The 288,358-nt window shown below is 40.8% G+C and overlaps 3 protein-coding genes across 8 annotated transcripts; 1 reads left to right on the top strand and 2 right to left on the bottom strand.

Moving 5' to 3' along the window:
• Window positions 1-68,754: 68,754 nt before the first annotated feature.
• Window positions 68,755-121,191, bottom strand: QRSL1 (glutaminyl-tRNA amidotransferase subunit QRSL1). Of its 4 annotated transcripts, none has more exons than XM_042939474.1 (11): window positions 121,067-121,191; window positions 112,451-112,610; window positions 112,031-112,129; window positions 110,915-111,011; window positions 108,007-108,183; window positions 104,161-104,336; window positions 103,958-104,070; window positions 101,754-101,946; window positions 101,100-101,217; window positions 94,195-94,400; window positions 68,755-68,807 (listed from the first exon to the last, which is right to left on the bottom strand). In XM_042939474.1, the coding sequence occupies exons 1-11, from the start codon at window positions 121,088-121,090 to the stop codon at window positions 68,797-68,799; spliced, it is 1,374 nt and encodes a 457-aa protein (XP_042795408.1). In that variant the 5' UTR covers window positions 121,091-121,191; the 3' UTR covers window positions 68,755-68,796. The 4 variants fall into 4 exon arrangements, with proteins under 4 accessions (XP_042795408.1, XP_042795406.1, XP_042795407.1 ...); XM_042939472.1 differs by lacking the exon at window positions 68,755-68,807 and adding an exon at window positions 74,946-75,226; XM_042939473.1 differs by lacking the exon at window positions 68,755-68,807 and adding an exon at window positions 75,224-75,283.
• Window positions 121,192-121,253: 62 nt separating this feature from the next.
• On the top strand, window positions 121,254-170,059 carry RTN4IP1 (reticulon 4 interacting protein 1). 2 transcript variants are annotated; one of them, XM_042939469.1, is made up of 10 exons: window positions 121,254-121,991; window positions 132,000-132,151; window positions 133,154-133,222; window positions 134,110-134,234; window positions 137,056-137,139; window positions 144,909-144,957; window positions 153,633-153,769; window positions 157,445-157,628; window positions 161,513-161,605; window positions 169,932-170,059. In XM_042939469.1, the coding sequence occupies exons 1-10, from the start codon at window positions 121,715-121,717 to the stop codon at window positions 170,037-170,039; spliced, it is 1,278 nt and encodes a 425-aa protein (XP_042795403.1). In that variant the 5' UTR covers window positions 121,254-121,714; the 3' UTR covers window positions 170,040-170,059. The 2 variants fall into 2 exon arrangements, with proteins under 2 accessions (XP_042795403.1, XP_042795404.1); XM_042939470.1 differs by lacking the exon at window positions 137,056-137,139 and having other exon boundaries at window positions 121,256-121,991.
• Window positions 170,060-171,328: 1,269 nt separating this feature from the next.
• On the bottom strand, window positions 171,329-225,778 carry CRYBG1 (crystallin beta-gamma domain containing 1). 2 transcript variants are annotated; one of them, XM_042939467.1, is made up of 20 exons: window positions 225,075-225,778; window positions 217,422-219,753; window positions 214,323-214,370; window positions 214,119-214,237; window positions 212,276-212,441; window positions 209,142-209,281; window positions 201,974-202,100; window positions 198,028-198,063; window positions 196,880-197,034; window positions 196,075-196,201; window positions 195,840-195,985; window positions 185,706-185,832; window positions 185,466-185,498; window positions 184,325-184,437; window positions 182,568-182,697; window positions 180,075-180,214; window positions 177,749-177,872; window positions 177,154-177,312; window positions 175,502-175,664; window positions 171,329-173,100 (listed from the first exon to the last, which is right to left on the bottom strand). In XM_042939467.1, exons 1-20 carry the CDS (start codon window positions 225,761-225,763, stop codon window positions 173,012-173,014), a joined length of 5,163 nt encoding a protein of 1,720 aa, XP_042795401.1. In that variant the 5' UTR covers window positions 225,764-225,778; the 3' UTR covers window positions 171,329-173,011. The 2 variants fall into 2 exon arrangements, 1 of the variants encoding a protein (XP_042795401.1); XR_006202740.1 differs by lacking the exons at window positions 171,329-173,100; window positions 175,502-175,664; window positions 177,154-177,312; window positions 177,749-177,872 and adding an exon at window positions 180,673-180,777 and having other exon boundaries at window positions 180,166-180,214.
• Window positions 225,779-288,358: the final 62,580 nt, after the last annotated feature.

Below are 288,358 nucleotides of genomic sequence, written 5' to 3'. Positions count from 1 at the left end.
CAGTCGGTTAAGTGTCCGACTTCCGCTCAGGTCATGATCTCCCCATCTGTGGGTTCAAGCCCCGCGTTGGGCTCTGTGCTGACAGCTCAGAGACTGGAGCCTACTTCCGATTCTGTGTCTTCGTCTCTCTCTCTGTCCCTTCCCTACTCGTGCCCTCTCTCTTTCTCAAAAATAAATAAACTTAAAAAAATTAAAAAAAAAAAATAAAATAAAGAACTAGGTTCTGGGCTAAGATAATTAAAAAGAGGTTTTTCACCTACCTGGCTGCCTGGCAGCACTTTAGAAAGCCATGTGACTTAAGAACCAAGTTTTCCTTATAGGGGACTGTCCTCTGTACTTCAGGCTGTCCAGCACCATCCCTGCCCACTCTTGCTAGTAGCACTCCTGCCCCACACCCATCAGTGTGACAAACCCCAAATCCTGTATATGTTCCCAAAACACCTAATGTGACTTCCAATGAGAACCACCAGGAGAAAAGTTACCTGGGGGTAGAGCAGTGCTTCCCAAACTTCAGCATGCACCGGAACTCCCTGGGAATCTTGCTAAAATGCAGATTCAGGATGTCTGGGGCGGGGCCTGGGAGTCTGCATTTCCACCACAGTCCCACAGTGTCTAGCCAGAGCCAGGCTAGACAGATCCAAGGAGGAAAAATACACTTTGGGTTTAGGTAGCAAAGACCTCACGGAAACAAAGGGAACACAAACAGGGCCTTGAAGAATAAACAGATGTGGAGCTGATGACATCCCGTGAGGCCTGGGCAGTTGGAAGGTAGGCACCAGAGAGGGAACAGCAGCGAACGGTGCCCAAAGCAAGCGAGCAAACAGTCTTGAACCCACAGTGGCCGCACTGCTCCACAGGCCGGGTAAAAATCACAGCTCCCTATTGGGGGTGGGTCTGCCAGACCCTGGCGAAGTTCATCTCTTTTGATAAATACAGCGGCTTCCCCTTTGATAAATACTGTCAAGGCTGGAACATGTGGTGCTAACAAAATATGGTTTTAATTTGGGGCCCACTGCGCTCGTGGTTAAATGCTGCGCGTGTGTACACAAAAGCAGACTCACAGCGAGCCAAGTTAATATGCCTGGGCTGAAAATGACTCAGCCCAGGAGGATTCGGTTGTACAGATTTTGCTGCTCTGAAAGGCAACCTAATCACCGTCATCACTTTTAACGCTCCAAGACTTCTCGTGAACATGGAGGCTCTAAAAGTCCAGCCAGCCATTTGCGCGTCTGTATCCAGCGCTGAAGCAGCACACATGCGTCTTCCTGGTTATGTGTTGGCTGCTTTATTGTCATATGTTGTTTGACATTCAGAAACTAGCACGCTGTTTTCATCAACTCAACACTGCATTAAAACTTGATGGTCCCTAGGTTTGTAGCAAAGGGAGGTGGGGCGGAGGGGGGGAAGCAGAGTGGGGAGAGGAAATGAGATCGGAGAGTAGCAGCAGACCGGATCTTGTTCTGGTGGATCCATTCCTGGGAAGACAGACACGCTCCGTGTTTTTGTCAATCTGTGTGTGTCCACGCTGGAACGGCCCAGTGAAAGAAGGGAACTGGCTAAACAAGTTTCTGTCTGGCCTCGGAGGTGGACACTGCAGGTAACTGGCCTGCGGCCCATTCGTGAATAATGAAGTCTGCTCCGTCCAGAGTGTAGGTCACAGGAACTGCACCAGGGCAATTGCTCAGCAAACCAAAGATTACAGCACCTGGCCAGTAATCTTGTCGGTGAAACAAACAAAGCTGAGAATGAGGTCAGCAACAGGTGTCCTCCCTGCAGTGGGACGCAGAGAAAGTGAAGAAACCAGGTGGGTGGTGGGAGAGCAGGAAGGAGGAAGAATCTACGAGAATATCCCAACCCTTCAAAAGACCAGCTCACCAGGAAGGTGAAACTGAGGGAAGCAAGCCAACGTGTTTCATGAAAAGGAGCAAGGAAGGCTCTGATTTCTTGAAAAGACTAGGGATTTATTACAAAGGGAATATGAGGATGAAAAGAGCTGATGGGAATTCTTCCTTCCAGAGGCATCTGCCATGTTGCATTTTAAAATTAGCCAAAAGTGTATTTTCTTTCTATTATGTTGTATATCATCGTAGTGACAGAATAAGCGTGAAATGCTGTGAGCAGTGTCTTTCTAGTTAGCCACTGGTTATCAGGGGAACTTCTAAGGGAGCACAGCTTTGTGGGAATGTTTAAGCTTTGAATATCCACATTTATTTTAATTTTTTTGCGGCAAAAGTGACGTATGATTATTATAGAAAAATATAAAGTACTAAAAAGTGCACACATTTTTGAGAATCAGGGAGAGTTCTCTTATTACTGGGGTAAGTCTTTCACGGGGCTACCTTAGAATGATCAGGTTCAAGTCAGAAGATGTGAGGATCGAATAGACTGAGAGATCCCAAGGTATTTTCCAGTGGTCTCTGGGGTCCCCCAAGTCTTCTCTGGTTTTCTGGAGGAGGAGAGAAAAGGAAGTCTCATAGCCACCCCCACCCCCCACTATGAAGGCTGCCAGATGGTTTGGAGCTGTGGGGGGATGCCAGTCAGGCGTTGTCCAAGCCAGGCGAACATTTGGAAGCATTGCTGCATTTGGGATTTTCTTCTTTTTTCCTTGGATTCCTTCCTCACTAATGGAAAAGATTGAGAGGAGGGCCTGGCAATTTATCTGGAAAAAGCAGTCAGACCTCTAATGGTATAGAGATTGTGTACCATTGGAAAGGGTGGGGACAGAAGGATCTGTTCCTGAGCACTCATCATGGTGATGAAATGCTATAGGGACAAGAGGTCAGTGGGCATTTAACCCACACCAAATTTAGCAACTGAAACAAGCCTCTAATTGGAGGCCTGGATTCCACATTAAAAGCCATTCTCCACCTGATACCTTTTTAAGATACCGCCGTGGTATCTGAATTTCATGGACTTCACTCATTGCAGGTCCCCAAGCACGCTAGCCATGAAGCCATGCTATGGCACATCACCTGCTTCCAGCAGCCTTGACCCCAAGGGCTAAGTGGGAAAAGAGGCAGCTTTTCTCTTTCAGGCTCCCTACACCTCTCTAGTTTGTGACCTTTTAACCCCCTCCGGGTACCTTGGTTCTAGTCTCTTCCAATAATCATCTCGGTGGGCCTCTCTTGTTTCTACACCAGTGTCTGCCCTTCCAGTGAATAGGAACCCAGATATTTATCAGGGGGACTCCCCCACCCCCACTCTAAGTCCCAGATATTTATGGGGGGGCTGCCCCCTCCTACCCTCAGTCTGTGAGGGGCTGGTGAAACTGACACCCTTCTGCCTGTGGGGTGGGACAGATGAGCCACACTTAGGCCAATCATTTCATCCTACTTCATGGCCACGTGATTGTTCCTGAGATGGGCACCGCAGCCCAGGCAGAACCTAGGAGAGGCAGTGTGGATTTTTGTAGCTGCTTCTGGAAAACAGGCTCTCCCTTTCTCCTCTATACCAGATACCTGGGAGGACACAGGGATGAAGTGGCTGCCATCCTCTTGCAGTCCCAGGAAGCTGGAATTAATTCTAACAGTGCAATGGGCAGGTCTGAAAGCTAGGAACAAAAAAGAAAAAGCAAAAAATCAAAAGCAGAAAACCTGTGTTCTACTGATACTATAATAAACTCTAAATCCAGCTCTGCCCAGAGCTAGCCTTATTATGGAATTTTAACCTATATTTCCTATAAATGCCTTTGCTTAGGTCAAAGTTGTGGCAGGTTATCTGCCACTTGCAATCAGAAGACAGACACAGCCAGGAACTTCTTGTTCTTTCTCACTACCCATATCAAAATCTGTTTTCAGAAAAGGGTTGTCTGTTCTAAATTATGAATGACTGATAATGCTTCAAAGTATGATTCCGTCAAGAGAATTTTCAGTTTTCAGCATTCCTTCAGCAAATATTGACCCCTTATGGTACAAAGAGACATGAGAGAGTGTGGTATGAGGAAGGGATAGCCAAACTTTCCCACCAAACTCAGAATTTTTTTTAAGTTTCTTTATTTGAGAGAGACAGAGAGAACATGAGCAGGAGAGAGGCAGAGAGAGAGAGAGAGAGAGAGAGAGAGAGAGAATCTCAAGTAGGCTCTGCACTGTCGGTGTACAGCCCAAGGAGGGGCTCGAACTCACAAAACTATGAGATCATGACCTGAGCCGAAACCAAGAGTTGGACCCTCAACCAACTGAGCCTCCCCGGTGCCCGCAAACTCAGATTTTTACTGTTTAATTTTCCCCATTTAGATCAGTTCCAACTTCTGACAGTGGCAGAGTAAATTGTATCTGACTAACCTTTCTGCCAAAGACAATTATAAATTCTGGACCCCAAACAAAATAATAACAACAAAACCTGTTTAAGGCACAGGAGAGCAAACGAAATGGTTTGGTTCTGCAGACAAAACCATCTCTGGGGAAGTTATGACCCTTGTAAAAGAGAATCACACTGGGTGAGATCCACATTGATGAGGCATTTCCTTGCACACCACTAAGCACTTCCCACTGTGGTAGGAGACAGCGTTCAAGAAGAAAGTGGCAATCCTACCGAGCTGAAGACTCAGACGTTGGAGTTTGGGGCTCCCATAGCAGTTTGAAATTGGGGAGAAGGGAATCCCAGAAAGGAGGGAGCCTCAGACTTTGGGTGTAGACTGGGGGAAATTAGTGATGTCAACACCATTAATGACGGTGAGGGAGGGCAAGAAGAGGAAAAGGATAGAAACCTGCCTGCTGCAGGTGTGTTTCCTACCAGAAATGTAAGCAGACAGCCTGATCACAAAGGAGGAGAGAGGACAGGTTTTTTTATACAGTACAAAGGATGCAGTGGTTGTGAGAACTTAGTAAAAAGCAAACATCCCTCTGCTCTTCAGAAAGGTATAGGGCATTACTGTGTTAGCACGTGGGGTAACACAGATGACATACGTGTTATGTCATAAACTAAAAGTGATAGAAGGGTTAGTAATCTTTTTTTAAGAAGATAAAGAAAGAGGGGCACCTGGGTTGTTAAACATCCAACTCTTGATTTTGGCTCAGGTCATGATTTCATGGTTCGTGAGATCAAGCCCTGCATTGGGCTCTGCACTGACAGCACAGAACCTGCTTGAGGTTCTCTCTCTCCCTCTCTCTCTCTGCCACTCCCCCGTTTATGCTCTTTCTCTCTCAAAAATAAATATTTTTTAAAAGAAGATAAAGAAAGATATTGTCATATTCTAAGTGCTGGTTTGTGCCAGAAATGTCAAATAGGATTTTTTTTTAATTTTTTTTTTAACGTTTATTTATTTTTGAGACAGAGAGAGACGGAGCGTGAACAGGGGAGGGGCAGAGAGTGAGGGAGACACAGAATCCAAAGCAGGCTCCAGGGTCTGAGCTATCAGCACAGAGCCCGACGCGGGGCTCGAACTCATGGACCACGAAATCATGACCTGAGCCCAAGTCGGCCGCTTAACCGACTGAGCCACCCAGGCGCCCCTCCCTGTGGGTTTTAAGAAGGCTGCTAGGGCGCAGGGCTATGTGTGTAGACCTGTTCACATCCAGCAGGAGAAAGCAAAAGAAAGAAAACAAAGAATGTAAGTCCCTTCCTTTAGTCTGATTCAGCCAGCTTCAGTTGTACCGATAAGGAAGAAGATATTTATCTTAGATTCCAGTGGTTAAGATTTTAGAGCAGAAATGTGGATGGTACCTTTAAGACTGAGTTTCTAGTCAGGTTCCTAAGAAGGGTCTCGGATATCAGGGAGGTTCTGGAGTTACAAATCTTGAGGGTTTAGAAGTAAATCTCCCGTAGCAACAGTAAATTGCATTTTTGTTTGCGTTACTACAGAGCAAGCTGATGAGCCAACTCATTGAAACTCCATCTTTGGCCCGCACTGCAGGGTTTTCGCTAGTATCAGACATTTCTCCAGCACCTCGGGATGAAATCTGATAGGCAGCAAGGGCAATGCTGCTTGAGACAGTTCGTAAGCCTTTTAGGTGACAGATGATAATAATCAGAGTGCCAATAATCGAACCAATGCACACACAGCACCATCCAGAAAATATCGAGGGCTCTCACAACAGCAACCATAAAATCCAAAACAATAATAACAAAACAAAATAGAAGGGAGAACGCGGAACTGAAAATTACAGAAAGAGTTTTGATTGAAGCTATCCAAGTGGCGATAAGTTCTTATGTGATTACTCTAAGTCATCCTGTTGCGTAGAGAAATGAGTTTGCTAAGTGTGTTTTTCCCATGTAAGTGGCTTTGTAGTCTAAGCTGGCCTATCCACTGTGGCCCATGACTATAGGTCACAGGGAGTGAGGAAAACAATGACAAACAATTGTGATGTTTGTCAAGATGAGGTCACACCTCTCATTCTAAGCATTAGTAAGAAAATCACAATAACCCCAGCTGTTGCCCTGAGAATGGATGAAGGCGGAAGGTGGATGCCCAAGCAGAAGTGAAGCAGGGGAAGAACAGCACAGAGAAGTCACTGGAGGACAAGTGCAAGTACAAGATATAGTGAGAGGCAGACATAGAAAACCATCCAAAGAACACTGGCCTAAAGCAATCCTTGGTGGGTGCATTCTTTTTAATTTGTTTATTTTTTAATGTTTTATTTTATATTCGAGAGAGAGAGAGAGACAGAACGTGAGCAGGGGAGGGGCAGAGAGATGGAGACAGAATCTGGAGCAGGCTCCAGGCTCCAAGCTGTCAGCACAGAGCCCGAGGTGGGGATCCACCTCACAGACCGTGAGATCATGACCTGAGCCAAAGTTGGACGCTTAAGCAATTGAGCCACCCAGGTGCCCCTGGAGTATTCTTTTTAAACAATGGCATTTGGCAAACCAGAAAATAAGGACACAAAGGTAAAAATCATGTCAGACTAAGCAAACAGCAGCTGGAACCAAAGAAGCCCAAGGACAGTCTTGAGCATGGAGAAAATACTGCTGGTTAGGCATTGTTCTCTAGAGCCAGACCACACACATAGAGTCACCACTGAAAATGAAGGACGATTAGAGTTGGCATATGTGTGTGTTTTTGAAAAGCAGGAATAATACTTTCTGAACACAGACACTTATTTTGAAATCTCTGTAATGACAGCTCTTTTCACAAGCTGTGACCAAAACATGCTCAAGTTGAAGCCTCTCCTCTTCATCCCTGGTCCTTTCTGCTGCCTCTTCTCTCTCATCAGGGGCCTTGGTACCTTAGCCCCATGGAGAACCTCCATCTTCTTGCCGGAGTTGAAACACATCTCTAACCACAGTACTGCTAACTTTTGTAGGTCTTTTAGGTATTATTCCACACCCTGCACACCCAAGAGGAGGAGTGGGTATAGTCTGCTTCTCATTTCCTGGTACAGCATCCAAACATTCTTGTAAAATGGCTGCTCCCCTGAAGTTCTGGGGTCATTGTCATCCACTGACCTCCCAGATACCCCCTCTCATTCCCTGAGGACTTTACCTCCTAGCTCACAATATTCTGTCACACCCCAACCCTGCCACCCTCCTAGGATATGTTGCTGTATCCATGGATGACCTAGTAAATCCTCTGGCCTCCCAATTCCTTAACCTTCTCCACCACCACCAGCACCTACTTCTCCGTCACAGCCTGGACCTTCTCATCTCTCAAATCTCCCACTCTGACTACAACTCCCTCCCACTTTAGTCTAGCCTGCTTAATCACTTACTCAACACCTCTTTTTACCAAGGCCCTTAAGCTTCCAGCCCCTCTGCTTTTCATTGTCCACCAACCTTCTCTGTCCTTGTTTCCCTTTGAAGTCATGTTTAGATCCCATGGTTCACTATGTTAATCACTATCTGGCCAGTACCCTAAACTTACTGGTCTATTTTGTCCTTTCCTCAAACCTGCCTGGAAAAATAAAATCAGTCCTGGAAGAACTCAGCAATACACCTTCTTCATGTCTCCTCCTAGGCAGCAAAGCACAGCTGGAGAAAAATCCCCCAGCTTAGCAAAGTCTTCTCCATCATCACTTCCACTGACTCTCAAACTACCTTCCCCTTCCCCCTGGGGAACCCTTTTGTCCTCTTGTCCACGCACCCTTTGTTCTCTGAAATGACCATTTCAAACTTTCTTCTCAAAGCCTTTAGTCCCCCTCTTATCCCTCACTCCTGGTAGATGTCTTTGCTCCTACTTCACAGAGGAGATAGAAGCCCTCATGTGGGAATTGCCTCACTTCCTGGACCTGCACCTATAAACCAAACTGCATCTCTAATTGTACCTGTGTCCATCCTTTGTTCTTTTCTTCTGACAAAATGGAAGTAATGTCCCTCTTCCTAGAAAGATCAACTCTCTTCCCCATGCTGTGGATTTCAACCTTCTCAGAAAAGTCATGTTACCAATTATCCCTCCTTTATTTTTTTTCTTTTTTCTTTTTATTATTTTAGAAGGAAAGAGCATGAGCAGGGGAGAGGGGGAGAGAGAGAGAGAGAGAGAGAGAGAGAGAGACTCTTAAGCAGGCTCCATGTTCAACACAGAGCCAAGTGCAGCACTCGATCCCATGACCCTGGGATCATGACCTGAGCTGAAATCAAGTGTCAGACACTCAACTGACTGAGCCACCCAGGAGCCCAAACTCCTTCCTATCTTTGATTTGTTCCCCTCTAGTATATTCTTTTCATCGGCATCTAAAGAGCATCTAGTCACTCCTATTCTAAAAAAAAAAAATCCCATTTCTGGACTCCAAATTTTCTTTGTGGTTCTACTCTTTTCCTCTCTTCCCACTCTCACCCAAACTGATTGGAAGAGTTGTACATAGTAATCATTTGCCCTAATTCAACACCTGCTTCCTCATTAGCCTCCTCCAAAAGGCTTCCTTCCCTGTTTCTCTATTAAAACTATTTTTATCAAAGTATCTAGTGACCTCTATGCCTCTAAATCTCATGAACACTCCTCGGTCTTCATATTATGCGCTTTTAGTGAACTTTAACAAAGGTGACCCTTCCTTCTTTTGGGGAAAAACCAATTTTCTTGGTATCCAGCCTCCTACACTCTTCTGGTTTTTCTCTCATGTCTCTGCCTCCTATATTTCCTCTGTCCCTTTGCCAGATTTTCCTCTCATACTTGGCCTTTAAATGTTGGAACTACTCAGGTTCAACCTTAGATCCTAGCTCACAGGAGGCTTCGCCTCTATGCTGAGAGCTCTCAAATTTGTACAACTGATCTCCAGTCTCCAGAGCCACTCGACTACCTGCTTCATACCTCTGCTTCGATGCCACAAGAGCATTCATTTAAAGCTAAACCATGGCCTTTTCCACCATGCTAGAGGTCTTAGATTTTTCCCCTGTAGATCCCCTCTCTGTCCAGGAGGCTAACTTGGTTGACTATGTCCACTGCCTTGCTTGCCTGTGGCTTCCCGTTGTGTTTGGCTGCTGAGGATTATCTGGCAAGAGATTGTAACCAGAGGAGAGAGTTAGGTCAAGGTATTTATTCCCTTAGCTCCCTCTGTGCGGTTGTCACAGGTTGTGTGAGTTCCATGACTGAACATCAGTGCTTCGATTATTGGGGCCTTTTCCATATGACCCTCTTCCTCAAGTCTAGGGCATTAATGCTCAGCTGCTCCTCCTCCTGGGTTTTGCCTTCTCTTTTGTGATTTCCCTATACCCTATGTATACCACTATAAGCAATTTCCACTTTAAATTATCCTAATTTGAGCACAACCTGGTACTTACTGGTACTCTGGCTGGTACTCTGACTGATACAGTAATTGATACTAAAAGGGACCACGAAATTGATCTTTGTAATTGGAATTTGAGATTGGGTTGATCATGTTTGAGGAGTTCAAGGGATAACCTTGTGGGGGGTGGGGAGATTCAAAAGATGGAAATAGATGCCGATAATCTACGCATGCAGTAATATCTCAATCATTCAAATCATCCGTGGTCATAGCATGGGATAAAGAGGAAGTGGGGAGGGGCAAGCCATTGGGAGATCAAGATAGTATGGCACTTAGTTATTCTGTCAAAAGTAGTGATTTTAAAGGTAGTGATTTTAAAGACTGTAAAGTCATTTAAAGTCTGTGATGGCCTACAGTTATTTAGGTTGAAATTCTGTAAATTGTCTGGCATAGTGTAGAACTGTGGTTGATACAGAGTGATGACCATGTCATCTGGGACCATCAGCATCAACTGGGAACATATTAGAAATGGAAATTCTCAAATCTCACCCAGATTTACAGAATCAGAAACTGGAGCTGAGCCCTGGGAATTTGTACTTTTGAAAATGAATCTTGATGCACATTAAATTTTGGGAACCAGTGCCATAAAGCAAATTTAATGTGCTTATGCATCACCTGGGGATCTTGTTAAGATGCAGATTCTGATTTGGCAGGTCTAGAACAGGAGTGAGATTCTAATGTGCTCTCAGGTGATGTGAAGATGTTGTTAGTCTGTGAATTACACTTTGAGTAGCAAGGCTGTAAGAGTGGAGGGAGCCTGGAGGCTCAGGGAAATGGGAATGTTGGAATGAATCAGTTACTCCAACCTGTTCAAGTGTCACTTAACCAAATGCTCTGTGAGGATTTGAAGAGCAATTCACCAAGGCAGTAAAAAATTCATTGGTAAAGGGAGGTGTCAGAATCCTTGAAGAGCTCTGAGGTGACTCTCTAAAGGTCAGAGTGGCAGTGCTGATGCCATAACAGAGTTGGTTTCCCTGGTCTTAGTAGGACTGTAAGCTACAAGGTACACACAGTGACCTTCATAAAAGCATAAGGATGAAGAGGCAAAGTGTTTCATACACAGGTATCTTTGTCAATGGCAAATTGATCACTAGATTCCAGAAATGAACTAGAAGAGCAGTTTACTAAATCACTTCTTCACATAAACAGGGAGAAAACTTCTAGTTTTGCTGGGCAAAGATCTAACTTGAATCGCCATAGTGGGTAATACATGGCCTCTTATCCAGTTCCCAGGCTTAAGCCAGTCCATAGACCCAGAACCCTTTTAGAAAGGACCCTGCAACTTCCCCAAGCCTTGGAGGGACCAGTGACCATTTATTAGGGTGACCAGTGACCATTTATTAGGGTACTGGAGAAAGAGAACTATCCAGGGTTTGAGCTTGTGCTGATCCCTAGACCAGAAATGCAATCTGGGTCCACTTTCAGAATAGGGGCTATGGGGTCAGATGATAGGGCCTTGACTTGAACTCATCTGACAAGGGATCCAGTGAGACCACAGACCAATTTGATACTCTGTCCGGGAGTGTATACTGAGGAGATACACTCAGTAGCTGGTAGAATCCCCATGTTGGTGAAAGGACCAAGTGGGAGCCCCTGTATGAGCCACCACCTCTCTGACATCTGGTAAATAGCCCCATCCCAAATAGCAAACCCAAAGCAATATTTTATTTCTGTCTCCACTGGGAAACCCCAAAAGCATCCCTCTCCACCTTCCCTCTTCCTTTTGAGTCTGTGCATTTCTTCTCCACAACTCTTCCCAGGATATTCTTCTCCCTCCCAACCCTCCCCTCGGTGTCCTATTCCACTGGAGATTACTCTCCTTTTTACATCCTTCTCCTCTCCGAAGATGCTTTGCTCTGCTGGCCTTCTCAGAAACTTGCCTCTCCCCACGACATTTCCTTGGTCCCAGTTTGTTTGAGGAGACGCTGCTCATACTATAGAGAGTTGGTTAACTGTCATTATTGATATATTTAAGTTCTCCTTATGGTTAAAAACAACTACTTAAACCACAAAACTGTTGGTTGTAAAGCACTGTAAGTATACAGGAGAATATAGACTAAAACCGAACTCTCTTTTCTCTTCCTCTACTTCAGAGGAAACCGGTGTTAAATTTCCTATTTATTCACATATACACACCAACTGATATATGGCTTTGTTTATTACAAATAGAATCATCTATCATTTTTTGATATGCTTTTCTCACTCCACAGGTATCATAAACCTTATATCACATAGATTCACCTTGTATCTTCTAAAATTACACTTTCTATATTGAGATAATGGTAGATTCACGTGCAGTTGTAAGAAACAACAGAGATCTCATGTACTTTTTACCCAGTTTGCCCCATTGGTAATACCTTGCAAAATTATAGTACAGCATCACAACGAGGATATTCATATTGATACAATAGGTCAATCTTATTCAGACCTCCCCAGTTTTACTTGTGCTCATCTGTGTTACCATGTGGGTGTATGTGGGTCTAAGCAACTGTATCACCTGTGTAGGTTCCTATATGTACTATCACAGTCAAGATGCAGAGTAGTTCTGTCACCATGACGATCCCTTGTGCTGCCCTTTTATACCCACACCCACCTCCCTCTTGCCCCTTCCCTCACTGCTAATTCTTGACAACCACTCATCTGTTCTCCATTTCTAAACATTGGTCATTTCAGAAATGTTACATTTATGCAATCATATAGCTTACAACCTTTTGGAATTGGCTTTTTCATTCACCACAACTCTCTGGGGATTCATCCAATTTGTTATGCATGTCAACTTTTTATTGCTGCGTAGTAAACAATGATATGGATGTGCCACTGTTTGTTTAACCCCTCAACCATTGAAGGACATCTGGATTGTTTCCAGTTTTTAGCTATTATGAATAAAGTTGTTATGAACATTTATGTACAGTTTTGTATAAATATAAGCTTCTATTTCTCCGGGATGAATGCCCAAAAGTATAATTACTGGGTCATATGTTAATTGCATGTTTAGGGAAAACGAGCACACTCCTATTCTACAGATTTAAGTGCAAAATGGAAGAATACTTTAGAAGGGTCAATTGGCAGTATTTACCATTTTAAAAATGCATATTAATTTTAGCTCAATTTTGCTTCTAGGAACTGTCTTCTAGAAATATTTGTGTACTTGCTAAAAGATATATGTACCAGGATGTTCACTGCAGCATCGTTTGCATTGGGAGAAAATTCAAAATAACCAAAATATCTATATCATAGTATACACGATAAATCTTTTTATTTTCTTGCTGTTGAGTTGTGTACAAACTGTTATGTTTTATTTTTTTTTAATGTTTATTTATTTTTGAGAAAGAGAGAGAGACAGAGCACAGTGGGGAAGGGGCAGAGAGAGAGAGAGAGAGAGAGAGAGAGAGACACAGAATCCAAAGCAGGCTCTAGGCTCTAAGCTGTCAGCACAGAGCCCAACACAAACTGAGATCATGACCTGAGCCGAAGTCAGACACTCAACCGACTGAGCCACCCAGACACCCCTAAACTGGTATGTTTTAATTTGAAACTCCTGTAGGAGTTAAGGTGTAAGCATTTTTTTCATAAGATTTTTGATTATTTATATTTCTTATTCTGGGCCTAATTATCATGTTCCTTGCATAAAATACACACTTTAAGGGTTAATCTTTTATTGATTTTTAGGCATTTGTGCACAGTCGATATTAATGGGTGTTAACCCTTTATCTGTAGGTCTGCTGCTCAGCCTTTGCAACACAGAGGTTTCTTCTTTCTGTGTAATCACATCTGTCACATTTTCCTTTATGGTTTCTTGTCATGTTTTGGAATTAGTTTCCTATCTTCCATCCCAGTTTTACTCCTATTTTATTAGAGTTATGGGTATACACATGTGTTTGTAACGAGCCTCTAATCCTTTTTGAAGGAGGCAAGGAGTATATGGATCCCATAAATAAATAAAAATGTTGGGTGAGATACGGGAAATTATTTTTATCTATTCATAACTGTCATGTTTCTTGACAAATATAATTCTTGCTGTGCTGTATACATTTTAAAGTGATGCCGGAAGGAGTAATTATATCATGACTTTTAAAGGATTATGAACACCTAAGGGAAAGGTACTGTTTAAACACGTTGCTAATAATGTGTTTGCACATTTTTCAAACTGCTCAAATTACATTCACGAGCATCAGCAGCATGATCCATACCGGCCTCCTTGGAGAAGGACAGAGGATGGGAGGAGGTCAAGAATATTATTCCAGGAGAGGTTGTTTAGACAAGGAAGTAATTTATCTTGCTATGGACAGAATGAAGAGCTCACCACCCAGCAATTTGTAATTGATCACAATTATGTGGCCTAGCGGTGGGGTGCAAAATGAAGGAAAGTATTTGGTCAAAAGATTAGCACAAATAGAAGAATGTTTAGTGAGATCCAAAATTTAAGTTGGTTTAGCAACAAGAAAAAACAAAGCGGTTCGGAAGGACGAAAATGAAACAAAGTAAATGAAAATGGAGATTTAGTCCACATGTTGTGGGTTGATGTTTCCTTGGAAGGAATGGTTAAGAATTTTTGATCCTTAAAGCAACCTCATATTAAAGTAGTTTAACTAATTTAGACATGTTTGACACTACCACAAACAAAATAAATTATATTGGGCTCTACACTGGTGGCTAAGAAGCCAGTTCACCGAAATGGAAGGATATTGAAGGTACTCACATTATGTAATCGGTACAGTATGTCAGACCTAGTGGTCTGGTTAACCAAATGAAGGCATATTTAGTGAAATTCAGTATAATTTTTTCCTAGAACTACCCCACTTGATTACAGCAAAATAGGATCTACTAATCATAGACTGCATAAATTGGAGATTGAGCATGGTTTTGGGAACAGAGATGCTTTCATTATATCGTTTGGTCTTCTGTGGCACATGAGGGAAGATGTGTCAGCAAGGCTAACATGGGTCCTTTCTTTAGGAATCTGCTTACGATGATCATGGAACTTGAACAAGCTTCAGTGCTCATTTAGTCAACTCCCTTCGTATTCCAGAAAAGGAAAGAGAAGAATAAAGGGTGTGACTTGCTTGAAGTCATGTAGTGAGTTCAGGACCCAACTGGATTATACTCAGGTCTTCTGATGCCCAGATCAGTGTTCTTTCCACTGTAGGAAAATGTGTGCTTCAAAAGTCCAGGCTCAATAGGGCCTCTGGCCCAATTTCAGGTTAACTTGGACATTTTCATAGTCTTCCCTAGGTATAAAGCTACATTGAGTTAATTCCATTGAACAATGGAAGGTATAAAGAAGGGATCCAGAAACTAGGCTCTGAGCCTGAGGTGAGGGCTTTAGCCTTTTTTTTCTTTCTAGAACTGACTTTGGTTCTTCACTGCAGATGAAAATCAACATGTGGCCACCATTGTGGAGAACTCAGGTCATCAGCTCCTGCTCGCTCTCACCAGCCACTGCTGGTGGCTTCATAGTTTGGAACAATGCACAATGGGCTGAAGTCCCAGGGAACTCAGCTGGGAGTAGGAATATCACCAAAGAGGAGGAAAATGTACCTATCTAAGTGCGATGCTAATTGATAACTTAAAAAGGTAAAATTTGTGATATTCTTTATGTATTTTGGAGCCTGTGATTTACTCCCAAGTCTCAGTTTAAGTGCTGAGAAGCTCACAGGCCCTATATAAGCTGTGGAGCCTAAGGGATAGAGAACATGGAAAGGAGGCCATCCCTCTGCTGCGATGTTTCCTTAGTCTCTATAGTACCCCTCACCCTGCCCAGGACTCTCTCAGGTTTGACCCCACCACAAGGAGATCCTAGAGTGACCCAGACTTGCTGAAAATGACAAATTAGGAAACTTTGAGCCACATGATCTCTTTTTTTTTAATTTTTTTTTTTTTTTACCGTTTATTTATTATTAAGAGACAGAGAGTGAATAGGGGAGGGGCAGAGAGAGAGGGAGACAGAATCAGAAGCAGGCTCCAGGCTCCGAGCTGTCAGCACAGAGCCTGACATGGGGCTCGAACTCACAAACTGCAAGATCATGACCTGAGCCAAAGTCGGACGCCCAACCGACTGCGCCACCCAGCCACCCCCCACATGATCTCTTCTTATTCAAATCCATTTGAAAGCAAGTTTACAACTAAGCTAGGCGTTATGTCCTGTCGGATTCCCTTTTCTTGCTTATCCAATAGGATCAGGCCAGTTTTCTTTCATTTCCTCTATTATTAATATAATAGTGTGAATGTAATGTTGTTGAAGGCAGGACTGTAGTGAACATGTGGTATTTCTTTGTGTGTTTAATATCCATTCCACCCTCCAGATGGCATCTGATTTCTTTCAGGGACTTACCTCTTCTACATGTATGCAGTCTAAAGCCAGAATCCACATGACTCCGTTCATATGAAGCCTGAGAACAGGCAGAAATAATCTATGGTAATAAGAACAGTGGTTACCTTTGGAGGAGTGTTGATGAGGAAGAGGCACAGGGAGCCTTCTAAAGTACTGGAATTTATTTAATCTTGGTGGTAGTTATATGGGTGTATACATATGTAAAAATTCATTAAGCTGCCACTTAAGATTTGTACATTTTATTGTACGTATGTTATACTTCAATAAAAATGAAAAAAGGAAAACATAAAACAAGAAAATGATTGTATGGACATCAACAGCTCCATAAGTTAGATATATTTTGTTAATTCCACACACAGTCAAATTAGATTTATACCCCAATCCCATATATGACGTTGACAAATGTTTAAAAACCTTTTGTATTTTTCCCCTCCATTCTTTGTTTATATCAAGGCAATAGGAAGCTAATGTGTTTCCCCTTCCAGGAGTATTTTTATGTTCAAAGGAAAACCATTGGGAGAAAGTAATAATTAACACAAAGGAATGACTGGCTTAATGGTGGGCTTTCAGGCATCAGTAGAGGAGGTATTTCAGGTCAAGGGAGGGTCAAGAGAATCTCCCAGAGAATTCCACACTGAAAGGGTAGAATTGAACAATAAATTCCTAATAGACATTTCTGCTAATTCACTGGTGTGGCCAACAGCCTTCGGTGTTCCGATCCTTGGATGGAAAAATCAGCCTACTTGTTTTCAACTGATAAGAGAAGTTTGCCTCCTGGGGATGGTCGTTTCCTCAAAGCAGAGGGAAGGGAAATTTCATGGGCAGCTTTCCCTCCATACTGAGAAGAGAACAGAAAGCAGGAAATAGCAAGGCCAGGAGAGGGGATGCAGAAGTGAGGGTGAGAATGGAAAAGCACAGGAGAGAGTGGGTGTGGGCAACACCCGTGGGGAACTGATGGAAGATCCAGCAGGGGGAAGGGGAGAGAAAGGGAGCCCAGGAGAAAGTCAAATGAAAACAAAGACAGTGCACGTGAAAGGGACCAGAAGCAAGGCACTTGGCACCTGCAGCCTGCGCGTCCCCTTGCCCCTCATGGAGCATCTGGGCAGGTGAGTGGCCTCCTGGCTCCTTCCTTTCGGTTCCCAAGCTTTTCACTCCGTCCGCTATGCCTACAACGGCGCAGTGGTCTTCTTAAAACCTCATCTGATCATACTATTCCCCAGCTTAAAATTGTTTAACAGCTCAACATTATCCCCTTTAAAAGTCCACGCTCCTAACCATTGCATACCGGAGCCTCTCATGACTCGTCCTTGCTTGCCCCTCAGCCTCATCTATTTGGTGAATAAAGAGTGAATACGTTCAGTGAATTTTACTTATACAACAGGCCCCCTTATCCGCCGTTTCGCTTTCTGCAGTTTCAGTTTCCCACCGTCAGCCGGGGTTGGGAAACAGATGGTCCTCCTCCTGACATTGTCAGAAGATCAGTAGTAGCCTGACGCTACATCACACTGCCTACGTCACTCCCCTCACTTCATCTCATCACGTGGGCGTTTTATCCTCTTATCAGAACAAGAGGTGTGAGTACAGTACAATAAGATATTTTGAGAAAGAGATCACATTCTCATAACTTTTATTACCGTCTATTGTTATGATTGTTCTGTTTTATTATTGGCTAGTGTTAATCTCTTACTGTGCCTCATTTATAAATGAAGCTTTGTCATAGTTATGTATGTATAGAAAAAAAAAAACAGTGTATATGGGCTTTGGTACTTCCGCAGTTTCAGGCATCCATGGGGGGTCCTGAAACGTATCCCCCGTGGATAAGGGGGGACGACTCTCATCCTATTCATGGAATTTGGCTGTCTAGTTGCACTTTAAGAACCCTAGGAGGGTATTGATTGTATTTATACAACCCAACTCCAGGAGATCACTGTGAGTGAGTACCTGACCATACAGGAGCCTGGACAGGACTTGATTCCTCCAACCAGGACTACCTGCACCCTTACCTACTGAATGGGGACAGGAAGTTGGCATTCGCTAATCGAGATGTGAATGAAGAGATTACACCGTTACCTATGACTCTTATCAAGGACCCTGGTTCTTTCAGAGAAAGCCCTCTCTTCTGCTGTCTAAATCCTGGCTACCCTTCAAGACTCATCTCAAATACCACCTCTATTGTGTCCACTCAGGCTCAGAAATAAGGCTTTCCGGTATTTTGGCAGCAGCCCTAGTTTGTAGGGAGAGGGAAGGACTTGGGGCCAGAAGCCGACAGGCCTCGGGATGGTAACATGAGGGGGGCGCTCGTGGTCAAAGGTCCAGTCTTCAGGGGCCCACAGCAAATAGGCTTAGTTCCTGCAAGCATCAATCAGTCACCTAGAGGGTCCACACTCCTGCTGGGGCATAGAAGCAGACAGTTCCGGCAGCGAACCTTGGCTGAAATTAACTGAGCAGTCTCGTCAGGGTGGTTCCCAGTGACTGGTACATTTACAGCGGGAGTCCTCCTGGGGACAGGAGATTGTGGTTCAGGTGCCCGAGGGAAGAGGCAAACATGAGCAAGGCAGGATGCCTGGGCCTCAGTCTGGATTAAGAAAGTTGATCAGATCTCAATCACGCAGACCAATCTCCCACCAGGGAGAGCTCAGAGAAGGTGGAAATGCTGTGGGTCCCAGGTGTTCAAGTCTCAGTGGATGCCGCATCAGCCAACTGGCAACAAACTGTTGATTCCAGCCCGACCAGCTGCTAGTCACCCCGGCTGGTGCTCCAGAATGGCTGAGCTCGAGGGTGGAAGGTGTTGTGAGCCGCAGCTGCTCTGGGCCAGTGGAGGCAGGGGCCGTGAGAGCCTGCCCTGCTCTCCCCGTCCCTGTTATGTTTGCTGTCACCCCTCCTCACTTTTGCGTTCTCCTCCTGTAAATAACCCCTGCGGCGGGTAGCAGAGGGCCAGGCACACACAGTAAATGAGAGTCAGTTGGATCGAATTGCATTGGGCTCCTTGGCAGTTCAGGCCTTGGTCTGTGCTACGCTGCCCAACCCAGTCCTTTTCCATATTTTTTATATCACCGATGAGGACTCCTCTTCCTCTGTGCGTGGGTGAAATGTAGAAGCAGTGACTCTCCATTCTCCCGGGTGAGTAGCTGGACGCATAGGAAATGGAAGGCAGTGCATTGTTTCCCACACCCTGCCTTCCTCTGCCCCTCAGCAAAAGTGATCTATCCCTTCTTCCTTTCTGTCCCTGACATCAGTGGAAAACTTGATCTGGTTGCCATGGAGACCAGCCACTGACTTCAGAGCGCCTGTTTATTAAAGATGAAAGTAATGTATGCCTGGCTGATCTGAACAGCTGTCAGAGATTCGGCTGTTAGCAAAGGAAGTCACTAATTTCGAGGTATAATCACTCATCTAAGAGAGAGACGGCCCGCCTTCATCTTCCGAGTGGAGCTGGGCTGTGCGGGTAAGGTCGGCCCGAGCAGGCATTTCTGGTTCTTTTTTTTTTTTTTTTTTTTTTTGGCTGTTTGTTTTATGACTAATATGGTAACTCTACTTCTTTTCTCCCTTATTTCCTACTGAAAATACATGGTCTTTCAGTCGTGTGATAGATTAATTCAGTTTCGTGGGCAGGCCCAGGAAACCCAAACCCTCTTATGACGTCGTTTCCTTTGGAAAATGTATTCTGGATTCCAAGCCACCTACTTACAGATGAGGTTGTCTGTTTATCCGTTCAACAGCCTCCACCAGGTGTGCAAGAGGAAAAGAGGCGGTGTTGAGCCACACAGAAAGCGGACTTGGTGTATCTTGGGTGTGCTTCGACAGGTGGGAGAAGCAGGCACCTTCCGAGGGAGGCAATATATTAGAAGAGAGGTGGGGTCTTCATCTTTCAGCCCAACGAGCTGTGTGATCTTCAGGAAATTAGCCCCTTTCTTTTTTCTTTTTGCTCTTTCCATTCTTTCAATGATAAACCCTGAGTGTTCTCCAAAACCGACTGAGAAAATGGGTTAATCCCTGCTGGGTTGTAAGGAGTGGCAGTGCCCACTGCAGCACTCCGGGAAGACCCAGCGAGCAGGGGGCCTGTGGTGCAGGGAAGAGGCTGCTGGTAGCTGATGCCCGCTGTCTCGTCACAGCGCAGATGACTCTCCATTCTTTTCTGCTCCCTTTCCTCATCTGAAAGAGAAGTGATGAGTAAGCTGATTCTTTCCAACCGTAACTTTTGTTCCATAGAGACTTAAGTGTGGGTTTCCACGAACAGAGAGGCCTCCCAACAATGGACAGCTAAACAAGGGTTAACCCTGAGTCTAGGTCACCATTAACCAAGTACAACCTGTACCTCTGGTCCAAGTTGTCTCTGGCCAAGGCAGGGGCTTGTTTCCGTCTCTTGGCCTCAATGTGCAGGTACTTACGTAGTGGTCTGGGCAGGAGCTCCTGTCCTATTTCTCCTGAGCTGCCCGGTGTTTGGGAACAAAGATGAAATATGAAGTGGGGATCATTAGTGTCTTTAGAACATGGTGCACCCAGAGCCCAGATTAGCCTGGACTCCAGAAAGGCAGCTTCTGGACAGACAAACCTCAGAACTGCCACCATCTATCCCCTGGGAGCTTTTATTTCTCATCAGCTCCATACCTAAGGTAGGCAAAACAGCCGTCTCCTTGTCACCATAATGCTTCCTCCTTTCCGAGTTCATCCTGAACCCATTTTTCTCCACAGGATGTGCACCTGTCTTAGGTTTACATGTTTCACTGAAGGAAATTCAAATCCCATTCATGGGATGCCAACGTAGGTCATAACATTTGTTATAAGCACATCTATTTGATTATTTTTTTTTTAATTTTTATTTTGAGAGAGAGAGAGAGAGCACGTGTGCACAGGGGAGGGGCAGAGGGAGAGAGAGAGAATCTTCAGCAGGCTCCATGCCCCACATGGAGCCTGACTCACAACTGTGGGATCATGACCTGAGTAGAAATCAAGAGTTGGATGCTTAATCGACTAAGCCATCCAGGTGCCCCAGTACATCTATTTAAAAAATTTTTTATGCTAATTGTATAAAACAGTAGAGGAAAGGAAGAATACTCGTTCATCCATCCATCCATTTAATAATTACTTATTGTAGGCACTTACTATGGGTCAGGTAGATTTATAAGGTAAATCTGGTCTCAAGGAATGTGCATTTATTTTTCTTAAAACCTGCCTTATTGAGGGACACCCGGGTGGCTCAGTTGGTTAACCATCTGACTTTGGCTCAGGTCAGAGCTCACAGTTTGTGAGTTTGAGCCCAAGTCAGACTCTGTGCTGACAGCGCAGAGCCTGCTTGGGATTCTTTCTCCCTCTCTCTCTGCCCCTCCCTGCTTCCCTCTCTCAAAAATAAATAAATAAGCATTAAAAAAAAACAAAAACAAAAACGGCTCAATAAACCAATTCTACAAGCAGATTGCACTGTCAAAGGAAAACCTTTTCTTTTCCAAACTTCTTTCCTTTTTCAAACTGAGAGTGATTAAGGAAACTCATTTCAATTTCTTGTTTGTTTTGTTTTGTTTTGCCTTGCTTTGTTAAAGGAAGACCGGAGGAACCTAATCCTAGGTACTGCTATTGTATGGGGGCTGGGAAACAAACACAGCACTATTTAGTGTGGGGCAGAGCCTATATGGAGGCAAAACCATTTTGTCCCTGTCTGAGGCCAAGGGAAGCCATGATCTTTTCAGAAACTCATAGAAATTCCACCTGAGAGAAAATTAGTATGGCGTTCTGTATGCAATTTCCTTACTTTCACAGAATTTACAATCTAAAATGCAAAAACCCTGGGGCCCCTGGCTGGCTCCGTTGATGGAGCCTGTGATTCTTGATCTCAGGGTTGTGGGTTTGAGCCCCATATTGGGTATAGAGATTACTTAAAAATAAAATCTTAAGGGGCACATTGGTGTCTGTCAGTTAAACCTCTGACTTGAGCTCAGGTCATGATCTAGGTGTTCGCGAGTTCCAGCCCCACATCAGGCACTGTGCTGACAGCTCAGAACCTGGAGCCTGCTTTGGATTCTTTGTCTCCCTCTCTCTCTGCCCCTTCCCTGCTCACAGTCTGTCTCTCTCTGTCAAAAATAAATAAACATTAAAAAAAATTAATAGAACATAAAATAAATCTTAAAAAAATAAAATAAAATGTAAAAGCCCATTCTTTGGCAGTTCTCACAGAGGTTTGGTGTGAGTGAGCTATAGATCCATAGCAGGCAGGCCAGGCTTGTCCTGGGGCCCTTTTCTTGCTGCAGAGGGAAGTGAATCATAGATCCACCACTCTCAAATGCAGATACTGTTTTCTCTCATCCCAAAAAGAATTCAGGCAACCGTGATTTCATCCACATATGTCATGAGTCAGCTTATCAAAGTCTGAAGTGGGACTACCCTTAAATGATCTGTGTTTAAAAACTACCTCCCCCCATCCCCATAAACAAGAAGATGTAAAGGACCACTCAATCACCTGCATAAAAATCATGAATCATGAGCACTCATCTTGCCTGCCTGAGAACTCTGGCATCTTATACATTTGATTCTTTTTTTCTCTGTTCTCCTTTGGGTTGACACTCAGAGCCAGGCCTTATGGTTGTTTATCAGCTGTCTAAGGCTATTTTAAAAGATTTTTGCTTTCATTTATAACATACGTCACATTCTTCTTGCATCCGCTACTGTATTTTCCAAAGGGGTTATGTTAAAGGAAATTCAACACCCACTTTTCTCATTATTTGCTCCTCAGTTTGCTCACTCATCAAAAGGCCAGTGCTATTTGATACTTCAGAAGATTATTTTCCCTGTTAGGTGATGTGTCAAGGCCAGGGGAGCTGGCCCCAGTGTCAGGTGACTGAGTTTTGTTCCCATTTCTACTGTTGACTCAATAAATGTCCTTGGGCAAGTCATTGAGCCTTTTTGTGCTGCAGTCTCTGGGGATTAAATCTGCCAACTGTATCGTATGGATTTGAACCATAATGTCCTCCGGGATAAAAATAGGAGGGGGCCAGGTGTCCATGGGGCCCCAAACTGACGGGAGGAGGGTGACCATGGGAGCTCAAAAATGTCCTTGAGCTGCAAACCCTGTAACAGCTTCAGGTCACACCAGTGCCCTTGGGCATTTGTCCAGTTGCCTGTAAGGTCGATTCCAGCACTTGAATTTTTCCAGAAAAAAGAAGGTACTGCATTAATCACCCAGACTTGTATATTCTGTCTGCTCCATATCCCTATGCCTTTATACTTCCTTCCCCTGCTATGATACTTACCACTGATTGCTATTACTTGTTTGATTGCTTGCCTCCTGGGCTGGAAGCTTCTTAGCAGGGGATGGAGGGGAATCATGTCTGCCTCATGCAACATTGTACCCACAGTGTGGACCATGTGCCTGGCAAATAGAAATTATACTAGAAATATTTGCCAAATGGATGAATGAATGAGTGCTGCCTAGCCTCAACAACATCCCATTTTGTTATCACTGAGGTTGCCTATTCCTGGCCAAGAATGTCATGGGATCTGATTATCCCCATCTCCCCACAGCCCCACTACAGTATGACAACGAAAGCAGATCTCAGACCAAATGGCTGTCATGCACACACATTTATTAGTAAGAAGATCCAAAAACATTCAAAAGCAGTTGGTTCCATAAGCTCAGCAAAGTCCCAGCCTTCTGAACTTTTAGGTGTTCTGTCCACATTTCACATGAAAAATTATATTGACAATGATAGGACAATATCCTAAAGACCAGATTTAGTTAACATTAGGCATCCAGAATTGTCCCTCTTCATGGCCGAACACAGGACAAGTTCCAAATCATGCCTTTGATTTCTGAAAGGTGACCATTGAAGAGCTGGTTACAGTGTGATACTCAGCATTCATAAAAGTGGGGAACGCCCCTAATGTTTTAGCCAACCCACCTGTCTTGAATACCACTTGGTTCAAAAGCCCAGCGCTAGCCTCCTTTATATTAATTAACAGATTGCTAATTTTGCCAACAGAAGTCACTTCTATCCATTTTGCTAATTAGTCAAATTTCTGCTGTTGACTCCAGATAAAGATGGTTAAAGCACTCGGAGTAACCACCTGAATAGTTTTGTCAAGATGAACTAATGGAAGCAATAGAAGCCACTCAGACTTTTAAAAAGCAATTAAAAAGGCCCATGAGGCCCCGCTCTTGGAAAATGAAGAGTTGCTTAGCTCCCCAGGGCTATCCTCCTCCAGTGTTCTTACTAACCATCCGGGGGGGTTTTGTCTACTGGTTGCCTTCCCCAGGTGGACCTCAACCTGTGCATTGTAATGGAGTATAATATATTCCAGGCTTGGCTGTGCACATAATTGTGGGTCCAAAGGAAAGTTGTCTGATGGGCCCCAGAACCTTTTGGTTCTACTGACCAAGGAAGTTTTCCTCACTTTCCTCTTGTTTCTGATAAATATTTATATCAAGGTCAGCTGAAAGGTCACCCTCACAAACTCCTCTTGGCTCCCAGCTTCTCCAGTCTCTCAGATCTGACATGGATGCCCTGCACTGCTGACCCACTCCATAATGGTCAGGAGCCTAAGCCATGTCACAGAGAGAGGTCTCTGGGCTCCTGGGTGGCTTGGTTAAGCGTCTGACTTCGGCTCCGGTCATGATCTCGCTGTCCATGAGTTCAAGCCTTGCATCAGGCTCTGTGCTAACAGCTCAGAGCCTGGAGCCTGTTTCAGATTCTGTGTCTCCCTCTCTCTCTGCCCCTCCCCTGCTCTCTCTCAAAAATAAACGTTAAAAAAATAAAGAAAAACAAACAAAGAGGTCTCAAGCTATTTGTGCCACACTGACCCTTTGTGCTATTGTGGCTGATATGTTTCCCAGAGTTGTCTCAATGTTCTCCCCTTACACACACACACACACACACACACCTCATTCTATAGAGTGAAACTCTGTCTTGGGAGTCTGCTCTGAACCTCAGACAACGTGGAGATTCTGCCTAGCTTCTGTTGCTCTTCCCTGTAGAATTAGAATATACCCCAGGCAAGGTACAGGCAATCACGGGCTCTCAGGGCAACCATGGCCCAGAACCATGCCATCCTGCCACACTGGCTGTCAGGAACCCCTTGGAATACAATACACAGCCTGAAGCTGCTAACCCCATTGGATATTTTATCCTCCTGGCTACCCCTGGGATAACGAATCCTGCTGCCCTAATTCTACCTAGTTATAGGTTCTTTTCTATCCCACCATGTGTGATGCCAAACTTGCACAGTGTATTTGACTCATAGTGTTATCACAGCAATAGGGTTAATTTTATATGTGTCTCTCTCCATGGGAAACAAGTTACTCACATTATCTGTCATTCCCACTTACCCTGCTGGGGGCGGGGAGGGGCGGGAAAACCTAAAAGAGCAGCTTTAAGTGGTTGTGCTTTGCCCCTTATGACCCCGCTCCTAGAACTGATTGGTCCAGCGGGTGGGGGCGAGGGAGGGAGACACTAACCAACAGGCAGCTAATCAAAAGGCTGGTCAGCAACTCATTTCATAACCTGGAGCACACGCAGAAAAACTGGGTTAATCTCCGTTTCTCTGAAATTTAAATAGAAAAATGTCAAGAAAAAAAGATGCGGTAGGATGCTTAGAAACAGGAAGAGTGAGGCCCCAATGGGATCACAATGAGCCCAAAGTACAAAATATTGAAACTATGGGTGAGTGGTAGCAGTGGAAGAGAGGAGTTTCAAGCCAAGGGGAAGAAGCCCAGGGCAATGGGTGTGACCCTCTAGCTCCTGCCAGGAAGCCCAGAAGTTTCCCGAAACTAGAGTAGCTCCCCAGTCCCAACGCTGTGAGCCTGCCCCGTCCAATGTCTGTTCCTGGCTGTCTGTGGAAGACCAACTCGGGTAATGTTCTGCATTTAGTTTTACAAAAAAATAAAAAATACCCCCCCCTCGCCCCCGCCAGTCTAGTCTGCCTGAATCTGCTCCTACGGCCAAGAAAATCGTCCATCTTTCTGGACGATTCTCAGTGTGTGCAAAGATGGTTGGCATGTATCTTTGTAGCTTTTGATCCCTAATACAACACATGGTAAGCAATAGGTTCTCTGTAATTGAAGCCTGAAGAAAAGAATATTTGAAAGCCCAGTGAACAGTCAAGTTCATGCAATTACTATCTTATGTTGCAATGTCTTCAGTTTGGCTCTCAAAGTTGAACAAAGGATGGTCACATTTCCTAGCTCCCACCCCTCAAGCCTTTCCTGCTCCATGAGATTCTAGACACACGGCTAATTTTTAAAAATATAATCCTTAATCAGATTCAAAATCTCCCTTGAGAAAGTAAATTGTCCTATTCCTGTTCTCATTCCAGTTTGTTGAACTAATCAACACACACACACACACACACACACACACACACATCATTTTGATTTTGGACTGTCCTCACTATTTTTAGTACCCAAGTTTGTGGTTCTAATCAATTTATCTAAAAATTAACCAGAACTGGTTTGAGTTCCTCTTCCTGTTTGAAAGGTATTTATCAATTCACTCTTCTGTAACTTTGAAGATAAGTTAATTTATTACAGGAAAGCAGTAACTTTTTCTCCCAAAGGTATATAAACATCAGCTTGGTTATGAAGGGAAATTTTTAACTTGGGACTATTGAAAATTACCAGAGGAGGCATACGTATTGATCCCCTAACACAATGATGAAAGTCACGGTCCCCTCTCTGGTGGCTGTCCATCTAGAGGTAGAAGTTGGTCCATCTGTTTTCCCCCACTGTTCTAAGAGCAGTGGTGGCTTTTGCTACCTCAGCTGGCCCTGGCTGGACATCAGGATGGGGAGGGAGAGGGAGGTTCATGCTAGACCAGGGTCAGCAAATATTTACAGTAAAGGGCCAGATGGTAAATATTTTAGATTTTGTGGGCCTTACAGTCTCTATCACAACTACTCAAATATGCTGTTGGAACACAAAAGCCACAGACAATATGTAAATGAGTGAGTATAGCTGTCTTCTAATAAAACTTTATGGTTACTGAAATTTAAATTTTGTTTTGAGAGAGAGAGAGAGAGAAAGCATGCACATGAGTGAGCAGGGGAAGGGCAGAGGGAGAGGCAGAGGAAGAGCAAGAGAGAGAATCTTCAGCAGTTTCCATGCCCACTGTGGAGCCTGATGCAAGGCTCGATCCCATGACCTGAGTGAAAATCAAGAGTCGAGCGTTTAACCAACTGAGCCACCCAGGCACCCCTGAAATTTGCATTTTATGTAATTTTGTATGTCACAAAATATTACTCTTTTGATTTATTTTCAGCCATTTAGAAATGTAAGAGCTATCTTTGCCTAGTGGGCTGTACCAAAACAGGATAAAAACATGGATGTAGGTATGAGGTCCCTGCTTCCTGCCCTACTTGAGCACTGGGGGTTCAGGATATAGAATAGATGCCTCAGATAAATGTGGCGACTCCCAGGGTGGAAAGATTTGGGTCTCCCATCTAGGGTGAGTCCTGGGGAGACTTGAGCCTCCTATAGAAATTTCATATCCCTCATGGTATAGGAGCATCAGAGCGACAGTGGTCAAGGGAGGAACCTAGAGAGAAAGGCCTGGAGCTGGCTCTGTGACAAGCACCCAGAATCATGAGGGCAAAGTAGTCAAAATTCCTGAGACCCTATTTGAAGGGAGTGTAGGGGAGGTTGACCAGCATACAGCAGATTGAGAGAAGAGGCTTGCTGGGAAGAGACACCGTCTGGACCTACGACCAGTGGCCCCTCAGCAGGGACAGCAGAGACAATGGCTGATGCCCAAAGATCTCATGGGATGTGGTTCTCTTCAGAGGAGAAGCAGCCTTCCCCCACTCCTTCAGGTTTCCTAGAGCGGATGAGAGGCTCCTCACCTGCCTGAACTAGAGGTCCCAGAGGACTGTGCAGAACATGCTCTGAGCTCTGCCAACGCCAGAGCCGAAAAGCAGAGTACCTTCTTAGTGGCCTTTCCTTAGAGAATATTGCTATCCACAAATGCGGAAGATCTGGACTCCCTGTGCCCCCCACCCCTTCTCCCTGGAGTTCTAAGGCAGATGGAGAGAAAGTGCTGCAGCACCTAGGCAATGTCGAGAGGAGTTTCAGGCTCACTACTACTCTCTGCCCTCCACTGGCATCTTCTTAGCCAGAAGCTGTCGCATCTTGTCCTCACAGTCACGGGCTGGCATCTACTATCCATGCCCCCAGTCTCACCATGGTCTCCAGTCAGCAAGTGCACGTGTTTGCATTCTTTTGATGTCAGTCTCACTTTCCTTTGGCTCCGCAAGCTTGTGATACTTGGATAGTTAGGCACACCTGGCTGCTTTCTCTTCCCCTCACTAGAGAGTAGGCATCTTTGAGACACTCCCTCCACCTCTCACTCAGTCATTGCTGGTGCCATGCCAGGCAGGGCCAGCTCTCATATGCTTGCAGAGCTCCTGGTCCACATTCAGGGAAGTGAAACATAGCCCCCTCTGCTCCTGCTTCATCTTTGACCAACATGGTGTTTTTATTGCCCCACCTCCCAGACTCGAGTAAGGAGGCCGATGGTAAGGACAGTCAGGGGCCCTCTCAAAGACATGTATTCATATCTATCTAAAATTTATTCTCATAATTCTTTCACCTCAGACATATTAGGTCTTGGTCTGGATGACTTAAATTATAAAGATGTCAAATATCTCCAAATTGATGTATCAATTCAATGGCATCCCAATCAAAATCCTAGTTTTTATTTTTTTTTGAAACTTGATAGACTTATTCTAAAATGTTTGGGGAAAAAAAGAAGTTCCATAGATAGCTAAACCAATCTTGAAACAGAAGAATAAAGAGGGGGAAATTGCCTAACAGATATTGAGACACTTATGAAGTTGTTTTTAATGTGCCAGTGAAGCGGAATGTAGAGCTCATAGGTAGCCCTATGTTTACCTATGAACTTCACCTAACACAGAGTTGGCATCACAGACCAATAGGGAGAGAGGATGGATTGTTTAGTAGATGATGGTGGTGAAATAGGTAGCAAAAGGAAAATAAATTTGGATCCCCATCTAACCCCATATACAGAGATTTCCAATGGATTAGAGACCTAAATACGACAGGTGGAACTATAAAGTTAACAGGAAAAAAGTGTGGTAACCTGGAATGGGTAAAAATTTCTTAAACCAGACTTCAAAAGTGCAAACCATAAAGCAAAATGATAGATCTGATTACATCAAAATTAAGGGTTTCTTTTAACAAGTGACACCACACTTGAGCTGAATTTAAGAGATAGATGACAGATGGGGAGAAGAGATTTATGATGTCTAAAAGTGACAAAGGAAAGGCATCTAAAATACACAAAGCCCTGCGATTGAACAAGAAAAGAAAGTGGGCCAAAAGAAAAATACATTAATTATGCAAACAGATAACTTACAAAAGAGGAAACCCCAAAGCTTTAAAAGGATAGGAAAGAAACTGCTCATTAGTAATCAGAGAAATGCAAATTAAAGCAATGATAGAGATCACTTTACATTCTGAGGGTGTGTTAAATTGTAAGGTTAACAGCTATTAGATTGGCAAAGTTAGCTGGATAATGCCAAGTGCTGGCAGGGGTGTGGAAATAGAGAGTCCTCTTGCTGCTGGTAGGACCACAAGTTGGAGAATTATCTGGCACTAGCTAATCAAATTAAGTATGGATACTTAATGACCCAGCAATTCCACCAATGACATAGACCTTGAGAAATTCTCACACACACACACATTAAAGGGGCATGTGGAAGTAGGGGTCAATCCAAGATTTCTGGGGCTCGATGTTTATATTATTTGGGGAAGCCTGGCTACAAAAAAAATGAATATAAAATTAGGTACAGAGCTTTGGAAAACCCTTTGGGAAATGAGACCTTCAAAGCTTAGGCTTTATCAGCCTCTCTATGAACCTGTGTCTGTATCACTGTCATGTGTGCAGACTGGGGAGTTGAAAGCTTCTAAGCCAGTTTTGTTACTACACCTATTGGGCTCCTTGGGGGTAAATAATGGGTGGTATTAGCTCAGCATTCTCTTTAATAGTAAGATATCCACCTAAACTTAAAAAAAAATGTAATCTTCCAGTAATGGAGATCCAGATCCCCAAACTGGCTCAAATAATCCCTATCACTATAGCTGAGGACCACTGGGTATAAATATGCAAGAGGGCCCAGAGAGATATAGTCAGGAAATTCCCATGACTCTGGCTTGGCAGGAACACTCAGATGTACTTATGAGAGAGATAATATTTTGCAATACTTCACAGTTTATTTATTTTTGGGAATGCCTTTCAACCAAGGAGAGTGCTTAGAAGAGGCACCATGAGAGTCCCTGGGGTATGCTGGCTTGTTCTATTCTGCATGCTGAGAGTCCAGGACATGGCCCTGGGCAGTGTGCTGAGTTCATCTGCCCCAGCCAGCATTTTTGGAAGGGCAGCAGAAGCTGGAAACACTGGGCTCTTCTGTGAAGCACAGTAGCCAGAGAAAAGGAAGAGGCTAGAGGAACGTGAGCCTCTCCTATGTGGAGCTAGATCTACAGATAGCTGGTGTGAGGCCTCTGGGAGGTGATGAGGTCATAAGGCTGAAGCTCTCATGAATGGGATTAGTGCCCTTATAAAAGAGGCCTGAGAAATCTACCTTGCCCCTTTTGTCACATGAAGATACAATGACAAGACAGCCATCTGCAACCCAGAAGAGGGCTCTCACCAGAATCTGACCATGTGGACACCCTGATTTTGGACTTGCAGCCCAAGCGGCAATAAATTTCTGCTATTTATAAGCTACCCAGTCTATGGTACTTTGCCATAGCAGCGCAAATGGACTAAGACACCTCTATAGAAAGGATCATTTGCAAAGGTTGCATGTGGTGGATCCATGACCTGAGGCTGATAGGGTTTGTGACAGAGCATGTAACAGAGCACCAAGGAGGCACTGCTGGACATACTAGATGGGGTTCAGGACAGAAGCCCAGTGACATGGAGGAATGGAGTGGTTGGCCAATGCTTAGGGCAGATTGGTCACCCTTTTTAAAGGGCCATCATGGTGTGTTGAGAGTCAGTGAGGTGTGTGTGTGTGTGTGTGTGTGTGTGTGTATTACAGAGAGAGAGAGAGAGAGAGAGAGAGAGAGAGAGAGAGAGAGATGTGTTGGGGAGTAACCACTGCTGCTTCAGCTCCCTAGGCTCACCTCAGGCTCAGAGCACAAGGTCAAAGACAACTCAACAAATTCCAGCTGCCACCTGCTGGTGCAGCTGAGGCTTCTAGTCAGGAGCTCAGCCTGCAATGATAGAGCAGCTGAGCAGAATGGGATTGAGGGAATTAACTGGTAACATTTCACCTACGATTTGCCTAGCAGTTATGGAGGAGGAAACCCCATGAGCCAAGGTAGAGGAGAGACATTTCATGGGCCCTCTGGGGCATCCCTGGCTGTGGCATGGACTATATGGCTTAAAATGGTGGAAGAAGACTGTAGAAGAGAAATTTGGGGTCCAAATGGCAAGGGCCTTGAATGATTGTGGCCTCAGAGTTCAGGCAATGATGAGCAACAGAAGATTTTTAGAGAGAAGAAAGGAGGAATTAAATGTTTTTAGACAGAACTCTGGAAGCGGGAAAGAGAGGAACCGGGGGGGGGGGGGGAGGGACGGGCTTGGACCTACTGTGCAAGACCTACTATGAGGGTGCCTGCAGAAGTCTCTGGAAAAGATAACAAGGACCTGAGCCAGGGGCACAAGATGCAAGGCCCAGATCTCCACTAAACCTAGCATGGGAAAGATGAGAAAATGGATCAATACAATGTCAGACACAGCCCGTGAGGACTATGGCAAGGCATAGACAAGCACCTCATTGTGCATGGTGACAGGAATATCATAAAGAGACGACGGTCAACTGTGTTCTGGAGGATGATCCAGAATGAGCCAGGCAGAAAAGCTGAGCAGAAGGTATTCCAGGCAGGAGGAACAGTACGTGTGAAGGCCCAGAGGCCCAAGAGAGCATGGGGCCTTTGGGGAAGTGCAAGGGATTTGCTGTGTGTAGCTGGTGTCTGGGGTGTGAGTAGGGGATTTCAAAGAGATTTACCTCCCCCGCCCCCCCCCCCCCCCCCCCCCCCCCCCACATCAGGCTCATGGAAGGCAATTAAGAGCCACTGAAGGTCAGGGTTGAAATGCAGATCAGGAGCTGACAAGCCAGGTTAGGGCAAAAGACACAGATTAGAAGATCATTTTACACAAATACTGATTTAGAATAGCTGAAGGAAAACTCCCAGATTTCTTTTCTCTGTGCTCCATTCTTAAATGTGGCAATCAGTTTAACTGGTACTTTTCTCCCAGTCTAGATAATTACTAAGCATATGGATTTTTCCAGTATGAAATTAATCTGCTCTGTGGAGTAAATTGCTTGGGCAGAGCTACCTTCATACTTTTTTTCTGCCCTGGCAGTCCCCACTCCCAGAGGGTCTCAGGATGTGCTGAATTTGACCATGGACTAAGTCCCAGGTGGGCTATTGAGCCAAGGCTGAGGTGAGAAGGTTCCAGCAGGAGGTACAGGCAGTGCAGCTCCTACTTGGGCCTCAAAGGACAAAGGCTTCCTCTGGGGACAAATGGTGGGGAAGCAGACAAGAGAGAGGAAGAGTAGAATGAGGCTCCTTTCCAGCTCGTCCTGCAGTGATGGTGTTACGTTTAGGAGTCAACAATTTTTCTAGCCAATAAGAAATTCAAATTTCCTGAAAGGGAAAACACCCTGGCATTGATGTAGCAAATTTCAAGTGGACTCCACATTCCACGGGAACAATCTAGAATGCATGTACTAGTTTCGTCTGTTATTGCAGGTTGCATTCCCTGGCAGGCCAGCTTCACTTGGCAATATCACATTTAAAGAGAAATGGACTTATCTCCAGGTTCTGTGTCCCAGGCTTACCAAGCAAAAGAAGAATAAAATTAAAATAGAATCTGAAATTTTAAAAACACTAAAATTGGTGTCTTGGTTCAGATTGGCTTTTCTTAAAACACTGCTCTCTACTCACAGTTTCGCTGCTGAGGAACCCATAATAACTATCTACAGCCTTTGGATTTGGTTATAACTTTCTTTGGTCTTTAAGGCTCTCCATAAGGAGCAATCTCTTCAGTTTTGTCTCCCACTCCTGTGAACTTCTATCATGTATCCTAGTTCAGCCTATAATCTTACTGATCCCCCTGGACACCAGCCCCCAAGCCTGTTTCTATTTTTGCATTCTATTTTGCCTTCTGGTTTATACAGCTTTCCCTAACTGTCTCCTTCTTTTTCCACCTGCCCAAATATGTCAAGATTCAGATTTGGACCCAGTGCTTCCATAGCTGACCATATTTGGTGGCCTCTGCATATATCCATGTTTCTCTTCTCTCAGACCTGTTTAGGGGTCCAGCTGTCCCCCACTCAGAGGATGGTGACCTGACTACAGCTCAGGGTAAGTTCTAATTGGCTAAGTCAATCATTATGGTCTCTTCCACGACTAGTTGGGGTGGACCATGAGTTGTAGGGGAAGAGGTCTGCCCAGACACCTCTGAAAAGTTTAAAAGTTTTCTTTCACTAATGGACGTGGCCATGTTTGGATGCTCCAACTGGACACTGTGTAGCCATCTTGTGCTCAGGCGGGAAACTACCAACTACACTGAAAATGGCTGAGTGGAAAGATGGAAAACTCCAGCGTTGAGATTCTAACACCAGCCCTGTCTCTATACTTGCCATTGAGTGAGATAATGCATTTCCATATTGTTTAAGCCTCTTTGAGTTGGAGTTTTTGGGGCAATGACAGCCAACATCTTCCTAAGTGACCCAGGCCTTCTTAACCTGAGGTACACAGATTCCCAAGAGGTCTAAGGATAGAATTCAAGGGTCCATGAAAACTGTACGTTTAACATTAAAATATTTCCTTCCGTTATGAATGTAGGCAACAAGCTTCAGCAATATTAGTAGAACCTGTGACTTGGTCCTAAGAGAAATCATGGTTATTTTCATATCATATTTTGGTTGTTGGAAATATCTTGAACAGCACTTCATAATGATTTTCATAGGCCCTAGGCACCTTTGCCTTTGTGGATCTCTTGCTCCATGAAAACTATATTTTGCTACTGCAGTATAAATACAAATGTATAAGTATATATTAAAGCATTTTCTTTGGCCTCAAATTTACATTTTCTTTGGACTTTAAAAATGAAAACATTTTTAGGGCCCCTGTGGTCGCTTAGGCACTGTACCTACAGTGACTAATGAATAAGTCAGGTCTGATCTCAAATATCATTAATGTTTATCACTACTTCAAAATTTTGGTAGTTACCTGACCCATTGCTAGAGCTTCAATGCATTAACTCAGAAGTGCGTATTTATTACATTACAAATTAGGGTTTTTTTTAAAAAAAAACTATTTTAATAGTTTTATCTCAACAAAACTGATATGTGATACATAACCATATATATTTATGATTATATTCTACATTTTAAAGTATTATTCTGGAAAAAAAAATTCTGTGAGGGCTCCACAGGCTTAACCAGACTGTCAAAAGGTCCATGGCATGAGATTGGTAAAGAATGACTATGATAGCATTCCCCATGATTGGAGGTGGCTTTGGCTTCTTTCCATCAAGACTCATAGTAGTGCCAGTCATTTTAAGAAATGATTCTATTGAACTCAGGATTTTAAAGTATTTGCTTTCGCCATGAGTGATGCTTCATGTTTTATTGTTTCTGTAAAGTACATCTCCTCCTCCTGTAAGCTCTTTGAGGGCAGACAATTTGCCATCCATTTCCTTCTAGCAAATAGTACTGGCCCAGCCCCAGTCATCCAGTAGATGCTTAGTTAATGCTTGCTGACTCTTCCTGGCCTGAGAGCCACCTGAGAGAGGTGATGTGGAAGGTTGTGGTTGTCATTTATAGCATCAACCAGCAAAGTCCACAAACATTCTAGTTTCCCTTAATCTGAGCTGCAGGCTCAAAGCCCTTATAAATTTCCCCAGAGCAAAATGAATTCTAAGTCGAACAAAAGTCCAGTGTTTAGGATTATAAATGTAGAAACACAGGGATGTGGGGGGAAAAGTAAGAAATCTCATTTCAGGGAGGCACAGAGAAAGAGGTCTTCCTTAGAGCTTATTTTCATACAGGTGTGTATGCGGATTTAGGGACCTCCAGGCCAAGTCCAGAGTCCAGCTCTATGCACTTTCAAATGCCAGCTTCCAGCTAGAAAAGTAGGGGGGTGCCTAGAAACCCTGGAAGAGGAGGCTGAACGCAAAATAAGAGGCTGAAAATGAAACTCTCTCTGCTTGTCCTCCATTTATCACCACTAAAGGCCCCAGGAAGAGTGATGCACACTTCTGACTTGCACACACTGTCCTCAATTTAATCCTTACCACAAACCCTGTGAAGCAGATATTATAGTCCCTGCTCTGCAGACCAAGGAAATGAGCCCAGAGAGGTTGAAAGTTATAGACCTCCCAAAACTAAACTCTTGCTTTTTTTCAGTGTGTATCTCCTAAGAGATCCATGCTCCATATACTCCTATGTAACAATGGTACAATCAGTACTGTGTTAACTCAGAAAGGTCAGCATTGGTGAAATTCTATTATTTAATATACAGTTCAAGTTCAAATTTCCCCAATCATCTTAATAATGTCCTTTTAATCTTTTTTTCCCCTTGACCCAGTATCCAATGATTACATGTGGCATTTAGCTGTCACATCTCTCTTCTTTAATCCAGAACAGTTACCCAGACTTATTATTATTGTCTTTCTTAACAATGACATTTTTGAGGATTTCAAGCCAGTTGTTTTGTGGGACATCCTTCAATTTGGATCTGCCTGTTTTCTTTGTGATTAGATTCAAGTTAAACAATTTTTGGCAGGAATATGGATAATTTCTTCTTGATTAACTGGTGTTTATTGCCTGCTGGACCCTTTAAAGTGTGAGGGGGAGGCAAAGAATCCATATTCTTGGGATATCTTGTTTACAAGCAAGTTTCCCAGGTACATAGCAGTTTTGAAGACACTGTTATCTTTGTGTTTCTTGTCCAAATTAATGAAGCTTCTTCTGTCAAGACAGGCCTTTATTTCTCCAGACCCCTGGCCATCCTGCCCATCCAGACAGTGCCCAAGCCTGGGGCCCAGGGGCTCAGCTAAAATGGTTGTCAGGAGATCAGGTAGGTGAAAGAAGCAAGGGGCTGACAAATGCCTGCTGTTTCCATAACCTCCCTTCCAAGTTTCCCCAGGGATTCGGCAAAGGTTCAGCTTACAACCTCAAGGACTCTCTGGCTCTGTCTTCTTTCTGCCTGGTGGCTCCCAGGTCCAGCCCTAAAAGGCTGAATAGGGAAGGGAATGGGGCCAGGCACCATTATAACAGGTGCAGGATAAATGGCCTAAAAGTCAAGACTATGTAGAAACAACCAGAAACCTGTAGATGGGAAAGAGTTTCAGCTGCTTTTCAGATCACTGCTATGAGCCAATATAAACAATGAGTAAATTCAGTTGCTCAAATTTTATTTTGCTTACCAACATTCGGAGGCTTTATGCAAAATTGCAAAGGAGCTATTTTATTCTTTAATATCTTCCAATCTCCCCTTTCCCATCCCTCACAGTTGTCCTCTCTCTGACCCCAAGGGCTCAATTACTCCTATCAGAACTTAGTTTCCCTATTTTTGTTCATGCGAAAATATAAGTGACTAACAATAACACTTTAAAGTATTATTTCTATGACAATATTGGCATTTTGCCAGGCTCAATGGCCAGTGGAAGAGATGGAGCTTAAAGTTTCGTGCATCTGGCGAGCCTGTGAGCCAGCTGCACCAAGGGCCTGAGGCTTGGGCAGGTGAAGTTGGTCAAGGATGGAAGAGGCCGAGGACCGGAAGCAGAACTTCACAGGAAGCCCAGAAGCAGGGAGCTGGGAAGGCCTGGGAGAGCATGGGCAGCTGCACGCAGCTCTGAGGGTGGCTATCATGATCGTGCAGCCCAGGTAAAAACAGTGAGCTTGGGGCATGGACATTGAAAGGTGAGAGTCGAGGGGGATGCTGAGTCCTGTCAGCTTTACCAGAAGTCGCTTCCAGGGTCTTCTCAGCCGTCTCCCAATCTCCAAGGATTTTACAGAGAGGAAACAAGTTGAGTGTGAGCTGTGGCTGTGAACCTGAAGCAGGAAACAGGTAAGGGCCAGGAAACCAGAGCTGGCTGGGGCCGTGGAAGGTGAAGGGTCATTGCAAGAGCCAGACGTTTGGAACACAAAGAGTGGGTTCATGGGAATCTGAGGACATGAGGACACTACAGTTCTGACAGTTGTAAGGAATGGGATTGGCCCCAAGCTTGGTTTTGGAAGCTCATGGCCTTGTGTGTGTTTTACTAAAATTCTGCCAGAACTTGTAGAAGACTAGGAATCTGGTAGAGATAGGGTGTGGTGGCTTCCAAAGTACCGAAAGGTTGCAGAACAGGCTTTGGAGGCAGGAGGAGTGGTTATCTGGAAAAGGATGGAGAGCCCTAGGGTGCATTAGATAAAGGTCGGCTATATGGAGCCAGCTTCCCGGTGAGTTTAGCAGAATCACTACATACTTTGACCACGTATTCTTGGTAAAAGCGATTTCACTTTTCTTTCAGCGAGTGGCTCATATCTGCTAAGATAAAGATATTCACCAAGCACTTGATGATTTTGTAATGTGGACTGTGGGTGATTTTGATCAAGCCTACTCAGATTCAAGGAAAAAAGACAAAAAGAAAACAAATTTTCTTGCATCTGCCATGTGGGGAAAGTATGAATTTGTGTGTGGAATACCCCTAAAATTATTATTTTTTGGTTCAATAAATATTTATTAATGCCTATTACAGTAAAATCTTAGGGAAATATAGGGATGAATATACAAGTGCACAGGAAAGAATTCATACAAATGGGAAAATGTGGCATGGAAAGTTAAGTAAATGTCTTGCCTGAGATTACCAAATTTACTTCTGCCAATCAATACATAAATCACTCAGATGTTTATTGATTATTTCAAGATGTACCTTTCTTGATACAAGAACTATCGGGGAATATTGGAGAAATGTAACTGAGTCTGTGACCTGAATTTACAATCTAGTTTGAGTTGCAAAAATAATATGCATGAAGCAATTAGCCAGTGAGGCAAAATAATGAGTAATTAGTTATTAAACTGTGTGGCATAAAAAAATAAGGGTGTTAGCAGAGAGGAAAAATAGGCTTCAGTATGGACATCCTTACCATCTCTGCTCACATATCACATCTTGGCTTGTTTTTGTGTTTTGAGGAGGGTGAATATTTTTTAAATTCTAGAAAGTACAAAGAATAATGTAACAAGCACCTGTGTTCCCTTTTCCCGGAATTAAAAAATGCTGGAATTTTTCACTTTTGTTTCAGACATGGTTTTATATAAAATGAAGAAAATTTCTTAGAGTTGATGTTCTTTGTTCCACTCCTCATCCTCTCACCTAAAGGCTTCTTTCATTGAGCATTATACTTGTGGGGTTTGTCAGTGGTTAATGTCATTTGTTCATTTTCAGTGCTGAATAATATTCTATTGTGTGAATAGAACAACTTTATTCATTCTACTATTCATGGCCATGTGAGTTGTTTTCATTTTGTACACCTTTTTGGTGAGCAAATGCACTAATTTCTCTTGCTTATATACCTTGGAGTGAAATTGCTGTATCACAGTGTAGGTGTCTCTTCAGCTTTAGTAGTTATTGCCAAACAATTTTCTAAAGCAGTTGTACCTATTGTTCCATATTGTCCATATTTTACATCTTTTTAAACTTTAGCTTTTTGGTTGGTTTAATAATATCTTATTTGTACCTCCCTGATGACTAATGAGGTTCAGCTCCTTTTCACGTATTTTCAGATATTTTCTCTTTTGTGAAGTGCTTGTTCAAGTGTTTTGCCCATTTTTTTTTTCTGTTGTCAGTTTTTACTTATGGATTTGTAGGTCTTTATATAGCTTGGATACAAGATCTTTTTATGTATTACAAATAATTTTTCCCTCTCTGTGATTTGTTCTCTTACTGGTATCTGGAGGAACAGACATTCCTAATTTTATTTATTTTTCAATATGAAATTTATTGTCAAATTTTTTCCATACAACACCCAGTGCTCATCCCAACAGGTGCCCTCCTCAATACATTCCTAATTTTAGATTGTCCATTTTTTTATTAAAAAAATTTTTTTTATAGTTAGTGCTTTACAATTCCTGATTTGGAAATCTTTGCCTACCCCCAAGGATATAAAATTATTCTTTTATACTAGCATGTTGAATCTTAAGTTGTTTTACCTGTCTACAATCCACTTGGAATTGATTTCTGAGTATGGTGTGACACAGGAGTCAAATTTTGCTTTTTCCCATCTGAATATCTTACTGTCCTGCATTTATTGAAATGACCATTCTTTTCTTACTCTTCAGTGCCATCTTTGTCACAATCAAGTATCCATTCAACTGTGTATTTGTTTCTGGACTTCCTCCTTTCTGTTCCTTTGGTCTATTTGTCCTTGGACTTTGACTACATATTCCAGACATCTCTTATCAAGGGCTGAGGAAGCTGGGATACTTGTTGACCAATTCCTATTATTCATTGGTTAAAGGTTGCTCCTGGAGCCATTAACTCCCTAGTATTTCTGTCCTCCTCTATGGGAAATCCAAGAATAGTTTTGCGACTAGGAAAAGCCTTGAGATCTACTTTCCTACTCACTTGGTTGTTGGCAGCATATAGTTCCTTGTGGTTGTGGGACTGAGAGTTTCAGTTTTTGGTTGGCTGCTGGTCAGAGGCCATTCTCATTTCCTAGAGGATGCCTAAATTATTCACTACTTTGGATTGCCCAACATGGTCACTTACTTTTTCATAAGGAAAAAAGGCTTTAGCAAGATGGGCACTGCAATTTTATGAAACTGCATAATCATGTACACATAATCATATATCCTGCCACCTTTTCCTTATTCTATTCAAGTGATAGGTCTCACATTTACAGGGAAGGCATCCAACAAGAGCGAGAACACAGAGGAGCAGGAATCATGGGGGCTACTTTAGGAGTCTGTCTGCCACAGCAGGTATGGGAACTATCTACCAAGCTGAAGGTGACTGCCGAAGTGTGCCAAATAGATATTGGCAAGATATTGCCAGGGTCTCTTATATATCTCCATCCTAAACCTCTCTTGAATTTCAGACTTACAAATACAATGGGCTCCTTAATATCTCCTCTTGCACATCCAGTAGGCATCTTGTCCTTCACATGTCCCAAGCTAAACTTAATTCTCCTCTTCCACACCACAAATAACAAATAGAAAAAAATCTTGCATTCTTCCAATTGTGAAAATCTTGGAGATATCTTTGATTATTCTCTTTCTTTTGTAACTTTGTTGGTTCTGTCCTTAAGTTATATCCAGAACCTGACCACTTTTTACCACCTCTATAGCTATCAAACTGGTCCAAGGCACCATCATCTCTGGCCTGTTTCTAGACTTTGACCCCTGGAGTCAGCAGCTGAAGAGATCCTATTTCAATATAAGTTAGAAGTTGGCAGTTCTCAAATCAAAAATCTTCCAGTGGTTGCCCAAGTTCCGCAGAGTACAGGCCAGAGATCTAGCGTGCCTACAAGCCCTACGTGCCCCCTAACCTGAACCCCCTAATCCGTCCCCCACCATTCTCCTCTCTTCAATCTGTTCCAGTGATGCTGGCTACCTTGCTGTTCCTTGATTGTGTTCAGCACATTCCTGCCTTAGGGGCTTTGAACTTGCTGTTGTCTCTACTAGAATACTTCTCACCCTGATAAACATATGGTTTATTCTCTCAGTTCCTTCTGGTCTCTGCTTAAATGCCCCTCTCACTAGGGAGGCATTCCCTTACCATTTGACATAAAACAACACCCTATCCTCCTTACCCCATTGCATTTCCCTCCATAGCAGTTTCACATAGTCTGATGTACTGTGTCACATTTCCTTATCTATTTATTATTTCTTGTCCCCCACTAAAACATAGATCCCATTAGGTTAAGAACTTTGTCTTTATTCTCTATCATATCCTCTAGATATAGCCTAGAATAAGGCTTCACATGTGGGAGAGGCTCAATAAATTATTGTTAAAGGAATGAATGCTGTATCCCACAAGAGACCATAGATGTCACTTGGTCTGGTCTCAGTTCAGAGACAAGACCAGGCTACCACACATTTAGTGAGTGGTGGAGCTGGGGCAAGAGCCTAAGTGTCTTTTTTTCTGGTTTGTTGTTCTTCCCATTCCACTACTTTCTACTCATTGATGGAAGCCCAATCCTGATAACTGGTAATTAGGGAAAGTAATAGGGAATAGTACTGAACATGTTCCTAAATGTTTTGCCAAATAAAACTATGCTGTTCTTTCGGTCTACTAACTTAGCATCCAAAGCAAATATCAATGGTGAGTAGAAGGGGGCAAGACATGTTAAAACTGCTTTAGACTTATAGTTATATTTACTGATCAAGTGAGTCATTGTCCTGTCCAGGGAACAATGGTCTAAGTTGTCTGCAAAGATAAATGACTCTGGTAAAGAACTCAGTTTTCTCCTTTGATGAATAGGTAAGGAAAGGGTCTGTCTGCTCAATTCCCCCCTTTCACTCTGTTCTGTACCTGAGCAGTGCCTCCATAAACCACATCCAACAAGCTCAATGTCTACCTCACAAAGCTCAGAAAGGGAATCCCTCCTGTAGGAAGTAGTTTGGGCTTTTTTACAGAGAAGATTCATGTGGAGAAGAATACCTCCTCCCCCATCTTCCTCCCACTCTTTCCCCTGTCCCATCTGTCTCCACTTTTGTGAGCAAACGTTGTTGTTAAAACAACTTAATTAAGCTAAAACAACTTCCTAAGCCCCCGAGTTATTTCTTTCCCCACCTTTTTCCAGGTGCCTTTCTTTCTCTGTACTTTATTCAAATACCTTTTCTGTAATGGCTGGACGTGGAGCTGGGATGCAAACTCAAAAAGAATGGTATTATTTCATTTGCATATTTCCATAATTCCTCCAGCAATATGATGGATGGAAGTGGTGGAGGGGTTTTAGATGTCAAATTTGCAGGTAGGATATGTCAGAAAGTTGTCTTTTTGCTAATTTAAAATAATTCATCATAAATACAATGATGCACATATGTGTAAATTAACTCTAATATTCACTCTGGGGGTCATGGATAACACGTGAAGAAAAGTAATCAGGAAGCCACCATCTAGAAGTGTTTATGTAAGCATTATAAATATTGTTATAGAAATATATTCCGGAGAGTGTGCCAATTAGCATAAATGATGTAAGGAAGACTTTCTAATTGACTAAATGAATAGTCTTTTTGAGCTATGAGCTTACATAGAAAACTATATTGGGTCTCTTTATCCTTGTGTGGGAATAATGTACCTTTCCAGCAACCCCATGAGCCTTACACCTTGGGGCAATGCTCCAGGTCCAGAAATCCATCTTGCCCTGCCTCTTCCACTGCATGTGAGGCAGGTTCTGCTGCTTGATCCTACCAGAAGCCCAACTTAGCTGCTGTCAGCATATTGGGGTGTCTGCCTGCTTCTTTGGTAAAATGCCCATTGGTATCTGAGTGTGGGGACTTGGCCAAGATTAAAGGAAGTGTTCAATGATGTGTTTTGTGCCTGCTTGCTAATGAAGTTTTGCATGTGTGGCAGAAATTGGCCGAAGACTAGCTTTCATCATAACAAACTGCCTGGGGGAAAGAGGGTAAGGTGGTGGGAGAAAGGGATGTAGAGGCTCTGCCCTCCTCTCATCCCAGGTATTTATTAGTATTTACCACAGGAACCCAATAATTACTGAATGGTTAAATTGGCTTAGGTCAATTTGCAGCCCACATCTTCAGCCATATTTTACAGTTGTTCTTGATGAAGATACAAAGTAAATAGGCCTAAGTGGCTAGTGGAGGATGACAAGAGGTAAGATTTTTCCTCAAAGTTGTCCATTGATCTCCTTAAAGATTCTGACTTTCTAGACTTCTTGGTACCTTTTATTTCCTTCATCTGGGAATATGGTGGACACAAAATGGTAGGGCTTACTTGGGTTTTCCAAGGTAAAAACTGTTATTGAAAAGGAGAATTCTCTTAATGGTAACTGAAAGTCAGACCTGAGGAGTCCAGGGCAAAGTATCAAAATATCATATACAAAAATAATTTTTGGCATAAAGGCCATTGGTACCTAAGGCCAGGTACCTAAGGCAACAGAAGTAAGATAACAAGATGAATTTTCAAACTACAGCATCATCATAGAAAATGTTCCTCCTGGCCAAAGTACCTCCTGAGTAGAGTGGCTGAAGTGTCCTCCTGTGCAATGGTTTGGGCTGAAGAAGGGTGAGTCTCAGAAAATAAGTAATGACCCTTTAGGAGAGATCAGGTTTCTAAGGGCCATATGTAGGAGGGCACTCTTAGTTATGGGACTAAGGAAGGTGTAGACTATGCAGAATGATTGACATATTTTTACTGATCCAGATGACTGTAGTCACAGAGAGATATTATCTCTGCCCTTATTTTATTGGGGGAGGGACCTTCCTCAAAACAGACACTCAGAGTCCAGTGGGGGCCTATGCCCCAGCAATTGTGCCTTCTGGCCTGGCAACTGTATGGAAGGAGAGGCAGCTACTTTGTTTTTCTCTTTTGCAGCTTGAAACATTTGAGGGCAGATGAGTTGGCATAAAGCAAACATAATTACATGTTAACTTCAAAGATGGAAAATACTATGTACATTAAATTCCATAACCTGCCAGGAAGGAAATTATTCATGTTGACCTAATTTTATTTGTGATCATCCTACCATTGTTTAGAATAAAAATGTTGGTGGTTGACTTTATAATTCAATGCTTTTATTGGAAAACAATTTTTAAAATGGCAATATACTGCAGAATAGAATGTGCCTTGTCCCAATTACATATTTTACAAGAAACTGAAAATTATGGATAGTGGGTGGCCACCTAGTAGAGAATTTAGGATCTTTATTGAAAGAAAAACTATAGAATCAGCCATTTTGTCTTTATTTGATTTAGTGATCTTTTACCTTATCATGATTATTAATTTATCATTATTAATCATTATTTCTTTTACTTTCTTATTTTTATGCATCAACTCAACATAATTTGTGTTTAAATTTTTGCTTAGACACAACATTATTTCACAAAAGCATTCTGGTTCATTTTATCTTAAGTACCAGGGAAGAAAAAAGTAGAGATCAAAGGAATATTAGTAATCACTCAATCCAATCCCCTCACTTTATTTTTATTTTATTTTATTATTTTTTTAATGTTTATTTATTTTTGAGAGAGAGAGAGAGAGAGAGCGTGAACAGGGGAGGAGCAGAGAAAGAGGGAGACACAGAATCCAAAGCAGGATCCAGGCTCTGAGCTGTCAGCATAGAGCCTGACATGGGGCTCGAATTCACAAACTGTGAGATCATGACCTGAGCCGAAGTCGGATGCTTAACCGACTGAGCCACCCAGGTGCCCCTTTTATTATTATTTTTTAAAGTAGGCTCCATGTCCAGCCCAACAGAGGGCTTAAACTCAAGACCCTGAGATCAAGAGTCACATACTCTACTGACTGAGCCAGCCAATAACCCCAATGCCCTCACTTGAAAGAAGAAGAAATTGGTATCAAGAAAAATTGTACTGCTTACCCAAGGTTGCATAGCTGGTTAGTGGCAAAGATGGATTCAGAACCCAAATCTCATGACTCATGGGCTAGGGATCCTTCCCCCACACCATACTGTTCCCAATTTCCCTGGCCATGCCATACTTTTAAATTCTGGTTCTTCCCCTTTGAGTGAATATAGACCTTTTAAATTTTTTTTTGTGTTAAGATGGAATTTTTCTGGTCTCTACCCCTTCCCCTTTTCCCTCTCCACATACCTTGTGGGATATTTGGGAGGAATTAAAAGGAGATTTCGGGGAGAGTGGGGAGTAACATCTAATAGAAGTCAGGGGAAGGAGATAGTCGACACAAACAAGATTTGTTTGTCTTGTAGATGCTGCAGTTTGAGGAATCTGAAAGACACAAAGGTTTTAAGATCAGGTATAGGCTCCCAGGCTGGAGGACATGGCAGAGAATAATAACAGCAATATAATGATGACAAGAGGATTCAAGAGGTGGAGTCAAGGAAGAGAAACTAGAGAGAAAGAAGGGAACCGGCGATGCACCCAAGGAGGACCCTATGTGGACTGATAGAAGGCTTGGCACCATCCCTTAGACTCCGTGTGGTTGAATGATTGGCTCTTGATAGGAGTCTCTCTTTTGATGATAGGTTATGGGCCTATTAAAGGTTACATTGAAAATTTGGGCATACTGGCAGGTTTGGGTTTTAATATAACCACTCTGCTATTTGGAATCGTGTTTCACGCCAGCTACTCTGGGCAATCCTAAAACAGCTCTTATTATTGATATGTCAAGTGGTCCCATAGGGCATCTGCTTAATAAGGGTTCAGAGGGCTGTACAGGATACATAACTGGAGTGATGCTTGGGGCGCTTCATTTCTCCAACAGCTGAATTCTAGACCAATTCACCTTATGTGAGCATATTGCAGTATAATGGTTATAGGCTTTAGCATTAGATCCAAATTCTAACCTCCCTTCCTAGTTGAGGACAAAATTTCTTTCACTGCCCAAGTCTCAAATTTCTTATAATAATATATACTTTGTAGTGTTGTTGTGAGAATTAAGTAATATGGATAACACACTTGGGGCTATGCTTGGCACAATTGTCAAAAAATGGTGACCTTTATTTTTCTGGCACTACTGAGAAGAGGAGGGAGAGAGATAAATGTCTGAGGAAAAAAGGGCAGGAGTTTCTTTATCCTTGGATGGAGGAGGTTTTGGAGTTGGTAGAGATGCCTGGTAGGAATAATGAGTTGGCTAAGAAGAAAGATGGATGGAGGGAGGAAAAGAAAGATAAGGTGGAGAAACCAGGCAAGGTCCCCAGAAAGAAAAGTAAGAAATGGCTGTGAGCAGTAATAGAAGGTGTTTTATAACCCCTCTCTACTGAAAATGTGGTCCTTGTACCAACAGCATTGGCCTCACCTAGGAATTTGTTAGAAATGCAAAGTCTCAGGCTCCTCCCCAGACCTTTTAAATCAGAATTCACAGTTTAACATGATCGCCAGGTCATTCCTATCTATATTCACTAAATCTTGTGATGTTGTTTTTATGAGCTAGGGGTTGAGGAGATTCAAATCAGCAGGAAAGCCCCCTGGGGCCTTGTTATCTCTGAATTTATCAGGACAGTTTCTCAACTAAATGGGTCCAGGATCCAATATGTATCACTTCCTTTGGCACTCTGATCTGGACAGGAGGTTTTCCAACCCAGTTAGGCTGAAGACTCTGAGGGATTCTTAGAACTTCTCACCTGGATCCAAAGTAACAGGCTTGGAGGAACTGAAAAGTGGAGTGATTAGCATTCTTTATCTATTGAGGAAACAAAAGGAGAGTTAGGGTTGTCCCTTAGACACACCTGGTAACCCAAGGATCCACCCTGCCTGACAGGCATTCTGCCACCTGCCCCTTCAGCTCCTGGTACCCTTCCTTGCCTCTGAACAACAGAAGCACCTTTGTGCCCAGCATTTAAGAAACCACAGGTGCTTTCTTCTTAGCCAATTCAACAGGACTATTGTCCTCAGGCAAGCCACATCACTTCCCTGTTCCCAGTTCCTGTTCCCTGTTCTATTTAGAAAGGCTCCTGGGGTTTCCCAGTGCACTGAGGACAAGAACCATGACATTCTGGTGGCTCTTCGTACTGAATTATACTCCTAAGTAAGCAGCCAAGCAGGTGATGAAAATGAGAGAAGTTGCTAGATATAATACAAGAAAGTGTTGGGTCTGGGGCCAACAAGAGAGCATTTGCACCATCAAAAAAGGGTAGTCTCCATTCAATCCTGCCAGTTGTCAGGGCCCATGGTAGCCAATCTTTTTTCAAAGAAAAGCTAGAAGTCCAGGCTTTTATGTGAAGTTTTCTGATTTTAAAAGCTGACAATGAATTCATTTTTTTTAAAAACCCTGCTGCTCATACAAACCATATCTGAGGGCTAGATGCATCCCACGGACTGCCAGTGTGTGACCTCCTTCCTAAGTCTTTTAAAAGAGGAGGATTGAGGGGTACTTGGGTAGCTCAGTCGGTTAAGCACAGAATTCGGCTCAGGTCATGATCTCATCGTTCACGGGTTCGAGCCCCATGTCGGGATCTGTGCTGACAGCTCAGAGCCTGGAGCTTGCTTTGCAATCTGTTCTCCCTCTCTCTCTCTGCCCCTCCCCCACTTGCACTGTCTCTCAAAAATAAATAAACATTAAAAAAATTTAAAATAAATAAATAAAAGAAGAGGATTGAAATTTTCATCAGACTTCAAATAGACAAATGAGACAAAGACTCTTGAATTGGTGTTTGCCCAGCATGGTAGGCCCTGGGGATGGCTGCCCAAGGAAAACAAAGATGCTGACTTACTTTTCTAGCTGGACACAGTTTGAATGAAATATTGCTGTCATACCTTTCCATTGCAACTAAATACAAAAATACAAAAACATTCAATAACTCACATGTTCTGGGATGAAAAGAGCCTATCATAATTAGTTGATTAATCATTGTCAGCCTCTTGTCATGTGCTGATACATGAGTAACGTATGTTCAGAGTATTGATTGCATTCAAGCTAGGATTCCTTTGAGGCTGTCACCTGAAGGACACTGTGACCACAGAGGTCCACCTCAGGTTACTGCCTTTTGCAAAGTGATAATGGGGTGCACAGCCAGGTGTAATTTAAGCACAGCTTCCTACAGGCAGTGGGCTGTTATGGCTGCACTGCTGTCGCTGTATTGCTTTCAGCTTTAATGGGAATCTTTATTGAAACAGAAACCTAATTCCATTTGGGTTAATAATATGCCCACTCAATCTTCCTTTCCAGAACCACCCTGATCTTTAAACTTTCTGAGGGGAGACTGGCAGTGATTTCTCATTGCAGGTGGATATCTCATCAGATAAAGCAGGGTCAGTAAAGACTTATGCAGAATCGTTTTGATTCCTTTTTTCATAGTGAAACTGCAGTAACTCTCTCTTATCTCTGAATATAGTGGTGCTAAAACTGTGGTGGAGGACCACAGGAGTTGGTATTTGTCTCCCAGATATACCAGCTTGAAATTCAGGAATGGGATGAGCTTGTATTCAGGTGCCAAACCAGGACTAGAGCTATTCATTCCAACTCTGCTCTTTTAATCCAGGCTTTCCCTGTGTGATTAATGGCTATGGAAATAATTTATGAGAACCAAATGGGGGTTCTGGGACTATGACAACCCAGATGCAATTTCCATCTTTCCTGCCGCCAAACCCCAAATTTCTTCTTCTCTGGAGCCAAACACCTGCTAACTCCCATGGGTGCTTGGGTGCAGGTGAGGCCTTCAGCTTTGGTGGGTTCCAAGCAGAGAGAATTGTGAGGCTCCTTCTTCAAGTGAGCTGGGCAAATGTTTAGAGAATAATGTCAAAGGCATTTCATGTCTTTTACACAGTAAAGAATGGAGGGCAGTAAGTCCTGGGAAGGGTTGCATTGTCAGGTCTAAATTCACCAAAGGCCCAGTGTGACTGCACTGAGTTTTCCAACCCCAAGAGTCCATGGAGGAGTTGAATGGGGACTGAATCCTCTCCCCTTCAGCTGGGACAGTGTAGGAAGTCTTGAGGAAGGAGGGTTTCCTGCAGGTGCATAATGGAGTGCAGGCAGCTTCTATAATTCAGCGTGTGGGGCCTGAGATTTCTTCACCATCTTTGGGAGTCCCACCACTTGGAACATATAAGCCACCATACCCTAAGACCTAAAGATAAAATACCATACTATTTAAACGGGGCCAGGCGGCCAGAGAGAGGATAATCAGAAAAAGCAAAATACATTCCCAGCAAAATGAAGCTGGGAGAGGAGTGTCTGGGTGTGGGAGGGGCAGGGATAGGAACCTGAATGAAAAAATAGCAACTGTTGGTGAAAAGAGAGGGAGAAATAAACAAGATTCCAAAGGTTTATAGAAGGGAGGAGAGAAAATAAAAGGATTCTAAAGCTCTTATCGTATCAGAGTAAGGGAGCACCAGGAAGGAGCTAAAGCATCTCTGTGGGGAAACAATGCATACTGCTGAGGATAATAGTATCTTGTTTTTTTTCTTGGAAAAAAAAAATATATAGCGCATATATATATATATATATATATATATATATATATATATATGCTATATAAGAAGCAGTTAGGCTCCCAGGTCACCTCTCTTGCTTTACACAGGATGAGTGGCACTCTACTGCCTCCTGGCAGGACTGTCTGAGAGGTTGAACCAGAGGGATTTGAGGCAAGGATATCACTGAAAATCGGGATGAGGAGGAAGATTAGTTACAGAAAGTTGGGATCCTCATCTTCTTCTGTGCCTTACCTCCTAGAATACTAGCTACCTATGCTTAATCCTCCCACTAAGGGAATTAGAGATTTCCTCTTTGGGGACGTGACCAGCTCAGGAGAGACGACTTAAAGATACTGACAGTTAGAACCCCTCAGTGAAGCAGACAGTGCTGGAGAGAAGCCCACCAATCAACAGATTCCACTCACACCCTCTGAACTCTGGTTCAGTTAGCACATCACTCTTAAATATGAGCAGACAACCAAGGATTACAGACATGTAAGAAAATCTAACATGAAAGGCAGAGACCAAATAAAATAAAATAAAATAATAAAAAGTATTCTGGAAAAAAAGAAAAAAGGAAGAAGCTTGAAGAGCCCTCAATATCTCCAGAGAGAAAAGAGAAGATATCATATGCAAGAAATGAAAAGAAGTGATTAAAAAGGAGAAGTGAGAGAACAATTGAAAGAGATCTTGGAGATTAAAAACAGGATAGCTGAACGGAACAACTCAAGAGATGAAAAAGTGTTGTCAAAGTTACCAAATAAAAATACAGGACTCCAGTTTAATTTGAATTTCAGATAAACAAGAAATGTTTAGTGTAAGTATGTCCCATGCAATGCTTAGTTTATCTGAAATTAACATTTACCCGGGTATCTTCTATTTTATCTAGTAACCCTAGACTGAAGACAAAATTGATGAAATCTCCAAGAAAATATAACCAAAGAAAGTGAGCGAGAGAGAGAGAGAAAGATGGATAGATAGGTAAAGTGAGGGAGAGGCACACAGAGAGAAACAGAGAGGATAAAATTCAAGGATTTGTTAAGTCTAGTATTTGAATGATAAGGAGTTCTAAAAAGGAGAACAAACAGAGAAAATACACTGTAAAAGAAATTTCCCACAACTGATAGAGTCTACCCAGAGTCAAGCACAGAGGAAAAAAATCCCTGACAAAGCACATCATTACAAACTTGCATAGCACCAATGACAAAACAATGAAAGATCAACCCATATACAGAGGATCAGGAATGAGAATGGCAAATCTTTCTGTAGAAAAAAGTAGAGCAATGCCTTCTGAATTGTCAGAGAAAATTTACTTTCAGTCTAGAGTTCTATACCCAGCTAAATAGACCTTCAAATCTGAAGGCAGAATAAAAATTTTTTCCCAGAACCTTCAAGATATTAAAAAACTTACCCTCCAATACCCTTGCTTAGAAAGCTATTGGAGTATGTGCTGCATCAAAATGGGAGAGCTAACCAAGAAACAAGATAAGGACCCCCAGGAGAGAGGCACAAAATCCCTGAGATGATAAAAAAGGGAGATTTTACGATGACAGCTATACAGCCAATCTGAAGAATGATCAGGCCTCATTGGAACAGAACAGAAGGCTCCAGATGGGCTATTTGAAAAAAAGATAAATTTTATAGAATATCTGATGTTTGGAAGTATTGAGATGAGATTTAATTCTGTCAGAGAGTTTGATTAATAATTTAGACACAAGAAAATTAAAAAAGTGAAAAATTATGAACTCTAAAGAAAACCAAAAATTGTACAATAAGGAAATTTAATTATACTTCATTTCATGACTTAATGGGGAATATTATTTCATTATTATTTTAATATTAATAGCCATAATAATATAAACTCAATATTAATCAACAAGACTATGATATAACTACATGTAAGGAGAAAAGTATGCTTGTATGCATTAGCATGCCTGGGTGTGTGTGTGTCTGTGTGTCTGTGTGTGTGTGTGTGTAAAGTTTGTGAGGGTAAAGAAGCCAAGTCCTATAATATAGTAGTCAGGAGTCTCTACATGATAATCCAAAACTGAAATAACAAGAAATAGCTGTATAAGGGGCTCCTGGGTGGCTCAGTCAGTTGAGCGTCTGACTTCGGCTCAGGTCATGATCTTGCGGTCCATGAGTTCGAGCCCTGTGTCGGGCTCTGTGCTGACAGCTCAGAGCCTGGAGCCTGCTTTGGATTCTGTGTCTCCCTCTCTCTCTCGGCCTCTCCCCCACTCATGCTCTGTCTCTCTCTCTCTGTCAAAAATAAATAAATGTTAAAAAAAATTTTTAATAAAAAAAAAAAGAAATAGCCATATAAGCATGCCATTTGGAAATACAGAAGCAAATACCAGAAGATATAGATATAAAAGTTGTGGGTAGTTGTCTTCTAGATCATGGAAATTAACAGGTGGTAGGGGCAAAAGTGTAGACTACTATTTTGTATTATAAGTGTTATATAACTATTGACTCTAAAACTATTTACCTTAATAAAAATAAAGGTAAAGTTTTAAAGATTTAACACATTTTTATTTTATCTGGAATCCAGTAATCCATTCAAAGAACAGCATTCTCGACCACGTAAGAGTTAGTCTAGGAATTCAGTATCAGAAATTCAATATCAGAATTCTGGAAGTAATACCAGAAAATCTATCAAAACCTTCAAATATGAACAATATGAACAAACTGAAGTTTTTCACATGATCCTATCCATAAAAATCGTTTTTATAAAATTTAGCAGACACTCCTCAAAAGTTTCTAAATAATTAGAAATACAGAAGAATAGTTTATAAAAATGATAAGGTGTGTTAAAGTCTACAAAGATAAAAGGATTAAATATCATCCTAAATGGCAGAAGGAAAATGGTAGGGGATTGTTCTTGAGAGATAGCAGCCCCTACAGCATAAAGAACCTCTTTTCCTGTGATGTGAAGGCATTTAAACTGTATCTTTCTTGTAGTCCTTAAAATTTGAATGATCACCTGCATTAGAAACACTTGCTCCAGGCACCCCAGAGTCTACATATAAATAAGAGCCCCAGATAATTCTCTTTTGGATTAACTTTGGGAATGGCATCTTAGGCCAACAGAATTTACCACCAGAGGCTTCAAACTGAGAAGCAACAGAAACAGATTTTCAAAGACCTCCTTCTTCCTTTTCTTCCCCCAACCCACCCACCCATTCCTGCATCATTACAATAGAGGACTAATGGCTTGTTACTCAAAGTCAACCACACCATTTCCTATGGAAAAGTTGGGTCACATTGCCATTCGATGCTGGAAAAGTTACTGGAAGTGGCCTTGGTTCCCGGAGCATCCCTACTTCATCAGATTGTCGGCAAACAGCAAGATAGCATCTTCTTGGGGGGCGGGGAGAGAAATGCTGTGATGCTGTGTGTTGTCAGCAAATCTGAAGCTGGCCTGTCTTGGTTTTGAAGGTTTTGTTGTTTTTTTTTTAATTCCATCATAATGAAACTTGAAATAGTTCTCTGAATGGTCATTGCCACTTTTGCAAGTGCTGGAGGAAGTAACCAGGGCAGAAGAAATCCTCTGGGTAGGCCTCAGAGTCCAGCTGGAGCCATTTTCACTCAGAATTTGGTGACATCAAGGGCACCTGGGTGGTGCAGTCGGTTAAGTGTCCGGCTCTTGGTTTTGGTTCAGGTCATGATCTCATGGTTTGTGAGTTCGAGCCCCATATCAGACTCCACACTGACAGTGCAGAGCCTGCTTGGGATTCTCTCTCTCCCTCTCTCTCTGCCCCTCCCCCACTTTTCTTGTTTTCTCTCTCTCTAGCAAAAAAAAAAAAAAAAAAAAGAAAAGAAAAAGAAAAGCATTTAGTGACATCAGACTACGAAGGCAGATGAGCTTGCTTTGGAGACCTGGAGAGTAGCAGCCATAGAGAGCCATGGGGATCTCAGGCAGTTTACACAACAGTGACAAGAACAAACTGTCTTTGAGAGGTGGCTCCAGGGAGGAAATGACTGGAGCGACCTAGTGAAGCCTTCTCACCTGGGCGATCTGTTGAACAGAAACTCTAGGCAGCGGCTCTGGAGCTTTAGCATGCATCAGAATTACCTGGAGGGCCTGGGAAAACCACCAACCGCTGAGCCCCAGCCCACCATTTGTGATTCTGTGTATCTGGGTGCAGCTTGAGATCTGGCATTTCTAACACATTCCTGCTGCTGCTGCTGCTGTGGGGCCACTTAGAGAACTACTGCCTTGTGGTTGGCAAGGGAAATCTGCTCAGCGACATTTTTTTTTTTCTGGGGCAATGGCCTTGTGACTCGACTGAGGGAGAAAAGCTAGGGAGGCTGATGGCATGCACACTGGGGCCACTTCAAGGTCTGCGGGGCTGTAATTAAATGCTCCTCTTGAGGCCAAGAAAGAGACTTGGGCACCGTTGGCGAAATAAGTACTGCACCTGTTTACATTCATCAACCCACAAGCGTCTGATGACTGGCTATCATAGTTATAGCTATCATTTATTTATTAAAATTTTTTTTTAAATGTTTACTTCTTTTTGAGCAAGAGAGAGCGAGCGAGAGAGCGTGAGCAGGGGAGGGGCAGAGACAGAGACACAGAATCTGAAGCATCTCCAGGCTCTGAGCTGCCAGCACGGAGTCCCATGCGGGGCTCAAACCCACAAATCATGAGATCATGACCTGAGCTAAAGTCCTATGCTTAACTGACTGGGCCACCCAGGTGCCCCTATAGCTACAATTTATTAAGTACTGTTTGTATGCCAGGCACTTCATAGACATTCAGACTTTATGGCAACCCTGTGACCCCCTCCAGACTTGCCAAGCATATCCCGCCCCAGGGACTTGGCACTGGCTGGACCCTTGGCCTAGAATGTGTTCCCCTCTTCACGCCCCCAGCTCTCCCCTACTCTCGGGTTTTGCACCAATACCATCTTGTCCAAGCAGCCTTCCCTGGCCACCCCCTAGAATCTCAACCCCCACCCCAGGGGAACCTCCATTCCCACCTTCAGGCTTCACTCTTCTCTCTTGAGCACTTAACCACTGACATTCTGTATATTTTGTTTATTATCTGCTGCCTGCATTAGCATGTAAGCACAGGGCAGGGCTTATGTCACCACTGTTTCCTTAGAGTCTAGAACTGTCTGGTACACAGTTAACAGTCCATACTTATGGGTAAAATGAACAAATGAAACCTTTGGAGAGCCAAGCCTTCCTTTGCAGGGATGTGCAGAATTTGGTAGCGTGATGATTAGAGCCTATCAACTAAAAAAGTATTCGTATCCGGCTTATTTCATTGGAACTGTTTACATGTGAAGAAATGGAAATTAAAACAAAGAGAAGATGGCTACAGGGGCTAGGAGGAGGGAGCAGGTAGTGACACCACGCATGTGGACCCTGGGGATAGTTAGTTGTCCCTCAAATCTCCTGGCAAGAGTAGCTCTAAGTGGGTGGGTGTGTCCCCTGGACTCTTACTGGGGGCAGAAAACGGCTGCCACAGTCAGCAAACACGGAAAACCTTGCCCAGCCCAGCTGCTGGGAAGCAGGTTTTCTGAAACGACAAGGAAGGGTTAGTTAGAAAGAGGAGCTGCCAGATAGCCAAACCAGCTGACCCTGGAGGGAACCAGAACTAGGCCGTCACCCAGAAGGAGCAGCAGGCACAGCAGCATGGCGGCACTGAAGATTCAGGGTCAAAGAGAGCCGGCCACAAGCCAGCCACCGGACAGACTCCCGAGGCAAAAGGAAGAACCTAGGCCCCTGATTTAACTGTATAAACAGACTCCGTCTGATTGGAAACACTGTCTGATAGAGTCCATGCCACATGGAAAATATTAAACATTTCCTCCCTTGGCACCTGTTGCTAACGGACAGGCTGCAGTGTTGATGATTTTGCAACAATATATAAATTCAGTCCATTAATGAACCCCAGGGAGAGTCTACATGCCCTGGCTTATCTCATATTTGAACATAAAAAAAAGAGAGTGCCTGAACCGTTGAGTTCACAGCGTTGTGCAAACAGGCAGGTGCTTCGGTCACGCTTCATAGCACAGCACCCAAGTGAAGAAAGAGGAAAAAGAACATAAATGTTAAAGCCAACAAACAGACTTCACCCACAGTGATCAAGTGACCAGCAACGAGATTCAATTCAATTTAATTCTATAAACAGTAATTATAGGAGTCAGCCTGGGGTGAAAAATCCTCTAAGCAGAAGCTGAAGTGTGGTCATCGTGACTGGTCCCCGACATTAAAAGCCCTCTAACGGAGAGTAATTCAGTGATTTGGCAAACCGTACTTCCTATCGCCATCAGGGGAGCATTGAAGACCTACCATGGGCTGTGTGTGTGTGTGACGACAATCACCATGCCAGGTTGCAGTGAGCCCAGTATAGTCAAAGGGAGTGGCCATCAGGCTAAGCTTGGTCTAGGGTAGTGGAACTGTTAATAGAGGTTAGTTAATAATAGGCCCCAGGGTCAATATGTGTGGGATCTATCCGGTTAAGCAGAGGTTAACCTTTAATGTATTCTTGTATAGGCTAATATGCAATGGAAATCTATGAGAGGACTATGGTAGAGTGTTTCTCAAATATCTGACTATAGAAGCCTTTTTGCAAAGAAACCCACATTAGAAAAATCTAAGCCCATTTCTCTCTCTGCACCTATGTTGAGAAGACGGTTATGGGCTAAGTGTGACTGTTTATTTATTTATTTTGAGAGAGAGAGAGAGAGAGAGAGAGAGCGAGCAGGGGAGAAGCAGAGAGCGAGGGAGAATTCCAGGCAGGCTCTGCACTGTCAGCACAGAGCCCAGCGTGGGGCTCGAACTCACTAACTGTGAGATCCTGTCCTGAGCTGAAATGAAGAGTCGGACGCTTAACTGACTGAGCCCCGCAGGTGGCCCAAAGTGTGACTGTTTATAAGCAGATTTTGTTATATTGGTGGGGAAAGATTTGGTCACTACTAAATTAGTGAGTTCTTGAAATGGATGTTAAACTTCCTCGAGCCTCTAAACCTGCCTGTGACAGTGACCTGGAGAGGATGCCTCTCTCCAGTAATGGGAACTCAAGGTGTCCTTTACTGGATATGATCTCACACTGCAAAGCTTCAGACGACACCTGCCATCAGAGTCAAGTGCTTTTTTTTTTTTTTAAAGTGGTGTTTACAGCTTACCAAATTGATTTTATTAATCTCCAAAAAGTTGGAAATTGCAGTTTGAAAAACACAAGTTGTATCCAAATGGAAGCCTATTAAAATTCTTATGCCTCTTCCCTCAAAGAATTCTGTGTTCATTGTCTCATGTGGCAAAAGAAAAGGCTGGGGACCAGGTGTCTCCTCCAGGAAAGGTGGTATTTAGCACCTTCTTCACGTGCTACAAGCTCTTGACTAGGCCCCTGATTTGGAAAAGAACAGGGCAAGCTGTGGTTAAAACTGTTTTTAAAACAACGCTTTCAAATTTTAAATGTTATTCGTATTTTAATCTTATTCTGTAAACAGTCCATGGCTATTGCCAATATTTGTTCTAATTGAGATCCCAGGTGAGCGCACAGATAACAAAATGATATGGCTCCAGCTGCCCCATGTCGGGAGGCTCCCAGGTAATCACGGGTTAGGAGCATTACCTACAATGCTCTTTCTTTCCCTTCGCCTCACCGTCGGTGTCTGCATGCCATATCAGGCCGGGCTTATCCTCTGAGGGTCAGTGGACCCAAAGTCTCCTGGTGCCCTGAGAAAGGTGAGAAAGATTAGTGACTTAAAAAAAAAAAAAAAACGATTCTAGACCAGGGTGGCTCCGTCGGTTCAGCGTCCAACTTCGGCTCAGGTCATGATCTCACAGCTGGTGAGTTCGAGCCCCACGTCGGGCTCTGTGTTGACCGCTCGAGCCTGGAGCCTGCTTCGGATTCTGTGTCTTCCTCTCTCTCTGCTCCTCCCCTGCTCACACGCTGTCTCTGTCTCAAAAATAAATTTTAAAAATTAAAGAAAAAAAGATTCTTTAATACTTTCTACTCTAGCAAAAAGGCCTGAGCCTCAAGGCCCTGGCCTCAACCCCCGCCGTGTGGTTCCTGGGGCCAGCACGTACCGCTTCCCTACCTTTCAGGGCACCAAGGGTGCTTCCAGCATTTTTTTTAAAAACTAACAATTGAATGTGGTATTTTGCAATACACCGTGGTTTTTCAAGCTTTAATATTGAGGGTTCTAAAAAAATGTTTGTATTCTCAATTTTCTTTTCTCACTCTCTTTCTTCCCTTCTTGATTTGCTTGATGTTTTTCTGAGCATTTTGGCTGTGGCGTTCTTCCACTATTGTCCCTTGGAGTAATATCTTAAATATAAAATACAATCTTGTTGCTTGGAAAATTAAAGAAAAATAGAAGTGCAGGTCATGGGGCCTGGGGCACAGTAGGAGAGAACAGAGGTGGTGGTGGGGGCAGGGAAGGATTGTAGTTCAGTCCGAATGACACATGATTCACTGTAATGTCAAGATTGAAAAAAAAAGATGGATTTTACCGTGCTAACTCAATTTAACTGTTCAAATGATTATTGTTCCCCTGCTGTTTGCAAGAACATATGAGATGAAAGGAAACGGACTCATAAGGACTTGAAGAGTTTTCAGGAACCATTATGCCCACAAAATCTGTTTTGATTTTGCCAACATTATGTATCCTGACATATCCATTTTAGTGTCTGTAGAACCAAGACAGTAGAGCATGGAGGTCAAGAGGGACCTCTGTCGCTGATTCACTGTGTGACTTTGGGCAAGTCACTTCACTCTTTTAAATGGGGATTATTCACAATCGTGCTTACCATTCAGGGTTGTTGGCAGGATTTAATGAAATAATGTGTGATAAGCACTTAACTGAAAGCTGTCATGGGATGCCTTATTGGCTCAACTGGTTAAGCATCTGATTCTTGATTTTGGCTCAGGTCATGAAGTCACGGGTCAGGAGTTCAAGCCCCACATCGGGCTCTGCGTTGACAGTGTGGAGCCTGCTTGGGATTCTCTCTCTCTCTCTCTCTCTCTCTCTCTCTCTCTCTCCCCCTCTCTCTGCCCCTCTCCTAAGCACATGATTTCTCTCTCTCTCAAAATAAATAAATAAACTTAAAAAAATGTCTGTCATATGGCGAGTGCTCAATAAATTTTATTATGAAACTCTGCATGCATAGGAGACCAGGGTTCCATCTTTGGCAGAGTTCCACAAAAGCCACCCAAGAGAAGTCTTGGAGGCCTTTTGCACCGGATATTAAGCACAACAGATTTCAATGACAAGTGATTTGCCCTTCAGGGGGCATTTGCAATGCCTGGAGATATTTTTGGTTGTCATAGATGTGTGCATATGGGAATGCTACTGGCAAACAGTAGGTGGAAGCCAGAGATGCTACTTAACATTTACTTTGCACAGGGTAGCCCCACTACCAAGAATTATTTGGCCTCAAATGCCAATTGTGCCAAGGTTTAAAAAAAAAACGGTTGGGGCGCCTGGGTGGCTCAGTCGGTTGGGCTCCGACTTCGGCTCAGGTCATGATCTCACGGTCCGTGAGTTCGAGCCCCGCATCGGGCTCTGTGCTGACAGCTCAGAGCCTGGAGCCTGTTTTGGATTCTGTGTCTCCCTCTCTCTCTGCCCCTCCCCTGCTTGCGCTCTGTCTCTCTTTGTCTCTCAACAATAAATAAATGTGAAAAAGGACACTAGTGGGGCGCCTGGGTGGCTCAGTCGGTTAAGCGTCCGACTTCGGCTCAGGTCATGATCTTGCGGTCCGTGAGTTCGAGCCCCGCGTCTGACAGCTCAGAGCCTGGAGCCCGTTTCAGATTCTGTGTCTCCCTCTCTCTCTGCCCCTCCCCTGTTCATGCTCTGTCTCTGTCTCAAAAATAAATAAACATTAAAAAAAAAATTAAAAAAAAAAAAAACGGGCTTAGCACAGCCCCTTTAACATCTTAGGTCCAAAGATTATACTTTTCTTCATGGCTATGAAAGGAGTTGTATTAATCTGTATGTGTACAGTTTTGTGATTTTTCTTTTTCTTTTTTTTTTTGTCATCTGACTTTCAGAAGCTTGTGTGGAGACGAGATGGTGAATGACAAGAGTGTTCTGAAGTTGGCTATTTTTGTATAATTTTTATTTTTTAAAGTAAGCTCCACACCCAACATGGGGCTTGATCTCATCACTCTAAGATCAATTAAAAAGAGTTATAAATAAAGTCTTAAGAGAACAAAAGAAAAGTCTCAATTTCCTAAGGGTCAACCCATTGACAAAGAGTTTGGGGCAGAACTGGGAAATGCAGTTAATGCTGGAGACAGAACCCTGGTATTTATTCACCACTGTTCCAGACTTTCAATGTTGAGGTGAACTTGTGGGAGCACAGAGACCCACAGGGAGAGTTAGACAAATGAGAACAGGGACTTATTTTAAAGAATTTACCTTGATGGCAAGAGAAAATTTTGATGTTAACCTAGGTCTTGAGATGAAAGCACAGATAAGCTGGATTCTTCACAGAGCTAGAACAAACAATTCTAAAATTTGTGTGGAACCAGAAAAAACCCCAAATAGCCAAAGTAATCTTGAAAAAGAAAACCAAACCTGGAGGCATCACAATTCCGGACTTCAAGCTGTACTGCAAAGCTAATCATCAAGACGGTATGGTACCGGCACAAAAACAGACCCGCAGATGGATGGAGCAGAACAGAGAACGCAGAACTGGACCCACAAATGTATGGCCGACTAATCTTTGACAGAGCAGGAAAGAATTTCCAAAGGAAAAAAAGACAGTCTCTTCACCAGATAACATTGGGAAAACTGGATGGCAACATACAAAAGAATGAACCTGGACCACTTTCTTAAACCATACACAAAATAAACTCAAAATGGATGAAAGACTTAAACATAACACAGGAAGACATAAAAATCCTAGAGGAGAAAACAGGCAAAAACTTCTCTGACCTCGGCCACAGCAACTTCTTACTTGATGTGTCTCCAGAGGCAAGGGAAACAAAAGCAAAAATGAACTATTGGGACCTCATCAAGATAAAAAGCTTCTGCACAGTGAAGGAAACAATCGGTAAACCTAAAAGGCAACCAATGGAATGGGAGAAGATATTTGCAAATGACATACCAAATAAAGGGTTAGTATCCATAGGAATGCAAGCTGGTGCAGCCACTCTGGAAAACAGTATGGAGGTTCCTCAAAAAACTAAAAATAGAACTACCCTACGACCCAGGAATTGCACTACTAGGCATTTATCCACAGGATACAGGTGTGCTGTTTCGAAGGGACACGTGCACTCCCATGTTTATAGCAACACTATCAACAATAGCCAAAGTATGGAAAGAGCCCAAATGTCCATCGATGGATGAATGGATAAAGAAGATGTGGTATACACACACACACACACACACACACACACACACACACACACACACACTGGAGTATTACTCGGCCATCAAAAAGAATGAAATCTTGCCATTTGCAACTATGTGGTTGGAACTGGAGGGTTTTATGCTAAGTGAAATTAGTCAGAGAAAGACAAATATCATGACTTCACTTATATGAGGACTTTAAGAGACAAAACATGAACATAATGGAAGGGAAACAAAAATAATATAAAAACAGGACATAAGAGACTCATAAATATGGAGAACAAACAGAGGGTTACTTAAGGGGGTATGGGAGGGGGGATGGGCTAAATGGGTAAGGGGCACTAAGGAATATACTCCTGAAATCATTGTTGCACTATATGCTAACTAATTTAGATGTAAATTTAAAAAATTAAATTAAAAGAAATAAAAGTAAAAAAAAAAAATAAAAATAAAGGGTTAGTATCCAAAACCTATAAAGAACTTATAAAACTCAACATCCCAAAAAACAAATAATCCAGTGAAGAAATGGGCAAAAGACATGAATAGACATTTTTCCAGACAAGACATCCAGATGGCTAACAGACACATGAAAAGATGCTCTCAACATCACTCATCATCAGGGAAATACAAATGAAAACCATACGATTTACCATCTCACACCTGTCAGAAAGGCTAAAATTAACAACGCAGGAAACAACAGATGTTGGCGAGGATGTGGAGAAAGAGGAACGCTTTTGCACTGCTGGTGGGAATGCAAACTGGTGCAGCCACTCTGGAAAACAGTATGGAGTTTCCTCAAAAAATTAAAAGCACCTGTGGGGTGCTGGGGTGGCTCAGTCAGTTGAACCTGACAGCTTTGGGCTCTATGCTGACAGCTCAGAGACTAGAGCCTGCTTTGGATTCTGTGTCTCCCTCTTTCCCTCTCTGCCCCTCCCCTGCTTGCACCTGTCTCTCTCTCTCTCTGTCTCAAAAATAAACATGAAAAAAAAAAAAAAAGAACTACTGTATGACCCAGCAATTGCACTAGTAGGTATTTATCCAAAGGTTGCAGGAATGCTGATTCAAAGGGGTACATGCACCCCAATGTTCACAGCACCACTCTTGACAATAGCCAAAGTATGGAAAGAGCCCAAATGTCAATTGACTGGTGAATGGATAAAGAAGTTGTGGTATATATATACAATGGAAAAATTTTTAAAACTTTTTAAATGTTTATTTTTGAGAGAGAGAGAGAGACAGAGCATGAGTAGGGGAGGGGCAGAGAGCAAGGGACACAGAATCTGAAGTAGGCTCCAGGCTCTGAGCTGTCAACACAGAGCCTGATGCAGGGCTCGAACCCACAAATTGCGAGATTGTGACCTGAGCTGAAGTCTGACGTTTAACTGACTGAGCCACCCAGGCGCCCCTATATACAATGAAATATTACTCAGTGATCAAAAAGAATGAAATCTTGCCATTTGCAAGAACACAGATGGAACTAGAGTGTATTATGCTAAGCGAAATAAGTCAGTCAGAGAAAGACAAATATATGATTTCACTCATATGTGAAACTTAAGAAACAAAACATATGAACATAAGGGAAAGGAAGCAAAAATAAGATAAAAACAGAGAGGGAGACAAACCGTAAGAGGCTTTTAAATACAGAGAACAAACAGAGTTGCTGGTGGGGTGTTTCGTGGGGGGAATGGGCTAAATGGGTGATGGGCATTAAGGAGGATTTGTTGGGATGAACACTGGGTGTGTATGTAAGTGATGAATCACTACACCCTATTCCTGAAATCATTATTACACTATATATTAACTAACTTGGATTTGAATTAAAAAAAAAAAGCACAAAGAAGTTGAATCTAAGGGGAATATCTTTTTTTTTTTAATGTTTGTTTATTTTTGAGAAAGAGAGTGTGAGCAGGGGCGGGGCAGAGAGAGGGAGACACAGAATCTGAAGCAGGCTCCAGGCTCTGAGCTGTCAGCACAGAGCTCGAAGTGGGACTTGAACCCATGAACCGCGAGATCATGACCTAATCCAAAGTCAGATGCCGACTGAGCCACCCAGGTGCCCCTAAGGGGAGTATCTGAACGGATAATTCTTTAGACCTATTTAAAAGTAAATATTAAATCAGATTGGATCTTCCTTATAGGAAGGCTTTTTTCAATTCAAATAAATATACTAACGTGTGGATAATTCTCCCAAGTGTGCACAAATCAGATCTAAAGACTTTTTAGAATGTTGTTGACCATAGCCCCAAAGAAGAAAGTGTACCTTTATGTTTTGACAACATGCTACCTTCAATTTGTGATCAAACATAATAAGACAAATCAGAGAAAGAGGCTGAGAAATGAGCCGGCATCACGTGGTGTCACAGACTGTCAGGTGTGGCCGTCTTTCCTGTCATCTCTCAAGGAGCAAGTTCAATGGAAAGTAGACAGTTCTGTCCTCATGAGATGCAAATCTATGTACTTCCAAGCCACTCCTTGCATGTGTCTGGCAGAGAGAAGACCACGCAGCAAGAGAACCTCTAGGATGCAGGTTGGCAGGCCCGGTGAGCCCAGCAGCCCTTCAGGCCACAGCCTCTTTGGCATTTGCCTGAGTTTTGTAGGCTCCAGTCGTGGGGATAGTGAAAGGTAGGTGGAAGGATGGCAGGCCTGACTGGAAGAAGCAGAGTTGGAAAAATCCCTGCAAAATGGCCATGACCTTCCCATGTTAAACTTGGAAGGTCAGTGCACCACTTGAACTGCCATTATGGCTCATTCCTCTTGAAATGTTCTCACATTCAAATTTCTATTGGAGCTGAACCAAGCGTACAAGTTCTCCAAAGGCAATTTAAAGTTGAAAACATTTCAAAGGAATGCAAAAATTGAATAAACCTCTTGGTTTTGTGAGGGGATGATGGCCCACTGACCTTGCCACTTTATGAGCAGAAGGCAGGTGTGAGCTTACAAATTTATGTTCCAGAATGTCCACAGGAAGTGAATAAAGATTACCCTGTTGTCCCATTTGAATGCCGTGCCACTGTTAGCAGTGCCAAAAAGCTTGATTGTATGGTCACCTTTGTTGCAAGAACAGAAGTTCAAGTGATCTTCATAATATGGATAGAAGCAGTTCCAATAAAATATTTCAAAAGCAGAATGTTCCTCGGAGCCTGAAACTTTTGGTCATAGAAGGGAACATCTGCAAGTAAATGACTTTGTGATAAGCATATATTTAAAGAGTTCCCTAACTGACCATGATATAATAACGACCTCTTACAAAACACTCAGCTCTGGAGAGGCTCTAATGGAACCTGGGGATCTGTATGGTTGGAAAGAAGTCTCCTTAATGCCTACATGAATGAAAAAGGCAGCATGGAAAAGTTCGCGGTGGTAAAAGAGCACTGGACCAGGAACCTGAAGACCAGGCCAGCTTCTTACTTCCTGCCCTTGTTATCTCAGACATTGTCCAATCCTGTAGAGTTCAGCCCCATCAGTAAAATGAGTATGGATGCTGGCATCTGCTGTGTACCCTACTGGGCTATGAACATTTGAGAAAGCTTCATGAATTGTTTACCAAATAACCAGTGTCTTACTGTTCTTGTCCAAAGGTAATGAGAGTTAGAATCAAATTGTATCTTATTAAGGAAATATGTTTATAACCAAATTACTTCCTGAGAACTTCGTTTCCTGGCATGGTCTTGCATTTCTCTCCTAATATAAAATCGTCAGGAAACCTATGTTTCACTGAGTAGAAAATCGCATCGCCAATAAATAATATTTTCAGATGTCTTATTTTATGGCCATCTCCTTTGGTCATCTAGATGTGGTTTTTTGGAGGGGGTCTCAGCCAGAGACCTTCTCATTACGGAGGACAGAAACCCATCCAAGTTAGTTCAAATGAGAGGAAGCTTGTTACAGAAACAAAAGTGAAAAACAGCAGTCCAGCTCATGTGCATCCCAATCCAAATAGAATCACCCCTCATTCAACTGGGTTTGGGAAACATCCACAATCAAAGTAATGTTTTTTTTTTCTTCGACAGTTTCATGGCTTATTTTTCTCTTAAACACACCACAAACCCACATACCACAAAACTGGCCCAGTCAGTATCCCCAAGTCTATAAGACTGTGTTGGTGTAATGCCAAGTACCACAGTTTCTGTGTCTCTTAGTTTACTGTCCTACTGTTCTTCCTTCCTTTTGCCTAGAATGTAGGCGCAACACTATTCTCTCCACACCAGCTTCCTTTACAGCAGTTAAAGCTCAGAGTGCACATCACCAGAGCTATAAAATGACAAGCAAATCTGGAAGTATACTTTTATAAGACCACCTTTGGGCAAGTGATTTAACTTCTTTGTGTCTCAGTTTCTTCATCTGTAAAATGGGGACAATATTATTCCCAACCATAGTGCCTGGTTCATGATGCCCAGCATTAGCCATTATCATTATTAATTTTCAGGAGAAGCTAATTTATAAAACTGACCAAAAGCAGGCATAGGACTGTATAATCTAAACACTATATCAAGTTCCAAAATAAGAGGACTTAAACCCTGCATTGAATTTGTCCTGTAAGTTTCCAGAGAAGATGACTTGGCCTAGGTCCTAAAGGAACTGACTGAAATGACTTGGTGAAGAGAGATGGTTTGGTTTTCATCAGTGACTATAACAAACCACCCCCAAAACTTAGTGGTTTAAACAACAACAATTATTTATTTACTCACAGTTCTGCAATTTGGGCAGGGCTTGGCAGAAGCAGCCCATCACTGTTCCACATCTACTGGCTGGACCATCCAAGATGGCCTCTTTGCTTATGTGCCTGACACATCAGGTGGGGCTGGCCAGGCATCCTCTTTCGATGTGGCTTCTTCATGTGGTTAGCCTGATTTCCTCTCATCACGAAGGTCTCAAAGTAGTCAGACTCCTTACAGTGTGGCCAGCTTCCCTGAAATGCAAAAGCAGAAGCTTCCAGACCTTCTTCGTGCCTGGGCTCAGAAGTCCCAGAATGTCATTTCCATCATATTTTATTAGTCCAGGCAGTCACAGGACCAGCCCAGCTTCAAGGGGAGAGGATTTAAGAGGGCATGAATATCGGGAAGCTTGGTTCACTGGGACCACAGATGAAAGGGACTGCCAAGAGATTCAGGGTTCAAAGGTTCAAACTAGGAAGTAACAGGACAGCCCTCCACCCCACAAGGATCCCTGGAAGCTGTCATCTTTGGGGAATTTGATTCATGTCTTTCTTCCCACTCCAGGTCAAATCCATTGAACTTGTATCAAGCTTTCAAACCGGCATGCACACTAGCAGAACCCAACAGTGACAAAGGCTCTGGGTCAGACCTCTGATAAGTTTATTTCCATGGTCACTCTTCATCACTTACTATTAGCATTTTTTCCTCTCAATTTTTCCATCTATTTCTGTTTCCTGAAGCAGTAAAAACCTTTAATTTTCTGTGGGCTGATTATTTTCCATGCGGGTAGATCTGGAAAATTTCCCAAAGAACCAGTTTTTGGTTTGGTTGACCCTGGGTATTGTTTGGGGGATCTGCTTTCTGTCCCCATGGGTGGGGGTGGGGCGGGTTGCTACAAGGAAAGTCTGAGGTTAGTGTAGGGCGACTGCTAAGGCCTTCACCGTGGTTGCTCAGGTGGGGCTTGCAATTTTTACACCAGTGTTTCCCTCTCCTGCCCCAGAAATGGAGAGCTCAGGCCTTCCTTCTGGATACCTCTCTTCCCTTAGAGGGCTAGAGGAGCCCGTGAACAGCAAGGCATTCTCCCGTGGCAGAGGCATCAGCATTTGTAGGGAGCTGGGGCCGGTCTTGAGGTTATAGCTGAGGGAATGTCAGGGCCCCTTCCATTCACAGAGGCTGCCTCTTCCTTAGCCCCCATCTGCCACCGCCTCTGCCTCTTCACCCTGCACCTGCTTCATAGGTCTCTGGAGATTAGAGCCCCTCTTCCCCTTTCTTCATTCTTATCTCCAGTGTTCTCTAGGGTACCTTCAGAAGGTAAGATTGTTAAGAAATGTACACAACTTCACTTGAAAGCAGCATTAGTCTCAGGGTTCATTAATTAAGACATCACACTTAACGAGAATGTTAATTCATTCTTGGAACAGCCCTCAGTGCTTGGCACAGAACACGGTGCAGAGTAGGAACTCAAACCATAGCTGCTGAATGATGCATGAATACCACCCTGCAAGGAATCACACCCAGCTTGGAATTTTCTATTTTGTTTCCTAAGTTTGTCCCTTTGGACTCTGCTTCCATCGCAGGCTGTATCAAGGGAAAACAAGAGATGAGTTTCTTAGAAACAGCTTGTGTCAACCGTCCATTTCCCTCCCTCCCCCTCCCCTGCCCAAAGTGGTGAGGCTGTAAACAGCTTTCATCAGAAAACTGGCACTTGGAAAGCAGAAACCAATTAGGGAGCTGCAGAATGACTCAGGAGAGTATTATCAGAGAACCAGGAGGGAGAACACACATGTATCGGACACCAACCTTTAAGATGTAACCTTTTGGAAGACAGCATTGATTGTAAATAGTCAGGCTCTAAGTTTAATCATTCAGCAGTTACTCAACTTCTCTAGATATATCTTGTTGGGCTTTGTAAGATTGCTGAACTAAGGGGATTTATCAAGGGGAAAGCCTGGATCGTTCTTCAGGGAAATGTTTTATGTGATATTCTTTTGCCTTGTATATTAATCTGCTGGGGCTGCCATAACAAAATACCACAGACTGAGTTGCTTCAACAACAGAAATGTCTTTTCTCACAGTGCTGGAGGCTGGAAGTCCAAGATCAGGGGGCTGGCAAGGTTGGGTCCTTCTGTGGCATCTCTCCTGGGCTTGTGGGTGACTGCCTTCTTGCCGTGTCCTCACATTGTTGTCGCTCTGTGTATGCTTGCCTGGTATCTCTTCCTTTTTATGAGGACACCAATCATATGGACTAGGGTTCACCCACATGATGTCATTTAGCCTTAATTAAATGACGCTATCTCCAAATACAGTTGGATTCAAGGAGGGGGGTGGGGAGGGGACACAGTTCAGTCCACAGCACCTTATATGCTTGTGGAGGTGAAGAGTACCAGGGTGTGCTACCCTAAAATATACCACCTTGGCATAAGGATTATTTTGAGGTAAGGGCACTTGAAAAACAACATATGTGAAAAGGATATTCCAACCTCTCCTTCTCTTCCTAAAAACATGAATGTACTCCCTATACCAGGAAGAAAGAAACATTCTTATCACCAGAGATGGGAAGGAGAGGCTGAGAGAAATCTGTTCAAAACAGACCTTGTTAAAATAACCCTTATCTTCCTCTAGTCCCTCCATGCATTTTAGTTACTTTTTCACAACTACTTTTTGTTCACCTAGTACATACACACTTAGGCTAATTGCTTTTGGGGTCTTTGCTTTCCTGTGAAGGCTCCTATGTCCATGTAAAAATATTAAGTTGTATGCTTTTTCTCCTTTTACTCTGCCCTGTATCAACTTAATACTCAGGCCTGTAAGAGACTGGAGTCTGTAAGAGGATGGAGGAAAAGTTTTGCTTCCCCTTCAGGGGTTTGCTAAATACTTTGTGTTGGATGAATAATGACATCCTTTCTCCCCCTCACCCACTCTTTCTTCTAGTTCCTGGGATTATTGAAATACGAATAGGCTATAAACAGGTAAGGGGATTGTGCAGGGAGCTCCAAGAGGCACGTGTGAATATGGATGACTTACCAGGGGGCCTTGGCCCTACCTGCTTTGCCTCTGTTTCCCTTGAGATCATTTGACTCTTGCCTTGTTCTGTTTGTTACAGCAAAAGAAATTAGATTGCAGACTCATTGGATGGGGGGTGGGGGAGACAGCGCAAGAAAACAGTGACTGAATTACTAACAGTCTTTTCAGAAGTCCTGTAGATTTACCTCTGTGGAAATCCCATGGGGGGGTCGCATTTCAGTATTTTCATTCGCCTGTAGGGCAAGGAATCAGCTTGCTAGCTACAGTTTCTCCACAAGTCTTGGGATGCGTAACACTTCTCGTCTTTTGTCTTGAGAGGTGTCTTGTGTGGTCTTAGAAGTCAAAGCCGTGAATGTAGGAGAGACTACAGCAAGTTGTCATGTGATGCTGCTAACCTACTGCCATGGCTTTGCTGCTCATGAGTTCCCTCCCAGGACGACGTTCGGCAGAAAGGCTCCTCTTCCTGACATGCAGAAACCGGAAGACAGGCTTTGCTCTTCGATGATGCCATAGATTAGAATTTAATGATGTGTCTCAGATGGGACTCACTGAGAGGGATGACTTTGGCATAACCCTGGAAAGATGGAATTTTGGTGTGGTTGCAGTATGGCGGCTCTAGATTTCACTTCCAGGTTACAGCTACACTTGTTCATTTTTCAAAAGGGAGATGTTTCCTGATAGTTTGAAGACTGATCACGTCTTAGCCAACCAATGTCCTTGATTTGAAATGCTGTTGTTTTCACTTTCTTCCTGTATGAGAGTGGAAAATGGCATCAGAGAGAAATGATACAGATTTTGCCTTCACTTGTATGTCAAGAACTACTAAAATAATTTATTTTAGAATCATTTATCTATAATGAACACTATGATGACCGAGTCTTACAATTCCTTTTCAGGCCACATAATCCCTCTCTTTTCAAATAATAGCAAATGGAATTATTTGCACAACCGAAGCAATTATTTACTATTGAGTATACAAATTTATCAAGGTTTACTTACTGAAATATTTGTCTTGTGTTTTTGAGAACCATGGAAAAGGACATATCCAGAAATGTCAGGGGATTGTGTGTATGATTGTCAACCCCAAACTTAACTTTTAAAAAGGGCAATTTTGATTAAGTCTTTAAAAACACTTAACTAAAAATAAGAAAAAGCTTAAATTATCGTTAAAAAAATATTTTAGAGAACAAATTTACAAACTGCTCCTTAACTCACTTTAACTTATATTTTATACATTTAATTCTATGAAAACTCATGAAGCTTACCTTGCAGAGGTGTGCAAAATTCATTCTTGTTACCACATTGTTTGAGTTTTTTACTTAACTTGATTTTTTTTCCTTATAAGAATGTATTAATTTCCCAAAGTCCATTGGAAAAGTAACAATGATAAATCTATGTGTTTTTTAAAGCTGTTTTCTAGTCCAGAGCAACTTCTAATTAGACTCTGCAAAATCAGTTTTGAGTCTATGTGGATAAATAAATGGGCTTATTAATGGGTCAGGGACTTCATGCAGATGAGATACCTTTAAAGGAGATATGGAAGAAAAGGCAAAAATACATTAATATGCCCCAAAGCTTCTGTTGACACAGAACTTTTAGAGAATAGTGGGTTCATCCCTGTTGTGGGAACACTCTCTGAGGACAAACTGGAATCTCCATCCTGTATCCTGCGACTTAGTTCCTGAAAATTGTCTTCACTGCTGGCTTTCTGGGCTCGTCTTAAGATACAGAGTAAATGCAGTTAGTCGTATGGAATCCAGCTTCAGTGTAAGCAAACTCTACTGACCAGAGCTACTGCTGACAAATGTCAATAACTCCTAGAAAAGCATTGTAAGTTTGTTTGTTTGTTTGTTTGTTTGTTTATTTAAAGTTATTTTATTTATTTGTTTATTTTTATTTTAGGGCAAGAGTGTGCAAAAATGGGGGAGAGGGAGTGTGAGAGCGAGAGTGAGAGAGAGAGAAAGAGAGAGAGAGAGAGAGAGAGAGCGAGCGAGCATCTTAAGCAGGCTCCACGCTCGGCAGGGAGCCCGACACAGGGCTCCATCCCACAACCCTGGAATCATGACCTGAGCAAAATAAAGAGTTAGACACTTAACCAACTGAGCCACCCAGGCACCCAAGCACTGTAAGTTTAATAATGTATGAGGTGTCAGGGAATGCTAAATGTCCTTTACAAAAATTCTGGTCAACCTCTGTGAATTAAAAAGTATTTATATATTTCAACTGATAATGTGTCATTATGGTTGACTACAGCTTTTGTTCATTTCTCTATTAAAAAGGCAAACAACTACTTACCTTCAGAACAACTGTATGGAATGTTCCATGAGACCCAAAGTCCATTCCTAGCTGAATCCACGTGCATTCTGTTTCACTCTTTGGTTGACACATTCTTCCTAACACTTCAAAAACATTCAAAGCTTCAGAAACATTCATCTATGTCAACACTTGAGACAGAAATTGAAATATTTTCAACAAATATAAATTCAAGTTCCACCAAGTGATTTCTGGTTAAATGTTTCAATTAAGCAATTATGTTTATCACTCCTGCTGGAAACAACTCCACATAAAAATCATAAAAACATAAAAACCACAAAAACAAAAAGAATGAAGGAAAAAATGAAGTAGCATCAAAAAACTAGAAGCTGGCAGTATTTGTACTAAACGATTTAGGACGGGGTTTTTCAACCTCAGTACTGTTGACCTTTGGGGCCAACTAATATTTTGTTGTGGGGGGCTGTCCTGTGCGTTGTAGGATATTTAGCAGCACTCCTGGCCTCTATCCACTAGATTCTAGTAATACCCCCTCCCCAGTTGTGAAAACCAAAAATGTTTCTACTTATTGTCAAATGCCTCCAGGGACAAAATTGCCACTGTTGAGAACCACTGACTTAGAGAGTGAGAAAAATGTAAAAGTGTCTCTAGGGAGAGTCCAAAAGCAGGCTCATTCTGGCCAGAGAACCTCCAAAAGACTTGGGGGTCTAGGGGCAGCAGGCAGAAAACAGGATTGGCTGACAATCTGTGTAAGAGGTAGATTAGCCACTCAATATCCTTTCTGCTAGAGATTCCTTCTTTGAAGAGGCTGAGTCTGGGGAGACTCCAGGCTTGGGACATCAGGCACAGCTGAAGATGAAGATTCCATACTGAATGTGGGTATTGTGTGTAAACCTAATAAAGTCAGTGCAATTCTAGCTCCTTTCTCAACTCAGTTCAAAGAACACTGGCGTCCAGGTATGTATTTTCCAGGTAGGAGACTGGAGCATTCTTCTGATGAAAAACTAATCATGCCACAAAAAGAAAAGAAAAATCTGTTGTTATTCAGATTAGTAAATGGACCTGGTCAGACCACCCTCAACTCTAAAGTCTCCTGGTCAGTTACCTACCCCCAGCCCCCACTCCCATCGTTTCTACTCATAGGTTTTCAGTGCCCTGTTCACATGAAACAGCCAGCCAAGAAAAGCTAGGCATTTTAAGAAAACTTCAGTGTGAAAGAAAAAAAAAAAAGAAGAAGAAGAAAGAAGGGACTTGGAGAAAACAGTAATATTGTGAGGAGCACATAAAAGCTTCAAAAACATCATATGTGAAGCTTCCCTTTCCAGATCTTGGTTTCTAAATACCATTCTCCACTGGGCTAGATGCAGAACAACATCCTCTTGTGCCAGAAAATAAAGAAATGCTTAAAGCATGCTGAGGTCTTGGAAAAGAAAACAGGAGCCAGCTTGAATGGGTGTCTTCTAGCCCAGTTGGGGGCAGTTTGAGCATAAAAATAATAAAAGTATAGGATTATGACCCTCAGTTAAAATAGGAATCCATGGGGGCACCTGGGTGGCTGAGTCGGTTAAGCATCAGACTTTGGCTCAGGTCATGATCTCACGGTTTGTGAGTTTGAGCCCCACATTGGGCTCTGTGCTGTCAGTGCAGAGCCTCCTTGGGATTCTCTTCCCTCCCTCTCTGCCCCTCCCTTGCTCATGCTTTCTCTCTCTCTCAGAAATAAATAAACTTAAAAAATAGCAATCCATGAATCCATACTGATACAGGCAAAAGAAGGAGAAGGGAAAGTTCTTCCTTCCAGTAGAATATCGGCTAATAATTGTAGAGGGAACAACAGCAACAGATAATCACCAGTTGGCCACCCAGTCAGTGGTAGCTGATATAGAGGAGGTCGTCAATGAATGCTAAGGCTGGCAGCAGAGCAGGATTGGCATACTCAGAATATCCCTGCATGAAACACCAGTCAAATACAGAGAGGGAACTGGCGACTTTACAGTGAGGAAAACTGGCAGACACCAAATGACAGGTGACCAGGGTTACTATCATCAGTAATAGAATGAGTTGGTATCCTATGTCTGATGTAAGGCTCCAAGAAAGAGCACAGCATCCTTTTCGGAGTATGTGTAAGTCTGTCTGTATGCATGTAGCAAGCCTGGTCATGGGGAAACATTGGACACACCCAGGGTGATGATCATCCTGCAAAATGGAAGGCCAGTCCTCTTGATGCAAGAAAGACTTGATGCAGGCGTGTTTTAGACGGTCATATAAATTCAGTATATGGTTCCATGGGGAGTCTAGACCCTAAAAGAAAAAGAGAGATTGTTTGGACTGTTGGCGACATTCAAATGGGGTCTAGCAAAGATACCACATCTGGTGCAGTAGCTGTAATTAGGGCCACTTCTTGTCTACATCGTCCACTGTTTCCCTTAAAATTCTGTTTCTATTTTTTTGCAAGAGACAGACTGGTGAATTAAATGGAAATATTGTAAGGTCCACTTACTACCCCTGCATTCTTTTAAGTTTTTCAGAGTGGCACTAATTTCTGTTAGACCCCCTGTGATGCAATATCGTTTTTGATTTACTATCTTGGCTGTGTGTGTGTGTGTGTGTGTGGTTGTGTGTGTGTGGTTGTGTGTGTGTGTGGGGGGGGGGGCAGAGTGGCACATTCAGAGCTCCCTCCATTTGGCCATCTTCACTAGGATAGCTCTTACCCCACAGACCAAAGAGGCGGTGTGGGATTGTGTCAATTCCTGGGAATATCTATCCCAAGTGTATATTGGGAGACCAGGAAAATACTACAGGTGGGTCTACAGGTTCAAAAGATACACTGTAAGCCACACCGGAGCCAGAACTTCATTTAGAATCAGGACACTCCTATATCCCCACACAGGCCAACCCAGCACAAACTGAAAGAAAAGACCCCTTGTTCAAAAAATTATTAATAATTTTAAAAGGGTACCACCCAGGCATTAAACCAAGAATTAAAGCAATCACAATTAGAACCTGTTGGGTTATTTGTTTTCCCCACAGTTAGAACTTTTTAAATGTAAAATCCTGTGTGACTGCACAGGTCACACACGTCTGTGACACTGGCCCTGGCCCTACTGTAACAGGGTACCATGATGATATTCCAGGGCTCTGGGTATCAATGTCAACCTGGACCCTGTGTCCAACAGTCTTCGTGATGTTTGGATCTTCCCCTTTCCCCAGTGGACACTTACCCAAATAAATGGCCATGGACCCCTCTGGGGAAGGACCAGTTAATCATTACTGTGAATATTTGTGTCTCCCTGGCCACCTAACCTCTTTCAATTGATGGGTTCTGGGTCCCAAAACTGGCTCAGTCCTGGAAGATGGGCAGGGCATCCTGGCTTGACTGGGATAAATGCCTTCACCCTCCATCCTTGATTTCTTTTGTTTGTAAAGTTAACTAATAGCTTTCGTTTGTGAGGTTACCTAGTAGCTTTTTTGTTTTTGTTTTTGTTTTTTACCTACTCACGTCTTTGCCTCTAGGAACACTACATTTATTAACCATCTCCATAACTCTGTGTAGGTCAGGCCACTGCAAACCTACCATTCATTACGATAATTACATCCATCTGACTGATGGCCAAGTCCTACCAACTGGCCTCTTGCAGGGGATGGGAAGTTGGGGGAGTGATGGAGGAAAGGGGTGAGTTGTCCTATCATTCTCATTGCTGTCACTGAGCCCAGGCGTGGAAAGACAGAGCTTAATCCCTGATGTCCAGAGGAGAGCTACCACTGAACTCTTGGAGCTCCCTAGCACATGCCTTATTGCCTTGGTCAATCATGTATCCCCTGGATCTTCCCATGGAGCACAGTCATTTGGCTTCATATAGTATGTCCACCCTAGAATGCCCATTTTTCTGAGGCCTTTTACCCCCTCTTCCACCATCTGCAGGGCAATGCTGGCATTTCATCCTCCCTTAATGGGGACCATCCTGTCATCATGCCTACACCATCTCGTGGCGTTCTTGTCAGAGTGTTGAATCCTATATTCCAGGACAGTGCTCCAAATAAACACTTCTTATCCAATGTAATGTATTGACTGCTTTGATTCAACACCCCCTGAGTGCTGTCCCACGGATTTTCTCCTAGCTCCTGCCGGTTCCTGTTGGCTCGGTCCCGCCACTCCTTTGGTGTGTAGCCGCTTTCCTCCTCAAGCTGAGTTATGTTTTGACTTCAAGCTAGTTATTGGCCTAGTGGCCAGCTAAAAACGTTGGGGCAGATCTGAAGGGGGTGCATGCTGTTTCTTAGGGGAATGGTCTTCTTGTGTTGTCTTCAAGAAGAGGGAGTACTCGCCCGTGATGGGGAGGGATGGACCAGTTCTGTAGCTTTTTCAAAGCAGATGTCCCCATCCTACTGTTTTTTCTCAACCAGGTCCTTGACCTTGGCATAGCACACCTGCCGAGTCTGAGTACTTAACTGTTTGGAGATCTGCTACCCTGTAATTAAATCCCGAGCTTGGTCCTTGGCTTTCTCTGCTGCAGAAGAGAGATTCTTTATATGCTACCAAGAAGGCCTTTTTGCTTTCACGCTCTCACACTTTTTAAAGTCCGTCAGTCACTCTCTCTCATTATCTTTCTCCAAAGCATGGTCTGAGTTTAGTAATAGCCAACTTTATTGTGCTTTTAGTTGCTGTTTTTGCCATGTTGCTCAAATGCCTGATACAGCGCACGAGCTGGTACATTTGCCACCACCAGTGAACAGTGAACAGCTGCATTGTTACCTTGTGCTGTGTGGGCCCCCCCTCCCACCAACAATGGGGCTCTGCCAAGCACATGGCAGGTGACCCCTCTCCAGAATCTCCTCTTGGCATCTGCTTTCTCAGACCATTTCTGGTATCAACTGTGGCAGGTTTGGTTCCTCGGAAGGCAACCCTGAAACAGAGATTGGCAGGCAGAAGCCTTATTGGGGGGAACTTTTGGGATCCATACCTGTGGGAAGGAAGAAAAGAGAGGAAGCAGGATTGCACAGAGGGAGAATCTGGCCGTGACAAAGACAACATAGGGAGCTCTAAAGCTGGGCTGGCCCTTGAGAATTGTCCCAAGCTGCAGGGAGGGCCTTTTGCCACCATGTTGAACAGTCATTGAACGACAGCTGCTCAGGGAAGGGGTCGTAAGGCAACTCTCAGAAGTTGAACCACTTCCAAAGCAGGCTGCCAGTGGAAAGGTGTCTGCGAATAGCACTTCCAGCAGCTGGGGGCTAAATCCTTCCATCCTGAAGAAGGTGTCTCACCACAGCAACTTCTGCAGCTGTCTGGTAATCACGTGAAGTTATATCACTTTTGATGTAACTAAAAATTGTGCTATAATTGAGAAAAGAAATGCGTGTGGTTTTGTGTATGTGTGAGATTGAGGAATGCAAAAAAGAAAATCCTTCTTTGCATGGTAGGAGGCCAACAGATTAGACCTCAAATTTTATTTAAAAAATAAGACAAAAAAAATCTATGAAATAGGCTTGCACAAGTTGCCTAATTTACTCAGGTATTTCCATCTTCTCTTGTTAAAGATGCTGTGCTGTCTACCCACCAGGATAGGTAATGGTATATTTCTAAAAAAATTTTCAATATTTTTCTAATGATAAAGGCCTTTTTGTGTCTAATCTTTTAGATTTTCATTTTGCTGGACAGAAAACTAAATCACCAATTCAGAGGTAGACACACTGGGCAAACTTAGTGGCAGTGAAGACAGAACAGATTAAATCTGATATATTTGGAAAGGATTGGTCACCTCTTTCTTCTTTCTTAAAAAATTTTTTTAAACCGTTTATTTTTGAGAGAGACAGAGCGCAAGTTGAGGAGGGGCAGAGACAGAGAGAGAGATACACACACAGAATCTGAAGCAGGCTCCAGGCTCCGAGCTGCCAGCACGAGCCTGATGTAGGGCTTGAACCCATCACAAACCATGAGATCATGACCCGAGCTGAAGTCGGATGCCTAACTGACTGAGCCACCCAGGTGCCCCTGGTCACCTCTTAACAAAGAAAGATAATGGGCAATTTAAAGTTGTTTGACATCTTTCTTTTTTTTTAATGTTTGTTTATTTTGAGAGAGAGAGAGAGCATGAATAGGGGAGGGGCAGAGAAAGAGGGAGAGAGAGAATTTCAAGCAGGCTCCACTCAGAGTCCGATGCAGGGCTCAATCTTACAAACTGTGAGATCATGACCTGAGCTGAAACCAAGAGTCAGACACATAACCAACTGAGCCACCCAGGTGCCCTGAAAAATTGTTTGACATTTTTCAGATTACTTTTACATCTTTAGTTCTTGCAGTAATCATCCAGTGTTAGTAGAGTAGATATTCTTGTCCCCATTTAACGGGTGAGGCAATTGAGGCTCAGAGGGGCTTTGTTTTACCAATGAAATCTGTATATAAGTATTGGACAATAAATTTAATTATAAATAGATTTACTTAGTTTCAATTGATTGTCTTGAATTTTAAAACAACTGCCGATAAAAAGAAATTGTTAAATGATAAACTATGTTCTACGGCTGATTTTTTTTCTGCCTGTGGTTTTCTAGGGTAGTCTTCGACAGATAAACTTGTTCTAGAATAATTTCTTCGGGCTCGAAGAACATCATGTCAATACCCAGAAAAATTCACTCTGTCTTTTGAAAGATCTGAACTGTCTGAACTGTCAGACAGCAAATGGTGGGATTAGACAATTCCATTCCTAGCGGCAAATGATGTATCATTTGTGTTAAAGATTGCTGGGTGTAAGTGTAGACACTTTAGAGCGAGACAGAAGTGTTTGGGTAGGTGGAGGAGGGTAGGAGGTACAGCGGTAGTTGCATACAGTGGCATCCATGCCAGAGTGCTGGGGAGGGCGTTGGAAGATTGTAGCTCCACTCTATAAAGCATGGTTTTATTTAGGATGCTCTGAACTCATTCCGCTTCTCATCATTTAGCCCATTTGTATTTTTACATGGTGGAATGACTGCAGACTACTTTGGCTCTTCACTTTTGCTATAATTCAAAGTGCTCTCTCTATTTATTTATTAAAAAAAATTTATCTGGAGAGCAGAGTTGCGCAGCGGAAGCATGCTGGGCCCATAAAAAATTTTTTACCTTTGTTTATTTTTGAGAGAGAGACAGAGCATGAGCAGGGGAGGGCAGAGAGAGAGGGAGACACAGAACCCAAAGCAGGCTCCAGGCTCTGAGCTGTCAGCACAGGGCCCAACGCGGGGCTCCAATTCACAAGCTATAAGATCATGACCTGAGCTGAAGTCAGACGCCTAACCGACTAAGCCACCCAGGCGCCCCTGTGCTCCCCTTTATAAAAAGTCTTCTTTAAATAATAGAAATTCCATCTGAACAAGTACCTACTGAGTGCATTGATAGGTCCTCATTGCTTACTAAACACTTATGGAACAGCTTACTGAATTTTAACCTTCTAGACAAGAGTTCCTGCACTGAAGCCTAAAATCACTGCCCACAGACCTTTTGCAGCTCTTACATAAAAAATTGAAATAAATTTAGGACAAGGAGGGAGATGCAATACTTTTATACATCTTAGGTTTGGGTTTTTATAATTATTTGATTTATTTTTAAAATAGTTAATTCATATATATTGTGCAAAATTCAGTAGTTCAAAAGAGGCGTCAGTGAAAACAAAGTCTCTTCTTACCCCTGTCCTGAGCTCCCAGTTTGCCTATCCAGAGGAAACCAATTTTCTTGTGTTCCCCTCCCAGAGATGCTCTCTACACACATAAGTCTATACATAGATGCTACACAAATGGTAGCTTACTACATACTTTTTACACACACACTCTCTCTGCAGTCCACATCAAAACATAATAGGGGTGCCCGGGTGGCCAGTCGGATAAGTGCCAACTTCGGCTAAGGTCATGATCTTGCAGTTCATGAGTTCGAGCCCCACATCGGGCTCTGTGCTGACAGCTCAGAGCCTGGAGCCTGCTTCGGATTCTGTGTCTCCCGCTCTCTCTGCCCCTCTCCCACTTGCACTCTGTCTGTCTCTCCAAATCAAAAATAAAAATAAACATAAAAAAAATTTTTTTTGAAAACATAATAGAGCTGCAGATTTTCTTTTCAAATGGTTAAATAGTATTAAATTGAGTACATACTATAATGTATTTAATCAGGTTGTTTCTGGTATTTTGCTATTATGAGCAATACCGTAATATAGTTTTCTTTTAGGGGCGCCTGTGTGGCTTGGTCGGTTAAGCGTCCGACTTCGGCTCAGGTTATGATCTCACGGTCCGTGAGTTCAAGCCCCGCGTCGGGCTCTGTGCTGACAGCTCAGAGCCTGGAGCCTGTTTCAGATTCTGTGTCTCCCTCTCTCTCTGTCCCTCCCCTGTTCATGCTCTGTCTCTCTCTGTCTCAAAAATAAATATACGTTAAAAAAAAATTAAAAAAATATATATATATATAGTTTTCTTTTATGTTTACATTTTTACTAAATTTATTTTGGAGTAAGGGGTGAGGTAGGAATACAAATTTGTTTTTTTCTAGGTGGTTATCAAGTCCTAACGCAATTTGCTGAATAATTCATGTTTACAATTGATTTGAAATGCCTCCTTTATCACATACAAACATTTTATAGGTGTTTGAGTAAGTTTCTGGAGTTTCTCTTCTGTTTTATGTATATCACTCTAGGGCTGTTCCTCTTATTATTATTTTTTTTCAGAGTTTTTGTGACCTTTATTTCTTGTTTATTTTTCATGTGGCCTATGGAAAATAGTTCCAGATTGTCTATTTCCCCCAAAGCTTCAAGTGACTATTGAAGACTTGGAGCATGGCTAATGTCACTAAAAAGCCAATTTAAAATTTTTTTTATTTTAATTAAAACTTAGTTACATGTGACTAGTGGCTACTGTGTTGGACAGTGTGGTTCTAAGAGATTCTTATTTGTATATAGAAAGATGACTGATTTCTGAACATTAATTCTGTACCCAGCCACCTTCCTTAATTCTTCTGTTCTTCTTTTTGTTATTGAAGTATAGTTAACACACAACGATTACATTAGTTTCAGATGTATAAGAGTTCACCAAGTTTATATGTTATATCCTGCTCACCATAAGTGTGGCCACTGTCTGTCACCATAGAATGCTATTGTAATACCACTGACTGTATTCCCTACATTGTACCTTTCATCCTGTGGCTTATTCATTTCATAACTGGAAGCCTGTATCTCCCGCTTCCCTCCACCCATTCTCCTGACCCCCTCCCCTCCGGCAACAATCCACTCTCTGTATTTATGGGTCTGTTTCTGTTCTTTGTTTATTGCTGTACTCATTTTGTTTTTTTAGATTCCACATATAAGTGAAGCCACATGGTATTTGTCTTTCTCTGACTATTTCACTTAGCATAACACCTTCTCAGTCCATCTATGTTGCAGAAAACGGCAAGATTTCATCCTTTTTATGGCTGTGTAATATTCCATTGTATATATGTACTACATCTTTATCCATTTATCCATCGATGGACACGAGTTGCTTCCATATCTTGGCTATTGTAAGTAATGCTGCAATAAACATAGGGGTGCATATATCTTTTCAAATTAGTGTTTTCATTTTCTTGGGTAAATACCCAGTAGTGGGATTACTGGGTTGTATAGTATTTCTATTTTTAATTTTATGATGAACCTCCATATTGTTTCCCATGTTGGCCGCACTCAGTTATTCTATTATTTAGAATAATTTCTTGGTTGATTCTCTTGGGTTTTCCAAGCATGCAATTATGTAATCTGAAAGTGATAATTTTACCTCTTTCCTTCCAGTTATCTTGAGAAAGAGACCAAGCATGAGTGTGAGCAGGGGAGAGGCAGAGAGAGACAGAGAGAGACAGAGAGAGACAGAGAGAGGGAGAGAATCCCAGTCGGGCTCTGTGCTGTCAGCAGATGCTCGAATCCACGAACCGTGAGATCATGATTGAGCCAAAACCAAGAGTTGGATATTTACCTGACTGAGCCACCCAGGCACTCCATCTTTTAGTTTAAAGGAAACAGTGGTACACTGACAACTTCATGGTATCAATTAATTCAGCAAACTTTAGTTGTCTTCTAAATGTTAGATACTGGAGAACACAAAATAATTAAGACGTATTCGTTGTCTTCAAGAATTTGTAGTATGGTGATAGGAATATCTCATAGAGAAGTATAATACAGTATAATAAAACCTATAATAGAGATCTACAAGATTTTTGACCAGTGCAATGGCATGAAAGTGCCTTAAGTGTGCGTGTGTTTATGTGTGTGCGCATAGGCACGAGCAAGGGAAGACTTTTGGAAAGAGCATGCTGAGGCCAAGTCTTAAAGAATTAGCTGGAATTAATCAGATGAAAGGTAGAAGAGGATCCAAAGAAGACATATAGATGGCAAACATACACATGAAAAGATGCTCAACATCACTCATCTTCACTAATGCAAATCAAAACCACACTGAGGGATCACCTCACATCTGTCAGAATATGACAAGAAATAACAGGTGTTGGGGGGAATGTGGAGAAAAAGGAAGCCTCATACTCTTTTGACGGGAACGTAAATTGGTTCAGCCACAGTAGAAAACAGTGTGAGCTTCCTCAAAAAATTAAAACTAGAAATATTGTACGATTCAGTAATTCCACTACTAGGTATTTACATAAAGAAAAAGAAAACACTAATTCGACAAGATATATGCACCTCTATTTATTGCAGCATTGTTTACAATAGCCAAGATATGGAAGCAACCTAAGTGTCCATCCATAAATGAATGGATAAAGAAGATACGGTGTATAGACACACACACACACACACACACACACACACACACACACACGGGGATATTACTCGGCCATAAAAAAGAATGAGATCTTGCCATTCACAACAACATGGATGGACTTAGAAGGTATTATGCTAAGTGAAATGAATCAGGTAGATAAAGACAAATTCCACGTGATTTCACTTCATGTGGAATCTAAAACACAAGCAAAGAAAAAGCAGAACAGACCCATAAGTACAGAGAACAAACTGATGCCTACAAGAAGAGGGGAATGGGGGAATAGGCAAAATGAGTGAATGACAGGAGGAGATACAGGCTTTTAGTTATGAAATGAATAAGTCATGGGGTTGAATGCTACAACACAGGGAATATAGTCAATGCTATTGTAATAGTGTTATATGGTGACAGACAATAGCTACACTTGTGAGCAGAGTAAAACATATAAACTTCCTGAATTGCTGTGGTGGACACCTGAAACTAATGTAACATTGTGTGTCAACTATAATTAAAAAAGACGGAAGAGGAGATATGAATTTCAGACTGAGAAGACAGTAACTTATCTATAAATATTTTAATATTGTTTTTCTTTTGACTTCTTAAAAACATTTACTCTTTAGATATGGTTACAGGCGTTTGTTCACATATTTATACAACGTATTGATCAAGCATATTTTGAAACTTCATTTATGTTTGGAAAGTGTGAGGGCTTTCATAAAAATAACACATGATAAAAGTTAAAATGTTACTTTCAACTAATGTTTAAGTTGCCTGCCTGTAATGGTACTAATACAATTTAGCTGTTAGACTAATTCCAAAGTTAATTCCAATTCCAAAGTTAATTCTATAGTAGTCCTAGTTTCTTTGCTAGTAAGTCTTTCATAGTGGTAGTTCATTAAGCCTCAAAATGTATAATCCTTTCCTAGTGGAAGTGCTCTTATACCAAGTGTTTTATGTCCCATACAGAGCCAGTGGGATAAGTTTAAATTCCCTTGGAAACTCTCGACTAAATTGTTTCTTCTAGAAATGTTGAAATTCTAATTAATCACTCACTGTCAAACAAAAAACAAAACAAACCAAAAATGGGTGTTGAAACTCTTTAATACATAATGGTACTTCCTTCTCTTCCCCAAACATTACCTGTATTATGATGATAAAATCTCCACTATTGTAAAGGTCTAAGTCAAGACAGCAATTTGCCAAATGATCACTTTATCAAATTATATACACCCATTTTGTTTATACTAATTGCTCACAGTTTATACCAATTTATATTTTGCTGAGACCTCACTGTTTAATGCATTTAGAGAATGAGCACAAGATCAGTGTCAAGTTTTGTAAACGTCCACTAAATAGAAGCACAAACGGCCATGGAATAGATTGAAAAATGGTAAATATGTATCAAATTTGGTGAGTTAATCTTATATTTCTTTATAGTGATCTTTCTGGGCGGTGTGGAAGGTTTTGCCTTTCCTGGGAACTAGTTTTTTTCCTCTGTAAATTATTACCTAATGTAACTTATATAAATGCTTCTTTTACTTTTTATGGAAATGCTAATTTAACAGGCATCTCATTTTTTGGACACTGGCACAGTTCTAGAACACTCAGCTTCCTTTTTTAGAAATGTTTATTTGCTTTTGGGGGGCAGGGGGAGAGAGAGAGACAGAGAGACAGAAAGAACGAGCTGGGGAGGGGCAGAGAGAGAGGGAGGCAGAGAATCTGAAGCAGGCTCCAGGCTCTGAGCTCTCAGCACAGAGCACGTGGGGCTTGAACCCATGAACCACGAGATTGTGACCTGAGCTGAAGTTGGACACTCAACCAACTGAGCCACCCAGGCGGTCCTAGAACACTCAACTTACCCTAAGATGTAGCTGAAGTTGTTATGCATCTGAGAAGAGTGAATGAGGACACAAAATGTGAGAGCACTTCAGGCCCAATTGCTTCACGTACTGCCTGAAGCTCTTCCTTCAGCTCCCATTCAAAAAAGACCAGTGCACTAACAATATGTCAGTGACTGGTATATACTGAAATAGGCTGCTATGCTCCATTAGCTTTCTACCCCAAATTTCAATGGCTTAAAACAACAAAAGTCTTAAAAGGTTTTTAATTTTTCTCATGCTACCCGTCTACTGGGTTGACAGAGGAGCTCTACTAACCTTAGTCATTCAGGGACCCAGGCTGATAGAGCAGCCACCATTTTGGACATTGCTGGAGAGAAAAGAGAACTCTGGAGGGTACCAGGTGACAAACTCTGTCCCAGACACATGGTACTTCCAGTCACAGTGCATTTACTGAAACTAGGCATGTGGTCACACTTAACCACAGGAGGGTCTGAGAGTAGAGAGAACTGGAAATATTTGGCAAACAACATTAATGATTACCACAATTGTATTGAAAAGGTATTGACTTGCTGGGTTGTGTACCTGAAGCTAGTATTGTACTGTATGTTGGCTAACTAGAATTAAAATAAAAACTTAAAAAAAAAACAACAACAGAAAATGTGTTGAAGAGCAGTTTTGGCAAGAGCAGAGATGACCTCAGCAGAAATGGAAAAACAAGGTGAACAGTGCTGGGTCACAGTGCTGGCCATTCCATGATTGTTGATACTTCTCTTTCCTAAAACTGTTTTCTAATTCAATTCGCTTCAACTCAATTAGGTTCAATTCAATAAATATTTAATAAATGCCTTAGAGTGTGAGACACCTGGCTATACAAAGGTGGGCAGAAGCAAAACTGTAGGTATCACTATTTTTTTTGAACTCAGGCTATGTTGGGGGTTGCCTTAAGGGAAACTAACAAAGCTTTGACAACGAGGCTAAATCAGACCTAATTATATAGAGGCATTAGACTATAGTAATAGTGTGGACAGGTACTGAGTTAATTGGTGTATTTTTAAAAGTTAGATGCCTTCTTCATACCATTTACTAAAATATATTACAGATACATTTGACATATGACACCAAAGGCAAAAGCCACAAAAGCAAAAATTGATAAATTAGACTTCATCAAAATAAAAAACTTCACTGCTTCTAAGAAAATCATCAAGAACATGAAAAGACAACTCACAGAATGGGAAAAGTTTTTTACAAGTCATATGTCTGATAAGGGATTTCTATCAAAAATATGTTTAAAAAAAACCCTCAAATTCAGCAATAAAAGGGCAACCTAATTTTAGAATGAGCAAAAGACAGGAACAGACTTTTGCAAACAAACAAACAAATAAAATATATATACTAAAACCTTGGACTGTGAGTAACTTGTTCTGTGAGTGTTCCACAAGACGAGCAAACATTTCTAATAAATTTTAACTTGATAAACGAGCGATGTCTTGCAATACAAGTAGTATGTGATGCCGAACGTCACATGATCACAAATGAGCCAATGGTTCTTGAAATTTGCCTTGATATCCAAGTGCTTTGGATTACAAACATGTTTCTGGAATGAATTATGCTCGCAAACCAAGGTTTCACTGTATATGAAATTGTCCAGTAAGCACATGAAAAGATACTCAATGTCATTAGTCATCAGAGAAATGCAAATCGAACTACAGAGAGATACCAGTTCACACTCACTGGGTTGACTATGATAAAAAAGATAGACAATAACAAGTGTTGACAAAGGCATGGAGAAATTGGAACACTTGTACATTGCTGGTGGGAATGTAAAATGATGCAGCCACTTTGGAAAACAGTTTGGCAGTTCCTCAAACTTACATACAGAGTTACCATATGACCCATCAATTCTACACTTAGGTATATATTCAAGCAAAACGAAAACACATTCACACAAATACTCATACATGAATGTTTATAGCAACATTCATCCCCAAAAATGGAAACAGTCCAAGTGTCCATCCAACTGATGAATAGACAAAATGTAATATGTTTTTACACATGGCATATTATTCAGCCATAAAAAGCAATGATAGTGATACATGTTTCAACACACATAAACCTTGAAAACATAATGTTAAATAAAAGAAGCCTCACACAAAAGGTCACATATAGTACGATTCCACTGATACAAAATGTCTAGAAAAGACAAATCCATAGAGACAGAAAATTAGTGGTTGCCAGGAGCTAGGGAGAGAATGGAATGGGATGTGACTACTTATGGGTGTGGGATTGATGAAACAGTTCTGGAACCTAGTGGTGATCGTGGCACAGCCATGTGAAATATGACACCAATTGTATTAATAAAATGCATATATCTACATCTGTATTTACATATACATACATCCTGATGGTGTAGATAACAAGTGATTTTTTACTCTTTTTGTGTCTTTTTCTGTTTTCTCTCTCGCCACCACCACGGAGAACATACATTACCTTCGTAACTTAAAAATGAAAACCTCCTAAAATCAGTTCAAATCAAATTCAAAAGCTGAGATCCTGCATTCTCCTAATAATCTTTTAAGTAACCCATGGCAGATTACATTCATATGAAATTCTAGAATAAACAAAACTAGGTTGTGTTGGGGAAAAAAAAATCTGAAGAACAGTTGCCTCTGGAGGGGTGGGAGCAGGGACTAAGTAAAGTCATAATTTTCTGAGGTGACAATAAGGGTCTATATGTAGATGGGGATTGGGTTACGCAGGTGTATGCATTTTTCAAAAGTCAGGGCATCTACACTTAAGATTTGTGCATGTCATTGTAGAGTTTTACATTTAAAAAACCAATAAACAAATACTGAACTCAAGTTAATGTTAGGTATGCTTAAGTATCCAGGGCAAAATGCAATTTGAGATATACATTTTAAAAATAAGGTAGATTAACGGATGAATAGAGAGAATAGCAGGATGGACACATGACAAAGGAAATATAGTAAAATCTCAATGGTAGAATCCAGGTGGTGGATGTGTGGGTATTTGCTTTTATATTTGAAAGTTTTCATAATAAAACATGGAGGAAGAAGAGACCCAATATAAAGACGTCACTATTTAATATCCTTTTGACTCCCCAAACTCTATTTTACTTGTCTCTCTTCCCACTGTTAGGTATTTCCACTTGGTTGTGGAATTAATCTTCAGCCCCCACAGGTCATTCTTCCTTTCCTTGTTTTTAATAAGAGTGACAGCATCTCTTCTAGTCGTGGGCATTTCTCAGGATAAAAATCACGTTTCTTTCCCTCCTTTCTCTCATACCCTCTAATCCAGGCAAGCCTTACATTATAATTTTCATTTTATGGTATTTCACTTCTTTTCCCATTAGCACCACCTTAATTCTGCACCAATTACCTGCCATTTCCATGGAGAAATAGACTGGTATAGCTAAGAAAATAATTTGCATGTAATTTGATGCTCTACTTTTATATGCAGGCTATAAAATGGTTCTGATAGAATACTGTATTAGACTTGGTTATTGTAAGTCTTAAAACTCCCACATTCTAGCCTCACTTCCTTTTAGTTTATATTCTAATGATTTGAAACCGGTTGGGGATGATTTACACACACATGTAAATCACAGAAATCAGAAAAATAAGACTTCTGTACTATGTTTGGCTTCTATAGACAACTCGTCCTGCTAAATAAACTATGCTAAAGTCATCAGTTACCATCTTGTCAGATATCTTACACCAGTTCTATCATGTTATTTTGCAGGTCCATTTTGCAAAATACTTATCTTGGAAAACACTTATCATTACATGCCCCATGGGTACTTCATTAACTTTTTTCCCCCTGATGGCTATACTAGCAGGCCGTTGGCAACATCAACCTTAAATTTTTCCCATTTTAAAATAATTGCAGTGAAGATGTAGCAATTTGGGGCCTCACTTATCTGTATCTATATATTGAAATGGAACAGAGTTTTAGTAGGAAGACTGTGGCTCTGTCAGAAGCATTCCCTGCCCTCCAACTGGAATATGTAACAGCCATATTTTTGAGAGACTTCATTGTTTTTTGTTTGCTTATTTTGAGAGAGAGAAAGTGTGAGGGGGGCAGGGACAAAGAGAGGGGAAGAGAGAGAATCCCAAGCTGGCTCTGCTTGGGCTCGAACTCACAAACCCTGAGATCATGACCTAAGCAGAAATCAAGAGTTGGACTCTTAACTGACTGAACCCTGCAACATATTCTTTTAACATTAGAGCTTTTCTGGGAGCTTGGGTGGCTCAGTCAGTTAAGTGTCCAACTCCTGATTTTGGCTCAGGTCATGATCTCATGGTTCGTGGGTTCAAGCCCAGAGTTGGGCTCTGCGCTGACAGTGGGGGGCAGGAGGACCTGCTTGGGATTCTCTCTCCCTCTCTGCCCCTCACCCACTTTTCTCTCCCTCTCTTTCTCAAAAATCAATAAACATTAAAAAGAAAAGAGTATGTTGGTACTGTTCTTCATTTGATTGGCAGAGCACAGGGGCCTTTTGAAGACCTTCAGTTCTTTGCACGTTGTTGGCCAATTCTCTATAAAAAAAAAAAAAGCTCATGGAAATTGCTTTAGAAATATGCAGGCCATTCGTTCTTCCTGATATTTTAAAGTCCATCCTTAAGGGAGCCAGATCATCAGGGAGCTATAGAACTGGTCTCTAGTGTAAGTTTCCAGCAAATTGTTATTTGGTCATGTGCCGTTAGTTTACCATGCATGCATTGATGTGTTGGTATTATCTACATGTATTGATAGTATCTACAATTGACCCTTGCACAATGTGGGGCATCGGGCACTGACCCCATGTGTAACTTTTGACTCCCTCAAAACTACTTACAGCCTTACTGATAACATAAAGTTAACATGTATTTTTTTAATGTTATATGCACTATATACTATATTCTTAACAATGAAGCTAGACAAAATTTTATTAAGAAAATCACATGGAATAGAAAATACATTGTACAGTACAGAGCTGTATTGTACTTATACAAAAAAAAATTCACACGTAAGTGGACCCATGCAGTTCAAACCTGTGTTGTTCAAGGGTCAACTGTATAAGAAAATGACTTAAATTCCTAATTGTACGCATTTACTTATAGCTACAAATTATTGAGTGCTTAGTCTATCAAGGCATCATGCGTCATTTAAACTTAATCCTTCCAAACATCCCTTGGAGTAAACATCATCTCTATTTTACAAGTCAGGATACTGAAGCTCAGACAGGTTACACATCTTGTAAATGGCAATAATAGGGTTCAAACCCAAGTTTATTTGATTTTTAAATCGGTGGTCTTATCCATTAGGTAGCCTACAGGAAAATTCCCCACTATGTCATACTATATACCTTTAAGCATCTGTGTAAGTATCTTGAGGAGAACTTTTATTTTTGATTTTATTCCTGGTTTTATTCTTTTTCGTTACTTTCATCGTCATACTTATTTCCTCAACTATTTACTTTTATGCCATTGTAATAATGTTTTTAATAAATTGCCTAAAATCCTTTGGACTTATATCCCACTGAGGTGTGAAGAAAAAGAAATGAAAAAATAACCTACTGAGATCCTCCAATAATTACTTTTATTTAATGTTGGCTGGGTTTTTCTCATGTTATTTGACTTTATTAAATTTTCAGGTTTATGTTTTAGTGTACATGCTGCTTGAGTTATGAAATAACTGAGGAAAACCTGCTTTAAACTGTTCTCTGGTGCTTCTTACCACAATGAACAAATTTTAGCCTAGGCTTGCACAGTCAGTACCTATTTAGCCTCGGTATAGATAATCAGATGTTTGCGGAAAGAGAGGGAGTTAAAAGTAGTTAATGAATGAAAGTTATGGTGGAAATTCCATTAGCTTGCTCCTGTCCTTGACTGGAACAGGGTATGACACAGTCTGCAGGATCCCTGAGCTATACCAGCTCTCTTCACTGTCCTTCAGTCTAAAATCCTAAAGGTATTTCTTCTCTCCATTAGAAGGTACAGGTGATTTCCTAATGGGAGTCACCATTCTTTTTTTCTTTTTTGTCATTCTTAGAAGCTCCTCTTCCAAACCATGCTCTTTTCTAGCTGGCTCAAGGTCCTCTGTGTTCCTGATGACCTGGTAGCAAATGGCCAAAGAGAACATTCTGCCTCCCTGGTTTCAAGTGATTTTCTTGGGAATGCGACTTTCCCACTTGCTCCCTGGGCTCTTGGTGGCGTTGGGGTGCCAGGTTTTGTGATCTCATCACATTTTTTCACTCTAGCGATGCTTCAGTTGTTGAATCTAACTGTTCTTTGTTTTGCTGTGTTTGATCAGGGAACTCATCTTACACTTGTAGCCACCTTTGCCTTTCGGAATTGCTTTGCTGCTAACAATTTCAGGGTTTAATTAGCTGGGATACAGAAACCATTTCCCACTTAAATTCCCAGACAGTGATTTGGTAAAATGAGATCTCCTAGATTTAGGGTAAAGATGGAGGAGAAAGAAAAACAAATTAGGTATTATTTCATGCTAGTTGGGTATAATTATGTGAGAACACTCAACGTTTCACTTCCTTATTTCAGGATTCACATCATTAGTGCAGCTCAAGCAGAGATACACGAATAAGAGAGATAGGAATAGGAGAAACTGTATAAATATTCTTTGAAAAAAAAGTTATTTCAAATTATACACACATTGAAAAAAGACTAGGGCAAGGATTTATTATTTGCTTGCTTTTTACATCATATTAGCTCCTTCAGCTAAGATGGATTTCCCTCTTATAAAATAATGCAGTTGTCTCTCGTGAATTTCTTCCTCTTTCAGGGATTCAGAATCAAGATTTGTAAGAAAACTAGTGGGCCTGGCACCGAAGGCTTTTATATAAAGTTTGTCCAATTGAGTATTTGGAAATGGAAGGATCCTGGGAGGAGAGAAAACTATTAATGAAAAGGTAACAGGCAGGTTAACTTTCTACCATGCCAACACTCCAGTAACTCTGCAGAAAGTTCTGCCACTTACATTTCCCCCTCATATAATTCATATTTAGAAAAGATTTCTTCCTTACTAAACAAAGTGAATTTATTAAAAAATAATTCAGCTTCTGACATATATGTATAGTAACATACAAATGACAAATTAGAAGACCTGATCAACACGAGATGACAATGGTGTTCTGGCAAAGACAAATCCAATGATGAAACTATACCAGGTAAATCTATGATTTTCATAAATATTTTCCCAATTTTTGAATACAGATTCTCATTAATGTCTCTTTGGGTTCAAGGGACTCAAAATAGAGAACACCTGTAAAGAAAGCCAAGAGGGCAAGGAAACCATAAGGAACAGAGAATCTGGGGTAAAGGAGGAGGCTATGGGCCTCCTCTCTTTGGCATCCTCACCAAATTATCCACAAGTTTTTCATATTGGGTATTTCTTGTGTATCTTGAAAGTTTCCCACTAAAGTCATGATCCACGACCAAGTTTCAAGTCCAAGATGGTCTCTCAAGGTTACAACAAATATTTCTGTGACACCAATGAGCTCATTTGTGATTGGTTAAATAGAAAAATGAAGTCAGTACAACGTGGAGTTGTTCTGGTTCCTTGGCATGGGGTTCTGGGAGAGCAAAAGTAAAATTTTCACCTTCAGCAAAAAAGGAGAAAGTTCTCAGTCATTGCAGCTCTATTTTTAGAGAAATAAAGAGTGTCTGCACCTGTGGTTTTCCCCAGAGAGGCATGCCCCCAGTCCTGCATGACTCTGGGCCCCAGCAGGTTACACTTCCTCCAGTGCTCAGAGCTCCTCTTGTACCTCCTTTGTTCAGAATTCAGAAGCAAATACTCCCATTTTATTGTTTTGTGCATTTTTAACATCTCCTGGGACAGCCTCCACCACATGTTCAACTACCTGTCTGCCTGGCTGTTCAGGTTGTTTCTGGAGGTACAAATTACAGTTTTTATCAGCACTTTGGTTACAAAGATGTACAAGTTTTGAGAGGTTTATCCCTAAGCTTACTTTTACTCTAAGCTCTGTTCTTATTAATGAACATTTTTTCAGAATGCATCATTTTTCAGGAACATGTATCTTGTGTTAATGTAGAAATCCTGTACTTTACACTTAGTGGATACTTAATAAATGCTGACAGATGATTTATAATTAATTAACTATATCACAAGAATTTTAAGAAGTGAGTCCAAGGAATGACTGTTGACAATGAACCAAATTATAGGAATTTAGCAAGATCATCTGACTTCTCTAGACTACAAAATTTTCAAGTTATTTTAATTTGTATGCTATATGTATCACTACTGTTTTAGAGAAACAGAAGCTAACTTTTCAATTTCAAAGACCGATGAGCAATCATCCATTAGCTCTTGAAGATGAATAACAGGAAACTGTACTTGTTTTTCAAACCACTTGGCAACTGTAAGAAGCTGCTGGTCACAAAATGCACGTCCGATAAACTGTAGTCCTACTGGCAACCCTTGGTTTGAGAGCGCCACAGGGACACTCACCGCTGGCAATCCTGAAGAAAACAAGGAAACCCACGAATTGATTAATTCTTCATTGTAAGAAGTGGAGACTTCTGCTTCCCAGTGCTCGTAGGTACAAGACAGATGAGGTTAAAAAAATAACAAAAATTGTATGATATACGTGCTTCTGTACCTTCCTTTGCTCACTTAACAATATATCTCAGAGGGGCGCCTGAGTGGCTCAGTTGGTTAAGCATCTGACTTCAGCTTGGGTCATGATCTTCTGGTTCGTGAGTTTGAGCCCCACATCAGGTTCTCTGCTGTCAATGCAGAGCTGGCTTTGGATCCTCAGTCCCCCTCTCTCTCTGCCCTTCCCCTGCTCACACACATGTGCTCTCTCTCTCAAAAATACACATTTAAAAAAAAATATATATATGTATATACGTGTGTGAGAGTGTGTGTGTGTGTGTGTGTGTGTGTGTGTGTGTGTGTGTATCTTGGAAATCACTGTGTATCAGGTCACAAAGACTTCCTTCATTCCTTTTTATAGCTGCATAGCACTCCATTATGTGGTTTGTGCCATAATTTATTCACCTATCTTCAATGATTGGGCATCTGGGTTGTTTTCAGTATTCAGCTATTTCATACCATGCCCTAGTGAATTACCTTGTGTACATGTTTTTTAGTATTCTTGAAAGTTTCTCAGATGAAAAGGGATTGTTTCATCAAGTGATAAATGCATATGTAATTAGACATTGCCAAATTCCCCTCCAAAAAAGTTGTATTATTTTGAACTCCCATTGGCAAAATGCTTTTTCCCTGACAGCCTTACCGATCGAGTATGTTGTTGAACTTTTGAATTTTGGCCAATTTGTTATATGAGAAATGGTAGCTCAGGGTAGTTTTAATTCCAGGTTTGGGGCAGAGAAAGTAAAAGATCCTGGGATATCTTGTTATGCCATAAAATAAGGAAGTTTTTAGAAATTAATGGGGATAGGTCTAAAGGATATATGCAACTTGAAAGGGCTCTTGTTGGCCAAATTTGGGACAATTTGAACATCAAAACCCATAATGACAGTAACTGTTTACAATACATTGAATTGAAAAAAAGGGAAAGCTATTCCTTAGAGAAGACTGCCAGCTAATATATATAGAAACAGAAAAATCAACATTTTGTAATTCTCTAACAAATAATTTAGGCAAGGATCATCAACAGATCTAAAACTGGGTTCAACATTATTGGGGCACCTGGGTGGCTCAGTCGGTTAAGTGCTGACTCTTAATTTTGGCTCAGGTCATGAGTGGTTCGTGAGATTGAGGCCCCCATGGGGCTCCGTGCATTGAGCCTGCTTGGGATTCTCTCTCTCTCTGCCCCTCCCCTGCTCATGCTTGCTCGCTCTCTCTCTCAAAATAAATAAACTTAAAAAAAAAAAAAAGATTGTTGGGGAATAGGATGTTCACACAATCTCAAAGTATCAGCTCCCCAATTGGTTATAATTGATAAAAGGAACAATGTACTTTACAAGGAAAACATCTGGCAATTTTCTCCTTAACCAAGGGATCAACTTAAAGTCTCTAAAAGTGGAACAAACTGACATGAACTGTTTCCTGACATGAAGAGTATATAGTATTTCTGCAACAGTTGTTTGACTCAACCGAATCATGAGGAAGCAATCTGACAAAACCAGATTATGGATGGGACATACTATAGGGCAAGTGCACTAGACTCTTCAAAAACAGTCAATGTCAATTAAAAAAAAAATTTAGAAGGTGGGGGATTTCTTATCAGAAACTATGCAGACCAGAAGAAAGTAGCATAACATTTTTTAAGTGCTAAAGAAATGTCAACCCCAAATCCTATATCCAGTGAACATAACCTTTAAACATGAAAGGAAACCAAGACATTCTTAGAAAGAAAGTGAAGAGAATTAGTTGCCAGCAGACCTACCCTAGAAGAGCTAAAGGAATTTAAACAAAAAGGATATGATAAAATAAAGACTCTATATGCCAGTGAGAAATGAACATAGTAGATAAAAGTATGGGGAAATAGAACAGGCTTTCCTTTTCTTGAGTTTTCTACATTATGTTTGATGACTAAAACAAAAATTATAACACTGTCTGATGTAGCCCTAAAAAACAACAACAACAACAAAAAAAACCCACCAAAAACATAGAGAACTAGGGGATTGTTCTAGATTGTTTTAGATTACATTTGCTAGATAAGCAAATGTAATATATCAGGGGAAAAAACAATTTTATAAAAGACATTTTTGGTACAATTGAGAAAATGTAAATATGGACTGTTTGGAATATTATTATATTCATGTTAGTTTTCCTAGATATGATAACGAAATTGTGGTTATGCAGGAGAATGTTTGTATTTTTAGAAGATTTATGCTAAAGTATTTAGGGGTGAAGTATCATGATGTTGAAACTTTCTTTCAAATTATTCAGCTAAAAAAAAGTGTGTGTGTGTGTGTGTGTGTACAGAGAGAAAGAGAGGAAGGAGAAATTAAATGAGGCAAAATGAATGAATCCAGGCAAAGGACATATGGGTACTCATTATACCATTCTTTCAACTTTTCCGCAGGTTTGAAAATTTCCAAAGTAAAGTTAAAATTATGCTATTAAGGGGACTGATTCTGAATATGCGTGTGCATGGTGGGTGCAAGTGCATGCATGCCTAGACATTACACACACCACACACATACACACATACATGCACCCCTAAACATTCTAGAAGGACAAGCTGTTGCCTTCAGAGAACAATGTAGTTAGAATCTAAGTTAAAGACCAGATGCCAGTCTAAAAACTTAAAGAAAACCAGAACATTCCTAAAGGATCCTCACCTGCCATATTTACAGCCTGTGTAAAAATATCATCCTGGGCGCTTCGCGTCCTGTTGTCCTCTTTAATGAACTCCAGGTATGGCACCGCCTCACTCAAGGTGGTGGGGGTCAGCAAGACATCCACTCCAGAGTTAAAAACATTCACAAAATCATTAGCAATGAGCCGTCTCACTTTCTGTGCTTTGATGAAATAATTTGCATAGTTTCTGTGGAAAAAGAATAGATGATATTTTAAGGATTTTTTTTTTTGTTATTTCTTTGAATCAATTTTCATGTATAAGGTTCGTTAAACAGTGACTGGATTCTTGACCTTTATAAGCAGGCACCACTGAGATCCCTAACAACACACAAAAATGATTTTTGTTCAAGTGTGCTGTTATTCTAAAAATCTGTATCAGGAGCTTAATCAGAATTCACTGCTAGATACAATTCTACACATCTAATCACAAAATATTAACACTTCCATGGACATCATTAAACGAGAACATTTATTTTCAGGTGAAAAAAAAAAAAAATCAAGTGCGTAGCAGTCAGATGACTTTTCCAAAGATCACATGGATTGGTGGTGGTAAAGGAAAGACCAGAACTTAGGTCTTTGGAGGCTTATTTGAATTTTCCCTTCATTAAAATGTCTTATTTCACCTGTAGTATAATGATAACTGATTATTATAAGAATTTGAAATTTTTCAAAATTCTAATATGCCATCATAATTAGACACAAGGAGACAGGCTCTGGAAAGATAAACTGGAGTGTCTGCAATTCTGTATTTTATGGAGAGGAACACCCCCCAGAATGGGAATCTGAAATTCATGAAAAGATGCTTACTCTACTGAAAAGATTAAGAATTAGCCAGCTACAAAAGTGACTATTAGTCAATCACGCAAAGAAAGGGAAAAATAAAGCACTCTTTAGATCCTCCTGTAGTGAATTAAGAAAGGCTGGCAAAAGTACCATTTTTAAACTTCAGTTTTCTCACCTGTAAAAATGTATACAACTACTCCAGTCTTACTGAGGACCAAATACAATAAAGACAAAAATGTGCTATAAGAATCCTATAGGGGCACCTGGGTGGCTCAGTCAGTTGAGCATGCGACTTCGGCTCAGATCATAATCTCACAGTTGGTGGGTTTGAGCCCCACGTTGGGCTCTGTACTGACAGCTCATAGCCTGGAGCCTGCTTCAGATTCTATGTCTCTCTCTCTCTCTCTCTCTCTCTCTCTCTGCCCCTCCCCTGCTCACACTCTCTCTCTCAAAAATAAATAAAAATGTTAAAAAAAATTTTTTAAAAACCAATCCTATAGAAATATCAAATGCCCTTACTATCATTGGACCACAGGGTCTATAGGGAGATAAATGCAAGTATCACCTATAATTTGTACAATAATAACACTTGATGGCTTAAATAATGTCATTAATAGCATCCCCCAAACCTCAATTTTATAAAACATTTTTTGTTTTCTATTAAACTTTTTCCTACTTTAAATATGGTTCAAAAGCAGAACTTCTGCTTCCATTAATGATAGAGTAACAGGGATACAATTTACCCTGCCATAATAAACAATTAGAAAACTAGGCAAGGGGCACCTGGGTGGCTCAGTTGGTTAGCATCTGACTTCAGCTCACGTCATGATCTCACGGTCCATGAGTTCTAGCCCTGCGTCGGGCTCTGTGCTGACAGCTCAGAGCCTGGAGCCTGCTTCGGATTCTGTGTCTCACTCTCTCTCTGCCCCTCCCCCACTCATGCTCTGTCTCTGTCTCTCTCTCTCTCTCAAAAATAAATAAACATTAAAAAAAACCACAAGTTTTTAAAAATTGAGGATCCCAACATTTGTGGGGGGGGGATTATATTTATAAATATTAGGGTCTAGAAATAGACCCTAATCCACTTTCAACTCAGGTCATGATCTCACGGCTCATGAGTTTGAACCCTGTGTGGGGTTCTGTGCTGACAGCTCAGAGCCTGGAGCTGGCTTCGGATTCTGTGTCTCCCTCTCTCTCTCTGCCCCTCCCCTGCTCATGCTCTGTGTCTATCAAAAAATGAATAAACGTTAAAAAAAAATTAAAAAAGAAAGAAAACTAGGCAAAATAAAGCAACCATTTTCAGATACTACACAACAGGCATTCAAGAGAGGGAGTTCAGAACTGCCTGGAGGCAGTTTGCAGGCTTCAGTTCAAACGGGAGGAACCTATGCAAGTTTCAGGGGGCAGTTGTCAGAAAGTTAAAGAGACCAAGATTGGAAGTTCAGGGAGGCCAAGACAACTGGAACGTGTAGGGAAGAGTACTGAATAGGAAAAGTAGCACACAGAGAGGGCTCAAGAGATCTGCAGTGAGCCCTCCAGTCTTAGGCTGAGTACTGATCTGTGCTTGTAGGAGATGAAATTCTCAAGCTGGGGAAAGAACCACTGAAAAATCAAACAATTCCAAGAGCTCATATAGGGCTAGAAATAGTGTGTGTTCCTAAGAGCCAAAGTGGAAAGACTTCATAATACATGAGGCATCTGGCAGAAGCTTCAAGGGTATTGCCTACAGTAGAGGTAAATTAACCTAAACTAAAGGCCATTTTGGACTCATCCTAGCAAAGCATTTTTAAAAGGAAGTCCTGAAAGGATCCAACAGATTCGAAATAACTACATCCCAGAACAAAGCCCAACACTGTTTAAAGGAATACAACAAAAATCCAGCAAATGACAAGGTAAAAGTCACAATGCCCAGTCATGCTAAAAAGCAGAAAATAAGACCCAAAAACTAGGGGGTAAAAAGCAATCAATATAAAGACATCCAGAAATGACAGAAATGTTGGAATTAGCAGATGAGAACATTAAAGCAGCTACTGTAAATATGTTCATATGTTCAAGAAGATAGAAGAAAACATGAAATGATGAAGGAATTGAAGAAATAAAACCTACTTGGAAGTTCTAGGAATGAAAAATACAAAATATAAAAACAACACTGGATGTGACAGCAGATGATCAGTGATTCTGAAGATATGAATAGAAACTATACAAAAAGAAGCATGCTGGGGTGCCTGGGTGGCTCAGTTGGTTAAACATCAGACTTCGGTTCAGGTCATGATCTCAGGGTTCATGAGTTCAAGCCCTGTGTCAGGCTCTCTGCTGTCAGTGCAGAGCCAGCTTCAGATCCTCTGTCTCTGTCCCCCACCTCTGCCCTTCCAACACACACTCTCTCTCAAAATAAACACTTTTTAAAAAATAAAAAAAAACAAAACAAAAAGAAGCGCAAAGACTAAAAAAGAGAGAAAGAAACTAGGATGGAGCCATTAGTGCTCTTGGATGACGTCAAACAAATTAACACACATATAAATGGAGTCCCAGAAAAGGGGGAGAGCAGAAAAAATATTTTAACATATAATGGCCAAAATTTTTCCAAGTTTGATTAAAACTATAAACCCAAGAAGCTGATCCAAGAAGCTAAACAAACCCCTAAACAAGAAGAAATATGCAGAAAACCATACCAACGGACATCACAGTCAAATTCCTGAAAACTAATGATAAAATCACCCACAGGTAGGAGGGGAAAAGGTTATACACAAAGGAATAAAGATAAGACTGACTACAGACTTCTGAGAAACTATGCAAGTCAAGAGACAACAGAACAAGATCTTTTAGGTACTGAAAGAAAAACTATCAATCTAGAATTTTATACTCAGAGAAAATATCTATCAAAATTAAAGGTAAAGTAAAGACTTTTACATATAAACAAAAGCTGAAAGAACTCCTTGCTAGCAGGATTGTACTACAAGAAATATTAAGGTTCTTTAGGCAGAAAGAAAATTACATCAGATGGATATTTGGATCCACACAAAGGAATAAAAAACACCAGAAATAGTAAATATTTGGCAAATATCAATGACTCTTTTTTTCCTTGTTTTAAATCTCTTTGAGAAAAAAGTTATTACTTAAAGAAAAATAAAAGAAGGCAGGAAAAGAGGTTAAAAGAACAGGACAATTTGAAGACAAATAGAAAAGAAAAGCAGATTTAAATGGGGTTCAAATGTAAATAATTATTTTCATTAAAAATAAACCATGGATTCCTAATTCAATAAATGTGTGATTTTGAACACAAGGTAGTAGAAGAATGACAAAACTGTAAACTGAGTTACCACATGAAGAAAAAAAAAAAATGTTAGGAATTGTTATAGTTCCTGGCACATAAACTGACTTTTAAAGATTAAAAAAAGTACACCCAAATTCCATTTTTCCTATCACTCATGTCCATCTTTCCCTCACAAAACAAATGAACAAGCAAACAAAACCCCTCAAAACAAAAAAGGTGACTTAAATGCCTGAACTCAAAAGACAGGGATACCAGCAGAAATTCTCACGTCCTTTTGTCCCAACTGGTGACCATGGAAGAAGCTTTCAGACTCCTCTCCATCAGTTTCTTTTCATGCTGTTACAGTGATCTATACAGTCTATCAACTTGTGCCCTGAGATTTACAATTTGAGTTTCATCAGTTAGTGCCAAATGTAACATCTTCAGCTTCATAAAAGTCTTTGCTTAGAAAATTTCTCAGCAGTATTTCACTTTCTTTTCCTACTCCCAAATCATTACAATCATCTGGTCAATATGGAAAAGAGTCTTTTATTTTTGTGTTTTTTTTAAGTTTTTATTTTAATTCCAGTTAATTACCATACAGTATTATATTAATTTCAGGTGTACAATACAGTGATTCAACACTTACATAAATCACCTGATGCTCATCACGACAAGTGCACTCTTTAATCCCCATCACCTAATTTATCCATCACTCCACTTACCTCCCTCTGGTAACCATCAGTTCATTTTCTATAGTTAAGAATCTGTTTCTTGGTTTGTCTATCTTTCCCCCCACCCTTGCTCATTTGTTTTGTTTCTTAAATTCCACATAAGAGTGAAATCATAGGGTATTTGGCTTTCTCTGACTGATTTTCACATAACATTATACTCTCTAACTCCATCTATCTTGTGGCAAATGGCAAGATTTCATTATTTTTTATAACTAAATAATATTCCACGGTGTGTGTGTGTGTGTGTGTGTGTGTGTGTATCACATCTTCCTTATCCATTTATCAACTGATGGAAACTTGAGCTGCTTCCATATCTTGGCTATTGTAAATAGCACTGCTGTAAACATAGGGGGATGTGTATCCTTTTGAATTAGTATTTCAGTATTCTTTGGGTAAATACCTAGTAGTACAATTGCTGGATAGTAGGGTAGTTCTATTTTTAACTTTTTGAGCAAACTCCATACTGTTTTCCAGAGTGGCTGCATCAGTTTGCACTCCCAGCAATGGGGTAAGAGGGTTCTTTTTTCTCTACATCCTCACCAACAGCTGTTGTCTCTTGTATTTTATCCATTCTGATAACTGTGAGGTAATATCACATTGTAGTTTTGATTTGCAGGAAAAGGGTCTTTTAACATGGAACATAATCAAACATCTTTAGGTTTTTTTTTTGTTTTCAGCTTTTTTTGTTTGTTTGTTTTTTTTGTTTTTTTTGTTTTCAGCTTTGAGATGTAGTTGACATATTAAAATTATGTATTTTTAAGGTGTACAATATGATAATTGGATATATGTATATATTGTGAAATGATTTCCACAATAAGGTTAGTTAACACATCTATCACCTTACATAATTACAACGTGTGTGTGTGTGTGTGTGTGTGTGTGTGTCTGTGTGGTAATAACATCTAAGATCTATTCTCTTAGCAATTTTCAAAGACATAATACAGTACTGTTAACTATAATAACTATGCTGTGTTATTATATCTCCGGAACTTATTCATCTTATCACTTCAAGTTTGTACCCTTGACTAACATCTCCCCATTTCCCCTAGGCCCAGACCCAGGCAACCACAATTCTACTTTCTGTTTCTAGGAGTTTGGCTTTTTTTTTTAGATTCTATGTATATGTGAGATCATATAGTATTTGTCTTTCTCTGACTTGTTTCACTTAGGATAATGACCTCACCATACACCCATGTTGTCACAAATGGCAAGTTTTCCTTCTTTTTAATGGCTAAATAATACTCCATTGGATATAAACACACCACATATTTTTTTTATCCATCCTTCTGATGATAGACACTTAGGTTAGTTCCATGTCTTAGCTATTGTGAATAATGCTCTGAGGCATTTCATTTCCTCTGAGTGATTTCATTTCCTTTGGATTCACACTCAGAAGTAGGATTGCTGAATCATCTGGTAGTTCTATTTTTAATTTTTTGGGAGACTTCCATACTGTTTTTCATCATGGCTGTTCAAATAATATTTTTGGAAAAAGTAATCCTAAGCATAGGCCCTGAAGGGATACATAGACAACAAAATGCTTTCTGTTCTTAAGGGCATGTAGAAAAACTCTAGAAGTATTTATTACAACAATCATTCTTGTTTTTTCACAAGAAAGTGTCCTCTTATAGACAGACTTGGTGGTATGCAAGATGAATCCTATTTATGAGATGATGAATAAACTTATATTGAAGACAATCTCAGTAGGAGCCCCAGTAATTTAGAATTCTTTCTTGGAGCAAAGAGATACATAATGTAAGGGAAAACCAAGTTGATTTACTCAATTTTTCGAGATATACCAATGTAACTTCTTGTTTAAGTGTCTAACAACAATAAGCCAAGGTGGCAATAATAGGGGACATTTAATGAAGCTAAAATTCTTTAGGGCTTCCTACCTAGTTTTGTACTAATCATTTAGCTAAAGTGTCAATGTTTTTTTTTGCGTTTGAATAACCAGGAACCAAAAGTACTATAAGCAGGCCTTTAACTGTGATTTCTAATTCAAAGCATAAGAATTTTGCTTCTTTAGCGCATATCTCAACTTGTAATACCTGATAGACATATTATGAGTTTACTCCTGAGTTTTCAAGAATGGAGGAAATTCTTAATTACTTACTCTTTTAGTAAGAAAAAGTTTCCTGCAAGAATCCTTCCTCTCACCACATCATTAAACCCTTCTCGCCTGGTTGCAGCATACATGGCTTCAGTAGACACATCAATGTCACACCTGTGACCTGAAAACAAAACAGAGGTAAACATCACTTGAAAAGGAAGTCAAGTTCTGGCTGAAAAGCAAGCGTAGATTCACATTTGTGACCAATACTAAACTTTTGGAAGACTGTCCTTAGTGGCTCCTCTTCTTTATCTGCCTTGTGCCTAACCAGTCAGGGATCAAGTCGAGAGGAGAAAATAACCAACAGGGAAACATTTGTTCACTCCCTCATCCATCCATCCATCCATCCATCCATCCATCCATCCAACTACTGAACTCCTGCCATGTGCCAGGCACTACATTTGACAGACTGAGAGTACAAAGATAAGATACTGTTTCTTTAAAATATCCACAGTTCAGAGAGGGAAGCCAAACATACGGAGATATGTACAAGGAATACGGTAAGCAGAAGGTTAAATGACAAAGGCAAGAGGATTCACTGGTTTACTTGTCTAAATCATTAACATTATCTCGGGGAATAAGTTTCTTATCCCTACAAGTAAAACTGTCAAATATTTGAGGCAACTATTTTAAAAAACCCAGACACAGCCATCTTACCATATTCTAGCCCGTCAAATCTTGCCATATTTGATGCCACTTCTGATGTACACAATACATGGTAGCAGACAATTGAATAACTGGTGTGGGGCAGGGACACTTCAATTACTTTCGCCCCCTCAGACTCAAAGAGGTTAGCAGCTTTGGACCAAAAAGATCGCACTTCACTTGATAATTCTGGTACAAGATATTCCTTATTGGAAAAAGTCAAGATACAGAAATTAGAACATCTGTATACATGGTTTTATAAAAATATGTTCTTCGGGACCTTTGGCAATACATTAGAAAATCTGATTGAATTCCTGATAGGTAGCTAGAAAGACTGAACTAATTTAGGGGTGTTTATGGCATGGCAAGCACTGTACTAGTTACTTATAAGCTGGATATGACAATATTAAAGATTAGAGAACTAGTTGGAGAAGCTATATTTGCTAAATGTTCATTATCAGATACTCTGCTAGATGCCTTTCAAAGGTTCTCTCATTTGGGGCACCTGGGTGGCCCAGTCAGTTAAGCGTCTGCCTTCAGTTCAGGTCAGGATCTCACGGTTCATGAGTTCGAGCCCTGTGTCAGGCTTTGCGTTGACAGTGTGAGGCCTGCTTGGGATTTTTCTCTCTCTCCCTTTCTCTTTCTCTCTGCCCCTCCCCTGCTTGTGCTCTTTTTCTGTCAAAATAAATAAACATTAATAAAAAATAAGTGGAAAGGTTCTCCCATTTAATGCTTTTAACAATCCCATGATATAGGTTATTATCACCCTTCATTTTATTAATGAAAAATAGTGAGACAAAACAATTTTCCTAAAGTTACATAGTGGGTAAGTAGAGGATATACGATTCTAAAATAGTTCTGTACTCTTTTCTAAATCTTTAAAAGAAGGCATAGCTATGATCTTAACTGAAAATTTTAAAGAAAGTATTTCTCTCAACTTGGTGTCAACTTGGGGACAATTTTATCCCCTTTCTCTCAACCAGGGGACATTTGGTAATGTCTGCGGACATTTTTGTTTGTAGGGTTATGCTGTGGTGGGAGTGGTACCTCTAAGGGTAAAGGCCAATAATGTTGCTAAACGTCTTACAATGCATAAGACAGTGTCCCACAATAAAAAATTATCCAAAAAATTGTTGGTAAGCTTAAAATTAAAATATTTTTAAAGGTCAATAATTTAATGTATTTACTTTCATATATGAATTACTCAATTGCTACTGTAATAAAATAGTAAAGGAATAAATGTTACCTTCTTTACTATCATTATTAGTATTATATTTATTAAGATTTTACTATGTAAGGAATGGTTCTGGGCTATGTCCTTTACATTAGGAATTAGCAGACTATGGTCTATGAGCCATATATAACTTGCTAGATATATTTTTTTATGGTTTTTTTAAATTTTATTTTTGAGAGAGAAAAATAAGAGGGAAGGGTGGAGAGAGAGGGGGAAAGGGTGCAAAGTGGGTTCTGTGCTGAGAGCCCAATGCAGAGCTTGAACTCACAAACCATGAGATCACACCCGACCCGAAGTCAGATGCTTAACTGACTGAACCACACGAGCACCCTGCCAGGTATTTTTGAAAATAAAGTTTTATTAGAGCACAGCCACACTCTTTCATTTACATATGGTCTATGGCTGCTTTCACACTACAGTGGCAGAGTTAAATAGTTACAATACAGACTGCATGGACCACAAAGCCTCAAATATTTACTAACTGACCTTTTACAGAAAAAGTTTATAGACCCCTGCTTAGCATCATTAGTTTTTTTTTATTGAGGTATAACTGATACACAACATTATGAGAGTTTTAATGTTTGATTCAATATTTGTATATGTTGAGAAATGATAACCACAATAAGTCTAAGTTAATACCTGTCACAGTAAAGAATTTTTTTCCCTTGTGATAAGAACCTTAAGATCTATTCGCATAGTAATTTTCAAAGAAGCAGTATGGTATTACTAACTATAGTCACCATGCTGTATATTATATCCCAACGATGTTACCAAATTGAAACCTTACTATTCTCTGAGATCAAAAACATTATCCCCATTTTGTAGATCAGGAAATTGAACTTAGATTAAGTCACGTGCTCAGGTTACATAGCTAACAAAAGTGGCATAAGCAGGATTCAACCCCAACCAGTCTGTTGCCTAGGCCTGGGCTTTGTATTTGACCTGACAGGATTTCTGTGAACTAATGAAAGGGAAGAGATACCTTCGGAATTCCAATACATAGTTTGCTCACATCTGTCAAGCTGGAAAGCATAAATGGTTTACCAGGATCTTGTATTGTGGTAGAATCTTTGGGGTCATGCCCAGCCAGCACACCTGTGAGGAAAAATACTTAGGAATGATAGACATATTGTTTTTACAGTGAAATTTATAATGTTTTGAAATTCTATGGAATCATATAAATACCCAACACAGTTGCTGCATCATCCACACATCTGGTTAAGATTCCAGGCACATCCATGGAATTCACCAGGGGAATGAGACCATGACGAGAAACTAAGCCATAGCTTGGTTTGAAACCAACAATCCCACAGTGGGCAGCTGGATTTCTGGTCGATCCTCCTGTATCTGATCCTAAAGCCCTGGAATTTAAATGGAATTTTCTTTAGAAAAATGATGTATCTCTAATTATATCTGGAATCTGTTTTTAAGTGTATACTTTTCAACTTTACTTGCCCCTGGTTACACAAAAGTAAGACACGACTGTCTCAGAGAATTTCTAAAACGTAGAAAAATATGAAGAAGAAACAAAATATTCTACCACCTGAGGCAAACACTGTTAACATTTTGGCATATTAACTTCAAGACTTTTTAAAAATGCATTTTTCTTTCATAGTTCAGGTCATTCTGTAATTACAAGTTGCCATCTCTTTTTTGCTTATCAGGAGCCTTTTGCTACATCACTAAAATTACTGACAAGTTAAGATATATATAATGTTCTATCCTATCAATTGGCGATTCCCAGGATTTTAAAGCCCATTCTCCTATAAATATATATACATATCTTTTACTTTCCTTTCATGGCAGTTATCCAGTATGTTTTCACAAACTAAACACACCACTTCCAGAAATTCATATACAGAACCTTCCGCTACCTCATTTAGAATCATAGATAGAAATGTACTTTAATTTAAACATTTATGTTGTTGCCAATTACGATAATAACTGCATAATAAATTACTTCGTAATAAACACCTTTAAACATAAATCTTTGCCTATACGTCTGAATATGTTTTAGGCTGGCTTCCAAGAAGTAGAGTTAATGAGCCATAGGGCCTGTTATTCTAAGTTTTTAATCTATATCGTCAAATGACTTGTCAGAGGGCTTCTGCCAATTTATATTCCCAACTGCAGTGAATCAGATTCGGTCTCATGTTTCATCATCATCACTGAGTACCAGAAGTTCTTAAAATGTGGTTAATTTGGAAAACCAAAAAGCTTTGTTAATGTGCATTTTTTAATAATTTTTCATATTTGTATTTGCATTACTGAACTATGAAGGGTCCATTTCTTTGCCCAGTTACCTCCAGAGTACATGTTTTTCTTATGAAAAACAAAAGCAAAAACTAATCTTGAGAACATTATGCTAAGTGAAACAGATCAGTTATGAAAGTGCAAATACTGAATAATTTGACTTACATCAGGTACCTAGAGTCTTCAAGTTCATAGAGACAGAAAGTAAAACAGTGATTGCCAGGGGCTGGGAGGACGGGCACATGGGAAGCTGTTGTTTAATGGGTACTAAGGTTCAGTTCTGCAAATTAAACAAGGTCTGGAGACTGGCTGCACAATAACCTGAATGTATTTAATGCTAAACTGTACACTTAAAAATGGTTAAGATGGGGGCTAGGAGGAGTGCCTGGACGGCTCAGTCTGTTAAGCAACTGACTCTTGATCTCAGCTCAGGTCTTAATCTCAGGGTCATGAGTTCAAGCCCTGCATTAGGCTCCACGCTGGGTATGGAGCCTACTTAAAAAAAGGTTAAGATGGTAAATTTTATTTTTTTTTAATTTATAAAAAATTTTTTTTAATGTTTATTTATTTTTGAGAGAGAGACAGAGTGTGAGTAAGGGAGGGGCACAGAGAGAGGGAGACACAGAATCTGAAGCAGGCTCTAGGCTCTGAGCTATCAGCACAGAGCCCGATGTGGGGCTCGAACCCACGAACCGCGAAATCATGACCTGAGCTAAAGTCGGATGTTTAACTGACTGAGCCATCAGGTGCCCCAGGATGATAAATTTTAGGTTATGTATGTTTTACCCTAATTAAACATTTTTTAAAACTTTATTTCAGGGGAAAAAATGTTTTTCTGATTAGAAAAGTGCATGTGCCAACTACAAAAATTAAGTATTATATAAGTATATTGTATATAAAGTGAAATTTCTCTTATAATCACTGCCTCCATAATAATCCTGTTATCAATTTTGATATAGTCATCCAGACACTTCCATGCACATAACATATATACATATGTAATGACTGCTTTTAACAGAAAGGTCATACTATATATACTATTCTGCAACTTGTTTTGCACTTAATAGTGTATCTTTGATATCTTTCCATGACACTCTAGCTTATTCCTTTTAGTGGCTGTGTAATACACCAAGAACTTTCCTGTTTTTAAAACTATTATAAAAGAAGCAAATCAAAAGGGGGGAAAACAAAGCAGAACACTTGATAGTTTGGGACCCATTCGGTCTGGAGTTACTTTGGGTCTGTGCTTCTGCTGAATATACCCAGAAAAAAGCTTTGAGCTGCACAAGACTACTAGGCCCTTGAGCTCTACAGAAAATGCAGATGAGATTGTCTTTCTTAACAAGTCCATATGAGCTACAAAATCAGGCTGTTGCTTTAACAATTTCTAAAAGGACACGTTTTCTTATTAGGATTCACTGACGGCGGTGTAAAAGTAAAACCTACATTTCCATAGGAATTATGTGTCAAAATGCCATCTTCTCAGAGCACATTCAGAAAGATGAACATTAAGTAGGGTGATGAAGATAGAAAAAAAAAGCACCTAATCTTCCAGTCCTAACTTGTCAGAACTCTCATTAATATTAATGCAGTGCTCTAAAATTCCACAGAGATAAAATGAAATGGTTTTACTTGTAAATAAGATTTCAGAGAAACTAAAAACAAAACAAAACAAAACAAAAAAACCCTGAAGACTCTAAATCTCCATAGCTCTAAAAAAATATAAATAATTTACTGGTTGCAATGTCTGTGAAAGAGCTTCATTTCAGTGGATAATTAAGGAGAAATAAAATACACATAGTACTACTAAAGAAACACATTCCATTTTATACTGAAACAGATAAATAACAGTGAAATCTATTTAGTCTTCTTTAGGTGGTTAAAAAATGCTTTACAAATGAGACTTAAAACATAGAGCATGATGGGTGGTTTCTTCCCAAATACAAACTATGACAGTTGAACAAATCAGCTCCTAACAAACTTGAAAAAAACTTTACTCAGTGATGCACATTTTTAGTGGTAGATTTATGAAAACACTATTTTAAATATCCTATTGATACATATTAGGAGCATTTCCCCCACCCCCCCCCCCTTTTTTAAACAAAAGCCAGATTTAGCTGAAGGATAAACCATAATTAACAGCTCAGCACCACTCAGCCAAAGCCACAGTATATTAGTCCCTAAATATTTGTACAATCAGTGAGCAGACACCCAAATAAATTATTTTAGAAGTGAAATTTAATTACACTAACTGGTTTATTCTGCAAGATCCATAAAAGCATGTTTTTAAGAGAACCAGATACTATAGAGGAAGAGTTTATTTTTTTTAACATTTATTTATTTTTGAGACAGGGAGAGACAGAGCATGAACAGGGGAGGGTCAGAGAGAGGGAGACACAGAATCTGAAGCAGGCTCCAGGCTCTGAGCTGTCAGCACAGAGCCCGATGCAGGGCTAGAACTCACAGACCGTGAAATCATGACCTGAGCCGAAGTTGGCCGCTTAACTGACTGAGCCACCCAGGGGCCCCATAGAGGAAGAGTTTAAATACCTAAAATTCAAGTTATATGTATAAAATACATGTTAAGTATACTGTACAGTTGAACGCATTTATGAGACATAATGTTGATATATCGATCATAAATAAGTCGAGCATAAATAAGTCACTAAAAAGAAATGAAAACGGCACGGTATGAACTACTCTGTTGTTGGACTGTAAGTATGGTTTATGACTGTATTTTGATGGGCTCTACAATACAGACAGAAAAAAGCATCTTACGCGAAACACGTGAAGGCTGATACTGCCGCCGCACTCCCACCCGAGCTTCCTCCAGTTATAAGCCAATTCGAATCCTCATTCTCACCATGGGACTTCTGCTTCCTCTTTTCTCTATATTGTTTCGAGTAACTCCAGGGGTTTTTAACTGGGCCAAATACACCATCTGTGCTTCCAGATCTGAGATGAAGTGAAGCAAGATATCTTAATGAAACTTTGGTTCTTTATATGAAGATTTCACCTCCTGATCATATTATTTACTTCTAACACTGTATAATCCACTGGAACTTGAATTGGAAAAGGCAAGAAGCCTGCTCAGATGTAGCTTTCATTAATCAGATGGTTGAGGAGGTGGACGATGGGAAGTAAGAGCGTGTGGGAGAGAGAAAACTAGTCTGTTAAGAAGATTTTTATCCCAGTTGATTATCCAATTCAGCTTATGATGATTTCCCTTGTAAATCCAGGTGTTCCAGGTGAAGAAGGTCACAAACATTCAAAGAGTTAAACAGGAAGTCCTCTGAAGGATTCCCTCTATAACCAGACGTGTTAAGACAAGCAGAGTTGAAAATTAATAACTTATTTAAAAAGTTTTGAAATAATTTCAATCTTACAGGCAAACTGCAAAAATAGAAATTATATGAAAATAACTTTATACCCTTTACCCAGCTTCACTTATTGTTAAAAAGCCACCCAATTTGATTTGTGTGATTGACACACGTTGTGTGTAACATGTACAAATCATTTCTTCCCCCACAAACCACATAAGGGTAAATTATATATATCATGGCCCTTTACTCCTAAATATTTTAGTTATGTATTCAGTATGCATTTCCTAACACTAGGGGTGTTCCCTTATGCGGTCACAGTAGCCAATCTCAGTAAATTTAACATCCACACAGTGCTTTTTATCTAACATACTGTATGTAATCCAGTTTGGTCAGCTGATCCAGTAATGTCCTCTGCTGCATTTCCCCCTCCTAGTAAGGGATGGAGTCTGACATCAGGTACTGCATTTAGGTATCATTGTCTCATTAGCCTCTTTTTGTACTTTTTAAATCATTTGCTAGCCAATGGGCATGGAGTTATTTCTAGTTTTTGGCAATGATGAATAAAGCCACAATAAATATTGTACTGAAAGACCCTGGCCATTGCTTTCATGTCAATATACCTCTTCATCTCTTGACTAAATAGCAGGACTGAGATTGTTGGATCCTATGCTGTTTAACTTTAGGAGAAACTGCCAGACTATTTTCCAAAATGGCTATACCATTTTGCATTTCCTACCAGGATTGCATGAGAAACCCAATTGCGCTGCATCCTCGTCAGCACTTGATATTGTCATTTTTAAACCATTCTAAAAGATGTATGTATCTTCTTGTGGTTTTAATTTGCATTTCCTTAATGACTAACCATGTTCAGTATTGTTTTCATGTGTTTATTGCCAACTATATATCTGGTTTGATGAAATGTGTGCTTACATATTTTTACCTCCCCCCCCTTTTAAATTGGGTTGTTTTCTGATTTTTGAGTTGGGAAAGCTTCTGTTTATACTGGATACCAGTTCTTTCTCAGATATATGTTTTGCAAATATTTTCTCCCAGGCTGTGGCTTATTTTTTCATGTGTTAACAGTGTGTTTCAAAGTATAGAAGTTCCTAATTTTAGAGAAGTACAGTCTATCAGTTTTTTATTTTATGGATTGTACTTATGTGTCCCATCTAAGAAATTTTTGCCTAACTCATGGTCACAAAGATTTTTCTCCTGCATTTTCTTCTATAAGGTTTAGGTTTTACTTTCTTTAGGCTCTTTTAATCTGGAATATTTTCACAGCATTTCTTTGTCTTTTATGATATTCATATTTTTATAGAATGTTTCTCATTTCAGACTTATCTTCTGATTCCCTGTGATTAGTTTCAGGTTTAACATTCTCAGCTGGAATACTGCATAGGTGATGGTGTGTTCTTCTCAGGGAATCACATCTAGAGGTACAATGATGTCTACTTACTCTCACTGACGATGTTCATTTTGATCAGCTGTTCAAGGCAATGTCCTAATGACCTATGTTCAAGTTTACTCCCATGGATTAATTCATTCAATATATATTTACTGAGTGCCAAGAGATAACACCGTAAATAAGAGAGTCAAAGACTCTGCATCTATGAAACAATGCTTTGGTGAAACACTGAATGTTTTCACTCCAAAATCAGGAACAAAGAAAGGATATCTGCTCTTATCACTTCTACTCAGTATTGTACTGAAGTCTTAACCAACACAAAAAAGAAAGAGAAATAAGAAGAAATAAAACTGTCTGTATTTGCAGATGACATGATCATCCACATAAAATATACCAAAGAATCTACAAAGATCAACTAGAACTAATAAGAGAACTTAGCAAGGCAGTGGGATACAAGCTCAATACAGAGAAATCAATTATATTTCTATATACTAACAATAAACAATTAGAAATGGAAAAAATACCATTTTTCTATAGCATTAAAAAAATGAAATACTTGGGAATGAAACAAACACATTATGTACAAGATTTATATGCAGAAAATCATAAAAACACTGCTGAGAAAAATTAAAAATCTAATAAAGGGATAGAAATAAAGTGTTCAAGGATCAGAAGACACATATTAAGATGTCAATTCTCCCCATCTGACCGGGAAATTCAACACAATCATGATCAAAATCCAATTAAGCTTTACAGAAATCAGCAAACTGATTCTAAAACTTATATGGAAATGCAAAGCACCTAGCATATGTAAAATGATTTTGAAAAAGTTAAAGGACTCTTATTACCTAATTTCAAGGTTTACTATAAAGCTATAGTATCAAGATAATGTGATATGAAAGTAAACCGAGACAAAGATGAAAGAAATACAAGAGAAGAAAATTTCAATTTTACTTACCCCATTGCAAACTCATCTAAATTAGTTTTTCCCATCAGGACAGCTCCCTGATCCAACAACCTCTGAACTACTGTAGCATTATAAGGTGGTACATAACCTGAAAAAAATCAGTTATTTTTGTTGTAGGAGAAAAAAACATGAACATGTAAATCACATGCAAGAAACAAGATTTTAAATTGCAACTAAGCTGTCCATATTGACATGTGTTAATTATTTCTAATTTGAGTTGTAGGTGGTACTTTCTTCCCGAGGTTAGTTAATTTTAATTTTTCTACTGCTAATTTCTACATTTTCCAAAGACAGTCGGCATATTCACTATTTTTATCGTCTAAAAACATAGACTATAACAGTTCGTACTACTAAATACTGAATAATAGAGATGTACCCAATTCATCTGAAACTAACAGCACATCATTATTTTGCTCATTGTACTTGAAATGCTACATCACACAGTAATTTTCATCTATTTCCAGTCACACATAGATCTCTATTCTCATTTAAATTTCATCTAGTGTGTATTCCAGAACAATTAACAATAATATAGCTCTTAGAGGAACCTGTGGCATATTCCCCAGAGACTTTCTTTTAGGGTATAGCACTGTGAATAAGCTTTTTCTAGTTCTTTTTCTTTCTAGGATCCCCAAATCTTGATAAACATGTTTCCTTTTGACCTACTAAACTGTAAAGAACAAAATTAAGCATCACTATATGCAGATAAGTATAGTGACATAAAAGATGGAAGACTCAGGAAACACAAAACAACTAGACAATAGGTGCTAATCCTCACAGAGAGGGGTAATGACAGGCCCTTATTCCCATATTATCAATGAGTGGGAGTCAGAGGTCACTTAGTGTGTATTTGGTGGTCAGTTATTGAGTCTTCCTAAGTGGGATTTCTAAAATTTCCTAAGTAGGATACATCCAATAAGCTGGCCTACCTCTAAGGAATAGTTGTGCATTCTGAAAGAGCCGATAGTAAAAATACACCAGCATAAGTATTTCTTTTGCAAATATAACTGGTCTCAGAATACCTTGGTGCTTTAGTATCTTACCTTTTATTTAAACTGAAAAACTAGTTTTATAAAACTACTAATGCTCTGGTCAATTAAACTTTACCTTTCAGCATGTTCGATGCACATGTTGTCTCAATGCCTGATGTGCTAAAGTTGTCTTTTACTGCAACAGGAATTCCATCTAAAGCCCCGAGGGAGTGACCTGCATCAAAAAGCCAAAAGAACAGGAGCTATACATCGAGTTCAGGATATAAAGACACATTAATACTAGTTATTATGGTAACTATTAGTTTTTGGTAAAGATACTTCTTCATAAATCAAGTTTATGTTAGAAACTATTCCAGTTGGGCATTATAAAGCATCACATATCCATTAGCCTTATTTTTATTATACCTCATGGCGAGTTCTTTAAATAAGGGTATGTTTTATGTTAAAAGCCTCGCTTGCCAAATGGAGACTGCTACATCCAATTAAATTGTTTCTCTAGGGATATACCAATTAAGTATAATTCACAGTAATTTACCTTTCTTGTATCTTTTCTCTGATTCTTCAGCTTGCTTTAAGGCCACCTCTTCTGATATAGTAATGTAAGCATTTAGAAACTTGGTCTTCTTGATAAGGGAGAGACATTTTTGACAGAGCTCTACTGGAGTAATTTGGCCTTGTTTCAGCGCTGCAGAAACCTATAATGTATACAATTCAAAAACCCTTTACCGAGCCTGCAGAAGTTTCAAGTATTATACTGAGTAGGCAGATAGAATGGGGAAGTATACAATTTTGAAGTGAAGCTTGGATTCAAAACCAAGAGAACGCTATACCTAGGTGGTGTACTGAATGAGGGTAACACATTGGTTAGCTTGGGTACGGGTTGGGGGACACGACGTTCATTGCCCTAGTGGAGGGCTGTTTCCAAGTCAGATCTGTACCAACAAGAGCAGTGGTTTAGGTAAGCCATCCTGTCTAGTAGCAGTGGAGGCCTGGGATGGGTGGAGCATGGGTTAGGGTAGATCGTGCAGAGAGTAGTTTAGCTGCAACACACACAACCCAGAGTGAAAAAAAAGAAAGAAAGAAAGAAACTGACTGGACAAGGCCCTGCAGGGGCTTATGGCTCTAGGTAAGATCTTTATAACTATTGTAGAATTCAAGTCAGAGCTACTACAAATGGAGAGAATGTTTATAAAATATGGGTTCAAAAGCAAACTGAGAGGAAACTTCTCTGAAATCCTGGCTGGGGTGCATTAGGAAGGCTAGTAAAAGAAGTGTTAAAATAAACTGCATTACAAATGAGCAGAACGTAGATGTTTACAGTAAAGCCTGAAGTGATGACTATTTAATACTTCCTGTAGGAAGTAGTAAGTACTTACTAATTAGATAAAAGGAATGAATTATAAGTCAAAGAAGACATCGCAGCTTTGGAGATTATATGAAAAGAGTTGGGATGGGAGCTCAGAGAGAAGGAAGATGGGCAAAGGAGTAATATTTACTATTAACCAAGAGCCAGACATAGGTGCTTTACATGCATTATTACTTCACTTAACCCTATAACAACCACATAAGTTATGTATTATTAACCTCATTTCACAAATGAAGACTGAAGCTCAGAGAGGTTAGTGATTTGTCCAAAGCCACATAGTAGTATAGGGGAGAAGTAACTTCATAATACAAGCTCCTTCACCATCTCTCTCTACATGACTGCAAGCTTAGTTTGTCTTCCAAGTTGACTGTATTTTCAGGTGTCCTACATCCATCAAGCAACAGGAGTTTGCATTTGAGGGGAAAATCTGCAAATCATCTGCTCTCATCTGTTGAATAAATCATCAAAGCAGCGGTATTCTTAGGGCTGAGCTTAAGATTAGAAACGCAGTGGGAACAGGCCACTGAGAGGACCCCTAAGGCAGATGCACAAGAGGAGGAAAGCACTGCCGACAGGTGGCTGAGGCAGTGACTCAGGGAGGGGCGGGGGCAGGTGGGCCAAATTGTAAGAATGACAAAAATTGTCTCACTGTCTTTCCTTCTTTGCCTCCCCTCAAGTCTCCTAATGCCTACTATCCTCAGATGCTCTGTGACTTGCCAACTGGTACAAGAATACAAGAGAAACCTGTTTCGGTTGTGGTTACAAGGGCAAGAAATGAGATTGTCTAGGAGCACTCATTTGAAATGCTGCTGATCTTCATTAGGACCATTTTTAGGAAATCCAGATTTGAGAAAATGAAAAAGAGAATTGGAGAAGAGAAATGAAAACAAAGATGCTAATTAACTAGAATGACCTGAGCATAAGGAGTGTGAAAATATAAACAGTGCAGCTTCCCTGGGACAAAACTGAAGGTGTCATATCTGAATATGAGATAAAATCGACCATAAAAGTTTTGTTAAAAAAACCACATTTGTTTTCCCTGGCACTTCTTTTCTCTAATAGAAAATAGGTGTTTCCTTGAGGCCACTGCTTCTCCTGCAGCTTTCTCAAGAGATGACTGTTTTATTAATTTTTTTCTTAAAAAAAATTTTTTTTAATGTTTATTTTTGATAGATCGCGAGCAGGGGAGGGGCAGAGAGAGAGGGAGACACAGAATCCGAAGCAGGCTCCAGGCTCCCGAGCTGTCAGGACAGAGCCCAACGTGGGGCTCGAACTCATGGACTGCTGGCTCATGATGTGAGCTGAAGTCAGATGCTCAACCCACTGAGCCACCCAGGTGCCCCAAGAGATGACTGTTTTAGCTTCTACCTACCGTGGACCAGAGTCCAGAGGGGGAGGGGAGAGTGTGCAGGCAAGTATCCTCCTCATTCTTCAATGCCTTCCTCTTCCCTCTTCACTCAAAAATCCCAGCTCATCTGAAGTACAGGACTTGGAGGAGTTTATATCACTCTTCCTGGGGTGTGAACCTACTGTCTGCCTGGTACCCCTTTTCATTCATCAAAGATTTTAGCACTTAGCTCCCTTTAGTCTACTTTACAGTGGCTCCTGTTATTATTCTTGTTGACTTCAGGCTTCAAGTAATGTACACTGAAACCCGGCCTCTCAGTTCAACCTCATTTCTGGCAAACTGTTCCTTCACCTCGCTCAGTCATCAACTCGTCCCAGACGACGTCATTACCAAGATATGTATAACCTCCAAAACCTCAATTCTAGTTATCCTCCAACTCCTGTCCGCCCAGCTCATTCGCCCAACCATCCACACGGTCAGCCAAAAAACGGGGACCTCAGTCCTACAGCTGCAAAGAAATCGAGTCTGCCAACAACCAATGAGGTTGAAGGAGGATCCTGAGCTTCAGATGAAACCACAGTCCTGGCCCACCCCTTGATTTCAGCCTTGTGAGACTCTCGTGAGCAGAGAACCCAGCTACTCCATTCCTGGACTCCTGACCCACAAAACTGTGAGATGATAAGATTATTTTAACCCAAAAAGTTTATACTAATTTGTTAGGCAGCAATAAAAAACAATACACCTTCGGGGCACCTGGGTGGCTCAGTCGGTTAAGCGTCCAACTTCAGCTCAGGTCACGATCTCACGGTCTGTGAGTTCAAGCCCCGCATCAGGCTCTGTGCTGATGCTGGCTCAGAGCCTGGAGCCTGCTTCGATTCTGTGTCTCCCTCTCTCTCTGCCCCTCCCTCATTCGTGCTCTGTCTCTCTCTGTCTCAAAAATAAATAAAAAAACATTAAAAAAAAAAAAAAAAAAACCAATACACCTTCTTAGAAAAAATAAGAGATCTTCCTCAAGAGTCACTCTTCTTAGAAACTAGGGGGAGAGAGAATTCTAAATACATATAATTTAGCAAATTTGTCACTGTAACAAAATTAATGTTAACAATAGCACTTAGTGCTAGGCATCATCCTAGATGCTTTATAGATGCTTTATACTTCTTTCTTTTTTTTTTTTTAAGGTTTATTCTTTTAGGGGCACCTGGGAGGCTCAGTCAGTTAAACATCCAACTCAATTTCAGCTCAGGTCATGACCTCATGGTTTGGGAGACTGAACACTATGAGTGTGGAGATTCTGCTCGGGATTCTCTCCCTCTCTCTCTCTCTGCCCCTCCCTCGGTCATGCTTGCCCCTTTTTCTGTCTCAAATAAATAAACATTAAAAAATATTTACTTTTTAAATTTTAATTTAATTTTTTAATGTTTATTTTTTGAGAAAGAGAAAGAGAGAGAGACAGCATGCGAGCAGGGGAGGGGCAGGGAGAGAGGGAGAAACAGATTCTGAAGCAGGCTCCAGGCTCTGAGCTATCAGCACAGAGCCTGACGCGGGGCTCAAACTCACAAACTATGGGATCATGACTGGAGCTGAAGTCAGATGCTTAACTGACTGAGCCACCCAGGTGCCCCAGTTTTAAGTTAATTTTAATTCCAGTATAGTTAACACAGCGTTATATTAGTTCAGGTGTAAAATATAATGACTCAACAATTGCATACATCAGCGGGTGCTCATCACAGCAAGAGCATCACCTATTTCCCACATCCTCCCACCCACCAATGATTTATATTTCATTTAATCTTTATATCCACTCTGAGGGGCTGATATTATTGCCTCCATTTTACAGATAAAAAACTAAAGTTCCTGCCTGAGGTCACAAAGCTGGAAAGTAGAGCGGGGATTCAACCAAGGCCTGCTGTTGTTTCCAAAGCCCACACTCTGTACCACTATGCTACTAACTTTACAGACAGCATCAGAAGTTCACTTAGAAAAAGAACTGTCTTTCAAAAATAATTGTCTTAATAAATGCTGAAGGTATAGGGGAGTCCTTGAGGCCGGAGTGTCCAGTTGACTGGTACCCATTAATATATTCCATTCATGTTTTTGTCTCCAATGTTACAAGAAATTGTATCAAGATCACTAGCAACCTCCACATTCCTAAATCCAGCAGTCACTGCTCAGTCCTAATCGTATACAGTATTTCTCAGCAGCATTCAACTTAAGAGAGCACTCTCTTCTTGAAGCTTTTTCACTTGTGTTTCAGGACACCAAGACTTGGTTTCCCTCTTGCCTTACCTACCATTCTTTCACATCTCTTTTGCTGGCTCTGCTTCCTATTGCTGACCTCTAAATGTTGGAAAGTTTTAGGCCTTCTTCTACTTTTGTGCTCAGCTCCTGGGTGTTCTTACCTGTCTACATACTTTAATTATCTTCTATACTCTGGCCAATTTGTATCGTCATACCTAGCTGCTTTCCTGATCTCCAAAGCTCCTATATCCGCCTGCTTAACCAACATCTCCACTTGCATATCCAGCAGGCATCTCCAAATTAACATGCCCAGAAGTCTTGATAACTTTCTCCTTCCAAATATGCTTCCTAAGAGTCTTTTCTGTATGGGGGTCCTCAAAAAACTAAAAACAGAAGTACCATATGATCCAGCAATTCCACTTCTGGGTGTTTATCCAAAGAAACGAAAACACTAATTTGAAAAGATATATGCACCCTTATGTTCATTGCACATTATGCACAATAGCCAAAATATGGAAGCAACCAAGGTGTCCATTGATGGATGAATGGATAAAGGAGATGTGGTGTGTGTGTATGTGTATATACACACACACACGCATATATATATGTGTGTGTATATATATATGTGTATATATATATATATATATATACACTTCATTTAATATATACCTAATATATGGTTACCTAATAGTCCATTATATATATTCCACACCTAAGTGAAATCCTACGGTATTTGTCTTTCTATTGTCACAAATGGTAAGATAAAAAGAACAAAATCTTGCCATTTGTGACAACAGAGAAAAACAAATACCGTATGACTTCACTTATATGTGGAATCTAAAAAACAAAACTCGTAGATGCAGAAAAGAGACTGATGGATGCCAGGAGGGAGGGGTTAGGGGATGGGCAAAATGGGAGAAAGGGGTCAAGAGGTAAACTTCCAGTCATAAAATAAATGTCATGGGGATATAATGTACAGCATGGTGACTAATCAACAATATTGTACTGCATATTATGTAACTTTATATGATGACAGGGAAAAACTAGACTTATTGTGATCAATTTGCAGTGTATACAAATACCAAATTATGTTGTACACCTGCAACAAATATAACATGATATGTCAACTATACCTCAAAAAAAAAGTGGGAAAAAATCTTTCCCATTTTTTTTTTAATGTTTATTTATTTTTGAGAGGGAGACAGAGCATGAGGGGAGGAGGGGCAAAAAGAGAGGGAGACAGAATCTGAAGCAGGTTCCAGACTCTGAGCTGTCAGCACAGAGCCTGACACAGGGCTCAAACTCATCAACCGCAAAATCATGACCTGAGCCCAAGTTGGACGCTTAACTGACTGAGCCACCCAGGCGCCAAGTCTTTCCGATCTTGCTGTTAACATCTTCCCAACTGCCCAGGCCAAAACTTTAAGCATCCTCCTTCATTCTTCTCTTTCCCTCAAACTCTGTATCCAATCCATCAGCAACTAACTTAAAGAAAAACACCCGTTTCACATTACCTCTACAGCCACCTCATCTGTGCTGCCATTATCTCTTGCCAATGCAACAGCCTTCTAACTGGTCTTTCTGCTTCCTCACTTGCTTTCTTGTAGACCATATCTTTAGGAATAGCCTTTAGGAGCTTTTCCTTACCATGGCCTAAGAAGTTGTCCATGATCTGGTTCCTACTTATCTCTCTAACCTCATCTCCCACTATTCTCCTCTTCATTCACATCTCTCCAGGCACACTGGCCTTCTTGCAATTCCTGAACATGTCAAGCTTGCTCTTGCTGCAGACTCTTTGCACTTACTGTTCCATCTGGCTGGAGTACTATTCCTCCAGACCCTCCCAGGGCTCACCCTTCATATCCTTCAGGTCTCTTTAAAATATACCCAGGCAGTCAGAGAAACCTTTCCTAACCACTCCAAGCCATCTGGCTCCACCCCCACCCCTACTACTTCTCACGCTGTAGCCTGCTTAATCTTTCTTCATATTACTGAAATTATATTATTTACTTAAAAAAATAGAAACTTATTTAATGCCTGTTTCCCCATAAAAATGCAGGCTTCATGAGTGCAGGAACTTCTGTTTGCCTTCAATGCTAATCCCCAACGACTGGAACACAGAGGTGTTCACTAAATGTTAATTGAATGAATAACTGAGTTGTTTAAAATTTGGAATCTGTTTTCCCATAGAACAATTAAGGGTTCTTAGGCAGACCCCCAAGAAGCCTCTTGAACATATAATTAATAACTTTAGGATTAGTATTATTAGCCTGGTGTCTGGCTCCTAGAAACAGTGGGATCATGCCACAAAGGGGGAAGGTAAAAGTGAGACTCCTCTTTCCTGAATGTACCTGCATAAAACTTACAAATAGTTTTATCTCCTGTTTGGCATGTTACCTCCTTTGAGTGCCTCCTCTCAGGGCTCCTGTTACTCTAAGCCTTACGTAGATCCCCAACATTGCCTCAAAACTCTATTATAGTTCCCAGCTCCTCCCCCGAATTTCCTCCCCAGCAAATTTTCCCTTTCTTCAATTGATTATAGCAACTATGTGAGGGAGAGAAATTTTATTGAACTATTGTAATTCACAACAATGGGTGAATAAATCATTCGACCCTCCCAGGCGTCTTTACATATTTAAAAGAGAATGTGTACTAAATTAATTAATTTCTAATTGGTAGAATTTGGGACATCAGTACAATGATGTAGAAAAAACATGGAGTGGACAGAAGATACTTTTGGGGGTGGGAAAATAACTACCAAATAATGTTTTGTTTTTATAATTTTATTTTTTTAAATTTTTAAATGTTTATTTATTTTTGAGAGGGGGGGAGGGGCAGAGAGAGGGAGACAAAGGATCCAAAGCAGGCTCTGCCCTGAGAGTGGAAGCCCTATGCGAGGCTTGAACTCATAAGCTGCAGGATCACGACCTGAGCCAAAGTCAGATGCTTAACTGATTAAGCCACGAAGGCGCCTCTGTACAGAAATATATAGTAGAGACCACGTGTAATATAAGATGGTAAAACACTAATGCACTTTGGGTAAGGGCTATTTATTATTTAATGCCTGTCATTTTTGTTATTGTAATTTACAGCTTTCTAAAAGGCTACCACATGGACAGATAAAAAGATTTCCCAGGTGAAAATACAACAGGAAAATGGAAGGCAGGGTAGGTCCTAAATCCCTACTTATTAGCAGATTCACGTGGAGCCCTGGTTAAACCATATACTCTGGGCCGCAAATCACAGAGCTCCCAAAGTGGGACACAGCTGTGGTTCTAACAAGAGCCTGACAGGATTCTTATATGAGTGGGCCTGCAGACAGTTCCCAAGTTTGAGAGATACTGGGCCAGAAAGCAAGGAGATCTGAAGTCTTAGCAGAGAGGAAGCAAAGAAAACAGATTCCAGAGGTAAATTCAAAATAGAATTAACAGGGCTTAGTGATTTATTGGATATGACAGATGAGGAAGAATGTTAAGGGCAACTGGGATAACAGCTGTGCCATTAAAAAGAGAATATTAAGAATTCAGAAATCAGGTTTTGTTTTTTAAGGTGGAGATTGAGAAGAAGTGGTCCTATTAGAATGATGAAGTCAACTTTCCTTAAAGTAAGTTGAGGTTGTTATGGGGCATTTTGAAGAGATGTCCAGAAGGCATTTACAAACATAGCCTAGAGTATAAAACTGAGCTCCAGGAAATGGAAGACACGGGTGAGAGAATCATTGCTATCTTACTGATAGTTGAAGCCTAAAGAATCTATCAAGGAAGTGGGGACGGGGCGGGGGGGTGGGGGACTAAAAATTACTCGTTTGTATTTTGCAAAGTACAGATTTCACGGGCTTCTTAAGCGATAACTGCATTAGATGAGTGTAGGGAACCGAAGAGGGACTAAAGTGGACCAGCAAAGCCCATCCACTAGGGGCCTGACCCAAGCTTTTAGCAAACGTCTAGTTGAAAGAAGCCAGGGTACACTTCCACCGCACCGTTCCGTGCTGCGTAAGCCTCCCCTGCTGAGGTCGTAACTCCAGAACGGGTATAGAGAGTACAGCTGAATGGCCCAAAGGTCGGAAGCCCCCACCCAGTTCCAGGAAAGGAGACGGCCGAGGCTGACAAAGATGCGTGGTCAGACCCCGGGGCTCCTTGTCCATGGATTCCGCGAAACTTTTTGACCTCCCTGGGCCCTCAACAGCCAGTTCCACTCACTTCTTGGAGGGTCCGGCCCAGCATGGTCCTCGTGCCCAGCCTGCCACCACAGAGACAAGGTGACAAGGAGGAATAAAAAAGGTCAACACCCGCGCCGGTATTACATGGGCGCAGCCATCTTTGGCCGTCACTGACCGTTTCAACATCGAGTACTTAGATTGGTCGAATTGCAGCCCGGGGAAATTATCTTTGCACGTGATTGGTTGGCGCCGCAAAGCAACTCCTGCTGCGAAGGAGAGAGGGTCGTAAGGAGACTCGGGGCTAGGGTCGCGGAGGGAGTCGGGGAGTCTCAGGTTCTTGGTAGCGTGTGGTAATTGAGCGGGGTTTGCTTGTCCTGCCGGGGGCTTCCCGGACAGGGCTGGCTTCTAGGGGTTTTGTATTTGTTTTTCAAAGGGGAGAAGGTGTAAGGAGGGAAGAGAATGACAGAATACTGACTGGAATGCTAATTGGAGATTTTCAAATGGGAAGAGCAGAATAATTCCATATTCTTCCTTCAGTTGCTCCATTAGGCAGGCTGACTTCTATTTTGAATTCTCAACTTTGAAATCAGCCAGTGTGTTTGGCAGATATTGACCTAATTTAGGGGTTACAGTTTGAGCCAATTTAAATGCATTTTACTTAGGGCCCACAATACAACCACTGTTTACGATGGAACTTCTGCTGAAAACCTGTGTACTTAGAAGAAATGCATGTACTGCGGTTTGCTTCTGGAGAAGCCATGCTGTCCAAAAGCCTTCAGTTAAAAAGATTAGTACTACCTCTCCAAGGAGCACCGTCATGCCCGCTTGGGTGATAGATAAATACGGAAAGAACGAGGTGCTTCGATTTACTCAGAACATGATGATACCTGTCATACACTATCCAAATGAAGTTATTATCAAAGTTCACGCCGCGAGTGTAAATCCTATAGATGTTAATATGAGAAGTAAGTTTTCGGAAGACATTCCACCTTCCCTTTTTCTTTCCTTTTTTTTTTTTTTTTTTTTTTTTTTTTTTTTTTCAGAATTTCATCAGGGGTCAGTTTTAAAAGATGTTATTTGACTACAGCTCTTTGGTTAATACAAAGGAATTATTTGGGTTTTTGACAGTATCTCAGCACATATTATCTCTCAGGTTTTTGAACTTGCAGTGTTCATGGTATACTTCAGTCTTCTACAAAATATAAGCAAATATATGTTTGAAATTTTTCCATGCCTCTTTACAGTGAGGATTGGGATTTGAGCTAATTTGGGGTCCACAGCTAACTTTTTGGTATATCATCCGGGGAACTTTGTGTATTCTGAGGGCCACTGTGGGTTTTGGAGGTATGATTACGTTTTCACATCAGTTCAAAATTTGCATTTTTATAATAATTCTCTGCTCTCTCACTATTCTTGTCTGTCTTTATTGGTCCAGTGGACAAAACAGAACAGGTTGCCAGGATTTGGACACAGTACTTCATTTCTGCTGTTGGATTTTTGCTCTCGCCCTTTAAAATACCCTTTCCTGTATGCTTCATCCTAAATGGGAATGTTACCATCTTAATTTCAGCTGAGGCATATTGCCAAAGTTTGGAAAGCACTATATTCCTTAAAATTATGTACGCTTTGCAATTATTATAGTGCCAAAAAGATTGATTACCCTTTGTAAATTTAACTTTTGGAAAATAATGACAAAAATATTGCTTGCGGGAACTCCTCCATGTCTTCTGAAAACATAAAAATCTCTTGAGATGATTAGTTAACCTCCATGTTCTAAATAAGCTGCCATATGCAGTTTATTTTAACCGTGAGTCTGTGTTTTGAAGGCCTTGTGTGCAACATAGATTGCCTCATAACAGTTACTGTATGGGAACTGTGCGTGATTAGTTCAATTTCTTGGTTCATAGAAACCAATTACAAAGTCAGCATTAATGATAGAATGAATCATTTTGTGGAATTTATAGAGAAATATGAAAGTGTTGAGACTGACATCTTTTCATTTCTTCCTCCTATTTTCCAGGAGCTGTGTGATAGATTAGGATGGCCATTCTCAAGCTTTTTGGTCTTGAGATCTCTTTAGCCTATTAATAATTAAAATGGGCTTTTGTTTATGTGAGTTATAGCTGTCAGTATTTACCTTATTAGAAATTAGAGAAAATTTTAAATTTTCATTTAAAAATGCAGTGAACTTTTGTGTTGACATTACAAAATTTAAATCAGGGCAGAAATATAAAATGACATAAAATGAGAGACGAGTCCATATGTGAAGCATTGGAAAAGGTGGTGGTTGACAGAGTGTAGGGTCTACTTCAAAGTGTTTACAATGAAAAATAACTAGTTTCCAAAATAAGGAAAAAAATTGAGTAAGAAGGATAGCATTGTTTAACACGTTTGCTTATCTCTGTGCCTTCTGGTTTAATAAGACAGGTGGATTTTCATATGAACGGCTGTATTCAATCTGTTGCAATACATCATTTGAAGTTAGTGAAGAAAATCCAGCCTCCTGCAGGTAGTTGAAAGGAAAGGACTTAGACTCCACAGATCTTGGGGGTGTGAAAACTGCTGGATTCGGGAAATAAAGCACACTTTCACAGTCTAGGTTTTTTTGTTGTTTTTTAAAGATTTTATTTTTAAGTAATCTCCACACCCAACATGAGATTCAAACTCACAACTCTGAGGTCAAGGGTCACATGCTCTACTGACTGAACCAGCCTGGTGCCCTCTTGGTCTTTAGATCTTTTGACTCCAATTTTTAAAGTTGATATTTTTAACTCAATGAATATATTTAGACCTGTGCTGTCCAGTATAGTAACCACTAGTCACAGGCGGGTGGTGAGCAGCTGAGGTGTGGCTAATCTGAATTCAGATGTGCAGTTAGTGTAAAACGCACACTGGTATCAAAGACTTAGAAAAAAAAGAATGTTGGGGTGCCTGCGTGGCTCAGTCGGTTAAGCCTCCAAGTTCAGCTCAGGTCACGCTCTCCCAGTTTGTGAGGTCAAGCCCTGCATCAGGCTCTGTGCTGACAGTTCACAGCCTGGAGCCTGCCTCTGCGATTCTCTCTGCTCCTCCCCTCTCCCCCCTTGAGCGCGCGCTCTCTCTCTCTCTCTCTCTTTCTCTTTTTCTCTCAAAAATAAACATTAAAAATTTTTAAAAAAAGAATGTGAAATGTCTCAACAATTTTATATTGATTACATATTGACCTGATAATATTTTGACTATATTAAGTAAAATATGAAAATCAATTTTATTTGTTCATTTTTAGTGCCTACTAGGAAATTTTGAATTAATGTGACTTGCATTGTATTTCTATCGGACAGTACCAATCTAGACAATGTGAGGAATAGCTATTACACATTTCTTTGTGGGCAGGGGGTTTGAGGAAATACTTAGATTCAAAAAGTGTTTGTAGCTAGAAACTCTGTTACGGGAGAATTGAAATGTCTTTACTATGATTGTCCCATGAAATCCACATCTGTATTCTTTTTGTTTGTTCTGAAGAGTTGCTACTAGTTGGAAATAGTGTTTCCCCTTATTCATTTACGTAGGGTGTAAAGATAATAGTTTTTATAGGCTATGCCTTTAAGTGGAAGGTTTATACCCAATGATCAGTATGTTTTGCCATCCCCTTTGATTATAAATCCTTTGAAGGTAGATCTCATGTTCTGTGTCAACTACTACCTGTTTTAGTGCTTCACATATGTAGTTGTCATTCAGTCATTATTTTTGTGTCATTTTATATTTTCATTTTAACTTAAGGTTGTACACTAAAATTAGTGGTGTTCTAACCTTGAGTACTTTGTACATTTTGTCTTCATTTCAACCTGTTAACTTTTCATTTCTTTGAATGCACACGCACAATTTGTATTGTGTATGTTTTGATTTCAGTAGGTTGGTTAGATCGGGACTTTCTTGGCTGCTATTTAATAATGTAATGTTGTGACACATTTTACTTGTATATAGTATTCTTGAGACACCTTAGTTTTGTATAACTTAACCAGGTAATATTATTTGTAAGTTACCATGTTTCCTGCTCATGAATCCTTTTTTTTTTTTTTTTTTTTTTTTTTTGTAGGGGGCGGGGGGCGGGGAATGTGTGATTGTTGTTGCAGAAGATTGCTGAAATGGTAGCTTGGGGAAATAAAATAATGAGTACTAGATTATAAACTGTAGGAAGCACTTGTTTCCCTTGACAAGAATGCAAGGACCTGTCTATTTTGAAAGATGAAGGCAGGCTGTTTTTCTGGAGATAGCCACTTTTATTGGACATAAAATCATAAATCCTGTAAATGGCTAAATAAATGCAAAAATATATATAGCCAACAGAATCATCCCAACAAAGCTTGATTTCCTTAGATGGGATTAAAGTCACTGAAACTGATGACAGATTAGGATTTTCCCCATCATCCCAATTCTTTTTTTTTTAATTTATTTTTTATTTTTTTAATTTACATCCAAATTAGTTAGCATCTAGTGCAACAATATTTCAGGGGTAGATTCCTTAATGCCCCTTACCCATTTAGCCCATCCCCCCTCCCATAACCCCTCCAGTAACTGTTCGTTCTCCATATTTAAGAGTCTCTTCTGTTTTGTCCCCCTCCCTGTTTTTATATTATTTTTGTTTCCCTTCCCTATGTTCATCTGTTTTGTCTCTTAAAGTCCTCATATGAGTGAAGCCGTATGATTTTGTCTTTCTCTGACTAATTTCGCTTAGCATAATACCCTCTAGTTCCATCCATGCAGTTGCAAATGGCAAGATTTCATTCTTTTTGATTGCTGAGTAATACTCCATTGTATATACCACATCTTCTTTATTCATCCATTGATGGACATTTGTGCTCTTTCCATGCTTTGGCTATTGTTGATAGTGATGGTATGAATATTGGGGTGCATGTGTTCCTTTGAAACAGCATACCTGTATCCCTTGGATAAATGCCTAGTAATGCAATTGCTGGGTTGTAGGGTAGTTCTATTTTTAATTTTTTGAGGAACCTCCATCCTGTTCTCCAGAGTGGCTGCACCAGCTTGCATTCCCACCAGCGATGCAAAAGGGATCCTTTCTCTGCATCCTCGCCAACATCTGTTGTTGCCTGAGTTGTTAATGTTAGCCAGTCTGACAGGTGTGAGGTGGTATCTCATTGTGGTTCTGAGATGCATCATTTCCCTGATAATGAGTGATGTTGAGCATTTTTTCATGTGTCAGCCACCTGGATGTCTTCCTTGTAGAAGTGTCTATTCATGTCTTTTGCCCATTTCTTCACTGGATTATTTGTTTTTTGGGTGTTGAGTTTGATAAGTTCTTTATAGATTTTAGATACTAGCCCTTTATCTGATATGTCATTTGCAAATTTCTTCTCCCATTCTGTCGTTGCCTTTTAGTTTTGCTGATTGTTTCCTTCACTGTGCAGAAGCTTTTTATCTTGATAAGGTCCCAATAGTTCATTTTTGCTTTTGTTTCCCTTGCCTCTGGAGATGTGTTGAGTAAGAAGTTGCTGTGGCCAAGGCCAAAGAGGTTTTTGCCTGCTTTCTCCTCAAGGATTTTGATGGTTTCCTGTCTTACATTTAGGTCTTTCATCCATTTTGAGTTTATTTTGTGTGTGGTGTAAGAAAGTGGCCCAGGTTCATTTTTCTGCATGTGGCTGTCCAGTTTTCCCAACACCATTTGCTGAAAAGACCCGTCTTTTTTCCATTGGATATTCTTTCCTGCTTTGTCAAAGCTTAGTTGGCCATACATCTGTGGGCCCATTTCTGGGTTCTCTATTCTGTTCCATTGATCTGAGTGTCTGTTTTTGTGCCAGTACCATACTGTCTTGATTACAGCTTTGTAATACAGCTTGAAGTCCGGGATTGTGATGCCTCCTGCTTTGGTTTTCTTTTTCAAGATTGCTTTGGCTATTAGGGGTCTTTTCTGGTTCCATACAAATTGTAGGATTGTTTCTTCTAGCTCTGTGAAGAATGCTGGTGTTATTTTGATAGGAATTGCATTGAATATGTAGATTGCTTTTGGGTAGTATTGACATTTTAACAATATTTGTTCTTCCTATCCGGGAGCGTGGAGTCTTTTTTTCCATTTTTTTTTTTTTTGTGTCTTCAATTTCTTTCATAAGCTTTCTGTAGTTTTCCGTGTATAGATGTTTCACCTCTTTGGTTAGATTTATTCCTAGGTATTTTATCATTTTTGGTGCAACTGTAAATGGGATCGATTCCTTGATTTCTCTTTCTGTTGCTTCATAGTTGGTGTATAGGAATGCAATCGATTTCTGTACATTGATTTTTAGCTCATTGGTTTTTCCATATAGAGTACCATGTCATCTGCGAAGAGTGAAAGTTTGACCTCCTCCTGGCCAATTTGGATGCCTTTTATTTCTTTGTGTTGTCTGATTGCAGAGGCTAAGGCTTGCAATACTATGTTGAATAATAGTGGCAAGAGTGGACATCCCTGTCATATCTTGACCTTAGGGAGAAAGCTCTCAGTTTTTCCCCATTGAGGATGATCTTAGTGTTGGGTCTTTCATATATAGCTTTTATGATCTCGAGTTATGATCCTTCTATCCCTACTTTCTTGAGGGTTTTTATCGAGAAAGGATGCTGTATTGTGTCAAATGCTTTCTCTGCATCTATTGAGAGGGTCATATGGTTCTTGTCCTTTCTTTTATTGATGTGATGAATCACATTGATTGTTTTGTGGATATTGAGCCAGCCCTGCACCCCAGGTATAAGTCCCACTTGGTCGTGGTGAATAATTTTTTTAATGTATTGTTGGAGCCAGTTGGCTAATATCTTGTTGAGGATTTTTGCATCCATGTTCATCGGGGAAATTGGTCTATAGTTCTCCTTTTTAGTGGGGTCTCTGTTTGGTTTTGGATCCAAGGTAATGCTGGCCTCATAGAAAGAGTTGGAAGTTTTCCTTCCATTTCGATTTTTTGGAACACCTTCAAGAGAATAGGTGCTAACTTTTAAATGTTTGGTAGAATTCCCTTGGAAAGCCATCTGGCCCTGGACTCTTATTTTTTGGGAGATTTTTTATTACTGATTTGATTTCTTTACGGGTTATGGGTCTGTTCAAATTTTCTATTTCTTCCTGTTTCAGTTTTGGTAGTGTATATGTTTCTAGGAATTTGTCCATTTCTTCCAGATTGCCCATTTTATTGGCGTATAATTGCTCATAATATTCTTAATGTTTTTATTTCTGCTGTGTTGGTTGTGATCTCTCCTCTTTCATTCTTGATCTTATTTATTTGGGTCCTTTCCTTTTTCTTTTTGATCAAACTGGCTAGTGGTTTGTCAATTTTGTTAATTCTTTCAAAGAACCAGTTTCTGGTTTCATTGATCTGTTTTGTTTTTTGGTTTCGATAGCATTAATTTCTGCCCTAATCTTTATTATTTCCTGTTTTCTGCTGGTTTGGGGTTTTATTTGCTGTTCTTTTTCCAGCTCCTTAAGGTGTAAGGTTAGGTTGTGTATCTGAGACCTTTCTTCCTTCTTTAGGAAGGCTTGGATTGCTATATACTTTCCTCTTATGACCACCTTTGCTGCATCCCAGAGGTTTTTGGTTGTGGTGTTATTATTTTCATTGGCTTCCATGAACTTTAATTTCCTCTGTAACTTCTTGGTTAGCCCATTCATTCTTTAGTAGGATGTTCTTTAGTCTCCAAGTATTTGTTACCTTTCCAAACTTTTTCTTGTGTTTTGATTTCGAGTTTCATAGCATTGTGGTCTGAAAATATGCACGGTATGATCTCAGTCTTTTTGTACTTGTTGAGGGCTGGTTTGTGTTCCAGTATGTGGTCTATTCTGGAGAATGTTCCATGTGCACTGGAGAAGAATGTATATTCTGATGCTTTAGGATGAAATGTCCTGAATATATCTGTTAAGTCCATCTGGTCCAGTGTGTCATTCAAAGCCATTGTTTCCTTGTTGATTTTTTGATTAGATGATCTGTCCATTGTTGTGAGTGGGGTGTTGAAGTCCCCTACTCTTATGGTGTTATTATCAATGAGTTTCTTTATGTTTGTGATTAATTGATTTATATATTTGGGTGTTGCCACATTTGGCACATACATGTTTACAATTGTTAGGTCTTCTTGGTGGATAGACCCCTTAATTATGATGTAATGCCTTTTTGCATCTCTTGATACATCAGACAATCTAGACTTTAAAATAAAGACTGTAAGTATGGCTACTCCGTCTGTCTTTTGTTGACCATTAGCATGATAGATGGTTCTCCATACTCTTACTTTCAATCCGAAGGTGTCTTTAGGTCTAAAGTGGGTCTCTTGTAAACAGCATATAGATGGATCTTGTTTTCTTATCCATTCTGTTACCCTGTGTCTTTTGATTAGAACATTTAGTCTATTGACATTTAGAGTGAGTACTGAAAGATATGAATTTATTGCCATGATGTTGCTTGTAGACTTGGAGTTTCTGGTGGTGTTCTTTGGTCCTTTCTAGTCTTTGTTGCTTTTGGTCTTTGTTTGTTTGTTTGTTTTCATCTTTTCTCCCCTCAGAGAGTCCCCCTTAAAATTTCTTGCAGGGCTGGTTTAGTGGTCACAAACTCCTTTAATTTTTGTTTGGGAAACTTCTTATCTCTCCTATTTTGAATGAAATTGCCACATCATCCCAATTCCTGAGCCTTATTGACAATCTCTAACAATGGGCCTCCGAAGGGCCCCCATTCCTTTGTGTCACCTAGCAGGTTTTCACTTGCTACCGGCTGCATTCTGGATTTGGGGCTTGTTTAGCTAGTAGTAGCAGTGAGCCAGTGCTACTCAGCTGATGCATCAGCATGTCAGGGTGACCAAGAAACCTGAGCAGCCTTGTCCTGCAGCCTCTGTACCTCAGAAGGGACCGAAGAATTTTGGCAGCTTTGCAACAGCAGCTACACCCTGACATGGCTAAATACCCACTTTTGTTGCCCAGACCACATAGGACTTTCAGAGAATAATTGTTTAATTGTGTTTTAGGCATGGAAAAGGGATGTAAGACAGGAAAAGTGAAACATGACTTCCATAAATATTACATGTGAAGTTGCTTTTTTTTTCCCCCCTGACAGCATGCACCCCTAATTAGCCAGATGGCAAATGTGTAATATTGGCATGATCACCATCAGCTTAGGTTTTCTGGGACTATCCCAACCTTGAAACACTCTCTCCCATAGTCTTGATTTTTTGTTCATTAGAAAAACAACTTCTACAGGCCACCCACCTGTCATCTCCCCCCTGGATCTTCTACCATCCCTCCCACTGTATGGATTAACTGTCATTGCTCTTATCTGATGCCAGTCTTCCTCTAGATTCCATCCCCTTTCATCATCTCAGGAGCACGGTTTCAGAAATTCGTAACTGTATCATCAGTCTTTGCCTTTCCATTGAATCATTCTGATTAGCACACAGTCTTGCTGTTATGTCTCCCCTCTTAAAGAGGAAAAAAATACACACTCAAAAATCCTCTCTCCATCTCACTTGCATCCCTCCAACCACTGTTTCATTTCTAGCTCCCCTTTAGAGCAAAACTATTTGAAAGAGTTGAATGGTCTCAGGTCTCTGGTTCTTCACCGCCCGTTCTCTTTTGAGCACTCCATGCCACAGCAACTTCTGTCAAGGTCACCAAAGACTGCTATGTTGTTGGATCCAGTTGTTTGGTTTTTTTGAAAAACCTCTTGGCAACTTTTTATTTGAAAAACCGTCTTCCCTGTCAGCATTTGACTTCTTGAAATGACCCTCTTCCCTTGTTCTTCAGGACCCCTCTTCACCAGTCAAGCCTTCTTAGTCTCTGTTGCTAGTTTCTTCTCATCCTTAGGATCTAATGTGCTACCACTGAGGGTGGGTGGATGGGGAGGAAAGAGGAGTCTTACGGAGAGGTTTAGTGGTTTGGGAGCGTAAATGTGGTACATGACACTGGAAAGGCAGAAAGAGTGCTTATCCTGAAGAAACTCACCTAGCAGAAATGTTCTCAGAAATGTCAAGCAATAGGGGCAATAACAGATACTTTCGTGTCTTAGAAAAGTCATTTTATATGTTGAAATTTTGTAATAAACTACTTTGGGTTATTATAGATAGAGTAGCCAATTTGTTTAAAACAAAAAAGTTACTAGAATGTTTTCAGCTCTAGTTAGCTGATATTTATGTCAATATTAAAAAAATAAATAAAACCATGTATAATAAAGCAGTTAACTTGACTTGTATCAGAATAGATGCAGTCAAATGGCTTTTTTCAACTCCTGAATCTATGTACTTATTTCAAAGATGTTCTGGAAACATTTTTTGGGACATGGGGAACATTACTCCTAGACAATGTCCGTATCAAATACTAGACCCATGCCTATTTGTTAACTTCAAACAGCTTTAACATTTATCTTCTTCACCAGACTTGGCACCAAATGACTTTGTTGTTTAAAAAGATCACGAATGATTTGGGGTGCCTGGGTGGCTCAGTCGGTTGAGCTTTGGCTTAGGTCATGGTCTTGGGCATCGTGGGTTTGAGCCCTGTGTTGGGCTCTGTGCTGACAGCTCAGAGCCTGGAGCCTGCTTTGGATTCTGTGTCTCCCTGTCTCTCTGCACCTCCCCCGCTCATGTGCGCACACGTGTGCATGCTCTCTTTCTCTCAAAAATAAGCATTAAAACCAATTTTTTTTAACTTAACGAATGAATAAAAGAAACCATCTTCAAAGAACAGAGTAAAAGTATAAAAGAAAATTCCCTAAGTTCTGAAGACCACTTCAAAATTGGAATTTCAAAAACATTTTGAGCACTGGTACCTTTAGCTTAACGAGTGGTTATAACTTTCCAAGTATATAATTTTCTTTGAAAAGATCATTCATTGTTTTTGTGCTTTTGCATGTGATGATAAAAAAATTGTAAGGTTGATTATTTTATAATCTACATCTTGAGGATCTAGAATTGTATGTGGCCTGTAACCCTGTAGTAGTTTTTAAATCCTTCCATTCTTTTGGAGGCAACGGATACATTGTATTTCATAGGTGGTTATGGAGCTACGGCTTTAAATATGAAACGTGATCCTCTACATATTAAAACCAAAGGAGAAGAATTTCCCCTGACTCTGGGCCGGGACGTCTCTGGGGTGGTGATGGAATGCGGACTTGATGTGAGGTACTTCAAGCCTGGAGATGAGGTGAGATCTGCGTGGTCACTCTTCTTTTTCTAAATATACTTCCAAAAGAAGCAAAATGAAATTCGCATATCTGTGTCCTTGACCTTTTTTCTTCTTTTCAACAAGTATACTGAACTTTGGCCAGAACCTTCATGTTCTTGGTTCTGTTGTTACATTTTTCACAAACAATTAAAAAATAGCTTGACTGATAGGTGTCTGGGTGGCTCAGCCAATAAGTGTCTGACTCTTGATTTTGGCTCAGGTCATGATCTCCAGGTTTGTGAGATCGAGCCCCACATTGGACTTCACACTGGGCATGGAGCCTCCTAGAGATTCTCCCTTTCCCTCTACTGCTCATGCTCTCTCTCTCTCTCTAAAAAAAAAACTAAAAAAAGCCAAAAAATAGCTTGACTGTACCTGAACTTTCTAAATCTAGTGCTTAAGAATTACATACTTTAAAATATGTAGGATTGGGCTTTTTTTTTTTTTTTGCCCTGGAAGAAGTCTTTAAATGACAGTTTCTACCCTATGGGTTAGGTGGTTTTAAAATAGCTAAAGTTTGGTATAATAACCTGTCATTTGTCACTTTGAACTTTTATACCAAGAAGTTAACATGAGCTCATAATAATAGCTAACACTGTTCTAGTTGCTTTTCATAAAATAACACATTTAATCCTAATGAAGTAGGTAGTTAGGCACCATTTACACGATGGGGAAACCAAGCTATAAAGAGGCCCCACGGCTGGTAAGCACGGGAGCCAGAATTCAAGCCCCAGAGACTGTGCTCTTACTAGTACTCCAAGTAGTCAGTAAATACACTAGGATTTACTGGCGTCTGCTTCCAATGTGGTTGGACTTGATAAATCCAGAATCGTACTACATTTATATTATGTGAAAATAACTCTTTTGCTTGGTATATTGCTGATTTGTGCTTTTTTCACAGGATGGGGTCTGTTACTGGGGAAAACCCTCATGCTGAGCTCTGGTCAGAAAATATGTTTCTAATGAAGTTGTGTGTTTCAGGTCTGGGCTGCAGTTCCTCCCTGGAAACAAGGCACTCTGTCAGAGTTTGTTGTAGTCAGTGGGAATGAGGTAACTCACCAACTCTGTGCTGAAATGCCATTAGAAAGTATAAACAAAGACTGACAAATATCTCTGAAATAACTGGTTGTTTTTCAGATCAGGTTTTTGTTTTATGGGTAGTTTTGAAGATAGAGAAGAGGAACTTTTGAAAGAGTAAAAAAGAATTTCATGTCATTAGTAACACTGCCTGCCAAAGCGGTTCTTTGTCTCCCGTGGAGCAGGGATTTGGAGTGAGATTGAGAAGCCCTGCTGTGTTTCTCAGTTTTACCCAGTATGAGCAGTTGAAACCAAATATACCAAATGGAGCATACCGATTAATCATCAACAGAAGCATGGGAGTATCAGGCTGTTTTAAATAACTTTAAAAACAGTCTAATAGAATACAGTCAGGTGAGCTTGACGATTTGAATAGAAAGGGGTTAACATTGAGCAAATTGGCTACAGAAGGCAGGGCAGGAAGGGAAAAGGGGGTATTACTGAGATCAGAGAAAGTCTGGAAAGATTATCTTCCACTAAATGGGAGTAAAGGAAACAGCTGATCTCAGAAACAAATTAGAATGTGTTTATGAGGGCTCAAGGTTTATTTGGATTTATTTCTGGGTATACTCAGGACTAATGGGATTATTGAATGTGGTCTCTTTATGAAGAATTAAGCTGCTTTATCTGATAATGTAGCCTATAAAATATTACTGAACCTCTGTGAGGTAGATTGAGTCATTAGGAGAATATTCCTTAGGGATAATCTTGGAGGAGGGCATGCAGTAAACACTGAACCTGGTAGAATGTTACAGACTTATCTATGAAAGTAGTTGGATTCCTACACAGGTAAATGTGTTTACTTGTGTTTATAGGTTTGCAAGTCATTGCTTATTTTTAACTGCTTTCTTCGAATTTAGGTCTCTCTGAAGCCCAAATCACTCACTCATACTCAAGCTGCCTCTTTGCCGTATGTGGCTCTCACAGCCTGGTCTGCCATACACAAGGTTGGCGGCCTGAATGACAAGAATTGCACAGGAAAACGGTAAGTATCAACTGTGACATCTAAACCTCCCTTCAACTCTATTTGTGTCAGGTTCCACTTTCTTGTGTTGATTCTTAGCCCGAGCAAATGGGAATTAAAATTTTTTAAATGGAAACATGTAGGTGAACTTTAGTTGTGTGAATCGCCTAAATAGTGTGATTTCGTATGTGAATCTCTGCAAAGAAGATCCTAGCTTTTATTAGATTCCTTAAAAGTTTTAAGGATCATCTTATACATTTTCTGAAGAATGCTGTGAAGGTGCAGGTGTTTTTGTTTTGTTTTGTTTTCCTACCTCTACTAGGATTTACTCTCTCACTTGCATATTGTATTCCAAAGACCAGATATAAAGGGACTGCAAAACACTGTTGATTATTCTTAAGTTCTCTTAGGCTCAGTGCCTGGCATCCGTTAGGTCAATTCTTGTGCTTCAAAGTGTTTAATGTTTGAGTTAGCAACAGCAGTGAGTAGAAATGTCTTCGGTGTACTTGAGTCCGTATCCAGACCCTGCTACTTTCTAGCTGGGTGGCGCCCTCTGTCACTTCTCTTCTGTGAGTTTTGTTTTAATGGTTCAATGAGATAACACAAGTAAAACTAGTGGCCCAGATTGTGGCCCATGGAAGGCACTCAGTAAATAGTGGCTGCTGTTAGGAGCAATGAGATTGTATTTTTTTGTATTTTAGAAAGTTGGCCCGATAGGGGATACTGATTTTATTTTTTGGTGAGAAAAGGAGAGACTAAGAACCATTTAATGATGGTGATAAAGGAGAGAGCTATAGGTCAATTTTTAATAAGTTAAAATGAGTTTTTTGATTACTAAGAATTGTGCAGGTAAAATAACTATACTTTTCTGAAACCTTACCCTTTACATTTAATGTGTTGGGTTATAAAGGATTGAATTTAATGAAAGCTTAATAGCTGTATTTCTGAAAGCAGTGTGAAGATGATTCATCTAATGAAGTGCTACCCTTTGTTGTAGAATTCATGGCAGGTGTTTACTCTAAAGGTCAATCCTGTTTATTTTTTAAGCTTTTGAAGTTACCATTTAGGTCAACTACTTTGTTTAAAGTAAATTAGTCTGGCCACAAAGATTTTTCTAATGGTTTGTTTTCATTAATAACCTTGCAAAATTCAGGGTTTTTAGATCTTTATTATTACTGTAGGCTCTGCATTGACATTGATGCTTTATTATTTTGTTCTGTTCTTCCTTAAAAACATTAGACTTTCTGTGCCTGCGTGACCATAAGTGCACTATGGTTAGAGAGCTCTCATTCCTTTTGCCAGTTCAGGGTTCTCCACACATACTTGTTTTTAGTGTCTTGAAGACAATTTAGAAACAACTCTAGTTGCCTCTTCTCAGGTACATGGATCTGTGCCCCATTTTATTACAAGCCTTGTGGGTAATTCCTTGGTACTGCGTTGCCTTGTGTTTAAGCAGTAATGGCTTGGAACTAGGGAAATAGAGCCCCAGGTCCTGTTCTCCAACTCTGCTGCCGACTAATGAGGTGACCATGTGCGTGCCATTTCCGGTCTTGCGCAGTTTCCTCCAACGCACTGGGTGTAGGACGGGGCAGGTTGTTAGGGGAGCTCTGAGAAGTGGGAAGTTTTATACCTTCTAAGGCCATTATATTGTATATTCAGTTGGGTGTGTTCGTTGATTTAGCCACATATTAACCACACTGGAGTGAAATCTGTAAAGAGCCTCCCTAGCTCATCTCCTGAATTTCCTGCATCCCCGCATACTTGGTGACCTGACCTGTAGCATGCCTTTGTTCCAAGTGGTAATGAGACCTGGCCCCTGGGTGCTCTAGGAAAGTTGTCTACTGAAGTGGTCATAATGGCCCACTTCTTCCACTCCTTATTTGTGGGAATTGAATGAGTGATGTGAGCATCTTAAGGCACTATAAAAAATTTTATGTGAAGAAATTCTGACGAGAGTGGGATTTTACTATACATCAATTCAGAGGTTCCAGTGTCCAGAGTGGCTTTTTTCAGTTTGACTATTCATTGTGAATGGGGGAGCATATTTTAGTGTCTCTAAGCCATAATTATTCTCTATTAGCTGTTGGCATTGAGGCATGTTTTAGTCTGCAGTAAAGCAGGTCAGTGTTTGTTAACGGGGTCTTAATAGTCTGTTTTTCTAACTGGTTAATTAAAAAAAACAAAACAAAACAAAACACTCATCAGCACCCTGGAAGATGTTATAGGATTTCTTTATAACAAACAGCTTTTTGAAATTAAGACCAAGCTTTCTAAGAGTTCAATGTGTTTACTTTTTCCTTTTTTGTTATATAATTGTATTTCTGCAACAACTGAGCATCAGTTAACCAAGGTAATAGTTTAATATTGATGTCACAAAATGTCATTTATGCCTACACTTTGATAGCACTAGAAAATGTCAGGTGAAGTGATTTTTTTGTTACCAGCCCATCCATAGTTTCTTCATGATTTATTAAGTTGGAAAACATAGATAACCTAGGGCTCTCAAGATGATAGACAGGTTTTAAAAAGTGGTTACACCAGGTATATTTTGAAAGCAGTTCAGTCTGATGTCCTATTTATTGGTAGTGTCATGGTACATCTTGCGTATTTCATGCTCTACCTGAAATTCATCTTTTACAGGGAAAGTTGTACTTCACTCTGTTTGACAGAAGTGTTAGAAAGTCTTAGAAATTGAACCATTCCTCTTCTACAAAATAAATTTCACTTTTAAATTGTGTATACAATGCAATGAATTTAGGAATGCTTTTCGCTGTTTCTTACCTGATTAGGCTTTTTGACAGTAAAATTTTGTCCTATGATTGTAAATTGTGTGTCTGATTAGTTCTGTTACAGAATTACACAGGCTGCAACTTGAAAAACATCGGGTTTATCCCCCACCATCACTACCACCACTGTGCTTATATCGGTAATAACACAGTTTCCTTCTTTCAGAAGCCTTCTGCCTGTTCTTCACTGGACCACCCACCTATTTCTCCCTGTCTCCGCTCCCGCCACCCCTGTGGAGTTCGGGTTTTCATTTGCACTTGACTGGGTGGTAGGGTTAGAGGGGTAGGGGGAAGAAGAAAGAAACCCCGGCCCTTTACTTGCTCCTTTGTGAAGAAATCTTGGGGCTGGGAGGAAGAGGAGAGGGAGGGTGGAGACTCTGGCTGGTGTGATGCAAATGGATCTTGCCTCTGCTTCTGGACCCCCTGGAGCCCCAGGAGGGCTCAATTAAAGAAATAGTAGAAAATTCTCTCCTGGCAATTTGTGTTTTGCAGATGAGTTTTCTGGGTGACTAGGATAATATCTTGGGAAGTTGAGAAGTCATTTGCTCCTCAGTGACCGTAATTTAGCTTCCAGCATTGCCATTCAGCTGCAGCTGTTCTCACCGGGGTCATAGCTGACTAAGTGGCCAACCAGTGATCTTTCTCAGTTCTTCTTATCATTTGATCTTCGTGAAGTATATGGCACTGTTAACCACTTCCTTAATACTCACTTTTTTTCATGGTTTCAGGACACTGGACTCCTTTAGTTTTCTTGCCTTTTTGACCATTTCTTGTAATTTTTAGAGGACCCTTTCTTTCTCCAGTCCTTAACTGTTACTGTGTTCCCAGTGTCCACTCCATCATTACTCTCTGTCTCTCGGAGATCTCTCGCCTACTCCCAGCTTCTGTGTATATTATGGAAGCTTGCAGATCTGTTTCTAATCCCAAACTCTCTGCTGAGTTTCAGTTAGATGGCTTTTTCATATTTGAAGCTCACCTGGTACAAAACAAGACTTCCTGACCGCCATCCTGGCTCTTCTCTGCATTCCTAATGTCCATTAACTGGCATTTCCCTTAAGCCAAAACCTGATACTGTTTCTGAACTCTGCTGTCTCCCCGTCCACGGCACAACTCATTGTTCATGTCCTGTAAAATTTAGGATGGTTATCAAACTGGGAAAAATGTCTTCCGAGTTTCGTTAATGTGGGAGCTGTAAGATTTCTAGGGAGTCCAAGTTTTCTCATGCAGTGAGTAAGCCTCAAATGCTTTTGCATTTTAATTGACAGCCCTCATTTGTTAGTTTGGTGTTGATGTCTTCCTGGTAGCAGTGTTAAATGACAAAAATAATACAGTGTGCTAGTGCGTTTATCCTGTGTTCAAGGGGGAACAAGCCATAGATTGGGGAGCACAGTGCCTCTCAAGCAGGGGAGCATTCTTCCTGAAGGATTTTGGGCAAGAGCGAGTTTCATAGAGCATTGGAAGAGGCAGCACGGAAATGGCGTGGTTGGCCAGGAGGTCAGTGATTTCCTGATAAAGCTAGCAGGGCCTATTTCTTAGTAAGGTCAGCTAGCTAAAGCTGAGTTGGAGGATTGTGATCAGTGTTTGGTTTCCTTGACAGTGATGCATTCTTTTTAAGGGCAGACTTACTTAGGTTTAGATTTGACGTGGACCAGGCCTTGGGGTAGCCTCCATTTTGTGGGTCCTGATCTAAGAATTAATGTATTAGTGGTGTGTTGTAAGTTTTTACATGTCTTTTAATTGGAGGAACTTTCTACAGACTAGCTTCTGGTTCTGCACATCTCAAACCTTCTTTAACCATTTTTCTCCTTCACTACTTGCATAATCCAGTGCCAGCTACTGTGATACGTCCCTCTTATCATAATAAGACAACAGGTTCTTGATGCTTTGTTGTGCTAAATTGGTGGGAAGTAGGAGTATTCCTGGAAGGCATTCCTTAAGCAGGAAACAGCCTGCCATAACTTAACTCTACTCAGAAAGGACTTTAAACTGCATCGCAAAATGTATTTCCAAATGCACTTCCCTTCCCTTTGGGCTAGCATGTCCTGAACCCTGTTAGTTCCCTGGTTCCCTTCAGCCAAATCTCGTGTTACCGGTCAAGAGGGGAAGTGTAAAGGAGGGTGTAGAAATGGAAAGAGACAGAAATTTTAATGGATCGTAGTTAATACAGAAGGAAAAATCATTTCCCTCTACCTGAGTTCTCTGCTGAGACCTCTGTAATAAAACATTAACAAGAGAAACACAGTTTATTAATGTGTATACCACATATTAATGAGGTATAATTAGAGGAAAATGAGGAACTCAAATGGGTAGCTTAGAATTCAGACTAAAAAAACCTCTTCAGCTAAAGACGGAAGAGAGAAACGTGGGGGAAGGCCGTTGTGAGGAGGTTACCAGGAAAAGCAAGGTAAAATTTGTTGTACAGATTGAAGTTGGTGCCTCCTCCGTGGATAAGAGTCTAAAGTTATCTCTAGGGATTAACCTGTGTCCTTCCTGGTAGCTAGAAGAGGAGGTATGCCTTTGTAAATTTATGTCCTTAGGAAAACAGAGGAAGGGCAGAGAGCTTTCTTGGATCTGCTGTTTCTTAACTGCCTTCAGCTCAAAACAATCCTTATGCCAAAGGTGGTATATTTGGGGGCAACATATGCTGCCTCTTCGTTAGCATATATCATTTGCAAATTTTACAAAAATCTGTGTCCACGCAGATATTTTGCTAGGGGTTCATCTCAGGGCCTTTGTAAAGAAAGGGCCTGGAGCTAAAGCTTCATTGGTTCTGCTAAGAAGGAAAATAGGGTTTTCTTCTAGTCTAAATTCTTGCCTGGGGCCCCCTGTAAACAAAAGACAGATTAAAAAGGGAAAAAGCACACACATTTGAGCTTTACATGACCTGAGACCTTCATAAGGAAATGAAGATCTCAAGAAATGGTTAAACCTGAGTGTTTTTATGCTACATTTGATGAGGAGTGAAGAGTCCTTAAAAAAAAAAAAAAAAAAAAAGTGACAGGACAAATGGTATGAGCTAAGCATAATCAACTTGGAAATTTTAGCAAGGCCTATCCGTTGGGATTCCTCTCTGTACCTTTCTGTCTTGGAGATAAGGATGTCCCTTTCCTCCAGGTATAGGAGCACACCTCTCACATGAGGGTCTTGTGACCTGCTTCAGGGAAGAAGGTCAGGGAGTCCTTCCTGTATATGCTGTTTCTCAACTTCCATTAACTTAAAATATTCAACATGCCAACGTGCCATTTTTGGGGGTGATGTGTCCTGAACCCTGCCAGCTCTGTGGTAAATTTTTCTCTGACCAACCATGCTCCTTTTGTCTCTTATCCGTCGTATTGTTGCCATCATAAACATTCCTTCTTCCCATCTTCCTTTTTTCTCTCTGTTCTACACCAGATAGAAGGAACCAGTGATTTGGGATGGTTTCCACTGCCTATCCCATTTGGGGAGATGTGTTCCTGGTACCTCTGGTTGAACTTCTGAATTTCATTACCCACAGAATCATTGTTATAATATTGTATGAGGTTCTTGGTCCATTATGGGTTAGCTAAAGCCTTAATAAATGGCTACCCTCGGCACCTTGCTAACATATATAAATAGCTTTGTTTTCATGGGAAAATGTGTTTAAAGTTCCAAACAACTAATTCACACATGAACTCTTCTGCAGATTGGGGAATGTCTACATGAATTACAGAGGCTTAGAAGGGGACACAAAAATCTAGGCTATCTTGGCTGAGTGTGGTTAATTTGTTTTGTAGTTCTACTTATTCAAATTAAGTTTCTCACTTTAGGAAGTAAATTTAGCATGTTTTGCTATATAACCCTTTTTCCCCTAGATTTAAAAGCATGAGAAATAAATGAGATTATAACCTTTTTAGCATCATCTCTAGTTTTTATATTTAATCAAAAAGTTTTTTAATGTTTGTTTATTTTTGAGACAGAGAGGGACAGACTGCGAGTGGGGGAGGGTAGAAAGAAGGAGACACAGAATTGAAGCAGGCTCCAGGCTCCAAGCTGTCAGCACAGAGCCTGACACAGGGCTCGAACTCACAAACTGCAAGATCATGACCTGAACCAAAGTTGGACACTTAACCAACTGAGCCACCCAGGCGCCCCTATATTAATTTAATTTTATCTGATTTGATTTAATTTAATTTTAGAGTGCGAGTCGGGAAGAGGGGCAGAGGGAGAAAGAGAATCTCACGCTGAGCTTGAAACCTGATGTTGGACTCAGTCCCACAACCCTGAGATCATGAGCTGAACTGAAATCAAGAGTCAGACGTTCAACTGACTGAGCCACCCAGGCACCCCATCATCATCCTTAGTTTTTAAAGACCATTTGTTTCTGCTTATGGAAGAGTTAGACATATTTAAGTCATCTTTGTTCCTGAGCCATTAGGACTTTAAATAGAGGGCACTCTAATCTTGCAACGTGGCTTCTCCCCCCCCCAACAAGCACATTGTCTAGGGAGAATCATGAAGGTCATATACTTCTATGTTAGAAAAATGGGGAAAGTAAATATAAGCTTAAATAAGATGGAAAAAGCCAGTTTTTCTTTTTTGTGGACTCCTAGGGTGATCATCATTTCCCTGATGAATCTGAGGCATGCAGGTTCAATTAGTGAGAATTAGGACTAGAACCCAGGTCTCTAGATCCCCAGTCCTGGCCTTTTGATTTCTGGGGCTAAGCCAGGATATAGAAATTTGAAAGCTTATTCCTTGTTTCTGGATCTCTGACTGTTTTGTTTCATATATTTTTTATTTGCAAGGCAGTTTGGGTGTTGATGCCTTACCTCATCAGGCTGTAATACTGAAAATGTGATTGTAGATGACTTAGATGCCCAAATACAGTAAAAAGTGACTCAGTCATGGAAAAGAAGCCAACATTGACTTAGTACCTTAATGTATGTTTAGGCGGAATTCAGAGATTAGGCAGAGGTGACAGGGAAAATCAGGTTGTAGGGCTTAAGAATGCATATGCAGTGTAATAATTATTCATACTTTCTCCTGTATTTTTATCTCTGCCAGAGTGCAAATCCCACTGACTTCAAAGAAGAGCTCCACATGTGAACTTAGGAAGTAAGAGAGGAACGTGATTAAAAATCTTGGCCATTTTGAATTATTGTGCTTTTTCCAAATAGAGTATTTCCTGGGTACTTGCTCTATACAATAAGCAATATTCTTCACTCGGCAAATAGACTTCTACTTCAGCGAGGCTTGAATATATAGTGTGACCATTATAGCAAGCTGGGTAGAAAGTGTTTCTGCTGTATAGCACTTCAGTGAAGGGCCACTGGGGGTAAGCAACAGCGGTGCTTTTCCCTTTGTATTGAAAGTGCTTTGAAGAGTACAAGAATAGTTAGTTCAGCCACAGGACTTCAAACCATGGAGGACTAACCGACCTATTGCTGGCCTTAAATTCATTTTGCCTACTGTCCTTTTCTGAGACTTTGAAGAAAAGTGCAGGCCCTGATTGAATCTGCACAAAACATGGAGTTTGCAGGACCAGAGAATGCTGTGTCCCTAGGTCTTCTTTACAAGCTGATTGTATGTGGCATTCCAACGGGCTTGCGCCTTGCCTGTTTTGCACTTGGAGGTGCCATCAAGTGGCAATATCAGGAACTGAAGCTGCTGTTGTAGAACCACTCCCTCTTCTGCCAAGCAGTGCTGTGAAACAACATTTTTGCTTTTTAATTTGGAGGAATGAGGCTGCTGTGGATCAAGAGTTATGGGGAGGCGATCAGCTGACAATAATAAGGTTGGAGATGTATCTGGTAGTTGGATCCTTAAGCAGCCATTATATTTGGTATCCTCTTTTGTTTGTTTGTTTACTTTGAGAGAGAGCGAGAGTAGGGGAGGGGCAGAGAGAGAGGAGAGGGAGTGAGTCCCAAGCAAGCTCCACACTGCCAGAGCAGAGCCCAAGTGGGGCTCAAACTCATGAACCATGAGATCGTTATCTGAGCCAAAATCAAGAGTCTGATGCTTTATTGACTGAGCCACCCAGGTGTCCCTGGTATCCTCTTAATACAGCATTCCCAGGGAGAGAAGTAGAAATGAATTTCAAACTTTTCTTTACTGGAAGAAATTTTAATGCAGTCTTCCAAATATCAGAGTGATTCCCTCACTTGAGGTAGTAGCAATTGTTGCCTTGATTGTAGGGTAAACTGCTGATTTGGATGATATTTGACGTCAAGAAACATCAGGCATCTGTTATGTCCAGGGTAGTATGCCCAGTGCTGCATAATACGTGCTCTCTGCCCTCAAAGCCTTCCAGAATAGCTTGGGAAGCAAGCATATGGGTGAAAGTTAACATCATGGCAAATGCCAAATGCATAACATTGGGGCTTTTTTTTAGGGGTGTAGGAAAACGGATTTAGCTGCAAGGGCAGGGACACTTCAGCAAGCAGTAAAGGCATTTGAGAGTTTGAGGAATGGGCCAGTATGCATAGGACTTGAGCATAAGAGTGAGGGGACCAGGGTAGCTGAGAGAGTTCTATTTAGGAAATAGAAGTCAGAGTTGAGATAAAGATTAGACTGTGAAGAATTTACATGAATGTTTGACTTACCACATTTCCATAAAAATGGGCCAGAATAACAAGAGAATATTTCATGGATGAATTAATTTTTGGATATGTCTGTGAGGCAGTTTTAATGCTTCTCATTCTTCCTCCGTTTAGGAAGTACTCAAGCTATTAAATGTATGAAGTGTAGGATTTTAGAGGAGTTTGTCTTTGAAGGTTTTTTTCCCTTCTGTGCACTTTATAATTCTTTGAAAATTAAAAGTAATTTCTCTAGAAGGAACACAATTAACAAGGAGACTGATTTTAATTACATTTAATAGTATTGCTTTCAAAGGGAATAGCTGGCTCAGAAATTTTAGTAGTAACTTTTAAGATCTAAAGGGTGATGAACAGCCTTCTGTGATTTGGGTAAGAGAGGAAAACATAAAATGAAACTCGGGTTAGGATTATAGACATAGTGCATGTCCTGAGATCCTGTGTACTTGCTAGAGGCAGGTGGCAAAATTCTCTGCACTTTCTAGCTGCCAAGTCAAAGAGGGACTGACATAGTTTGGGCAACCGGAGGTGAGAGAGAGGAAGTCCTTTTGGGTTGAGACCAAACTGATAGGAACCCAGGATTGGCGTGTTAAGGGCAGTGAGAGAGGTGCAGAATCCAAACCCCAAAATAGCAAAATGATCTGGGATGTTAGATGGTATCCGTGGCCATAAAATGAAACCGAAGGTAGGATAGGAGCGAGACAGGGTGAGGGAGAGAGCCTGGAGGAGGTAAACTCCAAACTGAACACCCTTGGTCTAGAAGGCAAGAGGGCTACACTAAGCAAATGTAGTAAAAACCTGGAGCCCAAGGTTGTTTGTGCTGATAGGATAGATTCATCTGCTTTAATAGGAAGCCAAATTGAGGATAAGATTGATTTCTATTTATGAAAGTTGATGAGCTTGTCGGGACATGTCTGAACAAAAGACATTCTACTTTGGCAGGAATGTGGTCAGGAATGTGATTTTGTTCTTAGCTACTGAATCTAACACACTGAAAGGATCCCATAGCTCCCTCTTATAGAGAAAGTTATGATAATTTTAGCCTGGAAAAATTGTAAGGCATATGTTACCAAGAACTGTTTGAGACACTTGAAAAAAAAATACAATATGTGGGTATTTTTGGTGTTTGATATTTTTGGTATTTGGTATTCTTAGTAGAGAGTTCATAGAATGTTTAGCTTTAAGCATTTATAGATTCTTGGTGAGCCTAAAATGAAAATCCTTATGTGATATAACCTTGGGAAGCTGAATGACTTTATTTGCTTTGAGCCAGTTCATATTGAAAACCTCTTGTTTATTTATCCCATTATGTTGACCTAATATTTTCATTAATTGTAGTTTCTTTTGCATTACAGTGTTTTAATCTTGGGTGCTTCAGGTGGAGTTGGTACTTTTGCTATACAGGTAAGACAGTTTTTTTAGTTTTGTGAATAGGAAGATTATTTTCATGAATTTATAAGTTCACACGTTATAAATTAGTTTTTTAAGGCTGAGAGAAAGATAGGTTCAGTAAATTCATTGTAATTTCAGCTTGCTTTTCTAAGAAGGAAATTTCCTAATGTAGAAGGAAGCATTAACCTCTCTAGTGATTTAATACATGAGTTAGTTTATTGATGTCCTCTATAACAAATGTAGGAAAGCCTTTTGGAAGGAAGACTGGGGACAATGCAGGTGGATGGAAGTTTGCAATTTGGTAGAAACTGATAAGCTGATTCTAAAATGTATATAAAATGAAGTAGCCAAAATACTGTAAAGATGGCATTATTTCCCCAAAGTGATCTATAGATTCAATGCAGTCCTATCAAAATGGCAACTGCCTTTTTTGCATACGTGAACAAGCTGATCCTACAATGCGTATGGAATTTTAAGAGACCCCAAATTGACAATCTTGACAAAAGACAAAGTTGGAGGATGTACATTTCTCAATCTTAACACTTGCTACACAACTACAGTAATCAAAACAATGTGATACTGGAATAAAGATAAACATACGGATCAATGGAATAGAATTGAACATCCAGAAATAAAACCATACATCTATTGTCAATTGTCAATTGATTTTTTTTTTTTTTTTTTTTTACTAGGGTGGCAATACGGTTAAATAGGGAAAAGAATAGTCTTTTCAGTTAATGGTTCTGAAACAACTAGATATTCACATGCAAAAGAATGAAGGTGGACCCCTACCTTACATCATATGTGAAAACTAACTCAGCCCGGGTCAAAGACCTAAGCATAAGAGCTAAAACTATTGAACTTTAGAAGTAAACAAGAGTAAATCTTCATGACCTTGGATTTGGCAACAGATTTTTTGGTATGACACCAAAAGCATAAGCACCAGAAGAAAAAAAAAAAAACCAGATAAATTGGACTTCATCAAAATTAACGGTTTTTGTGACTCAAAGACAACATTAAGAAAGGAATAAGTCAACACACGGGGAGCAAATATTTGTAAATCAGTTCTCTAATAAGGGTATAATATCCAGAATATATAAAGAATTCTTACAACTCAACAAAAGACATCCCAGTTAACAAATTAGCAAAGGACTTTAATAGCCTTTTTTTTTTTTTTTTTTTTTTCCCAGAGAAGATCTACAAATGGCCAGTAAGCCCATGGAAGGATAGTCAGCATCATTAGTCATTAGGGAAATGCAAATGGAAACCATAGTGAGGTACTACTTCACACCTACTAGGATGGCTATTGAAAAAAGAAAACAGAAAATGGCCATGTTGATCAGAATGTAGAGAAACTGAAACCCTTGTACACGCTAAGGGAAATGTAAAATGCTGCAGCTGCTATGGAAGACAGTTTGGCAGTTCTTTAAAATGTTAAACATATAGGGGCGCCTGGGTGGCGCAGTCGGTTAAGCGTCCGACTTCAGCCAGGTCGCGATCTCGCGGTCTGTGAGTTCGAGCCCCGCGTCGGGCTCTGGGCTGATGGCTCGGAGCCTGGAGCCTGTTTCCGATTCTGTGTCTCCCTCTCTCTCTGCCCCTCCCCCGTTCATGCTCTGTCTCTCTCTGTCCCAAAAATAAATAAAAAACGTTGAAAAAAAAAAATAAAAAAAAAAAAATGTTAAACATACAATTGCCATAAGACTTAGTAGTTCCAGGGGTGCCTGGGTGGCTCAGGTGGTTAAGCTTCTAACTCATGGATCTTAGCTCAGGTCATGATCTCATGGTTCAAAAGATTGAGCCCATAGTTAGGCTCTGTGTTGACAGTGCAGAGCCTGCTTGGGATTCTCTCTCTCTCCCTCTGTCTCTGCCCCTGCCCTGCTTGCACACACATGTGCATGCTCATTCTCTCTCTCAAAATAAACATGAAAAAAAAAAAAAAGACTTAGTAGTTCCATTCCTAGGTATATGCCTGAGAGAAATGAAAACATATGTTCAGACAAAACCTTGTACACAGATGTTCATAGCAGCATCCATATTCATAGTAGCCAAAGAGTAGAAACAACCCTAATGTCTATCAATTGATGGATAAAGAAAATGTGGTAGATACATACACAGTGAAATATTCTTCAGCCATAAAAAAGGATGAAGTTCTGCTGCATTATACAACGTTGATCAGCCGTCAAAACATTATGCTAAGCGAAAGAATCCAGACACAAAAGGTCACATTTTGTATTGTTCCATTTATATCTTATCCAGAAGCAGCAAATCCATAGAGACAGCAGATTAGTGATGCCAAGCGTTGGGGAAGGAAGGAATGGGGAATGACTGCTTAATGGGCATGGGGTTTATTTTTGAGGTAAGGAAAATGTTCTAGAAGTAGACAGTGGTGATGGTTGTTCAATGTTGTGAACATACATAATGAATTGTACACTTTAAAATTGCTAACATGTTGAATTTTATGTTTCTATCTGAACTTTACCTCAAACAGAAGAAAACAAAACAGTGCCCTGAGCTTCCAGGAACAGGTTGGCACCTAGTGGCTGCTCCCATTATGGTTGAATGTGTAACTGACTGGCTCCTGAGGGAGGGGGCTTGATTATTGAGCCTCCCTCAATGTGCAGGGAGAGGCCCTTTCTGCAATATGAGGCTAGTGAGCATATTCAGAGGATTGGCCACATCACTTTCCAGAAGGGAGACTTCGGGTGCTATGCTCTCCCACCCAGACCCCACCTGAGATCTTTTGAAGACCCAGATAGTGGTGGAAGGTTTCATCTACGTGCTAACTAAATTAGGGAAAGGGGAGAGGACTGCTAGGAGATGCAAACCTTGACTTCTTTTTAAGTCGGATGTAGGTTAATGAATAACTAAATGGAAGAAAGGAAAAGGAGAGAGGGTGGGAGGAAAAGAGAAATACCATATTCTGCTGGTTAGCGTGTAAATTGGTACAGGGACTTGGGAAATCACTGGGTACCATCTAATAAATCTGAATGTACGTGGCCTTATGGCAACCCAAAATATCCACTTTTATGAATATACTCTGCAATTATATGCACTGTTAATATCTATAATTCTGGTACATGCATGTTATCTCCCACTGGAAACAACTCAAATGTTCATCAACAGTAAAATGGATAATTTGTGGTATAGTCTTACATTGGAATATTATATAATCATGAAAACTATAGTTGCACACAGAAGTACATGAATCTTATGAACAGCATATTAATGAAAGAAGTCAGAGACAGCCAATTCGATTCTGTTTAATGACCTTTAAGAACAGGTTAAACTAAAGAGTGTTAGGGAGTAAGACTCAAAAAAAAAAAAAAAAAAAAAAAAAAAAAGGTAAAAGGGTCATGTAATAGTCTGGATGGTAGTATTATTTTTGAGGGAGTGAGGGGGCTTTGATTGGGAGGGAGAAAGTTAGGAGGCTCATAAGCATGATGTGCGATCCAGGTCTTAATATGGAGTGATGCTTACAGTATTGTTTGCTTTGTAATAATTTGTTAAGCTATGCATTTAAATTCCATACACTTTTCGGGGTTATATTTTACAACAAAAATACTTTTTAAAATTTCTTTTAAATGTTTTTTTTTGTAAGAGGGAGAGAGACAGAGTGTGCATGGGAGAGGGGCAGAGAGAGAGGGTGACACAGAATCCGAAGCAGGCTCCAGGCTCTGAGCTGTCAGCACAGAATCTGACACGGGGCTTGAACCCACAAACCACGAAGTCATGACCTGAGCTGAAATAGCATGCTTAACCAACTGAGCCACCTAGGCGCCCCATAACAAAAATATTTTAATTAAATAAAAACAGTAATAGGAAAGTATCAAGGTTTGATCTCATACAAAGTTATTATGAGAATAAGGAATAGAAGAACATATCTGTAGACGATAACAGCACATCAGAAAATATGCCCACAGGACAGATCAAATGTAACCTATGACTTCTAATTTTTTTTTTTTTAAGTAGACTCCACATCTAATGTGGGACTTGAACTCACAACCCTGACATTAAGAGTCCTATGCTCTATCAAACTGTGCCAGCCAAGTGCCCCCAAATATAGCCTACAATTTCAAAACAGGTTTAAAAAATTGAAAATATACAAGACATGAACAAACAAACAAACAAAACAGACTTGGAAAAACTTGGGGAAAAATGTAAAAATAAACCAAAAAATTATTTAGCAATGAAGACTAAACTAGAAGGAATTCAGTAGCATCAAACACAATCCATAATGCTGCCATAAATAGAAATAGAATGTGCAAAATAGGAAAAAGTTTAAAACCCAAAAGAAAACAAGTAAAACAAATTCAAGAGATCGTGTCAAATATTGAAGAGAGGAAAGGTGACTGATATGTGGACAGTAGGAATCTGTGAAGAGGAAAACCAAAACAAGGGAATCGAACAAATACTAAAATCTGTAATTCAAGAAACTTCTTTATTTTCCTGAAATTAGATTATTTGAAACTATATATTATATGACCACAGCACTTCTCTAAGGACAGGGTCCTAGAATGAGCAATATCAAGGAAAATCCTAGTAGAATTACTGGCTTCTAAAGAAAAAAAACAAAAAACCTTGGGACAGGGACACCTTTAAAAAGTCACTTCTGTGAAATTTTTTACTTCTGAGAAGTAAAAATTAGATTAACATCAGACTTTTTGACAGCAATGTTGTAGTGCCAGGGGGAAGGATGGAGTAACGTGTTTATAGTATACCCTTGCTTGCGTGTCTTCAGACTATACTAACTTTTTTTTTTAATGTTTATTTTTAAGAGAAAATGAACACGAGTGGGGGAGGGGCAGAGAGAGAGGGAGACAGAATCGGAAGCAGGCTCCAGGCTCTGAGCTGTCAGCACAGAGCCCGATGTGGGGCTCAGACTCATGAAGCGTGAGATCATGACCTGAGCCGAAACTGGACACTTGACTGGCTGAGCCACCCGGGCGCCCCAGACTATAGTAACTTTATATACAGCCAAACTGGCCTTCATGTAAAAAGATCACATAGGAACTATTAATAACTTGTAAGAACTTGGAGAATATGTTCTTACCCCTTTCGGAGAAATCTAGAGCATGAACTTCTGACAACTGAAATGACTGGTGAGACGTCAAATTAAGGACTGGTGGGAAATGTTAAATGTAAATGTATCTGTAGAACTAAAACTAAGGGCTTAGAGTGCATTGTGTAAAAGCCATATGCTCTGATGAGGCAAATACAGCACAACTCTTTTTTAAAAGAGGGGGAAAACTGGAAGAGCGTATATTAAAATTGTAATGCTTTCATTTATCAGGTCATTAGTGTTAGTAATAATAAATAATGTTAGTACTCAAAGACTGTTATGCATATAATGTACAGTAAAAAAAAAAACCAAACCAGGTATTTATGGTATATTTTAATTGTTGCTCCTGTGTCTTTGACAGCCAGGATTTTATGTGTGGAAGAAAGGAGATACAGGTAAAACAGGAAAGCAGTTAAGTAGGAGCTTTGTAGTCCTGAAGTTGAATTGGAGATCTCAATAGGAACTCAAGAGATACTTTGTGTATGTAAAGCTATCTCTTGATAGATCATTGCTCATGAAAATAATGCAGGACTTCTTGGAGAAACGCAGATTCTAGATCTAGGACACGAAATGTACAATAATGAGTCTAGAATATATGAAATAGAGAAACTATCAAAAACTACTTGAGTCGTGTCAAAAAAGACTTGGGAGCTGAGGTGCCTGGAGGGCTCAGTTGGTTAAGCTGAGGTCGGTTAAACATCGGCTCAGGTCATGATCATGCGGTTCACGCATTCAAGTTCCGCATCAGGTTCTCTGTCGTCAGTGGGGAGACCGCTTTGGATCATCTGTCCCCCTCTCACTTTGCCCCTCCCCCGCTTGTGTGTGTGCTCTTTCTCAAAAATAAACATTAAAAAAAAAAGACATAGGAGCCAACTTGAAGACACTAAGATGTGACAGTTTTAGCTTCAACAATAGTTATACAGTGGATTAAAATCCTTCAGATACATGACTTAATATATATTTTTTAAATGGTCACCTTTGGGAAATGATAGGAAAGCAATTTATTTTATAAACTGGTAAAGGAGAAACAATTATTTGTCTTACCTTTCCTATATGAACTGTATACCTGAATAAGCAAAATTTATATATGAGGGGAGATGTTTCTTTATGATAGTATTCCAACTACTAAATGAAAAAAGAATTAGAATATCACTATTTTACAACCACCATTAAATAACTAAGATCTTCAGAAGAGCAATAACCAGACATTATGTGCCTCTTAAGATTTTGCTAGCCTCTATCCATAGTCTTGTAAGGAGATTGAAAGAGAACACAGACACAAAGCAGCATGTGGAATTGCCCCGTGAGTGTGCAATAAGAAGTTCCAGACTGTGGGAAACTCTACAGGTCAGATGGCCTGGATTCTTCCACAAATAAATTATAAGAAAGTGAAAGGCTAAAAGAGGAGCCCATAGTTTAAAAAGAGACTTAAAAGACCTCCTGTTTTTAAAATGCATAAGACTGAACTGAAGTGTCTAGGGAATGCATATTTGGGTGACAAAACTATTTTAAAAAAATTTTTTTAACATTTTTTTAAATTTATTTTTGAGACAGGGAGAGACAGAGCATGAACAGGGGAGGGTCAGAGAGAGGGCGACACAGAATCTGAAACAGGCTCCAGGCTCTGAGCTGTCAGCACAGAGCCTGACGCGGGCTCGAACTCACGGACCGCGAGATCATGACCTGAGCTGAAGTTGGCTGCCTAACCGACTGAGCCACCCAGGCGCCCCTAAAACTATTTTTTATAATGGAAGGAGATGATTACTTTAAATACCATGATAATGGTGGCTTCTTAGAAGGGAGGCCGGGCACCTGAAAGAGGTTGTAGAATGCTTGCCACATCCTCCCTCTTTATCTGAGTGGGGTCTACCTTCTAGGCATTTTCTACACATGTGTTTTATTTGACATAATCCTTTTTTAAAGCTAAAACTGTTTTTAAAAGTCTTTAATAGTGTTCAAAGATACTAGATAGTTCTAAGTGGGAGAGGAAAAACTAGGAATTTGAGAAAAAAAAATCATTGAACTGTTTCAACATGAGACATATTCTTCTTGAGGATTTAATACACATATTAAATGCTTAGAACATAATTTCATTTTTCCTTAACATTTTTTTAAGATGGATACTGGATATTCATCTTGGATTATGTTTTGCACCTACTTTAGTTTGGGGCTTTCTGCTGACAGCAACATATCCTCATGCTCAAGTATTTCTGTTTATAGCCCATGAACATTGTAAAATTGTATATGAGGTCACTCCTAAATGTTTTAATTCCCCTCAGATTTCCAGGGCATATAAACCCTTGGTCAATATTGCTTTGGAAAAGTGAGAAGTTAGATAAGATTATGGATGGCCTTAAAATTCTTTGTTTAGTTTTTGTATTTAACAGGTATTTATTAGTACCTGTGTATGTCACAGAGTAGGGATTCAGTGGTGAACTCAATAAACACAGATCTCTTATCTTCTAATGAACCCTTGCAACTCATAAGGAAAGCTCAGGAAGTTGATACTTGGGACAGGATTGAGAAAACAGTTGATCTGTTATGACCTATGATCATCAGCACAAAAATTACTCCATGAACTTCAAACAACTATTCTTAGGCTGCTAATGACCCCCCTTTTAATTCTGTGAAATTGTCATTGTAGAAAAGAACAGCAATTTCAGAGCAGGATGCTTTCTGTATACTTAAATAACATTAAAATTCAGTTCTTTTTACTTAGGTCTGCTTGCTCCTTATTTTAAAATATAAGGCATCTTCATTTAAATCCTGAGAACCATTTTTACTCCAAAAGAGAGGACATGACCCATGTTTTGAAGATAAAATGGCCATATATTTTTTTTAACTTTTATTTATTTTTGAGAGACAGAGGGAGACAGAGCATGAACAGGGGGAGGGGCAGAGAGAGAAGGAGACACAGAATCTGAAGCAGGCTCCAGGCTCTGAGCTGTCAGCACAGAGCCAGATACGGGGCTAGAACTCACTTAACTGTGAGATCGTGACCTGAACCAAAGTCGAATGCTTAACTGACTGAGCCACCCAGGTGCCCCTAAATGACCATGTTTTCTTCCACCTCTATTCAAGAGTACTTTTCATTAATTATCTAGTACCTGATAGCTGGTTGCTGTTTCGGTACCGCTGTCTGACTCAAGACTATACCAGCACTTACTAGAGATGCAGATGAAGAGATGTTGCATTTTTATGTTCTGGACATATTTAAAATTGTCATTTTCTAAGGACATGTGATTTTTGTTGTTTTCGCCAGCTGCCTTTGTCATCATTGAAGGGCTAAACCTGAGGCTGTCAACTCATATCTTTTGGTACTGGTGAGGTACTGAGTTCTTCTCTAAGTGGATTGATTATGATTTAATGACAACAAGATGACTGGTTGTCCTGTCCAGGAAAAGGAGATCTATTTCTTGAAATTTTCTTGGTGGATAAAAGTTTAATCATTTTTACTAAGTCTCTGACAAGTGGCTTCCTGTAGTTCTTGTGAAGATGAAACACTTAGAGTTCTCTAGGGATTAGTCTGAAAAATGCACATATGTGTGCCAACTATTTTTTCAAAAACTGCAGTCATTTTTTCTACCCCCCACCTTTTTTTTTTTTTTTTTTTTTTTTTTTTGGACAGGTAATGAAAGCATGGGCTGCTCATGTGACAGCAGTTTGCTCTCAGGATGCCAGTGAACTTGTAAGGAAGCTCGGCGCAGATGACGTAATTGATTACAGATCTGGAAATATGGAAGAGCAGTTGAAATCTTTAAAACCGTATGTATTATTAGAACAATGTTCACACTGGGAAGTAGGAACGAAGACAATTGATCATGCAGGGCTGAATGGTTTGGCGACTTCGCAGTCACGTTGGAATCTCAGAAAAGAATCGATAACAATTCTTGCTCCATAAGAAGTCATTTGGGTGGCTTCTGTTCTAATTCCAGATGTGATACATATGAGGAAAATATTTTGCTTGCATGGCCTTTTGCTAATTTTTTTAAGTTACCTTTTATTGTTGGTTTGTAAGAGGTCTAAAGACAAAATTGGAAGGGTATTCCATTTGGTGGCATCTATCACCACAGGAAAAACGTAGAGAGGTATGGGGAAAATACATGTTTAATGCTAATCATGCTTGCAGTGTTTTGGCTTAGTAAAGGCTTCAGAGAAGCAAAGGCAGTAGAAATGTTGGTAGAGTACTGTGGATGTTCTCAGTGCATCTAAATGCCAGGCTGTGGCTTGGTTTAATGTAGCAAACAGGAGCAGATTCAGTGATCCGTTCACACACTGTTCTTGCCTGTGGCTTGGGCAGACGTAGAGAGGGTGCTGATGACTCTGGTCTTCATCTGGCCAAGACAGAACTGCAGCTGAGAACACAGCTAAGGAGCATTTAGAAAGATGTTTTATTGCTTCTTTTTCAAAGGGTTTCCTTCCCTTTTTCTATTAGTTTTTGAAAGCCAGTTATTCTTGTCCACTTTGAGTCGAAGTGCACAGTTGATCCTCGAACAGCACGGGGGCTAGGGGCTACTACATGGCCCCCATGTAGTAGAAAACCTGCGTCTAACTTTTGACTTCCCCAAAACTTAATTATTAAATAGCCTACTGTTGACCAGAAGCCTTACCAGTGACATAGTCAATTACACATTTTGTATATTATGTGTGTATATATATATATATATATATTCATATATTTATATATTTATATATATTTATATATGTTTATATAATATACTGTATTCTTAGAATAAAGTAAGATAAAAGAAAATGTTACTAAGAAAATTATAAGAGAAAATAAATTTATGATATGTACTGTATTTATTGAAAAAAAATCTGGGTTCAGCTGGACCTGTGCACCTATTCAAGGGTCAACTGTATTTTCATGGGTTTAAAAAAAAGGGGGGCGCCCTATTGGACACTAGCCTTTCTCAGCTAGCAGTGCCCACTCCCAGCATTCGTGTGGCAGCACAGCCCCGAGGAGCCAGCCAACTCCCTATGCCTTCAACCCTACAGTACCTGCTGTGCCGGGCAGTGTTAAAGCATGTGATAGAGATACAGTGGAGAACAAGATAGGCCCCCACCACTTCCAGGGGGCTCCCGCTCTAGTCGGGGGGTGGGTTTCAATGGCACGTGCTCCTGAGAACACTGATGTAGGGAAAGGAGGGGAAAAACTGAGGGGAAGGAGGCCCTTTTAGGGAGGAGGTTGGGGGGAGTTAAGAAAACCTCTGAGGCATTGGAGCAGAGGCTTTTCAGAGCAAGCCAGGAAAATGGGATTTTTTTTTTTTTTTTTTTTTTTTTTTTTTTTTTTTGGTCCCCTGCTATGTCCCTCTACCTGGAACAGAGTAGTAACATATGGTAGGTGCTCACTAAAAATTTGTGTAATGAATTTTTGAGGGAATCTAGGAGAAGAGCACTTGTTCAGGTAGAGATAACAGCAAATATAAAGGCCCCGTGTCAGGAACACACTTGGCATATTTGAGGAATCACACCGTTCCTTGCAGAGATCTTATCAGCTACTTCCTGCCAGTGTGTCAGGACCTAGGTCTCCCTGGGCCTCCAACAGCTGGCTTCTAGACAGTGGAGTTTCAATTGATCTCATGTCTTCTACTGCTCTAGTAATAGCACCATGAGACTGAGTCCAAGGACAGTCCATTCCCCCTATCTACCTTACGTTTTATATACATTGGAATTTGTCACCAGAGAACGGAGAACCTGACAGATGGAAAGATGGAGCATGCCCAGCCTGGCCCCCAAAAGTACACCACGGTTTGTCCCTCTGCGTTTTTTCACAGTGGTCTTGCTCCTTTTTGGTAAGGGGATCTCTCTAGCTTGCAGATGCCAGACTGTTACTTTGACTTATTTATTTTTTGACAGCTTCAGTTTCAGTTGATCTTTGTGACCTTTGCCTGGAGTTTGGCCTTCGAATCCACCAAGAATGAAATTATTTCTCCTTTCAAATAGCAACTTTTTAGATCAAATCTTAGAATTTTGCAGTTGGACTTGAAATCCTTCAGTCCAACTCTGTCATGTTATAGTTGAGAAACTAGGGGGCAGAGGACTTTGGAGTTTTTGCATGCTCAAGGTTATGCCACTTGAGCAATAGTGGGAGAGCTGAGTCCACAGCCTGTCTCTGGACTCCTTTTTCAGGCAGTGCCTATTCTATAATACCAGGCTGCCTTTAAATTTTATTTAAAATAAGTATCATTATGTTTGTCTATTCAAAATTTGGGAATGAAGTAGAAACTTAAACTCGTAAAAATAATTTTCTGTTCTTTTCTAATGAGAAGAGTAGTTATCTAGGAAGGTCATTCTCCTATCCTTCGGTTTTTATTTGTCCTTCTTTAATTTGGTTCCATTTGAAAGGCAGGCTCAAGATCCACAAATTTTGCCAAAGCTGGTTTTAGAAGCTTTGTTGTTTTATTTCATCCAGATGAATTTAAAAGGGAAAAGGGATTTAAAACAATTCATTTATTAACTTGCTTAACTTCTAAGCATGCATTTTCTAAATAGATATCTGTTTATACAGTATTTAAAAGCGTTATTGGGTTTTATCCCCTGTAAGTGGAATGCAGTGATTATAGCAGGTTTAGATCAGCTTTAAGAAATTGAATATCTATCAGTTCCTAGAGATGCCATAGGACTGGGTTTGGGGGGCATGCTAGAGCACAGTTGAAGACTGAGAGCAGATTGTTGATTTCTCCATACATTGTCCTGATGCTGTGCATGAAGCCAAAACATAACAGTAAATTCCAGAAGATGAAAAGATGGTACACAAGCAGTTTTGATATGGAGGGAATAAAAGCAAATCATTCTATGGGTGAAAACCTTTGCATGCTTTTCTTTCAAGTATTCAAATGCACTAATAAATACTTTGACTTATATTGGATAGATTGCTTTGCAGTTTCCCATAAAGCTTAGGTCAGGGTTTCTCAACCTTGGCAACCTTAGTTTCTGAACTACTGACATTTGGGACTGGATAATTTGTTGTTGTGAGCAGCTATTCTCTGCATTCTGTGTATATACATCATTCTGGGCCTCTAGGTGCCAGTAGCCCTTCCCACCACTTCCCCTAATTGTGACAACTAAAAATGTCTCTAGACATTGCCTAGTATGTTCCTCTGAGGGCCAAAATTGCCTTTGGTTGAGAACCACTTATTTAAGTCATTCTTAAAGTATTAGAAAAATGATATGATTTTACGACAAAGAATTAGCCACATTTGACTTATATCGGTGGGGGGGGGGGGGGGGGCGGGAGTCAGAGCAGATTAGTGGGTGTGCCCTTTTCTCCTTTGTCAAAGCAGCCCCGCCTCTGCTGGACGGCATGCTGCAGTGAGGTTTGTGCGCTGTCGCTGAAATAGACCCTATAGCTGATTGGCAGTGGGAATGAAGGGGAATGGAGCTGTAGGTAAAGACTAACAAGGATGTTTTGATTTTATTTTATTTTTTTCTGTCCAGGTTTGATTTCATTCTTGATAATGTTGGTGGATCCACTGAAACGTGGGCTCTAAATTTTCTCAAGAAATGGTCAGGAGCCACATATGTGACTTTGGTGACTCCTTTTCTCCTGAACATGGACCGATTGGGCATAGCAGACGGCATGTTGCAGACAGGAGTCACCATGGGTTCTAAGACGTTAAAGGTAGGGAGGACAGTCTTGGTTGATGTGAGCAAGCAGGCACCTCATGCTTCTGGGAATTGGCTTCCACCTAGCCTTTTTTTTTTTTTTTTTTTCCGTCTTGGAGGCAGCATGGCACAGCAGCTGATCAGATTCACATTCTGGACTCCACTCAATAGCTGTGTATCCTGCAAGTTACTTATGTCACTAAGCCCCAATGTCTTTACCTGTAAGATTAAACTAATAGGGTAAGGTATCTACCTTACCACGTGTTGTAAGGAGTAAGTGAGATAATCCATGTAAAGAACTTGGCAAAATGCCTAGTATATACAACACTCTTATTAAATGTTAACCTTTGTTATTAGCTATTATTACCTTCCGTGATTCCATCTGATATACCCTCTGCTTCCTTCTTGCCTATACGTGTTGGCCTTCTGTCTGTTTCACCAGTCTTAATCCATGCAGGCTCTTGTATATGAGGGGGGAAGCTTCATTAAGACTGTGTAGAGCTGGTTGTGTCCAGGGTAGTAGCACTGGGTTATGCCGGTGATTTCTAGACTGGAGCTTTCAGACCTGTAGAGGTCTGTGGGCATTTTTTTGAATTTCAAAAACCTGAAGGAAGTTGTGTTCTTACTTTAGTGAGACCACAAAGGCAAATAGAACCATGATGCTTTTTCTGGAATTATATCAGCTTGTCCTAACACTGCACATCCCATGTGAATCAGGTAACTCTAGCTATTGATTACATTCTGGTCATTTCTGAGACTTGATTAGTCAGCCTGGCTCTGTCACTGAGGCCACTGTTATCAGAGCCATAAGAAGCTTTCTCACCCAATGGAACAAATCCAGTGTGTGGTGGGCCTTGAGGTTTAGTGCCCAGCAACCCTAGCTGCAGGACTGATGGCCGAGCTTGAGAGGGTGCTCCCTACTTAACATGATAGCATGTTGTCCTCACAGTGGGGACAGGCCTATATAGTGTCATGGTACCCGTTCTTGGTAATTCTAGATCAATGGCTTAAGGCTTAAAATCTGAATTAATATTGACATGGTGTAAGTGATAGGAGAAAAAAAGATAAATTCTATTTTTATTAATCAGACAAAATACTTCAGACTCAGGAAAAAGGCAGTAGAAGGCTGTGAGTTGTCATGCCAGGCTAACAAACACTGACCCATATTTAAGGAATGAGTGGCTCAAGGACCATCTTTAGCTTCTTCTTTATTCTTGAAATTAATTTGGGACATTTTAAGAGTGAACTTCAGGACTTTGGCCTCTTGAATTCTGTGTAGTAACTAAATAGGTAGAGGTATTAACTAAGGGCTGTGACCATGGAGTAGGAGGCCTGTGTGTGTGTAGTGTGAACAAATGAGGCTCTGGACTCAGGCTCCTTCATTTTCACCTGATTCAGGCGGTGGCCGGAAACGGCGTCCGTGCGCTGCTTTGGTACATGGAGAAAAGAATCTTAGCTGTCGTCATCTCTTCTTTCTCCTTTCACAAAACCCAGGCTTTCCAAGTGGTTTCAAGATAGAAGTTAAACTTTTCTGTAAGATTTCACAGTTTGTACTTGAGTGAGACCTCTTACAAGCTAGCCTTCTGAGTGGTCCTCTGAGAGTAACACAAGCACTTTCTCTTTCCTCCTACTTGAAAGAGGATAGTGGCGATCTCCTGTGAAAACCTTTTAAGTAGTTTCTGATGTCCTCCTGAGAATGTGCACGGTTAAAGCCTCATTGTAATGCTCCAAACTCCTGCCTGCTTTGGTTTACTTTCTCCTATAATGGCCTGGAAAAAATACACAGACCCCTTAGAGCACAGTATAAAAATTCTGCTGTTGCAGACCAAAAAGTTTCACTTTACAGGCCAACGTGCTAGAAAGAATTATAGACATGAATTTTTGACCGCTGTAGTTCTTCTTTAAAACCCTCAACAGTTACCAGAATGTTTTAATTGTCTGAGGCCAGGCCTTAGGGAGAAGTACAGGAACGGGTCTTTTGTGATTGTAGTTAACTGGGCCTTCTGTAAATTTGGGATGGTCTCAGTGCCTTCAAATGGTACTTTTTTTTTCCTTCTCTTTAACTACATTTGCCTAGACCAGTGCCTCACAACTTCTTTCATGCTGTGACACCTGTAGAAAATTACTAGTGTTTGAATAGATATTGCGTTTGTTCTGGGCCAAGAGCAAACTACCTGGAGACGTGTGCCAGCCTGGGCTCTGCCTTGCAACCTTGAGGGCTGAGGTGACTCAATCTCGTCATGCCTATTTTAGGGTAAGATTGGCTTTGTTTGCATCCTGTGGTCCTGGGATAATTATTATTGATGACTCATTGAACTCTCAGAATTGTTCCAGGTTAGGTAATAAATTACAGGGTCATTCATCCAAACCAGTAAGCCATTCCGGGTACAACCATTGCAAAGCTCTGCCCAGACAGCAGCTTGCTTTTATCTGTCTTTCTATAATCTTTTTTTAAATTTCATTTTTTTAAATTTACATCCAAATTAGTTAGCATATAGTGCAACAATGATTTCAGGAGTATATTCCTTCATGCCCCTTACCCATTTAGCCCATCCCCCCTCCCACAAGCCCTCCAGTAACCCTCAGTTTGTTCTCCATATTTATGAGTCTCTTCTGTTTTGTCCCCCTCCGTATTTTTTATATTATTTTTGTTTCTCTTCCCTTATGTTCATCTGTTTTGTTGTCTTTCTATAATCTTAAACTCTGATTTGTTATTGCCGCAATCTTTCCTCAATAAAGTTTGCTTTCAGCACTAGATAAGTATTTATTGAATAATAAATATAAATATTTATGCATATGATACCTTCTGCGTATCAGGCACTTTACATTCATTCTCATTTAATCCTTCCAACAACCATGTGAGCAAGGTATCGCCATTCTTTAGTCCAGGAAACTGGCTGACCTGTGTTTAGCTTGACCTAAATAACACAACTGTTAAGTGCCTGAGCTAAAGGAGCAGGGGAGTCCCATTGCACTTGACAATCTCATGCCATGGTAGTAGCTTCTGGCATGCTGAGGAAATGTGAGACAGAGGCCGTTGCGGGGAGGGAGATAGCATGGTGCTGGCTAATCCTGTAAGTACCTCTGGATGGCTCTCATCTAATGAAGTTGAATTGGGCAGGTCATTGAGGTATGTATCATAGAGAACCTCAGTTCACTTGTTATTTTGATAATGGCCTACCTTACCTTTGACATAAAGAATAACAATTAAAAGTGGGGGTTTGGCACTAAAGTGATCACAAACCCTCTGGGTAGAAGAATTTTCCTTATTTTTATCTGGGGATGTATTGTCCCATAATCGATTAGGTGGCTTGGGACTTGTTATAACTGTAGGGGGAGACCCAACCGTGATGTATAATGAACTTTATGCTTTGTTTTGCCCTTACAGCTGTCCTGTTCCTCTCAGAGCCAGAAAACTATCTGTGATTGGATTTCTTGTCTAAGATTATATTTTGGTGCCTTATTGCCCCTTAAGCATTCTTGAATTAGGTTTAAAAGCTCTTCTCTGTTGCCTCTGGGCTTTATTTAAACCCTAGTAGGGAAAGCGTAGAGGTCTTAGGCCCTAATTTCTCCTAAGGAAAAAATTGAGTGTGTAAGATTATTTAGACTATCATTTTAAGGACAGCTTTCCTGTGCTTACTTGCTTGTCATTCACAATTTAGCAAAAAAGCCTATGTTCACGTGGATACAGTTTGTTCATTCATTAATTTATTAAACATTAATGGAGCATCCATTCTCCATCAGTCACTGTGCTGTGGTGTTGGGCACACAGCTCACTGATTCAAAATGAATAGGAAATCAGTCTGTCTTAGTCATCCAGAAAATACTCTTCCCTAAATTTGCATTTAGTCAGATTGTATCCTTTCCTATATTTGACGTGTTTGCTTTTCTCCTTTTCAGCATTTTTGGCAAGGAGTCCATTATCGCTGGGCTTTTTTCATGGCCAGCGGTCTATATCTAGATGACATCGCAAAACTGGTGGATGAGGGAAAGGTACGTATTGCTAGAGCATCCCCTGGCATCTCCGTGACCTGCCCGCCAAGCCTGGTCACTGGGAATGCTCCAGGGGTAGGCATGGTCTGTGCACATTCTGCTTTTACGTGGCCACGTGTAAGTGCCATATTTTTGGTTCTGTCTCCATGGGAATTACAGATCTAGACTGCTACATTTAAAAAACAGCAACACAATCTGGTTCAGCCCCCTTAGTTTACAGGTGAAGAGGCAGGCCCAGAGAGGATATGTGATTTTCTCAGAGACACTTAGTTAGATGGTTAGGAGAGCTGGAATCTACAGCGAGGCTAATAGTATTTTGGTAATGGTCCTAAAAAGATGGCACCACACAGGTCATCTGTGCACACACTTGGGAGTTGACAGTAGCACTGCTCTGGAGCTTCTATAGTCCAAGGGTGAGGCTGCTCTGGAGGTAAGCAGATTCCCAGATGTGCCAGGTGAACAAATACTGTGGAATCTCCACCCTAAGAGAACTGGACCAGAAGTCAGGTCCCAAGTCTCCTGTTCCCCAGCTAGTGTCACATGCTCAAAGGGCAAATAGCGGTATGTCTGAGGGTCAGTGGGCAGGACATCTGTGAGGACTGGTGGGGATTTTGGTGGGGACCACCGGTTGATGGTTCTGACTGCTTGCGTCTGTCCTGCATGGACTCTGGTGAAAGACTCCTGCTTCTAGTCAGATCATCCCTGTTTGGGTGTCCGAGGCCTTTTAGGACAGCTGTGGGTTCAAAGGTTCCTCATCTACCACTGTTTATTTTGAGTTTTCACATGATCTTAACAGCTCTGACATTCTCTCTCTGGAAGAATAACCTGGAAGGAAAATTCATATTCTGGTGCTGATGTTTATGATTTTATTGAGAGACTATATGAAATTATAGGGTAGAGACCTTTATATACCCTAGACGGTTGCGTGAGGTCATAGGTAAAATGATTTTCATTTTACAGATGAGAAAACTGGCTCAGAGAGATAAAGGCACATGTTTAAGTTTGCAGAAGTGGGACCAGAAGGCACACTTCCTGACTCCCAGTCCTGTGCTTTTCCTTCTCCGTCATTCAGCTGCATCCTTAGTGCTTGAGGCTGATCTGGGACCTTAGCTTAAGTTGTCTCGTTCTTGTAACTTTAAAATGGGCAGGGAAAAATGATGGAGCAGGACCAGCTTTACACTGTATGATCCATGCTGGGCCATTTGGAAAGAGCCCCTCAAGATGGGCTTTCTTGTGCTGGTACCTGCACACCACTTTGATTTTGGAAAAGAATGATTTTAGGACCTACTGGTTACTTTTTGTGCATTTAGTTTTTTTATTCTGTTATAGCCATGGAACTATATGATAGAAAATGCCCTGCTACTGTTTCCCAGATTCTGTGGTTTCAAGATTACTTGCCTTTTCTCGGACTTCTAAGTCTTTGTGTGTCCTGGGTGGATGGTCTCAGCCTTATGACTGTATGTAAGTGCCTCTTGGTAGGGTTCTTCCCATATCCCGCAAGGATGCTTATTGCTAGGAAGAAGGAAATGAACAGTCATTAAATAATGTGGCCCATAGTTTTACACAGTCTTTCATGTGATTGGAGCCCCATTATTAGAGGGGTCCCCGTCCTCCAAAAGTGTACTGTACAGTTGTGCTTGTCCCAGTATCTGCACCAGGCTGTCCACGTGCTTACCATTGCTTTTTTGTATTCAAAATATTGTGGCTCCCCCTTTTTCTCTCTACCTGGAAATTCCTATTTATGCAACAGAGAAGAGAGGTGATTTGTGTATATGTAACTATTCAATTTGGCAGATAACTGGTAGAATGGCTAAAAGAGGACAAGGTAGAAATAAAGATGCCCTTGATGTGTCCTCAAACGAGGGTGAGTGAGGAAATATTCTTTTGGCTTTTGATTCTTCTCTCTCCTGACCAGCGTTATTTGGGCTCAGGAGTCATTTCTGACAGTGAAGGACTCTGGGACTGTGGAAGTTGGTTTGTGACGTTGGGTGCCGTGACGGGGTCAGCTGTGTTCTTGTGCATCCTGCATCACTCTGGGTGTGAGAGGGTGCCTGTCCATGCCGGGAAATTGGAGCAGGTAACAGAGCACACCTACTTCTGTATTGTGTGGTTAGTGGAGAGTATTAAATTGAATGAGGACATTGAAGTTCTTCCAAGCTTTGGCTGAGCGTTTGGTGAATCTCATTGGCAGGTATCTGATAGAGGGACTGTAATTATTTTTTGACAGTGTGAAGCCATGAACCAAAAGAACCTGTCTTTTTAAAATACTTTTAAGTGTTTGAATACATAATACATTTACAAGGTTCAAAATCCGAAAGGTAGGAAAAGTTACTTCATGAAATCTTCCTTTGACTGCTTTTCCTCAGTCACTGAGATTGTCCTTGTCAGATACAGCCATTGTTACCAGTTTCTTGGGTATTCCAAAGATGTACCGTGTATCGACAGGGTGATAGAAAAGAATGATTTGTAATTACCACACTGAGCGTAACAGACTGCTACTGAAATTGTGCTTTATGCCTTACAGTTATTTTGCATATTTTTCCTAAATACAATAAACATTTCTTGTTTTATATTATCCAGCGAGCTTTTTTGGGTTAGCATGCTCAAAGATTAGAAGTAGGAAAACCTAGCACGTGTCTAGTTTATTGTCTTCACCCCACCCCCTCATCCTGCCACTGTGTCTCATTGAAGAGAGAGGCCCCAAGAGATTATGTGACATGTTCAAGGGCCCAAGTCTCTTGACCTCCAGGACCATTCCTTCAACCACCCTTTGCTGTCAGTAATAGTTAAAAATCAATCAATCAATTTCTCATATAGTCTTCGTTGTTTTCTGCTTGTTCAAATAGTCATCTAAACACTTAGATAGGTGGAGTTTGAATTGTATCAACAAAGTCTTTCTGTATTTTTCAGTGTCTTTCAGGCCAGCAAGGAGGTTTTAAGGCAGATTTTTTAGACTGTAGTCAGCTATTGATAAGAATGACTGTGCTTTCAGGAAATATATATATATATGTATGTATGTATGTATTTGCTTGTGTATGCATTTATTCATTTCCTATTTGCTGCTGTAACAAATTGCTATAAATGTAGTGGCTTGAAACCACACGAACTTACTATCTTGTTGTTCTAGAGGCCAGAAGTCTAAAATGGGTCAGCAGGGCAGTGTTTCTTTTGGAGGCAGGCTGCAGGGGAGAATCTGTTCCCTTGCCTTCTTCAGCTTCTAGAGGCCACCTGTATTTCTTGGCTCAGTCTTGCATCACTTTGACTTCCACTTCCGTCATCCTGTCTCCCTCTGACTAACTGTCCTGCCTCCCTTTTCTAATGGCCCTTGTGATTACATTTGGCTCATCCAGATAATCCTGCCCATCTCAAGATCCTGAACTTAATAATGTCCTTGAAGCCCCTTTTGTCCTGTAAGTGATGATATTCACAGGTTTAGGGGCTTAGAATGTGGACATCTTTGGAAACCACTATTCTACCTACAGTGCATAAAGTATCTCAAAAGATATGAAAAAAACTTGAAATATTGGTTGCCTTGGAGGAGGAGAACTAGATGGCTGGGGCTGAAGTGTGGAAGGGAGATTTTTCTTTGTACCCTTTGATCTTTTTAACTATGTTTATTTGCACACATGTAGTTATTAAAGTTCTTTGATGTCGTGTACTTAACATTCACAGATTTGTTTAAGATCCTAGGTGACCAGCCAAGCTTCTTGACTGAGCAGTGAAAGAGATATCTCAGTTTATTTCTTTATTTTAGTTAGCATTAGAATAGTTCCTATATAACTTATTAGAACTTAATTCAGAACATTTACTGAGGGCCCACTAGTTTCACCTAGTAGGGTATGGAAATATGTGTTGGCCATGTTGAGTTACCTTCTGAACAATGATGTCCACTGGAACTTTCTGCAGTAATTGAAATGTTCTCTGCCTGCACTGTCCAATATGGTAGCCAGTAGCCACATGTGGCAATTGAACACTTGAAATGTGGCTAATCCTTCTGAGGGACTGGATTTTTCATTTTATTTACCTTTGATTACTTTACATAGCCACATGCAGCTAGATGTTACCATGTTGGACGGTGCAGCTTTAGAGAAAAATGTAATAAGTTCTGAGGCAAGCAATTTCCGAGACCTTTCTTGAGATCTGTGGCCTTAGTTTAGCAAGGGATTACATTTTAAAACTTTAAGCTTCTTGTTTGCAACTGGATTTTTTTCCCTCCATGGAGAGGATGTCATGATTAGGGATGGAATCCCGAGGACCGCTAGGAGAGAGTTCTCTTGCTGGAGAGGACAGGTACCTCATGGATCCCATCACCCTGCTGTTATTGCAGTCTTTCTAATGCAGCTGATTGTTTCTGTGGAGAAACGTAGGCCAAGTTTCTCCTCTTCTGGCTGGAAGGAGTGCCTTTTCCAGGGGGACCTAGGGACAAGTCCTGGATGCTTTCCAACATGGGAGCATTCACTCCTTTGGAGTGCACCCTCCATTAACCCTCCCCCACCCCCTTCTTACCACCTTTCTTCCTGCTTTGAGTTTTCTGGGACCCAGTTCCCAGAAATAGCCAGTCCAAGCAAAGCCCACTTCTTCCTTTTGTCTTCTTCATGTCTCCTTAGTTCAAGTCCCCTTCTACCTGGGAATATGGAATTTATCTAGAGGTCGCAGGGGCATACCTGTCTAAGAGTAGTGCTGGAACTGTGGCCCTGCTGCCCCTGCCTCCGGTCCCTGGTGCCGCACAGGTGTGTGGACTTGGATTTAGGCCAGGAGCCCTTAGGTCTCCCTTGTGTCTGTCATCTGTTCGTCTCTCTTCACACACCTCGCCCTCTGAGATCTGCAGTTTCTGTGCCCAGTGGAGGCTGAGGTCGAGGGCTCAGGAAGAGGTGGCTGGACTGTGGCTCACGCCCCCCTCCCCAGACTGCACCCGTGCCATGCAGGATGCAGGACCCTCACTTTGGCTCCTGTGCTAAAAGCTCTGACCTGCATTAGCACTTAACCACTTGCACTCCGCTTTCCTAATCTATCCAACAGGCTCGCTCAGATATTTAGGTCCCTTTTAAGCTCTACCGTTGTGTATTTTAAGCTCTACTGTTGTGAAAATGGGGATTGAGGGGATACCTCTCTGCCTACTGTTCTGCCTGCAGAGATGGTGTCCTCCCTCCACCAGCTCTCCTGCAAAGGGTTTCTCTTTCCTCTTCCCCTCAAGGGGCGGAGAGTTTCTGCCTCGGAGACAAGGAGGCTTGCCCGGCAGCTGCAAGCAACAATATTCCGAGGCCACGCCAGGCAGTTGAGGTTCCCATCGTCCCTGTGTTCTCACAGAAGGGATGTCAGGCAGCAGGTGCCAAGTCCTGGGGTCTGGCTTTTACAGCCTTTGTGTAAGAAAGGTAAGGCACAACCAGGAGGGCCTGACTTTGGGTCCAAGACCGAATGAACGCTGCTGCCATGAGCGTCTCCCAGTCATCTGCCAGCCCCGTGCATCTGCGTAGCGGGAAGTGTGGTGTGAACCCACCCGCTTTATAACAGGGCTCCCTGTGCCGGCTGGACTATAGCAGTGTCATCACATAAATGTCCCCACCTCACTGGGAGTAACCTTTCTTTCCCCTCTCTGGATTTTGACTCTGATCTCTTTGTCCGTAACAAACAAGCATTCTAGGTCTGATGTGAGGCTATATGTAGACACTGCTCCATTATCCAGTTAATCTCCATTTGCTGTCACCTATTCAGCCAACAGTGGCATCTGCCTGCCTGTTGATCGAAAGCCTTTTTTTTCATTGTCACTTACGGGAACAGCTGAATGACTCATTATGGGCCAGTCAGCCCTCTGGGGTTATTCGGCACAATAGGCCTGACCAGCCAGATTAAAGTGTGCGGTCACTGCAGGCCGGCTGTGTCATCAGTTCGGGGTCTGTGTCTCCGGTCAGAGTTCTAAAGTGAGCATAGCTAGCCGAGCCTGGGCAGTTCGCTCTAGAGTTGAGCAGGTGGCTTCACGGTTCTCCCTGACCGACTGTAACACCGTGGCTGTGTTGCGTTTGTTGCCGGTGTTCAAAGCTCAGTGAAAAGCTGATGTTATTGCCTCCTTTCTTTCCTTGGTTTACCCTCAGGAGCCTGTTTTGTCTAGCTGCTCTGGGTTAGTGCCTAACATTTAGAGGGTAGACACTTGGTCAATCTTTGTGTGATTCTGAATGAATGTGTCTGACACAAGTCAGGGACCCTAAGATTAAGGCAAAAGGCTGCGGGGATTCCCACTCCAGTGGGCACTAAACTCACCTGGAAAGCTTACTGAAAATGCATGGTCTCCACCCCACCCCACCCCCTAGAGATTCTGGCTTAGTTGTTCTAACTGGAGACCAAGGACTCTGAATTTTAAAGAATTTTTTTTAACGTTTATTTATTTTTGAGAGAGAGAGAGACAGAATGTGAGAGGGAGACACAAAATCAGGAGGAGGCTCCAGGCTCTGAGCTGTCAGCACAGAGCCCGGTGCGGGGCTGAACTCACAAACCGTGAGATCGTGACCTGAGCCGAAGTCAGATGCTCAACCGACTAAGCCACCCAGGCGCCCCAAGGACACTGCAGTTTAAGCCTGCATTCAGGTGGTTCCTTTTTAGGTAATTAGCACTCAAAAAACAATGTCCCAGGGGCTTTAAAGAGAGTGATAGGTTCAGGAAGTTTCACGTGCGATATGCAGGAAACAACTTCAGTGCCTTCCATTTTTATTTACCAGAGGAGGCAGATAGGTTTCATTTGGGGAGCCAGCTGATGTCTGTTCCTAGTGACTGTGGAGTTGAAAAAGATTCCGAGGTCATGCTTAGCTTGCTGGGGAGGACTGTGGTTGTTAATCAGTAATGTCCCCAGGTGTGGATGGGAGTGTACATGTGTACACGTGAAGTTGGACAACTCATTTAACTCTAGGTCTTGATTTCCTCATCTGTAAATGGAAATAATACTGCTACCTACCTCATAATGTGGCCTTAGGGATTAAATGGGGTAAAATCCATAGAGCGCTTAAAAGAGGACAATACATGCTGTTACTTCTGTCATGAGCTTATCGTGATTTGTGGGTACAAAAGAATTTTAAACTCTTTGGAGAAGGGAACTTCTGGAGCCCGAGATACTCTCCTGGTGACAGGGCTGTAAAGTTCACATGAGAGGAAACTGCTTCAGATGCCTCTGAACCCCACGAGAACACATCTTTCTAGTAAAGTGTATGCACTGGCTTATGCCTTCTGACCCCTCCTCCCTGTCTATGGAGCTGTGGGAGGCAGTCCTCTGAAATACCCAGTGGACAATTATTGCTTTCTGCAGGAAGTTTGGAAAAGGAAGAGTTCGGTTGGATTTTTGCATCAGGAGAGAGGGTACTAAGTGGGACGTCCGTTCGGAAGGAGGTTGCTGGCAGTACTAACAATACAGTAAACAGAACCAGCAGCATTCCAGCACTTCCGAGCTGGCCGAGGTGGCTTTCCTGAACATTCTAACCAGCTGCTCTGCCATTTGGCAAACCCTCTCAGGACGGTTCCACCCCAGACAGTTCTCCTGAAACCCAAAGAACCCACGTAAGATTCTTGCTTCCCAGTTATCTTAGTGGTTTTCACCTAGGTGACATTTATTAAGCGCCTGTCCTGTGCCTTACATTGCGCTGAGTGTGGGGGCTGGTGTGCAAAAGAGGTGGCCTGTGCCACAGGTACTGTAAGCTTGGGCTGATAGGCCAAACATTTAACACATTATAAAAAAGAATCTGCCCTTATTCTGTACACTGCCTACAAGGGGGCCACAGAGATACATACAGCAAAACCTTGGGATGCCCCGTTGGGTGTTTACCCTACCCAACAGAGTGGCTGAGACAAATACGCAGCTGTGACGGGCAGTCTGTGTGGAGGGCCATCCAAGTCCCATAGCAGTTCCGAGAGAATGTACTGCAAACTCGGGGGTCGGGAAGGGTAGTGTGAGGCCTGGGCTGGGACGGTGGTAGAACTGACAGAGGGGCACAAATTCCCATTGTTCAGACGGTGATGAGTCGGCCATTTTGGTGAAGTGTGGAGTCTGTATGCGGGCCGAGGTTGGGATGGTGGTGGCCTTTGAATGCGTGGCTGGGAGCTGTGGAAGGGCTCTGCATAGGAGAGTGACGCGACCCAGCACAGCTACCTTCCAGGGATGCAGTGAGGCAGGAGAAGAGACAGGAGTGGGGCCGCCGTCGTGGCGTGGTGGTCAGCTCCTCATCTAGGTGCGAGATAGAACCGGGAGACTGGCCTCAAGGGACATGGTGAGGACACCGTTGACCCATCTGCCTTGAAAACCTACATCTTTCCTCCCCTCCAATCAACTTCTTCTTGTGTCTTACAGATTCAGCCAGTTATTGAAAAAACATTCCCTTTCTCTAAAGTTCCAGAAGCCTTCCTGAAGGTAGAAAGAGGACACGCGAGAGGAAAGACTGTAATTAATGTCATTTAAATAAACTCTCGGTTTGGTGATTGTTGGCTCTTATTCGGTGAGTGCCTCTCAGCCCCAAATTTCTAGTACCCATCACTTTCCAGATTAGATGATGAGTTCCGTGATACAAGTTTAAAAATACAGACACCTATTTGCCAGTAATTTCTTGTTCTTTGAACTGAGCACAGAGAGTCATTTCTAGCCATACCACCACCCTCTGCACGTCACCCTGCTCGACATCTGTGCATTCTTGTTTGCCGAGAGGTCCTCTGACCCAAGCACCAGGGACACACAAGTAAGGAAGACATTACATGAAAATATCCACACTTGGACTTGTCTATAAAGTCAGCGAAAATTGCATTGTTTTTTTCAAGCTGTTTTTCACACCAGATTTGCACAGTTGTGGCATCTTCTGTTCTAGTAGCTCAAAGTCTTTTATTAATGTTTGTGAGATACTAAAACTTTTGGCATATGGGTGGAGGGTGGCATGAAGAACTTAAAGCTACTTCTTAAAAAAGTGCTCACTGATGAATCCAACTGGACAAGGCTTCCTTTGCTTTACTGTGGTCGTAACCACCCTCAAAGTTGTAAATCTCTTAGGGTCACATATAAAAATCTAGCTGATTTGGTTGTTTAGTCTCAAGGAAATGGAAGGTGATGGTAAAGTTTCTAACTTTTTAAAACCCTTACATTTAGCATGAGGGCTAGGCCTCCTTTACCAACTAAAACATGCTCCTCTGAGGACTTGTCCGTGGAAATTGCAACCCTTCTCCAGTTTCTCACCTTAAATGCCTGTACTTAGTTATCTCGCCAGTAAGCAGCTTTTGAATCTCTAGTCTGTGACCTTCATTCAAGGTAAGTGTTTATTTCCTGTGGCATTCCTCCTCGCTCCTGCACCTTAGATACTAAGCTTTTAGCTTTGGACATGGACTTGAGTAACCTGATACTCAGTCTGTGCCTATTACACACTCATTTGGTAACCCTGGATGAGGGCTTTTCTCTGGAATTGCTGGTCTCACCGGCACAAATACATTTTAAGAGAAAGAAAGTGGTGTTCTCGTCAGTACCGGCCACTTCTGACTTCCGTGTGAACAGTCTCAGCACTTTTCTTGAGGGCGCCGGGGTGGTATAGCGAGGGGAGGGAAGGCCTCACTTACCCTCATGTCCTCTCTCTTCACCAAGGAGTCTGGAAAGAAACTTTTCCCCACCGTTTTTCCAGCACTGCCTCCTCCCCCGCAGTCATCTGTGTCTAATCTGCCCCGGTGAAGCGTTGGAAGGGCTACTGCAAGGACGCTCGCACATCTCCTCAATACAGTTAACCAGAAACCAGTTTATTCGAAATAAATTCAAAACAGGCTACTGCAACATGACTCCAGCACACTGTAGTGATCCACACAGAGGCCTAAAATCGGAACTCCACATCATCTAAGAACAAGACCTGTTGGCAGCCGTTGGACACGTGCAGGTGTTCCTTTAAAACCCAAGATAAGCTACTGACCACAACTGCCTATCCAAGCCTCCAGGGAGGAGCAATGGTTAGGAAGTGGAAACACTGGAACAGATAAAAAGGAAATGAGATTTGTTCTTCCTGTGACCAGAGCACCAGTATTATTAACAAGGATAATGAAATATGGACAAAAGGGGGAAGAGTCTATCCAAAGAATGTTTAGCAGTTTTGTTCAAACGAGAATACACTGTTTGAACTTATGGGTCCGTGTATTGTCAGCAGTTAAACTATTTCATTTTTCATTGAGATGCTGCATTTTAGGGTTTTCAGAGTTCTAAAATTTGACCAGCATTGCTTAAGGCCTCCTTTCGTTCGCGTTCTGGAGAGAATTGCTGGTCGTCATCTTGAACCTTCCACCTCTTTTTACCGCTACCAGAAGGCAGTGGCCGCACTCCATGCAGGCCTTGTGCCAATGCAGCGGGATAGGAAGGCAGGAAATTAGGCTAAAGACCTGAGTTTAGCGAAGGATTATATAACATTTACTTCAGAACTAATCGTAGATGAGAGGATAGGCTAGTAAATTAGGGTCACGGTAACACTGTTCCGTAGCATCTGTAAGAAAAGCATTAAACACCACTTATTTGTGACATTCTAGGCCAGCCCACAAGTGGGTTAAAATAATCCAAATCCTGCTAATGTTAGCAGACCTGACAAGAAATCTTATAAATTTATTAACTTTTAGTACTAAGAAAATACTATTTTGTTTACTTAGTTCCTTAAAGTGTCATATAAGCCTTTCCCCACTTTGCTACAGAGCATAATTGATTACAGAAAACAGTAGGACCAAAATTATTGGCCTGGTATTTCTTCTCAGATGCTAAAGTCTTCTGCCTTACAAACTTGAGCTTTTTTCATTCCCTTTACTTTTTTTGAATTTTTTTTTTTTTTTTTTTTTTTGTTTTTTGTTTTTTTTTTTTGACAGCGTGTGAGCAGTGGAGTCTGGGAGACAAAGTATCAAAGTGGGCTCTGTCCTGACAGCAGCAAGCCCGATGCGGGGTTCCAGCTCATGAACCGTGAGATCATGTCCTGAGCTGAGGTTGGATGCTCAACCAACAGAACCATCCAGGTGCCCCTTATCCTTCCCTTTGAAGTGTAAGAGATTTGTAGGCCCACAAAGTATATTCAAGTCTGTTCCTGTTCTCTCCTGTCACTATCTTTGGAAATAATTTAAAATGTACAGAGTCTTGATATAACATTTTCTAAAAACACCCAAAAGCTGCTCTTGAGGCAACCTTTTTAAGCAGCTGCAGAAAGGAAATGAAAGAAGGACAAATTATTGGTTTAAAACTCATTATATAGTCTTTTGAAAAGATGAGACATAGTCCAGGTCATGGCAGTGTCATTCAAGCGTGGATTTAGAGTTACTGAAGAAGGAGCAAGTCCACTTTCCTCTTGGCTTGTCTGTTACCAGTCATTTTTTTTTTTTTTTTTTAACACGTAGCTGGAAGACCTCCAGAAATATTCCTCCTGCATTCTTTATTCAGATTTATAGGACCATGGCTTCCCAGACTTGTGTTAACTTCTCTTTGCTGACAGTGTTGAGGATGATGTGATTTTGGTCATACTGTGTACCCCCTGAAAGAAAGAAAAGGCACATAATAAAACGAAATGGTGTCTCTAGGAAAAAAAGCAGGGAGGAAAGCCCTGGAACACATCCCTGGGCAAAGAGGGTGAATCTACTGTTGGGTGTGTTAAAATCCCATCATAGGAGCACCAACAGCTCCTTCTCCTACTTGAGTCTTAAAAGCTAGTCCACAGTTACTCTTTAGATGTCTGAAACGGGGGTGTATGTGTGGGCATGTGTGGAATGGAAGAATCTAGAGAAGGGAAAAGGAAGAAAGAGATTGTGAAATATATTCAATGGTGGAATCATGGGTTTGAGATACCAGTGAGGAAAAAAGGCAGGTTGGAAACTAGTGGAATTGTCAGATGGAACAGGTTTTACATGAACAATGAAAAATGGCTTCATGAGGGCAGAGGGGAAGTGGGACCAACAGCCAGATACAGGGACAGGGCAACACTCCTACCACTGGGAACTCACTTGGTGTATGAAGATTCATAGCACTTGAGATGCTGTGTTCAGTACTGTAAAATTTGCATGGTCTCCGTAAACTCCCTTTCACCGGAATGTAAGAATATTTTCCAAGGGTGCCTACTAGATATTTAGATACTTCCCCATTGAAAGAAGAGGCCATTTTTTAACATGAAAGTGTTGTCTGATTTTTTTTTTTTCCCCAGTGTGGAATAAATACCTTCAAATACCTTATCCCTTTTTAGCGTTAAGTCTCTGCAGCAAGGTCCTATCACCATGGACTCCATCGAAATAAAAATCTGTTCATGTAGATGTGAGGTAGTATGACTGGTATTGAAATCTATTGCATCCTCAGGCCAAGAGGAATTAAATGTTCTTACTCTTTTTAGCATTTACAAAATATCAGTCTAAATTTTCAGACCTTCTGGATCTCTTGTAAGAGGAGTATATCATCGATATCCAGAGCCTCTGCACATCTAGGTGTTGCACAGAATACAAGAACAAGGTGCCTGGGGCCTTTATGTGTAAGTTTGTAGTGGGGAAAAAGAAGTTACCACCACCACCAAATCCCACTGTCTCCATTAAGACACACACATACTATATATTCCTTTGAGATTTGGGGATGTATGAAGATCACAGTGTCGTCTTGTTTCATTAAGATTGTGGTATCTTAACATTCTTTTTGTGTACATTACCTAATTAGAATCAGTCCTTGAGAAAGGACATAGGAAGAACTGAGATCATACCAGACTTTCGATATTTTTAAAGCAAGGAGGAATCCTCTTCCAATAATAATACTTGCTGTCTACCAAACGACTCCCTCCCCAGATATCAGGAGATATAGGTTACAAGAAAGACGCTTGGTCTGATAAGTCTTAGGGCAATGTTAGCAGGTAACAAATGGCTCCACAGCTGTAGCTAATGAAAATCCTAGTCTATTCGTGTACCAGAGAGGTATTTGTATCTCCCTTGCACAGGACGTGGGCCGTGCGGTTCTACTTCTTCATGTCCACAAGATGGCACCACTCTCCCATATTCTGAGAGATTTAAATTTAGTTTAACGAGGCAAGTGACTACTGCATCTGGCTACCTTAAGTAGATATACTGAGAGTTCACAAACATACTCAAGAGACACTGGACTTATTTATACTGCATTTTAGGAAGGGACCTTGGAGCTTTAAAGCAAAGACCTACGGAGGAAGCTCCTAGAGTCCCACATTTCTTGTCAAGACTAGAAGCCAGGCATCCTTATTCCTTGTTGACTGCCACTGTAGCAAGTGGGAAAACAAATCCTATGGAGCTTCTAGAATGTACGCTCTCTGAAGCCAAGCATTTTTCTCCCCTACTTTGGTACCCATATCTAGCAAAGAGTCTGCCACATACTGGGTACCCAATAAAAATACACGTTAAGAGAATAAAAAATGCTCGATGAGACTAACTCATAAAGATTACAAAACTGATCACATTCATAACAAACATGATTCTGTATTTTTCAAAAAAATGTTTCCAATTTAGTCACAGTTCTTTGATTTTGAAACCATCTTGTAAAGTTGATACGTGCATGTGCATGAGAATCCTCCACTCTACTCGCAGAATCAGGGCTTTTTGTGATTTTTAATCTAACACTGTTACAAGAAAACAAAACAAAAAAAGACAAATAGTTTGAAGTCAGCCTAGGTCTGCATTCCACCAAAGCACTTCTGGGTATGAGATGATTAACCTCTCTGACCCTCACTTTTTGGACTGTAAAATGGGACAGGAGGGCATACCACAGGGCTCGCAGGGTTGCTCTAGAGATGCCCTGAGCTCAGGTAAGTAAAGTGTTCAGCATTCAGCACAGTGGCTGGTGCACAGTATGGGATCTCTCACTATGCTCATTTTCAAAAGTAAAAACTAGATCTTTAGTTGAGTACAGACACAACAGAGAAAATAAATGATTCTTACCTTTGACATCTAAAACTAAATTTGGTTTCAACTTGCTGTAGATTCTGCCATCCGACTTCATGCTCCAGAACTGACTGTCGACATTCTGGTCAAGGGCCAGGCCCAGTTTGGAGCCCGAGGTCACGAGGCTCCCCACGATTGTCAGGCAGCAGTCTTCTGCTATCTGCTTACAGACAGATAAGACTGCTTAGAGGTGAGACACATTCAAGGATCGTGATCAGTTCTTGGCTCAAAGTGATTTTTAAAGTTGTCTTAGTTGTAGTTTCATTTACCCCACACGAGACATTTTCGCCAGAGGAACTGGGATCAAACAACAAATACTTATACCCTCATTTCAGATGACACGAGTGCCGGAAAGTTCAAGATTTCTGCCCTTTGTAAGGGAAACCTTAGAACATTTTTCCCGTTCAGAAATGACAATGATGTGAGGCTGGGTCTGTGGCTCTATCTCCCCTGGCCTAACCATCTCTGCTTAGCCTGACCCTTCTGGAATGTGACTGCATTTCTAATTTGAAAGGCTGCTATAACACTGAAGTGGCTAAAAAGGGCATTTTATCATTTTAAAACCTGAAATCCCAGTTATTCTCTTCTCTTTCCTTCATGAGAAATGTCCAATAAACATTTCTAAGAAGGCATGTTATCCAACTATAAAAAGAAAGAATAAAATACAAATACAGTGAAGTATGTTTTCACGCAAATATTTTAAGGGTCCTTTTCAAAAACGAATCTATCCTTTATATATAAACAGTGTGTGGCAATCATGTTCATCTGACATGAACACATACTGCTACAGAAAATGCTTATGAAAACTATATATTGAGATTAAAAGTGTAATCTAGGATACTTTATCTCAAAGTTAAATAACATCACTAAAATGTTTCTTAGAAATAACTGCTGAAAGGCAGTTTTCTTGAATTGTTTAAGATAATTCAAAAGCAGAAGTTGGCTTTTTAAAAATGCCTTCTAAATTCTAGCTACTTCTGTTTCTCAGGCTATTTCTTCTGTGCCTGTCTAAATATGACTTCCGCTTGCTGAAAGGATGATTCTCCCTCCAGCACAACAGACTCAATTAACAAGTGGTCCTTCTGCTGACTCATGGGGCACTGAGTTAAAAAATTGGGAGCAAACAGTCAAGCCCATAAAATCAAGGAGTTAAAGAGGATCTACAACAGAAGCATAAGCTTCTCTAATAAAGTCTTACTACATTCAACTTTTTAACATCTAGTATGGCAGGAGTGATGCAAGAGGGAGATGGGCCATTATCTACTTCACAAGGTGTGATAATTAGGAAATGGACTGTCTTGTACCCAGGGCATTATCTCTTCACCCTAGTCTGCGGGGGTCCTCCAAAATCAACCAATCAAGAATGATTTGCCATAGTGCTAGGGCTTATTGAAAAAAAACTATAAAAGATCAAGGAAATAGGGGAGAATAACCCAGACACTTCCTTTTATTACTATATAAAAATCAAGTATAAATACAAATACTCCATCTAGGATAAGTGCTAGATTTACCTCCCATTTTAAGTTCCTTGATTGGTTCTATCAGCTAAAAAATACTTTCATGAAAACCCTTCTAATTTATTTACGAAAGTGCTCCAGGAAGCATCTACTTGAAGAAAGATGCTATTACAAACACTTGTCTAAGCTCACCCTGCATTTGATGCATCCTTCTTGGTAAATCCAAATCTGATCATCAGCACCAACATCTTCCATGACCTGTATTCTGAGAAGCTTCAGATCCTCTAAGTTTCCATTGGTGGACATGAATAACCCTGTTGCTTTGTTTCGAAGTCTGAAATAAATTCGTTTCTGGAAGACAGAGACCCCAGCGATAGTCATCTATAAGTTGTACTGTTAGAAGCACAGAATAAGCATTAATAGAGGCAGAAACCAAAGTGAGGTTGGATTAGGGATAACTACTCTCCGCAAGAGTCTCAGAGGGTTTAGGATCTTCTCAATGCAGAGTCTGTCAGAATTTCAAAATGCCGGGGGCAGGGAGCCTGCCTGTGGACAGCCCAGGGCGTGGGACCCGCCATGTTTTGATGTTGGATGTGGTAGCATTTCTGAAAGCCGTCACAACCTTTCAGCACCAGAAACAGAGCCCAAATTTAAAGGAGTGGGGGCGCAGAGACCAAGGTTATACTTCAGTTTTATACCGAAACTAAAAGGTTGAATTATTATGTTTACGATAAAAGGTAAAGATTGCAGAGAAGAGTACTCAAAGTCTAGAAAAGGAATAAAGTACCTGAGCAAAAGGTCGTAGAGAACCTATTTGGCGGCAGCCACTGAATTCATACCAATTTGGGACTTCTGCTGGTGACAGTAGGAACTGCCGACCCCTGTAATTGCCATATTCATAAGTAACCCATCTGGGAAAAAAAAGTGGAAAACCACAGTAAGTGGCAGTATCCCTTTAACAGTTGCCTCTGATTATATTTTTATAATCAGTTTTTACACGGAGCTTTATACTTTAAATATACATTGGGAGAGAAAAAGAAACTATTTTCTAAAACACTTAAAGCACCTATTTATTGACAAATAGCAAATTCTTGGTACATGAGTATGCCACAAAGATCCATTTTTTTTTTTAATATTTATTTTTGAGAGAGAGAGAGACCATGAGTGGGGAAGGGCAGAGAGAGAGAGGGAGACACAGAAGCGAAAGCAGGCTCCAGGCTCTGAGCTGTCAGCACAGAGCCCGACACGGGGCTGGAACTCACGAACTGTGATATCATGACCTGAGCCCAAGTCAGATGCTTGACCTACTGAGCCATCCAGGATCCTATCTTGAAGAGAAATAGGTAAGTTTTTCCTCTAATAGGGCAATGAAATTCAGTTCTTTTTGCAAGATTGCCCTGTACCTCCTATGAGGTTTTTGTAAAACCTTTTCAGTTGTAATAATCTTATATTTAAATAGTTACTATTTGTAAAGTTCTTATTAGTGTGTGGCACATGATAAGTATTACATAAGGTTAAGTAAAAATAATAAAGCTTTGTTTAAAATGGGTATGGGGTGCTGGGAGCTCGGTTGGTGGAGCATCTGACTTTTGATTTCGGCTTGTGTCGTGATCCTAAGGTTGTTGGATCAAGTCCCGCATGGGGCCTGTTTGAGACTCTCTCTTCTCTCTTGCCCCGCCCCCAGTCATGCTCTTGCTTTCTCTCAAAAAAAAAAAAAAAAAAAAAATATATATATATATATATATGTAAAATAAAATAAAAATAAAATGGGTGTAATCTTCCTCAATCCAGAAAACTGAAGATTCTCCGGTCTCTTCCATCTGAAGATGCTAGTGCCCACCCCCGAAGAAGTTAAGGTCATGGCACACGGCATGCAAGCAACCCTCTTCTCTGGCTGATCTATTACATCAAGGAAGAATGTTCTCTACTTTTAGTCCTGGAACTTTAAAATGTCATCGTCTTAGTCATTTTATCATAAAAACAAATAATTAAAACCATTTGGGGAAAAAAAATCACCCATAATTCTACCACAGTAATAATCTACAACTGTTTTGTAAATAACTGTTGGCCCTTCCAACACTGATGCATACAGGGAGGCCATACCTATTGTTTTTATGAGGGAAAGAAATTTACTTTCTTATAAACATTATGTTGGTAGTCCTTGCTCACTTTTATATCTTAATTTCAAAATTCTTGTAACGTGAGAAAAATCTTCCCATGTCGGCCTTTAATCATTGTACACAGCATCTGCTATCAATTTCTGGGTAAAGAAAATCCAAACCCTTACTCTAAAACCAAAGGACTTGGTCTTTCAAAGGGAGAAGAAAAATCAGCTTCCTTTCTTACTTGCTTAAAAAAAAAAAAAAAGTGCTTAATGTGTTTACTGAGCACTGGTTTGCAAAGCATTCCTCTAGGAATTTGAGAGGACCCAAAGACAAAGTCCTTACCTTAAGTAAATTACAAATGTGGATGAAAAGATGAAATCTTCCTGACACATGGCTTTTCTCAATAGGAAAAATATATTATGAAGGTACATAATTATTAACCCTTACAGAAAATAGGATAAGAGGTTATATTTCAATTTGTTTAAGGTAGCACAGGACAGAAAGAAATGTGATCAAACCTAATTAAAATTTTTTTTTGAACAATTTTTTTAATGTTTATTTTGGAGACAGAGCATGACTGGGGGAGGGGCAGAGAGAGAGAGAGAGACACAATCCAAAGCAGGCTCCAGGCTCTGAGCTGCAGTATAGAGCCTGACATGGGGCTCGAACCCATGAACCTGAGCTGAAATTGGACACTTGACCGACCGAGCCACCCAGGCACCCCTTAAAAAAATTTTTTTTTAATGCTTTATTTATTTTTGAGAGAGAGAGACAAAGCACAAGCAGGGGAGGGATGGGGAGAGAGGGAGACAGAATCTACGAAGCAGGCTCCAGGCTCAGAGCTGTCAGCACAGAGCCTGACATGGGGCTCGAACCCCGTGAACCACGAGATCATGACCTTAGCTGAAGTCGGACGCTTAACCGACTGAGCTACCCAGGTGACTCTGATCACACCTAATTTTAAAAATCAAATATCTTATTGAATAAACAAGTAGGTAACTCACTTACATGCCACCAATCACCTGAACAGAGCGTATCTGTGTGTTGAATCCTAGGGATCGGAGATTAACTATTTCTGAATTAAGTTCGATCTTTTTTCCTTTGAAGCCTTCTCTTTCAAAAAGAATAATTGTTGGTTCAGAAAATTCCTATATAGGAACAAAAACAAGTGTTCCATTACTCATCTTTGATAATAATTCAAACTTACATGGAAATATCTTGTTAAAGGACAAATCACAAGCTCTGGCCAGGCTTGGCCTTTCCCTGGAGGTCTGGGTGTTCATGCACTCCGAAGCTAAGGAGAGGACAGGCAGGAAGTTTTCTACTACATGGAAAGGTGGGTAAATATAACAGTGTTTTAAAGCTGTTATGGATATGTGTTTTAGCTGTTATGGCTAACAGTGTTTTAAAGCTGATATGGAGGGGACCATATCCTAGGCACAAAGGAATGGGTATATGTATTGAATCAACACTTGTAATGAAATTTATTTTCAATTTTGCCATTGTTTATTAGGGAAAAGGAGGGGCTGGAAAGCCATGGACATAAATGGTGAGGGTCAGAGGACTATGGCTGTCTTTGGGGTCTAGTGGTAACAGTGGTAATTACCTAATCAAAGAAACTTCCCCTTGTATGCATTTTCAAATGTCTTTTTTGTTGTTGTTGTTCTGTCAATAAGACAACGATTCTGTATACTCATGCTCCCAAACTTTCCTATAGGAATAATTGTTAAAAGGAGAGAAAAAAACCAGTGTGGAAGCTGCATGTTCAAGCCATCAGTCATTTTAAAGAGGACAAGGGCACAGAAGTCCATTCATTTTCAGAAAATAAAAAGCAGATTATGCTTGTTTTTCAAATCACAGTTTGAAACTGACCCTAGTCTAAGCTCTAATGATAATAATCCTAAGATCATAAATAATACATCAAAAATTACCTACCTGCTTAAAGTTTTGTGGTTAAGGTGTGGTAACTTACTGCTTCATTGATGTGGATGTGCCCTGACACGTACAAAGATTTCTGCCGACCAGTAAACAGAGCAGATTAGTGTGTAGAGGTGGTTTGTATAGTGTAGGAATTAGGTTATATAAAATATACTAGAAAGAAATGACGTAAGTATCACAAGTGGCTGAGCATATCCACCAAGTACTAGGTGAAGGAGCACATCCACCAAGTACTAGGTGAAGGAAGGCATTTGGAAACTGCAACGGCAGTGGGTTTGGTTTTTTTGTTTTTTGAAAATATATTTGGAGATAGCTGTTAGAATTCTAGGTGGTTAAATACCAAAGTTTTAGATATTTCACTGTAAGTTAGTGAATCTTAAACACCATACCATGTTTCACTGATACTATTTTCACATCTAAAGAAACGGTCAACATTTTAGTTATTTGAACAGGCAGGGAGGAGATAAAGCCATCTCATGTATGTTCTTTCTACCTGTAAAACTGAAGTCACCGATGACATATGTTTTAAGCTTTTTATAAGAGATCAGCTACAAAAAAACACTAACAAATATTTCCAAAACTACAGACACACCCAGAGTTGAACAATCGGAACATTATCTCATTATCTTGCTGTTTTATTGTATGAATATTGCTTTAGCTACATCAAAAATTAAAGGTTTCTATGCAAAAAGGGGCACCATAATCTGAAGTAGCACATATGTGATAAACTGGGAGAAGACGTGATTGCAAATTTCTAAGACAACAAAGCCATAGATTTAAAAACTGTGAAGAATTTCTGCAACCCAGTGACAACAAAAGATACAGAAAACTTTATAAAGAGTTTGGCAAAGGATATAAAAACGGACTATTCACCGAATAGAAAATCCAAATGACTAATGCAGGAGATACTGGTGAAACATAACACAATGAGAAAATACTTTCTACCCAATTTCTTCAAATTGACAAAAGTCAGAAAATATTCAGTAATGGCAATGATGGAGAAAATGAATCCACATGCTCTGCCAGCAAAGATCCCAAGTAGTGGAATCTGGCATTACTTAGAGAAGCTGAATATTCATGCACGTGGAATCCTGCAAATCTACTTTTTAAATATATATCTCGAAGGGATTCCCACACAGGTCAACGGGGATACGTGTGCATGTGAGGAAAAAGTAAGTAAAATAAAAAACATTTTATAAGAATATCTAAGCTGTATCCCAAACACACTAGAACGGGTACCTGTAAAGGAGAGAGGAATAAAAATAGGGATCAGGTATGCAATGGAAGAAAGACAGGAGAGGGGCCTTGAACGAACCCCTGATGACTATACCACGACTGACTGAACACCCTTGACCTGAAGTCTGAGAAAACAGCAAAGAAAGTCAACTTCTATGTTAAAGCTCTAAAAAGAGACCAAAAAGTTATAGGCTGGAACGTTCTATTGCAACTGTTTTCTGTGCCTCTGACTTTAAGTCCTGAGGAAGCCTCCCTGCTGGTTTCCGTCAGCTGCGTGAACCACACATCTCTGTGACGCCATATTCACACTGACATTTTTATACTTACAACATCTATAAAACGAAGAGACTTGAAAGCTGCTTCAGGCAGGCATCCCATCGCAGAGACACAAGGATAGTGGCCTTCTTCCAACACGTACTGATTACCAGAGAAATTTTCTCCATCATATGCAACCCAGCTATGACAGGAAAAAAACATAGACGTGTACAATATGTAATTTGAATATTCCTATTCAAGAATAGGTAGCCTGCTATATATAAAACACAATGCCGGTGGCTAACTGTTCTGTCTTCAAAAATCTCTAGACCTGTTTATTTTTTTCCATTGTGTTGCAAATGAATATTCATAAGTCAGTTGTTAATTTTGCATTTGGGAAACAAAATTTTTCTCCCCAAAATCTTCAGTTTCTATTTCTGCACCTTCCAGTAGTACTCCTTGCTCCCCTTGTGGGTGCCACCATCCTCTAGCCCTTGAGTCCTCTCTGAATAATCCTTCAACCTTCACAGCTAATCAGTCACCTTGGGTCTACCAACATCCTTCCCAAACGTCTTCCCTTTATCCTCATTTCCAGCGCCTCGGTACTGGGCCATGAGTCAAACTACCATAGTGACTTAGACAAGTCATTTAGCCCCTCAGGGCCCCAGCATTACTAGTAAGATGGTGATTTTCCATGCTTCCTTAGAAGAGGTGGGGCTTTTTGTTTGTTCTTTTAATCCAAGGAAGCTTACTGAGGACTAATTGTAGATCAGGTACTTTTCCATTGCTGGGGATAGGACAGAGGACAAAACGAAGTCCCTGCTATCATAAAATCTACACTCTGGTGAGCTGAGACAGACAACAAATGCACAACAACAAAAGTAGCTGTCTGGTAGTAAGAAGTGAAGCAGGGCAGGGGATAAAGAGGAACTAGGACAGAGACGGAGGTGTGTGCTAATAAACAAGATCTTTACTGTAAATCTGTGCACTTGAATGCAAAGCCAGTGCTGTTCCCACTGTGCAGTGCTAACCGATATGATGGTGCTATTTACACCATAAAGAACTGTATGATTAAAGACACTATTACTATTACTATTATTATTATTAGACTTGATTCCTCATCACCTTCTGCACAGTTTGCTCCAAGTGTTTCCTAGCCAACTTTCCCTGACCTTGGGCTCTCCCCTCCCTGTAAAGCTTTTATGAAACTATTTTCAGCACGGCACTTTGGGCTCATGCCTTTCTTTCCCTTCTTATGATTACACTGTTGTCATGCAGAATGCCTATCTACCGGGGCGCCTGGGTGGCTCAGTCGGTTCAGTGTCCAACTTCGGCTCAGGTTATGATCTCACAGTCTGTGAGTTTGAGGCCCACATCGGGCTCTGTGCTGACAGCTCGGAGCCTGGAGCCTGTCTCCGTCTCTCTCTCTGCCCCTCCCCTGCTCGTGCTGTCTCAAAAAGTAAACATAAAAAACCTTTTTTTAAAGAATGCCTATCTACCTGTAAAAAAAAAAAAAAATCCACCTTGGGAGGCACCTGAGGGATTATCTAGAGTCCCGTTATGGTGACAGGACAGGCTAGAGAGTAGAGAACCTGGTCTGAATCCCATTGCACAGTGACATGGTGATTTTCAACTTCTCCATCCAAAGTGATCCCATGTCCTCTGCCCAGTGCTCAGATGCTACAAGGTGCACCTCAGTACTAACATGGTCTTGTACCGTTGGTGGTTTCATATAGTGCCAAACACCTAGGGATGTCCCTAAAGATTTGCTGATTCGTGCATTCTACTCTCCCGGGGATTAGGCCCTGCCAGTCCACCGTTTTACTTACCTGCCTCCTAAAACTCTGCAAGACTTGGTAGAAAACGAATCATCAATTTGACTTGTTGTTTCTTCGAAACCTAGACTGCGACCTTGAAACTGTGGTTCTGAAAACAACTGAATCTTTGAAAAAGTAAACAAATATGTAAGCTTATTTTCCTAAACATATTAACTCATTCAGCCTTTGAGATGATGCAAACATGACCTGTTAATAAACTGCTATGAATTTTATAAATCCTTTAATTTTCCACTTCTACATTAATGATCAATTAGAAATACTCTGGCCACACAATTCATGATTATTTGATTCAAAGACATCAAAGGACAATCCGACAGTTGAGGCAGCTTTCTATAGAACACCCTGTCGCAACAAGCTGTGAGGCATTTTAAAGCTTTATTGTGGCCAAAAGTAATTGTTTATCAGTTCTAACATTTATAAGAAACTGTATTTTAGAAATATAGTTTTCCTCCCTCTCAATGGAAGATACTTGCTGACTTATTAGAATCTTGTGTATGCCAATAAAGGAGGCTACAGTGGTGTTTGTGCCTCTGTAATTACGGCTGTCTGAATTCTGAACACTTCCATTAAAAAGCCTAAATAACAAATGTAACACTTCAGTTGATGCAGACAGCATACAAAGGCTTGAGAGAGAGACCGTATAAAATGTTTGTCTAATGTAGACACAGCAAATATGAAAATTCATTTTACTGTTTACCACAATAACTGTATGTATTGTTTGAGATATTAATCTTAGCGTATTAAGCAAATTGATTCTATGTAATGATATTAAATTCAACTTTACATAAGAAGAACATTTTATGTATGTATGTCCATGTCCAGAATGGAGCTTAATGCAGGGCTTGAACTCACGACCCTGAGATCAAGACCTGAGCTGAGATCAAGAGCCTAACCAACTGAGCCACCCAGGCACCCCGAGAAGAGCATTTTATAAGAAATATCTAGATATGAGTCAATGCTCTCAAGCATTTATAAAGTAAACCTAAATCTAACTTAGAAATACAATTATGGTTTGAGGTATAAAAATAAGTAAAACTAACAAAATATCCCAAATGTCTGACATTTTACACATAAGGTCAGCTTTTCAATGGAAGGCCCCTAATTATAAAAAATAGATTATTTTTTAAATTACCTGATTTCGTCTCCTTGGGCCAGTGAAAGAATCCTAAAAAAATTTAAGGGGAAGAGAGAAGGAAATGAGTAGAGCAGACATCTTGAAAACATTTTTTTTTCTTCTAGATCATTAGCAATTACTGTTAAAAATAACCTCAGAATAGTTTCTGTACTGTTAAGTATTACATGAACCCGAAGTACACATTAAGGAAATCCAGAATTCAGTTAAATATTCTCATACAAAAGTAGAATTCCTTACCAAATATATGGGTTGAACAGAAGAGATCTTACAATTTTTGCCTCCCCAGTCCTCAAAACTGGTATAGAAACCTTTATCCAGTATATATTGTTCTCCTGTGAAGTCAGGATTTTCATAGGCTACCCATCTAAAGAAACACAAACATCTACTTGTCATAGTTGATAGATGACATGTATAATAAAACTATCAAACACTTTTAAGTAAATATGTATCATACAGAAATTTTCATTTGTTTTAATAATCAGTAATCTTAATAATTTTTCTGATTCTCTATTAATCTTTTGGGAGATCTGTCTGTATGACAAGTCAAAGTGACAAGTGAAAGAATATCTTTACACGAACCTTTTGGTGTAAGAGTATCTTTACATGAACTTTTTGGTGTTCTCACTTGTCAAATCCTATTCCCTGAGAAAGCTCCCATGGGGATATTTTTTTCGAATTCTTATTTATTTTTTAGAGAGTGTGCAAATGAGCAAGGGGGCAGAGAGAGACAGAGAATCCCATGAGGTACAGAGAGAGAGGGAGAGAGAGTGCAGAGCCCTGAGTGGGGGTCGAGCTCACAAACTGGTAAGATCATGACCTGAGCCAGAGTCAGACACTGGCTCAGGTGGCCTAAGCCACCCAGGTGCCCCTCTAATTCTATTCTAAGGAAACAACGTGGACTTCCGAGAAGTATCTGTAAAGTTTTTCTTTTAAACTGCTCTTAAAAATTTTTTTAGATTGCGTCCCCGGGCACCTTGGGGTCAGGGGGCTGGAAGTTCCAATTATTGCATCTGGGACAATTCAACTTCAAGCTGAGATGCGAAGGAGGGCTTGTAGAGCAAGGGAGTTAACCTGATTGCACGAGTCACTGTAAGTAAGAAACTTGAGCCAGAAGTCTGGAACAGACACTTCTAGTAAACTTTGTTAAAGTTAAATCGATAGATAGATAGATAGATAGCAAGCGCGTTAACAATCATCTGAAAAAAATTACTGCAACTATTCCTTGTTTTTCTTCAAAGCACTCTCAAAAAGAGCAGTAATAGTTGACGGAATGTTGCTGCTTGTTGATGTTATGGTGAGATCTATATTGTAGTTGATGCCACTTAATAGAAAGGGTAGGATGGGACTAAAATGAACAAACTTAGCATGGAAAACTGTTTAGATCATAAAGAAGGTAAGCAAAAATTTCTTAGGATTGAGGCAGAGATCGGAATTCGATGGTATCTTTTTCAAAAAAATTTTTTAATGTTTATTTGAGAGTGTGAGTTGGGGAGGGGCAGAGAGACTCTCTAGCAGGCTCTGCTCAGAGCCCGATATGGGGCTCCAAGCCACAAACAATGAGATCATGACCTGAGCCAAAATCAAGAGTCGCACACTTAACTGACTGAGCCACCCAAGCTTCTCTATAGTTATCTTTTTAGAACTTCAGTTTAATGTATCAGCTCTTCAGGAATAATAAATAATAATCATTGTTACCATTTAGTAAGCATGCATATGTGCCAAGGACTGTGCTAAAGATTTGTCAGTTTTTTACTGAGAATATATCCTGTGCACGCCACATTAGCAGACCTTCACAGAAACGTAAGAGTAATACATCGTATCCGATCTTAAGGAGCTTATAATGTAATTGAAGTAAAAAGGTCAATGCCCAGAAGATAACTAGAAAAACATTTGAAATGTGAAATGCAGGATGCAAATTCAGCAGTCATAAGAAGTTCAGTAAGACTGGTAGGCTGTATCGTGGGTAACCTCCAAAGACAAGCAGGAATTTAAGCTTGAGATACCACTCATGAATGCAATAACTAAAGTTTAGTTTTCCCAGCTAAATAGACCTGTGTTCAAATCTCAGCCCTACCATTTCCTTATTGGTGTAATAGTAACCTGGAGGCTCCTGGATGGCTCGGTTGATTTTGGCTCAGGTTATGATCTCACAGTTTGTGAGTTTGAGCTCCACATCACTGTCAGCATGGGCCTGCTTGGGATCCTCTCTTTCTCTTGCTCTCTTTCTGCCCCTTCACACTTGTGCTCTCTCCTTCTCTCTCATTCAAAATAAATAAATATACTTAAAAAAAAAAAAAGTAACCTTAAGCAGGTAGCCTGACATACCAAAATCTCATTTTCCTTACCTATAAAATGGAGATAAAAATACTATCTCATATAGTTCATGTGAGCACTAATTAAGGATTTATACAAGAAAATGCCACATATCAAACACACATTAGTGTGAAAAATGGTTGATAAATAGAACAGTGAACAAACTTATGAATAAAATGACACTTCAGCGACAATGATCTTGCAGAGATATGTGGTATCAATGTGAAAAGAGAAGAAATTTAAGTCAGAATGTCCTAGCCAGATAAAAGTCTGTTGGATGGTTCCAGGTTAAATAATGAAAGTCTGAACCAGTGCTAGAGTCAATGAAGTAAAGAAAATTCCCAATATCAGAAGAATCAAAGTATTCTAAAATTTCTAATTTTTTTCAGTGTTTATTTGTTTTTCAGAGAGAGACGGAGACAGAGCATGAGCAGGGGAGGGGCAGAGAGAGACAGAGACACAGAATCTGAAGCGGACTCCAGGCTCTGAGCTGTCAGCACAGAGCCCAAAACAAGGTCGAACCCACGAGCTGAGAGATCATGACCTGAGCTGAAGTTGGACCCTAAACAGACTGAGCCACCCAGGTGCCCCAGTACTCTAACATTTCTGAGGAAACTAGAAAGAAGTTGATATTAACCAATAAATATGGAGAAGTTGGAATGAAATAATGAGTTTGTAGTTGAACTTGAGGAAAAAAAAAATTGGACAGTTAATTGAAAATGCCAGTACCATTTGCAAGTATGAGACCAGAATTTAATAGAAAGGTTACAACCAGGAGTAGAGGTTTATGAACAAATAAAATACCCATTTGTTCATTCAGTAATCATTTACTTAGCACTGCCATATATTATGCACTGCACTATGAACTGGGCATACAAGAAGGTGGATAAATCAATACAGTCCCTGCTCTTAAGGAGCTAACAGTTTAGTAGAAAAGACATGTTGGAAATAAGTGATAAGTAACGTTAGTGAAGAAATGTATTATAGAAGCATGTACTATAGTAGTGGAATGTACAGATGGAAATGCTGAAGAGAGAAACTACAAGTAATTTTCTGTTAAAAACTCTAAATATTTGCAGTCACTCTTAGAATAAAATCCATACTCCCTGCTCTGCTTGATCTGGCTGTTGCTTATCTCTCTCATTTCCATTCTTCTTTTGCTTTTTCCTCCCTTGTGCCCGTCATCTCACTGGTCTTAATCTCCCTTCCACACACCAAGCTTACTCTTGGTATATGGCAGTTCCACTCTGCTCTTATCTTTTCTTATTAATATGGCTCATGTCTTGGGGCGCCTGGGTGGCCAAGTCAGTTGAGTGTCTGACTTCGGCTCTGGTCACGATCTCACAGTTTGTGGGTTCAAGCCCCGCCATCGGGCTCTGTGCTGACAGCGTAGAGCCTGGAGCCTGCTTCTGATTCTGTGTCTCCCTCTTTCTCTGACCCTCCCCTGTTCATATGCTCTGTCTCTCTCTGTCTCAAAAATAAATAAACGTCAAAAAAAAAAGTTAAAAAAATAAAAAATAAATAAATAATAATTTTTTTTTAAAGATTATTTATTTATTTTGAGAGAGTGAGCAAGCAGGGGAGGGGCAGAGAGAGAGAGAGATGATGGAATCCCAAGCAGGCTCCACACTATCAGATAGGCTCCACTCTGATAGTGTGGAGCCTGATGCAGGGCTTGAACTCATGAACTGTGAGATCATGACCTGAGCCAAAGTCTGACACTCAAACAACTGAGCCACCCTGGCGCCCCTCTAATCCTATTCTAAGGAAACAACTTGGACTTCCAAGAAATATCTGTAAAGTTCTCTTAAAAAGCAAGTGAGAGTTCTTTTTATTTTTGACATTAATAGTTTTCCAGAAAGAGTACAAGAAACTATGTCTCTATCACACAATAAAGCATAGTGGAAAAAGGTAACAGAAGAGAGGCTTTAAAAAAATACAGCTAAGTAAAATTTTATTTGGAACAGGATTTCCAATGTGACATGACTATGTAGTAAGCAAAACTGAACAGATGCTCAGAAACACTAAAATCTCTTTTGGGAGGTTTTCTTTTGTCACCTTTCAAGTGATCCACACTCAGGATAATTAAACCAGGATAACAAAACCAACTTATTGATGCTACTTCCTAGCCAAAGATAGTCTCTGAAGGGAATTTTTTCAATTCCATTATATTCAACAGATAATTCTGCACCTCTTGAGTTAATTCACTGCCCTACTGATCTGCTCACAGATGAAAGGAATAATACCTAGGTGCTTGTATACATACTCACAACTTTCCAAAATGCTTTCACATCTATGACCACATTTAATCTAGGGAGGTACTGGTTTTCCCATTTTACAGAAAGGAAAACCTAAAGACACAGAAAAGTTAATTCCCTGATTCTTTCAACAAACCTTGACTGGCCATTTATCATATGCCAGAAACTAAATGACGCTAGGCGTGTGAGGAGGAAAAGTATCACACGTAATTACTTATTGGTGTTTGTTTTGAACGGGAAGGTGACACAATCAGTTAGTGGCCAGGGATGACTGAGTCCATGATGGAATCTCCTGGGGCTCCCCCCACGCTCTCTTCACTTCATGACCCAAGCTGCCACCGGCCCTGTTAAGTTTCCTTTCATTTACTCTTCCATTACACCAGACTTAAAATAGTCCACATGCTTCATAATTATGACAGATTATGATTTTACTACCAAAAGGGCTTGACTTTATACAAAAACTCAGATACAGTCGTTACTAGGAAATGAACAGCAATCAAGGAGAAAAAAAGAACACTGTAAAAATCTCCAGTGTTACGTAGCTTATGACAGCTAATGTCTGTACACACACTTCTGCCCAAATGAACAGAGTAACTGCTGGAAGGCCAGTCCCATCATATTTCAGAAAACACTACTCCATTTCAGAACCTCATTAGCAATTTTTAAAACCTGTTCTTTAACATGGTGAGGTCAGGAATTAGGAGACCTAGTTCCAGCTATGGTTGGGACATTAACTTTCAGATAACTTTGAAGGGCTCACTTAACCTTTGTGAAAGTTCGTATTCTCATTTGTAAGTAGAGGGCTTGGCCAGGATCCCAGGGCTGACATCATGTGAGGTTCTATGGCTCCTGGGAACCTGAGTGTGTGGCTTCTGCTCACACGGCCTTTGCCTCATGAAGAGAAGCAAAAGCCAAGCAAGAACATGGAATTCTGCTATGTGGGGAGGAGTAGGTGCACGGCAAGAAAAATCTATTTCACAAAACCCAGGACTTAAAAAAAAAAAAAAAAAAAAAGAAAAGAAAGAAAAAGAGGTCATAGCCGTATCACAAAAAAAAGTATTTCTGGCGGGCTCTGTAACAAGTTAAAGAACAGAGGGTTAAAAGGCCTTTTTGCTTGATTGACTGACCTCAAGGTTTGGAAGGGAAAGGGCTGTGAGTGGGGAAAGACCAAATATAGGGGGGAAGAACAACCGAGTGAACCTTGAAAGTAGGTTTATCCAGCACGTTTTTGTTTGTTTTTTTTTTAACCAAGTGTGAATGCTCTATTTCCCGATAAAACTAAAACAAATCACTTGTAAGCAAACACCCAACACCACATAAGCCTAATTCACTGAGGCTGAAACAAACCAACCACTTATTAAGACGTTACTTGAATTGACAGCAGTGTTGTTTTCCTTCCAAGATGCGGCCCCAGATGAATCACTGATGCATATGAGCGTAAAAAAAAAAAAAAAAAAAAACAAAAAGAAACAACCCTAAAACTCAGGTCTGAGATTCTCTGGTAGATCTATAACTTCTACTTGAGACTCTTATGAAGAAAATTCCTTACTGTCCTTGTTTAAACAGATTCTGTACACATGAATCAACGCTTCTCTGTTTATGAGGTTGGTGGGGTGGCGGGGAGGGGGGCTGCTGCAAGCACGTGCAGGTCCCAGCCTCGTGGAAGTGGAATCCCTGCTCAGAACGTAGGGGCAGTGGGGCAAACCAGCCCTTCCATGGAAGAGAAAAGGAAAAAGAATTTAAAGCAACAGCAGTTTTAATTTTTTCAGGTGGACTCTAGAAATATTTCATTTTGTTCTCAGTTTCAAAACAACGAGCCCAGTTGCCCCCATGTGAACAAGAGCACAGTGTAGAACCTGACGCTGATCAGCAGGGCGGTGAAAGGGAGTTTCTTCTGTTTCAGTAAGAAACGGAATGCAGTTCCCAAAACCTCAACGGTCGGATTCATGAGCATCCCTTCCTGAAGGCTGGTCTCTGTTTCTGAGCTAAAAATGAATTTACCTCCCAGGGACTTTATTACCCATGTGAGAGTGAACCTCCTGCAAGACACTTCCAGAACAAGAATCTCAAAAAAGTTTTTCTGAAAAGCTTTTGAGTTCCATACTGAGAAATAAAGAACCAAACTAAAATGCTTATTTACTAATAAGAATAAAGTCATTACAATCATTTTTCTTTGAAACTATTACAAACGAATAGGCTAGTCTTCCTCCCTCATGTTGGCACACCTCAGCCTACCTGCCTCACAAGGCTCAGCTGCAATGCTACCTCTCTGGCCAAAGTCTTCCCTGTGTCCGCACTGGAAATTAATCTCTCTCTGCTCAGTAGACTCCCAGAGCCCTTAATCCCTAGGTCTTTTGTAGCAATGATTGTTTTATACAAATGCTGTGACCTCTGTGAGGACATAATATAATGCTTTGCACATAACAGACCTCAACAAATATTTGTCAGATAACCAACTAAATGACCTGTGAGGAAGCAGCTGGCCCTGGTACACACAGCCCTTCCACAACCACAGAATTTGAAAGGAAGTGGTGATGTGTACACACCTCCCTTCAACTTCCCCCAAGACCACAACTCAACTGCTATTAAAAAAAAAAAAAGGAAAAAAAAAAAAAAAACAACTAAACCAGGAAATACAACTAGAAATGACTAAAAATAGAAACTTATAAAAGCAACATTTTATAAAGGAATCTAATTTCAAGCAAACAAAGACTGGGCTAAAAAAAAGAAAAAAAAAAAAAAAAAAGATTGGCTCTGGGTACAATTCTACCTGTGCTAACAGTACCGTGCACATAAATGCCCAAAGAGAATTCTAGCCAGCTTCCTGTTGCTTCCTCTGCTGGGAAGCATGACTGGACTCTGACTAATGGAACCAACACACCTGGTGAGTACCAAAATGTACAACTATTTGTCCAGACTGAATTGGTCACTGTTTTCCTTCTAAATAATTAGCTTTAAATAAAGGCAGTCTAAAATACTGTAGAACCACAGCATTATCTCAGAGAACTGCCGTTCTCTAGATAATACCTTTGGTCTATGGCAGAGACTATGGTCTATGGCAGAGACTTTGGTCTATGGCAGAGACTTTGGTCTATGGCAAAGACTAATACCTTTGGTCTATGGCAGATGGTAAGATGTTAGGGTTCCAGAGCAGGACACAGAAGGCACTTCCTGCTAAGAAGGAAGACCCAGAAATCCCAGATATCACCCTATCAAGAGGGCACCACAAGCAGCAACCTACACAAGGATTTGGTGAACATGACTAACAGTAAAGCATATTACATTGTACACACATCTCAGATATCCAGGGACACTACAGGAGGGCTCCATGAAATACAAATGGGTTGAGGTTAGAATGATCCAAATAACCTAGGTTACTCATGACGTAAAAAAACCTAACATCAGGGTGCCTGGGTGGCTCAGTTGGTCAAGTGTCCAACTCTTGGTTTGGGCTCAGGTCATGATCACAGGGTCGTGAGATTGAGCCTCGCATCGGGCTCCATGCAGAGTGTGGAGCCTGCTTAAGATTCTTTCTCTCTCTGCCCCTCACACCTGCTTGCATATGCTCTAAAATAAAATTTAAAAACAAAAAACCTAACAAACATTTTCAACAGAACCAATGTCAAATAAATTCATATGATTATTTAAGAATACTCTCACTTATACCCAACTATAACTGATATCAACCTGGATCATAAGAATAATTGTATAACTTATTTTAATAGACACCTGTTTTGTCCATCCAGTATCTGTCCTCATTATTTCTGATGTTCCTGGGGAACAACTCACCCTGATCATATAAAAGTGGCTTCTATGGGACTGACCCTACACTACTCCAGAGTTGGGCATATAACATAGGCACGATCATCTCCTTGACTACAGTGATTGGCTCAGGCACGTACACATGTCCCAAGCCTACAGAATCAAACCGAAACCTGGAGCTTTTGTGGGAAAGAGAAGTCCTTTCCACTGGATACAGTGAGATGGAAGAACAATAAGTAGCTAATGTACCAGATGGAAGTGGTCTGCCTAAAATGAAGCCAGCACAGAAAAAAAGCCTAGTCAAGAGACAGAGAGCAAGTTCTAATGCCAGTGTCTAAACCCTATATCCAGCCATGAATGAGGCAAAATCTTGTCCAGGACTTTTTTTTTTTTTTTTAAGTTTATTTATTTTAAGGGGAGCGGGGCAGGAGGAAGAACACAAGTGGGGAAGGGGCAGAGAGAGAGAGAAATTGAGAGAGAATCCCAAGCAGGATCCATGCTCCACTCTGAGCCCAATGCAGGGCTCCATCGCACAATCCTGAGACCATGACAAAAGCCGAGATCAAGAGTCAGACGCTTAACCGACTAAGCCACCCATACCCCCTTTCCAGGACTTTTAAGTTATGTAGGCCAATAAATTCCATTTTTATCACTTATACCAATTTAGTTTGGCTTGCAGTCATATGCATCCCCAAGAGTCTTTTCTGACCATCTTTCAATAAAAGCTTACGTTAATAAAGCATTCAATTGCTAACTCCAGGTATGCTGAAACAATTATTTTTAGGTCAAAATAATAGTGAAGAAACGAAACGGTGCAGGTGTAGATATAGGTGCTCAGGGCAGGCCACCCTAAAATCTGCCACAATGGCATAATCAGTATTATTTCAAAGTAAAGCCTGTGCAATAAAGACACTCAGACCCTCTGTCTCCCTGAAAGCAGAGATAATAAATAATAAATAATAATAAATCTCCCATGTGAAAGGTGTCCTCCCTGTACCAGGAGGTAGAGACATGCCTTCATCACCAGAGATAGGGACTTTATTTTTTTATTTTTTTTTTCAACTTTTTTATTTATTTATTTATTTATTTATTTATTTATTTATTTATTTATTTATTTATTTTTGGGACAGAGAGAGACAGAGCATGAACGGGGGAGGGGCAGAGAGAGAGGGAGACACAGAATCGGAAACAGGCTCCAGGCTCCGAGCCATCAGCCCAGAGCCTGACGCGGGGCTCAAACTCACGGACCGCGAGATCGTGACCTGGCTGAAGTCGGACGCTTAACCGACTGCGCCACCCAGGCGCCCCGAGATAGGGACTTTAGAGCTGAGAAGACTCTATAAACAAACCTTGTTACTTTTTATCAATTTACTACATTAGACGAATTCTGTTTACAATTCCATACTAATTAAAGCTCCCAAACAAGTTTTATCCTGCCAATTCCTCACAAATGTATTGTCTTTCTAAAATATTTAAAACTCACCTGCCTCGGTCATTTCTTTGGGCCTCTGTTTCATTATTGGGCCTCCCTGAACATGTAATTAAACTTTGGTGATTTTTTTCTCCTGTTAATCTGTCTTGTGTCAATTTAATTAACAGAAGAATCTCGATGGGTAGAATAAAATTTTTCCTCCCCTACAAGGACTGTAGGAAAATCGAATGGGACTTTATCCCAACCTCAGGTTTCTAGTGTTAAGATTATTTTTTATTTGATTCCCATCATAAGAAATCCAGGGAATCTTTCCATGCAGAATGGTAAGAGAAGTGGACCGGTGAATTTCTATCCTGAAACCCAAAAGTCTACTGCAATGTTACATGACACATGAAAAAAAGATTATATGGGAAAGATGTTAAAAAGCAGTTATGAAAGTATTGTGGCAGTACACATTAAATGACTGACTTAATGTTCAGTCGTTGATATGTTTATTTCCTGAGTGCCTACTCTGTCAGAGACGCTCTGTCTCTGTCAGAGACGCTATTAGTTTAATACGACGCAAAGTAAAAATGGTTAAAACCCCGGTTGGGTTATTTCACTTACACTCCACTCAGTACATTAATAGACTGGGTCTTCAATCCATATCCGGTCTCCTTTAAGTTAGCAACAATTCCTAATACGTCAATACTGGAACCTTTGGATCCAAAGTTTTTTTCACTGTACATGATCATGTGAGCATTTGAAAAATCCTATTATGAAAAAAAAATCAAAATTCAAAGGTTAGCCATTCATATTCAAAAAAGATCAAGTATTAGCCATTAGCTTTTATTTAACTTACACCTAATATAGGTCGTAATGACTGAAGTTCTCCATTGTAACCTCCCCAATCTTTCCAGTCCTTGTACTCTCCTTCTTCGAGCAAATACTGATGACCTGTAAATCCAGGCTTCTCATAAGCAACCCAACTGCAAGAGAAAAAACACGAAGGAGCAGTAATCTTCGTCAGTGTTGAAATTTTTCCCATGTATATATCAGTTTCATTCACAAATACTAACAGTTATGAAGCTAGACATAGACTCATGCATTATGACAATTGGAATTCTCCTCTAAAATTTAAGTGACTAATAGAATGGCCTCCTAAAGAATAACCTAAGAAACATACATCAATGTTCTGTAAAGGAGTGTAGGGAGTGTGTGTGTGTGTGTGTGTGTTTAATAAGAAGACTCCAAAGAACTTCAGCAAAAAAACTGGCTAAACTTTCATCAAAGCATAATTAAAATATTATATATTTTTGGCTATGTACAAGACTTTTAAGTATACACTTCTAAAGGAAATATGTAAGATACATAAACTGCAAAATATCATAAAAAATAGAAAGCAAACTAACAGTTCAACAGTTTGGAGAATAATATTAATAAGATGTAGATTTGATCAATCTGGGCCAATTTATCAGCCTCGTTCAGCTGACTGACCCCAAACCACCACCTCGATCTGCTGTGTCAACTCCAGGTCAGAGTGGACTGAGAAGAACATGTCTGAAGTTCACTCTACCACACTATCTGTAATGGTTGGGGGTGGAGCATGTATATTACTCACTAAAACGATAAAAAAGAAACTCCTCAGGTTACTCCCATCTACTTACATTCCTCTCAGAACCTTCATCGACCCCACTGACATAAATGGCAAACTGTCATCGGTTGTTCCTTCTGTTTCACCTGCTTCCGCCATAAACCTGCACATCTCTGTTTCTAGTTCCATACATTTTCCTTCAAAGAAAGGCTTTTCATAAATAACTACCTATAATAGAAGATATACCGGTAAGTATAATAAAGGTTAAAGGTTTCAACAGCTAAACTGAACGTTCAGTCATTTAATATCACTAAGCCCTAGAACACAAAATGTTCTGATCATATTTTTTAAACTAAATAACAGTATCTTGTAATTTTAAAACTATGTTTTTAATGTTTATTTATTTTTGAAAGAGAGAGAAAGAGCATGAGCAGGGGACTGGCAGAGAGAGGGAGACATAGCATCCAAAGCAGGCTCCAGTCTCTGAGCTGTCAGCACAGAGCCGACGTGGAACTTGAACTCATCAACCAGGAGATCATGATCTGAGCTGAAGTCAAACATTTAACTGACTGAGCCACCCAGACAGCCCTAAATTTTTATCCTGATGTGGTGCAGCCCAAAGACAAGGTTCAAAAGACAGTTAATAAATAATTGGCTTAAAAAATTGGTTTTTGTTCAATGTCTAGAACTGATATTTAGAATTTCGCTTAGGCCAAACTAAGGATCCCATGTTGCTTTAAAAATGAAACAGGGGTGCCTGGCTGACTCAGTCTGTACAGCATGCGACATCTGATCTCAAGATCATGAGTTCAAGCCCCACAGTGGGCATGGAGGCTACTTAGAAAAAAAAAAAAACAAGAAATATAAATGTGTCATAAATGTGCAAAGTAGAAATAGCAGAAAGAGCATGTTAGAGTAGCAGAAGGGGAGAACTTGTCTTGAAAACAAAGTTTATTCCTGAGTAACTGGCAAGCTGCAGCAGGCCCCACAACTAGTAAACACAAACACAAATTATAAACTTAACACAACAATCAACCTTTTAAGCCATGGCTACACGTACTGTTAGCCAGTGTAAGTGCTCTAGGCTGAGGGATGGCATGTAAGCTGGGACAACTTCCTTTAGCTGCGGTTATGTTTATGGAGGCGGATGTGTAAAACCACACAAGCATCACCTTCATAGAGATGGAATGGGAATAAAATGTAAAATACATATATTTTTACCTTTGGATCTGTAGGGAATTCGACTTTACGTCCACCCTGAAAAGAAAAATAATACAGTAAGAAAACCGGTTTTTCATTGATAGATTACCATATATTACCCACGGTAGTTTATGGTAAGCCATGGAACCTCCCAGTGTGAGTGCATCTGGTTTAATTTTTGTTGCGACAGTTCTGATGTCACCAACCATGCAGATGAAGAATGAGGAAGACAGTGTAGAGCAGAGGTGGTCTATAAGCTGAATTTGCGAGTTAGGTTATGTTTTTGTTATACTAATAAGCTGTGTTTGTTTGTTTGTAATTCAGAAAATGTCTCATAAAAATAGATATTTCTCATTTCTCTTAAAAAGCAGTCCTGGGGCGCCTGGGTGGTTTGGTTGGCTAAAGCATCTGACTCCTGATTTCAGCTCAGGTCAAGGTCTCACAGTTTATGAGATTGGGCCCCCGCTTGGGATTCTCTCCCTTTTCTCAAAATAAATAAACAAACAAACAAACAAACAAAAAAAGATCGGGGCACCTGGGTGGCTCAGTCAGTTGAGCATCTGACTTCGGCTCAGGTCATGATCTCAGTTTGTGGGTTCAAGCCCTGCATTGGGCTCTGTGCTAACAGTTCAGAGCCTGGAGCCTGCTTTGGATTCTGTGTCTCCCTCGCTCTCTGCCCCTCCCCCGCTTACACTCTGTCTCTCTCTCGAAAATAAATAAAACATTTTTAAAAAGTTAAAAAAATAAATAAAATAAAGATCAAGAATCTTGGAAAATGAAAAAAAAAAAAAAAAAAAAAGGCAGTCCTAAGACCTGACATGTCTGGACGCAAATTCTCACAGGCAGCAACCCTCACCTTGTGCACTTACTAATTCTCCACTGGGCTTTTCCTCTAGCCAGGACTTGAGCCTGGTTTGTCTGTCTCTACCACTCAACTCAGCTCAACTCCCAGCCACCCTCACTCATGTCTAGTTGCTGCCTGGCCCCTGGAGGCGTTTGATTTTGCAACCCATGGCTTACAAAACTGTTGAGTTCACACAAGTTCACAACAGGCTCTGCAGGCCTCTTGAAATAATTAGGTGAACTGCAGATAGAATTTAAAATAGCCCAAAGGACGGGTCTGAGGGGAGTTGTTATACTTTTATAATAAACAGTTGTTGTAAGTAACCAAAAACTCACTAAAAATAAGCCACAGGAAAAGGTATTACACAGAAATAACAAACAGGGTAGGGGTTAAAATCAGCAGCGGGAAAGTCAGGAGAATATTTTCCATGAATATAGAACAGCTTTTTTTGCATTTATTTTTTAAGTTTTTATATATTTTGAAAGAGAGTGGTGGAGGGGCACAGAATGCAAGAGAGACAGAGAGACAGAGAGACAGAATATGAATGAATGAATCCCAAGCAGGGATCCTGCACTGTCAGTACAGAGCCCAATGCATGGCTTGAACTCACAAACCATGAGATCATGACCTGAGTCCAAGTCAGACACTTAATCGACTGACCACCCAGGTGCCCCTAGGACAGCTTTTTTGAAAGTGCAGCGAAAGATGCTCAAATGCACCAAACGAACTGTAATTTTAAGGAAATGTTGCTGATTTTATCACCAAACCAGAGCTTAAAGAACCTAGTGCAGTAAATAGTCCCTCGTTATCTGCATTTTCACTTTGCACAGTTACCCGCTGTCAATCGAGGTTTTAGAAGCAGATGATCTGTGGGGAATAAGCTTAGGAATTCCCTGAGCGTGCACTGATGGGTTAACAAGGCATAAAGAATTAGAAAGCCATAGGATGAACACACCCAAGTTTGAGTACACAAGATTAGGTAAACGGGGCAAAAGCCCCCAGTATAGGACAAAGGTATAGGAATAGGAAATCTCAGGATGAAAACATCCAAGATGAGGTAAACAAGATTAGGTATTCAGGGTGGAAATGCCCCCTAACTTAATACAATAGCAGAAAGCTGCTTTACAGGAAGGCAGGACCAAATTAGGTAAACAGGTAAATAGGGCTATAGACTGCTGTGGGGTGAAGTCGCTGAGAGGAGCTAATTAGCAAAAGAAAGGCGCCTTGTTGACCCTGAGGTAGCAGGTTCTGTCTTTCTGGTCCCTTAGGCCAGTTTAGGTAAACAGAGGTGGGGCCTCACAGTGCTGTCAACAACCTTCTGCCCAACCACGGCCAGGATTTTGTTTGGTATTGACCCAAACCCCCAACACGGCATATCTTCAAACCCCCTTTCCCTCCAGCCCACGAGTTAATGTTCACGATTTCATTGTTTCTTTGTGCACGTCCATCACCATGTTTGTAAGCCTTCTGATCCTAATAAAAACGGAGTAAGGACCCACACTCAGGGCTCTTGTCTTCTCCCAGACATTAGCCTCTCTTGCATTTTTAATCCTGCGTTCTGCTTTCTTGCTGTACAAGAAAGAACTCCAGACCCAGGATCTACGACAATGATCCTCCTCCTGACATACTGTGTCACAGTGCCACCTATGTCACTCATCTCACTTCATCTCATTCATCACACAGGCAATGCCTCATTGTGCCTTGTCACCAGAAGGGCGATCATAGTACAATAAGATATTTTGAGAGAGAGACCACACTCACATAACCTTTGTTGCAGTAGATTATTATACTTGTTCTACTTTATTATTAGTTACTGTTAATATTAGTTAAATTAGTTACTGTGCCTAATTTACAAATTATAATTTATATTTATATTATAAATTATATGTATAAATCATATAAATTATAATTTACAAGTTAAACTTTATCATATATACATAGGAAAAAGACATAGTTTATATAGGGTCTGGTACTATCCAAGGTTTCAGGCATCCACCAGGGGTCTTGGAAAGTATCCCCTGTGGATAAGGGGGGAGGGGGAAATACCGTAAGCACCCTCTTCAAAAGTATCTCTTTCTAATGCCATAAACTTCACAGTTTTGTAAATTATTTAAAACAGCCTTCAAAGCCTGGGACAATTCTTTCATATCTTCACGAAACTAAACTTTGTTCTTTGAAAGTGAATTTTACAAACAAATCATTTATAATGTAAAAGCATCTATAATTCAAATGAGTTTTGCGTGGAGACCAACAAACATGAGGTAATTAAACCACAGGTTTCGGCAGGAGGGGTAAAATTAACATAAAAATGATCTTCATTGGCTTCCTAATTTGTTTCAAACTGACTCAAGACAGCTGCAAATTGCAGTTTCAAAACCTTGTTCTTAACGAGAGCCTCACTCCTATGGGTAGTTGGGGGGGACAAGACAGGTGCAGCCTGGATCCTCCCAAGGCTTAGAGTCTAGCCGAAGAGACCAAAAGAACAAGACAAATACAGGGGGAGGCCGGAGGAAGCACAGGCTCCTTTCTAAGGCAGATGCTTGGGAGGACAACGTTCAGACATCCAGCCCCAGGGCCCCCAAAGCTGCCACCCAGCCTAGCCTCTGGTGGCTACAATGGGGGTGGTCCCCAACATGCCCTGGCCTCCCCCAGTTCCACCCTGGCTCACGCAGAGCATCCTCTGACATCTCCATTGGACACCGTCCTGCTTGGTTGTTAAGAGCCAACTTGATTTAGCACAAAGTGCTAATTATCCCCCTTCTCTGTCACATCACCCACAAGTTGGACTTCATCTGTCCTTCCTGTTTTTCCACAAACGTTTGATCCTACATTTTCTTCACTTCTGAAACCTACCCTGGGCTGAAGCCTTGTACACACACCCGCGGCTCTGCACGGCTGAGGATGCCTTGAAGGCAAAGAACATGGGCTTAGCCACATTTTTTTTCATCTACAGTGACCAGCAGGTTATCCTTTCTATTATTTCTATCAAGCAATAGGTTCCCTCTACTATAGATTTGTGTTTTTAAAAGTCTGTTTATTGCTTCAAAGTCACAGCCTGTGAACCATCAATGTCAGGCTGACAAAAAAATCACGGACTCCAAGAACATTTTGTTAGATTTTTACCATTTTCAGAGGCCGCATGGATCCAATGTATGCTTCTTCTGTATCCCAGAAGGATAAGTCGGGGTACTCGCCAGGTTCCAGGATAAAAGGCACACCCTGAAATCCAGGGTCTTCATAAATCAGCCACCTAAGCAAGTATCAAGGAGGAAAAGAGAGGACTTGTCATTTGCTTCAGTGGCACACAGGACCCCACCGAGAAGAAGGGAAAAGAACAGGACGATGTATATCCGGACCATGTACAGTTCCACTCAGATATGAGAGCAACGTTAGATTCAAGGAGGAGTATGCCATTACATGCGCCTGTCCTTGATCTTTTACTGGTCTCCTGGTGGTTTTGTCCACTTATTTTAATTTATATTATGAATTGCTTCAGTGCAGATCTATATCACTTCAAGTAATAAAAGTAGTGATTTTGTAACACTGTATGTATTTAGAGGGGCCCAACATAGGAATCCCAAGCTTTGTTTTAAAAGGCAACATCTCAGGGCGCCTGGGTGGCTCAGTCGGGTGAGTGTCCGACTTCGGCTCAGGGCATGATCTCAGGGTTTGTGGGTTCGAGCCCCGCATCGGGCTGTGTGCTGACAGCTCAGAGCCTGGAGCCTACTTCGGATTCTGTCTCCCTCTCTCTCTCTACCCCTCTCCCACTCGTTCTGTCTCTCTGTCTAAAAAAATAAATAAAACACTTAAAATAAAAAATATAAAATAAAAGGCAACGTCTCATTTGTAACCAAAGAATCGGATGTCCCACCTACTCATTTGTCACAGTGCCCAAAACTAACAACAGGTAACATCTACCTAGAGCTTGCAAGAAATGCCACCTGGAATATCATCCAATCCGCACAACAATGCCGTGACGGAGGAACACTCCTGTCCCCATTTTACAGAAGAGGTGAAGTAAACTGTCCAGGGCCACACAGCTGCAAGTATCAGATGCAGGGCTGATCCAAGCCAGGCTCCTAGTCATTTTTTGGTAGCAATTTTTCTCATTCCAGAAAGTGCACATAATTCATGCGTTTTACAAGGACTCAGGATCATCACTGTGAGCAGGACAGTGCACGGTGGTACCCTGGGGGCTTTGAAGGTCTGTAAGCCTGCTTGTTCCCAGGCCCAAAAGCTTTTTGAGTTCTTGAATCTGATTTTTATGGCTTGTCAATACCACACCCTCTTATCAGGCTTGTCAGCTGTCACTTCTGCTGCGGTCAGGGAAGAAGCAGCCCCACCCTCCCCTAATGTGCTAGAAACCAGGAAACCAGGAAACCAGAAAACCATGCCTGTTAGCACTGCCCCTAAAGGCTGTGCAGTCTTAACACTTTCCTAGTCCCTGGGAGGTTCTGGGAAGATGAGATAGTAGAGAAGTGACTTTTACCTAAGAGAGTTATTAATACGCCCCCTTTATACACAAATACAGAACTCTTGGTGACCACTTATCCTCTCCTAATCTTTATTAGTCTCACTAAAAGAGTCCTAGCTGGGGTATTCCAGGTACCCCAGAACACCATACCAAGGAGAAAATGGCTGCAAATAAAATCCTTTACCAGCAAAATGGGCCTCATTCACCCTCTTTGCTTTCTTCTGGCCCAAGGCACATTTTAGATGACGGGTTTTGTTAAAGATTCCCTTGGATAAATCAGTAACTTCTCTAGACTCACTAATCATACAGGGATTTACAATCAAAATCCTACTGAAGACCTGTCAATACACACACACACACGTTGACAGACTGAGTGGTGTATGTGTGGGGATGAAAACTAATCCACATTGTTAGAAGTCAGGATGGTAGTTATACTGGGGGTATGTTCTAGAAATCCACAAATACTGGTTCTATTTCTTGATCTACATGATGTTTATACTTTGAAAATTCACTCAGGTTATACACTTATGATTTATTGTGCATTTTTTGGTACAAATCTTGTTACATACACATCAATAAAAAATTAAGAGGAAAAAAGGCTTATCTTTTAAAAAATTAGCACTGCAAGTACCCTAACCCATAAGAAAGCAGAGGCTAAGACTGGGGTCCTTTACAGCTCCCTACATTTGAAGCATGACAGGTAAGGATGCATTACATATTTTTTAGAGCTCAAACCTCACACATGCACACCACACACTGATTTCACGCCCTAACTAAATAATGGTGGTTCATCAGAAATGTTGCTATTAGGCTAATGACTCCTCCCGACTGAATGGTGGAATTTTCTGTAAACTCCATGGATGGCTCACAAACAAGTGATGGTGAGATCCTGAAATACTGCTGACCATGGTACCCTTTCACGAAGCCTTTTCTTCTGTAGTTGGAGTGAGGGGTTTTATTCATCTGATACTAAACATTTCACTTTTCTTGAAGCATGTGATTTAGTTACAGAATATGTATAGAAGGAAGGTAATTTTGGGTAAAGGGGAATTTGTAAGAAAAAAAAAAAACTGAACACAAACTGATACACTTGAAAAGACTTCCTCAGTGAGCACGAAGGGCCTGTTAAGAAACTTAAACCCACACTTATGAATTTTGGGCAGACTCTGAAATCTGAAAACTCATACACAGAGCATGATTCATTTTTCCTAAATTCTATTCCAACAAGATACATTATTCATGAGGCCATCGGGAGAGGGGGAAACTATCTTCAGGCAGTGTCAGTGTTATTTCAGTTTCTAAAGGCACTCTTGTTTTCCCATGTACTTAGGTAATGAGCTTTTACCTACATTATGAACAAGCAGTATAACTATAAAGTAGGAGCTTTTTAAAAAACCATAAATGTTATTATGTCAACAATATCCATTTGTATGTTTACAATGACTATGTATATATTAAAAACATGTAATTATTCTTTTAGAAATACCCTTTAAAAAAATACCCTTTAGCCACACAAGAAAAATAGGTCTTCTCAGGGCACCTGGGTGGCTCAGCTGGTTGAACATCCAACTTTGGCTCAGGTCATGATCTCCCAGTTCATGGGTTTGAGTTCCGTGTTGGGCTCTGTGCTGACAGCTCACAGCCTGGAGCCTGTTTCAGAGTCTGTGTCCCCCTCTCTTTCTGCCCCTCCCCTGCTCACACTGTCTCTGTCTCTCTCAAAAATAAATAAACATTAGAAAATTTTAACAATTAAAAAAATTGGTCTTCTCTTGCTCACCTTTTTTTTTTTTTTTAAGTTTATTTATTTTGAGAGAGAGAGAGAGAGAGAGAAAATCTTAAGCAGGCTCCATGCTCAGCGTGGAGCCCAACACAGGGCTTGATCCCCTGAACTATGAGGTCATGACCTGACCGGAAATCAAGAATTGGATGCTTAATCGACTGAGCCACCCAGGCACTGGCTTGTTCACTCATCCTTAAGCCAAAAAACAGTATTTCCATCCAGATCCTAAGTCTTATCTCCAGACATGGCTACACATGAACGTTGGCTATTTACAGAAACCAACTGGAAACTCAAAAGATTAAATATGAATGTGCCGAATTTGAGATTTTTCTAAAGAGGGTGAGCTATGGCTCTCAAAGGGAAAATGGTCCCTTTACAGTCGAGAGTTGTAGGAGGCACCAACCTAACCAGACAAACAAACTCAGCATTGTTAATGGGAAGCTAGGTAGCACCGCCTCCTTTTGTGAGGTAACAGGCAGATGTGGCACCACCCTTGTGAAGGACGCTTTCCAATCCACATGTGACCATACCTCTAGACCCAACCCCTACTATGCAGAAAACTCAGGCAATACAGCAACAAGTCAAATGATTTGAGGAAATGCTCAGAGACGAAACCAGATTGTGGCATATTTCCTACGACAGCAGACCTAAATACTGCAGGGACTGATACTATAGGGTAAAACTGTAAAATGAGGGTATGAGAAAAACGCAAAATTCCAGAGCGAGGTTACATGTATGGAGGAGTCAGGCGGATGGGACCAGGGCTGGGGACGGTGAGTGGACACCATGCTAGGTCGGTGGTAGGCACACAGGGATCGGTCTTATTACTAGGCTTCATAATTCACACATATATATCTTCTTCTGTATATAGCAAATATTTCATAATAAAATTCATCAAAGAATATCTGGCCGTTAAAAACTGTCTCTTGAGTTCAGAACAGCAGCATTTTAGTGCCAGTTATGCTAAAAATTAATCCTAAATTTGAGGAAATGACTAAAGCCAGTCTTCCTTAGTTAAACAAGGAAACAAAGAGCATTGTGGAATACATGCTCTTTATGCTCCTGATAAAGTTCCAAAATTCTTTATTAGGACTATACCCCCTCAAAAGAAATGTACCCCCTGCCAAGAAGATATACCCTCACCTCTGGGAGGATGGGTACTAGCATTAGCCAGGTATTAAAACAAAGGTTTAAAAACAAATTCTACTCAACAGAATCTGAAAGAAGATTTTAGAAATTATTCAATTTTCCAGGTAAGAATTTGGCAAGCAAAACCCTTATTTTGTGTAGGTGTAGAAGAGTTTAACCCACAGTAAATAGGTTCTGGGATAAATCTCCTAACAGAATCTAAGGAAACACTTCTCTTACGTCAGTTCAGGGGACCAGTGCACCAACAGAAGCAAAATGAGCTCAGGTACTTATTATCAGTTGAATTCTCCCAACCCATCAAGACTCCCCTTGGAGATCTATAAAAGTACTAATGACCTGTTCCCAAAGCCAGCCAACCAAGTTCAACGACCCCAACTTTGAACTGACATCCAAAGTAGCTTTCTATTATCCTAACGGCAATAGAAATGAACAGCCAAAACAAAGAGGTCTGTCCCCACACAAGCCATCATAAACTGGATGCTACGGAGGTTTGGGACTCCCCCTCTGTGAGACAAGTTAAACTTACTGTGAAGTAAGAGACATTACTTAGATGTAGCTCATTATGCTTCAACAGAGCCCAAGCCTGAGTCATGAAACCGTCCAGACACAGAGATTAAAATATTATGGCAGACGCCTATTTCATTCTTTTCTAAGGAAAGTGGTTGCTCTCAATTTCACATTAATACTTTGAGAAAAAAGATCTACAGATCTCTTTGATGTAGGAAAAAAATTAAAGGCGGCGAAGATGAAGACCTTTTCTTTTGTTTAGCTTCCTCCTTTTCTTCCCAACCACTAAATATAAACAAGCCCAAGGCTCAGATGGCTTCTCTACTCCCTTTGAGATCTATCCAGTGCATGACTGAAGCACCTTCTCTGTGCTGAGGACTCTTGAATTTCTATCTCTAGCCTCCCTCTGGAACCCCAGTCCCCTGTATCCAGTCACCTTCCTGTCCTCTTACTTGGATGTACAGTTGGCACGACCAGCTTCACCTCTTTACAACTGAACTCCTGTTTTCTCCATCCCAATAAATGCTGGCGTCCCAAAGCCTAGATATTTCTCAGCCCCTCACACCCCACATACAATCTGTCTGTAAATGCTGACAGTTCTACCATGAAAATGTATCCAGAATCTGACCACTTCTCACCAGCACTAAGCCACCAAAACCTCTTGCCTATATAATTGCAACTGCCTCCTAATTGGTTTCTTTGTTTCCACTCGTCTCTATTTCTTTTTTTTTTCATTTGAGAGAGAGAGAGAGAGAGAGAGAGAGAGAGAGAGAAAGAGGGGAAGAAAGAGCACTAGCGTGCATGCATGAGAGGGGTAGGGGTAGGGGCAGAGACAGAGGGAGAGAAAGAATTTTAAGCAGTCTCTGCACTGAGCACAAAGCCTGACAGAACTCCATCTCATGATCCTGAGATCGTGACCTGAGCTGAAATCAAGAGTTGGGATGCTTAACTGACTGAGCCACCAGGTGCCCTCCACTCTTGCCTCTTTACAGTTTATTTTCTACATAGTGGCTAGAGTGAGCTTTCTAAAGAACAAGTTAGATCAAAATGATCACCATGTCACTTGGAGTAATCTAAAATCCCTCCCCAAACCAGACAGGACATGAGGCCTCTCTCCCATCCCAGTCCTCCTAGCTCACTCGTCTCTAGCCACCTTGACCCCCTAAGTAGTTCCCCAAACACACCCAGCAGGGTTTCACAATGGCTTCCTGCCTGGGACACGCCCCCAGAGCCTCCCCTTTCAGACATCCCAAGGGCTGACTCCGTCCCTTCCTTAAAATGTCACCAGAGACCTTAACTGACCATCCTTCTAAAACAGCATTACTGCTGTTTCTCGGATTCGTGTTTCTTGTAGTATTTCCTATCTGACCCGTTACACAGGTATTGTTTTTTGCATATGCCATTGACAAAAACTTTTGAGCCTTCTCTGAATATACGAATATTTATAAATTATACATGTTACCACTGAATACATTATGAATAGAAAACATACATAACAATAAAATCTTAAAAGGAGGAGATTTTAAATGAAATGGAGGGCACCTGGGTGGCTTGGCTGGTTGACCATCTGACTCTTGATTTCGGCTCAGGTCATGAGCTCACAGATCATGGGTTTGAGCCCCGTGTCCACTAATAGTGCAGAGCCTGCTTGGGATTCTCTCTCTCCTTCTCTCTCCACCCCTCCCCTGCTTGCTTTCTCTCTCTCAAAAATAAGGTAACATCAAAAAATGAATGCATGAAAGAAATATAGAGAAGCTTCAGTGTGTTTTCTTGCATCTCAGTGGATGTCCTTCCCATGCCCTGTGCTGTTTGCTCCACTTCAGAGACCACGACACTCGATACTCGGGACTGCCGCCTGCACTTTCTGTCCTAATTCCCCCCATCTGAGATATTCCCCACTTCCTTCAAAACACTCTTGCAGTTTCCTGCAATTTGTGAAACCAACCTCGTAAGGGCTCTGGACAGCATTGTGTGAAAATGTTCAAGGAAGTCAAGTACCATGTGTGTTGGCCTTGGAGGGCCTCCTGAAGTATCAGGAACACATGCTTTGAATTACCTCCTTTGAATTACCATGAAGGCAAAATCTGTTACACAGCTCGGAATGAATCAGGTTCCTCTGTGATAAGGAAATCCCAACATTAAAAACGCAGTTTTTTCCTCCCCTGCACTTCCTCCAAGAAATCGTTATTGTTTAGAAGAGAGCTGAACCATAGTGACATAGGTACAAAAGAAGCAGAATTTTATGTGCCATCTGGAAAAAAAAAACCCTTTTAGTCGATCGTCACTTAACAGGACAACAAATCAGAGAGTAACTTAAGTTCTTCCAGTAGTACACTCACAAAAAAGCTTCATTAAAATTGCATCTGAAATAAAATACTCACGTGCCCCAGTGTACTTTAATGGAACAAGTCTTCTGCATGATACCGAACCCCTGCATCTCTTCAGTGTCGTCAAAGTAGGAATTTAGGAGTCCTAACCCTTCTGGTTCAGTAAATAAGTCAATCTGACTAACTCTGTAATCCTGAAGGAAGAAAAAGAAGTACGCGTATATGATAATAATTACAGCATGTACTTAACTCTACAATAAGCTCGTTATTTTTTTTAAATAATTAAAATAAACTTTAAATATACACATACATTTCACAGAGCACCTGCCATTTATCCCTTCCCTGTTTTCACCCATGACTTAATAATATGTGGTCTTTTGGGGCAGCCATGTTGCTTTGGCCATATACCTCAGCAAAGATCCCCATAAATGTTCTGGAACATATTTATTCCTCTCATCCTCACTGAAAACACTGCTTGGCTTTCCTTGGTGACAGGAGTTTTAGTTGCTCTCCTCAGAAGTGACCATCCAACTCCAGAGGCTCTAGAGTCCATAGAGGGGCTGCATTTGGAGCCTTCCTCAACTGCCGTTTTGTGCCTATGAACAAACCCCTTATGGTAACTCTCCTTGACTATGATCAAAGCTCTACGATGGTGGTTTGGTCTAAGTTGTTAAAGCAAAGGTACACATTTATGACTGTGGTCACTGTTCCATGTCCTGCCCAGCAAACATACTTCAAAAGGCCTCTCCTGGCTGAGTGCCTAAGTGCTAATCAAACATTTATTGAACTCTAATCTTGCTGAGCTAGGTGAACTGAGATACAGAAGAAATGACACTTAGGTTGGCTCAGGGGAGGCTCTTTTAAACATAACCAAAAGGAACAAATTTAATGCACTAAAAAGGTGACCCTCTTAACTATGCAGTGACTTATGTTCATGTTTAAGCAACCACAATCCGTTGAAAAAAAAAATCGTAACGTATCAGGAGTCATAAGTGTCCCTACCCTTTAACATGACACCATTCAGAAAAATTCACCCTAATTAAATAAATCAGAAATTTATAAATGATTAAATGCACAAAAATGTTCATACAGCATTGTTTAAAATAGTAAAAAACTAAAAACAACCAATTCCCACAAAAAGAAGGTAAAATAAATGATGGTACATCATTTCATGGAAACCTCAAACCATATAATAAGTAACATGAAAAGCATTAAGTGCATTAAGTTGGCTCTTACCAGGCAAGATAGGAGGCGCCTCTTTACCAATATGCTTCACTGCCTTTATTTACCCTCCGGCTCTGGAGAGCACCTGAACCCTCACCCACCAGATTCTGACACCGTTGCACCTCACTAAGAGAGGTCACCAAAGGGAGTGTGATCTTCAGGAAAATTATATATAGAGAGAAAAAGGATTGCCAACCACAGTTTTAAGTGAAAAAAGGAAAACAGCACTGTACCTGTATCATGATTATAACTACAGAAAATGGAATATGGCCAAGATGGAGCAGGGAATTTAGAATAATTACGAGAAAATATCTCATGATGGTGGGGTTGGGGTGATAGGTTGAAACATTGCTTTATTACCAGTATTATTTGAGCAATAAATAAAAAGGGCAGGTTAATTATCCCATGACTATAACATTTGATTTTTAATTTTTAAGAATATTTATTTTTGAGACAGAATGTGAGCGGGGAGGGGCAGAGAGAAAGGGAGACGCAGAATCCGAAGCAGGTTCCAGGCTCTGAGCTATCAGCACAAAGTGGGGCTCGAACTCACAAACTGTGCGATCATGACCTGAGCAGAAGTCAGACGGCTCAACCGACTGAGACACCCAGGTGCCCCTGTCTATCACATTTTAAAATGGGGTTCCTCAATATTTTAAGGTTTATCACATTACATTCTTAAAACTATTAAAAGATAAATCACTTAGAATACCAATGATCATTGAAGTCACTCAGAAATGTTGATTTAAGAAACAAGTGATATTTCCCTCTGCCAAAAGCTGTTACTCATTCTTACTCATTCTCATTTTGTAACATTCCTTATCTCCCTACTGCACCCTAATGCCCATCTGTTACACACATGGGGTTTTAATTTTCCACTTGGAAGATACCATTAACTACATTTTTAAAGGTAAAGAATCATCAAATTCCAACCGCCACAAAGGCAGACAGATACAACTTCCTCATCAACAGATAAGGAACCAAGACATTTTACCCAGTCCCTAAAGTGACTTTAAGTACCTACTGTTCTTAAACCCACATGAAATCCCAGAGTTGAACTATCAACTGAATTATTTGGGGATTATTTATTTTTCCAAAATAAAATTCCTGTAAGCCACTCAAGGTAATCAGAACTCACACAGCAACTGGGGTACCTGGGTCGCTCACTCAGTTAAGCATCTGACTTCGGCTCAGGTCATGATCTCACGGTTTGAGGGTTCGAGCCCCACATCGGGCTCTGTGCTGACAGCTCAGAGCCTGGAGCCTGCTTCGGATTCTGTGTCTCCCTCTCTCTCTGCTCCTCCCCCACTCACGCTTTCTCTCTCTCAAAAATAAATAAGCATTAAAAAATAATAACAAAAAATAACTCACACAGCAACCAAAACACTAAGTAAAAGAAAAACTTATTCATATAGAATTCATCAAAATCAGGTTATTAAGTAAAATACATTTGGAGATGGGGATGGGGGACAGGAGTAAGAAATCAATCTTCCAAATTCATCATGGAAAAAAAAAAGACTAATCAATTAGAATGTTTCTTTTCTAATTCATTTCAAGTGTACAAATGTATGGAAAATATATCCATGGAGCACCAATCAACTGTTTTTCCCATTCACTTATGTCATAAAGCGAATTTTTCTCTCAAAGTAAGTATCATCCTTGGCATTCAATAAATATTTGCTGAATCAGGGGCGCCTGGGTTGCTGAGTCGGTTAAACATCTGTTAACCGGTTCAGGTGGGTTTAGCTGAGATCATGACCTCATGGTTCGTGAGTTTGAGCCCCGAGTAGGTCTCTGTCCTGACAGCTCAGAGCCTGGAGCCTGCTTTGGATTCTGTGTCTCCCTCTCTCTCTGCTCCTCCCCCACTCACGTCTATGTCTCAAAAATGAATAAACAAAATAAATAAATAGATAGATAGATAGATATTGGCTGAATCAGTGGATTCTGGTTTTCCCATAACCTACCTGGACTACATGTCTGAGTGAACCAATCACCACAGGCTTAGCAGACTCTGCCTCCTCGTTTCCTTCCAAAGTATCTTCTATACACCAGAGACCAGAGAGTTCCAATTCTCCTTCTTCTAAGGGAATGGAGTGCCCTTCAAAATTTGGTTTCTCATACAAAATCCAACTAAGAGTAAAACACAGCAAAACTATTAGCTACACTTGATGAGGTTTTGATAACTCAAATATTCTAGCTAATAGCCTCTCTCCCCATCCACCCTGCTCTTGTCTCCCTCTCCTCCCCTTCTCTTCTCTCTCTCACAATATACACCGCAGCCAGTTATTATATATATATTTTGTGGAAATTCTCCGGCAGTTAAGATGTATAAACTCTCCCTAAAACTAAACTTATTGGGCATAATTAAGCCTCTGATAATCGAAAAACCATATCAGGATCTAAAAGAACTTTTGACTGTCAATACGAACATTGTAGAGCCACTAATGTGCTACAGAATTGTCAGTTAGTGAACAGTTGTAAATGGTACTACATCAGATAAATGGACTTTTCTTATAATGCTTTTTTCTCCTTATACATGTAGAAGATATTGCTCAGAGGGATTTTTACTTATATTTTAGAGCCATATCAATGGGTATATTGATATAAAGTAATATATGTTAATGGAAAGCATTTTAAAATTCCCCTTCCAAACAACAAACATCCAAACACTAAGGAAAATCTCATTTAATATAGGACAGTGCTGCTCTTAGATGCTTATACTTTTAAAAGAGAAGCCAACAAAAGTTGGGGGAAAAAAAGCACTAGCATATTAAAAATAAAATTGTTAGAAAATTTGTCTTTAGCCGTATTTTTAGTCGTCAAATTTAAGAACAACAGCTAATTGTAGTTTTGTAATGAATGCGTTGAATATATAGAAAAATATTAAAATATTTAAAACCTAACAGGAAAGATGTTGCATATTTAATCAAAGAGAAAACAAACAAAAACCCTAACTAGTTTTTTAGACCACAATTGTCTAAAGCCCAACCACATTTCAAAAGTTTATAGATAGGTACCAAAGATAAGTATTTATGCCAGATAAGTGATTTATTAAAAATGCCTTTTCTTAATTCAACTTCCTGTGTATTTCCTAGAAGCCATCAAGCTGGTAAATAATTTTTTCACCAGTTCCTTTAATCAAAACCACCTGTTGCTGAAAAGTTGAAAAATAAATTTTAGTCATCCAAAATGTCTTTTCTTATAGGATATTTAATATTATACCCACATGACTACTGAAGTTCTTACCAATGTCTCTGAAAATTCATAAACCAGAAGTGTTAGTGTGGACTCTGATGTGCATTAGTCCCAGCAGTGTGAAATGAGGATATATGGGAAAAGAAAGCTGTACATAAATAAGGCATCACCTCTATAAATCAGAAACGTGGTTAAAAACCGTAATATCTTAGGGGCACCTGGGTGGCTCAGTCAGTTAAGCGTCCAATTTCAGCTTAGGTCATGATCTCACAGTTGGTGAGTTCAAGCCCCCACATTGGGCTCTGTGCTGACAGCTCAGAGCCTGGAGCCTGCTTCGGATTCTGCGTCTCCCTTTCTCTCTGCCCCTCCCCGGCTTGTGCTCTGTCTCTCTCTGTCTCTCAAAAATAAATAAATGTAAAAATAAAAAATAAATAAAAAATATTTAAAAACCGTAATTTCTTACATATGAATTTCTTTTACTACTAAGACTAGTATTTTCTGCCCTTTACATTGCTAAAGGCATAATTTTAAATGAGTACTGAAGACCAAAAAGGTAATTAAAAATGTAAAACACAAACCCTCTAAGTCAGGAACCCAAAGTGCCCTTCTTACCATCCTCTGACGACCTTGACGATTACCACCGGAGAGAGGCTCCAAGAGGTACAATCCTCAATGTCACCGAAAACTTCAATGCACTCCTCAGAGACATCTGGGTCCCTGTAGATCACTACCTATAAGAAAAGGAGAGTGGCAGCACAGGATTGGACGTTATCAGACTAAAATAAAATCTAGGCTAGAAACGGAACATCCTCTTACCTTTCCAGGCCGGGGATTGATTTTATTAGGAACACTTCCTCTAAGTGTCTGTAATCAGATGAACAAAAACACAAGAAATTAAACTTTGTGTAAAAGTCTTCAGAGTTTCTCCACCCATGATCCTTTAAGTAAGATCATATTTTTGCCTCACAATTTATCAGTTTTGAAGCAGTGCACCTTGATCTGTGCCAAAGCTGTACTGAAGTGCTCTTTGAGTCTACACTATTAAATTAAGAGATCTTTTTCTCCTCTAACTGAATGTGCCATTTCAATTTCTCATTTAAACAGGTAGAATATTTCTACCAATTTAGAAAATTCAGGGCCCAAGAGCCAGACCTTATATTAGTCCACAGAATAAGAATTCAGCTAAGAAATTATAATTCAGATGATCTCTGCACAATCTCAAGAGAAATTATAAAGTATTAATTATGTATCTAGAAGAAGCTGCATCAGTTTTAAGTGTTTATATACTTACTTATCCAAATCTATAAGTACTGTCTTTTCACAGTAACATCTTATCACATAACAAGTATTAGTCTACATAAAAGGGGGTTTATGGTATATACCACAAAGTATATTACACACAGTATACTGAATCCTCCCTTTTTGATGACAAAATACATATTTTATGACTCTAAAATTAATCATTTTCAAGACGAGCTGACAAGACCAGTAAAACCAGAAATGCATAATAAAAATAGTAATTACACATGAAAAAATATTATAAAACATGAACTACTTTCAATGCTGACCAGGATGCTTATTTTAAGGACTGCCTTTGATCTGATCACTCTTGCACCATGGCACAGGAAAGCATGCCAAAGACCACAAGAAGGCCTCAGTAGAGCATTATTAGAAATCCAAACGGCATATACTTATTTATATATACACATTAGAAGTAGATAAGCTGAAGACAAAGCCTGAAATTTAAAACAAAATTCAGGTAAGACAATAAAGACAGAATAGTTATAGAATAAACAAAGCCCAAGACCTACGGAAAAACAAAAAATAAAATTTTTTAATCATAAAAAGACCTAGAGAAAGTATAAAGCACTTTGTCTGCTTCTCCTTTTTTCTTGATTTGGCGTGATTTTTCAAGAGATTCCAGAGGGAAACTGTGTATTCTGTTGTCAGACTCACCAGACTGCTGTCAGATAAGAGAAGTGATCAAAGAATGATTAAAAAGAGAAAATAAGGCTGGAATGAATGGGAAGTAGACCAGTGGAAATTTTGCGCTTGAGAGAAACACTCAAAAATCTTATGATTTCTGAGCGCTATGTGCTGATTCAATTTTGTTTGTTTACAGCAGTGGTTCTCAAAGCGTGGTCCCGAGGCCCTTGAAGGATCCCCAAAAACCTTTCAGGAAGTCACTGAGGTCAAAAGTGTTCTCATATTATGAGAACACTTCTTATTAAGAAGGGGGGATTTTCCTTTTCAGTCTCTTTCTCTCACAAGAGCATGGTAGAATTTTCCAGATGGTCCAGGACATGTGATGGTATAACTTCTCTGATGCCTTAATAGAAGGTGCTTGTGTGTTCTCATGACTTAAACTCTTCTTAGTATTAATTTTTCTTTTTTTTTTTTTTTAATATTATCGTCAATTTGGCTAAAATACAGTATAAACAGTGTGCTCCTGGTTTGGGGGTAGATTCCTGTGATTCATCGTCCACACACAACATCCAGTGCTCATCCCAACAAGTGCCCTCTTCAATGCTCATCACCCATTTTCCCCTCTCCCCTATGCACCCCCCCCCCATCAACCCTCAGGTTGTTCTGTGTATTTAAGAGTCTGTATTTAAGGTTTGCCTCCCTCTCTGTTTGAAACTATTTCTTCCCCTTCCCTTCCCCCATGGTCTTCTGTTAAGTTTCTCAACTTCTATATATGAGTGAAAACATATCTGTCTCTCTCCGACTTATTTCACTCAGCATAATACCCTCCCAGTTCCACCACGTTGCTGCAAATGGCAGGATTTAATTTCTAATGTAATAAATTCCAATAAGCAGAACCCATATGGACAAAAGCTCTTTGGTGTCCTCAACAATTTTTAAATAGGAAAGTGTCCTGAGACCAAAAAGTTTGCAAATTTTTGAAAAGAGGGATCTGAACTTCCACAGGATACCCAACCGTACATTTTGAAAGAGCTTCCAAAATTATATTCTATGACAGGCTCGAGCCGAAGGCCATGCAGCAAACAGAAACGTGCCGTACTCCCTGTAAAATGAGGAAGGGGGCACAGGATCGGAATTGACTGGCTGTGCGAGGCGGCCGGAACAGAGGTCCGCTCCAGTTTTGGGGCTAGCACAGCCGCCCTCTGGAACTTACATTCTGCCTTCCTCATTCATGGTCTTCCCTCCACTGGAGCATTAAGTGAGGTAACAGAAAGACACATTCGCACCAAAAACTCAGTAAAGAAAACAACTTCTGGAAATCAGGTAAAGGAAGATGGAGAAATCATAATTGTTCCTCAAAATCCTGTTCTGCTGCCCTCTCTATCACATTGAGGGAAAGACTCAGTGCAGACCAAAAGCCTTTATGCTTCCACACCTTTGTAGGAAAAAATGTTTCCCTGATGAAACTTCCAAATAAAGAGAAATTAGTTCCTGGATTATACGGGATAATCATCTATTGCTACTTATGGGAAGAAAGAGTGAATCTTACACCGCAAGAGAAGGGATTAGGAAGATTTCTTGGTGGGGGCTTTTTTCAATAAATGAAACAGCTTTACAAATATTCAAAATTCTAAGTACAACACGGAGCATTTTTACACAGAACCAGGTAAGAGAGAACATCTGGTCTGTCTCTGAACTCTCAAGGTACCTTACCTACACCTTTCAGAATACAACATATAAATTCATTAGCTTTAAAACATTTGTAGCTCATTTTTCCTGCTACACTACTAAAACCTTGAAGACAGAATCTAAGTACCCTTCTTCCTCCCTAGCAGTCTCTTCTACACATAGTAGGTTTTCAATGTGATAAATGAACAGCAAACTCTCATTCACACGCATACCCATTTGAAAGAACACGAATGGCTTGTCATCTCTCTCTCCTCTCATTTCATAAACACCCCCAATAAATGGTAATATGTTGCTACTTACGGTTGGATCTGATAATGACATTGCAGAAAAAGACACGCTTGGGTCAAACCGGCCAGATTTGAAAAGACCCATCAAGTCTGTGTCGCTATTTCCATAGTTTGGCAAGTTTGACTTAAGAACACTTTCGACATGATTAGCTTTTTCCAGATCATCGCTGTTCTTCAGTTTAGAAAATTCAGAAAATTTCATTTCTGGCAAGTGTGGATTGCTTCGTGAGCCCAGATCTTCGTTGGCTTCCTCTTTTGGCAGGTATTTCTCCATGTAGCCTGGACTTTTCAAACCCAAAGGAGACGGATTTGTGGTGTTGAAGTTGAAGACCTTTACGCTGTTGGCTGGAAGGCTTGGCTGTTCTTTGTCTGAACCGCAGGGCGGGGCACCCTCGGCCCCGGGCTGCAACGGCAAAGACCGAGAAAGAGAACTGTTCTGAGAAGCACCGAAAGATGTGGTCATAGTACTGACTGATGTCACAGAGGGAGAAAAGATTTTGTCGTGTGGTAAAGAAGATAACATGCTTGAGAAGAGTGCACTTTTTTCTAGCCTAGATCTCTTAACGCCCCCATTTGTAATCTCTTTGTTCTCTTTGTCATTTGTTTCTGGAGCCAGCAGAGGTTCGTCTTTCCCATTAGTGTGAGTGTACAAGGACTTGAAAAGAATACTCTGCTCGGTGGATGTACGTTTGGACCTCAGTTTGGATTTTGTGTCAAGGTTCTGCATCAGCTGTAAGGCCGGTGACATTTCTGGCTGGTTTTCCCTTTTCTTCCCCAAACCAAAGGTAAACACGTTGGGATCTAACACCTTTTCCAAATTGTCCTCGTGAATAGGAGGCATGACAAAGTGAGGGGCAGGAGAGTTTGGCACCCTGGACTTCTTTTTCTTCTGAGGCACACAGACCGTGCTGTCCATCTTTTTGATAATTTCAGTGAATTTTTCCATATCGGAAGAAGAATCAAATACACTATCATCACTACTAGCAGAAATGTTCAAAAGACTGGCAGGGCTGTCCTGGCCATTCGCAACATTACGATGTGGACTTTGAGGAGCTTCTGAAGGATTTCGGTCACCGGAGGAGCTGACGGGGCTGGATTCAGTCTTCAGGGCTCTTCTGTCGCCCTGACTTTGAGCCTGGATAGGCAGAGTTTTCTCTGGTTCTGGCGGCATAACTTGTGGGCCAGATTTCGCTGCGTGTTCCTCTTTGCAGTGAGTGTGTTTGGGTGATGTGCTCTCGTTGCCCAGAACTTCCTCTTTCTGGGGAGCACAGCTTGCAACAGAAACCACTTCAAGTTCATCGTTGTGGCAACTTGGCAACTGTGCTTCTCTAACTGCAGAGATCTCTGAGAGGACCTGGGGGCCTACATCCTGGGTGTTCTCCACGGGGAGCATGAAGGATCGGACCTGGACAAGGACCTTGGACGGACCCTCGGTGCCCACGGCTCCCGGGCTGTGCTCTGTGGACAAAGGAGGGCTTGCTTCTCCTCCTTCTCCTGCAAGTTTGGAGGGGGGCACGTCCTCATCATTCTTTTGTGACAGAACACATCCATTATGGTTTTCTGACACTTTTAGATCAGTGCATGGAAAATTGCTCGTGGTAGCTTCAACACATGTGTCTTTGGGTGCAGGCTGTGAAAGAGAAAGCCCGTTAGATGACTCAGCTGGGGGCTGTGAGTCAGAAAACGTATCCTGGGGCTTTGGTCCGGCTGTTAGAGGGGACTCTTTGGTATCAAGAAGGGCGGGAATGTCTTCTGCTGGATCAGTCATATTTTTGAGTACAAGTCTTTTGCTGTCTGCAGGCTTTGAGTCATCCTCTCCTAAGAGCTTGTGGTCCTTAACAGGAATCAGAGCAGTAACCACTGCTTCGGAAGGGCAGCCAGCATCTGTTTGCACATCTGCTCTATCACCTTGGGTAAGCGGACAACCAAGAGCTTGACCCTCGGCGGGCTCGCCTTCTGATCCTCCTGCACCGGGGCTCCCGGCTGCTGGTACAATCTCCTCTTCAGTAACTTTGGATTCTGCAGAGGTTTCCTTCACCCGCATACCATTCTGGTGACTACTTGGCATTACTTTCTTTTCGGATTGCTCCATTTCCTTGGCTTTTTTGGCTAAGTTCAGCTTCGCCCTCCCGACAAATGTTTTATTAGAGGCAGGAGTGTTCCTTGTGCCTCGAATGTCAGCATGTCTTGGACTACTGTTTGCCCGTTTGTTTTCAAACAAGGAGATTTTGTTGGCAGTGTTTCCTTTATGAACTGGCTGGCTAAATGGATTATGCTCATTTCCCAAGCTGTCAGGATTCTTAGGGGTTTTAAGATTTAGTTCCACATGTTTGGGCTTGGCAGGGCTGCAAAAATAAAGCAGGAAGATAAAGTTATTGGCCTAGTTTTAAAAAGTGAACATACCAATTTATTCCAAAACCAACATCTTTCTGGTATAGAACATTTGTTTTTTCATGAGACTATTTTTTTTAATGCTTATTTAATTTTGAGACACAGAGAAATAGAGCACGAGTGGGGGAGGGGCAGAGAGACAGAGACGCAGAATCTGAAGCAGGCTCCAGGTTCTGAGCTGTCAGCACAGAGGCCGATGTGGGCCTCGAACTCACAAACCGTGAGATCATGACCTGAGCTGAAGTCGGACGCTTAACCGACTGAGCCACCCAGGCGCCCCTCATGAGACTTTTATTATTATTATTATTATTATTATTATTATTATTATTTTAACCTCATGAGACTATTTTTAAACAATCCTAAAGACTCTATCAACTACTTTTATTCTTTTTTGTTTTATTTTTTTTTTAACGTTTTTATTTATTTTTGAGACAGAGAGAGACAGAGCATGAACGGGGAGGGGCAGAGAGAGAGGGAGACACAGAATCGGAAGCAGGCTCCAGGCTCTGAGCCATCAGCCCAGAGCCCGATGCGGGGCTGGAACTCACGGACTGCGAGATCGTGACCTGAGCCGAAGTCAGACGCTTAACCGACTGAGCCACCCAGGCTCCCCTTTTTATTCTTTTTTAAAGTTTATTTTTGAGAGAGACAGAGACAGTGTGAGTTGGGGAGGGGCAGAGAGGGAGAGTGAGAATCCCAAGCAGGCTCTGCACTGTCAGCATAGAGCCCAACGTGGAGCTTGAACTCAAGAACCATGAGATCACGACCTGAACCGAAACCAAGAGTCAGAGGCTTAACTGTCTGAGCCACCCAGGTGCCTCACACTATCAACTATTTTTAACAGATGTTTTGCTTCTGTATGATTTAACTAAGAAAGTCTGGAGGTAGGTTAGCAAGTTTATCAAGTACCTAGTAATGTGAGCACAGTGCTCAACACTAGAGTCTGAAGACATCTTATGGCCTGAAGAACATTAGAATGAATTTAAATATTTAATATACTCCCTTATTTTAAATATGTAAATGATTTTTACATATCATTGTAAACATCAGTTGAATATTTTCATTTCATCATAACTTTTTAAACATTATTTCACAAAGCTAGATTATAAAAATATTTATTATTTACCTCTTTGGATATTTTATTCCCTCCATCTTCTTTCATGTAACTTTATTCTGATTATATAAGTGTGTTCACTACAGAACGTTTGGAAAATATAAAAATGAAAAATCACTCACAATCCTACCACTCAATCTCCCTGTTAACATTTTAGTATAATTCAGAATCTGTATGTATAGTAAAATATTTTTTAACAGAATTGGGATTATTCTGTTCATAGAGCTTCGGATCTCATCTTTCAGAAAAAGATTAATCTTATATTTCATATTTTTAACACTTTTTAAGTTACTAAAAATTTGAAAAGTTTTTTATAACTCTACATAAAAGTTTCATCATATAGATGTACCATACTTTACTTTCATTACTCAATTGTTGGTTTTGTCATCATTTTTTGGGCAAAGGGAGTTTCCCCTTGCTCTATAAACTATTACTTTTCTTGGTTGTAATTACCCTCTCGTGGAAATCAAAAATCTTTGAATGTACATACTGTCTTCTTTCTGAGAAACAACATGTTCTCTGCATGACATTAGCCAGCTCTGGTCCTAGCTCATAACACTAATTATCTGTGTGAGCTTGGTCAAGTTAACTCACTGGACTGGCTACCTTCTCTATCTGCAAAGCACAAACGAACTAGATAGTTTAGAACAGAGTTCCTCCCTGTACTCCACACACCCCAAGTTATGGCTGAAGGAATTCTTGGAGTTCTCTTCAACGGCTACAGTAGGGACCATAGAGACTGATGAAAGGGGTTGCTGGCCAGCCTCACTCCTTTCAACCAGAATCATTTCTACTTATCTGCTTCATACAGCACTTTTATATAAGCTTTCCTAGAAAAATGGACTCCAAAGCTAAAAACAAAAAAATGTCTAAACCACGGGTCTCGTGGTTTATAAAACGAAGAGATACTAACCACTAACAATCACTGACACAACTTGAGAAACACTGTGCTTGCCTAATGTACAATTTTATACATTCTCTTTTAAGACGAGGAAATTAAAGCCTAGAGAAGGTAGGTATTTTGCCAGAAGTCACACAGCTAGTGAGTGACAGGGTCATAATTTGAAACCAGGTGTTCTGGTTTCAGATGCGATGCTCCTGACCACTCAACTCTTCTGCTTCTTCAGACCTCAGGGACCAAATCTGGTCCTTCCCAGCTTTACATATTCAAGAAGTTAATGAATTATCACGAGATCTATAAAATTAAGCCATCATATTTTGGAGGCCACCTTGATAATGGGAATACAAAGTAGAGAAGCACTGAAATCTCATGGTGCCTCCACATGGATTCACTGGCCTTCAGGAAGGAGGAGCCTTTTGAAGGAACAGGCAGTAGGACTTTGGGAGAGATTCCTTATCCTTTGGGACAAAATGAGAAGACTGAGGGGCGCCTGTGTGGCTCAATCAGTTAAGCATCTGACTTTTGATTTTGGCTCAGGTCATGACCTCATGTCAGGCTCTGAGCCGCTGACAATGCGGAGCCTGCTTGGGATTCTCGGTCTCCCTCTCTCTCTGCCCTCCCCCGTCCCCTCTCAAAAATAAATAAATAAACATTACAAAAAAAAAAAAAGAGAGAAGACTTGAGAAGTTCTTCCCAAATACAGCATTAAGAATTTAGGCTTTATTTTTAGGAATTTTATTTAAATACTAAATTTGATATATTCTTTTAGGCATTGCTTTCCCCTATATCTATCTCCATAAGATAGCCAGGCTCCCTCATGGTGGGCCCAGATCTTAAATTGAAAAGGAAAATTAACTTATAAGCACTGCCTCGAAGATTAAATTCTAAAGCCAGTGGATTAGAAAAGCAGAGTTTACAGATGTCACCAGTTAGTGAGGGATGTTCACATACCAGGAAATACACATTTTAAAAATTCTCACAAATCAGCTCAAGAACAAACATCAAAGTAGATCTTGTGTTGTAAATGGAAAATGCTGCAGGTTAGACAACTAACTACCTTAAGGACAGGAAACACATCTACATATTAAAGATTTACACCAAGATCAAAATATATTTTACAACCAAACTTTCTGTGCTATTAAGTTCTGCTACCACGAGTCACTACAATTAACCTAGCTCAAACTGATTAAAAGGAAGGCTTCTGTAATTCATGTTGTAATGCCTTTATTATAACGTGAGAGGGGAAAATCTGGTGTCTAAAAGCTGTGGCTAGCAGAGGAAAATTCTCCATATTCTAAACATACCACTGTTAAGAATCACAACATTTCACACTTGGTAGAGACTTGAAGATGCAAATTTTCTAAAAGCATCAAGAAACATGCTGCTGCATAGTCATCTTTCAGGGAATATAAAATAATTTTAACACTTCAGATGCAAATTGTTTTTAAAAATAATCTGAGTAACATCTCTTCTTGAAATACAATCAGAGGAAAAAAACTGGAAAAAAATCCATCAAAGAGAAAAAAAAACTAGAAGGAATTAATTTCCCATTTCAATAGTTTGTCGATTCACCAAGTGCAACGCCCTGTGGAAAACACAAATAAGCCAAATGCCTGACAAAGGGAAAGTTTTAGGTAGAAAATAATCTGCATGGAGAAAAAGACATGTGGTTTAGTTCTTGTACAGTAAACATCACTTTTATAAGAGTTTCATTATAAGATCTGTGAGTTTCATTATAAGATCGCTTCCCAGGTTTGTTTACTCGCGAGCAGTGTAACATTTCTGGTTTTTCCACTGGTGTTTTCTGATTGGAAGACCAGTAAGGGTAAGAAACAGCTACACATACAGCAACTCTTCTCAGGCTCACCCTTAGGAGGTCTGAATGTCCGTCACACTGGCCTTCTACAAATAATTGGCATCATTCACTCTGGTTATTTCTCTAACACAGCCGTTACAGAATAAATAGCTGACTTTATCAAAGGTCTCCAGGGTGGCAGCTGGTGAGGTAGCTCAAATTACTCATTAAGCAGGTTGTCCCTCAAGTGTTTACCAAACAGACCTCCTACTCTAAAGCTTATGTATCCAACAGTTCAAATGGAATGAAACCCATTCGGTTTAAGCATCAAAATGCTGTGAAAACACAAGCTCTTTTAATAAATGTGTAAATGCAGGAAAAACTTGAGGAGTTTAGATGTTTATTTTTCACAGGTGCGAACTGGGAGGTGAGGAAGTGAGAGTATGGCAAGGGGAGAATCTTGAGTTCTAAAAAGAGCCCTCCCTACCCCATCCACCTATACAAACCACATTTAGCATCAAGGCGCAACAAGCCCATCTACAGAAAGCCAAGAGTGATTTCTTCGGGCTTTATACCTCCCCGGCCTTTACAGCCAGCACCCCACTTCGCAGTTCCAACAGCTATCACCTCATAGAGATATTTATCTGTGTCTTGCCCTGCCAGAGTGGGCCATAAACTTCTCAAGGGCAATATACTGAATCATAGTATCAGTTTTTCCCCATAGTCCCTGGCACCATACCATGCACAGAAGGTACTCAATAAATATTTGGGGGGGGGGGGCGGAAATCAATGAACTTAACAGCAGGTAGCCAAACTGTTGTTGAGCTTGATCCTTCCCATGTGTCATTTTAACAGTCTGCCAGTAAGAACCTGGTCCTTTCTCCATTTCAATAACTAAGAATTACTTGTCAACCTGGGGGCAAAAACACCTCTCTCAACTCCCGAATATTCTAAGAAGAGGACTTAGAAAAATTTTTTTTTTTTTCTTTCAAGCTGCACTAAATTCCAGAAAAAGTTATGTGAATTATCTTAAACTCACCCACGTCAAAGCTACTGGGTCATAGTGAACATAAGAGTGTTTGCTCCATGTTTTCAAATTCACTGCATAGGCGTCAAGAGTGCCCTATCCAAGAATGCTGGTGTACATTTTGAATAAAGATTTAGCTCCGGTCAGGCCAAGCAGTCTTCTTTCAGTTAATTATGTAAACATCCAGCCTCAAGAGATTTTTACATTCATTCAGCTTAAATCTACCAAAACAGTTAATGAACAACCCAGGAGGCTCCCAAAGTGCCATCTTAAACTTCGTTAATTAGCCCTTCACTTCTTTCCAACACAGAGGGGAAAGTTCAGTGCAGAGAGAGAGCTCTTCCACAAACGCAAAGACCCCGAGGCCCCCGGAAACGCCCCTCGGGCACGTGAGCTGAGACCCACAGCTCCACCAGGCCCCAACCCGCCGCTACTTACAGGGTCACTTTAGTGGTCACCGTCGACCTGCCCACACCGAAATGGTTCCTGGGCTTCAAGCTCTCGGCGTCAGAACCACCGGCCGACCTGCCCAGCTCTTTGCTTCGACTTGCTTCTCCCCGGCCGTCGAAGTGGTTGGGGAGCAGGCCCCTCTTGTGCTCGGGCTTGATCTCCGGCAGCAGCGAGCTGCTCTTGACCGTGAGCTCGCGGGGGATGACACGGGCCGCCTCCTCCCCGTTGTCCCCCGCGGCACCCTTGGCGGCCGGGTCGGGCGCCGGCGCCCTCTTGGGGAGGGACTCCTTGGCGGGAGCCCGAGGGCCGCCTGCAGGCGAGGTGGGCGCGGCCTCGGGGACCCGACTCTTGCCCCTCCTCTTGGTGGGAGACGAGGCCTGCGGCGGCTGCTTGCCGCGCTCCGACTCTCCGCGGAGCTGCCCTCTGGAACCGGGGCTGGGCTTGGACTCCGCGCTCGCAGCAGAGGCAACGCCCCCGTCGGGGGCCGCCCGCGGAGATTTCACTTTCTTTTCCGCCGAGCCGTTCTCGGTGGCCGCGTTTGGCGCCACCTCGTAGTCGAACACCGCGTCGTCCCTGCCCGCGCTGTCGGGCGGCGCCGTGTCGGCCCCGGGGGAGTCGGTGGATTTCTGCGACCTTCTCCGCCTGCCCGACCTGCGGCCGCCGGGCCTCTTCTCCATGTCGTCGGAATCGCCGAAATCTTCTGCCCCCGGAGTAATCGCCACCGGCTCGTCCACCTGTGCCACTTCTGTCTTGCTCAAGTAGATGTCCAAAGTTAACACTGTGGCGGGATGGGTGCGCTCGCCAGGCCGGCAATGTTGTCCTTGGGTCCCGGCTTTGCCGTCTGCCTGCGCTGAGCCAGCGCGGTTCCCCTCGCCCTCCGCCGGTGGGTCACCTGGAGGAGCGGCCGCGTCCTCGGGGGAGCGGCTGCGCGTGTCTTGGGGCCCCACAGGGACTGCCCCGGCACACACACGGGGGGCTGTGTCGGTGGCCTCCCTTAGTCCAGCCCCGGAACTCTCCCTGGTGGGCGACCCCGGCACACTCTTCGCACCCTGGGCTGTCTCCTGCTGGAAGCCAGTGCCCGGTGAAGCGTCCTCCGCCGGGCTGCGGGCCAGCGTCTCTGCGTTCTCTTGCCTGGAGGAATTCTCTGGTGAGGAATGCAGCTGCTTGGCAGCGGTGGTGGCACCTGGGAAAGACTCTCCCTCTGCCTCCAGAGGTTCTAATTGGAGTGAATCACATTCATGGCACTGCTGCCCAGCCGCCGCCGCTGCCTGGCTGCTCGTGCAAGGTGACAGCTTGGCGTCAGGGGGGTCCACCTGTACACAGGTCTCCGGGTGCTCCTCCGACCCCTGGGGCTTCTCCTGCGGGGAACCCTCCTCACACGTGTCAGTTTGCTTTGGTTGGTTGCCCAGAGGTTTACTCTTCTCATTCTCTCTTTCTGGGGGGTTGGAAGAGGCTACATCTTTGGGAGACACTGATTTGGCACTGGAGCTGGTGGGACTCTGTAACCCGTTTCTGCTGGTCCTTCTCCTTCCTGCCGTGAACAGATTGCCAAGTTTCCCCAAAACTGGCTTCCTTTTGTTTTCTTCTGGTGGTTGTGCTCTGGACTGGAAAATAAAAGGGATTGGGGGAGAGAAACTATAAAAAATCTGGGTTTTCCCCTCTTTAATAGTAAGTACATAGCAGAACTACAAGCCAAAATGGTAACAGACCAGTCTCTGATTGAAAATTAAAGAGTTATGTTTTTGTTACATTTATTCCAACAAAATAAACCCAGATTTTACTTTAATTTTTCTTAAGCCCCATGATGTGTTTGGCACTACTTAGAATAACATGTTCTTCAACTAGGTCTTGTGTTTTAAATAAAAATTGGGGGCGGGGGGCGGCCCTTGGGTGGCTCAGTCCCTTTAGTATCCGACTTCGGCTTAGGTCATGATCTCACAGTTCCTGGGTTCGAGCCCTGCGTCAGGCTCTGTGCTACAGCTCAGAGCCTGAGGCTGCTTCAGATTCTGTGTCTCCCCCTCTGCCCCTCCCCCGTTCACACTCTGTTTCTCAAAAATAAACGTTAAAAAAAATTTAGAGAAAAATTCGTAAGGTCCAAATAATCACCTACACAAAATAAACAATTGACTCTAGCTTTTGCTTTTTACCTCCTTCCTCAATAAAGCTGCAATTTCAAAACTGACATGCGTGACTACAGGGCATCAGTAAAGACACTAAAGTATCTTAAGGGGGTGTTTTTTTGTTTTTGAAACACCTCCTTTCTTTTTGTAGTAAGGAAGGAAAACCAGGAAAAAGCTCTAGCAGTCCTTTCTAGAACAGAAGGAAGCCGCCTGGGTTCGATAGAACTGCAAATAAAAGCTCTTAGGAAAACCAGGATTCTGGCACCTGGGCCCGCCCAGAGCCACACCTGAGGTTCCCGGAGGGGCGGGCCTGCACTCCTCCAATGGGAGAAACAGGCGGGCATTCAAACGCCTGCTGGTTTCCCCCTCTCCCCCCAAAGCCATCGGGCCGCTCTGGCCCTCACCCGAAAGGCCTTTCCCCCGCCGGAAGTTCCTAAGAGTGCAAATACGGGGTGTACCTGGGGAAGGAGGACGACCACTTTCGCATACCCTCCCGTCTGGGTCCGGGAGGCGCCGGCGGACAGGAGCACACCTGGCTCTGTCCGCGCGGACCTTGGCCGGGGGCCAGGCCCTCACTGCGGCCCAGGGCTTCAGACGCGAGTCCCGGAAGCCGAGCCACCCGTGGGAAGGGGTCTGGGCCACCCGCAAAAATCGCCGCGGGTTCCGGGAAGCGAAAACACGGGCGCCTCTTACATAGCCTGGAGCCAAAGGGCGCTCACCTGGCGCCTGCGCTGGAAGGGGAGGGCGCTCGGGACAAATCAATAAAAGGAAACCTGCCAGTAGGCGCCGCGGTGGGGTTTGCCCCACGCGGAGAGGGGGTCCGTGGGGCACCAGGCGGGCAGGAAGAGAAGGAGGCCTCCCTAGGAAAGGGAGGGAGCTCCCGACGCTAGCACCGGCCTTGGCTCGTAGGGGAGGGTGGTGTGCTCCGCGTAAGGATCCCACTGAAACCAAGACCACACGTGTGGCTACAAGAACTTAGGAATTACCCCTTCCTTTAAAAACCCAAGAGCTTAGCTTGAGCCCCACCCACCAAGGCGAACATTCAGGGCAGTTTTTACAATATTGACTGTTTACCGAGAGGTTCCGGAATACCTCTTCAGCTCCATTTCCTTTGCCAGTGAACTTTGGAAGTGGTAGGAAATAGGAAAGACATCAAGATAAACCATGGATATTAACATGGTCGACAAGTACGTATTGAGACAGCCGCGGCAGAGTAACATGTAATTCTGCAACAGCCTAGTTAGGTGCTGGTACCCCACGGTAGAAATGAGGTAAGCAAAGCTCGACAGCAAAGAGACAAAGAGCGGCGAGGGGGGTACTCCTTCAGCTTCACCACCCAGACCGGTTTCAGAGGATGCGGAGGTGCAGAGGGCACTCCCGAGGTAGAGTCAGCCCAGAGAAAGGGATTGAATGCAGGCCATACACCTCCTGAGGAAGTGCTCATGAGTCACGTTTACTGACCAGCCCTGAGCAGTTCTTTGGTTTGAGAAGCACCTGGCGGGAGCTTTGGAACGAGCTAGCTGCTGCAGGAGGAAATGGGTCCTTGTTGCAGCAACTGGGAGCTTGTGTGACTGAATTGATACGCTTCTAAAATCTAACCAGATTTTTATTAATAATTCAATCCTACAATGGTTATATAAATAATATAAGAAGGATTCACTGTGTAATTTAAGAAGAAAATAAACATCCTGGCTACCTAAGGAATATATTTGGATTCTTACTACAAGTCAAAAGAATTGCATGATATTTATTTTTATTTTTGAGAGAGAGAGCGAGCTGGTGTGAGTGGGGAGGGGCAGAGAGAGGGAGAGAGAATCCCAAGTAGGCTCCATGCTGTCAGCACAGAGCCCGGTGTGGGGCTCGAACTCTTCAATGGTGAGATCATGAGCCAAAATCAAGAGTCAGACTCTCAACCAATTGAGCCACCCAGGCGCCCCGCCCCTTTATTTATTTGTTTATTTATTTACTTATTTATTTATTAATTATTTGAGAGGGAGAGAGAGCAGGAGAAAGGGAGAAAGAATCTTAAGCAGGCTCCACGCTCAGCATGAAGCACCACATGGGGCTCAACTCCACAACCCTGGGACTGTGACCTGAGCTGAAATCAAGAGTCAGATGTTCAACGGGCTAAGGCACCCAGGCGGCACCCCAGTATTACATGATTTTTAAACATAATTCATGCTTACTAAGCCCTTCTTAGGCACTAGACACTTAAAAGGAGATTTACATAAAGTCCCATCTAATCTTCCTAACAGCCCTTGAGGTAGGTACCCTTTTTATGCCCATTTACCAAGGTTACTTTTCGCTGCCCAAAGGTCCACAGCTAGTAGTCTTTCTGACTCTGGAGATGGAGTGCTTTGTCACTGTTGCCTGAAGAGACCTTCAAATGTATCCTAAAGACGTACCCAGGAAAAAAGGTTTGAGTCTGTGGGCTCACTGTTAGCCTGTCTCAAAAGAAAACCGTTAGGTTTATGTATTACTCTGTCCTGCCAATCATGTTGTAATCCATCTTTCCCATGGAGTTGAAAGATGCCTGATCAGCAGTCCTCTCTGCCCAGTGCAGGCATTTTTCATTTTTTGGCTATAGCTGCTTTTTTACAAAACCGGTTGTTCTCTATAACTCAGCCTCAACAACTACTTGACTTCTCTTCCCCTCAGAAGGGCAGCCAATTTATCACCTGCCAGGCTGTTGTTTTGTGTATTGAACTTCCGAGAACTGTAGAGTTTTGTTTGTTTATACATGAATGTTCACAGAAGTTTAATTCATAATTGTCAAAAACTGGAAACAAATATCCATCAACTGTGAATGGAGAAACAAATTGTGGTACATCATACACCAGAATACTACTCAACAATAAAAAGGACTGAACTTCTGAAGTGTGTAATGACACGGATAAAGCTTAAAAATGTTATGCTCAGTGAAAGAAGCCAGACTCAAAACATTACCTACTGTATGGTTCCATGTATATGCTATTCTAGGCAATGCAAATCTAATATATAATCATAGAAAATAGATCAATAGTTGCCGGAGGGTAGGGAAGGGGTGGAGGGGTGCAATGTGACTACAAAGAGACACAAAGGAACTGTGGGGGTAATGGTGATGTTCTATATCTTAAATGTGCTAATGGGTACACATATGTACATAACTTTCAAAACTCCTGGAATGATACACTTAAAATGGGTACAATTTTTTATATATAAATTATATCTTAATAAAGATGGTTTAAAAATAAAACTTTCTGGGGTACCTGGGTGGCTCAGTTGGTTAAGCATCTGACACTTGATTTCTGCTCAGGTCATGATCTCATGGTTTGTGAGTTTGAGTCCCAAGTTGGGCTCTGTACTGACAGTGCAGAGCCTGCTTGGGATTCTCTCTCTTTCCCTCTCCCTCTGATTTTCCCCTGCTCACTTTCTCTTTCTCTCTCAAAAATAAATAAATAAACTTTAAAAAAAAACAACTACAAATTAAACTTCCCCATGAGAAACAATCCATCTGGCTCAGGAGCACATTTCATAGTTCTTGGTCAACAGGAGCCTCAAGTCATTTCAAGAGCTAGATCCTTGTTTACAGCAGAATGCAGCCTTGCTCCAGGAGCCAAGCCCCTCAGTGTCTCCAGCATATGTCTATGCAAGGCACTGAGCAGAGTTCAGAATGAACTGTTCATCCTAAGTAAAGTTCACAGTCTTTGAGAAAATCTTTGAGAAAAACCCCTTCTTAAAATAGGACATACATTTCTTTTCAGCCAGGGATTTTTCTTTCCTCATGGAGGAGAATATAAGCATGGCAGATGGAAGGTGAAAAGCTAGATGGCCTTCGAATTGTCCAGAGAATAGTTACCTTCTCACACAGGAGTCTGCACCTGGAGTAGTAAAGGTAGGATGGGACCTAGCACTTACTCGCTCAACCTCCATAATAATCTGTTGGGGAGGGGTGTTTTGCAAAGAGGCCATGAGGGCCAATCAGTTTTCATCCTGCTCTCCTCGGCTGCTCCCCAGGCTCTCCTCCCTGCAAGGTCAGGTTGCTGAGGGTTCTTGGGCTGGGTGTTCACAGACTACAGCAGAGCCCTGCAATCCCAAGACCTCCTTGGTGGTTAGCTCTCTCTTGTGCACTCCTGTACACCTTATTTAAGGCAGCGTGCACACCTCACTGTACAGAACCTGCATTTGGAACCCACACCTGACAAGGACGAGAGCTGTCCACAACAGGACTACCTCAGAGATGGCCCATGGGTTGTGTGCTAAGGCTTGTCTTACAGTGCTCCTGTTGGCTAATGTTAAATGTGGCTCATTAGCGACATGTGTAAGCATCTAGGACAAGCCCATACTCCAGCAGCGAGTAGAGGCCCAGGCAGCACTGGCTGCAGGGCTGTTTTGTGATCCCCAGCTGCTATCAGCAGCTGCTCCTTCGTAACGCCACCCTGTGTTATTACCTGTAATTTCAGAGATCTTGGCAATCTCAACTAGTGGGGGACAAAAGGCCAGGGAATACAGGATAAATTGTTAATATACTACAAATTATTAACGTACCAAAATGTCTGGACATACAAACAAAACAGTGTGCTTATCCCCCACCCCTCACCAGCCACCTGATTGCCTATTGGAGTCACTGCTTTACATTTAGAAGTAAGTACTTTACCTGAAATTATGTTTGGAGTTTGAAGAAAAATATGTTGAGCATATTTTGTTATTATTATTTTTATGTTTTGATTTTATTTTTGAGAGAGACAGAGTGGGAGCAGGGGAGGAGCAGAGAGAGAGGGAGACACAGAATCCAAAGCAGGCTCCAGGCTCCAGGCTGTCAGCACTGAGCCCGACGCAAGGCTCAAACCCACGAACTGTGAGATCGTGACCTGAGCTGAAGTCAAATGCTTAACTGACTGAGCCATCCAGGTGCCCCAATATGTTGAGCATATTATTTGAAAATGTAACTAACATACTGTTTAAAAATAAGTCTTTCAGCAGTGTGGAGGTTCCTCAGAAAATTAAAAATAGACCTACCCTATGACCCAGCAATAGCACTGCTAGGAATTTACCCAAGGGATATAGGAGTACTGATGCATAGGGGCACTTGTACCCCAATGTTTATAGCAGCACTCTCAACAATAGCCAAATTATGGGAAGAGCCTAAATGTCCATCAACTGATGAATGGATAAAGAAATTGTGGTTTATATACACAATGGAATACTACGTGGCAATGAGAAAGAATGAAATATGGCCTTTTGTAGCAACGTGGATGGAACTGGAGAGTGTGATGCTAAGTGAAATAAGCCATACAGAGAAAGACAGATACCATATGGTTTCACTCTTATGTGGATCCTGAGAAACTTAACAGAAACCCATGGGGGAAGGGAAGGAAAAAAAAAAAAAAAAAAAAAAAGAGGTTAGAGTGGGAGAGAGCCAAAGCATAAGAGACTGTTAAAAACTGAGAACAAACTGAGGGTTGATGGGGGGTGGGAGGGAGGGGAGGGTGGGTGATGAGTATTGAGGAGGGCACCTTTTGGGATGAGCACTGGGTGTTGTATGGAAACCAATTTGACAATAAACTTCATATATTGAAAGAAAAAAAAGAGGAAACATTCAATAAAAAAAATACAACAAAAAAAAATAAAAATAAAAATAAAAATAAGTCTTTCATATGTTTCCCACCTTTTTGTTGCCCAGTGGAATATAGGCCCCTTAAGAGCAGGAAAAATGTCCCGTCTTCATTCCCATGGCTTAGCACAGGGACTTATAGCTAGAGGTGGACATAATGTATTTGCTGCTACTAGAATTAGGAACATTCCTTCTCCTTTCCGAAACAGAGTTACCAAAATTCTTGTAGATAAAGTAGAAGCATGATTAGATCTAAACAAAACCAAAACAGAATAGAAATCTTTTTTGCACAAGACTTAGTGTGGTCAACAATTTGCAGCTCTATTCTGCCCATGTGAAGATTCCACAGGGCGATGTAGCTGCTGGCACACAAACTTCCATTTCTTCAGCTTTACTGCTGGCTGCCAGCCCAAATCTGACTTGAGAAGGCAGATCAAGATCTTTTACATGTACTCACCTGTGCCTCCTACCAGAGCATGGTCACTGATGTAGAAAAGTAACTCTTTTTTGGAACACTTGTGACTCCCTAAGCACTCACTTTGATTTCTGAAAATATGCCTTAAAGTAGCTCCTTTAGTTCAGCCACAATGAGGAATGATTCTAATGGACAGTATTGTAAATGATAGGATGACATGTTACTTTGATAATACCTTAAGTTCTCAACACATGTGTACATGTGTTTGCATTGGTGAGGAACTTTTTTCTGCATAGGTTAAAAAAATAGTTTCAGTTGTGAGGCTTAAAAATATAGGGACTTAAGGGGCACCTGGATGGCTCAGTCAGTTGAATGTCCAACGGTTGATTTTGGCTCAGGTCATGATCCCAGGTTGTGGGACTGAGCCCTGCGTCAGGCTCCGCACTGAGCATTGAGCATGGAACCTGTTTAAGATTCTTTCTCTCTCTGCCCTTCCCCGTCTCATGCTCCCTCTCTCTCTCTCAAATTAAAAAATATATATATGGGGATTTAAGCTACTTCAACTTTTAAAAACCCTTCAACTTTTTTTTTTTTTTTAAGTAGGCTCTGTGTCCAATGTGAGGCTCGAGCTCACAACCCTGAGTTTAAGAGTCACATGCTCCACTGACTGAGCCAGTCAGGCGCCCCACCCTTCAACTTTTAAAAGTAAAAGCAAGGATCAGAAAATTCCATCCCATAAGCAAGAAATACTTTGAAGATGTGGAACAACTAAAGAACAAAGATGGAGAGTGGGGAAGGGGAGGGAGGTGAAAAAACAGAGAAACGGTCAAATTTGGAGGGACAATCTGAGGTAGAGTTAGGATGCAAGAAAGAGAAACACACAAAAAGCAAGAAAGACTTTCATGAGGAGATATTACTGAGGAGATATTCATGGGGAGATATTATATTCAATGAGGAGATATTACTCTCTTTTCTTACAACTTCCAGGATGTTCATGCTAAAGAGTTTTAAAAGTAAAATGAAAATCATGTTTTCCCACGATATATGTGCATATATCTGAGCAACATACATACATATATGTGTGCACGCGCGTGCGCGCATGTGTGTGTGTGTGCGTGTGATATCTGCACATATCATCTGAGCCTCAGAACCTCAGACAGATGAAGTTACATAAAGGGAGGATCTAGATATGGGTCCCTGATAGTACAGACCTAGATTGCAACAGGCATTTCAAATGACCTACTCTCCTCTATCTCCCCATTTTGTGTTTTTCTTTTCCCTATTCCTTGTGCTAATAAATATGGCCCACTCCAAACACACACACACAATGTAAAAGAAGAAATGTTCACATAAATAAACTTTGACCTATTGAGCACTGAAACTTTTCATTTTAACTTTTAAATAAATATTTTTCTTTTATGTGTTATACAGTTCCCTCCCTCAGAGTATACTAAATATAATCTACTACGTAATGATTCTGGAGACAGAACTATGGACCCAGGTTATCCCATTTGTGCTATTACAATGATTTCTTCCAGGGCTGTCATAATGAGTGAAGGCTAAGGCTTGTGCTAAATGACCCACAGACTGTGACAGGTTTAGTAATAAGCGGGCCTTTTGCCAAAAGACATGTGAAATTACTGCATCCGACCACTTTTGATCTACAGTACGACTTCATACAGTGCAACCCGTAATACTTTACATTAGGCCTCAGAGTCTGTCTCCATTGTCACTGATCCCCTGTCTCTCAGGGAGGATGCTTGCTCACCCTGCACAGTTTCCAGTATTTGTCAGCACTCCCAGTGCCCACCCACCCTATCTCTATGGCTCATTCTTGTTCTCCTTGTGTGTGTGTGTGTGTGTGTGTGTGTGTGTGTGTGTGTGTGTTTTATATCTCTTCTCTGTCCATTCAACTTCCAGTGGTATGTACTTCTCTACTTTCTACTTTTCCTACTGTGCCACTTTGAGTCACACAATGACCACATCCTGTTGTATAAAGTCATAGATCTATCACTGGCTCAGTGAAGTGACAGCATGGCTTTTTTCTACCTTTCAAGTGTAACAATGTCCTGAAACGGAGGCATTATTGAACATGAAAGCCATCATTAATGAAACAATTAAATGTTCATTATTCCAAAAGCATTTTATATTCTTCCAGAGGGTTTTATTTTATTTTATTTTTTTTTTAAATTTTTTTAACGTTTTTATTTATTTTTGAGACAGGGAGAGACAGAGCATGAACAGGGGAGGGTCAGAGAGAGGGAGACACAGAATCTGAAACAGGCTCCAGGCTCTGAGCTGTCAGCACAGAGCCCGACGCGGGGCTCGAACTCACGGACCGTGAGATCATGACCTGAGCTGAAGTCGGATGCTTAACCGACTGAGCCACCCAGGTGCCCCCAGAGGGTTTTATGAAGAAGTGAAGAGTTTCTTTTGAAAAGGAGATTCCCAGTTCCAGTTAAGAATTGACCTTAGGGCATTCACTGTTTGACAGAAGCAGAGTGAAACCTAATTGTTTAAAACTACAGGTATTCGATCAATCAGAAAGAAGGATAAAATCATGGAATGTTTAAATTCTAGGATCATTTAACTCATTCATTCCACTAACCGTTATTGAGAGTCCACTTTGTGCCAGAATTTTCTCCTTACCTTAAAGAAGCAAACCACAATCCAAAGATCCTAAGTAATTTTCTTAAGACACAAGTCAGGCTTTCTAAAGTTAGCTCAGTAATTTTTCCCATTTGAGGTTATAATATATCATTAGAAAAATAAGATTTTATTTACTAGAATATGATGTATATACCACTTTTAGGAATGTCTGACTGCATACAGTATGTTACACCTGTATGATGTGCTTAGTTCTAGGCTTTGCAATAGCCAGTGGAAGGCAGTGATGGGAAATCAAGGGGAGGGACCGGGGTGAGGTCACGTATTTTTCTTTTCCCCATCTCTCCCTCTCCTATTGTGCTCTGGGCAGGTGTGGCCAGGTTTGGCCATGGATTCTGTCAGCAGCCTTCCCTGCAGCCATACTTCTCTGCAGTTCCCAGTCAGTGACTGCTTCCTCGTCTTGCCCCTTCAGGCCTAGGATGGGAAGGATCTCAACTGGTGCTGCAGGGGAGTGCTTCACTATCCTCTGCTTAAGGTAAAAACAGGTTTTATGGGGCAGAAAAATTTTGAGAGATTTCTAAAGAAATCTGGGTGCCTGGGTGGCTCAGTTGCTTAAGCGTCCGACTTTGGCTCAGGTCATGATCTCATGTCATGAGTTCGAGCCCCGTGTCAGGCTCTGTGCTGACAGCTCAGAGCCTGGAGGCTGCTTTGGATTCTGTGTCTCCCTTTCTCTCTGCCCCTCCCCTGCTTGGGTGTGAGCTCACGCGCATGCTCTCTCTCTCAAAAATAAATAGAACATTGAAAGAAAGAAAGAAAGAAAGAAAGAAAGAAAGAAAGAAAGAAAGAAAGAAAACCCCAAATTCTGGATTACAGATTTAGGAACAGGATTTTAGAAGAGGCCAAGTGAGCAAAGAACTCGGAAGCTTAAGCTTCTTTCACTTCTCTTGGTTTCCTTAACACCTTTCCCACTCTTTGCGAACAGGCCTTCATTATTTTCCTCAATTACCCAAGTGCTCTGTTCCTGGGCTGGGGTCTTCACTAACACTGTGTGCCCAACCATGGGTAACAAATAACTCACAATGTTTCTTTATGTGTAAATTTGATCAAGTTTTTCTTTTTCTCTCAAATGCGAAGATAATGATAATGCTGAATTAATTTGCTTTGTAGTAGAGATATTTAATCCTAATTTGGTGAATTTTTTTCCTATGCATAACATGTAACTAAGAAGAGACTGAAGAATTTGAAATTTATCGTACAGTATTTCTTACTATCTCTTGGACTGTATGTATATCTTGATTAGCACAAACCACCGATTAGTCAGTTCCTAATTGGAGTAAAGAAGCTTAGCCAGACTGGAAAATGGAAATATGCTCATTGTGAAGTAGTCGAATTAGTTCCTTTTTAATTGACCCAGAACCAACCAACCAAACAAACAAACAAACAAACAAAAAAACCCAAACATGTTCTTTATGCAATCTAACAAGAATGACTTACACAATTGCTCAGGTCAAAGATCAAGAATAAGTACTTTAATACAGAGAACAGATTGGTGGTTACCAGAGGAGAAGGGGGTGAGGGAGGGCCGAATGAGTGAAGGGTCACAACTGTATGGTGATGTGTAGTAACTAGACATACGGTGGTGGCCACTTTGTGGTGTATACAAATAGCAAATTATAATGTACACCTGTAAGTTATGCAATATACACCGATTTTACCTCAGTTAAAAAAAAAGCACTTTAAACACTAGAAAACTATCACTGAGTCTCAGGATCTAAGTACTCAAATCCCAAGGAATAACCTTCAGTTAGCCCATCCATATCTGAATGATGTGATGAGGGTACAGGGAATAAGTTGGAGAGAAGAGGGGGAAACAGCCCTGGAGAGGTCTGACACAGCATGCCTGCCCCCCTCCACCAGGCACAGCTAACAGTCAAGTCCACTGTAAGGTGAGGGAGATCAGGAAGCAAGAAGGAACTTGGAGGTGCCAGGTCTATGAAGAATGAAGCCTCTCCAACACAGCACTATGACTCTAGGCTGTCTATGAGACTTCTAGTGACCTTGAGACTTGAGATTAGTTTAACCACATTTAAAAGTATGGCAGAAAATACTGGAGTTATTTCTAGAAAATGGAACAATCTCAGTTTTTCCAGTTAATAATCATTTCTCCCCAAATTTCTCAGTTTTCCATAATTTCTAGTGAGAATTATTGACTTCCTGGGCATTACATTCCAAGTTAAGAACCAGAATGCATGCTTTCATGAAAAGAACTCAGTTACTATATAGGGATCGAATCATTTATCCTCTCAAAAAATTCCTCTTCTGTCATACAGGATTACTGAGAAATTCACATGAAATGATATATGTGAACATGCTTTGAAAAGCACAAAGTGCCCTAAGACAGTGGTGGCTGGCATAATTGATATTTTGCTGATGTTTCATGACCCAAGTTTAAATTATGGAAACTAAGTAAGTAATGAGATCACTTTATGGTTCTCAGGTGGTGAGACAGAGATGAGAAAAGAGACCAGATGCAGTTCCTAAAAGAGCTAGCGTGTCTCCAGAACTGGGCACACCATTCATGGCTTATGAGTGCTCATCTTCGTTGTGCCATGACCAGAATAAAGAAAACAAACAGAAGTCTACTCCCCCCACCCTTTTTTTTTTTAAACTTTTCTCCCCAGATCACAATGTATAGAAGAAAACACACACCTAGGTAGAGTGGACAGCTTTGGGTCACCCGATGTAAAACTGAACCTCACTTTCGGGGCACCTGGGTGGCTCAGTCGGTTAAGCGTCCGACTTCAGCTCAGGTCACGATCTCGCGGTCCTTGGGTTCGAGCCCCGCGTCAGGCTCTGGGCTGATGGCTCAGAGCCTGGAGCCTGCTTCCGATTCTGTGTCTCCCTCTCTCTCTGCCCCTCCCCCGTTCATGCTCTGTCTCTCTCTGTCTCAAAAATAAATAAACGTTAAAAAAAAAAAATTTTTTTTAAAAACTGAACCTCACTTTCTATAACCTTATCCTCCTTTCTTTTTCTTCATAGCACTTATCATTACTTGAACTTCACTTCATGTTTATTTGTATAGTTTATCATCTGCTTTCTTTATGGAACATAAGCTGCACGAGTACAAGAATGTAGTTTTGTTTGCCACTGTGTCCCTAATCCTTTCTCAATGCATGGTACCAACAGGCACTCAATAAATATTTGTCAAACGAATGCATCAACCTTATTTTCCAGAAATCCCTTACTTACCCACCGATCAATCAGAGAGAGCCAGACTAGAGTGAGTAGTGGAATGATAAGTAGTTGGAGGGCAATGAGTTATTCCTGAAGTCCTCAGCAAGCAATCCTCAGACAAGAGCAAAGCCCTGTCTCTAGCTTCAGTCCCCTTCTCAAATGATTCCTCCCAAAATCCAGGTTCTGAAATACCCATCCTCTGGATTTTTTTTGAGGATCAATTGAAATGTTTGTAAAACATCTAGCATAATCTCTGGGGAAGAAATGGATGGAAAAGGGAACCTTAGAAAATAAAATTTAAAAAAAAGAAATACATATTCATATTTGAAAGTCAGACTATACAAGCAAGTACAATGAAGAAAATATAAATTAGCTTTCATTTTCCCATCCCAAGATACTATTATTATTATTTTCCTTTCCTGGCTTTTTTTTTAATTCATTCACTTCTTTTTTAAGTTTAATTTACTTATTTTGAGAGAGAGAGATGGTGTGCACGAGTGGAGGAGAAGCAGAGAGAGAGGGAGAGAGATAAATCCCAAGCATCCCAAGAGAATCGACAAGAGAGAAATCCCAAAAGAGTCGACGTGGGGCTCAAACTCACAAACAGAACTGTGAGATCATGACCCGAGTCCAAATCAAGAGTCAGATGCTTAACTGACTGAGCTACCCAGGCACCCCTCTTCCTGGCCTTTTTTCAGGGCATTATACAGTATCACTTGATAAAAAGCTTTTTCATATATTGTTTTTTTCACTGAATTCATGCCAATAAATATACATCTAAAATAGTATTTTTAATGGTTACATTCAATTCCATCATGTTAATGTACTACAATTCCTGCAGTTGTTCATTTATGTTATTTTCAATGCATTGCAGGCTGCAGAAAGCATATCTGTAGCTTATCTCTACACATATTCTTAATTATTACCTAGGATACGTTCCTATTCAGTAATCAAGGGAATGAAAAGACCATAATGAGACATATTTACACACCCATCAGATTGGAAAATAATTACAAAGTGATACATCTAAATATAAGAGAGGCTGTGGAACAATGGGAACTCTTCTACACTGGTGATTGGAATATAATTGGTGCCACTACTTTGGAAAACACTGTGGCATTATCTGATAGAACTGAAGATACACAGGTCCTATGAACAAGGAAGCAATTCCTCTCCTTAGCACACTCTAGAGTAGCAGTTCTCAGAATTTTGGTTTCCGAACCCCTTGACACTCCTAAAAGTTAAGGCCCCCAAGAGCCTTTGTTTATGTAGGTTATATCTATCAATACTGATAAGGGACACCTGGGTGGCTCAGCAGGTTAAACACCCGACTCTTGATTTCGGCTCAGGTTATGATCTAACAGTTTCACACTGGGCTCTGCGCTGATAGTGTGAAGCCTGGTTGGGATTATCTCTTTCCCTCTCTGTCTGCCCCTCCCCTTCTCTCCCTATCTGCCCCTCTCCCGCTCACACTGTCTCTGTCTCTCTCAAATAAATAAACTTTAAAAAAAAATCAAAACGGGGCGCCTGGGTGGCGCAGTCGGTTAAGCGTCCGACTTCAGCCAGGTCACGATCTCGCGGTCCGTGAGTTCGAGCCCCGTGTCAGGCTCTGGGCTGATGGCTCGGAGCCTGGAGCCTGTTTCCGATTCTGTGTCTCCCTCTCTCTCTGCCCCTCCCCCGTTCATGCTCTGTCTCTCTCTGTCCCAAAAATAAATAAAAAACGTTGAAAAAAAAAATCAAAACAAAAACTAAAACTGAGTAGTGAAATCCAGCAATACTCAGGACACCTTCTATTAGCTGGCAGAACAAGACATCCTTGCACATCATGTCGCCTCTGGATCTCCTCTGTGGACTTGTGAGAGCATGAGAGTGAAAGGCAAATGACATCTCAGCATTGTTATGAAAATAGTTTTGACATTACAGTCTCCCTCAGAAGATGTCGGGGACCCCCGAAGATCCTCACACTTTACTTTGAGAACTTCTGTTGTCCAGAAGCTTGTGAACATTGTTCCAGAACAAGTGCAAAGAATGTTGATAGTAGCATTGCTTGTAATAGCCCCCAACAAAAAACAGACCCAGATCCCACGGACGGTAAGATGAGTAAGTTAACTGCAGTACCTTAATACAATAGAATAGTCTACAGCAATATAAACGAGCCAACTTTAGTTGCACACAACCAATGGATGAATTTTATAAATATAAGTTGATCAAAAGAATCTAGACACAAATGAGAACACAGTACATGATTCCATGTATATGAAAGTCAAGAAGAGGAAAACTGATTTGCATTGTCTTGGGATATAGTCATAGGTGGTAAAAGTATACAGGAAAGAGATGTGATGGCTATAACAGTTAAGGTAGTGGTTATTGCTTATGGTAGAGGTCCTGTATTTAAAATTTTGATATTTTGGGGTGCCTGGGTGGCTCAGTCAGCTAAGCATCCAACTTCAGCTCAGGTCATGATCTCACAGTCTGTGAGTTCAAGCCCTGCATCAGACTCAGTATTAACTTTTATTTTTCAAAATATTGTAATAAAATATTATGTTAAAATATTATTTGACTGTTGAGTTTTTTGGCAGCCCTTAAACTTTGCTTCTGAAGTGAGTGCCCCATTCCCCTCAACTTAGTACTGGCCCTGGTGGTGGGGTGGGGAGTATGACCAGAGACACCCAGGGGAGACTTAAGATGAGGCAGCAATGGGTTACATCGTGACCTGCACTTACTTTTACAGGTGCTTGTTTTATAATTATTCATTATACTCTACATTTGTACTTTCTACATTTTTCTGACACATGCTGTGTTTTACAATAACTAGATAAATATGCATGTCTTTGCTAATGGCACTGAACATGTTTCATATACTTATTCTTTGGGGCTTATTTCAGCTAACATTTCTTAAGATTGCTTAAGAATCTGCCACATGCCATAACAGTCTTGTGAGGTGGTAATTGTCATCCTCATTTTCAATTTGAAAAAACCATGGTGTGGAAAGTGATTTGCTCAAGGTCACATGTAGCTGGTGGGATCAGAAGATGACTGACAATGCCTGCACTATTTCTCTCCTTCCGTTTCCTGCTCTGTTCCTTTTGGCTGCATTTGACTACCACACACACACACACACACACACACACACACACACACACACACACCCTTAAACAAGACCAGGGAGAAACCAGGAAGGTCACTTTAGACAGAGAAAGAGCTGGGAAGCAAAGCGTGCTGCTAAGGAAGGTGGGGAGGAGGAGCAGGTGAAGAACAGGAAGTGGACCTTGAAGACCCAGGAGTCAGGGCTGGGTGGAGCAGCCCCAGGGGAGCCCAGAAAACAGCATCAGAAGTACCAAACTGGGGAGGAGTTCACACTTTAACTCACTGGGGCCTATAAAATAATGGGTTTTCATTTGGCGTCTACTATCTTTTTCCACTCTCTGGATCTTCTAGTCCTTCCACTCCTCTATCCTCAGAGAGATCCCCCTGATTTCTACTCCCACAGAATCTGCTTTTATTCTCCACTCCCTCTACTAGACTTGGTTTTGGAGGATTGGGACTCTGTGCATGCTGGGAATGGGAAGTCTGTGAGAAGGTTGTTGCTCCTTTCGGTTTGAAAAGTAAAGCATTTCATCACCTCTCACCACTCTGTTCCTGGCAGGCAGCATGAGCCTCAGATACCTTCTCTCTGCCTCAGCTTGCACATTTGGATTGTGTTTTGCAAACACTACTCCTGTACAGGCTTGAGGAGGACAAGTCTGTGCACCTAGGTTGAGCACTGCCCTAGTCCTGATTACGCCTGGAGACACAGGCAGCAGGTTCCTGCCCATTTCAACATTTGAATCAACATCTGAATTTAAGTGTTGTCTCATTAGCCACGACACCATTAGTACCTGCAGTGTCTCCCATGTACCTTTATCTCATATCAGAGAAACCCAAGGGAGAAACAACCTTCAGGATCGTCAGCCTGGCCAATATACCTCTTCCCCAAGCTCTCCACCATCCCACCCAAGCTTACTTACCAAGGTACATTGGCTATGTTTAAATTCATTTGCTTAGTACATTTTTAGAAGGTTCATAGTCATACTGCTCTTAAGCCAAGATGTTTAAATTTTTTAATTTGGCAAATTTTTGAAAAGCATTTCTTATGAAACATGGGTATTTATTCTAAAGATTTAGAGAGGAGGATTAGGAGCTCATATTTTAATGTAAAGACACTTGTCAGTGTAGTTATTAAGCTATTGTGTCTAACATATCAAAAGATGAAGGAAAGTATGAAATATTAACAAATAAAATGGCAATAATGTCCAACACTTACTTGGGGTTTTATATTTATGCCTCCACGATCAAACTAGTGAAGCAAAGTCTAATAGACATTATATAAACTTCTTTTTCTTAAAAATTTACAAGATTGCTTTTTACTCATAATTTATTTTAAGCCATAGTATTGCTCGAGTGATTAGGGTTGTAAGAAGCTGAGTCTGTCCCATAAATTTCTGTGTCCTAATAAAATCTCGTTTGGGGAAAGTATGTGCAATACATAATAACTTGTTATGGGGACAGGCCAGTAAGAGCAGCGGCCAACGCCCACTGGAGAACACATTTGAAAGATAACCTACATTTTAAAAGAATGTATAATTGACTTCTTCCATCTCCTGCCATGAAGAAAAATAAAAATGAGTCCTTACTCTCAGCCTAATGTTTCCCAAACAGTTTCTTCCAAGGGGCTGGACATCAGTTTCCCTTTGAAATCTGGGAAAGGGGTGCAGGGTGGGGAGATGTGTTGAATTCAGGGGATAGAAAGGATGAAATGAGAGTAGCTTTGTCACTGATGACCTGTGATATTTTCAAGAACCTAGGAAAAGGCAGAGCCAGCAGATCACATACTAGGCATTTTCATTTCTACTTCTAACAAAGCCTCTAAGATAGTCTCCCACTATATCCTTTCTACTCACAATGCTTTATGATTTTTGAGCCCAGAGAATTTGCCAGCTCTAGACAATATACCCATTGTGAAGTTAATTATATCGTGAATAATACTACTATACAAATTAAAAACAAAGTCTTAGTCAATAAAAAGATAACAAAATTTCGGTTAGTTTCTTACCATGATGTTGCTCCTTTTTTGCTTTCTATAGAAACACCAAGAGAGTACGGGAGGTAAAATGTTGTTGTGCGGGCATTGCCAATATCAATCTTCTTACTTCTCGGAATAGCTTTGTCTAGTCCTCCTCCTCCTCCTAGTCTACCCTGGATAACTCTCACCAGCTCACCTTCGGGCACTGCTGCTCTCTCCCAGGGCCAGAACTGAATGACAGATGCTGACTGTTTACGTGAAAAGCACAGCTAATAAGGGTGTGTTTGATTTAAGAGTTGAAAGGGTTAAAGAGGTGCGCCTTTTTTTGGGTGTGACACTGAACCAAAACTGCTGAAAAGACAACAGAGGAAGTAGTAGGTAGTTCAGGGAAAGTTACCCTGCATGCCGGAAGTTCTATGGAAAACCTGACTTTAGGAGATAGGAAGTGGATAGAGCACAAAGGATCCCTTAGTTTTCTTTCTCTGGTGAAGGAGGTCAGTTTTCTCTAATGCTGAGTTTTTGTTATGTCTTCGGTTAATTCCAGGTTTTATTTATTTATGCTTTTTTAAGAAGATATAAATTACATCCCATAAGCCACATACCATGTAGCATTACAAAAAACGTAAGCATGCAACATAATAGAAAAGGCAAAAAGCATGTTCATTTTATTAAAACCCACCAATACATATAATTCAATCATTATAAATTACCATAACATTTGCTCCAGTAGTTTCTAGTTTGTGTAAGTCTTATCAGAAGTTTTCAGTATTTGGTAACCAGTTCCATTCTTCAATGGATCACTGTTATTAGACCTCTGAAGTCTTTATTATTAAGGTGCTATAAATCAGGACAAAAAATGCTCTCCTATTTTTTTCATCATGACCATCAGTACTGGAAACATTTATTAAGCATCTACTGGCTTATGTCAATGTGCAAGCATATATTGATGATGGTGTGTACATGTGTGAGGTGCTATTCTTTTTAATATTTTAAATTATGGTTAAAAGCACATAATGTAGGGGTGCTTGGGTGGTTCAGTCGGTTAAGCATTCACCTCTTGATCTCAACTCAGGTCTTGATCTCAGGGTAGTGAGTTCAAGCCCCACATTGGGCTCCATACTAGCCTATTTTATTTATTTATTTTTTAATGTTTATTTATTTTTGAGAGAGACAGAGACAGAGCATGAACAGGGAAGGGGCAGAGAGAGAGGGAGACACAGAATCCGAAGCAGGTTTCAGGCTCTGAGCTGTCAGCACAGAGCCTGACGCGGGGCTCAAACTCACGAGCCATAAGATCATGACCTGAGCCAAAGTCAGATGCTTAACTGACTGAGCCACCCAGGCGCCCCCATGCTAGCCTACTTTAAAAAAAAAAAGCACATAACAATTACCATCTTAACCATTTTTAAGTGTACGGTTCAGTAGTGTTAAGTGTATTCACATTGTTGTGCCACAGAGCTCTAGAACTTTTTCATCTTGTAAAAATTAAAACTCCATGCCTGTTGAACAATAACTCTCTAGTTCCCTTCTCCCTGTAGCCCTGTGAAACCAGTATTCTTTCTGTCTCTAAGAGTTAGACTACTTTAGATACCTCCTTAAGTGGAAACTTACAGTATTTGTCATTTTATGACTGGCTTATCGCACTTAGCTCATAACATCCTCAAGGTTTGCCCATGTTGGAGCATATGACAAGATTTCCTTCTTTTTAAAGGTGAATAATACTCCATTATATGTATATACTGCATTTTTTATCCATTCTTCTATTAATGAACATGTGCAATGCTTCCACCTCTTAACTATTGTGCATAATGCTGCAATGAACATGAGTGTGCAAATCTGTCTTCAAGATCCTGTCTTCAATTCTCTTGGATATATATATACCCAGAAGTGGGATTTCTGGACCATATTTTTAATTTAGCTTTTTTAATTTAAAATTTGATTTAGTTTTTTAATTTAACATTTTTAATTTTTTTAGGAATTTTCATTTTCCACAGCAGCTGCACCATTTTACATTCCCACCAACAGCGCACAAATCCACATCCTCAATAAAGCTTTTTATTTTGTGTGTGTGTGTGTGTGTGTGTGTGTGTGTGTGTGTGTGTTATAGTGGTCATCCTAACATGTCTGAGGTGGTATCTCTCTGTGGTTTTGATTTGCATTTCTCTAATGACAAGTGCTATCAAGCATCTTTTCATATGTTGGTCATTTAAACATTTTCTACGGAGAAATGTCTACTTAAGTCCTTTGCCCATTTTTGAAATCAGATGATTTGTTTTTTGTTTTTGAGTAAGAATGCTACTTTTAAGAAAAGTTGAAAGAAGTAGATAGCTACACCTATTCTTAATTATATAGTATATGTGCTGCCGAAGGGAGCATGCTACACCTATTTTTAAAATATTACAAATTTCTCTAGGCTTGGCAAGCTCTTAGTGTAAACTCAGCTGTAACTTCCTGTATAATTTTCTATGTAAAAAAGATAAATTTTGAATGATTGAGAGCTAAGTTCTCCTAAGAATTAAAAATATATATATATCTTAAATTACCACTTAAAAATATAAAAAGGTTCGGGGCACCTGGGTGACTCAGTCACCGACTTTGGCTAAGTGTCCGACTTTGGCTCAGGTCATGATGTTGTGGTTCATGGGTTCAAGCCCGGTATCAGGCTCAGTGTTGACAGCTCAGAGCCTGGAGCCTACTTCAGATTCTGTGTCTCCCTCTCTCTCTGCCTCTCTCCTGCTTGCACTCTGTTTTTCTCTCTCTCAAAAATAAATAAACATTAAAATGTTTTTAAATATATAAAAAGGTTCAAGGGCACCTGGGTGGCTCAGTCAGTTGAGCGTGCAACTCTTGATTTCAGCTCAGGTCATGATTTCATGGTTTCTGAGTTTGAGCCCCCCCCCATTGGTCTTTGCACTGACAGCACAGAGCCTGCTTGGGATTCTCTCTCTCCCTCTCTCTGCCTCTCCCCCACTCATGCATGTGTGTTCTCTGTCTTTCAAAATAAATAAACATTTAATAAAATCAAATTTTATATATATATATATATATATATATATATATATATATATATATAAAAGCTTGTTTACGAAAAAACTTAATAATCACTTGCCAACCATAACTCACACTCATGGTTACATCAGGGCTCTTATAATTCATTTATTCATTCAACAAGTATGTATTGATTACCAGCTCTTTGTCAGTTTCTGCAGATTCAGGAATTAAAAGACAGTCTCTGTCATCAAGGAACTCAGTTTGGGGAAAAGGGAAAGAAGGAAGACAGATGTTTGAAGACAATGCAAGGCAATATTGCTTAGAGGTATGTATAGGATGCAGCAGGCATATGATGATAACTATCATTATGAATGGCCCATGTATAAAAAAGTAGTGTTTTATTGAAGGGGTGGTATTTGAATAATACTTAAAATTCATGCATCCTAGCTTTGGGCTTTTTCTTTCTTCCTTTCTGTCTTTCTAAAGAAATATTATGGCTGGTAGCAGATAAAAACCTTAGATCCAATATTAATCAACTCTGTAGCAATCATTCATATTAAAATAATTTATCTGGTACTATAGCTATACATTTACTTGACACCATATTGTGAAAATAAGAATTATTCTACTGGTTCAATCTGGACACAGAAACTATGAAATAATATCTTCAATATAGTACCTACCATATACTCAACTATGTGAAGGTTAGGGAATATAAGGCTTATTTTGACTTCTAGAAGCTTGTGGACCTGTCTATAAAACAACCACCAATGGGAAGGTAGGCATATAATTAAATGCTATAATGCATAGAAGAGACATTTGTAATGCTTTAAGAGTTCAAAGAGGAAGAGATCAGTGAGGTGTACCAGAAAATGCAGGAAGGACATAGTTTAATGAGGTAAGGGTTGAGGAATGGCATTCTAGGCAAGGGGAATAACCTGAAGAAAAGCAGTGAGGTGATAATGGGCACAGGGGGCTCACTGAAGTGACTGAGCATGACTGATGGTCAGTGGAATAAGTAAGTTGAAAGTTGAGTAAGTCAGATTAATTTAGTTTGAGGAGGGCCTTGAAAGGCAAGTCAGGAAGTGTAGGTGTGATGTTGTGGGAAATAGGAGATCTTTGCATGTTTCTGAGCAAGGAGTTGACATGATCCAAAGCTGTGCTGGAGAAGGATAAGCATGGCAGCCTTTGGTGGGCCCAACTTGATGGAGGCCTGGAGTTAGCAGTGCTATGTGCTATGGGGCTGAAGTGACCACCAATTATAGAAACAGAGGGAAGAAAAGAAAGGACTGAAGGAAAAGTAGAAAGTGAGAGATGAGTCCAAAGAACTCCATGATGCAGTCTCGAGGCCTAGAACACTGGAGACTTCCATTGGAGGGCCAGGGCTAGGGGTCAATTAATATTTCCAAGTGGAAATGTCCACAAACCAGGTAGAGTGGACCAAGAACCCATTTTCATTCTCAAAGCTAAATGTTTATACTCTATCTGAACCTGAAATCCATCACATATTAGATCACAATTGGTATGAAAAATATAAGTGACAGATTATAACTGGCATCACCGGCTCCATTCTAGGGCAATAAGTGCTATTACCCTCTGTAAAACAGACAAAAGACACATTTATCTGTCTTCAGTCGCCATCAGCATTTTATAGTTTTTGATCAGGAGTCAGTGCTGTGCCTGCAGCCTCTGCACAGTGGCTCATAGAGCCACCTTTGTAGTGAGAAGTTCATTAGTAAGCGTAAGTAATAACTACTCTGACATGACTTGTGGGTATTTCATCATTTTGTTTGAAAAAAGTTATGCTTTGTGATTATCATAATGAATGAAATAAAAATAGCAAGCCTGTAGTTTTGTTTTTAAACAAACCAATGAAATCCTCTTGCGAGAGGAGATGTCTTTAACATCATACAGAGAGATTAACATCCTACAGAGATGAGAGGAAGAGCTGCCACTTTTATTTACTTTCTGGCCTTGTTCAAGGTATTGTACTATTTCATTAGTACACATTTTTTTAAAAACACAAATTGAAAACTGACCCAGTGCTCAGCCCTAGCAACAGGACTTTTCAAAGGGTGTGGGGAAAGGTATGAGAATTTGGCACACCTTCTCCCTCTTCTTGCCTCAGCCAAATTCCCCAGGGGTCATTCCAGCTTTGGGGACTTTCCCCACATGCTCATTCTTTCCCTGCCTGTGTGAATCTGTACTCTGGAATAGGAATAGGGTGAAAAATTTCTGCCCCTGACACTATGACTGGGTCTCTGCAGAGCACAGACGCAGGGCCTGGTGCAAAAGTAAGCAAAATTGCCAATGCCTGACTTCCCTCCCACATTCATTGGCCCTGCCCTTCCATATCATGTTGGAAAAAATTTGTATAAACATATTTCAGCTACTAGTCATAGACAACATGCATATGAATAAATATACAGCATGTGTTCACAGGGTCCAACAAATGTTCAAAAATTCAATATTTAAACTTCAAAATTTTTCCCAAAAAAATCATCTGTAGGGGCCAAGGGCAGGCTGCCCCAAGATGGGCCACTTTGGTATGAACGTTAATTTGAGGTAAAAGTAATCAAAACCCAGAAGATGCAGGAAGAAGTCTTTTCTTGGTTGTCAATTGCCTAAATTTATATTGGAAAGGAGAGCCTGTACAAGGAAGAGAACTATTAAGAGAGATTCCCCTTTATCTAAGAAACTTATCTGCATAACAGGGCAACCTTGTTTTCCAAACATCTCCTTTCACCTTCTTTCTCCCCTTTGTATCCTCAGACCCTACCCTTCTCCTTAGCTCAAATAAGCATGTCATTGTCTCACTGTCTTTGGAATTTCATGTCTGTGGATTCCTCGTTACATTCATTATTAAGTTTGATTTTCTCCTGTTAATCTGTCTCATGTCAAGTTGATTGTAAGTCCACCAGAAGGATCTCCCCAACATGTCCTTAAATTGCCATTCTCTTTGTTTAATCTACCCAATCAATTGCACTAAATTTTGACCATCACAATCCCACTGGGGAGATATTTCCCTCATAAACTGAACTATAGATTTTTCTTTCTGTCCTTATTCCTTTAGCAAACCTCAGGCCAGGCACAAATCTGATTTAAAGATGGTCATGTTATGGTTGATGCCCACCCCCACCAAATCTCATGCCAGGATAAATGAGGAATTCTCCTGGCTGTATTAAGAAACCCAAATTTGTGGATATATTTGAACTTGAAAACTCAGTAGGGTTCTGAGTGGAAAATCACACTATAGAGCTCATTAGATTAAGGACTCACCTGTGCTTGACTTTTGTGCCTTGCTGGAGGAATTAGTCTATTAGTTCTTTACATATTCTTTCTGTAGTTCTTTACATGTTCCTTGATCTATATAATTTTTAGGCAGACATTTCATCTGTTTGCCCAGTTATTAATTAACAAACTCAGCTCTGTCACTTATATAGAATAATTTTGTGTTCTTGTTTCCAGATTGAACACGAACTGAAACCAACTCTGAACAATATAAACTAAAACCAAACTAAAATGATTGTTTTTATTTACAATGTACAAAAAAAACCCAAATAAACACAAACAAACAAACAAACAAACAAAAAACCAATGGGGGAATTGTCTTCTACCACAGACATTATTTAAAGACCTTTCCATCTAAAATAGTAACTAAAGTTTTTTTCTTCTATTTTGAAGCAATTTGGTGTCTTGGGACACAATCAAATAAAAAATACTCTTTTAAGACCATTGCCCCAAAAATATTTGTGATAGGAAGAATTCTAAGATAATTCCCCAAATTCCCACCCCTGGTGTACACTCACTCTGTAATCCCTTCCCGTTGAGTGTAGTGGGTGGGACCTGTGACTATGATGGATGTCACTCCATCACATAGGATGTCACCTATATTGTGGAGTAAAGAAGAGATTTTGCAGATGGAATTAAATTCCCTAAGAGTTGATTTAGTTGGCCCAATCAGGTGAGCCCTTTAAAAGAGCTTAGAGAGGGGCACCTGGGTGGCTCAGTCGGTTAAGCGTCTGACTTCAGCTCAGGTCATGATCTCGCAGTCTGTGAGTTCAAGCCCCATGTTGGGCTCCTTGCTGACGCTCAGAGCCTGGAGCCTGCCTTGGATTCTGTGTCTCCCTCTCTCTCTGCCCTTCCCCCACTAGTGCTCTCTCTCGCTCTCTTAAAAGTAAATAAACATTAAAAGAGCATATAGAGCATAAAAGAGCATAGTCCTTGAAACATCAAGGACTCTCTCCTGATGGCCTTAACATTTGCAAGGAAATGGATTCTTCCAACAACCACAGAACCTTGGAAGGAGACCCTGAACCGCGGATGAAACTGCAGCCCCAGCTGACAACTTGATTGTAGGTTATCAGGCTCTGAGCAGAGAACACAGCTAAGCCTTGTCTAGACTACTGACCCACCCAATAGAAAACTAATTAAATATTCAACAAATATTTATTGGCCACTTTTCATGCACTGAGCACTGGGGTACATTGTGCCATGGATTTGAAAAAAGTGTGAGGATTAATTCATGAATTTGAGGAACTTTAATCCACTGGGGACCATAACTGAGGCACTTATTTGAGGACAAAATAAAGCAGCATGTATTTGTATTCGTTGTAGCAATGAAGAGTTAGCCACGGGGAGGGAGAGAGCAATCAGGGAAGGCTTCATGAAAGTGGTAGCACAAGCTAGGGTCTGAATAGTTTTGTTAGGTAGAAATGTGGTGGAACAACATCCCAGGCAAAAGGAAGAACATGAGCAAAGCAGAGATGGAAAAGTGTTAATGTCTATTTGGAGAAGTGCCAATAGAACACTCTGGCTGAGACATAGGGTTCCCATAGGGGCTGCCTGGGACCTTATTTGGTGGTCAATAGGTAGCCAATGAAGGTGTGGAGGTCAAGAGCAGGGCCTCCCAAGACAGGCTACAATGGCAGGTAGATTATTTTGAACTGAAAACAATCAAGGCCCAAAAGATTCAGGAAGAAACTTTGACATCTCTTGAACTCTTTAGATAGAGGACCTAATCCAGGAAGAGAGCAATCACATAGAAAACTACATTATAATATGAACAGAGTCGGGGTGGGGGAAGGGGGACAAAGTCCATTTGTTAAAATCCATCTCTATGTCCCACTGTTTCTGTGTGGCCCAGCAACATTTATTTATCAAATATTTATTCTTTTTCATCTTCCCGTGAATTGCATTCCTTCTCTTTGAAGTCCCAGACCCCTACCCTCTTCTCTTAGTTTGAAAGGACAGACTTACCTCCTTTTGCCTATGTTTGCACTATGTTTGCACTTTCATGTCTGTGTGGATACCTCGTACATACAAAATTAAATTTGACTTTCTCCTGTTAATCTGTCTCATATATTTCATTCTTTGTCCAGCTAGAAGAACCTTGGACAGAGGAAAATTTCTTCCTCCCTGACAAAGGGATCAAGAGGAAGAGCAAATTTGTACGTTAACAAAGACAGCAAGTATTGGGCTCTCCTTCTGGGTTGAAAAGTGGGCTACTTTCTCAGTATAGAGGAGGATAAGGGGAGACTCTTTGCTTTCTCCTGCCACTTCTGCTTGTTGATACTGTTATCTCCCTTCTTCCTGCTTATTCTATTCAGTAAACACTAGGGCTATTTTCCCCTATGACATCCCAGGTGCTTTGTTTACTAATAGAAAGGAAATTTCCACTCTTTGTAAGAAAAAACTGTCTCCATTTCTTCAAGGAGTGGGGGTTGGGGGGTGGCACAATCCATACATCTGTTCTGCTCTCCTCCATCTAAGAGTTTCCTTTGATTTGATTATGCAAAAAAGAGAATAATTTCAAAATCTGTGCATTTTAGTGGATAGATATCTAAAATAAGATAACTCTTGGTTTAACAGAGAAATTTTAAAATATTTATATATCAAAAAATAGGCTCGGAGTAGGAAGTACAGATCTTCATGGAGAAAAAAAAAAAGGGAGGGGGGTGGATTTTGAGGACCTAAGACTGGCCTCTAGAAATAGTGAGAGGTTGATACTTCAAGAAAAAAAGGCCAATGAAACATTCCCAGTTTGTGGAATGGCTGAGGAAATTTTATCAACAGCAGAGACCAATATGTGATTTTTAATTGTTTGCCATACTATGCCAAGCCCTCAGTAAAAGTTTGCTGTATGTAACTGCATGAGATTATGATGCTTTGGGGAAATCAAAAAGAATGGGTCTGGGTTCCATGAATAGGCTGATTTGTGGCAGAAGGAACCATGGGAGGAGAGGTGAAAGAGAGAGTGGTCATTCAGAGAAGGATCAGAGCCAGAATTGATGGAGATGGGCAGGAAGGATGTATAGGATTTGTCTCCATCTTTTTATCTGAATGTTCAAGAACAGGAGCCCTCCTCTGGCTAGAAGTCTTAAGGGACACCAGATAGCAGATATTTGTGTTATATTTTTAAGAGCTTTGACCATAAGGTTAACTATGCCCCATACAATTTGTTAAGCATATTATATACATAATCTCACTGAATCTGAAGAGGTTATTGTTTCCATTTTCCATTGAGGAAACAAGTTCAGAGAAGGTGGATAACCTATCCAAGGGCATGGAACTAATCAACAGTGCCCAGTTTCAAATTCAAGGCTGCTAGTCTCCAAATCACATGTTCTTAACTACCTATCTCTATACCAGCTTCCACAACACTCTACCATGAACTACTCTGTTTCTCTGGTTCCCTCTCATCTTCTCTCACAACCTTCTTGCTTATCTTTCTCTTATCAACTTCCTTTTTTTTTAAATCTCCACTTCCATTCCCAATGTAATTTTTGCTATCTCTTGGGGGTATCTAGCCACCTTCTCTCTTGATACACTCCCATGCCATAGATGCCATGTCACATTCATTATATAGATTAGTTTCTCATCCTCCTGGAACATATTAGGGGATGTGGTTGAGTCCACATGGGATAAGGTGAGACCAGTTGCCAACAAAGGTAATTTATATATGGGGACCCACAAAATGGAGGCAATCCACATCACAAATCTAAACCTAAGTCTACCTGCATTTACAGGAAACACTTGTTAAGGAAAGCTAACAGGCACCAATCACAATCCTCCAACTCATCTTCAGTTAGCTAACCTTACCCTGGAAAATAGGACCTGTTAACCTTACAGGGAATTCTCCACCTTCCTATCCTTGTTTCTGTGCTGCCTCTCTATATAACTTGCTCTATAGTACTCAGTCTTACCCAAAATCTCTTGGGAAGAATGCTCCAGTGTTTGTGAGGCACTGTACTCCCCCAATGCATGGATTGCTTTCTCTTGAATAAAGGACATAAAACTTGTTATTAAATTGTATTATTTTTGTCATCTGACAGCACTACCTAGGGACCCTTTCTCCCTGTCACACCAAATGGTGATCCTTTTAAATGTCATATCATGTCACCCCTCCCTGCCACCACCCCCCCCCCTTAAAATCCTCCACCCCTCCCTGCCACCACCCCCCCCCCGCCCTTAAAATCTTCCAGTGGCTTCCATTACATTGAGAATGCTCTTACAATGGCCCCCAAGCTCCTGCATGATCTGGCCCCTGCCTGCCTCTGCCTAGTCTCTGCTTCATTTGCTTCCCTCCAGCCCCATGGTCTCTTTACCACTCCTCAATCTGGCACAAAGAATCTTTGTGCATGCTGTTCTTCTAGAATGCCCTTCTCCCAGGTAGCCACACAGGCATTCTTCATTAATTCAAGTCTTTTCATAGAGGCTTTCTGTGACCGCACATTCTACCTAAAATAGCACCCCTTGCCATCATTTCTATTCCCTTTGCCTGTTTTACTCCCCGCCCCAGCACCTATCACTAGCTATTGATATAATGTATATCAATTTGTCTGTCTCCCTGTCAGAGTGTAAACTCCTCAAGAGCAGGGATTTTATGATCTCATTTACCCAAAACCCCTAGTGCCTAAAGAGCTGGCTCATAATAGGCACCTCACATACATAATAGGTACTTCAAATAGATACTTTTTATCTTGATGGAGTCCCAATAGTTTGTTTTTGCTTTTGCTTCCCTTGCCTCAGGAGAAATATCTAGTAAGAAGTTGCTATGGCTAATGTCAAAGAGGTTCTCCTCTAGGATTTTTATGGTTTCCTGTCTCATATTTAGATCTTTACATCCAGTTTGAATTTATTTTTGTGCGTGGTATAAGAAAGTGGTCTAGTACTCCCTTTGATTGAACACAACAGGAAGCCGGAAGGCCAAAGCCAGACACAGAGCAAGGTGGAGAGTGACCTGGAGGGACAAATGGAGGGTTTCCAGTGGGGAAGGCAAAGGAGTCAGTAGGGGCAAGAGTAAGCTGTGTTTCTGCCTCTTGCAGTTTCCTAAGGAGATGCAGACGAGATTAGACAAGGGAGGTTTGGAAGCCTCATGACAATGGACACCAGCATGGTATATTGTAGACAGGCAATTCATGATTTAATTCTACTGGCTGGTGAATAGAATTACCAGCTGGTAAGGTTTGCTAATTATTCTCTTCATAAATTTAGTTTGTCAGGGGTTCCTGGGTGGATCAGTTGGTTAAGTGCCTGACTCTTGATTTTGGCTCAGGTCATGATCTCACAGTTCGTTATTTCAACCCCCAAGTCTGGCTCTGCACTGTCAAGCCTGTTTGGGATTCTCTTTCTCTCCCTCTCTCTCTGCCCCTCCCCTGCTCTCTTTCTCTCTCTAAGTAAATAAATAAACTAAAAAAAATTTTTTTTAATTTGTCAGAGTGACAGAGTTCTTCTAAGCTGAGCTCTCACTCTCATTGCGACAGCCATATATATTTCTTTTGATACCCAACTGTCCTGATAACTCTAGGCTGAGGTGAGCAATCCTACCTTGGTCATAGGGTTAGCCAGGCCTTCCTATGGCCTGCACCACCTTTGCCTGCCATACTGAACCTAATCAGAACCTCAGCCCTTACGAGCTTTGTACTTCATTTAAGTCCTGGCCATCAGTTCTGCAATTATGTTTTCTTTGGCATCATGCTGCAGACTGTATTTCTAGCAAAAAAGAAAAAAGGGGTGCCTGGGCGGCTCAGTCGGTTGAGCGTCCGACTTCAGCTCAGGTCACGATCTTGCGGTCCGTGAGTTCGAGCCCCGCATCAGGCTCTGGGCTGATGGCCCAGAGCCTGGAGCCTGCTTCCGATTCTGTGTCTCCCTCTCTCTCTGCCCCTCCCCCGTTCATGCTCTGTCTCTCTCTGTCTCAAAAATAAATAAATGTTAAAAAAAATTTTTTTTAAAGAAAAAAAAAAGAGACGGGCGGTGATGACCCTTACCTCACTCCAAGCAACCAAAAAATTTTAAAAAAGATAAATTGGGGGTACCTGGGTGGCTCAGTCGGTTAAACATTTGACTCTTGATTTTGGCTCAGGTCATGATCTCATGGTTTTTGAGTTCAAAGCCCAAGTCAGCTTCTTCACTGATAGCACAGAGCCTGCTTGGGATTCTCTCTCTCTCTCTCTCTCTCTCTCTCCCCCCACCGCCCCTCCCCTACTTGTGCGTGCGTGCTCTGTCGCGCTCTCTCAAAATAAATAAATAAACTTAAAAAAAGATAAATTGGACTTCATCAAAAACTTTTGCGCTTCTAAAAACACTATCAAGAAAGTGAAAAGGTAACTCCCACAGAACAAGAGAAAATATTTGCAAAATCATATACCTGACAGGGATCTAGTACCCAGAACTTTTACAATTTAACAATAAAATACAAATAGCCCAATTTAAAAATGGGCAAAGCAATAGAATAGACATTTGTATATCCAAAGAGGATATACAAATGGCAAATGAGCATGTGAAAAGATAATGAACATTGTCTGTCATTATGAAAACACATATCAAAACCATAATGAGATGTCACTTCCCTCCATTACAATCGCTATAACCAAAATGATGACAATAAGTATTGGTATAGATATGGATTCGTTATAACCCTAGTACATTATTGGTGGGATTGTAAAATTGCAGCCACTCTGGAAAACAGTTTGGTAGTTTCTCAAAATATTGAACATATGACCCAACAATTTCACTCTTAGTTATATACCTAAGAGAACTGAAAACACATATCCGCAGAAAAATTTGCACACCAATGTTTATAGCAACACTATTCATAATAGCCCCAAAGTGGAAACAACCCAAATGTATATCAACTGATAAATGGATAAATAAAATATGGCATATCCATATAAGGGAATATTATTTGGCAATAGAAAGGAATGAAGCATTCATACATGCCACAACATGGTAGAACCTTGAGAACATTGTGCAAAGTGAAAGAAGCAAGACATACAGTATATGATTCCATTTATATCTTATGTCCAGAATGGGCAAATCCACAGAGAGACAGAAAGTAGATTAATGGTTACTAGGGACTGGGGGAAAGAGGGTATGGGGAGAGACTATGGAGTTTCTTTTTGCAGTGATGAAAATGTTCTGGAAAATACTAACGTATAGCTTGGAAATATACTAAAAAGCACGGAACCATGGTATACTTTAAAAGAATGAATTTTATAGTATGTGATTATTTCTCAATTTTTTAAAAATGATGATGAACAATCACGAACTGAGACTATTTCTAGGCTCCTTATTGCACCATCCCAAGGAAAGTAATGAAAATAATAAAAATCTGAAGTTGCAAGAAGAAATGTTGTGGGGCTCGAACAATGCCCAAACCAAATCAATTATAGTCCCATGTGAGTCCTTTTCACCCTTGTTCTAGTGGCTGCTGTAGAAAGGGAAATGGAAAGAGGGGAGGACGGGAATCAAGGTCCATGCATGCCTCCTATGAACCTCCTATAGCAAAGCCTGAGGCCTGCAACCAGGAGCCAGAGGAGAGCATGCAGCCCAGGCCTCACATTCCTGAGGGACTTCAGATACAAACCTGTACTGCATTTCTATGCGATGCTAAAGACTCAGGTACATTGAGACAATGATAGGAATTTCTGTCTTTTATAAAACTGCATCTTAAATTTTTTTTTTAACGTTTATTTATTTTTGAGACAGAGAGAGACAGAGCATGAACGGGGGAGGGTCAGAGAGAGAGGGAGACACAGAATCTGAAACAAGCTCCAGGCTCTGAGCTGTCAGCACAGAGCCCGACGCGGGGCTCGAACTCATGGACTGCGAGATCATGACCTGAGCCGAAGTTGGACGCTTAACCGACCGCGCCACCCAGGCGCCCCTATAAAACTGCATCTTAAAAAAAAATACAAAAATTACATCTTGCGAAATACAAACTGACATTTTTTAGTATAGGTCCTTATCTTGCGAATTACATAATTATATTTGTGATATGCTAAGAATATTAATTTGTTAAACGTAAACATTTAGAACATATTATTTTTAATACCTATTTTTGATATTTGTTCCTTTTTGTTGTTGTTGCTTTAAGGTATGAGGAGTTTTTAAAATGGAAGTGATCTGGGCCTCTCTTAATTTCTGAGGAGCCTGATCATACTTAATGCCCACAACCATCCTAAAAGGTGAATATTATTGTCCCGTTTAATAAATGGGAAAACTGAGGCTCAGCAAGGCTATAATAATCAGCCAGTTTTGCAAATCTATTAAGTGATATAAATGGGGTTGGAACTGCGTTTGATATTGAGACTCACGGTGCCACTTTTACATGCTAAAGAAAACAAAAGGTGAAAGCGTGGATTCTTCTCCACTTAACTGCACCACAGCACCCTCTATGCCAAGGTCCCAGTACCACAAGGTGCCCCTGTGTACCGTGTTGCTTGCAGCCAGGCTACTGGCAGAACTACTTGTATCCAAAGCTCTCATGCTCTTACAACAGATCTCACTCTTAGTCATCCCTGTTGATCCGAGCTGCAACCAAATAACCAGAAAAGAAAAGAAGAGGGATAAATGTGGACAATGAGTCTTTTGTGGCCCCATTCTTTCCTTTGACTCTTTCTCCATTGGTGAATGGTTTTCTGCCAAAGTTTTCTGGCAGTTTCTCTCTGTTCCTCAGCTCAGAAGGAACCATTTTTTATGGGGCTCATCAGAAGTGGGTGTGAAGGGTTTTTTTTCTATCTGAAGGATTCAAGCCGTGAAAAGGTCTTTTCATTCTCCCTTTAGTTGATTCAGATCAGGCACTGGACCGTTTGGAAAGGGTGTGCCAAGGCACTGGTTCCTTCCCCTTAGGGCAAGAGAAACTTCACAGAGTTCCTGTCCCTATGCAAAGGAGGGCACAGCAATTCTCCCTGGCAAGGAGCCTGTCAGTGGCCCAAGTGCTAGGCCTGTGTCCCTACACTGGGATGCGGCTGTCCACTGTGTGAGGCAAGCTGCTGAGTGGTGTCGATAGGTTCCTCTCCTCCTCCTCCCGCAGGTTTAGAAGATTTCAGATAAACCTTTATATGCTGCCCTTCTAGGCTAGATCTGCACACCATGAAAGAGCTCCTCAATAATGAGGGTGCACAAAAATGAAAAAGAAAATAATGAGTGTGTGTATGTTTTCTTTTATGTTAGAAGATTAGATCTATCTTATCTCTCCTTCTAAGCCTTAATTCCAATCATGTTTGTAACCAAATAAAGCCAGTGAAACTGTGGTTTGGGCTAAGGCTGATGACAGCTACAATCTAGAGACTGATGCACACGCTGAATTGTAAAATCTTGTGCGAAAAGTAATTGCCATGTGACACAGTGCCCGAAGGTCTGGGTAGTGCCTCTCTCGGGTCTGCTAAGGGCCATTCAACTTTTGGCAGAGCACAAATCAATGTGGAGTATGCTTACATCAAATGTATTTTCTATCCCAAACCTACCATTTTTACAGGACCCACGTAACCATCGCATACCTTCTACTCTGAACACTGACCACAGCTTTATTTTTGAACCCTTTGTGGCTGAGGAGACCATGCCTTTGCCAGTTTAGCGTTAAGGGAGACTTTTCCTAATTGGTATGCACCTCTAATTAGACATAAACGCGTGGCAAGAGAAACCTTGCCAGGTAATACTTGATGCTCAGTAACTGTTTGAATGAACGAACGAACACAATTCTCAAGGGCTTTAACATCAAGAGCATAGAGTTGAATTGAAAATCATTTCCACCAATCCAACATGCATATCCTTCACAGTATTTCATACCTATTCTGTGATTGCACATTCTTTTCTTCTTTCCGTTTTCAGAAAGCAAGAAGGCAGCATAGCAGTTGCTGTAACATGTTGCACAGATTTCACTTTGTTCTGGGTGGATCTCATACTTTCTCCCCTTATAACCGAGGAAACACCTCTTCTATCATTTGTGTGTTTCTCGTGTCCAGCTAACCCTCTCCAGCTGGACCCCCAACTCAGTGCAACTTTCTATATTTTGAGGAAGGTTTCTTACCCTAGTGACACTTTGGTGGAGCTCAGTATATGGGAGCAGAAAACAATCTGATTCTTTGTCATCACTCTCCTTTTAAACACATTCTATGGGGTTTTTTTTCACCCCTTGAATTTATCATTCACTCTTAGAAAGTAAAAAGGCTTTATTTTAGTGATGAAAATGTGTAGCCCAAAGTAATAACCAAGACTCTAAATCGCACTTCAGTGACTATTTTCCCCCTTGCCCAGCACTTGGGTGGGTTTTAGGTGGGCATCCTGCAGTGGGGGAGAGACACAGTCATTTCTGTTCCATTCCTCCTTTTCCCCAATTTTGCCTTTTTTCTCTTCAATTCCAGTTCACACTATTCATTCTTTGTGGGTTAGGCCCAGAAGGAGTGGGGATTCAGGGGCAAAAAGGGGCACTTAGGCTCAAGGTGTTCTCTGGAGTAAGCATATATTTACAGCTGCTTCTTTCTCTCCAGGAGACTTTGTGGATTTCTCTGGGGCTCTTCTGTTGGACATGGATCTTATACGTGATTCCCAGGATGGCCAATGCCTTGGCCTGTTTATAATTTGACCCTCACGCCTCAGGCATTTGGTAAAAATAAATTGGGCTACTTCTCAGTAGTACCACTCAATACTACTCAGGCATTGAGCTCACTGAGGTTTGGTAGCTCTGCTTTGATGGCTCTCATAATTAAGTATTAGACTTGTGTAAGAACTGGACTACTTTCTTACGCCATATGCAAAAACGAATGAAAAATGGATGAAAGACCTAAATGTGAGACAGGAAGCCTTCAAAATCCTAGAGGAGAAAATAGGCAGTAACCTGTTTGACATCCATCAGCTGTAGCAACTTCTTACTAGATATGTCTCCTGAGGCAAAAGAAACAAAAGCAAAAATAAACTATTGGGACTTTATTAAAATAAAAAGCTTCTGCACAGCAAAGGAAACAATCGACAAAATGAAAAGGCAACTTATGGAATGGGAGAAGATATTTGCAAATGACATATGTGATAAAGGGTTAGTATCCAAAATATATAAAGAACTGATACAGCTCAATAACCGCCCCCCCCAATAATCCAATTTAAAAATGGGCAGAAGACATGAACAGACATTTCTCCAAAGAAGACATATAGGTCGCCAACAGACACATGAAAAGATGTTCAACATCGCTCATCATCAGGGAAATGCAAGTCAAAACTACAATGAGCTACCACCTCACACCTGTCAGAATGGCTAAAATTAGGGGCGCCTGTGTGGCTCACTTGGTTAAGCACCTGACTTCAGCTCAGGTCGTGATCTCACAGTTTGTGAGTTCAAGCCCCATGTTGGGCTCTGTGCTGACAGCCCAGAACCTGGAACCTGCTTCGAATTCTGTGTCTCCCTTTCTCTCTGCCCCTCCCCTGCTTGCTCTTTGTCTCTCTCTCTCTAAAAAATAAGTAAACATCAAAAAATTTTTTAAAAGAATGGCTAAAATCAAAAACATAACAAACAATAAGTGATGGAGAGGATGTGGAGATAAAGGAACCCTCCTGCACTGTTGGTGGGAACACAAACTGGTGCAGCCACTGTGGAAAACAGTATGGAAGTTCCTCAAAAAGTTAAAAATAGAACTACCCTTCAACCCAGTAATTGCACTACTATTTACCCAAAGAATATGAAAACACTAATTCAAAGGGATTCATTCACCCTGATGTTTCTATCAGCATTATTTACATTAGCCAAATTATGGAAGCAGCCCAAGTGTCCACCAATAGATGAATGGATAAAGAAGATGTGGTGTGTGTGTGTGTGTGTGTGTGTGTGTGTGTGTGTGTGTGTATACATGTATATCAACATATATACAATGGAATAGTATTTAGCCATAAAAAAGAATAAAATATTGCCATTTGCAACAACATGGATAGAGCTAGAGAGTATAATGCTAAGCAAAATAAGTCAGTCAGATAAAGACAAATACCATATGATCTCACTCATATATGGAATTTAAAAAACAAAAGAAACAAGCAAAAGGAAAAAAGAGAGAGAGAGAAACCAAGAAATAGGTTCTTAACTACAGAGAACAAACTGATGATTACCAGAGAAGTGGGTGGGAGGATGGGTAAAATAGGTGATGGAGGTTAAAGAGGCACTTACCATGGTAAGAAAAAAAAAGTAGAAGTTTTCAGCTAAAAAAAGAAAAATAAAAAATAAAATATTGTCTTCTCTAATAATCATAATTATAATAATACTTAACCAAATATAAAACACTACTGCTACTTCACCAAATTTTCTTGTGGTGAGTGGTGTTTAAGTACTTCACATGTAACACACTCCCTTCATCCCCATAACCCAACGAGGCAGATGGGTAAATTGAACCACAAAGCTAGTAACTTGCCCAAGATCATACAGGTACAAGCGGCAGAGCTTGGATTTGAACCCAAGTTGAACTGACTCCAGAATGTACTCTTTTAATCAATTCACCACACTGTCTGTCAGCTTTTGCAAAGGTGCTTGTGGTTCTACATAGGGAACTGCCCTCACTTCATGTCCCTCATGAGCAGTCCCTGAAAAGTTCACAGAAGGAATATTATCCATTTAATTACATCTACAAGATAACCCACTTTTAATAGTGATTCAGTGGGGGGCGGGGGATATAATTTTACATAATAAAAAACCTGATAACCTTGATACACAATCAGCACTTAAAAAAAAATCTCCGCCTCAACTTTCCCAAAAATTAATCATAGATAAATCCATAGCTGAGTCATCGGTTGGTGTCAGAGCCACCACGAAACTCCACCAGAGAGTCCAACTCAAAGCGCATTAGAAATTCATTTTATGAGGGGCACCTGAGTGGCTCAGTTGATTAAGGGACCAACTCTTGGTTTCGGCTCAGGTCAGAATCTCACAGTTCATGAGTTCAAGCCCCACATCAGGCTCTGTGCTGACAGTGCGATGTCTGCTTGGGATTCTCTGCCTCCTTCTCTTTCTGCCCCTTCCCCACTCACATTGTCTCTGCCTCAAAAATACATAAGTAAACATAAAAAAAAAAAAAGAAATTCATTTTACAAAATCTTTTGGTGTTAGATGTAACTTACATAATTATAGAACATTAGAGTTGGAAAGGGCCTTGGAGTTTATAGAATTTAATCTCCTTAAGTGAGGCTGTCCAAGATGGATAAATGAATTGCCCCAGGGCTAGAGCCATTCCATGGAAGGAATATGATGAGAACAAGCTCACAGACTTTCCAAGGTCCAATGTCTTTCTCCACTTTACCAGGCTGCTTGCCCCACCCCATGTGATAGTTTTATATATAAAAAGTAACATGTTCTCATTACTTGGGGCTAAAGACACTTTCCTATGCTCTGTACAAACAAGGTTAGCATAATTATATTCCACTGGTTGAATTTTGGAAATATCCTTGATCTACTTCGAACACAAGTTAGGTGGTGTTTGCCCTTTCTTCATTTAGAGAAGCAGACAGGTAAACATGTGAAAACACTAGAAGGACATAAAACATGAGTGTGGTGAGTATCCTATGTACATGGGTACTCATTTTGTTTATTCCATTATATTTCATCAGCAATCACTTATTCCCAGTGGAAATTGTTGGTGATATATCTGAAAACCCTAAGGAAATGTTTTAAGTTCTGTGATAGAAAACATGTCTTTTTGCAAAATGCCAGACCCTTGTCCTCTTCTTGGGTCCATGAGCCCAGGACCTCTATGGTCTGCCTGCCTCTTGTCTCCCTCTGCCAGTCCATCTGAACACAGTAATTTGTTTATTGAAATCACAGATTTCATCTTACTATCTGTATGTCAAAAACCTTCAGCAACTATCTTTTGTCTTCAGGCTAAAGCCCAAACTTTCAGAGCCCTAAACAGACAGCACCATATACCTTTCAAATCCCTCTGCCTTTGTGTACCAACACAAGCCATCCACTCTAACCAAATTAGTATGTCCCTGTTTCCCAAACATACATGGTGCTTACCCGTCTCTGTACTTCTGCCTGCGTGGCTTTTCCCACCCAGGATATCACCTCATCTACCTGCACCGATACGCTTCTGAGTCACAAGGCAAGGCCCAGCCTGGAGGCCTCCCTGACTACCCAAGCTTCCTGAAATACTCTGAAAGCATTTATTACTGGTAACACTGATTTCATATTTGCTGCTCTGTTTTATTTTCATTTTTCCATGTACGTTTCTCTTGCTTCCCATCCAGTTTATAAGCTCCTTTAGATCAGGGAACAATTTTCAGACTAAAAACATTTTCCCTATGCCTTAAACACATCTGAGTAAATATCAATAGCTGATAGTCAATTGCTTTTTCCACTTTCTTCCTTCTCCCCCAATATTCTCCTTGAAAAGCTGGCAATTTAAAACATTTGGGATGATTTTATATACTTATTCTAAAAACCTAAAAACTATGGACTATATCTTTAGGTAGAGCCATTTACCTATAATTCATGGATGAATTCAATGATACCTGTTCGAACATTTAATAGGTTAACAGAATTAAGAACATAAGAACAGATGAGTTCAATCTTTTTTGTTTGTGTTTTAAAAACCTACCCAAGTTTGCCCTAACATTGGTGGCAAAAGGGGAACAAGAATATAAATGGAAGGTCATAAATTCTGTATTTAAATGTTTTAAAGTTATAAGTGAAGCTAATGAACTGTTAAAGTATATTCTAATTTCTTGCCTTTAAAAATACACCTTCAAAATGACCTGAAGCCCAGGTTTGCCTCCTACTCTTCCCTCCCCTGTCTCCATTCTACACTATGAGTGGCTCCCATGTCTGCCAGTGGACAGCGCATACATCCAAGCTCTGCACATACTCCCTGACACCTGTTGGGCCTGGAAATACACACCCTGGCAGCAGGGCCTGCCCTCCAGGATAGGCAAAGAGCAAAGAACAGGTCCTTTTTAAAGAGGGTCCTCTTGGGGCGCCAGGGTGGCTCAGTGGGTCTATGAGTTAAGCGTCCAATTTCAGCTAAGGTCATGATCTCACTGTTTGTGAGTTCAACCCCTCCCCCACCCCGTTGGGCTTTCAGAGCCTGGAGCCTACTTCAGATTCTGTGTCTCCCTCTCTCTCTCTGCCCCTCCCCAACTCATACTCGGTTCTCTCTGTCTCTCAAAAAATAAATAAATGTTAAAAAAAAAATAAAGGCCCAAGTCAAGGGGAGATTCTAAATCTACTCTTTTTTTTTTTACTTCTTAACATAAATCATTCAGAATTTTTTAGCTTCATTCAAAATACCAGATAAAAAGTAAAAACCCTCATGACTTAAAAAAGTCAGTCAAAAATTTTTAAAGTTTTATCTTCTTAAATGTAAAAGCACATAAAAAGAGAATCACAGTACAATTATAAAAATCTGCATATTACTATATAGTATTAATTATTCCTAGTAACATACCAATAGTTTAATAGCAAGATAGTTTATACTAAAACTCATTGGCAAAGGTATAACAGCCACAGTTGATAATATATGAACATATCCTTTTTAAAAAATTACCACAGATATATTACTTAATGAGCAGCAAGATAGTTTCTTCTGTGTTTTTCAACCCTCCAAATTAGTTTCTGAGTCATGGTGTAGTTTGGCAAATGTAAACCACATTGTGTATCTTTTCTAAGCTCTTCTTATCAAGATAGAATCATGTGTAAACTCCTCATGAATCGGATTCCTCAGTGAAAAAGCAAATACATGTTTATCTCAGTTTATTTGGACAGGTCTATTTCCTGCTTGGTGCATAAGATTACAACAGACCAACACATGTTTTGAAATTATATGTCCAAAAGATCATCTTATATACTAGATAAGTAAAGGGAACAAGTCAAGAAAGAGGGTTCAATCTTATTCTGCTAATTTATAGTTAGCTTTCAGATTACATAAGGAATTCAAGAAAGAGATGGCAAACCAGAAATTGTCTAGGTCAGCAATTAAGCATTACTGGAGCACAGAATATTTGTTAAGGACATTCTCTCCAGTGTTCATCTCCTCCCCCTTTCTGTTTTTTCCTCTTTTATTCACTTCTGCTGTATATATCACCTGGTTTTCTCCTTCTTTCTTCTCTCTTGCTTGTGCTTTAAATCTGCCAGTGACAATCACCCTTGCTGGAAATGGAATTCTCTTCCTGCTACTTCCCTCTTCTGGAATTGACTTGCTTAACCACATTACAAATCTACACTTTCAATGATAAAAAGTCCACCAGTGTCTTATAAGCCTAATAAGTCAGTGTTTTTAACTTTTTCTTTTCCCTTAATAATTACTATATAGTTGAAATCACAGCACAGACAGCAGAAAACTAACAGGCCACATTTGGAAGTTTCTAAAAGCAACAAATCATTGTCTGAAAACTGGTAAATAAAGAGGGAAAAATCAAGCATTTATTCTGCCTTTTCTAAATTAAGTTTATTTATTTTGAGAGAGAGACAGACAGAGTGAACAGGGGAGGGGCAGAAAGAGAGGAAGAAACAGAATCTCAAGCAGGCTCCCCACTGTCAGCCCCAATGCAGGTCTCGATCTCATAAACAGTGAGATCATGACCTACACTGAAACCAAGTCAGACACTTAACTGGCTGAGCCACCCAGGTGCCCCTATCCTGCCTTTCTTATGAACTGTTTCTCAGAATAACAAAATAGTTGATGTGGGAAAGTTGTTTTAGAAAAATCCCAGCAAGGGGCACCTGGGTGGCTCAGTCGGTTAAGTGTCCGATTTCGGCTCAGGTCATGATCTCACAGTCCGTGAGTTCAAGCCCTGTGTCGGGCTCTGTGCTGACAGCTCAGAGCCTGGAGCCTGCTTCAGATTCTGTGTCTCCCTCTCTCTCTGCCTCTCCCCTGCTCATGCTGTCTCTCTGTCTCAAAAATAAATAAAAACATTAAAAAAAAAGAAAGAAAAATCCCAGCCAATAAATGTGGATGAAATGAATTAATAGATCTAGGCAATAGTCATCAATGGCTGCTAATGGCTGTTTGGCAAAAGGCTTTGCAAAAGATGGATCAGGATGATGACACCAATCTGTACATCATGGAAAAAGAAAGATCACCTGTGCTATAATTCAATAGTATACACAAAACATCACCTGTGAAATATTTCTGCAAAATTAATCTAATCAAGTTTTAATTACTGAATTATTATTTACTGTGAAGTAGTAGGGATGGAGGAAAGTGTTAAGTGACACCATGAGAATAAAACCAGTCTTCTGCATGGGAGATTCATCTCTTCTCCTTTATTTATTTATTTATTCATTCATTCATTAATTCATTCAATTATTTATTTCTATCCAATACCCTTGAATGTGGACTCAAAAATATTTACTCAATACTTTGAGTTCTGATATAATACTTATTTATTTTCTTGCTCAAATTGTTCCAGTTTGAGCTACTGGGAGCTCTTTCAGCTGGCTCCTATGTCCGTTTCACATATCTCTATCAGTGTGTGTGTGTGTGTGTGTGTGTGTGTGTGTGTGTGTTTGGCACTTTTTACATTCTGGCATTACAAGACACTCCAGACTCATCTTGTATATTTTGGGCTCCAGTTGTACAATCAGCAATTTTTCTAAGGAGCCCTGGTACATTTTATTGGAGAATGGCATTAGAAACCAAGATCTGGGTTCTAGGTATGTTTGTTACTACTGGGGTATCATTGATTCTAGGCCCTCTGAGATGACAGAGCAAGGAAATAAATATGTATACTAACCGGTATATATACAGATATATCTAAATATTTCTATATGTAACCATTTGTATCTATTTTAAACTAAACATGATGTTGGGATTCATACTGATGTTGGGATTGGCTTTTAATCCAGTTGTGGGATGGTAGGGGAGGTATAAAGGGAACAAGGTGGCCCAGAGAATGGTAAATGTTGAAACTGGATGATGTATACATAGAAGTGGAATGGTGTGGTGATCCATTATGATATTCTCTCTACTTTTGAATATGTTTTTAAATTCATATAACAAGAAAAACTTTTATTAATACAACAGTTAAGGTTGGAGAAGGCACTTTTGGCCTCACTTCAAGCCCATTTAGTCTTCCCTTACACAACATTGTGAGCATTGCTAGTTAATTTCCAAACACATATCTAATTGAAACACTATGAGCATTTTATTTTTTAATAAATGTTTATTTATTTGAGAGAGAGAGAGTGAGAATAGGGGAGGGGCAGAGAGAGGGAGAGAGAGAGAGAGAGAGAGAGAGAGAGAGAGAGAGAGAGAGAGAATTCCAAGTAGGCTCCACGATGTCAGCACAGACAGAGCCTAATGCGGAGCTCAAACTCACAAATTGTGAGATCATGACCTGAGCCGAAATCAAGAGTTGGACACTTAACCAACTGAACCACAAGGCACCTCACAGTTAAAACATTTTAAAGGACTTTTTTAAAATTTAATTTAAGTTAATTTTTATTTTTTTTAATGTTTATTTATTTTTGAGACAGAGAGAGACAGAGCATGAACAGGGGAGGGGAAGAGAGAGAGGGAGACACAGAATCTGAAGCAGGTTCCAGGCTCTGAGTTGTCAGCACAGAGCCTGACGCGGGGCTTGAACCCACAGACCGCGAGATCATGACCTGAGCTGAAGTCGGACGCTTAACGACTGAGCCACCCAGGCGCCCCAAGGACTTTTTTTTTAAAGTACACAGCGACAAAAGAAATTATAACAAGAAGGAAACATCTAGACAAAACTATTTAAAATAACACAGAAATGAAAATTTACTGCAATTGCAGATAGAACATACACTTCAATAAGTTCTGAGAACATTACTGTATATCCATAAAAAAGCTGTTATCCATAATAAATCATTCTTTAAAAAAGTTTTTTTAATGTTTATTTATTTTTGAGACAGAGAGAGACAGAGCATGAGCACGGGAGGGGCAGAGAGAGAGGGAGACACAGAATCTGAAGCAGGCTCCAGGCTCCAAGCTGTCAGCACAGAGACCGATGCGGGGCTCGAACTCACAAACCGCGAGATCATGACCTGAGCCGAAGTCAGACACTTAACCGACTGAGCCACCCAGGCGCCCCTATAATAATCATTCTTTATCAAGAAAAGTCTAAGTAATGTTTAGTATATTCTGTTTAAGAAAAAAAAACAAAAATAAACATAGCTTTAGTTTTTATTCAAAGCAGTAAAAAATTTTAAGTTTCTAACCTATAAAGATAGACACTAAGTTATCTATAATAGTCAGTTGTCTAGAACAACTTATTCCCCAAGGATCCAGACATCCTAGTATTGCAACTCAGCTCTAGACATCCAGTTCCCCAAAATATCTAAGTAATTTATATTTTCACAAAACATACATTTTGTGTTCATGAGAGTCTGATTTAACTTAAACAGAAATTCAACAAAACCTATTCTTACCCTAGTAATTCAGTGAAGGAAAATATTACATGACAGAATTTTTTCCTTCAAATTCCATTTCTGATTAAAAATGTAAAGCAGGTATCAGCTTACGTCCACAAAAATTTTCATAGAGTACTATGCTATTTTTCTCCCCCTACAAAAGAGAAGCTAAGCCATGTCGATATGCCTAGGTTCAGAGTAAATATGTTTGCTTTAAAATATCCTGAATCAGTGAATTTTTTATTGGTCAGCTCAATCTGTTGAAAGAAATGTTTGGGATGCCTGGCTGGCTCAGTCAGTAGAGCATGGGATTCTTGATCTTCGGGTTGTGAGTTCAAGCCCCACATTAGGCACAAAGCTTACTGAATTAAAAAAAAATGTTTTGACACTTACTATTAAACTTCTCTCCCTAAATTTGACCAAAGATCAGAGACAGGGGGTGAAAGATTCCTTTTTATCTATTCTATTGTCTATTATGTATTTTTTATTTCTATCCTTTTTGCCTAATGTCTGCAAATCAACAGGACTCTCTTTCTATTTTTAGTGCCTGGCATAAGCAGGGCACTCTAGGGATAAAACATGCTTTGGGAAGGGGAGAAGCTTGGAAAACTGAAATCACCCAGAGGCTGCCTCCTCACTTCCTGCTGAGACACCCCACACACCCCACACGTCACCTGGCTATTAGTGCTGTAGACTTCTTGGGATAATAATTTGCATTCAAGAGATTGTGCCAAGCACTTCCCCAAGATGACTCTTGTTGGGGTGTGATGTTCCTGAAATTAACCCCATACTTCTTTACTGATCTGGTGCACAAAAGCTTCTTGGTTCCTTTGAATAATTTCTACAGAAGACTAAAATAGATATGATCCTGTAGAAGTATGAAAGCAGAAACCAGGGTCCACCTGGGTGGCTCAGTTGGTTAAGTGTCCAACTCTTGATTTCAGCTCAGGTCATGATCTCACAGCTCATGGGATGGAACCCCAAGTTGAGTTCCGTACTGATAGTGCAGAGTCTGCTTGGGATTCTCTCTCTCCGTCTCTCTGTCCCTCCCCTGTGCGCTCTCTCTCTCTCTCTCAGAATGAATAAGCAAATAAACATTAAACAACAACAACAACAAGAAAGAAACCAGGCTAGCATAACCTATCAGCAGACAAGGCAGGTACCTATAAAATGCCTGCAAAGAAGACCCACACACTGATGTTCTGTCATTCCTGGTGTTAGGATGATACTTCCTTTAAGGACAAGATTTGTCTGCTCTTTGTTTATAGGATTTACCAGAAACTTAGGAAGGGGAGGCCAAGTTGCAGGATTAGCCCTGCTCCCTGACTACCAATGTATCTTTCAGACTTCATAGACTTCCTTAAGAAGGAAAGGTTCAGGTAACTTCTCTCTAAAGACCAGAAATCACATGATGCATTTTCCTTCCATGTCACCATGCCATACCCCCCCCCCCCTTCTTGCTAGTCCCTCTTATCCAGCCTTCAACCATGCCAGGAGAGAGTAGTGTCCTTTCATGTGAAAAACCACAATGATGGAACCAAAATACTGCAAGAACAACATGTATTTGGGGCATTTCCATTTGGCTGTCTTCAGTAGTACAGTATATTGATTCCACCATGCAGAAACCCAAGTTCAGTCTGAGAACGAGGAATTATAAGATTCTTTTTTTAAAAAAATTTTTAAAAATTTAAACATTTTAAAAATTTAAAAATTTTAAATGTTTTATTTATTTTTGAGAGAGAGAGACAGAGCATGAGTGGGGGAGGGACATAGAGAGAGGGAGATACAGAATCCAAAGAAGGCTCCAGGCTCTGAGCTGTCAGTGCAGACCCCAACTCAGGGCTCAAACCAGCAAACTGCAAGATCCTGACTTGAGCTGAAGTTGGATGCTTAACCAACTGAGCCACCCAGTTGTCCCCCAAGGTTCTTTATTGAGCCCAGCAACATACTCTTTGGAGTCTAACCACCAACACCCTTGCTTTTCCTTGTTTGCAAAGCAGAGATAATGACACCAACTCAGGGACTCGTGCATGAGCTAATTAATGATTGCACAGTGCTAAATAGAAGGAAGCTTCATAGTATAGGCAGGTAATATGTTCTTTTAGGAGTGACACATGTTAATTATACTGTGTAAGAGCCCAGCAAAGCTGCCATCAATTACTTTAAGAAAGGTGGTCTATGTAGATCCACCCTATTTCATTTTATGACGATATCCTTGATTTTTGGTTTTCTGCTCCTAGATTCATCTTTGTAATAGTGCAGAATTATTTTATTTCTACTTCTTATTTAACTCCTTACCTGTGGCTGGCTAGCAATCAGTTCAATTTCTCCGGGTGTGTTACAGAGAGTTGTGTTTACCAGGCTGTTGATGGACAGACTGAAGCTCCCTGTCACCGAGGAGAAGTCCAGGAGTGGCCTGGCAGCCTAAGTGCTCCACAGAGGGGCTGTGTCCTCCCCTGTCAGCACAAGCGAGGGCTTGCTGCCCCTGCATGGGTAGACTCTGGGGGCTGTGAGGCAGAGTTGCCAAAGCTGTTTGCTACCAAACTGGTTCCTGACCAAAAGTATTGACTTTCTGTACATGAAATAGCTATAAAGAAAGATTGGGTTATTATTTTTTTTTCTTTTAATGCCATTAATTGGGGCAGTGGATGAGAAGGCTGTATAACAAGGGAACAAAACAGGTTTTGGACTCAGCTGCCTAGGAAACATCACAGGGATATTAATCCCAACAGTTACAAATTGTAGGAAAGAGACACAATGTGCTGTACTTACTGTGTCAAATTAAAATTAATAAATCAAATCAAATTAAGGAAATTGAGCTGCAGAATACCTACTAAGCATTAAGCAGACATTGTGAAATAAAATAACTAAGGAAATTAAGTTGAAAAGGGTACAGAGAAAAATTTATTTATTCATTCAACATTTATTGATCACCTAGTATATATCAGCCATTGTGCTAGGAATGGGGATACAGTGGTGAACAAGAAACAAAAATCTCTGTTTACATCGTGAGGGAGAAAGACAATAAATGAGCAAAGAGAGGAGCAGGAAAATATAGTAATATGAACTATGCAGATAACTGATGTAGGATGAGGTGATCATAACTGAATGTCTTTTCTTCAGAGATGACATTTAAGCTAAGTTATGAAGGACAAGATGGAACCGTCCCGTGAGTACAGGGGGAAGTGTGTTCCAGGACAAATAAGCAGGGAGAGTCAAAAGCTCAAGGCAAGGGGCGCCTGGGTTGCTCAGTTGGTTAAACGTCCAACTCTTGATTTTGGCTCAAGTCATGATCTCAAGGCTTCATGGATTCAAGCCCCACATCAGGCTCTGAGCTGTCAGCACAGAGCCGGCTTGCGATTGTCTCTCCCTCTCTCTGCCCCTCCCCAGCTCGCGCTGTGTCTCTCTCAAAATAAATAAACTTAAAAGAAAAAATCTCAAGGCAAGATAGAGTCCTGCAAGCCAAGTAGCTGCTCCAGTGTGGCTTGAGCACAACAAGGGAGTGAATTTAAGTTACTCAGGGGCAGGAGACGGTTCACGAAAGGCCTGTAAGCCCGCTTGACCACTGGAGAGCTCTCTTCCAAGTGTGATGGGAAGTCATTGGAGATTTGCAAGCAAAGACATAGTAGTATCTGACTCATGCCTTTTAGATGACTCCGGTGCTCTGTACGGAGAGATCTGTAGGTATTAGAGTACAGGAGACGGATCCAGGGGACCAGTGAGGAGACTTGCAGTTATGATGTTAGACAGCCCTGCGAGAGTTACTACTTGCTTGTTATTTGGGAAAGCTAATGACAAAGGATCATGTTGTGTGCATCTATAAGTCTGCTGGGAGAATCAAAATATTCTTTTTTTTGTGGATTAGGAAATTTCAGACTGCATTGAACAGCAAAAGAGCCATGGCCAAACACTTCTTTATGCACATGTGGACTGTAGAGTTATGATGTTTAAGTCATCCTGGCCCTTTTGACAGTCATCATTTCCCTGTTGATTTCCTGTCACACTTTGTCAGTGGCTACTCCAAACTCTTCCCCACACTCCCAAACCACCCTCTTCTCAATCATCACTTTTTCCCCAGACCCATTTCTGGAGGTAGTAACTATTTTGTTCTCTACAAAAAAAAGTAAAACTCCTCAGTGTGAGTTTTTTCTTGTGTCAATTTCACATTCGGATACTTCCTTAGTTTGGGAAGATGTGTCTCCGCTCCCTTCCAAAGCTTCTCCCCTCCACTTGTCTGAAAATCTGCTTGTCAACCAGTTTGCCCCTCTGAAATGATTGCCTCATTCTGAAGCATTTTTAGTATTATCTCTTCTCCTTTGTTCTCTTCTCTGCTTCTAAAACTGCCTAGTTTGTCTTATCTTGATGGGCAGTCCTGCCCTCTGTGCTGCTATCCTTTTGTGAGTCTGCAACATTCCCCTTTCTGGTCTCTGCCTCTCCTCCAACTTGTAAACAAACATCAGCCTCCCTCTCCAGTTCCCAGTGCCCACACCGCTCTATTCCCATAACCTTCAAGAACTGTATGGATTCAACCATATCTTTCTTTTTGCCAAATCCTTTATCTGCTTCAACTTACCTATTTCTTGATTTCCCTCCTTTAGTTTCTCTTTGTGCAAACTTTATGTTTCTCTTTTTAAGTTTATTTTTTTTGATGTTTATTGATTTTGGAGAGAGAGAGAGAGAGACAGAGAGACAGCGAGAGAGACAGAGCATGAGCAGGGGAGGGACAGAGAAAGAGGGAGACACAGAATCTGAAGCAGGCTCCAGGCTCTGAGCTGTCAGCACAGAGCCTGATGTGGTGCTTGAACTCACAAACCCTGAGATCATGACCTGAGCTGAAGTTGGACACTTAACCAACTGAGCCACCCAGGCTCTACCACCTTCCCCACCCCCTTTTTAAGTTTAAACATTCATTAAATCTCTCATCATTTATTCAACACTTACAGATGACTCCCAGTTATGTAGGATTCTGTAAAGTCCCTCACTGGCATTCTGTCTCTAAACTTACTACAGGTCCACAGTCCCTTATGCAAAGCCCCTATCGGGGCTAGAAATATTTTAAAAGTAAAAATCTTCAGATTTTGGAAAAGTAAATATATACCATAATGCATTAATATGTGCAGCAAAACTGTATGACAATTCACGCCAAGTGGGATAATTAAAGACAATGAATTGCCTCATAAGAGTTTAGGTCATGGAAACCAATTTGACAGTAAATTTCATATATTAAAAAATAAAAATAAATAAATAAATAAATAAATTAAAAAAAAAAGAGTTTAGGTCAGATTTTGCTGACAAATGAGTTTAGATATCAATATACAAAAGGAAGGAAGGAAGGAAGGAAGGAAGGACGGAAGGAAGGAGGGAAGGGAGGAAGGGAGGAAGGGATAAGGAAAGAAAGAAAGAAAGAAAGAAAGAAAAAGAAAGAAAGAAAGAAAGAAAGAAAGAAAAGAAAAGAAAAGAAAAAAGAAAGAGACTAGAAGAAAATGTGGAAGGTTTTGAGTTTCTAATTTGTTCTGAGACTATCTCAGGTCTATTTTCTCTATACTGTTTTTTCTGTTACTTTAAAACTTTCTAACTGGTTTCCAAGTTACTACTTCAAAGTCAACATTTTCTAAAAAGAAACAATCCATTTTTCTTACTAGCTGTTTTCCTTTCTGAAGAATTTCACTTTCTACTAGAAACATCATTTCTTAAAGCCTCCTAAACTAAAAACCTTAGATTCTTTTTGTTCCATCCACTTTTTCTCCTATATATTATCTGTCATCAAATCTCTTGACCTCAGCCCATTCAACAGCCTCTATCTTAATACAAGCCTATGCTGGTTTAACAGTCTTTTGGGCAGTTTCTGAGATTCTAGTCTCCATCTGTGATCCTGAAACCCCACCTTTCCATCGCACCAGGAATATCAATGACACTACCTCTGAAATATTTCATTCATCATGAATGCTTCTTTGCTCAAGAACTTATAGCACTTTCTCTGTCTATATTTAAAGATTGGCCCCAGGGCACCTGGGTGGCTCCATCAGTTAAGCGTCTGACTCTTGGTTTTAGCTCAGGTCATGATCTCACAGTTTGTGAGTTCAAGCCCCATATGGGGCTTCACACTGTCACTCCACACTATGACAGTGTGGAGCCTACTTGGGATTCTCTCTCTCTGCACCCTCCCCTCCTCAAAATAAATAAACAAATAAACTTTGAAAAGAAAAAGATTGGGCCCCACTCCACATTTATTCCTGAATAAAGTTCTACTTCCTAAGGTTCCTTTCTGTACCATTCTAACCAAACACATGGTACTTTGATTTATCTTCTTATGAGATCAACTACCACCTTAATTCTGATGCCTTTCCTAATTGTAAGATAGAACAACTTGATATCAAATGTAACTGACATACTGCATTTTATTTTTTTGTCTTAAATAAAATTTGTCATTCCTTTTAGGCTTGTTTTAGGGTAAGTTGTTGGCAGTTTGTGACTGAGTTAGTTGGGCACTCCCAACAATTCCTTTTTCATTCCCTTCCATTTTCACTGTAAGGAGAAACTCCCAAGGTACCTCATTAACAAGCATGAAATGAATAAGTAAATAGCACATGTATCAAACATAAGGAACAAAGCTTAAGCCACTGGCAGAATGTTAACATTAAAATTGCAGAAGTACTAGGGAATTTAGTGAGCTCTGAATGAATGCTGAGTACATGGGTATTGAATCTCTTTCTTGATTTTGTATACTTTGACCTTCTAGTGCTTGTTTCCTCCTGTAATCTACCTACTAATTCTTTCATTACTAATTATGCTGTGAAAATAGCTGTTCCATTTAGTACTTGGGGTAACAGTCAGTGAATATTTACTCACAAACTTGAAAATATTTGCTATCTCAAATATCATTAAAAAAAATTTTAAGTACAAGGGACCTAGCTGGCTCAGTTGGAAGATCATGTGACTCTTGAATTTGGGGTCATGAGTTTGAGCCCCATGTTGGGCACAGAGGTTACTTAAATTAAAAAAAAAAACTTAAAAAAAGAGTGATTCTATAAACTACAGAAAACAACAGTATCGGCAAGCAGCTTATTCTGTTTTAAAAAGTAACTACAAGATACAGTTGGGCTAGGTAAAATACAGAGCAGAAAAGATCTGTATGGGGGACATATAAATAAGGAGCATATAAATAAGGAGTTAATGAGATCAATGTGATGTAAAGTTGTTTTAAAAGGCAATATGAGGGCCACTTGGGTGGCTCAGTCAGTTAAGCTTTTGACTCTTGGTTTCTGCTCAGGTCATGATCTCACGGTTCATTGGTTTGAGCTCCACATGGTGCCCCACATAGAGTTTTGCACTGGGCTCTGTGCTGACAGCATGGAACCTGCTTGGGATTCTTTTTCTCCCTCTCTCTCTGTCCCTCCCTCATGGGAGCATGCTCTCTCTCTTTCTCTCTCAAAATAAATAAACTTAAAAAATAAATAAAAGGCAGTATGATGAGATGAGTTAATAAAATTGTTACATAAAATGACAGATACTAGAGGCAGAAGAACATGATATGTAATCTAGTCAAATTGTTATGATTTTTCCAGGGGTAAAACATTTTATTCAAAAGAAATTGTACAGAGATTCAGCCATATATAGAAAACAGATATAAGGGAACTTCCCTGAGTGAGGACATGGCATGAATCTTGCAAGCCTGAGTTCATCTCCCATCTACCTCTCCATCCATCCTTTCTCCCTGTTGTACCCCCTGAGGCACCTCAGAGGATCCCTAGGGTTGTGCAGAGCACTATCTAATCCAGCACCCATCACCTAATTTACAAATATAAAAGCTGGTGCCCAGGAAGCATAATAACCTACCGAGGCTAATGCAGCTGGCCTAAAGAAGGGCTGGAGTCAGAGCTCTGGTCTTTTGGCTACATTCAGGGCTGTCTAATTCACTTTCCTGGTCATTGCATTTCCATGTATTGAGTGTCTTTTATATGCCAGACACCGCATTAGGTGTAAATGAGAGGGGAATGCCCTGCCCAGGAGGGCTAGTGAAGAAGAGATATGTTTCTGAAAATTACTTGGGATATTACAAAATTCGATGAGGACATGAGAGATGTCAGACAACATCAGCTGAGAATTCAGGGAAACTTCACAAATAAGATACTATTTAATCAGTTTTAGAGATGGATGGATGTTGATCAGGCATAATTTTTTACATTCACAGATACTTAATAGATTACCAGAGCCAGTTCAGACTATTACAGTTTTAAAATAAAAAATCAGGGGCACCTGGGTAGCTCAGTTGGTTAAGTGTCCAAGTTTGGCTCAGGTCACGATCTCACAGTCTGTGAGTTCAAGTCCTGCATTGGGCTCTGTACTGACAGCTCAGAGCCCGGAGCTTGCTTTGGAGTGTGTGTCTCCTTCTCTCTCTGCCCCTCCCCCGCTCACACTGTCTGTCTGTCTCTCTCTTTTTCTCTCAAAAATAAACATTTAAAAAAAATAAAACAGAAAATCAAAGAGGGGTTTTTTAAAGGCATTTATCATTGTTATAACATATAACATTTATCATTTTATAAAATACCAGGAAAAAATTGAATATTTTGAATTAACATGTATCTTTTGGTGGAACTTCACTTAGTTGCTAAACTCATAGAAGTTAATATATCCTAGAAGTATTCTGATATTCTGTCTAGTCATTTTAGGCAAAGGTTATGAGAGAACTCACAGGGCAAAGTCCCCTGTGCTGGTTTGAATGATACCACCACGAACAGGGGGATGCTTTAAATGAGTTTTAGCATCAATGCCAAAAACGGCCCCTACTTCCCTCATTCTCTAAGTTAGCCATTCTTCATTTTAAGATTCTAATAAAACAAAATCAAATGGTGAAAATGTCCTCATTATTTAGGGTTCTTATTTGGACCATCATGGTGAATTGTATGTTCAGGTTTCTAAGACCCTCATCCTAAGTCAGCAGGCAATTAGGTTCGATGATACAACATGATGATGCCAGTTGCCTTGGAGAGATTCCTTTTTTTTTTTTTTTGCCATATTTGTCATAATCACAGAGATCTCTCAGAATCACATGGTACCTAAGTACTCTAAGCATATAAGGTAGCATTATCTGTTTGTCCTCCACTCACAACTCTTTGTTTTTCCCTATGTTCTTCCATGATGCCGGTTAGAAGTCATTAAAAATATTCCCTGGTAGCTGATCATTACTGATTAGTAATTATCAAAGGACATAAATCTATGCACAGTGAATTTTTTACCTTTCTACACATGGTTTTTGACTAAAGCTTCCAAAAGAGAAAGTCATCAGGTGCAATAGCAGAGAGATACCAAAGCTTTGCAAAGAAGAAATAACAGTAAAATCAACAGACATGGGAATAAACACAGAATAATTAATATACTAGTCCCTTCCCTCTAGTCTTGAAATAAGAAACAGCTATGAGGGTCCATCTGAGTGATGTGGTCAGCAAACTGCCAACTTCAAATGTTTTACTCTACTTTCTTTTTATTATTATTTTTTAAATTTTTATTTATTTTTGAGAGAGAGAGAGAGAGAGAGAGAGAGGGAGAGAGAGAGAGAATGTGTGTGTGTGTGTGTGTGTGTGAGCAGGGGAGGGGCAGAGAGAGAGGGAGACACAGAATATGAAGCAGGCTCCAGGCTCTGAGCTGTCAGCACAGAGCCCGACATGGGGCTCGAACTCACGAACTACGAGATCATGACCTGAGTTGAAGTCAGACAGTTAACAAAATGAGCCACCCAGGTGCCCCTGTTTTACTCTACTTTGGACTGTCACTTCAGCATTTAAATATTCTTCAAAAGTATATGTGTGTAACACACAAACATATCTATCTATGTACCTGTCTCTCTCTCTCCCTCTCTCATATATATATATATATATATATATATATATCTCACACAAACACACACACATATATATTTAAATCTAATACCTATTTCATTAAATTATGGGTTTTAGTGTAATCAGTACCCTGGAGAAAAACAATAGATTAGAAGTGTGCGGGGCATGCTTTTCTTAGAGCACATTACAAAACTCGTCTGACATATACATTCTGCACATTCCATTCCAAAAGCTTCAAAGCCATCATGTGAAAACAAAACAAATATATATCATAGGTGAACAAGAGAGGGATAAATAAGCATCAAAGGTGAGCACGGGTTGGTAGGGATGGCCACCCCACATTTTACAAAGTAACACAACAGATTTAATACTAAAACAGCACACTGACTTTTAGAAACAGGGACTGGGGATAACAAGTAACCATCAGGGTTGGCCTTGATTCACCTCTCAATCTTATGGCAACATCATCTGTCAAAGCAGGTACACAAAAGGCAATTCTGAGCTGTTGATCTGGAATCTTAAGCTAATCATTCTACTTCTTAAAGCACCTTTATGTGATTTATTAATATCCGATTCAAATAAGAACTTGGCATACTGCAAAGAAACCCAGCCCAAAGCAAAGCAGCTTTTGAGAGAGAATAAAGTAGCTTGGTTCTTTCCCATCATTGAAGTTCTGAAAAGCCTAGAGAAGAGACAACTAAGTCTCAGAGAACAGTCCCCAGCAGGAGCTACCTTCACAGGCATTTACTTTGCTGGTTAAGCTCTAACCAATTGCAAGATCACCATTTGACACCCAGAAAAAAATAAAAGGTATCTAAGTGAATATGTTAATAAATAGCACCCAGGATACCTGCAAATATATGAAACTAGAATGGCCTTAGCCCTGCATGATAGTAATAGATACTGATTCACAATCACAACCTCATTCTCAAACATTATAAAAGACACATTGGACAAGTCAGTGACCCAGAAGGATTCCCTCAGCAAGGACTTACCTCAAGATCCCGGTCATAGTCCCTGTTTCTGGTATTTTCACATCTATTCCGGGAGTCAGGATACCTATTCCGATACTCAATGCTCCTGCTGCGATTATTAGCACACCCATTGCACCTGCCACAGCCACAACCACAGCAGGTTCGAGCCCCCATCGAGGTTCTGGATGGGACCAGTCTTCAGATTTTTCTCAAGAGAGAATAAGAAGTGGAGTGGAGAAGTGGAGTCCAGAACTACCTCTAGAACTTATGGCCCAAATGCTGTCAGAGTGCAACCAGAGGCCTTTGTTCTCAACAAAAGAAGGGATCCCCAGTGAGGGATTTCTGACCTACTATGACATGAAAAACTCTTCATCAATTCCAAAGTGACAAACCCCCGATTTTTCACCTCTCCATCCAAAATGATGATATGATCCTCTCTCAAAGTCCTCACGAAAACAAATGAGCATCACTGGCCAGTGACTCCTCTTTATTATGGGTATGATGTCACAAGAGCTTTAATTTCCCCTTGTACTGCATTAGCTGTAGGAATTCAGTTTGAAATTTAAGGATGTCAGAGAACAATAACAGTAATTATTACTTATAGAGAGCTTTGTATATGCCCCAGGCTTTCCAATCATTAGTGATTCCTTATAGCAAGCCAGGCATGTTGGTCAGGATGATCACCACCCAGGATTCTGGAAGGAAATGGATCTGTCTTGACTAGAGTTGAAAACAGAATCCCAAAGGACTTTAATTTAAATGTTTTCAGTTTAAATGTTTGATGCTTTGAGTCTAAGATTGTTGTAAATATTTTTAATAGCAAGTGCAAGAAACTTATTTGAAGAAAGGGACTGAAAGATATGCAGGAGCAGAACAGGAATGAATGAGAGGAAAGAGCGTTTCAATTACTCTTCTGAGACCTTCATTTAATTCCATTGCATGCAGGACCAGAAAACAATTCAGGAGTCCCCCTCTTGATATCCCCTCTCCAGTAATGGCAGAGAAGCATTCAGGGTTTTCACTACTTAATAGCTCCTCCCACGCAAAACCCCCACCATTTACATCCCCACAAATATAACAAACTTAAACCCTAGTTGGATAACAGAACAAAGTTATTTAAACAGAAGAAGAAGCACACAAAAAGATTAAAATGTCTCATACAAGAACACGGTTTTTATCAATTATGAATGCCAATGATAATTAATTTATCACGGTATCTTCAGCAAGATAAACAATCCAATACAAAAATGAGCAAAGAACATGAAAAGACAATTCACTGAAAGAATATAAGTGGCCAAAAAACAACAACAAACAAGAGCTTAACTTAACGTAATGTAACTTAAGAACTGCAAATCTAAACAACGATGACAACAGACTGGCAAGAGAAAAAGATTGACTATATATAACATTTACAGGGTGGTAGAAAAATAGGCACATTCATTCACTTTGGTTGGGAGCTTGGGTTGATAAAATCTTTTATCAAGTCATAGTTATATGTTACAGTATCTATAACATTTAAAAATAAGTGTGTTTTCGAATCAGTAATTCTGTTTCTAGGGAATTTGTCCCACAGAAATACTGTCAACCCCCCCCCCCCCCATAGAGACAGCATTGTTGATTGAAGAAAAAAAGTGGAAATAGGGGTACCTGGCTGGCTTAGTTGGTAAAGCATGCAACTCTTTTTTTCTTTTAATGTTTATTGATTTTTGACAGAGAGAGAGAGAGAGAGCACGAGCAGGGGAGGGACAGAGAGAGAGAGGAACCAGGATTTGGAGCAGGCTCTGTGCTGACAACAGAGAGCCTGACAGGGGGCTTGAACTCACGAACTGAACCGTGAGATCATGACCTGAGCCAAAGTCAGACGCTTAACCGACTGAGCCACCCAGGCACCCCTAGCATGCAACTCTTGATCTCAGGGTCATGAGTTTGAGCCCCACATTGGGGGTAGAGTTTACTTTAACAAAAAAGTATAAATAACTTAAATGTCCATAAATAGAGATTGGTAAACTATAGAACACTACACCCATTCATTATATTATATATATGAAATACTCTGTAGCGATTCAGAAGAGGCATATTTATAGTGACTTGGGAAGATGATCATAGAGATTGATAAACAAAAAAAAGTCAGAGAACCATATGCAGCATATGATCCCTTTTGGTAGGAAGAGTACAAATGGACTAACTCTGTTTATATAAATGCATAAGAAAATTATGAAAAGATACACACCAAACTCGTTATCTTCAAAGGTGATGCGAGAATTTAAGTCTTTATTTTGTATGTTTCAGAGTTGGAAATTTTTGCGACAAGCAAATATAATATATAGAAGAAAAATAATAAATGCATTATTACGCTTTAAAAAAAAAAACCCTGAAAACCCTGCCACAGTCAAAACCTTCTAATTTGGATTAATACAGGAAATGGACCGGCTAATATATATTTATATGTTTATTTATACATATGTAAATAACAGCACCCACAGTCATTACCTCAAAGGAAGACAACACATATACTTAGAGTGGAAAGAAAAACAAGCCACTCACATTTCCTGCTACATCCTAGTGACCACAGTACCTTCAAATGCATGGTACCACAGATTGATACAGATAGACTGGATTTTTCCAAGGCTGGTTGTACATAGGAAATCAATCTTTTTCTTATAGATCCAGATATTTAGCTTTGGTGGGAAAACGAGTATATCATATCCTGTTTATAATGCTATACCTAGGATATTAAAGCAACATCCTCCAAGCTATATAATGCCCCAGCTGTGAAACCTATATAGCAAAGGCAGCTCTGGCTGCACCCAATAATTCCAGGCTTTTTCAGAGACAAAGAAGTGCTCCCTATGCCACCAAGCTCTACCTTGATCTCTGTAATTCCACAGCACAAATGTAGAGAAGGTGGAGGTGTGCTCTCGAAACAGCCACATTCTCTTTCTGCTGCCCACACATGGCTTATTTATGTATATATGCATACATATATTTGGTGAGCTTTCCTGCTCTACTTTTAAAAGCCCAAATAAAAATGAAATTTGTACTAGAGCTGAAACACTGCACATTTGCAACAATGTTGTTTTCTCTTTCTCTTTATTTTTCTTTCTTTCTTTTTTTTTTTTTTTTTTTTTTTTTTTTTTTACTGTGAGTATACAGCGTTTCATTCATGCAAAATGTATAGCTAATGTTCCAGCCACACGAATGCAGTCTGACCCTGGGGCCTCCTAGTTCAGTAAGGAAGGAGACTTGTAAATCAATATGGTAAGTGCTGAGTTTGGAGTACGTCCAAGGTAAATGGCAGCACAAAGAGGAAAATAAGCAACTTTTCTGGGGCAGACATCACAAAGGAAGAGCTGTTTGAGCAGGATCTTAAAGGATGAGTAGACAAAACATGGACAGACTTTGCAGGCGTGGGGAGGAATGTTTGCAAAGGCAGTAGAGTGGCCCACTATGCATGCTTGGGAATAGTAGCGGCCCCCTCAGATAACGTCAGGACTGGTACAGATTACAGCAAATCGAAGAATCATAAAAAAGTACACATGCATACCTCAACCATTTCAACTGAACTTTAATCACACTGTAACTTAAATCATATTTATTCATTCCTCCATCTTCGAAAGTTTCCTGAATATGCAGTATCTTCACATTCAAATTCAAAATATAAAAAAGTATACAGCAAAAAGTCTCTCTCCTGCCCGTGTCTCCTATCTGCTCATTGTCCTCTACCCCATCACAGGTAATTATTGGTTTTCCATGTACCCTTCCATAGTTTCCTAATGCATCTACAAGCGAATACACTTATTCCAATCCTCTACCTTTTGCACAAAATGTAACATGCTACACACATTGTTCTCTATCTTTATTTTTTTTTCTAACAGTATATCCAGACTTTTAGATCAGTACTGATAGAACACAGAGGGACTCCTGCCATGCAGATGGTCTGAGAAAGGTGAGAGATTGAAGTTGGGTAGTAGACCTACCTGCGTGGATAGGGCAGGTCCTGGGTGAGGTGGGGTGGAATAGTGGTGAGATCTGGCTGGTGATGAAAGCAGACATTTGGGACAAGGAAGATCCAAGGGCTCAGCAGTCTCTAATCACAACACCAGATGGCACAGGCGATTGGAGGTGCAGTGCCAATCAGAAGGTGAAATGTAGCATTGGAATGGATGAATGATACTCACAAGTCTATTAAGAAAGTCACTATTGGGAAGGTCTAACCTTAGTAAATACCTCAGTCTCAGGGTGAGGGTTGGAGGTTAGACTTCAGGAGTTGGAAAGTCCTACTTTTTGTACAATGATTTTAGAACAGTCCTTGGTAAGATTAGCAGCCTGGGCATCTTGAGACAAAATGAGGGAGCCCAGTGATCAATGTTCATGTAATGTGTCCTAGGCCAACCCAACAGTGGACAAGATACAATATGATGTTCCCTGGGATGGAGCATGGTGGGGGTGGAGTGAATAAGTCTGAAGCCTCTTAAGTACTTCATATTTTGAACCTGGTCTAGTCTAAGAAATGAGGCAAGGCTAGGATTGAGCAGAGAAATTTTTCCAGAGAAAAATTAGTGGACCCATGCGGAACAGCTGGAGAGAGAGAGAAAGGAGAAATAATGGGGTGGGCAGAGAAATGGGGCATCACCTCTCCAAGTGCGCAACCACCATGGAAAATGAAAGTGTTAGAAAATGTTTTTTTCTTCTTTGCTACCTCCATAAATGCTTGTTGAACTGGACTGCTATACTTCTTGACTAAACTAGAATAACCAGGCTGGAAACTGGAAAATGTTCCACTTTTATTTTTTTTTTTTTTAATTTATTAATGTTTATTTATTTTTGACAGAGAGAGAGAGAGAGACAGAGCATGAGCGGGGGAGGGAAAGAGAGAGAGGGAGACAGAATCTGAAGCAGGCTCCAGGCTCTGAGCTGTCAGCACAGAGCCTGACACGGGGCTCGAACTCACAGACTGAGAGATCATGACCTGAGCGGTAGTCGGATGCTCAACCGACTGAGCCACCCAGGGGCCCCTGTTCCACCTTTAATTAGAAGATGAATTAGGCAATAAAAAAGCTGTCAAAAGTGATTATGGTAGAACCATTTCTGAGATAGTCGAGACTAGAGCAGACACCTGTCTGTTTTAATGACTTGAGAGCATCCCAATCTCAAGAGTGAGATTAGAGAGTCACAGATATTTCCTGAATGGTGGGGCAGAGAAACACTGACAGGAAGCAAAATCTGTATATGTGACTTCTGAAGGCACAACACTGATGTGGCAAAATTTTTTCTCCTCTATAGATCATAGTTACCTTTTATTTTGGAAGGGGGCAGGGGCTTATTTTTTCTTTTAAAAAATATACGTGTACACATACTTATGGACAGTATGGTATGCACAGTGGCTTTATCCAGGTCACCAAGAATGAAAGAACCCAAATGGTTAAAGCAAAAGAGTTTTTTGCTTGAATTAATCAAATAATTGCTATACCTGTTTATTCCATTTTGCTTGTTTGAACTAGGCTCTAGAATGATTAAAATTTTACTCATAATCACTATAGTCACATACAATCTTCTAGATCAAAATAAGTGACTATAATTGAAGACAAATAATTTTTATACTAGAAATCATAGAAATTCTCATTAAGGTAATTGCCTTCTTTGAAGATGCTGATTTAAAAATTTTTTTAAGTTTATTTATTTATTTTGAGAGAGAGAGTAAGCATGAGCCGGGGGTGGGGGGCAGAGAGAGAGAGAGAGAGAATCAGAAGCAGGCTCTGTGTACTGTCAGTACAGAGCCCTTCGTGGGCCTTGATCCTATGAGCCGTGAGATCATGACCTGAGCTGAAATCAAGATTCGGATGCTCAACCGACTGAGCCACCCAGGTGCCCCTGATGAGGCTGATTTTAATTAAACAATGCATTGCTCAGTCTTCTTGTTCTATTCTTTTTTAAAGAAATATTTTCATTAAGAAAGGGTGTTCCTTCATGTCCTAGAAATACCTCCATGTAGTGTATATGTTTTCATTTAGTGATGCCACTTCCTTATGCTTTTCTCTAATATGAAAAAATGGTCTGCTAGAAATATAAACATTTTACATAGACATATCTTCTGCTTTGAAATGGACTAAAGATTTTATGCAGCCATTTAAAGGAAAGATAGTTTTGTACAAATAAATATAAAATCCCTGGTGATTTTTCTCATCTCAGATTTAAATTCTGGTAACATTCTATCTTGATTTTTGTTGCACTTTTCCCCCTACTTAATGTATATATGCATTTGAGAGGCAATACCATCCTTGTAATTATAAATCCGTATTTCTGTTTACATAAGCAGGTACAGTAAATGTCTTCTTATTTTAATTGAAGGATTCAATATAGCATTGTCAGCTTTAAGGAATGTCTTAGGAATTTTAATAGCATTTTAAATAAATAAATACAATAACAAAATTTACAGAACAAATATAGAGAATGAATAAATTCTGGTTGAGTGGGGAAAGGAAAATTGCTTAACTTTAGTGCAAATAAAAATGTAAACACTCATCTGAATAAATAGATATAAACAAGAGGGTTGGATCAACCCAGGAATCTTAACAAGAATTTATGGCTTTCTGCTTGGGAAAGATGCCGAGGGTGGTCCTGATGCACCAGCCTAGTAAATCTGCTGATGCTCGAAGGAAGTAACAAGGCTCACTGCAGAGCAGACTAAGAGAAGGGTACTTTGGAAAGCATGGGAAGTGCCCTAGCACACAGGCACTCACAGTAGGTATAAACTACCCAGAATCCAAGTTGAGTTAACTTCGTTTCCCAATGATACTGGCCAGGCCACTGTGGGGAGATGTCTTGCCCTTTTGAGAATGGTCCACTTACTCCTCTCAGCCAGGATCTCAAGAGACAAAGTTGAGAACACATTAGCAGGAAAAATAAAGTCTGCTCCACTGCTTTTCTCTTTCTCCGGGGCTGGTAGAATACGCAGATGAGAAAGATCAAGATAGCCAGAGCTCAGAAAGAGCAAAGAATAAGAAAAGAGGGATGGTGGATGGGGAGAAGAAAGGAAAGGGGCAGAGAGACAGAGACAATAGAAAGACCCAGAAGCAGACCTCAGAGGCAGTCCTTCCTACTATGGGTATTTGGCCATCTCTGAGGGGGAAGGTGTGGTACAAGTAGAGAGTACAGGTGGTGCCTGGCTGACTCCATCCCAAGTGATGCTAGGAGACAGTACAGCCAGAATGACAGTCTGCTGCCGCTTGCTTGCCTCTCCAGCTTCTTGCCCTTCTTCTATCTGTTCTGGTTCCCTCCTACACTGGGTTCCTAGTTCACCTGTTTCTGGCTGCAAGCCTCCCTGCCGATGTGTCTCCTACCCCCTGCCTGCCGTCGCAGTACTGAACTCTCTTGGGTTGGCCTTGGGGCCTCTCTGTGAGGGCTGCCCAGTACCCAGAGCTCCTTGACTGCAGCCTGGGAGAGCAAGCAAGGCTTGAGAAACCATGTCCAGATGGCATATCAGTGCTGGGAAGCAGACAGGACTGCTGTTGGGCTACAAACCAAGGGAGAAGGGCACTCCCCACATACCCTCCTTGGCCATTCCTCTTGGAGGATTTGTTTTGTGCCCCAGCTCTGAATGCTGCCACCAATTGTTTCCTGGACTTGAGTAAACCTACAGAGTTACTTTTATTCTAAGTTATTAAAAAAAATTTGTTTTAACATTTATTTATTATTGAGAGACAGAGAGACAGAGCATGAGCAGGGGAGGGGCAGAGAGAGGAGGAGACACAGAATCCAAAGCAGGCTCCAGGTTCCAAGCTGTCAGCACAGAGCCCGACGTGGGGCTCAA

Source organism: Panthera leo, chromosome B2 (assembly GCF_018350215.1).
Source record: "Panthera leo isolate Ple1 chromosome B2, P.leo_Ple1_pat1.1, whole genome shotgun sequence".
NCBI classification, from domain to species: Eukaryota; Metazoa; Chordata; class Mammalia; order Carnivora; family Felidae; genus Panthera; species Panthera leo.
Note: the sequence above shows the minus strand (reverse complement) of the source record. Positions and strands in the feature narration are given on the sequence as shown.

Coding starts and splice junctions, on each gene's coding strand:
- CRYBG1 (XM_042939467.1), bottom strand. CDS start 225,763: ATGGAGAAGAGGCCCGGCGGCCGCAGGTCGGGCAGGCGGAGAAGGTCG. Junction 219,754..225,074: donor GTGACCACTAAAGTGACCCT/GTAAGTAGCGGC, acceptor TTATTTTTGCAG/CCCTGCCAAGCCCAAACATG. Junction 177,313..177,748: donor CTCTACGACCTTTTGCTCAG/GTACTTTATTCC, acceptor TCTGTCTTCCAG/AAACGAATTTATTTCAGACT.
- RTN4IP1 (XM_042939469.1), top strand. CDS start 121,715: ATGGAACTTCTGCTGAAAACCTGTGTACTTAGAAGAAATGCATGTACT. Junction 134,235..137,055: donor AAGAATTGCACAGGAAAACG/GTAAGTATCAAC, acceptor GTGTCTGATTAG/TTCTGTTACAGAATTACACA. Junction 161,606..169,931: donor AACTGGTGGATGAGGGAAAG/GTACGTATTGCT, acceptor TGTGTCTTACAG/ATTCAGCCAGTTATTGAAAA.
- QRSL1 (XM_042939471.1), bottom strand. CDS start 121,090: ATGCTGGGCCGGACCCTCCAAGAA. Junction 112,611..121,066: donor TGGGCCGGACCCTCCAAGAA/GTGAGTGGAACT, acceptor TATACATTATAG/GTTTCTGCAGCGCTGAAACA. Junction 101,218..101,753: donor ATTTGACGGGCTAGAATATG/GTAAGATGGCTG, acceptor TTTTGTTTTCAG/GTCACAGGTGTGACATTGAT.